This window comes from Dama dama, chromosome 23 (genome assembly GCF_033118175.1).
Source record: "Dama dama isolate Ldn47 chromosome 23, ASM3311817v1, whole genome shotgun sequence".
NCBI classification, from domain to species: domain Eukaryota; kingdom Metazoa; phylum Chordata; class Mammalia; order Artiodactyla; family Cervidae; genus Dama; species Dama dama.
In genome coordinates, this window is record NC_083703.1 from 48297636 (window position 1) to 48585993 (window position 288358).

At 40.5% G+C, this 288358-nt stretch overlaps 4 protein-coding genes across 18 annotated transcripts; 3 read left to right on the top strand and 1 right to left on the bottom strand.

Moving 5' to 3' along the window:
- The first annotated feature begins 48438 nt into the window (after positions 1 to 48438).
- SHLD1 (shieldin complex subunit 1) lies at positions 48439 to 150202 on the top strand. 9 transcript variants are annotated; one of them, XR_009690074.1, is made up of 5 exons: positions 48475 to 48501; positions 54099 to 54203; positions 56403 to 56584; positions 93839 to 94165; positions 95308 to 95398. XR_009690074.1 is itself a non-coding variant. In XM_061126646.1 (5 exons), exons 3-4 carry the CDS (start codon positions 56407 to 56409, stop codon positions 124533 to 124535), a joined length of 231 nt encoding a protein of 76 aa, XP_060982629.1. In that variant the 5' UTR covers positions 48475 to 48501; positions 54099 to 54203; positions 56403 to 56406; the 3' UTR covers positions 124536 to 124581; positions 149288 to 149392. The 9 variants fall into 9 exon arrangements, 8 of the variants coding, with proteins under 8 accessions (XP_060982626.1, XP_060982629.1, XP_060982630.1 ...); XM_061126646.1 differs by lacking the exons at positions 93839 to 94165; positions 95308 to 95398 and adding exons at positions 124483 to 124581; positions 149288 to 149392; XM_061126647.1 differs by lacking the exons at positions 93839 to 94165; positions 95308 to 95398 and adding an exon at positions 64382 to 64523.
- A 37695-nt stretch (positions 150203 to 187897) lies between these two features.
- CHGB (chromogranin B) lies at positions 187898 to 202984 on the top strand. Its single transcript, XM_061125772.1, has 5 exons — positions 187898 to 188075; positions 193026 to 193072; positions 193523 to 193616; positions 200049 to 201715; positions 202607 to 202984. Exons 1-5 carry the CDS (start codon positions 188027 to 188029, stop codon positions 202688 to 202690), a joined length of 1941 nt encoding a protein of 646 aa, XP_060981755.1. The 5' UTR covers positions 187898 to 188026; the 3' UTR covers positions 202691 to 202984.
- Positions 202985 to 224082: 21098 nt separating this feature from the next.
- Positions 224083 to 235724, bottom strand: TRMT6 (tRNA methyltransferase 6 non-catalytic subunit). Of its 2 annotated transcripts, XM_061126649.1 has the most exons (11): positions 235426 to 235723; positions 232592 to 232719; positions 230603 to 230712; positions 229958 to 230049; positions 229747 to 229830; positions 229356 to 229480; positions 228230 to 228588; positions 227762 to 227847; positions 227041 to 227143; positions 226863 to 226949; positions 224083 to 225555 (listed from the first exon to the last, which is right to left on the bottom strand). In XM_061126649.1, the coding sequence occupies exons 1-11, from the start codon at positions 235551 to 235553 to the stop codon at positions 225364 to 225366; spliced, it is 1494 nt and encodes a 497-aa protein (XP_060982632.1). In that variant the 5' UTR covers positions 235554 to 235723; the 3' UTR covers positions 224083 to 225363. The 2 variants fall into 2 exon arrangements, with proteins under 2 accessions (XP_060982632.1, XP_060982634.1); XM_061126651.1 differs by lacking the exon at positions 232592 to 232719 and having other exon boundaries at positions 235426 to 235724.
- Positions 235725 to 235855: 131 nt separating this feature from the next.
- MCM8 (minichromosome maintenance 8 homologous recombination repair factor) lies at positions 235856 to 287087 on the top strand. 6 transcript variants are annotated; one of them, XM_061126656.1, is made up of 20 exons: positions 235856 to 236161; positions 237807 to 238204; positions 238725 to 238871; positions 239149 to 239232; positions 241446 to 241528; positions 241939 to 242088; positions 243348 to 243451; positions 244216 to 244414; positions 249548 to 249633; positions 254204 to 254355; positions 254604 to 254799; positions 257296 to 257326; positions 257996 to 258136; positions 261008 to 261149; positions 266562 to 266757; positions 268506 to 268725; positions 269056 to 269265; positions 275041 to 275117; positions 285037 to 285226; positions 285917 to 287087. In XM_061126656.1, the coding sequence occupies exons 3-20, from the start codon at positions 238727 to 238729 to the stop codon at positions 286007 to 286009; spliced, it is 2499 nt and encodes an 832-aa protein (XP_060982639.1). In that variant the 5' UTR covers positions 235856 to 236161; positions 237807 to 238204; positions 238725 to 238726; the 3' UTR covers positions 286010 to 287087. The 6 variants fall into 6 exon arrangements, with proteins under 6 accessions (XP_060982639.1, XP_060982640.1, XP_060982636.1 ...); XM_061126657.1 differs by lacking the exon at positions 237807 to 238204 and having other exon boundaries at positions 235856 to 236185; XM_061126653.1 differs by lacking the exon at positions 237807 to 238204 and having other exon boundaries at positions 238667 to 238871.
- The last annotated feature ends 1271 nt before the right edge of the window (positions 287088 to 288358 follow it).

A 288358-nucleotide genomic window follows, 5' to 3' on the forward strand; every position in this document is an offset into this window, starting at 1 on the left:
AACTGCAAAGGGAAAATACATTCACCTGTAATCAAGAGGATTTAAAGGAGCTTGGGCCAATTTTTATTCCACCTGCATCAAGTGGAACTGCATCAGCCTTCATTCTCTTTTGTTGGCAGGGAGAAGAAGGTTTGCCATCAGATGTTTTTCCTGAGGAGAATTGGTTGTATGCCTCAGGAAACCATAATGATAAAGTTAAAGGTTTTTATCACTAAGCTATAGAAAAGAACAGGTATAAGAGGACATTTGATGTGGTAAAATGAGTTAAAGTCCATGTGTTAAATATACCTACAGTTGTTTCAAGGATTAAAGAAGTTAAACTTCAAGGGCTTAGTGTCTGCTCATAGGAAATATTATGTGTTATCTATGTTTATCCCTAGTGCGTCCTTCTATATTAAGTCTCCTAGGATTGTTGTGACAGATTACCACCAGTTTGGTGGCTTACAACAACAAAAACTTATTATCTTAGAGTGCTGCATGTCAGAATTGTTAAAAGATAAACTGAGGTGTGTTAGAAATTTTAAGAGTTTATTTGAGCAAGAATAAATTCGAATTAGCCAGCACCAAACCGGAAGTGGTTAGGGCGCTGCCATGGCAGGGGCTCAGAGAAAGACTTTCACAGAGAAAAGGTGAAAGTAAAGCAAGGAGATGATTTGATTAGTTGAGCTTAAGTGATTGCCTTAGTTGGGAAAGACTAGCTGGCTGTTTGTGATACGTTGTCCTTAGACTTTGATTTCTTAACCAGGAGTCATTTACAGCTGTAAGTTTTGGTCTGCTTTAGGGTGCTAAAATATGAGAGGCAGCCTGTATAATGCCTCCTTGCTTAATTAAAATGGATCAGCAGGGCTGCATTCCTCTCCTCTGGAGGTCCTAGGGGAGCTCACATTTCTTTGCCTTTTACAGGTTCTAGAGACTGCCTGTTGGAGAAGGAAATGGCACCCCACTCCAGTACTCTTGTCTGGAAAACCCCATGGACGGAGGAGCCTCGTAGGCTGCAGTCCATGGGGTCACTAAGAGTCAGACATGACTGAGTGACTTCACTTTCACTTTTCACTTTCAGGCATTGGAGAAGGAAATGGCAACCCACTCCAGTGTTCTTGCCTGGAGAATCCCAGGGACAGGGGAGCCTGGTGGGGTTTCTGTCTATGGGGTCGCACAGAGTCGGACTTGACTGAAGTGACTTAGCAGCAGCAGCAGAGACTGCCTGCATTCCTTGACTCATGGCCCCGTATCACTTGATCTTCTGTTCCCATCATCACACCTCCTTTCTGATTCTGACCCCCTGCTTCCCTCTTACAAAGACCCTTGTGATGACACTGGACCCCCTTGGATAATGAAGAATAATCTTTCCATCAAGTTTCTTAATTTAATCACATCTGTGAAATCCCTTTTTTCCATGTAATGTAACATACTCACAGGTCCTGAGGACTAGGATGTAAACATCTTGGGAGAGGGGGCTTACTCAGTTTACCACACCTTCCCTTAGCTTCCCCACATGATTCTGGCTATAGTGATAGTGGTTTGCATGGCTTAAAGTGTGCTATGTGTGGGCCCTGGTGGGTTTTAGAGACAGGAGACACAGCTGGGTATAGTAGATGCTGTGTGTGCTCTGCCCACGTCTCTTCACGCCTATCTGTGGCAGAGCTCCAACTGCCCACACTTACATTACCTGCCCAAGGGTGTTCTCTGGCTGCCAGAGTCTCTCTTTCCATGCGGAAGGAGGGGGACAGAACACAAGTGCCAAGGAATCAATGTTCCCCTGGCCCCCAGGCAGCCCTCAGTCAACGCCTGATAAAGATCCAATCCCTTTGCCTTGTGATTGGGTAAACTCTTAGGTGAGTGTCCCGCATGGTCTCTCAGAGTCCCCAGTGACGTCAAGCTCCAGTTGTCTCAAGTGGTAACGTGTTGATAAAACACTGTAGGTGAGCACAACTTGCCACCCTAAGGTGTCTCTTTGATGTGGGATTATTTCAAACTGAAAACAATCAACATGGCTCAAAAGACTTGAGAAGAAACTTTCCCTCTAATTGCCTTGAAAAATTTTTGACAGAGGGCTTATTCTGGGACTAGAGCTATCTCTGGAGATCTCTGCAAAGAATACAGGTAGGGTGTTGCGGGGGAACAGGACTTAGAGATCAGAGTCCACTCTGTCCATTGTCTCTGCCTGGCCCAGCAAATGTTTATTTACCCAACGTTTGCTTTTCCATCTTCATGAATCGCCTTCCTCCTCTTTGAAGGCCCAACCCACTGCCTAAACATCCTCTTTTTCTTTGGCTGAAGATGGTATTTAAGATGAGGGCTTCAGCCATTTTGGTTTTTCTGTGTCTCTCCCATGTAAAAATGTTATCAAACTTTTGTTTGATTTTCTCCTGTTAATCTCATGTCAATTTAATTCTTAGCCCAGCCAGAAGAACATGAAAGGTAGAGGAAAATATCTTCCTCTCCAATAACACCTTCTCCAATTTTGTCTGCCTTCCCTTTCTGATATAATTTTCTCCCCTCCCCTGTTAGTATTTCCTGGATCATCAGCCAAATAAACTACTTGCTCTTGAATTTTGGCCTCAGAATCTGCTTCCAATGAACCCAAACCAGGACACTGGAACGATTAAGTAATTTGCCCAAAGTCCCTTACTACTATGTGACAGGGGCAGGATTTGAACCTTGCTCTAACTGTAAAGTTTATGTTGCTTCTCTTAACTGGCTTGTTGCTCACTGTATCTGAGGGAGATGATTGACCCAAGAGGCAACCAAGCTAGAAGTTGTCTCTTTTCAAGTTCTTGATTTGAAAGAAGAGAAGATTCTCAAGGTTTGGGGGAAGACTGCAACTCAGTCATCTGTGATGCTATGAAGTTGTGGTTTTGTGTGTCTCAGGCTGCAGCAGCCTGTTGCACCCTGAGTACCCATGGGTGTCACACACAGGGTCATGGGTCAGGTGGGAGTACTTGGACTTGTGTTATTATTTAATTGACTTGAATTCATCTGCAGGACATAGTGCAAGGAGCTGGCTTACAAAAATATGTACACATGTACTTTCTCAATACATACATGTGCCTAGGGTAGGACACATCAGGATGTGGACCCGTGGGAGGAAACTTTCCTTTAAGTCTTCACCAAAAGGTAGTTCTCCTGGAATGTGGCTTTCACTCCATAAACTGCCTGCCCTATGGGAGAAAACAGAGAAACCAAAGGGTTATTTCTCTCTCAATCTCTTTCTCCTTTTTTCAGCCCTGAAGGGCTAGTTCAGTTCAGTATAGTCGCTCAGTCGTGTCCAACTCTTTGCGACCCAAGAATCGCAGCATGCCAGGCCTCCCTGTCCATCACCAACTCCCGGAGTTTACTCAAACTCATGTCCATCGAGTCGGTGATGCCATCCAACCATCTCATCCTCTGTCGTCCCCTTCTCCTCCTGCCCCCAATCCCTCCCAGCATCAGGGTCTTTTCCAGTGAGTCAACTCTTCGCATGAGGTGACCAAAGTATTGGTGTTTCAGCTTCAGCATCAGTCCTTCCAATGAACGCCCAGGACTGATTTCCCTTAGGATGGACTGGTTGGATCTCCTTGCAGTCCAAGGGACTCTCAAGAGTCTTCTCCAACACCACAGTTCAAAAGCATCAATTCTTTGGCACTCAGCTTTCTTGATAGTCCAACTCTTACATCCATACATGACCACTGGAAAAACCAGAGCCTTGACGAGACGGACCTTTGTTGGCAAAGCAATGTCTCTGCTTTTTATTTTTATTTATTTATTTATTTATTTATTTTTATTTTTTCTTTTTATTTTTTATGTCTCTGCTTTTTAATATGCTGTCTAGGTTGGTCGTAACATTTCTTCCAAGGAGTAAGCGTCTTTTAATTTCATGGCTGCAATCACCATCCACAGTGATCTTGGAGCCCAAAAAAATAAAGTCTGACATTGTTTCCACTGTTTCCCCATCTATTTCCCATGAAATGATGCGACCAGATGCTATGATCTTAGTTTTCTGAATGTTGAGCTTTAAGCCAACTTTTTCACTCTCTCACTTTCATCGAGAGGCTCTCTAGTTCTTCTTCGCTTTCTGCCATAAGGGTGGTGTCATCTGCTTATCTGAGGTTGTTGATATTTCTCCCAGCAATCTTGATTCCAGCTTGTGCTTCTTCCAGCCCAGCATTTCTCATGATGTAGTCTGCATATAAGTTAAATAAGCAGGGTGACAATATACAGCCTTGACGTACTCCTTTTCCTATTTGGAACCAGTCTGTTGTTCCATGTCCAGTTCTAACTGTTGCTTCCTGACCTGCATACAGGTTTCTCAAGAGGCAGGTTGGGTGGTCTGGTATCCCCATCTCTTTTAGAATTTTCCACAGTTTATTGTGATCCACATAGTCAAAGGCTGTGGCATAGTCAATAAAGCAGAGATAGATGTTTTTCTGGAACTCTCTTGCTTTTTCGATGATCCAGCGGATGTTGGCAATTTATCTCTGGTTCCTCTGCCTTTTCTAAAACCAGCTTGAACATCTGGAAGTTCACGGTTCACATTTTGCTGAAGCCTGGCTTGGAGAATTTTGAGCATTACTTTACTAGCGTGTGAGATGAGTGCAATTGTGTGGTAGTTTGAGCATTCTTTGGAATTGCCTTTCTTTGGGATTGGAATGAAAACTGACCTGAAGGGCTAAAACTGACATAATTTTAAATCTTATTTCATCAGGACAAAAAGTCACATGGGAGGTCAAGACTGATTTTACTGAAGTCTTTCCATTCCTAAGAGCTGTTCATTCAGGAAAAACCTTGCCTTGTGGGACTTATATGTTTATTCTGTATTCAAACTCTTTATTCTCTGGAGAAGAAACTTTTGAAAAACAAAGGATTACATTAACATTCAGAATATGAGAAAAAGAAAGGTCACATTCAGAATACTGCAAAGCTGTTGATTCACAGAAGATCTAACTGGCACATCCCACTGAGTGTCAGGTGCTGCTTGGTTCAAATGCTGGTTTTGTAACTGACTCACAGTGTAGAACCTTAGATGATCAGCTTAACCTCTCTATCAGTTACCTGATCAGTGAAACAAAGATGATGTTACAGTCGTTGAATCCTTGCTGGAAAGCCTGCAGAATGGTCTGCCTTGGCTTTATTCAGCACTAACTTGGTGGGTTAATGACCACCTGCACCATTTCAAGAAGCCTAAAAAAATACAAAGTTTTAAGAAATTGACACATTGTTAGCTTTTTCTCTCCTTCATCCCTTTATTCTGCATTTCTCTTTAATTACTGGCACTGAATCTACCATAACTGTGTCTTGTATTATGTGCGTGTGTGCTAAGCTGCTTCAGTTGTGTCCAACTCTTTGTGACCCCATGGACAGTAGACCACCAGTCTCCTCTGTCCATGGGATTCTCCAGGCAAGAATACCAGAGTGAGTCACATGCCCTCCTCCACTGTATCTTCCCAACCCAGGGATCAAACCTGCAAGTGTCTCTTAATGTTTCCTGCATTGGCAGGTGGGTTCTTTACCACTAGTGCCACCTGGGAAGCCCATATTGTATTATATATAACACTAAATATTGTATTACTGATGCCATGTGTAGTTAGTTGTATAGCATTTATTACAAAATTATAATACAGACTTTATTCAGAGTATGGTTGAATCAAATTACTGTTGTTAACAATTTGGTAATAGCAGTATCAGAGGGTGACGACAAAGGGACATATAGTCAATGCCACATGGTCTGGTCAAACTCTTCTTAATTTCTTTTAAGAACAAAATCTTTTAATCACAAAAGTGATTTGCACACTGTAATTCATTCCATAAGTTATGCTCAGAAAAGATGAACAAACCAAACTTTATCCTGAATTAATTAAAAACCTTGCACAATTTTTCTAAAAATTGTTGACTTCCTCTTGAATGAAGAGTTTGGGACTAAATCTTTTCCTCACTAGAAAAATTTTAAAGGACTTGTTGGGGAAAAGGGAACAATGCAGGAATTGTTGCTGAATAAATCACCTTGCCACCTCTTCTCTAGCTATAGTTTCACAAGGATCCTTAAACTTAAATATCAGAACTTTTGTCTAGAAAAACAGGGATGTCAGGGGATGGAGAAGGTGGGGAAAAGACAAAAAAAGAGGGAACAGCTATGAGGCCAACTGTCCTGCAGCTGCTGAGGGAAGCTCCAGAAGGTGTGGGAATTGGAATACTCTTGTCTTCTGTGGTTGAGCTGCAAGAAGAGCTCGTTCCTTTCTCTGCATCAGATGATATTTTCCTGGAATCAGCTCAGTACAGTTATTTTAAATTACAGAACATGCAGATTTTAGGAGCACAGGCATCTGTTGGGCACAGGCTACAATGTAGCTGCCTTTCCTGAAAACAGAGGGGGCTTTTCAGGTTTCTCACCATATGCTGCAGGTATTCTTTTGACAGTCTCCCTCATTGATGAGGCAGATAAAGCAGAAGTCATGTTGTAAGTAAATCAATTATTTGATCTGTATTAGCGAGGCAACCCAAGTCATTCAAGGTTAGTCTATAAAAATAGAACACTATAGTAATGCGATCAGCATGGAACAAGGACCATGCATCAGAGAAGAGAAAACAGAGGGAAAAATACACCTCTGGCTGGCAACCCTGCAGGGCCTTCCAGGAATAAGCAGACAACAGCCTCAGAAATGTTACTGATATCTGGAGCCTGAGCCCTCCCCAAAGGTGCCAGTGTTCCTTGGTTCTCTACTACTGTTTTTGTGTCACTAAAAACAGACTCATACAGCACATATTTCTGAACACAAGTTGAATAGAATCCCTTTAGTTAATATGGGGACATGAGTTCCAATCTACAGACAGCAATGAAGAACTGTCATCTAGAGGAAAGAAGGGAGTCCTAGCCAGGGTGGCTTTATGACTTCTCTCTAGTGTTAGTCCCTCCATCTCTGATTTATGGGCAGGAATAGTGGAGGTGACAGCAAATAATGTTTTCAATTGCTTGAATGTTATGATTCTTCTCCCTTCTAGAGGAATATAGTATCTTTAATAAAGCCCAATAAAATAACTGTAAACTCAATATAAAGATACAAATACAGGAACATTATAACAGCACACAGGAAAACCTTTCTCTGTCTATGATTCTACGTCTCCTGGGAGAGGGCAGGAGTAATTAGGATGAGCTCACAAACCTAGCTACCCAACAGTATGCACTATTACCTCCTAATCTCACCCTCATTGTGGTTTCCCAGGCTTTAATCTGTTTCAGGTCAAGAAGCAACAGTTAGAACCGGACATGAAACAATGGACAGGTTCCAAATTGGGAAAGTAGTACATCAAGGCTGTATACTGTCATCCTTCTTAATTAACTTATACACAGAGTACATCATGAAAAATGCCAGACTGGATGAAACACAAGCTGGAATCAAGATTACAGGGAGAAATATCAGTAACCTCAAATATGCAGATGACACCACCCTTATGGCAGAAAGTGAAGAGGAACTAAAGCTTCTTGATGAAAGTGAAAGAAGAGAGTGAAAAAACTCAACATTCAAGGAACTAAGATCATGGCATCTGCTCCCATCACTTCACAGTAAATAGATGGGGAAACAATGGAAACAGGGACAGGTTTTATTTTCTTGTGCTCCAAAATCTCTGAGAACAGTGGCTGCAGTCATAAAATTAAAAGACTCTTGCTCCTTGGAAGAAAAACTATGACCAACCTAGATAGCATATGAAAAAGCAGAGACATCACTTTGCCAACAAAGGTCCATATAGTCAAAGCTATTGTTTTTTCAGTAGTCGTGTATGGATGTGAGAGTTGGACCATAAAGAAAACTGAGTGCCAAAGAATTGATGCTTTTGAGCTGTGGTGTTGGAGAAGACTCTTGAGAGTCCCTTGGACTGTAAGGAGATCAAACCAGTCAATCCTAAAGGAAATCAGTCCTAAATATTCACTGGAAGGACTGATGCTAAAGCTGAAGCTCCAATACTTTGGCCACCTGATGTGAAGAACTGACTGTTTTGAAAAGACCCTGATGCTGGGAAAGACTGAAGGCAGAAGGAGACGGGGACAACAGGGGATGAGATGATTGAATGGCATCACTGACTCAATGGACATGAGTTTGAGTAAACTCCGGGAATTGGTGATGGACAGGGAGGCCTGGCGTGCTGCAATCCATGGGGTTGCAAAGAGTTGGACACAACTGAGTGACTGAACCGAACTGATAGCAATTTATAATGCCCATACCATTGAATGAGCAAATTTATGGTTTGGTTTAGTCACTAAGCCGTGCCCGACTCTTGCGACCCCATGGACTGTAGCCTGCCAGGCTCTGCTGTCCATGGGATTCTCCAGGCAAGAATACTGGAGTGAGTTGTCATTTTCTTCTCCAGGGGATCTTCCTGACCCAGGGACTGAACCTGGGTCTTCTGCACTGCAGGTAGATTCTTTACCAACTGAGCTATGAAGGACGCCCGAGCAAATTTATAGTCCTAGTTTATTCTTCAACACGTGTAAGATAGCATATGTACAAAAATAGTCAATGCAGCAGTGTGTTGTTTAAGTCAAAGATTGGAAACAATGGTATAGCAGACACATCTGGATTTGGCATAGACCCATGGTTCACCTTTAAGTTCACTTGCTGTCAAGGTGGAAAGTTCTGTGTGTGCTGAGAAACTTTCTACCTCAAGCCAATTGCAGCACCTTCAAGGGCAACCATCAGCCATTGAGAATGGAAGATAGCCCAGGTCTTAGTCTCCTCAGGCTGTCATAACAAAATAGTAACAAAAGAGTGTATGGCCTAAAAAACAGGCATCAATTTTCTTGCAGTTCTGGATGATACAAGTTCAAGATCAAGATTCTGGCCAATTCAGTTCCTGATGAGGGTTCCCTTTCTGATTTGCAGATGGCTGCCTTTTTACCATGTCCCTCCATAGGCTTTCCTCAGCAAGTGTGGGCAGAGGGAGAGGGAGAGGAAGAGCTCTAGTATCTTTTCTTATAAGGACACTAATCCTACTAGGATTAGTAATCCCCATGTTTATGACCTCATTTAACCTTAATTATTTCCTTAAAGGCCCCATCTCCAAATATAGCCACACCCAGAGTTAGAGCTTTTCAACTCAGCTTTTTTTTCTTTTTTTTGGAGGATAATTGCTTTAAAATATTGTGTAAACTCTGCTATTTGAATCTCTATAGACAGAGATTCAGTCTATAACAACACATACCGGCCTCAAGCTTCCCCATCCCTCAGAGTGATGTGTCTGAGGTATGTTCTACACACTTTCACAGAGGGTTCCTGGGAAAATTGAGCCCAAATTGCCCTAAACTGTTATCTTTAGGTTTCAGTGTCTCAAATTCTTCTCACCTCTTATATCCATGGATAACTGTCTATATTTACACTATCACTTTTGAAAAATTCTCATGCTGTGTATGTGCCCGGCCCTCTTGGATAAGAAGCAGTTGAGTATTACTTGATGGTTAAATCTGATATGGGTTTTATCCTGTTCATCAACTTTGCTATTTAAATATTTCTGTCTGATAATCACTGAAGAAGCTTTAGGGAAACTAGAAAACTTCTGCACAACGAAAGAAACCATCAACAAAATGAAAAGGCAGTCTTTTCATTTTGCAAATTATATATCTGATAAAAGGTTACTATTCAAAATATATAAAGAACTGATACAACTCAATAACAAAAAAGCAAACAACCCAACTAAAACATGGGCAGAACACCTGAATAGAGGTTTTTCTAATGTCATACATGAAAACACGCTCAACATCACTAATCATCGGGGCAATGCAAATAAAAACCACAGTGAGATATTATTCATACTTGTTAGAGTGGCTATTATCAAAAAGACAAGAGATAACAGGTGTTCTTGAGGATGTGAAGAAAAGAGAACACTTTTGCACTGTTAGTGGGAATGTAAATTAATTTAGCCACTATGAAAAACAATGTAGAGGTTCCTCAAAATATAAAAACTAGAGGACTTTCCTGGCAGTCCAGTGGTTAAGACCCCATGCTGTCAATGCAGTAGACATGGGTTTGATCCCTGGTTCGGGAGCTAAGATCCCATACGCTGGGGGGCGACTAAGCCTGAGCACTACGACAACTAGAGAGCCTGCATGCCACAACAAAGATTTTGTGTGCTGTGACTAAGGCCTACTGCTGCCATACTGCCCCCGCCATAAATAAATAAATACATATTAAAAATAAAATTAAAAATTGGAACTACATCATATGATCCAGTAATTACACTTTTGGATATTTATTCAAAGGGAAGGAAAACACTGACTCAAAACTATATTGGCACCCCATGTTCAATGCAGCATTATTTACAATAGCTGAGACATGTAAACAACTCAAGAGTCCATTGATGGATGAATAGTTATAGAAATACACACACACACAATGAAATATTAATCAGCCATGAAAAGAAAATCCTGACTTTTGTGGCAACATATATGGAGCTTCAGGGCATTATGCTAAGTGAAATGAGTTAGAGAAAGACAAATACTGTATGATCTTATAGGTAGAATCATTAAAAACAAAAAACAAAAAAAAACTGATACAGAGAATAAATTGATGATTGCCAGAGTTGGGGTGGGAGTACCCTCAAACTGGCGCAATGCATGTGGTCTGCATTGGGCCAGTTTGGGCTTCTCATAGGGTGGTGGCTGGATTTTCCAGAGTAAGTATCCCACAAAGATAGAGCAGGCCTCAGCTTTTCATGACTTAGCTTTGGCAGCCACACAGCAGCACAACTTCTGAGGTACTCAACTGATTGGAAGAGTTACAAGCCCCCAGATTCAAGAGGAAGGAAAATAGAATCTACCGCTCTAGCAGAGTTGCAAGTTCAAGAAGAGCATGTGGGACTGGCAATTTGGTTCTGACTATTTTTGGAAAATACAAATTGCTATAATGTTATATAGGAAGCCTGGGAAAACATAGAAATCCAGATCTTTAACACTATATTTAAAGGTGGAAAAATCTCAAAAATATATATGATTTCAATATTATATACATGTTTTTGCTTTATATGAACTATCCTAGTTTAAACCCATATCCATGATATAGGGGTGTGTGTGTGTGTGTGTGTGTGTGTGTGTGTGTGTGTATTTGTGTAATCCTGGTATATTAAAAAAAAATGCTTCATAATTCAATAATCAGCATCAATTCCTGTCTGCCACCTTCCTTAGGGAAAGTTCCTCTCCAATTTACTTCTGTTTCCTCATCTGCAAAATGAGAGAACCATCACTTATCTCTCAGAGTTGTTGAGATAAAAGAACAATTACTTTGAAGGTCTTTGGAATAGACTGCTCTTTCCAAAGACAGCTCGACAATATCTTCTATCTCATTTATTTTTCTACAACATGACCTCACTACGTCCTTATTAAGAAACTAAAAGTGTTAGTTGCTCAGTCATGTCCAACTCTCTGCTTCCTCGTGGACTGTACCCCGACAGGCTCCTCTGTCTGTTGAATCATCCCGGCAAAAATACTGGAGTGGGTTGCCATTTCCTCATCCATGGGATCTTCCCAATCCAGGGATTGAACCTAGGTCTCCTGCATTGCAGGTGGGGTCTTCACTGTCTGAGCCACCAGGGAAGTCTCCTTTCATCAAAAGCACAGTCTAATTCCTCCCCCTGTGAATCTAGGTGGGTTTGTGATAGCTTCAACCAACAGCAAACAACAGTGATATGATCTGGCTTCTGAGGCTGGTTCACAAAAGGTCATGCAGTTTCTGTCTTGTTCACTGGAACATTCACTCCTAGAGCCCTGGGCTAGCATGTGAGAAGCCTGAGGATGCTGAGGCTATCACATGTAGCACATAGTGAGGCCACATGTAAGCCCTCAAGTTGGCAATTCCAATCTTTCATTATTCTGACCCAAAAGTCAGACAGGTGAGTGACTGGAACTCCAGATGATTTCAGGAGTTGTCAAGTACAGCATCATCACTTGCCTTCAAGTCTTCCCAGCTGAGACCCCAGACATCGCAGAGCAGAGACAAATCACTCCCACTCCACCTGAAATCCTGACCCATAGAATCTGTGAAACAGAATAGAATGGTTGTTTTAAACTGCTAAATGTTGAGATATTTTTTTATGTAGTAATAATAATTGATAAAGCAAGATATGACATGTAGCTATAGAAATTAGTTCTTTTCTTCTTTTCTTTCTGAGATTACTCTGAATAATTTATTAAGATGCCAGAGAAAGCATCTGATAATATTGGGAATCTATAAGGACCACATATTTGAAAGGAACTATAACAAATATTACATCATATGTATAAACTGCAGAGAGAGGCAAGGGAGCAGGCAGAGATAATCATCCCTGGCAAAGCTGCAGCAACTTTTGTGCCAGCAGGCAGGTGCTAAGAGTTCAGACCCGGGCAAACGGTGAGGAAAACATGGGTCATTCAGGGCCAACACAAGTCAGCAGGGAACAGGTCCCTGGTGCTCACCAGGGTCAGTAGCATAATGCACTTGGATAAAGGGAAGGATCTGGTTTTATTTAGTCCTGTGACCTGAAGTGCTGAGATGCAATGGTGTGTAGTAAAGAAAGAAAGGGGGACTGACCTCGAGATTCAACTCAAGGTGGAGAAACACCAAAGACTATGCATTATTAAAGGAGCATGAAGCAGTTGGCTCACTTTGGGCACTTCTTGGTATCCAAGGTGATCAAAACCAACAAGTGAAAAGGGTAGCAGTTCTCTGTGGATGGAAAGCCTTCCTTGAAGTAAAGCATCTGGCGGTCTTGCAATCCCCAGTGTACTTCCCAGAAGGAAATGGGTAACTGAGGAAAATTTCACAAATGATTACAAAGATGTGGGCAGGTCAAGGGAAATAAAAATGGATGTGCAGTGTAGAGAGGCTAGCAAGAGTGAGGAGGCACTCACAGCCTTAGGCCTGAAGGGTCAACAGGCACATTACAGTTAGATGGGGCATTAAAGTTAGAGAGCAGCAGACTCCATGAGAAGCTCTGGCTTTTGGCAGAAGGATGCAGCCCATCTACAGCAACCCCCAGGGAGGAATCCAGGAAGATAAGTTCTTCAGTCTTACTCACCTTCTGTTACTTCCCTTCTTGGCTGAATCTAAAGTGAAGCCAGAGGGAAAGGGCTCACTGAAGCAGTCCAAAAAGGCCCACTTTCTAGGGCATAGAGCAGAATGGAGAAAGGTTGAGACTGGACCTGGAGGAGCAAATGTAAATATGTGTCCTTGTTGTTGTTCAGTCGCTCAGTCGTATCTGACTCTTTGTGACCCTATGGACTGCAGCACGCCAGGCTTCCCTGTCCTTCACATCACTCAGAGTTTGCTCAAATTCATGTCCATTGAGTCGGTGATGCCATCCAACCATCTCATCCTCTGTTGCACCCTTCTCCTCCTGCCCTCAATTGTTCCTAGCAACAGGGTCTTTCCCAGTGAGTCAGCTTTTTGCATCAGGTAACCAAAGTATTGAAGCTTCAGCTTCATCATCAGTTCTTCCAATGAAAATTCAGGATTGATTTTCTTTAGGATTGACTGTTTGATCTCCTTGCAGTCCAAGGGACTCTCAAGAGTCTTCTCCAGCACCAGGATTTTAAGGCATCAATTCTTTGGCACTCAGCCTTCTTTATGGTCCAACTCTCACGTCCATACATTACTACTAGAAAAACCACAGCTTTGACTAGACAGAACTTTGTTGGCAAAATGATGTCTCTGCTTTTTAATACACCATTTAGGTTAGTCATAGCTTTTCTTCCAAGGAGCAAGCGTCTTTAATTTCACGGCTTCAGTCAACATCAGCAATAACTTTGGAGCCCAAGAAAATGAAATCTGTCACTGTTTCCTCTTCTTCCCCATCTATTTGCCATGAAGTAATGGGATAAGATGCCATGATCTTAGTTTTTTGAATGTTGAGTTTTTGTTATTGTTGTTGTTTTTTTAAATACTTTCTAATCCAGAGATGGCTAATTCTTTTTTTTTAAATCATACTGTACTTTATTTATTTATTTATTTTTTTACAGTTGTATTTATTTGTTTCTGGCTATGGTGGGTCTTCCTTGCTGTGTGGGCTTTTCTCTAGTTGCAGCGCATGGGCTTTTCATGGCAATAGCTTCTCTTCTTGAGGAGCATAGGCTCTAGAGCACGTGGGCTCAGTCATTGTGGCAAACACACTGAGTTGCCCCACGACACATGGAATCTTCCCAGATCAGGGATCGAACCTGTATCTCCTTCATTGGCAGACAGATTCTTTACCACTGAGCCACCAGGGAAGCCCCTGAATGTTGAGTTTTAAGCTAGCTTTTTCACTCTCCTCTTTTACCCTCATCAAGAGGCTCCTTAGTTCCTCTTCACATCCTGCCACTAGAGTGATATCACCTGTATATCTGAGATTGTTGATATTTCTCCTGGCAATCTTAATTCCAGCTTGGGATTCATCCATCCTGGCATTTTCATGTTTTACTCTGTATATAAGTTAAACAAACAGGGTGACAATACATTGTACATACAGCCTTGTAGTCCTTTCCCAATTTTGAACCAACCTGTTGTTCCATGTAAGGGTCTAACTGTTGCTTCTTGACCTGCATACAGGTTTTTCAGGAGGCAGGTAAGGTGGTCTGGTATTCCCATTTCTTTGAGCATTTTCCAGTTTGCTGTGATCCACACAGTTAAAGGCTTTAGTGTAGTCAATGAAGCAGAAGTAGATGTTTTTCGAATTCCCTTGCTTTCTCTATGATCTAATGAAAGTTGGCAATTTGATCTCTGGTTCCTCTGCCTTTTCTAAACACAGTTTATACATCTGGAATTTCTTAGTACACATACTGCTAAAGCCTAGATTGAAGGATTTTGAGCATAAGCTTACTAGCATGTGAAATGAACAAAACTGTATGGTATTTTATACATTCTTTGGCACTGCCCTTCTTTGGGATTGGAATGAAAACTGACCTTTTGCAGTCCTGTGGCCACTGCTGAGTTTTCCAAATCTGCTGGCATTTTGAGTGCAGCACTTCAACAGCATCATCTTTTAGGATTTAAATAGTCAGCTGGAATTCTATCACCTCCACTAGCCTTGTTTGTAGTAATGCTTCCTAAGACTCACTTGACTTCAGACTCCAGGATGTCAGGCTCTAGGTGAGTGACCACATCCAATTTAGAGTAACGCTCTGAGGCTGGAGCAGAATGAGGACAATGAGGACCCCTGAAGAAGGTGGCCGGCCAGTAAAGGCTTCTAGTACCAGCTCTTCTCTCATTGTGGCACCAATGCTATCAGCTAGAAACTAGGGGTAATCAGCTGGGATAATGCATACAAGACTGGGAATCTATGGATTGGGTAGATTCCAAATAGACTAGGCTATGACAACAGTCAGTTTCATAGCCTATTCATTCATTGTTATTCGTTCATCCAGGGTTTCTTAAACTCAGCGGTACTGATATTTTGAGTCAGACGATTATTTGTTGTGGGGAGCTGTCCTGTGCATTGTAGGATGTTTATCAGCACCCCTGGCCTCTAACCGCAAGATGCCAACAGTCACACCCCATCCAGTTGTGAAAACCAAAAATGTCTCCAGACCTTCCCATTGTCCCCCTTGGGGAAAAATCACCTTTGATTTAGGATCAATGCATTCATCCATTCAAGAAACATTTAAGGAACATTTATCAGGTGACAGGGAGACACTGTGTGGCAGTGGGACACGGCATTTTCTTTCTCAAATTTCCTAGGCTAGTGAAGGAGTCCAATCTTAGACATACAAGTACATGAACAATGCACTTTGAGGGGAAAGTTGTAGCTAACAGAAGATCTGTAAAAGACCTTTTCAACCCAGTGCCAGTTTAGAATAAAATCCATAGATCATGGAAATATGAGGCTGAGGGGGAATTTTTATTGGTCATTAATGTTCTTTAAATTTAGGTTTTCTTTACCTTGAATCTCCAAATACCATACAACTTGAAGCTGTAATTTAAATAACATCTGCTAAAATCAGAAAGTTATCATAATGGGTTAAAATGGCTGCAATTCCTTTGCTACTCATCATCAAAAAGTAGAGTCTAATTCCCTCTTCTAAGGAAAAGCAGGTTCCCAAATAGCCATGTGAATTGATAAAGATGGGTATCAGTTAAATTTTGCTATTTTATAAATCATTCCCAAACAGCAACCATTTTATTTGCTCACAGTTCTGCTAATCAAATGAACATTTGGTCTTCTTGGGCCTGCTAAGTCGAGCTTGGATGGTCTAGGGTGGCCTCACTCAATTGTCTGCTGGTTGGTAGGCTGATTGGTTTGTGGGTGGAAGGAGAAGCAGGGGAAGGCAGTTCACTCACATGTCTGGTACTTGTTTTGGTATCAGCTGGGGTGACTGGATGATTTGCCATATGTTATTCATCATCCAGCAAGGTAGCCTGGGCTTGTTTACTGGATGGCAGAAAAGGCTTCCAGCACCAGAGATAAGCCCCACTGCAATGTACTTTTCGAGCCTCTGTTTGCATCCTATTTGCCATGTAACATTGGACAAAGAAAGTTAAATAGCTAGGTCCAGAATCAAGTCACAAAAAAACTCCATCTCTTGATGGGAAAAGTTACAGCACATCAAGACTATTTTTTTCTCAATAAATCATTGTGTGTGTGTGAGAGAGAGAGAGTGAGTGTGTATGTTGGTGGGGGTGGGGGTTGGGGGAGTGAGGTGATGGTGGAGATTTTCAAGGGGAATGCCACAGACAAGGCACCTAATGTTGATAATATGAATAAACTGAATTCTCTATAATTATTTTGAAACTTCCAGTTGGCCTTAGCAATAAATGTACAACCACAAAGTTGGGGGTATAAAAGTTATAGAGCTATGATGGAATGAGAGCATATGTGTAAATGACTGGTTGAGTCCTCGCAGTTTGCCTCAAATGATCGTGAGAAGTTGGTTAGCCATTTCCTGGTCTCTGCACATTTCCATTATGAACATTGTCCCAGGTTTTGTTTTAGAAGCCCTGGCAGCTTCTGAAAACTGACTGTTTCACTGGAAAATGTTGTGCAAATCAGATCCTGCTATCTGCTAGTCATAAATGTATCCTTTCCAAAAATGGACTCTCCAAAACAGTATGTTTTAAAATGTTCTTTGTGTAAAAATAACTGCAAAAGGTTAGAAGTGTTGTTCCTATCAATTACTGGATGGATGAATCTAGAAGAAAGACCAAATGCATCAGCTATTTGGCCTCTTAGAATTTTTGTTTAGGGGTACGCTTTTGTTTTTAAATAAAGAAGGACATGAACTCTTATAGCATCATTGTGAAATGACTAAGAGCTTGGACTCTGGAGCCAGAGTTTAGGGTTCAAATCCTGACTTTTCTGTTCACTGCGATCTTGGACAAGTTACTTAACCTATCTGTGCTTCAGCTTCCTTATCTCTAAATGAGATGTAATAATATAATTTATCCTTAATAATTGTTACGTGGACTAAATCAGTTAATATTCCTGTAATTCTGACCACTGCTTGGGATAGAAGCAATGAGACACAATCTGGAGCTTTCTTAGAAACTCTGGTGTGTCATGAGGACAATTTTTGGTGTCCCCGGGCGTCATCAAAAAGACCATCCATCACCTTTGTCTTGCTGAAATAGCAGCAGCACCAGCAGCTCAGGGAGAGAAGTGTGGTGAACCAGCACTCTGCATGTTTGCAGATAGCTCTCTGCGGTGTAAGGCTGCAGGCAAGAAGTGGCAATGTCAGTATTGTGGCTTAGGAAATATCAGAAGATTTCCATCATCCACTGTCTCAATCTCTTCTGTTCATAAGCTGAATTTTTGAGTGAAGTCAAGCATTAAAAAACTGTTATGAAATCACAGTCTGTATCCATCAACCCACACACAAAAGCCAGCCTTTGTTTTCTCAAGCTATCCATCAAAAAAGCAGTCACATTCAAAAGAATAAGTAGTTGACATTAAAAATAATGTCATTAAAAAGTATCTAATATAATTATTCAAGAGACCTTATTAAGTAAGCCAATTCTCTACTTCACACCCTTTAAAAGAATTTCAAAGAACACAAAGTAAGTTTAAATGATTCTAAGAAATAAGCAAATTCCTTAGCGTCAGCATTGAAACACTTAATTAAATTACACCCTTTGTTTAAGGTTGATCAAATCATCCATCTGCCTCACCCTAAATGTCCATCTCAGCCACCATCTCCCCTCATCATCCCTCCCAGGGACAGAGTCAACACAAATATTTGTTGAATGAAAGAACGAAGGGCTTCCTCCCTATAACTAACCTCACAAACCATTTTCTACTCTAGGGAATCTTCCCCACCCAGGGATGAATCCAAGTCTCCTGCATGGGCTGGTGGATTCTTTACCAATGTGCCACCAGGGAAGCCCACAAAACACTTTATCAGGAAACAATTACTCGCTGAACTCAGAGTCTACGGATATTTTTCAAGGGTGGACAGTGGAAGGGAGATTTAACCTAGCAAAATGGATCCAAAAATTATTTCAGAAAGGGACTCTGTTTCAACAGATCTGTAATCACCAGCGTTCTAAGGATGGGGAAAGCTCAGAAAAGGAATAATAAGGATTATTTTTTTCTACTGAATAGTTACTATCATTTGAAACCTCACTCTCAGCATTTATCATCTTGTTCCTTCCCTCTCCCCTTCAAACCTCCCCCTCCAAAAGGAGTTTCTTTCATGCTTTGTTGCCTCATTAACCACATTTTACAAAAATAATTTTTAAGAAAAAAAACTAAGTGTATTCTTTTAAATAAGATTTGTTTCTGGGTTCTATGAGACTTCATGAAATCTCTACAGCATTGAGCTCCAGCCACATCAATTTCTTGGAAAAGATGAATTGCGTTGGAGGAAGAAGGAAAGGCCAGCCTGGATTAGATTAATGAAGTTGAGACATTTGTTATTTTTAAGAAATAAACTGTTGGAAAAATGGTAAGAATCGGGGCATCTTGTTAAGATTATTGTGTTTGTGTTTGCTGGCAAGAATGTATCTTTCTACATTTGTGTCTAACCTGAGTGTTCCAATAACTATCACTGCAACACAGACTGCTCCAAGCTTAATAGCAGAAAATAACCACCATTTTCTTATAATTGTGGATCCCAGGGATCAGGAATTCAGAAAGTGCCCAGAAGAATATCTTGTCTCTGCTCCGTAATGCTTAGGGCCTCATCTGGGAAGATTCAGACGTCAGGGAGTGACTTAGTTTGAACCTAACGTTATCTGGAAGTTTGCTTACTCACATATCTGGCAGTGCTTGTTGGCTGAGACCTCAGTTGGCCTGGGCTGGGGCTGGGACACCAACATGTGGTCTGTCCATGGCTCTGGGCTTCCTCACAGCAAGGAGGCTGGGTTCTACGCATGTGTATCCCAAGAGAATCTGGGCAGGGCTGGGCTATCTTTCATGATCTAGCCTTAAATGCCACACATAGCATCAATTCTACCACAGTCACATGCTCACTCAGATTGAAGGGCAGGGAAGACAGGCTGCACTTCTTAAGGGGAGGAGTATCAGTTACCTTGTAAGAACCAGAGAGAAGGGAGCTATTAATTGTGACCATCTTTGGAAAATACAAGGTGCCATATAGGGCATAAAATACATTCTAAGTTTTCTTGTATGGTAGTATAGAGACTAAAAATATCTCTGGCCTTTGACTATTTGCTTAAAGTAAAATAATAAATATCCTTTCTCCTGTAGACTGGTGAAGGGAAAAATATAACCTTTTATTTGCAAAGAGCCAAGGTAGAAAAAGGGAGAATGACTGGTAAGTACCCTGGTGGCTCAGACGATAAAGAATTCTGCAAAGCATGAGACCTGGATTCTATCTCCGGGCTGGGAAGATCCCTTGGAGGAGGGCATGGCAACACACTCCAGTATTCTTGCCTGGAGAATCCCCCTGGCAGGCTATAGTCCATGGGGTCACAGTCGGACATGACTGAGTGACTAAGCACAGCACACAAACTTTGATAATAATTAATAAGTCCTCTTTCAAACCTGGGACTATATTAAATCTAAACAGAGGAATTAGAATGAGTGGGATGGGAAACTTGATCAGATCAACAGCAGACTCAGGGAGAAGCTTCGGATAAACAAAATTTGGCAAAGCCAAAAATCACTGAAGCAGGAAGTATCTCTGGAGAATCAATCCCACACTAACAAATCAATCCTTGGGTTAAATGCAGCACTAATGCCTCTTCATTGGAAGGACTGATGCTGAAGCTGAAACTCCAATACTTTGGCCACCTGATGGGAAAAACCGACTCATTGGAAAAAATCCTGATGCTGGGAAAGACTGAAGGCAGGAGGAGAAGGGGACGACAGAGGATGAGATGTTTGGATGGCATCACCGACGTAATGGACATGGGTTTGAGTAGGCTCCGGGAGTTGGTGATGGACAGGGAGGCCTTGCATGCTGCAGTCCATGGGGTCACAAAGAGTCAGACACAACTAAGCAACTGAACTGAACTGAATGCTTAACATCCTTTTTTCACTTCCAAAGCCAAATTTTCCACCTGTTTAGAGGCTCAATGCAACTGTTCTCCGCATCTGGCTGAAAGAGTGTTTTCTGCCCCAATTTCTCTTGCTCCACTTTCTTCTCCTACTTTCTCTGGCACCAACTCTATTCCAGATTCATTCTCAACTCCAAAAGGAGAAGCACTTCTGGTGAGTTGCTGGGAGGCAGTGCTTTCTCAGCCCACTACCTTCTCTGTAAATTTTAGCTGGTAGATGCAAACACCAAAGGGATTCCTACAATCACTAGAAAATTTATAGTGATAGAGCTCTTTTTTTTCTCTTTTTAAAATTTGTTTGTTTATTTATTTATTTTTGCCATGCTGGATCTTTGTTGCTGCATGCAGGCTTTCTCTAATTGCAGTGAGCAGGGACTACTCTCTAGTTGTGGTACACAGGCTCTAGGGGGTGCAGGCTTCAGTAGTTGTAGCATTCAGGTTCAGTTGTTGCAGCCCATGGGCTCTAGAGTGTGGGCTCAGTAGTTGTGGCACACAGGCTTAGTTGCTCCAAGTTATGTAAAATCCTCCCAGACCAGTGATCAAACACATGTCCCCTGAATTGGCAGGAGGACTCTTAACCACTGGACCACTAGGGAAGTCCCTTCCTCCTTAATTAGTTTGGAATGTTTATAAATTGTAATATCAAAGTTATTTCCTTGATAAATAACAATATGGTAGGTGGAGTTATGACCCTCAGAGATATCTATTTCTTTATGCCTGAGACCTCTGAATATGTGTTCTTACCTGGCAAAGGAAATCTGCAGAGTTGATTCTTCTCATTCCAAATTTGTTCCTTCTCATGTCTTGCTTAGGCTAGGGAATGGTGCCAGTGTCCCTCCATTCACTCAAGCCAGAGTCATTCTAGGTTAATCCTTTTGATCACAGAGGGAAAGCAGTGAGTGGGGAGATCTTTCTGAAGAGAGATCTTAGTTCCTTACCCAGGAATTAAACCTGGATAACCTGGATGAAAACCAAGAGTCCTAGCTACTAGACCACCAGGGGCTAGAGGCTAGAAGCAAAGTGGCCCTGGCTCTTGCCCCTGTTTGAAAGCAAGAATGTTTCAAGGAGGTTAAAGCTGTAAAAACAGGTACAAAGTTTATTATTAGAGACAGCACAGTGTATGGGAGAGCACACAGGAAAACAGTTTATTCAACTCAGAAGCAGGTCAGAGATACATACCCAGAGAGAAAGGGTGGGAGCCCCCTTCATTTTTTACTGCCAAGAAGCCTTCCTGTGGCTGTGCAGACAGGAAAGTCTTCTTTGACCTCAGGAGTGGGCACCTTATCTCTTAGCTTTAGCAGGGCTCAGCTTTTGCCACTAGCTTTGTCCTTGGAGTCACTGGGTGAGAACAAGGCTCAGTTTTACTCCACTTGACGACCACCAGGTGTCTGACCCAGAAGCCCACTGTCTTCTACCTCACTTTCTCCCTTGTAGATATTATAGGTTGCAGAGCTTAATACCAATTCCCCCAAACTTTCTCTGCTATGAAGACGTTGATGATAAACACTGTCTAACACCCTAATACATAGAAATCTGCAAGTAGTTTTGCAAAAACTTTTGCTTTTTTGTTAAAAGGAATAAACTCTGTCTTTCTTATTTCCTCCTTCTGTCCTGAATACAGACAAGATATATGGAGAGGCAGCAACCATCTTGTGACCATGAGGTAACACGTATTAAGGAAAGACCAAGAGAATCACAGGGACTCCAACCTTGGTGTTGTTAAATCACTAAACCAAAGGTAGCAGTGGCTTCAGTGTAGACTTGTTATAAAAGAAAAATAAACTCTCCTTTTGTAAAGCCATTCTATCTTGAGAATTTTTATTACTTGCAATCAAAAGAATTCCTGACACACCACCATGCCCTAGCCCAATCAGCCATCACATCCTCTGCACTCTGCCTCCTGAGGCTTTCTCTCATGTACTTCCTTCTATCCTGGCTGCCTCTGCCTTGGTTCACATGGCCATGGAGCCACCACATTAACCACCCAACGGGCATCCCCACCTCTCATCTTTTTTCTCCAACATATTTGTGTTTATTGCCTGAACTTGAATTTTTCAGAGATCCCCAATTTCCCTCATGTAAAGTCTTAGTTACTTAGAATGGCCTCCAGTGATTTTCTTGATTTAGCCCCTACATATCTCCCCATGATTCAGTGGGTCTAGGCTGAGGCCTAAGGCTTTGTATTTCTAATAAGCTCTCTGATGATGCTAATGCTGCCAGTAGTGGGTAAACCACTTTTTGAGTTGTACTGGTCCAGAGTTCTTTTCCTTTTCCTATTTCTATCACAAAAATTTGCCTCATTTTGTGATGATAGATTTTCTCATTCCTTAATTCAGTGTTTCTCAAACAGTGTGTATCAGACTCCTTGGAAGGGCTCCTTAAAGCACATAATGCTGGCTTCTACCCAAGAATTTCTGATTCAGTAGATTGAGGGTAAGGCCAGCAACCCACTCCAGTACTCTTGCCTGGAAAATCCCATGGATGGAGGAGCACTATAGGCTACAGTCCATGGGGTTGCAAAGAGTCAGACACGACTGAGTGACTGCACTTTCTTTTCTTTCTTTCTTTAAGAATTTGCATTTCTAACACAATTTCTAACTGCTTTTCTAACAGTTATCACGTAATGCTGATGCTGCCTGTCAGGGACCACACTTTGAAAACAACTGCCTTAGTATAGGGTTTCTCGTCATTGCTTCAACTCATGTTTTGAGCCAGATAATTCTGTACTATGGAGAGGTTGCTCTGGGTATTAAAGGATGTTCAACAGCATTCCTAGCCTCTACTCACTGGATGCCAGTAGCAGCTCCTCCAGTTGTGACAAAAATGTCTCCAGACATTCCCAGGTGTCTGCTGGAAGGCAACATTGCCTACAGTTGGAAACACTAACTTGGAGTGACTGTTTGATCGATATCCATCTCCTTTAGTATCTAAGTTTCACAAAAGCAGGAGCCTGTTTCTTGTATACCCAATGCCAAGAGTAGGCACTTAACAGATCCTTGTTCAACAAATGAATGAATCTAATTAAAACCCTTTAATGCTTTTTTCTTCTGTGCGATCCTTTTCCCCATCACCAAAAAGTATGAAAAGAAATCTTCCTGCTGCCTCCCTATCTGAACAGCAGTGACGCGCTTCTAGGTTCTTTTGACCAGGAACATAGGGGTTGAGGATATTCTCCAGCTCCAGTTTAGAAGAGGTGGTCCACTGGGGCATTATATCGATTGTCCCAGAGAGGGAAGAGAAAGAGGTTTTTGTTGTTGTTGTTGTTTATTTCTGTTTTGTTTTGGTTGCACTGCACAGCATATGGTATCTTAGTTCTCCCACCAGGGATTAAGCCTATGCACCCTGCAGTGGAAGTGTAGGGTCTTAACCATTGGACCACCGGGGAATTCCCAAAAGAGGTTTTCTTTTTCCAGGATAAGGTGAAGGATGAGGTTGGATTTCCCCACTCTGACCACATTCAACTCCATTTTCTCATTGGGAGAAGAAGAGGAGATAGAGCTAGGCCCCGTCCAGGCAAGATTTCCCGAGAGGTGGCAGGACCTCAGTGGGACAGATCTGTGTGGATGGGGGATGGAGCGGCAGTGAGGATCTTGGTTACAAAGCCTGGGATCACTGAGCTGCTCCATGGTCTACCCAGAATGGCAGAGCGCAATCAGTTATGACTATATTTTCAGTCTTTTTTCTGTACTTTTACAGAATATCCATACTTTAGCAGTAGTATCCTGGAAATAATATCTTAACCAAAGCACAAGTCAATAAGGAGACTTTTATGAACTATGATAGGCTGCTAGAAAGAGGATACATTCTGAATAGAGTACTGCTGCTCCCTCAAAAGGGCATCTGTGATGTCCAAACACAGGTAGCCCAGCAGTACAGATAGAGAGGCTGAGGATTCAGAACCCTGGCAGGCAGCAGGTGGAAGCTGGGGACTTGCAGAATTGGTGTCAGTCTGTTCCTGCTTATGCTTGTTTGACCTCTTCCAACTTCCTCCTCCTGCCACATATCACTAAATCTGGGGCAGTTTGGTGCTGCTCCAGTGAGAGTAATTAGGGAATAAATTGTTCCATTCTAGGTTGTCTTGGACCACAAATATCCTGCTCTATGTAACAGCCAGGCCTTCAGGTCAGGTTTTGTGAATGCCGGAGGGTAGCTGAAGACTTGTTCATTCACCTGTGGGGAGATTAACAATCATTGTGCTTTCAGAAAATTCTAACAAGCTGTGTAGTGGAGCAGAACTTTCTGGTTCACTGAGAGTGTGGGTGTAATTTTATATAGATTTCTGGATTAACTGACTCTTTTTAGTATGTATAGAAGTATAGAAGTTACTTGAGTATGTATGAGTATATATAGAAGTTACTTGAGCTAGGGACTTCCCTGGAAGTCCAGTGGTTAAAACTCTGTGCTAGCAATTCAGGCAGGGGATATGGGTTCAATCCCTGGTTGGGGAATTAAGATCCTGCATGCTGTGCAATACAGCCAAAAGAAGAAGGGAAAAAAAGAGAAGTTATTGAGCTAACTTAAGACACAAAGTGGAATTTATACCCATATTACACCTATATCAGCATAATTTACCGATCAGGAGCTGGATGTGGATAAAGGAAGACTTTAGGAAGGGAAGGAGCCTGGAACAGAGAGCATCTCTCCTCTCAGTTTCTCAGGTGCATTTTCTTCTCTGTGTCTCTCCTGGCCTCCCACGCCACCCTACACTCTGCCTTTCTCTGCTTCTTCTATCCACTTGGTAAACTATGACTTTGCAAAACTCATGAGTTCACATGCAGGCACCCCAGTCTCCTGTAGACACTGACCAACAGCCTCTCTTCTCCAATACCAGTTTACCAGGAAAGAGAATCTGATGGGTGCAGCTTGGGTCCAGCTAGCTATGAGTAGTACAAGCACAATTATCGGGGCCCACCCTGAAGATGAGGACAGTTCCCTGATACCATGCCGTCTTAGGTTGGATTTCCCCAGAAGCAGACTCTGAATCAAGAACTAAAAATCTGTTGTAAATAAGAACTAGATGATTTGGGAGGAAGCTGGAAGAACAACTCTTCACCTTTCTTACTTCCTTTGGCCATAAGCTTCATTTGAAACTCCCAAGCCAGAAGGCAAGGAAGTCCACGGTGCCTGTGAAATCAGTCTATGTTAGGCCAGCCTCCCAGGGCTTAAAGCAGGGTGGAGCAGGATGGCAAATTAATCTGAAGAGCAAATGAAAGATGTGATTCAGACATTTCTCAATAGAATCTTGTTATTCATATACCCCAACACAGATTATGAAAAAGTAAATTATTCAATTTTTCAGTTGTAGGGAATTATAGCATTTAGGCATGCCCATTTTCACAGTATTACTCAGGAGATTTGAATAGTCTATTGAAACTTGGTATTCATCATACACCTAGGGTCAGAAATGTCAATAAACTCCCGGACACATTTAAAGCTTATTTTGATTTACATAAATGCAGTCCAGGCCTGTCACAACAAGCTTAACCAGTTCACATGCAAATGTGGTGTATTTATGTTAAACTCAATGTGAGTGGCTGTGACCTAAGCAGAAGGAAAGTTGGTTTTCCAACAGTAATCTCAGATTGTTCTTCTCTGTATCTTCATGTATTGCTGCCAGAAGTCACTGTCCAGGACTTCATTTAAACTCCTGTCATGGTGACCCAATCTCAATCCGTAAATATTTGTAGAAAGAATTTTTCCCCAATTGCTTTTACCAAAAGTCTTGTTTAGTTTCTGAAACAAGCAACCACAGTGGTTTGCATCAACTGCTGTTTAACAAATTACCACAAATTTAGTGGTTTAAGAAACTTAGCACCTTTCAGTTTTGGATGTCAAATTCTAAAATGGGTCAGCAGGACAGAATTCCTTCTGGAAGCTCTAGAAAAAAATCTCTTTCTTTTTCAGCTTCAAGGAGCTGCCTGCATTTTTTGGTTCGTAACATCTTCTTCCATCTCCAAAGCCAGCAGAGTAGCATCTTCAACTCTCTCTCCCTGTCTCTTTTTCTCTCACCTCTGTTTCTGTCTCCTTCTCTGACTCTCCTACCTCCCCCTTATAAGGAACTTGTGATTACATTGGTTCCACCAAGATAATCCAGGATAACCTCTCCATCTCAAGATCTTTGCAATATAGAGAGAGGTTCCTGAGGGGCAGGAATTATCTTGACCAGAAGAAAGGGCACAATAAAATAAAGAAAGAAAACAAACAAGAAACCTAGAGGATAAGTGTTTTGGGGGTGAATGATAGAGATAAGGCTGTAGATATGGGGATGGAAAACTGATGTACCCAATGTTCATTTCTTCTGGGTTGACAAAGGTCAGAGAGGTGGGAGAACAGTTAAAAGATTGGTGAAGGTCTGGAATAGCTTCTATGAGAGTGAAGGAGGGTGTTGATCAGGCTTTAGTGTGGGATTAACTGGGATACTGAGATCCACGTAAGTCTCCATGATCACTCATTTGGCCACTACTTGTGCCGCTGTATAGCACTTGGCAGTCAGTGTGTAGGGAACAGAATTGTGAACATTCGTTCAATCCATGAAGTTTCTCATGATTTCATTCCCTGCAATACAATCTCCTCTTTTAGTTCCTCTGATTACATGCTGGGGCAGAGACTATTTTTTGACCCCTTTATTTCTTTTCCCTAACTTTTCTTTTTTTTTTCTTTTTTTCCCTAACTTTTAAACTGAGCATGTGGATTTCCAAGATTACATTTCCAAGCTTCCTTTGCAACTAGATGTAGCTATATGACTAATGGAATACGTGGTGGCTTAGCACACATGCACATAAGTGTCCTTAAAGGATTCAGCATTGCTATCTTTCTCTCTTCCTATTTCTCCCTGGCTGGGATGCAGAGAAAATGGCTTGTACCCAAGAACTATTTTGGAAAGTGAGGGGGAAGCCTGTATGTTTAGATGGCAAAGCAGTAAAATAGAAGGAATTTTGGTCCCAGGCAATCATAAAGCCAGTATGTCAGCACTGTACCAGTGCCTCTGGACTTCATTTGCATGAAGAAAAATATTCAAAGTAAACTTTCTGTTATATATATAACTGAAGCTAATTCTACATTGTCCATATTCACTGCTCTCTTGGAGATTCTCACCTACATTGATATTCTGTCAATTTCATATCCCTCTGTCTTCCTCAACTTCCTGTTTAAGCTTCCTCTAATGTATTTTTTGAACACACACCCACGGTTTGACCTGACATCAGCTCTGCTTGTTCAAATCTCTTTCCAACAGCTTATCATATTGGGGGCAATTCTGCTTATATTTTACTTCTGATTAAATTACAATGGAAATTTCCTTGATTCTTCCTCAACTATCTTTAGTCCTGCATTATTTTCACAGTGCTATTAATAATCATGCCATCCTATGTTACATTTTATTAATTAAATTATTCAACATCAATTGAGCATCTGCTATGTGCTCTGAAGTGATGGACACCATGGAGACACAGAAATCAGTAAAACATGAGGTATACCATTAAGAATCTGACAATCCAGTAGGAGAGAGAAATATAAAAGCAATTAACATAATGAAGATAAAAGCAAGGAAGCCATATTCTGCATGCTTTGGAGAAGTATGCAGTATTTAAATTTTTTTTTTTCCCCAATTCAACACAGAAGCTTGTTAGATTGGAATTAGAACTCAAGTTTTCTGATTCCCAATATCCTAACCATAATATCAGATTCCACACTTGGCTGCCATCCCTTGTTTTATATAAACATCTTGGAAAACAAAATCTTATTTAAAAGTTTGTTTTTGTTGTTGTTGTTGTTATTGTTGTTTGTTTGCTTTTGGCCATGCCATGCAACTTGTAGGATCATAGTGAAAGCACTGAGTCCTAACCACTGAACCACCAGGGAATTTCCAATTTAAAATTTTAAAGTGTAGAAAATAAAATCTTTGAAAGAATTGGAGTATAAGTTCATTCATTTATTTACTGCATGTCAGGCCCAGAGGTACAAGTTAGGATAAATTGGAAATAAATGACTGATGTGGTCCTGTCCTTACAGTTATTAAATCTCCCATGTAAACATAAAAGGCTAACTATGGTTAAAACATTTCCAAGAAAAGGTACATGGTATCCAGAGAGGATATAATGGGAGTAATGGTTCCAATTTGGGAGCGCATGGAAGGAGCTGGGCTGGGGAAGGGAGGCAGGTGGTGGCCTGGAAAAGGCGAGGCCCCTCAATAGAGGAAAACAAGAGAGGCACAGGAAGTCAGCTTGCTCAGTGGCACTCAAGGAGCAAAAGGAAGGCAGTGTGACGTAAGGGGAGACAAGAGAGGTAAAGAGGGGCCAAAGTGTGTTGCAATTTTGGCTTATATTAATGGCAATGGAAAGCAAGTGAAGTGATTTCAACAGATTTCTCTGACTGTTGAATGAACAGTGAAATACAGGGGACAGAGGCAAGAGTCAGAAGCAGGAAGACCAGTTTGGTGCCTATGGGAGGAATTCATCTCTGAGGTAAGGATAACCCAGAGGAAGACCTGCTGTGGTGAGAAATAGGAGAAATCTTTAGGGAGACTTGGCAATGGTTCAGATCTGGAATGTAAGAAAAGAGATGTCAAGGATGACACCTGGGTTTCTTCACCTGACAGATGTTGATATTTCTCAGTGAGATAGGGAGAAAATAAACCAGATTTGAAGATAAGAGTAAGATGAAATGGATCTTTCTCCATGACTTTGGTAAGACTTTGAAATATCCAAGTCGAAATGTCATAAAGGGAGTTGGAGAAATGTGTTTGGATCCACTTACAAGTGAAAAGTGGGGAGACAGGTGTCTGTGGGTTGGTTAGAACTGGAGCTGTGGCAGCAAGGGGATCACCTGGAGAGAGTATGTAGAAAGGGGTAAGGAGTGAGTTTTTTTGATTCACCAGTTCTGAATGGCCAGATAGGGTAGCACAAAACCTGCAATAGAAACTGGACCAGAAACTGGCTGAGGAAGAAGGAAGAAAACCAGGAACTGGTTGAGGCCTGAAAGCCAATCAGGAGAGTGCGTCAAAGAAAGAATGTTCAACAGTGTCAAATAAGGTGAGGCTTGAAAACTCCCCATGGAATTTTGCATCATGGCAGTGACTCAAGCTCAAATGTTTTGATGGAATGATGAGGGTAAAAGCCAGATTTGGAGGGAACTGAGGAGTGAATGGTAAGAAAATGGAAACAGAGTATGGAAAATTCTTTTTAAAAGTTTGTGAAAGGGAGGGAGAGCTAAGGCAAAAGCTAGAAAAGAAAATAGGACTGAGGGTTGGTTGGTTTTGCTTTGCTTTTATGGCAGACACATGAATAGTCTGTATATTCAGCCCATTTATAAAGCAAACAAAACCTATAAATAGGCTCAAATACACATGGAGATTTTAGAATATGATAAAGGAGCATCTTGGGCTTCCCAGGTGGCACTAGTGGTAAGGAGTCTGCCTGCCAATGCAGGAGATGCAAGAGACAAGGGTTTGATCCCTGGGTTGGGAAGATTCCCTGGAGTAGGAAATGGCAACCTGCTCCAGTACTCTTGCCTGGAAAATTCCATGGACAGAGGAGGGCTGCAGTTCGTGGGGCTGCAAAGAGTCAGATATCACTGAGCCACTGAACACACACACACAAGGGGGCATCTCAAGTCTCTCAAATCTTTTTAATACAAAGATATGAAAATACCTTTTTAATAAATCATGTTAGAATGCTTAAATAGTCATGTGGAAATTATAAAATGATCCACATTTCATCATATACAAGAATAAATTCCAAATGGACTGGATATCTAAATGTAAAAAGAAAAGCATACAAGTTCCAGAAGAAAATGTGTGTAAATTCCCTCATATTTTGAGGGTAGAGAAATGTATTTCTAACTTGCAATCTAAATGCAATAAAAGAAGATTGTAAATGTGATTATTTTTCTAAAAATAAACTTTTGCATGGCTAAAAACAATACACAAGCAAAGAAACAAAAAACATCATAAACAAAAACCAGTGACAAACTTGGAGAAAATGTTTGCAACATGTATTCTGTATATTATGTATATTACAGGTAAAAGAATGGATACATAGATATAGATGTAAAGGACCAGTCCAGAGGGAGCAAACTGATCAGAGAAAGGAAGAGGGGAGAGGGAAGGTCACTAGGGTGACATCTTATGAACCTGTGGAGAGAGGACCAGGCAAAGACAGACAAGGGACTGTCAGCAACTTCCTTGTTAAATGGAGGGAAAGAGGAGCTGGTGGCCTGGATCTTGATGGGGTTCAATGTTTAATAGGATTAGGAAGCAAGTTAGCAGCTGAGAGGAAGAGGAGAGATATATGAAATGAAAGGGAAGAGCCTTCACTGACCAGAGAAATGTGAGGCAAGACCAGACCCTTGGGGTGAGTGCTGTTCGTGATGGTGAATTACAAAGGAGCCATTGTGTTCCATGAGTGCCTTTCCCTGGCAGTCCTCAAAAACTGAGTTATTTGACTTTCTATTGTCTCCTGGGTGAAAGAAGTTCTTCTAATTCAACTCCATCTTTGTGAGAACTTTTTTGGGAGGATTCCCTGGCAGACAAGTGCTTAGGACTCGGTCCTTTCACTGCTGGGGCTGGGTTCAATCCCTGGTTGGAGAATGAACATCCTGAGGCAAAAAAAAAAAAAAAAAAAAAAGAGGGCCTTTTTTTCCTGGAAATCCAGAAGGAGGGAGGAAAAGAAGGACCAGTCAGCAAGAAGCAGTTAATTTACATGAAAAATAGTATGTCTAATTCATTGTTTGTCAAGTAAAACAGGTGAGCGGTGTCAGCCACAGAGAACTTGAAGCTTCTGGGAGGAACGTTAGGGACAATTGTTAGAAGAAGGCTAGCAACTAGTTTATCTTATCAATTTTCAACCTGAACAGGCTCTTGCTGCCTTTTGTGACATGGCTGGGTGAATAAACCTTTGTTCAGAGCTCAAAGTCCTAATGCTTCCTACTGCTATTAATATTAATATCTGAGATGATTTTCTGAAAGGGCTGATACGTGGAGTGTGTCTGCCTCTCAGCTGTCTGGTTGACTGTGGGACAGTAGACATCTAAACATCCGCAATTTGCTAGTTCCCGCCTTCTTGTCCCCTCACTCCCATGCACTCTATAGATTAAATGTGCATTAATGTTCTTCTGCTATGAAAATCTCTTCCCACCCAGACTGGGGAGAATGGCCTTTAGTTTGGCAGTGCTGGAGCTTAGATGATGATAGGCTATGTACCCAGAGAAAGAATGTGGACGCAGTTCTTTTGCAGAGGGGGAAAGGCATGTTTGTTGAGGACTTAATGATCATTTAAAAAAAAAAAATCTAGTTTTATTTACTTATTTGGCTCTGCCGAGTCTTAGTTGCTGCATAGGGGATCTTTGATATTCCTTGTGGCATGCAAGAATCTAGTTGCGGCATGTGGGATCTAGTTCCCAGACGAGGGATTGAACTCAGGCTCCCTGCATTGGGAGAAAAGAGTCTTAGTCTCTGGACCACCAGGGAAGTCCCCTAAAGATCCTTCATCAGAGCAGAATATTGACTCATTCTCTGTAGAAAGGATTAGGAAGTCTGTAATGACAATATAATTTAAAATATTAAACTGGGATTTCCCTGTGGTCCAATGGTTGAGATTCTGCCTGCCAATTCAGGGGACATGGGCTCAATTCCTGGTCCAGAAAGATTCCACATGTTTCAGAGAAACTAAGCCCATGTGCCACAGCTACTGAGCCAGTGCACTAGAGCCTACAAGTTGCAACTAATGAAGGCCGCATGCCCTGGAGCCCGTGCTCCTCAAGAAGAGAAGCCATCACAGTGAGAAGCCCACACATCACAACGAAGACCCAACACAACCAAAAAATAATAATAATAAATAAAGACTGATAGATGACTTGTTAAAAAAAAAAAAAAGAAAGAAAGAAAAAACAAAAAGCCAGTCTTTCGATTCAGAGGAAGGAAAAGTCACAAAGTGTCCTGTCTGGAAAGCTTGTGCCTGCATCTAATCACTGCCCAAGCCCAGCGCTGTGTTTCCCCAGGGCCTCAGACTAGAAGGGGAAGGATGCCAGTTAGTCACAGTCAGCTTTGCTTGGTGATTATTTGCTGGGGAACTGTTGTTTCCAGGTGGGGAGGGAGGTGACTTCAGAGGGAAGCCAGTCAAAGCTGGAGGTTTCCATGTGGTTGGAAAGTAGCTTGTCAGCCTGACCTTATTTATGTTGGGACACAGTGACCTAGAACGTCTAGAGCCCGTGGGATCCTAGTGTGACCCAAGGCAAGATGGTCTGTGTCTCTCTCCTGGGCAGGCCCTTCACACCTCTGGACTCAGGCCAGGGGCCTTGTGGGCATTATTCCCAATGATTCAACTTGGAACTGACTGCCCATGTGCCCCATGTGGAGAGTTGATGGGAGGGTATTTTCATTCTGAAGGAGAAACTCCACAGGATTCAAAGGTATTTCAAATGGTGAAACTTCACCTACAAAGCATGACAAAAGATATGACCTAATAGGTAGCCTCCCATTTCACCTGAGAGGTTGGCTCTGCCCTTTGAAACTTCAGGAACACCTGGCTCACTGTCTTCTTTGGAGGTAGTGGATGTCAGTCTGCTCCAAGGACTTCCCGATAATGGGTATTTATAACAGCAGACGGTAGGTAAGACCTTCTCTCAGAGAACAAGGTGGGAGCCATGACAATTGCTTTGAAAACAAAGGAAGAGTGTTCCCACATTGCGTTGAGGCCCTTGGGGAAGATGGGTTTTATTACCTCCTTTTTATAGAACAGGATCATCAGGAGCTGTGGGATTGCTGACTTGGAGTCAGCACTCAATTTGCTGACTCACGAATTGAGCACCATGCCTCTCTCACAGCAAAGGAGGGAATTAATTTAAGATAATAAACCCAATAAAAAGAATGTGTTTACATTTTTATTTTCAACATCAATTGATTTGGAGAATTTACTCTTTGTAATTACACACTTCTCCTCATTTATGCTTGGTTAATGATTTTTCCTCTCTTGTCCTTTAAACAGACCATGTTAGCAATGAGGCACTCTGATGGGGGTTTTATAGCACAGGCCAGGACGTTTCTAAAACACGCAAAGGATTTGTGTCACAGATAGCCAGTAGAGGACTGTATCTGCTTTAGCATTTTAATAATGCTTTTAAAAAATAACTTATGAGTTCAGTGTGCTCCAGTTCAATTTGGTTTAATTAAAACTTACTTTTAAGTTATTCTCTAAGGCAGAGAATAATAACTGGTTCCTTTTAGGACAGTGAATTGTACTCTTTGCAGTTTATATATTTTAATGTCTTTTTAGCCATCTACTTATGAGCTCAGTCACAAGTTACCTACATTCTCTGTGCCTCAGTTTCTTCATATATACAAAGGGCACAATAATAATACCTTACTCACAGCATTGTTATAAAGATTAAATGAGGAAATCCATTTCATTAATACTCTAAGAATTCTCTACCAAACTTAGTTATTATTAACACATTATAGTTGTATTGAATTACAAAAGTAATTTGTGCTTGTTGTAAACAAATATCTAAAAAAATATAGATGTTTACAAAGTAAAATTGATATTATTCACTCTTTACTCAGCCTCATCCTAGAGACATTTCTCAGAGATAGCTTCCATATTGACTGCAATTTTCTATGCACATTTATGTAACTGCCTTAGAACTTTGCTTCTGTGTCTAACGACTAACCATGGACATTCTTCCTGAACAGGTCCCATGGAGCCACCTCTTTACATAATATGGATATTAACTCCTTGTCTGATTTTTTTTCTTTTTGTTCCAATATGTTTTCAGGGTGCCTTTCATGCTTCTATGTAGTCAAATCCTCACTCTTTTCCTCACACCTTCTGAGATTTATATAACGCTTAGGAAGATCTTCTCAGTGTTTAGCACTTAGAAATACACTTCTCAGGACTGACTGGAAAATGAAAGTGAAAGTGAAGTCACTCAGTCATGTCTGACTCTTTGCGACCCCATGGGACTACAGCCTACCAGGCTCTTCAGTCCATGGAATTTTCCAGGCAAGAGTACTGGAGTGGGTTGCCATTTTCTTCTCCAGGGGATCTTCCCGACCCGGAGATTGAAGCCAGGTCTCTCACACTGCAGGCAGACGCTTTACCATCTGATCCATCAGGGAAGCCCCTGGAAAATGAAGACTTAACACAACTGCAGAGAACTTTTCAGTGGTTAATAAGGTGACTATTACCACCTTGGGGTTCCCTGGTGGCTCAGACAGTAAAGAATCCTCAGACAGTAAAGCATTCTTGCCTGGAGAATCCCCATGGACACAGTCTATGGGGTCACAAAGAGTCAGACACAACTGAGCAACTAAGCATAGAGAACTTTTGGGACATACATTGTTACCATACGGAACTCAGGTCCACTTGCCCAACTCACAGCAAAGTCAATCTACTGAGGAGGGTTGCGGTGAAGGAAAGTAGAGCATTGACTGCGGGGAGCCAAGCAAGAGAGTGGGAGATAAACCTCAGATCCACTTCATCTTTGTCTTTGATTTAGGCATTTCTTTTTTAAGGAGAACAAAAAGGCTGGGATTAATCACTGTTTTTGATGTTTCTGTGACGTTTTTTAATCACAGTTCTAGGAGTCAGGATGTTTCCAGTTTACAATTCTCAGACCATGGGAGTGGCGGGGAGGGGTGTCTATGCCCTGAAGAAACAACCTGAGTTTGTATGTTAATGATCTTGTCTATTATAGCAATTTTAGTACATTAATAATGTCATTGACAATGGCGATTTTAGTCATCTGACTGGTTAGTGTTCAGTTGCCACAGGGCTGAGGTTCAGAAGGGACAAGAAAGGGAATAAAGTTTGGGGTAAAGAGATTAATCACAAGCTTGGTAATAGAATTTAGCTTTAGGGAGACATGATTTTGAAACCAAACTGAGCCCTGCAGGACCTTCCCAGGTACAAAAGCCTTTCTGTGTTCCCCATTTTTTATCTGTAGGAAAAACACCTCAGCTTCCTAGATCTTCCCTGAGTTCCAAAGAGCAGATTTAAACAGTTACTAGTTAGGGTAGTGAGGGAATATGGAAACAGAGAAAAAGTAGTCAAGAAAAAATAGTGCACCCAAAAAGCAGAGACATGTCCATCGGCAGATGAATGGATAAAGAAGTTGTGGTACATACACAATGGAATATTACTCAGCCATAAAAAGGAACCCATTTGAGTCCATTCTCATGAGGTGGATGAACCCAGAACCTATCATACAGAGTGAAGTGAGTCAGAAAGAGAAGGATAAATGTTGTATTCTAATGCATATATACAGAATCTAGAAAAATGGTACCAAAGAATTTATTTACAGTGCAGCAATGGAGAAACAGACATAGGAAACAGACATTTGGACATGGGGAGAGGGGAAGAGAGGGTGAGATGTATGAAAGAGTAACCATGGAAATTTACATGACCATATGTAAAATAGATAGCCAACAGGAATTTGCTGTATGGCTCAGGAAACTCAAATAGGGGCTGTGTATTAACTGAGAGGGGTGGGATGGGGAGGGAGATGAGAAGGAGCTTCAAAAGGGAAGGGGATATATGTATACCTATGGCTGATCCATGTTGAGGTTTGACAGAAAACAACAAAATTCAGTAAAGCAATTATCCTTCAATTAAAAAAATAAATAAACTTTTAAAAAAAGAAATAAAAAAAAAAAGCAGAGTCCTAGGTTCTCTTCAATGGAAATACAGAACAATCTGATGCAATCTTAGTTCTACAGTAACTAAGGCTCCCACCAAAGTGGAGGATGGTAATTTCAAGCTGAGCAAAACAGACTGAGAATCTACCTTGTTTCCTCACCACTAACCAATCAGAAGAAAGTCAAACTCTAAATTTTGTCTTTAAAAACTCTTCTCCCCAGACTCCCCAAATCAGGGAGTTCAGGTCTTTTGAGCACAATCAGTCTATACTTCTTGCTTGGCCCTGGCATTAAACCTCTCTCTGCTCTGAACTCTGATGGTTCAGTTCTACCGTGTGTGTCCATTGGGCATACAAACTTGGGTTGACAACAGTTTCAAAATAAAACTTTGTGATCATTAATGTGAGTGTATTTTATTTTTTACTGGAAGAGAGCAAATGACTGATATTCTTTTGGGTGTTGTGGGGAATGTTACCTTCAGCTAATTTAAGAATGAGAAATGTAGGCTTGAGGACACCTACACACTTTGCACAAGTTTCTGAATTCCACCCCACAGGATTCCTATACATCATGGTGTTGGGAAGAAGGAGGTCAGTTATTTGGTGCTTGATGTAGTTGAACCTGTGACTTAACCATCATGGTGTGCAAGAAAGTGGTTTTACCTTATCTCTTTGGAGACTCAAACGTTACTAATAAAGCCATCTAAAGCCACTAGTCCTTTTTTTTTTTTTTTTTTTATTCCCTTTTTTTTTTAATACTTAATTATTTTTGAGGCTGCATTGGATGTTAGTTGCAGCACTCAGGAATCTTCATTGTGTCACATGGGATCTTTCATTGCACACAGATTCTCTAGTTGTAGCATGTGGGCCCTGTAGTTGTGGTGCATGGGCTTAGTTGCACTGTGGCACAAAAGATTGCAGTTCCCCAACCAGGGATTGAACCCATGACCCCAGCATTGCACGGTGGCTTCTTAACCACTGAACCACCAGGGAAGTCCCCCAGTAGTTCTTGGAAAGGTCCACCAAGACCTCTGCATACTTGCTCATGTCTGGGCACTGAGATCTACTGTTGAGAACATCACTCAAAAATATTTGTCAAGAAGTTAGTTCAGTTTAGTTCAATCGCTCAGTCATGTCTGACTCTTTGCTACCCCATGGACAGCAGCTCACCAGGCTTCCCTGTCATCACCAACTCCCAGAGCTTCCTCAAACTCACATCCATTGAGTCGGTGATGCTATCCAACCACCTCATTCTCTGCTATCTCCTTCTCTTCCTGCCTTCAATCTTTCCCAGAATCAAGATCTTTTCAAATGAGTCAGTTCTTCCCATCAGGTTGCCAAAGTACTGGAGCTTCAGCTTCAGCATCAGTCCTTCCAATGAATATTCAGGATTGATTTCCTTTAGGATTGACTGGTTTGATCTCCTTGCAGTCCAAGGAACTCTCAAGAGTCAAAAAGTCAAGTGGATATTTAGAAAGAAAAATAATGAGTGACATTATATTTTGACAATGATGTACTTCTACTTTTTTAAGACATGCTTTTCCCTACATTTTTCTTTTTGCTTAGAAAAAAATCATATTGTATATGTATAAAGTCAGTATAGCTGGCTGAAAAATAGTTAAATAATCTTTAATATTTGGCTTGCAGAGTACCAAATAATTGGGTAGAATTTTTTAAAAAATAAGAGCTATTTTGTGGAAAGAGATGTATACTTTTTAATTCAACAAACATTTATTTAATGCTTTTTTATTTCAAAATAATTTTGTTAGGAGTTGTGGGGTTTTTGAAGGTAGAAAATTATAGTCTCAGTACTTCCCTGGTGGTCCCGTTACTAAGACTTGGTGTTTCCACTGCAGGGGCTGTGGGTTCTATCCCTGGTTGTGGAATTAAGATTCTACATACTGAGGAGTATGGCCAAATAAAATTTTTTTTTAAATTGTAGTTTCCATTTACTATCTAGTCATTTATATTTTTTGCTATTTTCTAGACTTTTTCAGGAATAATTTAGAAGAATACCAAGCAATAAGGAGCAGATTATTTTATATTTTATGGTAAGCACAATTCTCTGTGTGGTTTATTATGTTATCTCCTTATGTCAGAAGGTCATTGTCAAAGATAATAACAAAGTCATTTGGAGACTCGGTCAAATGTATGCACCTCAGACTTTATTTATTTATTTTTGGCTGTACTGGGTCTTCATTATTGCACAAGGACTTTCTCTAGTTGTAGCAAGTGGGGGCTACTTCGTAGAAGCACAGGCTTCTCATTGCAGTGGCTTCTCTTGTCTCGGAACACAGGTTCTAGACACATGGGCTTCAGTCCACGGGCTCTAGAGCATGGGCTCAGTAGCTGTCACACATGGGCTCAGTTGTTCCTGGCATTGTGGAATCTTCCTGAACCAGGGACCAAACCTGTGTCTCTTTCCTTGGCAGGTGGATTCTTATCCACTGTACCACCAGGGAAGTCCTCCTCGGACTTTTTTTTTTAATCTTTTGGCCTTGCCATGGCAGCATGTGAGATCTTAGCTCCCTGGCCACAGATTGAACTCGTGCTCCCTGAATTGGCAGAGTGAAGTCTTAACTACTAGATCGCCTGGGAAGTCCTGTCCTCAGACATTTTTGTGGGTCAGCCTTCAGGATGGCCTCAGATGATCCTTGCCTTCAGCAGTCTTCAGACCCTTGTGTGATTCCTCTCCCACAGTGAAATCAAGCCATAAGTGACTAATAGAATACAGTGGAAAGGACAGTGTGTGACTTCACAGGCTAGGCCTTTAAAGAGGTGGCAGTGTCCATCTTGGTCTCTTGGATTGTATCTAGAGCAGGGACCAGCAAATTGGGGTTTATGGGCAAAATCCAGCCTGCAGGCAGTTTTTTCTTTTCCCTTTTTCAATTTTTCTTGGTGTTAGATCTGGATTCTTTTTTTTTTTTTTTTGGATTCTTTATATGTATATATGTACATATGTGTGTGTATATATATATATACATATATCTTGTTTGTTTATTTATTTATGTCTGTGCCAGGTCTTCGTTGCTTTGAGAATTATTCCCTAGTCGTGCTGCAAGGGCTTCTCATTGTGGTGGCTTTTCTTATTGTGGAATACCAGCTCTAGCTGTGTGGGATTCAGTAGTTGTGGCTCCCAGGCTCTAGAGCACAGGCTCAATAGCGGTAGAACATGAGCTTAATTGTTCTGCAGCATGTGGGATCTTACTGGATCAGAGATCAAACCCATATCTCCTGCATTGGCAAATGGATTCTTTATCACTGAGCTACCAGGGAAGCCCTGCAGGCAGTTTTTGTATGAATTGAGCTAAGATTGGTTCTTATAATCTTAAAATATAGTTTTAAAAAGAGAAGAATATATGGCAGAACCTGGAGGTGACCCACAAGGTTTAAACTATTTACTACCTGGTCCTTTACAGAGTTTACTACCCCTGTTTGGAGGAATCCAGGCACCCTGCTGTGAGTGAGCGCACACACACACACACACACACACACACACAGAGCTCTGTGGAGAGGCCAGTATGGACATGATTGCATCTAATCATTCCACTGCAACCCACTCCAGTATTCTCGCCTTGAGAATCCCATGGACAGAGGAACCTGGCGAGCTATGGTCCTCAGAGTCACAAAGAATCAGGTACAACTGAAGCAACTTAGCACACGCCAGATAACTGGCCCACGGGAACCCTAAGCGATAATAAGCCTCTGTAGGGGAGGAAGACATTTCCCTCTTTCTTTCTAGGTTCTTTTTTCTGGCTGGTCTAGAATTGAACTGACATGAGACAGAATAACAAGAGGAAATCAAATAAAAGTGTAAAAATGTGTACATGGCAATAAGCCCAGGAAAACTGAGTAATTCACCAAAACAGCCCAAACTTTCACCTTAAATACTACCCTCAGCTAAAGACTAAAGAGAGTGTTGAGATGGGGTGAGTCAGTTATGGAAAGTTACAGGAAAAGCACAGCAAATGAGGGTAAAGTTGTCGTGTAGATTTAAGTCAGTGCCTTAAGTCAGTGCCATTGATAAGAGTTTCTAGAGTTAAATATTTCTTTAAAAAGGGTAACTCCTACTTGGTTTTCAGAGTTTTCCCCAGTCTACTGTTTTCTAGAAAATAAACTGTTTAAAATAATTAATATGCCAGAGGTATGTTTTGGAGTGACAAATTCTGCTCCCCTACACCTCTAAGTTTGGGGGTAATTTATTGTTGCAGCAATAGTAATTAGAATATACTTATTCACTTCCTTTAATCATTCTTTGGCAGAATTTAAGCATATACAAATCCTTAACATATAGTATCTGCTGATTTCTAAGCCTTGTAAGTAGTTCCTTATAAGAGCTGAGGCATCCCACTCACCAGGAATTCCTTGAGGTCCAGTGGTTAGTCATGACGCTTTCACTGCCAAGGGCCTAGTTTCAATCCCTGGTCAGGCAACTAAGATCCCACAAACTACACAGTGTTGGGGGGGGGGGGGGAGAAGAAGCAGCAGCCTTGAGGCCTCACATTCCAATAAATGTGTAAGGGTCAAATTATTTCCTTAGTATTCAGAAACATATCAGTTTCTTCAAGTTATATTTGTTTTCTGCTGATATGCAAAAGCATTCATTATATCTGGTAAGACCAAGACCCCCTAAAGACAAGTTCCCTTTCCCAGCCTATGAGTAATCTATCCACAACTTTATTCCCTTGCTTATTTCCTCTGACCTCAATCCCTTTATTGTCTCTTCTGACCTCAGTCCTATGGCAACTGATTCTAATCAACCAAAGTCAGATGACTAAACTCATTATTGTCACTATCATTATTAATGTACTAAAATTGCTATAATAGGCATAATCATTAATGTACAAACTCAGGTTGTTTCTCCAGGGCAGAATGAGCTCGTAGACCCCCAAGCTATGGATGACCTGACCAGAGAATCTTAAATCAGAGACATCCTGACTCCCAAAACTACAATTAAGAAATGTTTCAAAAATATCACAAGACTATGATTAATATAAATTTCTGTCTTCTTCCCCTTAAAACATTCCCAACTCAGAGACTAAGATGGAGTGGATCTGAGGTTTATTTCCCACTCCCTTGCTTTGTGTGCTGCAAATAAACCCTTAATTTGCTGCAAACACTCACTTTCAGAGTTTGGCTTTTTGCTCCACACATGAACCTTGGCTTGGTTATACTGGTATTGCTCAAACCATTAATTTGAGAGAAAAGTGAATTTAGAATTGTTGGCCGTCAGCCAGTCAATTACCCTAACAAGCAGTTTTTTTTTTTTTTTTTCCCCAATAGTCCTGGAAAGCATTTATTGCTCACTTTTTAGAGATGGAAAAATTAAGGCTCACAGAGGTTAATGGCTATAGTCATAGAATTGATGAGTAAGAGAGTTAAGATTGAAGCCATCTCCTGACAGCACATGTAGGTGCCTGTGGCTCTAGGCCTTAGGTCAGTCATATAAGTCCACCTTATCATGAAATCACATGTCATTCATTAAGCTTTCATAGGCTTAAGGTGCCAAAAATAGATGCCTTTTGTTAGTATCATGGAATGGCAGTTAGCAGTTGTTAGCAGTATTTTTAAAGCCTTTACCATTTGCCTGTTATTGTGCCAGTACTGATTTTTAGATCTTAAGGTCCAAGTTTATGTTCATTATATAAACCTCCCCAAAGGTACTGAGTGACACATTGTCTGGTGCTGAGTATTCATGGAAAATAAAACCCACACCTCCACATTTATGGATCTTCCAATCTAGTCAGGGAATTATCTATCTGATATTCTTTTCTTAGTTATCAACTTACTGCTTAATTATGGCTTTATAACATTGCATGACTGAAAAACAGTAAGATACCATGAATTTCATCAATTACTTAACCCTTGAAGTAAGGTTTCCTTTCTTCTTTCTCCAGGGCAAGATGAGCTCTAGCTTAAAGCTAAATCCCCAGAAGGAAGAACAATTAGATCAAGGTTCAGAATGACAGGGAGAGATAAGGTCATTGCAAATAATATTATTCTACTTTGAAAGACTTTCTGCTGAAAGAGATTTGGCTGAAGTAGCTTAGCTGATGGCAGAAAAATCAACTATGAACTATAAGAGTTTCATCAGACTGTGACATGAATCTATTTACCCAGTCATTATACAGTCAACGGCAAAACAACTTTCTCTTTTGGACCTTTTGTAATGCAACAAATTATTTTGCTACCTGTGCAGATTGAAGGTCTCAATTATAAACTATTTTGTTTTAATGATGACTTTGATTAGTTTTCATTTCCTGTGCACTCCTGGCATGCTGCGGTTCATGGGGTCGCAAAGAGTCGGACATGACTGAGCGACTGAACTGAACTGACCAACTGAAAGTGATAAGAAAAGGTGGCCTGAGCCATGCTATATGGCAAAGAAAGTCACTCCAGACTTCAGAAATTTGCTCCAGGAAATCGCTCCCATTAGAAAGATAAATCTTGAACTTCCCTGGTGGCGCAGTAGATAAAAGAATATGTCTGCCAATGCAGGGGACATGGGTTTGATCCTTGTCTGGGAACTGAGATCTCACATGCCTTGGAACAACTAAGCCTGTGTGCCACAATTACTGAAGTCCATGTGCCCAGTCCGTGCTCCACCACTGCAATGAGAAGCCTACACACTGCAACTAGAGAGTAGCAATAAATAACAGTTAGTTTATAAGTGAACAAACTTGTTTTTCAGGGAAAGAGTGACAGTGACAAGAGGCTCCAAGTGTTGTTTTACTGATAAAAGGTCAGAGAGAAGTCATGTTTTTTAGACTTCTTGGAGGAGGTAAGGGTTGAGTGGGGGTGGTGTGGGGAGGGGAATGGAGGAGACCTGGGAAGAGACTTAGTTATTCCTGCATATAACAGCACTTTCTCAAACACTTACATGTGAGTCATTAGGCGGGGGTCTGGACAAAAGTATGAAATAGACATGGTAATACTGTACTTGCCCTCGAGGCACTTATAGTCTAGTGAGTGAAACATGAGGGTAAAAGGAGGAAAGTGGGCTTTCCTGAGAGGGATAACAAACTCACATTTGACAAGTTAGAGAAGGTTTCCTGAAAGAACTCCCTAAAGCTGAACTCAGAAACATTGTTGCTTTTGTTCAATCACTAAGTCAGGTCTGACTCTTTGTGACCCCAGGGACTGCAGCATGCCAGGCTTGCCTGTCCTTCACTATCTCCTGGAATTTGCTCAAACTCATTTCCATTGAGTCGGTAATGCCATCCAACCATCTCATCCTCTGTCGCCCCCTTCTCCTCCTGAACTCAGAAGCATGACAGAGACAAAAGGAAAGAAGAGTGTTCCCAAGGAGGAAACTGCATGGATATAAAAAGCTCAGAGGTAGGAGTGGCGTCTATGGAGTCACAAAAAGTCAGACAGGACTTGGACACTGAAGAACAAGAGAGAGCAAGCATAGAGTATTTAAGGAAAAGAAAAGAGTGTATAGGTGGAGGGTTGGGGGATAGTAATGGGAGGTTAAAAGACGCTTACTCCTTGGAAGGAAAGTTATGACCAACCTAGATAGCATATTAAAAAGCAGAGACATTACTTTGCCAACAAAGGTCCATCTGGTCAAGGCTATGGTTTTTCCAGTGATCATGTATGGATGTGAAAGTTGGACTGTGAAGAAAGCTGAGTGCTGAAAAATTGATGCTTTTGAACTGTGATGTTGCAGAAGACTCTTGAGAGTCCCTTGGACTGCAAGGAGATCCAACCAGTCCATCCTAAAGGAGATCAGTCCTGGGTGTTCATTGGAAGGACTGATGCTGAAGCTGAAACTCCAGTACTTTGGCCACCTCATGTGAAGAGTTGACTCACTGGAAAAGACCCTGATGCTGGGAAAGATTGAGGGCAGAGGAGAAGGGGACAACAGAGGATGAGATGGTGGGATGGCATCACTGACTCGATGGACATGGAATTGGGTGGACTCCGGGAGTTGGTGATGGACAGGGAGGCCTGGCGTGCTGCGATTCATGGGGTCGCAAAGAGTCGGACACGACTGAGCAACTGAACTGAACTGAATGGGAGGTAAGACTTCCCAGGTGGCTGAGTTGGAAAAGAATCCACCTGCCAAGCAGGAGACTGCCTGCAGTGCAAGAGACCTGAGTTCAATCCTGGGTGGAGAACATCCCCTAGAGAAGGAAATGGTAACCCACTTCTTAGCTGGGAAACCCCATGGACAGAGGAGCTGGCGGGCTACAGTCCATGGACTCGCAATGAGTTGGACACGACTTAGTGACCAAACCACCACCACCAACAGGAGGTAAGGAATCCTCTAAGTCTGGTTAAGAAGTTTGAGTGTTAGCCTGAGGGGAAGAGAGTGAGGTGATTAAAAGCAAAAAAAAAAAAAAAAAAACTGGGCTTTTAAAGAGAAAACTCTGGGCTTCCCTGGTCCAGTGGTTGAGAATCTGCCTGCCAATGAAAGGGACGCAGGTTGATCCCTGGTTGGGGAAGATCCCATGTGCTACAGGGCAACTAAGCCCTTTGCACCTGAGCCTAAGTGACACAACTAAGCCCACTTGCAAGAGCCCGTGCTCTGCAATAACAGAAGCCATTGCAATAAGAAGCCTACACACCACAACTAGAGAATATCCCCTGCTTGCCACAACTAGAGAAAGCCCATGAGCAGAAACAAGGACCCAGCACAGCCAGAAATAAATAGATATTGTTTAAAAAAGAAAAACAAAACTCTGGAGAATTCCTTGGCAGTCCTGTGGTTAGGACTTGTGCTGTGCAGTACAGTCAAAAAGAGAAAAAAACAAAAAAGAAAACAAGCTTCAGGGGTGGTGGAAAGCTTTTGTCATATAGGTAATGCATACTTCCCTGGTGGCTCAGATGGTAAAGAACCCGCCTGCACTTCGGGAGACCCGGGTTCGATGCCTGGGTTGGGAAAATCCCCTGAAGAAAGGAATGGCTACCCACTACAGTATTCTTACCTAGAGAATTCCACGGACAGAGGAGTCTGGTGGGCTAGAGTCCATGGGATCACAAAGAGTAGGACATGACTGAGTGACTAATGCTACCCCCACACAGGTGAGCTGTACTGAGAAAGTTGCAGTGACAATGAAGAGGATTAAGATCCAGTCAATAGATCTTTAAGAGAAAGAATCTGCAAGATGCTTTGATTACAGATGGACATGAAACCTGTTGACAAAGAAGGAGGAAAATTTTCTGTTATTGGCAACTAAATGGTTTGACTCACTGAAACAGGAGATTCTGGTGGGAGTGTAAGCAGATAGGGTGTGTGTGTGTGTGTGTGTGTGTGTGTGTGTATGTGTTAGTTGCTTAGTTGTGTCCAACTCTTTGCAACCCCATAGACTGTAGCCCACCAGGTCCCTCTGTCCATGGGATTCTCCAGGCAAGAACACTGGAGTGGGTTGCAGTAGCCAAGAAGGGCTTTCTTAACACAAGAGAAGCCACTTCTGGCCTAAGCCATTTTGTGATCTAAGTCTGAATGAAAGCTTACCCTTGAACAAGCCTCAGAAATTAATGATCTTAGGGGGACAAAAGAATGCATGAACAATGATTATTACCAGTCAAGAAAAGCAATAATAACAAAGATAACAAATCTGCTGTAAAGACCCTTAGTTCTGTTTCAATGTTAAAAATTAGCCTAAAGCAATTTCTTGAGCTATTTTGCAGAATTTACCCCTCTGCCCCAGCACTCAACCACCAGATCTATTGGAAACTAATGGATGAAGATATTGCTTTTTACTGACCTTCTTGACTTCAATCAATGAAAATTTGGGGGACTTCCTGTTGATCCAGTGGCTAAGACTCCGTGCTCCCAATGCAAGGGGCCCAGGTTCCATCTCTGAGAAGGGAACTAGATCCCACATGCTGCAACTAAGACCTGGGGCGGCTAAATAAATAAATATATAAATTTTTTTTTTTAAAAAGCAACTTGGGACCTTCTCCTCAATTCTATGTTGAATTCTCCTCTGCTCAAACCCCTTCATGAATACTCATGTACCCTTAACTTAAAAATTCCTTAATTTTGCTGCTCAGGGAAACACTACTTTGGGAAAGAACCCAAGTGTTTTCCTAATTCACTGCAAGTAATCAATCCTTCCTTCTGATTTTTGGCTTGGTTGTATCTTTTGGTTTGATATCCATCAAGAGACAAATCCAATTTTCGGGTAACAAGAGCAGGTTGTTTGGGAGGTGTTGGAGGCTGAGATAAAGGTGCTTGAGAATATGTTAACTTGAATCTCAGAACAAGACTGGCTTAGAGGTTTGGGAGTCATCTGCACAGGAGAGAAAAGAGAAGGAGATTCAAGAACCCTGAGAGAGGTTCCACTGAAGAGAGAGTTTGTAAAGCAGATTTAGATGATTGAGAGAGGAAAGAGGAAAACTGGGAGAAGGTGTTATCAGGGAAACTCACAGACAAGGACTTTGCAGAGGATGGGAGTGATCAGTAATGTTCAACGCCATTGAGAACAGGGTGGCAGCATCAGACAAACTCAGACTGAGGGACAGTCGACAACACAACTGACCTGTGCTCTTCAAAAATATCAATGCCGGGCTTCCCTGGCGACCCAGTGGTTAATAGTCCACCTTGCAATGTAGAGAACACCAGTTCAATTTCTGGTCTGGGAAGATTCCACACACTGAGGAGCAGCTAAGCACTTGGGCCACAACTACTGAGCCTGCACTCTAGAGCCGGAGAACTGCAGCTACTGAACCAGCGTGCTTAGAGCCTGTGCTCTGCAACAAGAGAAGCCACTGCTGTGAGAAGCCTGTACATCGCAACTAGGGAGTGGCTCCCGAGCTCCACAATTAGAGAAAGTCCACACGCAGCGACGAAGACCTAGCATGGACAAAAAAAAAAAAAAATCAATGCCAAGAATACAAAGAAGATGCACAAACATCTGTGTACATAGAAACAGAGGTTAAAGGAGACTAAAGAGACATGAAAAATGACAATGCAGTGCATGATCCAGAATTTCCTTTTGTTATTTTTAAAATCATTTTTAATGGTTGCATAATCAGACAATTTCATTCAAATATATTTGAGTTTATCATTTCTAAAATGGAGAGGAGAGGAATTAAGGAATTTTTAAGTTAAGGGTACATGCATATTCATGAAGGGCTTTGAGCATTCCAGGTTTTCTCTAATCACACTCTATCATGCTACTTTGGCAGAGAGGTTTTTATGAGCCATATTACATAGAAAAATGTGAAAATCAAAATTGTACACTGATTATCGAAGTACAGAGCTGGAAGTAAAAGTAAAATTTACAGTTGCTGTGTTAGGTTTGTTAGGTCTGAATGTGAAGGAAAGTTCACAATTAGTTTTACTTCTAATTGTATCTTTAAACTTGCCTTCAAAAGGTCACTATATCAGCCAGCTTACTTGTGGTAAGCTCAGGGTATCTGACAGTGATTAGATAGTGTTATTTAAATTTTTCACAAGTGTAGACTCCTAATTTATAGGGTTCTATCCCAACATATAGTGGGAAAGAATCCTCTTGCCACTCGGGTTCAATGCCTGGGTCAGGAAGATCCCCTGGAGAAGGAAATGGCAACCCACTCCAGTATTCTTTCCTGGGAAATCCCATGGACAAAGGAGCCTGGTTAGCTACCGTCCATGGGGTCTCAAAAGTTGGACACAACTTTGCTATTAAACAACAAATCCCAGTGTAGGCATCTATAGGAGCCTGTGAGTGCACAGCATGCTTTCAAGGAGATGATAGAATGGAACAATAACTCATTTGTCTTTTGCATGATCCTGCAATTCTAGCAGTTGTGTACAGCTGCCTGAATGCAACATGTTGAAATACTAACATTCTTTTTGTTAATTTCACTCCACTTTTTTCTTTTTTTTTTTTAACGTAGACATTCAGGTTTTTAAACATTTAAAACATTTTCCCTATGCCATTTCCTATCCACCAAGCACAGCAGGCTTTCCTGATAGCTCATTTGGTAAAAAAAAAAAACTTGCTTGCATTGCAGAAGACCTCAGTTCGATTCCTGGGTCGGGAAGATCCGCTGGAGAAGGGATAGGCTACCCACTCCAGTATTCTTGGGCTTCCCTTATAGCTCAGCTGGTAAAGAATCCCCCTGCAATGTGGGAAACCGGGTTTGATCCCTGGGTTGGGAAGATCCCCTAGAGAAGGGAAAGGCTACCCACCTCAGTATTCTGGCCTGGAGAATTCCACGGACTGTATAGTCCATGGGGTAGCAAAAAGTCGGACACGACTGAGCGACTTTCACTTTCACTATCAAGTACATTGATCAATAAACCTTTAGAAATTGAACAAACTACTTCTTCCAGGAACGCATCATCGACAGGGTCAATGCCCTCAGTCAAGATGCCCGTAATTGCCTTTCGCCTTTCTTCCCTGCCCTAAGTAAAGATGGTTCTGGTGACTTCCTTTCAAACCTCGCTTTTCCCATAACAAACGTGGCGCAACCGCTTCCGGTTCCAGACTGCGGCTACTGCCGGGCGGTGAGTACGACTGGGACCTTTTCTGGGTCAGTTTTCTCTGCGGACTCTTGAAGGCTTTCGATTGTGGGGAGGGAGGGAGAGAGGGGGCTCTCCGCGAGGCATCGCGGAGATTCTTTAGGCAATTAGGAAACTGTTCTTTCCTAATTGGGAGGTTATGGCGGCTTTCCCTGGCAAGCTCCCAAACTCCTCCTACCCCCACCTTGCACGGCCTTTGCAGCCAAGCCTTTGCGGAAGCCCCAGAATTTGCGTGCAGTGTGTCTAGATGAGCTTCGGTTCTTTTTTTAAAATAACTTTTCCAAACTATAATTCACATGTTATAAAGTGTAAAATTCAGTGGTTTTTCATATACCCCCAGGATTGTGCATGCATCACCACAGTCTAATTTTAGAATATTTTCATCACCTCTAAGAAAAACCCCTGTACCAGTTAGCAGTCACTCTCTATTCAGAAGGGCCTCCCAGTCCTAGGCAATTACTAGTCTACTTTTTGTCTCTATAGGTTTGTTTGCATATTTGATATAAATGCCATCTTACAATGTGTGGTCTTTCTTGAGTAGCTTCTTTCACCAAGTATAATGTTTTAAAAGTTTGTTCTTGTGCTATCATGTATTGGAACTTAATTCCTTTACTGTAGAAAAATATTCCTTATATTCATATGTGTGTGTTCTTGCTAAGTTGCTTCAGTGCCACCCTGTGTCCCATAACCTACTCGGCTTCTCTATCAATGGGATTCTCTAGGCAAGTATGCTGGAGTGGTTTGCCATGCCCTTCTCCAGGGGATCTTCCCCACCCAGGGATTGAGTCAGCATCTCTTACATCTCCTGCATTGGTAGGCGGGTTCTTTACCACTAGTTATTGTCCTTCAGTCGGTCAGTCGTGTCTGACTCTTTCCGACCCTGTGAACCACAGGACACCAGGCTTCCCGGTCCTTCACCATCTCCCAGAGTTTGCTCAAACTCATATCCATTGAGTCAGTGATACCTTCCAACCATCTCCTCCTCTGTCATCCCCTTCTCCTCCTGCCATCAATCTTTCCCAGCATCAGGGCCTTTTCTAATGAGTTGGCTGTTTGCATCAGGTGGCCAAAGTGCTGGAGCTTCAGCTTCAGCATCAGTCCTTCCAATGAATTTTCAGGGTTGATTTCCTTTAGGATTGACTGATTTGATCTCTTTGCGGTCCAAGGAACTCTCAAGAGTCTTCTCCAACACCACAGTTCAAAAGCATCAATGCTTCAGTGCTCAGCCTTCTTTATGGTCCAACTCTCACATCCATACATGAATACTGGAAAAACCATAGCTTTGACTAGATGGACCTTTGTCCGCAAAGTAATGTCTCTACTTTTTAATATATTTAATGTATTTAATATATTTAATGTATATTTAATGTATTTTAATATAGTTAATATATTTAATGTCATAGCTTTTCTTCCAAGGAGCAAGTGTCTAGGTTTGTCATAGCTTTTCTTCCAAGGAAGAATGAAATTTTAATTTCATGGCTGCAGTCACCATCCACAGTGATTTTGGAGCCCAAGAAAATAAAGTCTTTCACTGTTTCCGTTGTTTCCCCATCTATTTCCCATAAAGTGATGGGACCAGATGCCATGACCTTCTGTTTTTGAATGTTGAGTTTTAAGCCAGCTTTTTCACTCTCCTCTTTCACCTTCATCAAGAGGCTCTTTAGCTCCTCTTTGTTTTCTGCCATAAGGCATTTTACCACTAGTGCCCCCCACATTTTATTCATCCATTTACCAGTTGATGGATATTTGGATTGTTTCCACTTTTTAGCTCTTATAAATAAAGCTGCTATGAACATCTGTGGGGGCTTCTGAGGTGGCTCGTTGGTAAAGAAATTGCCTGCCAATGCAGACAACTTAAGAGACCCAGGTTTGCTCGCTGGGTAGGGAAGATCCCTTGGAGGAGGAAATAACAATGCATTCCACTATTCTTGCTTGAAAAGTCCAATGGGTAGTGGAGCCTGGCGGGCTACAGTCCATGGGATCTCAAAAGAGTCAAATATGACTAAGCAACTGAGCATGCATGCACACATGATCATCTGTGTACAGTTTGTGCAGACACATGTTTTTATTTCTCTTGAACATATATATTGATACCTGGGAATGGAATTGCCTGATCCAAGTGTAACTCTAACAATTGAGGAACTGCTAAGCTGTTTTCCAAAGTACTTGAGCTATTTTACCTTTTTTTGTATGTGGATATCCAGTTGTCTCAGTGTTGAAAAGACTGTTTTTGTCCTGTGGAATTGTCTTGGATGCTGGAGAAAATCAGTTGACCATAAATATAAAATTTTACGTCAAAACTGTCAATTTTATTACATTGACCTCTATGACTGTCCTTATTTCAATACTACAGCCTTGATTACTAAACCTTATAGTTGATAGTTTGTTTGTAGTTGGTTTTGAAATAGGAAAGTATGGATACTGTAACTTCGTGTTCTTTGTTTTTAAGATTGTTTGGCTTTATGGGCCCCTTGCATTTCCATATGAATTTTTAAAATAGTTTTGACAGCATCTGCAAATGCCAACAGATTTTGTAAGAATTGTATTGATCCATACATCAAGTTTGGCAATATTGTCATTTTAAAATAGTAAGATAAATAAAATAAACAAAAATAAATTGTACAAAAAAGATAAAAATAAAATAACAATATAATATAAAATAGTAAGGGTTCTAGTCTGTGAACATAGGATGTCTTTCCATACACTTAGATCTTTAGTTTCTTTCAACATTTTTAAAATAGTTCTGCCAATACAGCGATACAGCTTTGGTCCCTGGTCCAAGAAGATCCCACATGCCTCGGGGCAGATGAATTCTTAAGCACTGGACCACCAGGGAAGTCCTAATTTCATTTTTAGGTTGTTTACTGTTAGTGTGTATACATACAAATGATTTTTCTGTATTGATCTTATATCCTGCAACCTTGATTAACTTGTTTCAATTATTCTACTAGTTTTTTTAAGTGGAGTCATTGGGACTTTTCTATACATAAGGTCATGTCTATACAATGTTGTATAGAAATGATGGAAGCAGTTACTGATCGCTGGCCAGGAAACTAGATTCCACATGCTGCATCTAAAACCTGGGGCATCCAAATAAATAACTATTTTTAAAAAGCAGGGGCCTGAGAGGAAGTTATGAGATAAACATCTCAGGATTTATTTGGCCAGAGAGCCCATTATATGTGGGTACTCAGCTACTTAGAGTGAGTCTGTCTGCCCTCACCTGTTTGATGACTTTCATGTCCAGTAGGTAGATAGTTGAGGAAAAGACAGGATGGGCAGGGTGGGGAAGATCAGGGTATTAATAAGATTGTGGACCAGAGAATATACTGGTAAAGAATGAAAGAAGCAAGATGGCTGCAGAATGGGAAATAGAGGGGCAAATGGGCTGGTGATAGTCTGGGAAGAGAGGAGCTTATCATTTGTTTTTTAATTATTACTATTTTTACTTCTTGGAGCTAGCCATTATTGAGTGCAGACACTATACTAAGCATTTTATGTGCTTAAATTTTGTATAATTCTTATGACAACTATTTTTATAGATGAGGAAACTGAGTTTAAGTGACTTGCCCAGGATGACAGCTAAAAAGTGAGATCTGTCTCTCCAACTCCAGAGCCCCTGCACATCTTAGGACATTTCTGTAGATCTTCCTAGCTGTGTTCCCTGCTTCATATTTACTCTCCTCTGATTCGTGCTTCACTCAGCTGACAGAGTGAACCTTTGAAAATGCAAACTGATTATATCTTAAGCATCCTCTCAGAAGCTTTCATTATTATCAATTTTTAAATGGAAATATGTATAAAAATAAGGTGAATTGATAGAGTAATAGAGGGTTGGATAGTGGTTATCTGAAAAAGAGAATCATAGTAATTGTGCAATCTAGGCAAAGACCATGTGTGACAAGCCCGCAGCTAAGATCAGGAATAAGAAAGTGATGGCTACACTTGCCACTTCTATTCAACGTAGTATTGGAAGCTACAGTGAGATTAATTAGGCAAAAAAAAAAAGAAGTGAAAGGCATCTCAATTGGAAAAGAAGTAAAACTGTTACTATTTGCAAATGACATGATATGTATGGAAAACCCTAAAACTTCCATCAACAAACTATTAGAACTAATAAAAAAATTCATCAGAGTTGTGAGATACAAAATCAACACATAAAAATCTGTTACATAGTGAACTGTTGGAAAGAGAAATTAAGACTACAATCCCATTTACAGTTGCATCAAAAAGAATGAAATACCTTGGAATAAATTTTCTTCTTAAAATTTTTTTGTTTTTACCTAGGAATAAATTTTATCAAGTAAATGAAACACCTGTATAGTGAAAACTACAAGATATTAATGAAAGAAATTAAAGAAACACAAATAAATGAAAAGATATTCTGTGCTCATGGATTGGAAGAATTAATATTAAAATGTCCATGCTACCCCAAACAATATGCATATTCAATGCAATATCTATCAAAATCCCAATGACGTTTTTCACAGTAATAAAACAACAACAACAAAACACTAAAATTTATGGAACTATGAAAGATGCTGAATAGCCATAGCAATCTTGAGAATGAAGCTGCAGGTATCATGCTCCCTGATTTATATTACAAAGCTATAATAATTAAAACAGTATGGTATTGGCATAAAAACAGACACATAAGTCAGTAGAACAGAATAGAGAGTTCAGAAATAAACCTATACATATATGATGAGTTAGTTTATGATAAAAGAGACAAGCATATTCAATGGGGAAAGGATAGTCTTTTCAATACATAGTGCTGGGAAAATTGGCAGCCAGATGCAAAAGAATGAAACTGGACCACCATACACAAAAATTAACTCAGAATGGATTAAAGACTTGAATTTAAGACCTAAAACAGTAAAAATCCTATAAGAAAATAGAGGTGACATAGGTCTTGGCAGTGATTTTTTTAATCCAAAACCAAAACCAACTGAGCTAACAGGGAAGCCCCATGTGAATACATTATATATATACATATAAAGCTTTTTTGGATTCTATGTATAAGAGAGATCATAAAGTATTTGTCTTTCTCTGAATCATTTCATTTATAATGCCCTCTAGGTCCATTCACATTGCTGCAAATGGCAAGATTTATTCTTTTATATGGCAGAATATTACATTGCATATGTGTGTCTTCCCTGATAGCTCAGTTGGTTAAGAATCTGCCTGCAATGCAGGAGACCCTTGGCTGATTCCAAGGCACCTTTGTAGGCAAGCAGGATACTTGGTTGTCATTCACTGACCTGCCTGTTCCCTTCCAGAAGCCTCTAGAGCAGTGTTTGGTAAAATGAGAGCAGGAAGAGGAGCCACAGATGCCTGCAGCAGATATGTTTGCTGAAACTTCAGACTTGGTAGCCTAATTCAGCACCTGTGCAAAGACAGGATGTTCTTACTTCTTTGGGAACCTTGATCACTCCTTTCAGAAACAATCAGCTGATGTCTTGGCTCACTGTCTGCCTGAAGGAATGTCCACAAGGGCATGTGACTAGGTGCCCTCAGACAAGAATGATCTCGCCATGTCTCTGTTGATTTGTTTTTATACCTCCCTATTTTTGCCTGATCAGGTGGTAGCTTGGGCTGCAGTCAGGAGGCTCTGCAGGCACAGAAGGCTGGCAGGTCTTGGAGCTGGGTTCATCCTAGGTTGGTACTTTCTACACAGGTTTCCTTGGGTGAGTTACTCTGCTTCTCCTGTGTTTGGGGACTGACTATCTGACGGTAAATGAGTGTGATATGTAATAAGATTACCTGCCTCATAGGACTGTTGTGGAGGAAGCTCTTAGCACAATGCCTGGCATCCAATAAGCACTCAATAAATGTTAACTTCTCATATTAGTATACTGTTCATGCTATTCTGAAATTGCTTCTGTCATTCAGACATACATCTTTGAAGTTCTGACTGTCATTTTAACAGCTGGATAGTATTCCGTAATTTGGAATACTGCCTCCTCCCAAGCTTGTGTTTCTCCTTTCTGCTCTAACTCAGTTGATAATATAGCCCCATCACTGAAGCTGTCACTCTTTGTTGACTCCTGGTTCCTCTTTAGCTCCTTTATCCATTTAGTTATTAAGTTTGACTCTCATCTCTGTTCCTAAATATGTTCTTAACCTGCCCCCTGCTCTTGGCTGCTAGTGTCCTGCCCTCATTCACACGCTTTCCTCTCTGGGACCACAGCAGGTGATTGAATTCCTGCTGCTTCTGAAATTGCCTGCCACTGGGCTTACTTAGGCCCTGCAAATCCTTTGCTGTTCAGCTGCCAAATCTGCAGATCTGACCATGTGTCTCCTCTTCCTGGTGCTTGATGACCCATGGCAGTCACAAGGCATAATGTTGACCTTAGTAAGGTTTACTGATGACCGCTAATGAGGCAGAGAGTAGCAGAGGGTCCATGATCTCCCCAGGCCCATAATTACTTTACAGAGAGGTGGGCAGGGCTGGCAAAGAGCCTTCCACCTTGTCAAGGCTAGCCTTGTTCGGTAGACATCAACCAGGTGGGGTAAGGGACACCTAGTTTTTAACAAGAAATGTCCAAATGCTGAAACCAGTAAGCCACCTTTGAGGCCTTCAGAGCTCAGCTAGAGGATGTGTGTATCCAAGTTGTTGACAAGCCCAGGCCTTGCTGTCCTTCCTAGAGCTGGTAAGGAAGAGCAGAGGTCCCACAGCCATCTGTCTGCAACCACAGGTTTGTCTCTCCCCAGTTAACCAATATGTGACTGTCCTTGACTCTCACTTCACACTCCCAACACCCCTTGCTACTTGGAGTGGCCCAAGCTGGTTCCCCTGGGAGCCAGCCCCATGCCTGAGGACAGTCTCCTTCAGAAGGCCTACTGCCCCTCTCTGGGTGTCTCGCCACCTTATCATGATGTTAACATTGTCTGTCTCTGTGTTTGGATCATCCAAACGTAAGCAACTCAAAGGAAGTATCTATCATACTCACCCTCGAAGCCTGGCATGTTAGCAGTTGTCTGAAGGTTACAGAAGAAGATGCAAGTCACCTGTAATCTCGCTACCCAGGAATTAAACCACTGAATTAATTACCACTGGAATTAAGATGGAGTGTACTGGAGAATTCCATGGACTGAGGAGGCTGGCAGTCTACAGTCCATGGGGTCACAAAGAGTTGGACATGACTGAGCTACTAACACTTTCACTTTCACTTTTCATACCCTTCCGGACTTGTTTTTTCTAGCTATGTAGGTGTGTACATGCATGCTAAGTCGCTTTAGTCATGTCTTCTTCTTTGCAGTGCTATGGACTGTAGCCCTCCAGGCTCTGTTCATGGGATTCTCCAGGCAAGAATACTGGTGTGGGTTGCCATGCCCTCCTCCAGGGGATCTTCCCAACCCAGGGGTTGAACTCTAGTCTCTTATGTCTCCTGCTTTAGAAGGTGGGTTCTTTACTACTAGTGCCACCTGGGAAGCCCTTTCTAGCTATAGGTCTGTATATTTCATACACATGCGTCTCACACACGATATTTTATAAAATCTGGATGAAACCCTACCTGTAGTTTTTAAATCTTTTTCCATTTAATATATCATGGACAGTTTCCCATATTGTTAAATATTTATTCAGTCCTTGGATTGTACTGCTGCATGGTATTTCATCCTTGTCAGGCATGCAGTTCATTTTCCAGCTGAAATTATTCATGGTTTCTTTCTGTGCTGAGAATTATTTATTTCTCATAATGGAGAGACATAGTGAACAAATACTGGGCCTAAAATGAAGACAAGGAAAACCATTAATAACAAGAAAGTAAATTATTCTGATTCTACTGTTGTTTGGCCTTTAAGGTGCTTTAAGCCATGGCTGTAATGGAGGCTTCTCTCATGCAATGCCGTCTATATTGAATTGTCTCATTTTTTTCATGCAGGACTATGGCAACCCAGGAGACCACTCCAGGTAGCCAGACAGAGGAGAGCAATGCTTTGGACCTGCCATCAGCTTATGACATAAGGGATTATGTGTTGCAGAGACCCAGGCAGGAGACCAACAGTGAGGCTTTTAGTTCTGAGGAAGCTTGTTCTATTCCTTGCTCTTCTGATGTGGATCCAGGTAAGAAGCAAAGTTTAAAACAAACTAATATTAAACAAACAAAAAACTCCTGACATACACATATGTGATAGTTTGTTTCTCTGCCTTCCAGTGGTGGATCTCTGAGGAATCATTCCTTGTCTTAGAGAGAAAAACATCTAAGTGAAACTGTTGGGAGAGACTTCAAAGGACAGCCTCCCTGGTGAAACCAGGGCAAGGAGTGGTTTCCTGGAGGCCCCTTTGTCTGAGTCTCTTTCTGATCTCCATCCAAATACATTTAGAGGCAGGGAACACTTGGTTCAATAGGGAGAGAGTGAAATTGGTTTTTTTTTTGTTTTGTTCTTTTAAAATTTCAGAAAGAGGGAAGTGGGAGGGGGGTTCAAGATGGGGAACACATGTGCACCCATGGCTGATTCATGTCAATGTATGGCAAAAACAACGACAATATTGTAAAGTAAATGGCCTCCAATTAAAAAAAACTTCAGAAAATAGTCATGTGAGCCTGTTGTGTGTCATGGAGACTTTAGTGTTCCTCTTATGAAGTATACTCTGAATTTAGGTAACAACCCTTCTGTAAGTTTCCCTGACTGAATTGCTTAAAAGTCTATTATTTAAGTTTAATGACAGTTCTTTGACCTAGCTAGTGACTATTTCTGGTTATAAGCCTGTCTCCTCCTTGTTTATTGCCTAATCCAGGCCCGGATATTCGCAGATTCAGAGTTCTACCACTTACTGGTTATGTGACTTGGGTCATATTTCTTAACCCCTCTGACTCTAGAATTGTCTACAGAATGGGAATCAGAATGCTTGCCTCATGGAGTAGGTTTAACTCAGGGAACAGTATAAGGGACCCATCATAGATAGTCAGTTGCTGTTATTCTGGTGCTGTTATTACTGTTGTTCTTAATATTAAGAAACCCAAATAGTATTTTTTTCTAATGTGGAAAATTGTATTTATTTCCAAATATGTATCTTTAAAGAGCACTCAGGCACTAAGAAAATGTTGGCCGTAAAGATGATGAGTTCATCATCTGGTAACATCATCAGTGTTGCCAGTAAGTACGTTGTGTACCTTTCATTGTCTTTAAGAATTCTGTGGGGGAAAAAAAACTTTTAAACTCCCTTATGGTTCTGTTCTGATTTTTTAAAATTTATTTATTTTTTATTGAAGGATAATTGCTTTACAGAATTTTGCAGTTTTCTGTCAAACCTCAACCTGAATCAGCCATAGGTATACATATATCCCTTCCCTTTTGAACCTCCCTCCCATCACCCTCCCCATCCCACCCCTCTAGGTTGATACAGAGCCCCTGTTGGAGTTTCCTGAGCCACACAGCAAATTCCTGTTGGCTATCTATTTTACATATGGTCATGTAAATTTCCATGTTACTCTTTCCATTCATCTCACCCTCTCCTCCCCTCTCCCCATGTCCGTAAGTCTATTCTCTATGTCTGTTTCTCCACTGTTGCCTTGTAAATAAATTGTTCAGTACCATTTTTCTAGATTCCATATATATGTGTTAGAATACAGTATTTATCTTTATCTGACTCACTTCACTCTGTATAATAGGTTCTAGGTTTATCCACCTCATTAGAATTGACTCAAATGCATTCCTTTTTATGGCTGAGTAATATTCCATTGTGCATATATACCACAACTTCTTTATCCATTCATTTGTTGATGGACATCTAGGTTGCTTCTGTGTTCTCACTATTGTAAATAGTGCTGCAATGAACAATGGGATACATGTGTCTCTTTCAATTTTGGTTTCCTCAGGGTATATGCCTAGGAGTGGGATTGCTGGGTCCTATGGTGGTTTCATTCCTAGTTTCTTAAGGAATCTCCATACGTCTTCCATAGTGGCTATATAAATTTATATTCGTATCAACAGTGTAAGAACGTTCCCTTTTCTCCACACCCTCTCCTCCACACCCTCTCCAGCATTTGTTGTTTGTAGACTTTTTGATGAGGGCCATTCTGACCGCTGTGAGGTGATATCTCATTGTAGTTTTGATTTGCATTTCTCTAATAATGAGCAATGTTGAGCATCTTTTCATGTGTTTGTTAGCCATCTGTATGTCTTCTTTGGAGAAATGTCCGTTTAGGTCTTTTCCCCACTTTTTGATTGGGTTGTTTGTTTTTCTGGTATTGAGTTGTATGAGCTGCTTGTATATTTTGGAAATTAATCCTTTGTCAGTTGTTTCATTTGCTATTATTCTCTCCCATTCTAAGGCTTGTCTTTTCACCTTGCTTATAGTTTCTTTGGCTGTGCAAAAGTTTTTAAGTTTAATCAGGTCCCACTTGTTTACTTTTGTTTTTATTTCTGTTACTGTAGGATGTGGGTCATAGAGGATCTTGCTTTCATTTATGTCATTGAGTTTTCTGCCTATGTATTCCTCTAAGAGTTTTATAGTTTCTGGTCTTACATTTCGGTCTTTTTTGAGTTTATCTTTGTGTTTGGTGTTAGGAAGTGTTTTAAAAAATTGCATTCTTTTACATGTAACTGTCCAGTTTTCCAAACACCGTTTATTGAAGATCTGTTCTGATTTTTAGCACATAGTAATCGGGATCAGTCAGCCTCCTTTAGTTCTAAGCTAGAACTAACTTATTTCTTATCCTTTTTCTTTTGGGCTCAGAATTGTGGTTCATTTAACCTTTCCTCTTTCCCTCCCATCCTGCTGCCTCTGCATGACTTCTCATCCCAAAGAGAACAACTGTTAACTACTGTGAATTGAGGTGACCATTGAAAAGTTTATATTGGATTTAAAATCTAGACATTTCATGGAAAAAAGATTATTTTGGAAGCCATCATAAAGGTCTGAAAATGGAAAGGAGTACTCCGATCTGAGAGAACTGTTTTGCATAGCATGGGTGGTGGTGGTGCTGCGTTAGACTGCCTGGCTTGAATTCTGGTTCTGCTTTTTTCTGTGGTTTGGGTACATCGTTTGGCCTCTCTGTGTAGGTTCCCTCATTTGTAAAATGGGGATAGTAATGCCTACCTTGTCATGGGGCAGCCATAATGAGAGTCAAAGTGTATGAGGCATAATGCCTGGCACATGGTGGGCTTTGGAAACCCAGCTCTTCATGCGTTTATCTCCTGGGCCTCTTAACACACTGTCATGGTGACGAGACTCCTTTTTTTGTTGTTGTTAATAATTTGAAGTATAGTTGACATTCAATATTATATGTTACAAGTACACAACATAGTGATTCAAAATTTTTAAAGGTTATACTCCATTTACAGTTGTTATAAGATATTGGTGATATTCCCCATTACATGGTATATCCTTATAGTGTATTTATTTTGTGCATAATAACTTGTACCACTTAATTCTCTTTGCATCTTACCCGTCCTTCTCTTTTTCTCCCCACTAATAACCACTAGTTTGTTCTCTATATCTATGTGTCTGTTTCTTTTTTGTTATACTTACTAGTTTGTTTTATTTTTTAAATATTATGTATATAAGTGGTCTGACATTTAACTTAGCGTGATACTCCCCAAGTCCATTCATGTTGTTGCAAATGGCAAAATTTTGTCCTTGTTTATGGCTGAGTAGTATTCCATTGTATATACATACTGTATCTTCTTTTTTCATTCATCTGTTGATGGACACTTAAGTTGCATCCATATCTTAGCAATTATAAGTAGTACTGCTGTGAATATTGGAGTACATATATCTTCTCGAATTACTGATTTTGTTTTTTTCAGATGTATACCCAGGAGTGGAATTTTTGGATCATATGACAGTTTGCTTTAGTTTTTTTGAGAAAACTCCATACTGTTTTAGTGTGGAGTGGCTAAACTCTACACATTAATGGCTGCACCAATTTACATTCTCATCAACAACATATAAGGGTTCCCTTTTCTCTACATCTTCATGACAAGTTCTGTTTAAATTCATAACCTCCTACCTCAAGTGGAGCCTCCTTATTGCCCATCCATCACACAATTTTTCCCCAACATGTTCACCCTCCTGGGTCACTGTATAGTATTTTCTCCTCTCTTTGCAAATCCCCATTACCTCCTTCAACCTTTCTCTCAGCTGCTCTTGGTTTCCTATTTCATCAAGAAAACAGAAGCTCTCAGAAGAGGATGAGCACACCCTCACACCCCCACACCCATCAGCTTCCTTCCCTCTTCCCTCTTGTTTCTGTGGGAGATCCACCCCTGCCTATTCTTCTCTTCCTGTCTGCTTTCATCTGCCCAGCGTCTGCACTTCTGGTAATCTCTGGCATCATTGGTTTCTTCTCTACTGGTCATTCTCATGATTGTACAGACATGTTTTAATAGCTCCCATCTTCAAAAAATACCCACCCTCGACCCCAAACCCCCCTCTAGTTATAGTCTCATTCCTCTGTTCTCTGCTACAGAAAAACCCTCAAAAGAGTCATCTACACTTGCTGTTTCCAGTTCCTCTTTTCCTTGTTTCTCCTAAAACCCTCCAACCTGGCTTCTAGCTCCATCACTCCATGGAAATAGCTCTTATCAAGGTCATTGTTAGATCAAAAGCCTTCTTCTTCTTTTTTTAATATTTATTTATTTGGCTGCGCCAGGTCTTAGCTGTTGACACGTGGGACCCTTAGTTGCAGCATGTGGGATCTAGTTCCCTGACCAGGGATCAAACCCATACTGCTTGGCATTGGGAGTATGGATTCTTAGTCACTGGATCACCAGGGAAGTTCCTAAGCCTTCTCCTTCTTGATCTGTCAGCAGCATTGACTTTTTTCCTTCTTGAATTCTTTCTTCCTTGCATTTTCAGGGAAGCAGTGTCTTCTTACTTGTCTATTTGTTTTTAGTCTCTTTTGCCTGATTCTTTCCTTCTCCAGCCCTTTAGTGTTGGAGAGCCTGGGGCTGAGTTGTCAGCTCTTTGCTCTGTCATCACACACTTCCTGAGTGATTTTATCCAGTGTCAGGGCCTTAAATGCCCTCAGAGCCCTGCTGAGTTCCAGATTTCTCTCTCCAGCTTGGATCTCTGGCTTGACATTTAGACTCACTATGTACTTGACCTCATCGCTTAGACTTCTATTAGAGCTTCCAAATTTGACATGAAGTGAAGTGAAAGTTGCTCAGTCGTGTGTAACTCTTTGTGACCCCTTGGACTATACAGTCCATGGAATTCTCCAGGCTTTCCCTTCTCCATGGGATCTTCCCAACCCTGGGACCGAACCCAGGTCTCCTGCTTTGCAGGCGGATTCTTTACCTGCTGAGCCACAATACATACCCTGAACCAAATTCCTGATTCCTCTAACCCCTTCATGTATATACATATACGCACCTGTTCGTTGAGACTCTCTCACCTCAGAAAAGTGCTTCCATCCTTCTGCTCACTTAGGCAGAATCCTAGGAGTCATCCTCAACTTCTTTCTTCCTCTTTAATCTCATATCCAGTCCATCAGCCAATCCTGTCAATTCGCCTTCAGAGTAAATCTAGACTAAACATTTTTTGTCATCTCCACTGCTACACCTTGGTCCCTGCTACTGTCATCTGTCTTCTGGGTTATTGTTAAATCTCCTAACTAGCTTTTCCCACATCTAATCTATCCTCCTACAGTTTCTTCTTAACACACCAGAGGATCCTTTTAAAATGTAAATCATATTATGTTAGTCCCTGGTAGCTTCTTATCTGGCTCAGAACTTAATCCAAACTTAACAGGAATTGGGCTTCCCAGGTGACTCAGTGGTAGAGAATCCATGTGAAATGCAGGAGACATGGGTTCTGTTCCTGGGTCAGAAAGATCCCCTGGAGAAGGAAACAGCAACCCACTCCAGTTTTCTTGCCTGGGAAATATCATGGACAGAGAAGCCTGGTGGGCTATAATTCATGGGACAGTCCATGGGGTTGCGAAAGAGTTGGACACAACTTGCTTCCCTGGTAACTCAGAGTATGAAGCATCTGCCCGCAGTGCAGGAGACCTGGGTTTGATCCCTGGGTCGGGAAGATCCCCTAGAGAAGGGAATGGCAACTCACTACAGTATTCTTGCCTGGAGAATCCCATGGATGGAGGAGCCTGGTAGGCTACAGTCCACAGGGTCGCAATGATTCAGACAAGACTGAGCGACTTCACTAGCGACTACAACCACTACACTTACCTGGAGCCATGCCCCTGGGTCCTGGGCCTGGCCTCTCTGACCTTACCTTGTACCATCCCACCCACCCCCACAGCAGCCTGGGCTGCTGCCCTCCGTGCTCACCCTTCAGAGAGGCCCATCCTTGCCTCTCCCTGCCAACACTCCCTCATCACATCCTTCCCTTTATTCTTTATTCTTCCCTTTGGGGCTTTATTCTTTTCCATAGCCCATAGTGCCATTGGGCACCCTGTGTATTTTATTGTTCATTTGTTATTTTTATTTGTTATTATTTATTTGTTATTGTTTATTTGTCTCCAACTAGAACATAAATGTATTTTATTGTTTATTTGTTATTTTTATTTGTTATTCTTTATTTGTTATTGTTTATTTGTCTCCAACTAGAACATAAATTTCAGAATGGCAGGTTTTAAAAATAAAAACCCTAAAAAGAAAACAAACAAAAAAACCAAAAACAGAACAGCACACACTAACAAGAAAACCCTCAAAAACAAAAATATTTTTTAAAAATGGATAAGTAAATGCTGTTATTACTATGATTTCATTATGAGACAGGCCCTGTGGATTTGTCAGTGAAGTTGATCATAACATAAAATATCTCCACTCCCCTCCTCCCTTCCCCCACACACATTGCTTAAGGCTGGTTATGGATGACTTCGGAAGATTGACTGTGGATGACAGTGTGAGTGTTGGGAGCCATAGGCAACACTGAATTAGGTGAAGCTGATGCCATAGCTTAGCCTGTCTGTACACAAGTGCCCAATCCAACTTTAGAGACTGTTTTGGGTTAAGTAGAAAAGCAAAGCTTTATTTCTTTGCTAGGCAAAGAGGAACACAGCAGGCTCCTGCCTCAAAAAAGTGTGTGTCCCGACCGGAGAGGATTTGATGAGGAGTTTTATAACAATGTGGGCTTCCCTGGTGGCTCAGAGGGTAAATATATAAATATAAAGTATTTGTAACAATACTTCAGTGTTTGTTTGCTGACGAGATTAGGGTGTGTGCAGTGTCTCAGGTCTGCTAATCTTGATGAGCTTCCTTGGTCGTTTAATCTTGCCTCAGGTTTCTTGGCTGCTCCTCCTTTGAGAAAGTTCACATCTGCTCTCTGGAAGTCAAGGAAAGTCATGGAAGCTGGAGCCTTGCCTCCAACGGGAGGCAACCACTTGTTTGCTTAACAGCCCGTATCTAATAGTTTATGCTAAAGGGAAATAATTGAGCTCAGGTTTATCCATCACAGAAGGACTTCATTCTAGCATCACTGAGAGATGCTTACATGGAAAGCTGGTTATTTTGTTGTGAACATTCCAGAGCTGCCTACTGTGAGAAGATTTTCTACAAAGTAAGCTTAGGTTGGCACTGGTAGTCTGGCTGTTACCAGGCCATGAACGTGAGGTGGACAGCCCCCACCTCTGGGGGAGCCACTGCTTCAGAAAGTGCCCAGCCTGATGGGCTCTGCTTTGACCTGAGCTGTGCATTTTCTACCGATAAACTGAGTCCCGTTCCTCCTTTCGCTGCATGTTCTTGCTGGTTGTGGTTCCACAGCCCTCTGGAGACTCTGGTCCATGTGTTGGCCCAGTACCTCTGGACCCACAGCTTGTCAGAATCTTGGCCCGTCTGCATGCCGGTATCTGCGAATATCCTTATGGTGGTCATCCTGTCACAGCTCCTCAGCACATCCACTTCCCAAGCTGACGTCATTCTTGGTTTGCATTTTGTTTCTGTGTGTTGTTAGGAAACTGTTCTTCCAGGGACTGGTGAACGGGCAAAGGTTTCCAGTTACAGTCACCAGGGACACCTGCATCGGGCGCACCCACCCTGCCCCTCGCTCACCGTCCTTGCGAGCTGCGCTTGTGTGGTTCCAGCGTGGCTCCTTCCGTAAGGACCCTCGTCCCGGTGCAGCTGCCTTTGCTGGGGGCCTGTCACTGACCCGGCTTCTGGAGGAGGCCCTGCCCTCCCTCCTCCCGCCTCGCCTCACACAAGACTCTTCCTCATTCCTGGGCTGTGACTTGCACCCCCACTGCTCCTGCTCACGAATCAGAAGGGATAGTCCGCTGCCCTTATCTCTTTACGCCCAGCTGCCATCTCACTGCATGTGCCCTGGGGCGGGAGGCTGGTGGCAAAGGACTGAGATAGATTTCCAAGAAGTATTAGTCAGGAAAAATTAGTATTAGAGCATTAGTCAGAAAAATCTCAAAGCCTTGGTTGTTTCCATCTGGGTATCTAAGGCAGGTGAGGCCAGCCTCTGTCTAAATAAACGGAGATTGTCTATCATGAAGTGACCAATGAGCCACTTCCCATGAAGTGCCGGGAGCAAACAACAACTTGTCACCTCCGCCAGGCACAGGATTACAAAACGCCCTCCCTCTGCACTTCCTGGGGAGATCGGGCAGAAGACCCACATGTCACGAAGGTCCTCCTGAAATAAAGTTTCCTTCATGCCCTCTATTTAAGACTCCTTGAGATGTCCCGGTCCACTTTCCTGCCAGCTCCTCTCAAGGCTTCTGTACCTCCTTTTCAGGACTGTGTAATCTGACGTCTGCGATATTTGTTCACAATATTTAACAACCAATTCAGCAGTGTTACAGTATTTTAACAAGTGGCAAGGCTGTGCGGGAACAAACCAGCTGACTACAGGCCCCTGCTGGCGCCTAACTACTCATTAACACGAGTCTGCCATTCCTGTCAGGCCTGTTTTTATGCTAAGTCAGGCCTTAGTGCCTCAGCGGCATTGTTCCTCTCTGTGAAGTGTACTCTTGCGTCCCTGGTCAGCACCAGTCCACTCCAGAGATTAATGAATTGAACCTGTCAGTTAGAGTTGATGGACTTGAGCTCCCTGCCTCTTAGATACATGTTCCCTTTGTCTTTTGTTACTGGGCTCAAAGAAGGCATACAGTAAACAGGATGGAAGCCCAAATCTAATGACAAATAGTCTTGGAGAAACCTCTCAAACTCAAGGTCACCAAGACTTCCTGGAGACAGTCTTGTGTTTACCAGCCTAGCTTGATAAACTCTGGGTAGCTCATGTGGCCTGTGTCATCAGGGCCCTTGAAAACCTTTGTCCTGGAGAGCACCCACAATGCATTCTAATGCAAGGCGCTCTGCATTTGTTGCTTTGACGTTGCAGTGTGGATGTGGGAAACTTCAGTCCTTTCCTCAACTTGAACTTCCAAGAGCAGTTGCTGGGGAAATTGGTTGAGTGTATACAGCAAGTTGAATATTAAACACTGTGTCTTTGATGATTAAAGGCCCTGCTAACAAGTGGCTATAAATTTAAAGTAAATAGTGGTTTGATGGTTCTTATTCTTCTTTTGGAGTCTGTCAACATCCCAATCTTCAAAGGCCATTTTATATCCTGTGTAGTTAGGCATTTCATCCAAGGAATTTATTAAGAGTAGATAAGTTTATCTTTTTCCTGTGTGCAAAATTCATTTATACTTATTGCAAATTTTATTTCCATAAGAAATTATAAGCTCTTAAATTTAAAATCTCAAAATAGAATTTACATAGTAATTATAGAATTCTGGATGTGGTATTATCATTTTAAACAGGAGTCAGGGTATATTTCAGACATGGATATAATGTTAAAGACATTTTCTTTATAGTTGCCTTAGATAGGACCCAACCTAGTGGCTAATGGCTCAGCATCCTCTAAATTGGATCTAAGATACAGTCAGGGAGGGAAGGAAGGAGACTGATGAACCCGTTCTCTGGGAAATCATAGAGCAAAATCTGAAACTTCCTATCACATGTCAAGTTGATGGGTTTTATTTGGAAGGTTTGAGTATTCTTCATGGCAATGCATCTCTCCATTTGTTACCACTTCCTGGATTTAGTTTTGCAGATTGAGCCATCTATGCTTAATTTTCAAGTTCCAAATGGGTTTTGAACTTCTTGCCCCTGTTGGAAGGCAGCAGTGTGTCCTAATTGTGTGGCCCGGAGAGTGAAGGATAAACCATAAGTGTACATGATTAAGCCCCACAAGGTTAGAGAATGGTACAGCTTATGAGCCAGAGTACCCAAACTATGCTCTAGGCAGCCCTTTGGGAGCTACAGGTCAGGACTGGAGACAGTAGTGAGCTTACTGGGGCCCTGGACTCTCCACTCCTGCTCATCCACATAATCATTCATTGGAAGAAAAGATGTCAGGACCAACAAAAGTTTCGAAAATCACAAAGCTTGGGACTTCCCAGTGGTCCAGTGGCTAAGACTCTGTGCTCCCAATGTTGGGAGCCCAGTTTTGATCAGGGGATTAGATCCCACAGGCTGCAACTAAGAGATTACATGCTGCATCTAAAGATATTGCATGCCACAATGAAGACTAAAGATCCTGCATGCCACTACTAAGACCCAGGGCAGCCAAATAAATAAATAAAAATAAATATATAAAAAAAGAAAAAAACCCACCAAGCTCTCCTAGTTGTCTTGTTTTCTGTAAGGGGAACTTGAATCCCAGGACAATGAAGAAAGTCACCCAAAGTCACATAGTTACTGGGCAACTCCTATTTCCTTGGTGACCCTCGTAGAAGCTACTGCTAACTGACTTTTCTATCCCTTTTTTTAAAAAAAATAAAAAGATATAGTTTTGTATTTTAACTTGCTAAATTGTAGATGCTAAACAGTCAGTAGAAATGATAATTGTTTGGGTATTAATAGAATTATTTTTAAGGCTCAAGAATGCTATTTATGATCTGTGCTATCTCTCATCATCCTTACTTTTGAGTGTCAAGGACATTTGCAGGGGGAGAAGAGATTTGTTTACTTCTGTGCACTCTGCCTGCAGTTACAGTTTTAAAAAACAGGCCTTGATCTTGTTGAGAGATGCATTTATATCTTCAGTTCAGCAATACATAAGTGGCCCCAGGGTCTGACGCATACCTCTCTTCAAGGGGCTTTTCCAAGTGAATGTTCATTCATAACTTGTCACTCAGCTGTGTCTTCTTACAGTTTGAGGAAACAACTCAGTGGAGACGAACATACACTATCACTAGTTGTGTTCATCGTCATGTATTTGTAGGACAGAGAAGACTGTATACAATTAAAAGGAGACAGGAAGATCAGTAGTTTATCATTCATTTACACTTGCATTCTAGGCACTGTGCTACGCATTTTACATGCTTGGTTCCTTCTGATTCTCAGAACTACCCCAAGAAATAGAAACTGTTATGATCTCTGTGTTACCCATAAGAAAACAGAGCCATAGAAAGGTCAGTATGTAACATATTAATATGTTACCCCCCAAAATATGGAAAGTTGAGTTCAGTCGCTCAGTTGTATCCGACTCTTTGTGACCCCATTGACTGCAGCACACCAGGCTTCCCTGTCCATCACCAACTCCCAGAGTTTACTCAAACTCATGTCCATTATGTCGGTGATGCCATTCAACCATCTTATGCTCTGTCATCCCCTTCTCCCACCTTCAATCTTTCCCAGCATCAGGGTCTTTTCAAATGAGTCAGCTCTTCACATCAGGTGGCCAAAGTATTGGAGTTTCAACTTCAACATCAGTCCTACCAATGAACACCCAGGACTGATCTCCTTTAGGATGGACTGGTTGTATCTCCTTGCAGTCTAAGGGACTCTCAAGAGTCTTCTCCAGCACAGTTCAAAAGCATCAATTCTTTGGCACTCAGCTTTCTTTATAGTCCAACTCTCACATCCATACATGACCACTGGAAAAACCATAGCTTTGACTAGGCAGACCTTTGTTGGCAAAGTAATATCTCTGCTTTTTAATATGCCGTCTAGGCTGGTCATAACTTTCCTTTCAAGGAGTAATTGTCTTTTAATTTTCATGGCTGCAGTCACCATCTCCAGTGATTTTGGAGCCCCCAGAAATAAAATCAGCCACTCTTTCCACTGTTTCCCCATCTATTTGCCATGAAGTGATGGGACCAGATGCCATGATCTTAGTTTTCTGAATGTTGAGCTTTAAGCCAACTTTTTCACTCTCCTCTTTCACTTTCATCAAGAGGTTCTTTAGTTTTTCCTCACTTCTTGCCGTAAGGGTGATGTCATCTGCATATCTGAGGTTATTGATATTTCTCCCGGCAATCTTGATTCCAACTTGTGCTTCTTCCAGCCCACCGTTTCTCGTGATGTACTCTGCATATAAGTTAAATAAGCAGGGTGACAATATACAGCCTTGTCATACTCCTTTTCCTATTTGGAACCAGTCTGTTGTTCCATGTCCAGTTCTAACTGTTGCTTCCTGACCTGCATATAGATTTCTCAAGAGGCAGGTCAGGTGGTCTGGTATTTTCATCTCTTTCAGAATTTTCCACAGTTTCTTGTGATCCACACAGTCAAAGGCTTTGGCATAGTCAATAAAGTAGAAGTAGATGTTTTTCTGGAACTCTCTTACTTTTTCGATGATCCAGTGGATGTTGGCAATTTGATCTCTGGTTCCTCTGCCTTTAAACTAAGACTCAAAGCTGGGTCATGTTGACTTTAAGGCAGAACTTTAAAAAAATGCCAACATCAAGGTGTGAATAACTGCTAAGTAATTTTGTCTTAAATATTTGCAGTTATGTCTTCTACAGAGTCCGTGTGAACCTCTTTTTGCTAACTCTAAGTATCTTCACACCAGTCTCAGCACTCTCAGGCCCCTGGGACTCTGGTTTGTTGACCAGCATTGTGTCCACTGCCTGCTGAGTTCCCCTGTCAGTCTCATCTTTCCATTGTTGAAGAAGCTCTAACTATCTGTAGACCAATTGGAAAGAAAGCATTGCCTTTTTGAATAAATTTCTTACACAAGGATAGATCCATCTTCTAATGTTAAAACCGAAGGAAAACAAAGCTGGGATTTTTAACTTTGCTGGGATGGATGGAACTCTTGATAGCTCTTTCTGCCCAGAAAAATTTTCTTATCTGGCCATGGAACACTTCATATTCTAGGCTCTTTGCCCTTTGAAGCTGTAAATCATATATATATATATATATATATATATATATATATATATATATATATATATATATTTGGCCAAGTGACTGCCCTTTCCTGAGCTGTAAGCTCCTTGGAGATTTTGATAGAGCTGGGTTTTGCTAATATGCTCAAAGTTATAAGAACACAGCTTATTGGAACATAACTGTTAAGGGTAAGTGTGCTTTAATTCATTCCTGGGACTCTGATGCTTGCCTCTCTGGGTTCCTGGTTTAGCTCTCTGCTTGGTCTAAAGCACAGTTACTGGCACATAGTAGGTGGAGCCTCCTCAGTGGAGGCTGGCTGAATGAATGAACACACATTTAAGTGAAATTTGACAAGATTTTATTTTTTTTTTTTTTGACAAGATTTTAAAATAGATATTAAGTATCACAGTACCTCAACCACCAGTTTATAACTTTACCATCAAATTTAAGCTGGGATTGAGTTTATGGGTACTATAGGACAAGAAATAGTCTATGTTAAATAGCATGTATTCTCATGTAAGTCCTGCAGATTTGCCCAACTCTGATTTGAAAAGTGTTCAAGGAATTCCCTGGTGTCCTAGTGGTTAGGATTCTGGGCTTTAGCTGCTGAGGGCTCAGGTTCAATCCCTCGTCAGAGAACTAAGACCCTGCAAGCCCCACGGCATGGCAAAAAAAAAAAAGAAAGAAAGAAAGTGTTCAGATTAGCCCAAACTGGTCTCTCTCTAAAGCCCTCAGTTTTTTTCTTTTTCCTTTTATTTTTTTTTTTACTTCTTTCTTACTTTGTTGGTAAGAAAACCACATGGAAATGAACATCTGTGAGGAGATGTAATGCTACTGAGAGTAGAGAATTATCACCACATTTTCCTATCATGAAGTATGTTTCAACTAGAGCTGTTTCCTTCATATTTTTCAGCAAAGATCTAGTTGTAGTACACGAGATTACAGTTTTAAGGATATTCCTAACGAATGCCTTTTAAAGCTTTTTTTTTTTTTAAGAAAACTGCATTCTTTTTTTTTTTTTTTTTAAAGAAAATGTATGTTATAGAATTGTGAGTTTTTTCCTGCCTACAAAATAATACAACTGAGTGGAGAATTTAAATTCTATTTTTTTTTTGAAAATTTAAATTCTAAAAACTAAAAAAAGGAAAGAAGTTTAGCTGTGTTTCTCTACAATATATTCAGTAATTGTTATGTCTAGTTACAAAGAACTTTTTGGGAAACATTACGGCATGTTATGCACAATATAGATACAAAGATGAGGAGGTTATCCATGGCCAATGCCATTTTAGAAGTAGAGTTTGGGGAAGAATGGATTAAAATAGTATCCCTTGGTTTTAGCCAGTAAGGTTTAAGCAGTTGCTCTGGTTCTGGAGCTGTGGCAGTTTGCCCAGCAAGCTCTTGCTGTGGGGCAGAGTTGGAGTCTTCTGCCCTCTAGTGGCTATTTTTTAATGTTTCTGACCCTTGCAGAGAAAAAGAATTTAAATATACCATATATAAATAACCTACCTGTCAATTCAGGTAGACATAAAGAGACCAGGGTTTGATCCCTGGGTCGGGAAGATTCCCTGGAGGAGGGCACCCCACTCCAGTATTCTTGCCTCAGAGGAGCCTGGCGGGCTACAGTCCGTGGCCTCACAAAGAGTTGGACATAACTGGAGCAACTTAGCATGCACGCATAGTACCGATATGTTAAGCCTTTGTAAACCCTTGTAATTCTTTCTTTGCAGTCTTTTGCATGCCTTTGTAATTCATTCTTTGCAGTTTTTTGCACCTTGAAACTTAAAGTTGTTAAGAGATTATTTTACTCATTTGAAATCTGAGAAGAAGCTAACTTGTTAATTAGGCCTAGTTACACATCTTTTCACATGTCTTGATTATTCACAGGGTAGAATACAAATACAAAGAATGCTGTCTGATTTTTTGTTGTGTTTTGCACATTTGCCAAGTTAAAGTTGTGTCTTGTTCTGAAATGATAAAATCAAAGGATTTAAGTATGCCTTGTTGATGACATTATAGGAGAAATAAAAGGTAAGAAATTTTAAAATCTGTAATCTGACAAAATGGTGTAGATCCATTTCATCCTGCTTTTCTCTGCTGAGTGTAATTATAAACCCTGGAAACACAAGTGACAACCGAAGGAGAGCATTTACAGTGGTGAGAAGAGGACGAATTGGTCTGGAGGCCCTTGGACTGAGGGAGCAGCATAGAGAAGGTGCCAGGACTGGTTCACCCTGACCTACATCTAGCAACAGGAAGGGGTCACATAGGATCTTCTCTCCCTACAACTCACTGACTGTCCATCCAAGAGTGTCAGGAAAACCCAGCTCCCAGCAAGGGGCGATCTATAGGGGACCCATAACAGTAAATAACCAAGATAAGCACTCTCCTCCACTGGGCACAAGATGCCCCTCCCCTACTAGCCAGGCCTAGGCATCCAGGAGGCATAAACACGGATTCTGCTAGCACTGTAAGTGACCCAGCCTGGGAAGTCTCTTTATCTTTATGGGCTTGAGACTCCCCTCCTTCACCCACATTCACTAGGGCAGCTGGGGAGCAGTAAAGAAGGGGGCACTGGAAAGGGGAACCTATCTCCACAAGCAGCCTGCCACAGGGCCTGAGATCTCCCCCTGCCAAGGAACACCTGTAGGCCAGACCAGGCCCTCAGACAATACTGGCAGGGACCTGTCGTGTCCTCAGCAGCACCAGACAAACCAAAATGAAATGCAAGATCTGAAAATCAGATCACAGCCCACAGAAAGCAGGCCAGAACCTGCATGCTGAACCTAAAGAAAAGGGTTGTCTGCTAAAATGAAGGATTTTGAAATAGGACCAAGATTCTCTAGGGCTTCCTTGGTGGCTCAGACAGTAAAGAATCTGCCTGCAATGTGGGAGACCAGGGTTCAATCCCTTGGTCAAGAAGATCTCCTAAAGAAGGAAAGGGAGGCTTCTCTAAAAAGTATTCTTTAAACATAACAGAGAAAATGTTCAGGATACAACCCCAAATCACCTTTCATACCAAGAGCTGAAAAGTCACAACGACACACCAACAGTGAGATGAATCACAGATTTGGTATTAAATGACAAGGGCTTTAAAGCAAGCAACATAAAAATGCTTGACAATCAATTACAGGTTCTCTGGAGATAAATGAAAAATAGAAAATCTTAGCAAACAATTAGAAAAAGAAGCAAATGTAAATGGTAGAATGAAAAATACAATAGCCAAAAAAATTGATGAGTTGATTTTTGTTATACATTGACATGAATCAGCCATGGAGTTACATGTATTCCCCATCCCAATCCCCCCTCCCACCTCCCTCTCCACCCGATTCCTCTGGGTCTTCCCAATGCACCAGGCCCGAGCACTTGTCTCATGCATCCAACCTGGGCTGGTGATCTATGGTGATTTCACCATAGATAATATACATGTTTCGATGCTATTCTCTCGAAACATCCCACCCTCGCCTTCTCCCACAGAGTCCTCATTAAAGTTAAAAACTTTTGCTCTGTGAAGGCCCATATGAAGAGGATGAAAAGATAAGAAACACACAGGGAGAAAGTATTTGCAATTCTGATACGTGACAAAGGAGTAGTATCTTTAGAGTACATTAAAAAAACTCTGAAAGCTCAACAGAAAAAAAATAAATAATTCAATTAGAAAATGGACAAAAGAGACATTTCTCTGATGTGAAAAATATGTTCAACATCATTTGCCACAGGGAAATATAAATTAAAATCATAATGATACCTATCTGAATGCTAAGATAGAAAATAATGCCAGTCCCAAATGCTGAGGAGGAGGTAGAGAAACTGGGTCATTCGTGTATTGCTGGTGGGGATGTAAAATGGTTCAGCCACTCTGGAAAATGTTTTAGCAGTTACCCACATGTGCATTCTTGGATGTTTAAAAAATTCTGAAAGAAATGAAAGGTTAGATTTGTGCAAAAACCCATACAGGAATGTTCATAGCAGGTTTATTCATAATAGCTAAAAACTTGGACCACTCAGATATCCTTCTACAGGAGAATTGTTAAAGTGTGGTGCATTCACGCCATGGAACACTGCTCTGCGTAAAGAGGAATGAACTAGCCGTATGCACGACAGCTTGGGTAAATCGCCAGGGAGTTAGGCTGTGTGGGAAAAACAGCTAATTCCCATACTGTATTCCATTTATATAGAATTTTTGAAATATTAGTTTTAGAAATTGGAGAACAGATTAGTGGATGACATGGAGGCTGGAGTAGACAGAGGGATGTGGGCCTGGTTATACAGGGCAACATAAGGGATCCTTCTGGTGAGGGAAGTATTCTATATCTTAACTGTGAACGGATATGTGAACTTACGCATGTGATAAAACTGTAGATACACATAAATGATTTTAAGGAAAACTGGGAACTATAAATAAGGTGGTTAGATTTATCCATGTCAATATACTACCTTTGAAATACGTTCGGTGAAAGAGGGTAAACGTTCACAAAATCTGTCTATATATTTCTTAGCACTTCATTTGAATCTTTAATTATCTCAGTAAAACTTACAAAGAAAAAAACTTGTTGGACATCTCAAGAAACACTGATCCTTTTTCTTTTAAAATGCTTGTCAGATCACCTTTTCCTTGTGCCTTATATTTCTCTGAAAGAACTTTTAAAAGCGTTATACAAATAAACAGTTCCGTATCCTTGATTATTTTCACTGTTTCTAATGTTTTGCTATTATAAAGAGCTGTGTTCAACATCCTTCTGATTAAATCCTTGTATATTAAATTAAATTATTTAATTTTTTAAAATTTAATTATTAAACCCTTGTATATTAAATTAAATTACCCTTAAATTATTCTTCAAGTTACATTCCTATAAGAATTGCTGTATCACAATAAATTATATTTATATGTATGTATATATATATTGCTTGTTTGTTCTCCAGAACAAAAGGGATAAAAATCTCTTTAAAAAAAAAATAAGAAGAGGCAATTCATAGAAGAAAAAAACCCAAATGACCAGCAAACATATAAATCAGCCCCACTAGTAATCAAGAAATTGCAAAATAAAACAATAACTAGATACCATTTTACATTCATTCGCTAAGCTGAAGTTGATTTCTGCTAATACAGCTGGAGATGCAGAGGAATAAAATTCTTACAGCTGTTGGTAGGGTCAGTCTCTATGAGCACTTGGAGAGCAAAGTGAAGATGCTCATAGTCTTTGCCACCTATTCAGCTTACTCTTCTCAGTAAATACTCAAGAGAGGAATCACAGCACCTGCACTCCAGAATACATTTACAGCAACATTTATTGCAACATTGCTTAAAACAGAAGAAAAAAAATGGACACAAAGGAATGTCTACCAGAGGAGAATGGATAAACAAATTAAGGTGAATGTATAACTACATATGATGAAGCAGTTAAGATGAGTAAACAAGAGCTATCTGTGTAATTATTACACACACACAGTGTCAACTTATATAAATCATTGAAAGTGAAAGTGTTAATTGCTCAGTCGTGTAGCTTGCCAGGCTTGTGTGTCCATGGGGATTCTCCAGGCAAGAATACTGGAGTGGGGTAACCGTTCTCTTTTCCAGGGGATCTTCCTGACCCAGGGATCAAACTTGGGTCTCCTGCCTTGAAGGCAGATTCTTTACTGTCTGAGCTGCCAGGGAAGTCCAGGTCATTAATAGTGAGCAAAAAAAACAAGTTGCAGAAGGATTCAAACAGTTTGATGCCACTTACCTACAGTGCTTTTGGGGCCAAAAAAGTCACTTTTTCCCCAGACTTATATCAACATTAATATTACAGTTTTAAAATACTATGATAATTTTATCACAGGCCAAAAATGATTTCTTGCTTTCCCATCCAAGTACTAATCATGCCCAACCCTACTTAGCTTCCAAGATCAGATGAGACTGGCATGTTCAGGGTGGTATGGCCATAGAGGATTTCATGTTTTAATTTGCATTTCTCTGCATTTTCTTGGACATGTTTTTTCTCCTATGAATTGTTTTCTATTAGAATTTTCATCTTTTCTTACTAATTTATGAAAGTTCTTTATACATCAGGAGGGCAGTTGTTTTTTCCAGTTTTACCTTTTAATTAAGTCGTGTCTGACTCTTTGTGACCCCATGGACACCAGGCTCCTCTGTCCTCCACTATCTCCTGGAGTTTGCTCAAATTCATGTCCACTGAGTCAGTGATACTATCTAACCATCTCATCCTCTGTTGCCTTCTTCTTTTGCTTTCAAACTTTCCCAGCATCAGGGTCTTTTCCAATGAGTTGGCTCTTCGTAGCAGGTGGCCAAAGTATTGGAGTTTCAGCTTCAGCATCAGTCCTTCCAATGAAAATTGGGACTCTGTACATTACTACTGGCAAAACCATAGCTTTGACTATACAGATCTTTGTCTGCAAAGTGATGTCTCTGCTTTTTCTTTTTTCTTTTAATTTGTTTATTTTTAGTTGAAGCATAAGTACTTTGTCTCTGCTTTTTTAATATGCTGTCTAGATTTGTCCTAATTTTCCATCCACGGAGCAAGTATCTTTTAATTTCATGACTGCAGTCACCATCTGCAGTGAGTTTGCAGCCCAAGAAAATAAAATCTGTCACTTCTTCCACTTTTTCCTCATCTATTTGCCATGAAGTGATGGGACTGAATGCCATGATCTTAGTTTTTTGAATGTTGAGATTCAAGCCAGCTTTCTCACTCTCCTCTTCCACCCTCATCAAGAGGCTTTTTAGTTCCTCTTTACTTCCTGCCATTTGAATGTTATCATCTGCATATCTTTATTGATTATTAAATGTATGTATTGATTATTTAAAGTTTGTTTTCTCTAAAGTGACCAAAATAATATTATTATTTTTTTTTTAAGTAAAATACTGCAGGCCAAAAAGAAGTAGAAATGGGACCCTCTACAGTCTCACCTTCCCCTTTCTATGTCCTGGTGGTGACTAGTAGTGTTGTGTGTATTTGGTTTTTGGTGGTGTACCCATAAACGTGTCTCAGTGTGGGTAAATCTATGCGTGTGAATGTATGTATGTTAGTGCAGTTGTTTATGTACAATTTTTACCCAAAATATCTCTGACAAAAACATTGTTCTGCAACTTGTCTTTTAAAATACCACATTCTATCACAGCCATTATTAAATGTTAATATCGCAGTCCTTTTAAGGTCTGCATAGTGTTTTGGAGTGCAAATATTCTATAATATATTCACTATCTCCCAGTTTTTAAATTTATTTATTTATTTATTTATGGCTCTGCTGGGTGTTTGTTGCTGCACAAGGGCTTTCTCTAGTCGTGGCAAGTAGGGGCTGCTTCATCGTGGTGCACAGGCTTCTCGTTGCGGTGGCTTCTCTTGTCTGCATGGGCTCTAGGTGAGTGGGCTTCAGTAGTTCTGGCATGCGGGCTTAGTTGCCGCACACTTTGTGGAATATTCCCAGACCAGGGATTGAACTCACATCCCCTGCATTGACAGGGGGATTCTTAACCTCTGTACCACCAGGGGAGTTCATTAACTATCTCCCTATTATTGGCCATTTGTTCCTCCAAATTCTGATAATTACAGATAAATACATTGTATGTGTGTGTGTGTGTATAAAGATTTTAGCTTCTTATATAGTTAGTTTTATTGATCAGTGCTTCTACTTTGGTATAATATTTAGAAAATCATTCTCACTCCCAAGATTATATAATTAGATGGTATTATTATTATATTTATTGACTTCTGGTATTATTATTATATTTATTGACTGTGCTGCATGGCATGCAGGATCTTAGTTCTCCTCTCAGGGCTGGAACCCATGCCCCCTGCAGTGGAATTCTGGAGTCTTAACCACTGGACTGCCAGGGAAGTCCCTCCTGGCATTTTTAAGGAATTGTTTGTTTGTTTGTTTGTTTACTTTGAAGTCTTTATTTTGGTGAAAGGCATGGGGCAATTCCAAATGGGAGCCAGTTGTCTTTTTGCTATTTATTTTTATCCTTTCCCTCTGCTTTCAAATGTTGCCCTGACTTTTTAGAAGACTGTATTCTTCATTCTTTTATTTTGGGAGCTGAAGTAGTTTGTCTTTGACTTGCAGTTTATACCTCCTAGCTTCCCGACCTTGGGCAAGTTGCTCTGCTTTGCTCGATTTCCTCGCTGGTAGAATGAGCATGGTTGCCTGTTTCCTATTGTCCTGAGAATTGAGTGAGGCACCTGCAGCTTATCACACTGAATAAGGCTTGCCGCCCTTACTGCTGCTGCTGTTAGAACCAGCACCGCCTCTCGGGGTGTTTCTGGACTGCCATGTCTTCTTTACCGAATTCCTTTCAGGAGTAGACCAAGCCTTGCCCTTCTTCATGTTGCTCAGTACTGAGCAAAAATGTGCTTTGTAGTGGGACAGAGCCCTTACAGAGAAGTTGTTAACACTGACCCAAAGTATCTGTAGAATTACTTCCTAGCATTTGCTATTAATATATATGTTTTCTACTAACTTTGAACATATTGTTAGGCAAATCATCTAATCCTGTTATCATATAAACTCCTCATTTCTAATGTGATTGTCAGTGGATGCCTTCTCATTTGCAGAGTGCTTTGATTAGTATTTGCAGATGCTCCTAAGTAGCCTTTACAAATAATCATGATGAAGGTTCTCATTTAATTTGGGGTGGCTTTTAGCAGAGCTGAGTCTGTGAGAATATATTATATGGCATGGTTTTTATAGGTCTAACCAGTCAAATGAAGCAGTTTCTCAGATTGCTGTCTCTGTATCAAGTTCTATGCTATAGATTGAGAGTGATATAAAATACTCAGAATAGATGAGTCCTATACACAAAGGGTTGATGATCCAGTTGGGAAAATAAAAAAAAGTTCTAAATAAAACTTAAAATAAGAGGGAAAAAAACCAGACAGTATAACTGTCATGGCTGCACAGAATATGTAGAAATGAACAAATTCATTCAAGAAAAGAGCAGATGTCTTCTTACTGTCCCATGTCAGAATCTTCTATGAAAAGATTAGTTGTTGAATCTATTACATTCTGGAGATACTAAAAAATATTACTCAAAGGTTAGAAATTAGCATGTTATTTTACATTTAAAAGAACAGTAAATTAAACCAAATTAATCAGATCTTAGAGGAAAATTTTTTTTATAACTTTACTAGTAGACCTCAGTTTTTTCAATGTGTGTACTCTTAAAATTACCTGTGGAGTTTTAAATTATTTTTTAATTGTTCTGTTGGTAATAGTTATTTTTAATATATTATTAGTAAAAATATATAGAAATATTATAATAAGCAATTGGTAGTTTCTCAGTTATGATTTAAAGTGATTCCAGATGAGTTTTTCCTTTCATGGTACATCTCAGAAGTACCCAATAGGTTCCCACTGCTTTACCTCTGTCTATAAACTCTCAGCTAATTTCCTAAATTTGAATTTGAGTTATTTTGTGAATATGAGAAGATCATTAATCTTTGTGGCCAAGTCCATGGCTAATCGTGATTGCTACCTTCAAAGAATGAGTGATCGAAATGTGCTATTGATCAAACTTGGAACTGATGGATGTGGATTATGTGATAACTCCCTGCAATCATCCCAAGATAGTAGCAGCCTGAGCAAAAGTAGAAATTAGCACGGTTCCAAAATTGGGAAAAACAAATTTGGAATTGGCTATATAATGCTATAAATGAGAATTTTAAAAATATGCTTAATTATGTGGAGTCAGTATGACCTGTAATAATACCAGCTGATCATACTTATTCTACACAGTGAACACAGTTGTTTTACATCATTTCCACATATTCATATTACTGTTTATTTAATGCTTTTTATTCATCCAGGAAGCACTGAATAAGTGCATGCTCTGACTGAATACTGTGTCTTGTGTTGAATATCCAGGAGCTTTATAGAATGGTCTTCCCTGGTGTCTCAGACGGCAAAGAATCTGCCTGCAACGTAGGAGACATAGATTCAATCCCTGGGTTGGGAAGATCCCCTGGAGGAGAGAATGGCTACCCACTCCAGTATTCTTGCCTGGAGAATTCCATGGGCAGAGGAGCCTGGGGGCTACAATGCATGGGATCTCAAAGAATCAGACACAACTGAGTGACTATCACTTACAGAATGGTAGAAAGTAAATGTCTTTCCTTCTGCTAAGTTGTGGCCACCACCCTTGCCGCTACCTGAGGCTGTTTAAATCCATCCAGATAGAATCTTCCTACTTGTGATGTTTCCAGATTTAATCTAGTGAGGAGGCAACATGGTGTGTACCCACATAGTAGATACTCATTAAACATTTGCATGGTGAGTTAGAACAAAGGAGGTGAGTTGAAAGATACTTGGTCCCTTCCAGTATTAGACCACAAACTTACATATGACTTTTTAAATATTAACTCAACCTTCAACAGGCACGAGAAGTTGAAGTTGTTTACAACTAGCCAGGAAAAGAAGGATTATTGAGTGTCTTTCAACATATTAAGGCCTAGGAAGAAGAACAAAAACAAAATTCTGGATGGGATTCTGGTTTTTTGCTCAAAGTATTAGCAGGAAACTTCTTCATCTGACAATATATGATGTGATTAAAAATTTTTTTAAACTACCCTCTTGATAAAAGAAGGAAGCAGGAAGGAAGGTAGGGAGTGGAGGAAGAGAAATGCATACTTATCTCCCAAGACTATTTCAAGAATTAAGAATAATGTACGTAAAGTACATAGTACAGTGTTCACATGTGCTGGACACACTGTTGAGAGTATCTGCCATGATGATGATCATGTAAAATTGCACGTTCCAGGGAATAGTATCTGAAGACCTGTCTACATTTGTTTAGCAAGTCACTTTCTACTTTACCACTCATGTACATTCAATTACTTGATTTCACCGACATCTCTGAGATAGTTGGGAAATTTCATACTCCTAGCCTTGCAGTCCTAGACTCTGCCATTGTCACAGGCTTTTCCACTCACTGTTTCCTGGGCTACTCCTTGGACTTGATGCCCTTCTCACATGTATATGTGACACTTCTGGTCTCTGTCACTAACAGCAGTTGGATCTGAGGTCATGTTTTGGTTATGTTGCTGCCCAACTCCTCCCAAACTTAGTGGTTTGAAACCACCTTTTTATTATCTCTCATAGTTTTGTGGTTTGACTTGATTCAGATGGGTGATTCTTACACTCCAAATGATGTTGGCTAGGACTGCAGTTACCTGGGAGCTTGGATGGTCTGGTATATTCAAGTTTGCTTACCCATATGACTGACAGCTGATGATGGCCATCCCCTGGGAGCTCAGGTGGGCTGTCAGCCGGAGCATCTGCATGTGGCCTCTCCACGCCCAGGTTGCTCGGCCTTCTCACAGCATGGCAGCTGAGTTCCTACAGGGAGAATCCTAACAATGAGTGTTTCAAGACAAAAAAATCAGAAACTTCCAGTCCTCTCAAAAATGTGACTCACCTGTGTTGTGTTATTGGTCAAAGCAGTCACAGGCCAGCTCATACTCAAGGGGGGTGAAGGAGTCAACTCCACTCTCGATTCGGGAATGGTATACGGGGCAGGGAAGAAGCTGATGAGTGGCCATGTTACAACAAGGTAAACATTACATTCCTTTAAATTTGCCTTCAGTGAGCCTGTCTTTTAAAAGGACCCTGACAGGCTCAAGGTTCAGGTCCCCGAAGTAATTGTGAAAAAGGTGGTGAGACATCATTGGCCTAAACATCAGTACTGAGCATCAGTACTGTTTTGGTTTGTTTTGGGTCCAGTTGTGTCAATATATAAACTTGATACTATGTAATCTCTTATGAAAGAAAATTGTTATCCAGTCTGTTTGTTTACTTGCTCACTCCTGTCCACTCTTTTCGACCCCTGGGACTGTAGCACGCCAGGCTTCCCTGTACTTTACTATCTCCCAGAGTTTGCTCAAACTCATGTCCTTTGAGTCAGTGATGCCATCCAACCGTCTCGTCCCCTGTCATCCCCTTCTCCTCTTGCCTGCAATCTTTTCCAGCATCAGGGCTTTTCCAGTGAGTCGGTTCTTTGCATCTGGTGGCCAAAGGATTGGAGCTTCAGCTTCAGCATCAGTCCTTCCAAAGGACTGGTTTGATCTCCTTGCTGTTCAAGGGATCCAGTCAGAAAGGGAAGCTTAAGCCTGTTTGTGACTATAACTAGCACAGAAGTTCTCAACTGAAGGTAACATTGTCCCTCAGGGGATGTTTGGCAACACTTAGAGTCATTTTTAGTTGTAAGAATGGTTTGGGGGCAGTGCTTCTATAACCTAGTGGGTAGAGGCCAGAGGTGATGCTAAATATCCTACGATGCACAGGATAGCCCTACCTCCACAGTAAAGAATTTTCCAGCCCCAAATGCCAGTAGTTCAGAGGTTGAGAAACCCTGAACTAGAGCAAAGATTTCCCCCATACTGTCTTGTAAGTTCATTCAGAGCACATTGCTTTAAAAAAGAAAAAAATTTTAGTTGTGTTGGGTCTTCCTTGTGGTATGCAGACTTTCTATAGTTATGGCTCGAGGCCGGTATCTTGGGCTTCCCTGGTGGATCAAAAGTAAAGAATCTGCCTGCAATGTAGGAGACCCAGGTTTGATCCCTGAGTTGGGAAGATCCCCTGGAGAAGGAAATGGCATCCCACTCCAGTATTTTTGCCTAGGAAATCCTATGGTCGGAAGAGCCTAGTGGGCCCCAGTCCACAGAGTCGCAGAGATGAAACTGAGCATCTAACGCATGTGGTATCTTGCATTGAAAGGTGGATTCTTAACCAGGGAAATCCCCAGAGTGCATTGCTTTTTACTCTCCAAGACATCTATTGTGCCTTTCATTTTATAGACTAATAAAACCTTTTACCTGAATATTTCCAGATTCAAATTGTAAGATTTCTTTAAGGGCTCTTAAAGCTGCAACTTCTATTTACTTTTGTATTTAAATAATTTATATACAGAGATTGGATCAAGGTGGCCAGTAGGGTTTCCACTCTTTTCCTTTTCTTTCCACCCTCTTTCCTCTTTCTTTTGAATTTTCTTCCTCCCACTTTGGAATCTGAGAAATAATAAGGAAAAATTACATCTGTGTCTATATCTATACATGACTGTATATCTCTACCTCTGTCTCTTTCCTGGAGAAGACGAAGGAGTGATCACTATGGACCAGAAACTGAGCCTCACTGAAAGGCTGTGTCACTCAGTCAGTTATGCTGTGATAGCAAATAATCCCTAAATCTGAGTTATTTTAAACTCTATAATTTGTTTCTCACACATGTCACATGTTCATTTTGGGCAGTCAGGCTGGCTCGTCACCCCGGGAGCTAACCACCATCTCGCATGCTGCTGTTGCTATGTAGAGGGAAAAAAGAACTCCAGAGAGCCTCATTGGCAGTTAAATGATCCCTGCTGAAAGTGACAAGCATCAAGAATTATACTCACAGTCCATGTCCCCAAACTAATGATGTGGCCCCATTTCCACAAAGGAGCCAGGAAGTGCAGTCCTGTCATTGGCCTGGAGAGGGGAGAACCGGATGTATTTGGCATATAGCCTTACTGATCCCTAAAAGGCCAAGGTACAGCAGATCTGATGGAAAGAAGAAACCACAGCTCAGAGTGGGCACAGGGCGGAACTGTGGAGGTAGACATGGAGGAGGAGGGGACCTGTGCCACAAACAGAGCAGTTTATTGGAGTCTTGTAATAGGGATAGCCTGGGAGATTGTTAGCCACCCATGCCCTAGAGCTGGAAGAAGTAGGGGTGTTCTATTTTTAAATTTAGGGAAAAAATGTTTTTTTTTGGCCATATTGTATAGCATATGGGATCTTAGTTCCCAGATGGGGGATTGAACTAGTGCCCTCTGCATTGGAAGGGCAGAGTCTTAATCACTGGACCGCCTGGGGACACAGTTCATGTGCTAAAGAAATGACAAAAAGTCTCCTCTATAAAGTCCTGTGTCCAAAGTTACTGTGTCTGATACAGTGCCTGGTAGATAGTATGTGTTCAATAAATAATAATTGATTAAATGATGGCTCTAAATTTACCACAGGAAAAAAGCAATCATTGTTGTTATTATTTATTGTCATCATCACCCTGTTATCCTATCTCAGAGATAAATTTGGTTTTGGAAACAAGTCAGTGTCTTGACCCCTTGTGAAATCACTTGAAGGAATTTCTCCCACCCAGCAACTGGCAGGATCCAAATGAAGGGCATTGAAGCCTAGGGCTTTAGATTCTCAGTTCAGTTCAGTTGCTCAGTTGTGTCTGACTCTTTGTGACCCCATGAAATGCAGCACTCCAGGCTTCCGTGTCCATCACCAACTCACAGAGCTTGTTCAGACTCCTGTCCGTCAAGTTGGTGATGCCATCCAACCTCTGTCATCTCATCCTCTGTCATCCTCTTCTCCTCCTGCCTTCAATCTTTTCCAGCATCAGGATCTTTTCCAATGAGTCAGTTCTTTGTATCAGGTGGCCAAAGTCTTGGAGCTTCAACATCAGTCCTTCCAATGAATATTCAGGACTGATTTCCTTTAGGATTGGCTGGTCTGAGCTCCTTACAGTTCAAGCTGTCGTGGTCCAGGTGCAAGTTGGAAAAGAATTTCCAGATGTGAGACAGAATGAGAGGGAAATAAAGTTTATTAGAGCGGGAGACGCTGTTAGAACAGCGGGCCAGCTCAAGGGAGAACCAACATTAAACAGGGGTCCTTAGTCCACTTTTATACCCAGGGTACAAGGCATGGGATAGGGGTCTTGTGGATCATTTGCTGATGTAGGGGAAGAGTAGGGCAAATACCTTCTCCCTATGGGATAGGAGGGGAGACAGGTTATACTGTTCCATTAATAGTTACAACATAGGAGAGGGAAGGACGATAAGGGTCTGGTTTTTACGTTCCTGAATTCCAAGACTCTCCTTGGTTTTACCTGCTCTTTCGTCCTTGGGTCACCACACAAGGGACTCTCAAGAGTCTTTTCCAACACCACAGTTCAAAAGCATCACTTCTTTGGTGCTCAGCTTTCTTTATGGTCCAACTCTCACATCCATACATGACTACTGGAAAGACTATAGCTTTGATTAGATGGACCTTGGTCAGCAAAGTAATGTCTCTGCTTTTTAATATGCTGTCTAGGTTGGTCATAGCTTTTCTTCCAAGGAGCAAGCATCTTTTAATTTCATGGCTGCAGTCACCATCTGCAGTGATTTTGGAGCTCAAGAAAATAAAGTCTGTCACTGTTTTCATTGTTTCCCTATGTTTCATGGCAACACAGAATTTTAAAAGAAACCTCCTTTTAAACTTGTATAGAGAAGGGGAAAATATCTGACACTTGTAGTTTGTTTCCTCCTGCTACTCAAGAGAGAAATTAAAAATGTCTGACACTTGCAGCCTATTTCCTCCATTTGGAGATCCCTAGCCTTCCTGCCTGTTACTCTCTCAGGACCAGATGCCATGATCTTAGTTTTTTGAATGCTGAGTTTTAAGCAAGCTTTTTCACTCTCCTCTTTCACTTCCATCAAGAGCCTCTTTAGTTCCTCTTCACTTTCTGCCATAAGGGTGATGTCATCTGCATATCTGAGGTTATTATTATTTCTCCCAGCAATCTTGATTCCAGTTTGTGCTTCATCCAGCCTGGCATTTTGCATGATGTACTCTGCATATAATTTAAATAAGGGTGACAATATACAGCCTTGATGTACTTTTTTCCCCATGTTTCCCATGTTCCATGTCTGGTTCTAACTGTTGCTTCTCCACCTGCATACAGATTTTTCAGGAGGCAGGTAAGGTGATCCAGTATTCACATATCTTTAAGAATTTTCCAGTTTTTTGTGATCCACACAGTCAAAGGCTTTGGCATAGTTAATAAAGCAGAAGTAGATGTTTTGCTGGAACTCTTCTGCTTTTCCTATGGTCCAGTGGATGCTGGCAATTTGATCTCTGGTTCCTCTGCCTTTTCTAAATCCAGCTTGTCCATCTGGAAGTTCTCTGTTCATGTATTGTTGAAGCCTCGCTTGGAGAATTTTGAGCATTACTTTGCTACCATGTGAAATGAGTATAATTGTGCAGTATTTGAACATTGTTTAGCATTGCCTTTCTTTGGGATTGGAATGAAAACTGACCTTTTCCAGTCCTGTGGCCACTGCTGAGTTTTCCAAACTTGCTGACATATTGAGTACAGCACTGTCATAGCGTCATCTTTTAGGATTTGAAAGAGCTCAGCTGGAATTCCATCACCTCCACTAGCTTTGTTCATTGTGATGCTTCCTAAGGGCCACTTGACTTCACACTCCAGGATGTCTGGCTCTAGATGAGTGATCACAGCATCAGTGTTATCTGGGTCATTGAGATCTTTTTTGTCCGGTTCTTCTGTGTATTCTCCCCACCTCTTCTTAATACCTTCTGCTTCTGTTAGGTCCATACCGTTTCTATCCTTTATTGTGCCCATCTTTGCGTGAAATGTTCCCTTGGTATTGTTGCAGGAAGGGGGACCCCTTCCAGGGCCCCAAAGTGGGCTCTTGTCTAACACTCAGAAATGAATTGTCTGAGGAGACACATGTGCTGACAAAGCAAGAGATTTTATTGGGAAAGGGTGCCCGGGCAGAGAGCAGGAAGGAAGGGAACCCAGGGAAGCTGCTCTGCCGCATGGCTTGTAGTCTCAGGTTTTATGGTGATGGGATCAGTTTCTGGGTTGTCTTTAGCCAATGAACTGACTCAGAGTCCTTCCTGGTGGTGCAACGCCTTGCTCAACCAAGATGAATGCCGGTGAGAAGGCTTCTGGGAGCTGGTCGGACGTGTGGTGTCTCCTTTTGACTTTTCCTGAACTCTTCTTGTTGGTGGTGGCTTATTAGTTCCATGTTCCTTACCAGGACTTCCTGTCGTAAAACATCTCATGCAGATGGTTACTATGGTGTCTGGCCAGGATGTACAGTTTCAGTCAGTGTACTTCCCCTAACAGTATTTCTAATTTTCTTGAAGAGATCTCTAGTCTTTCCCATTCTATTGTTTTCCTTTATTTCTTTGCATTGATCACTGAGGCAGGCTTTCTTATCTCTCCTTGCTATTCTTTGGAACTCTTCATTCAGATGGGTATATCTTTCCTTTTCTCCTTTGCTTTTAGCTTCTCTTCTATTCTCAGCTATAGATCCCAAGTTCCCTTTTTTCCTAGCTGAGTCCTCATTTTCTCTTAACTTTCTTGACCCACCCACTATGCCTCCTCTTCTTGCCCTCTCAGCTTTGAGAAGGGATGTCCCTGGTTCTCCAGGCCAAGCCTCCCTGTTGGTGGCCTCTGTCTGCATTGGGTCTGTGGAGGGAAGGGAGGTTGGGAGTGGGCTCTGGTCAGATTGTCTGTGTTTAAATCCGCCATGAACTCACTCACTTTGTGATGTTGGGCAAATTACTTCATCTTTCTGGGTTTCATTTTCCTCATTTACAAGATCTGAATAATATTAGAACATATGTCATAAGTCACTGTGAGTATTAAATGAGGTGATGGTTAGAAAGGTCTTAGAATGGTGCCCAGCACTTTGTTATTACCAATGACTATGATCATGGCTGTCTACACTACCTTCCTTCCAAGCTCCATCCACATGTAACTCCCAGGACTCTCTGCAGAGTTTCACTCACCTGGATGGTGGTCTCTTTGACATTAGTTTGTTTTGTTTTGAATTAATTTCCCAATACTCCAGAGTCCCAAGTTGTCATTTTTAGGACTGCTTTAGTCTCAGATATTTTCTCGCTTTTAACCCACAAAGTTTCAAACGTCATTTAGTGGCTCTGTGCCCTGGTTTCCTTTTCTGAGAAATTGGAACAGTGCCTTTTTCTTCCTAACTCCCAGGGATTATGGTCTTCTTTCTTCTTTGTTTTCTTTCTTAGCTTTGTCTTTATTTTATTCTATCTTGTGATTTTGTGTGTCCTTTAAGCCACCTTCAGAACTTGATGGGGAAAAGTAGGGGTATAAGTAAGTAAAGAACCACATAAATAAAATACAGAGTACTTACGAAAGCACTGAAAGAAATTCAAAGCATCATACATATGAGACATTTTTAGCCACTAAGTGTTATCAGTGGCAGAGGTTGGAAAATCATTTTGTCATTTTGTCTGTTGAGCTTAGAAATGTTCAAATTATCATAGACTTCATGTGCTATCTACAGAAAATAAAATATTAGAAAAACATGGAAGAGATAAACTTGCTTTGGTTCTTTGAAGATAGGAGTTCTGAAATAGTTAAGTACCAGAGTTAAGAATATACTTTTGAGACATGTAGCTGGAAGTTCTTAAAGAATTAACATAGTCATTATAATACATCTCTCACCCTCAGGAAGTGCTCACTGCAAAGGTCACACCAAAAAAAAATGATTACAAAGGGAGTATAAAGTCACCTGCAAATAGTCATCACAATAGCTGATATTTATTGTTTTCTTGGCCCTTTCTCAGGTAATCCTTCAATAAGCAAGGGGAGAGATACTGTTTTCATCCCCATTGTAGAGATTTGTCTTTTTTGGCCAGCTGGCATGTGGGATCTTAGTTCCCCAACCAGGGATTGAACCTGTGCCCCTGCAATAGAAGTGCAGAGTCCTAACCTCTGGACTGCCAGGGAAAACCTCATCTCCATTTCAGAGCTGAGAAGACTGACACCCAGCTAAGTTATTTAACCAACACTCCAGACCGCCTTTGTGTATGGTCGTCAATGACCACATACACAATACTGCCCAAGTGACTCCCTCAAGCAGCAGTGCTTCTCAGGGTTTCCTCCAATACTTACACCATCAAGTTCTCTGTCATACTCCACAGCCAGGGCCAGGGTAAGGGGAAATGGGTGACATTTTGCTTTGAATCCCATCTGGCTTGATCACCAGCACTGGCCTTCTCTTCTCACTTTACTGAGCTTACTCTCATCCTCAGCATACACTCAATAAGCCCATAAGTATCCTCAGCATGTGCTCAATAAGCCCACAACACTTGTTACTCATGAGGGGCTGAATTTCAACACAACATTCTTAAAGACCAGAGAAGCTTGACGACACTTGTTCTTCACCTTGTTTAATTGAAGATCCCTTCAAGAATCTGAAAGATTTACAAAGATGTGCTGTGTGTGTGTACACACACACACACACACACACACAGGAATATTACTCAGCCATTAAAAAGAATAAAATAATGCCATTTGCAGATAGGTGGATGGACCTTGAGTTTATCTAGAGTTAAGTGAAGTAAGTCAGATAAAGATAAATATCATATGATATCACTTAAATGTAGAATCTAAAAATTGATACAAATGAACTCATTTACAAAGCAAATAGACTCATAGACATGGAAAACAAACTATGGTTACCAAAGGGGATAGCAGGGGTGAGGGGGGAGAGAAATTAGGAATCTGGGGTTAACATATACAAACTGCTATGTATAAAATTGATGAACAACAAGAAGCTACTGTATAGCACAGGGAACTATATCCAATGTCTTGTAATAACCTACCATGGAAAAGAATCTGAAAAAGAATATATAGATGTGTATATATAGATGTATACACACACACACACAGTAAGTGTACATATATATATATACGCAAATAAAAACTTTCCTCTCAGTGGAGCAAGAGGGGGAACACAAGTGTAATATGTGGTTCTGGGGGAATCCCCACTAGGAAGCTAGGCCTTGAATGTAACATTTAAAGGAATAAAACAATGATGACAAGAAGAGGTGGTAGTGGGCTTGCTATTTGGGGAAGGGGGGTGGGAGCCTATCTCCTGCCTCTTCAGTCAAAAGCAAAAGCTGCCTGTCCCTATGATTTGATCATTAAACTTAACGCAAAACATTAATATAGTTCCCAGAAAGAATATCTTCCACTCAGTTTCTTGTGTTTTTTACATGACTTTAAGGTTGCTGCTGGCTAGTTTTGTATGTTTAGGGTCTGCCACGTCCTGTATAATCTTCTGCTATCTTGGAGCTGGTCTGGCAGAGACTGTTTTGTGATGGCCTAACAGGAGTTCCACCGCAGACATTGGCCTGGATGAAGGTGCCTGTCCCCTAACCCTGCAGACTGGTGCACTTGACATTTGGCTACTGGCATGGATACATGAATACATGTGCTGGTGCATCTAACAGGAATTTATGTTTAGAAGCAGGATTTTGTATGAGTTGTTTCCTGTTGACTTGGGAAGCGAAATGTTTGAAGGCAGTTGGGGTAAAATCACCAGACAACCCAAGAGATGCCATATATTGACTCTTTGGCAGTGTATTTACCAAAAAGAGTTAATGTGTTGGTGGGGAATAAGGCCTTTGCTCAGCCCAGGAATTCTTGTCAAGTCCAGGCAGCAGGAAGCCTGGCAGTGTTCCACAGTGATCAGCTGAGGGAAAAACAAAAGTCTTATAACACTAACTCTAAACGCCCCCTTTCCCTTGCAGAAGATAGTGTTGTCTCGCTAGACTTAGGAAAGCTGTTACCTTGTGCCCAGCTCTTGGCCTAACGGTCACAAAGCTGCAGTAACATGGGTGTGTTTCCCTCGCTCAATGTCCCTCAATCAATGTCCCATCCCCCTTTTAGTTTCTTGAAATAAAGAAATTTTACCTTTCTGCAAGTGGAACATTTTTCAATTTCTTTGTTGGGGCAGACAACAAAGTAGGACTATAAATACTTGAACTCTCTGCTTAATTTGTGATCAGACAGAGACGAGCCTCCTGCGATAGGACTGACACCTGGGCCTGGCAACCTCCTTTTCTCTGTTGAATGGGAAGGAAGTATAGCTGTTGGGGTTTAAAGGGCTTTATCACTTTTTACTGGGTGTCCTTAGACATGTTAAGAACTTCTGAGCCTCAGTTTCTCATCTCTTCTATGGGGATGATAATACATAACCAGTGGGGTTGAGACTCAATAAGTGTCACAAATGGCAGCCCCACCCCACACTTTAACTCTTGTTTAAGCATCAGACTCAGTGGTTCATAATGTATAGAGTTTTGGATTATACATTCTTCCTCCATATTGAAGTGATATTTGCTTGTCTCTTTTTCTTAACCATATATCCCATATCTTGTGATGGTTAAGAGCATTGATCATTTTCCTATATTACTGTAAGAAAATAGATTAACCACCACAAATGCCTGTGGCCATTTCCACTCTTACCAGTCAGGACTGAGTTTCGATAAACTACTTCCCAAGTTCTGAAGGAATTGGGTTTAGGGCTAAAAGAAATCAAATGGTAATCTTGATGGACATGGAACAGAGGCCCATGGCGTTGTCCCTGGAGCTGGTGAGGTGACTGGCATCTGCCTCTGGCCATGGACGGAGAGACTGAGAGTCAGCATGTCTCTTCAGTGTGGTGGTAGAATTGGCTTTCCTAGCTAGCCATCTTGTCTGCCTGTGCTGTGCTCATCAGTTAAGCTACCAACATTCCTTGTTGGTGTCCCTGCTTTTGTTTCTGTGCGTCCAGGGGATGTAAACTGAGTGACCTGAGGGTGGCAGAGGGTGCAGAGTGGCAGTGATGGTTGCCAGCCCTCTGTTGCTGTCCACTGGAATGCCACACATTGTGTCCTTCACTGCAAGACTTGTTTTTAGTACCTGGGAGCAAGTGGGGGTTCTGTAACCATCACCTGTAATTTTCCACCTTGACTCCTCATTGTGTGCATGAGCATGCTGGCTTAGAAATCAGCTGGCTGGCAGCCACATGCCAGGCCGGTGCGCCCTGCTTTCAGCTGGAGCACCACAGGGCTGTGGTCTTTTTGGTCAGCCTTTGCTTCATATCCCTTTCCTACTCTGGGCCAAGGGCAGCTCTTGGCCACATTTGGTTGTGCTTGAGTTGTGATTTAGAATGGGAACAATGATATCACTTTGGTTTAGAAAAATTAAAATCCAGAAATACAGTGTAACTGCCAACTTCTAGAAGTATTTCTGAAAATAATATATAGGATACTTCATTATTCAAAGCAGTTTCATAATTTAGAGTCCTACTTCTGTGGAATGTTCCCAATTTGGCAAGCCAGATATCCTAAAATTATTTGAACACTGTTGAAAAAGTGGTTCTCTGGAGACTTCCTTTTTAGACATATGGGCTTCCTTTGTCAGGCTTCAGGATTTGTGCCCCCTAGAAGCCATTAGGGATTTCAGACAATGAGCAATAGAGAAAATCCAAAGTGTGTCTTTCTTGTAGACTTACTCCCTCATCTTTGGAGGGAGGTTCCCACTTTGGAATATGTATGATAGTTATGATACTAGTGATGAAGGTTTAGTCATCCTTTTTACAAAGTTATTAAAATAAATAGCACAGAAGGGTATGAAAGGAAAAGTCCTGTGTCTCTTCAATATTTCTCCCTAGAGATGATTGTAAATAACTTTTTGTGTGTGTGTGTGTGTTTTTGTAAATAACTTTTATGTATCTTTCTAGACATTTTCTCTGCAATTATAAACTTACATATATATATAGTTATACATATGTATTCACAATACACATATACAACACGTATTACACATACACAAATAGCTCATATATCTATTTTTTTAAAAAATGCAAATAGAATTTTACTATACATACCATTTTGTATCTTACTCTTTTCACATAATGCTATATTACAGCACTTCCCATGTTAATACACGTAGATCTCATATTTTTGGTGGCTGCGTAGTATCCCATTGTGTGATCGGACCATAATTTATGGAATGTGATGTCTGTTGGTGGATGTTTAGGTTGTCTCCACTTTTTAACTTTTACAGCCTTGTTATAGGTTTCCTCATACATATCTTACTCAGTTTATTTGATGGGTGAATACTCTTGTTAGTTGAATCATACCTTGAGAACTATATTGCTTTAATTAATTATGTGGACCATTTTTTAAAGTCTTTATTAAATTTTTTACAGCATTGCTTGTAAAAAATTGTTTTAGTTTTTTGGTCATGAGGCATGCTTAGCTCCCTAAGCCGGAATCAAACCTGCACCTCCTGCATTGGAAGGTAAAGTCCTAACCACTGGACCATCAGAGAAGTCTCATGCTTTATTTTATTATTTTAAAAAATTGTTTGTTTATCTATTTTACTTTGTGGTTGCACTGGGTCTTCATTGCTGCATGAGGGCTTTCTCTTCATTGAGGTACAAGGGCTTCTCATTGAGGTTGTTTCTCTTGTTGAGGAGCACAGGCTCAAGGGCATGCAGGCTCAGTATTTGCAGCCTGCAGGCTCTAGAGTGCAGACTCAGTAGTTGTGGTACATGGATTCCATTGCTACTGGGCTTGTGGAATCTTCTTGGATCATGGATTGAACCTGAGTCCCCTGCATTGGCAGGAGGATTTCTATCCACTATACCACCAGGGAAGACCCCACTCTTTATTTTAAATATTAGTGATTTAGTAGGTATTAGTGAAGAATATTTATAATGAAGCCTATGGGACCCAGGTTCGATCCTGGGTTGAGAAGGATCCCTGGAAAAGGAAATGGCAACACACTCCGGTATTCTTGCCTGGAGAATTGCATGGACAGAGGATCCTGGCGGGTTACAGTCCATGGGGTCGCAAAAAGAGTCAGACATGATAGAGTGTCTAACACACATACAATGACCAAAAAATGACCCCTTTAAGAAAGTATAAGAAACACATTTACAATTGGTGGAAGGGCTAGAGAAGCCAGTTTAGTTAGATTGATCTTAGTATTTTCTGGGAGTTATTTCATGGTAAAATATTTGTTGTAGAACATCAAATTAATATGCCATGAAGGAATTTAAAGGAGTAACATTTTTTAATGAGTTTCCATAGTGGCAGATACAGAGTTGTGGCACATACATCATTAGAATGTTCTTCCAGAGGTGGAACTCTGAAAGAATTTCTCATAAAAGGAAGTGAGAAATGTTGGGGTGGATTTTTCTTTCTAATACTGTGTTCACAAGTGATTAAAACAGCTATTTAAAAACTCACTAAAGAAGTAGATGTATGAGTAAACAGGAGAAAGGAACTGAATGGACATGTTTGCACAAAAATGGGCAACCCATTTTAATTCCATGAAATGAATACTAACTACTGTTTAAAGTAAATCTTGATATTGTTAACAGAGATGCTCTCCTGAAACAGATTCCTTAGAATTAGATTCATGCAAATAAACTCAGAACAATCTGAGTTCGCACTTAAATCCCTTTTTCCTTTTGTGGGCAAAGCCCTACTGTCAGATGTCTGTCTGATTAGCAGCGCCCGTGTTCAAAAAGCTGTGTGCCTCACATGAGGTGGGTCCCCAGGGCCGCAGTCCAGCTTGTTCCTGAATGGACTGCCACTCTGCCACCAAGAATGACCCTCGGCAGCTCCAGCTCCAGGCCAGGACAGATTTTCTTCTACTATAATTCTATGTCTTATAACAATGCATCCGTCTTCCCTCTTTTGTTTAGGTAACTCAAGTTTTTACTCCACACCAGTGATTCTCACGGAGAAGGCAATGGCACCCCACTCCAGTACTCTTGCCTGGAAAATCCCATGGATGGAGGAGCCTGGTAGGCTGCGGTCCATGGGGTTGCTAAGAGTCGGACATGACTGAGCGACTTCACTTTCACTTTTCACTTTCACACACTGGAGAAGGAAATGGCAACCCACTCCAGTGTTCTTGCCTGGAGAATCCCAGGGACAGGGGAGCCTGGTGGGCTGCCGTCTATGGGGTCGCACAGAGTCGGACACGACTGAAGTGACTTAGCAGCAGCAGCAGTGATTCTCAACCAGAGGTGATTTTTGCCCCCAGGGGACATTTGGCAGTATTTGGGTGGTTTGGTTTCTCTTCCTCTCTCCTCCTCCTCCTTTTTTCTCCTTTTTTGAAGCCCAACAGAGATCAGGCCATCTCTTTATTTTGCCAAGGAAAGATCTTAAAAACAGCATATATCAGTCACTCCACAAATTTCCCATCATTTTGTGAAAAAATTATCTTTCTTACTAGGTGTTAATACCTCACCAATATGCTGATTTCTTTTCTGTTTTCTCCATGTTGTATTGGGTTGTTTACTTGAACCCCCAATGACTGGATTCTTTAAAATGCAGTAGATGTTGTTCATTCATCCACTCAAGAAATGTTTATTGAGTGTCTGCTATGTGTCAGGCCCTGCGCTTGGCACTGGGCATACACAGTGAGCAAAATAAAGACCCAGCCTTCAAGGAGCTTTTATTCTAGCACTAGGGTCCTGGTTGGAGGGGGTACAGAAGGGATAGATATACAATAAAACAAAGAAATAAGTACTGTATCAATTGATGCTATGAAGAAAAGGCTTGCTGCATGGGGGTGCATTTTAAACACCGCAGCTAGGAAAGGCCTCTGATATGTGACATGTGTAGAGGCTGGGAGAATTTAAGTATTAGTGAAGTAAATTAATGCTGTATTTCTTTTTGCTTATACAGTTAATTCTGTGATAAAGAGTCTCTTCTATACTTTTCTTTGGAAGAGGAGAAAATGCAAATATCAGAAAATAGCAATTAGAGAAATAGTCATATATTTATAGCACTGTCTCCTCAAAGTACAAAGCAAAAAGAAACAAATAAAAAAGACTGATGGTTGTTTTGGACTTTATACCAAGAATTGAGCCAGCTTTTTTCAAAATACCTATTACTGCTTCTCATCCATGGCAGCCTGAGTATCAATCCAGGAAGCATCTTTAAAGGTGTTATTTATTAATATTGGAAAAAGTAAGTCTCATCTGTGGGACCCACGAAGCTCAAAGAAAAGTACTGAGCACTCAATGGTGGTTTATTAAGGAACATCTGTATATTTCCTGGTAAATGTTCCTGAATTTTAAATGCTTCTGAGCACAGCCCTATAGAATTAATTCCTTAACATAATTCCAAAGTCACAAAAGATTATTGAATTTTCTGCTTTTAGCTAGATGTTCAACTTTTGAGGCTGCAATTGGTAACATCCTTTTAAATAAGTTCTGCGCTTCCAAGACGATTCTTTCTAATTACACACCACCAGAGGATTGGAGGAGACATCGAGTTTGATCTAAGGTTGGTTGTCACCATTCATGCTCCTTGGGAATTTCTGTAGTTCTGGAATACATTCATCTCTTGACAGGGAGCAGGCCTGGTGGGGCATTGGGCTTCTTTGTCTGCTAGCAGATGAGCTTGGTGGCTGATTTGATTGTTCTAAGTGAGCCTCTTCATCCTTGATTCTCAGCATTGGCTGAGAATGATTAACCTCACCTGGGAAGGAGCTTTAATGATATTACTGATGCTTGGGACCCGCTGCCAGCAGCTTTGATTGAATTGGTACAGCGGGCAGCCTGGGGAATCAGGAGTTTTTAAAACCTCCTCAGGTAGGAAATGACAACCCACTCCAGTGTTCTTGCCTGGAGAATCCCAGGGACAGCGGAGTCTGGTGGGCTGCCATCTATGGGGTCGCAGAGTCAGACGTGACTGAGGTGACTTAGCAGCAGCAGGTAGTTCCAATATGCAGCTAAACTTAAAAACCACTGCCTTTAGAGCAGTTCTTCTCTAAATGTAATGTCCATATCAGTCACCAGTCTGTTTTAAAATGTAGATTCTAATTCAGTGAAGTCTGAGGTGGAGACCAATGATGTCTAAATAAGACTGTAGAGCCAGGGTTAGCAGACTATGGCCTATGGACCAAGCCTGACCCAAGGCCTGCTTTTGTATCGTCTTATGGCCTTTTACAGGAAAAGTTTGCTAACCTCTGCTCTAGAAGACAGACCTTTGAGAAACCTCCTTATAACCATTGAAAATTCCTTCTCAGTATTATCTTACTTTATGGCATGCCATAAGTGGCATTCCTCACTTTATGGCACTTCTTTCTCTGTTCTTGGGAATTTGTTTTTATATAAAAGTGACGGCATAACAAACTCTTTAAGGAGATGGGAATACCAGACCATCTTACCTGTCTCCTGAGAAACCTACATGCAGGTCAAGAAGCAACAGTTAGAACCCTGTATGAACAACTGGCTGATTCAGAATTGAGAAAGGAGTACGACAGGGCTGTTTATTGTCACTCTGTTTATTTAACTTACACACAGAACAAACACATCATCCGAAATGCTGGGTTGGATGAGTTACAAGCTAGAATCAAGATTGCCGGGAGTGATACCAACAACTTCAGATATACAGATACCACTCTAATGGCAGAAAGTGAAGAGGAACTAAAGAACCTCTTGATAAGGGTGATGGAGGAGAGTGAAAAAACCCGCCTAAGACTCAATATTAAAACTAAGATCATGGCATCCAGTCCCATCACTTCATGGAAAATAGAAGGGGAAAAGGTGGAAGCAGTGACAGATTTCCTCTTCTTGGGCTCTGAAATCACTGTGGATGGTGACTGTAGCCATGAAATTAGAAGATGATTGCTTCTTGGCAGGAAAACTATGACAAACCTAGACAGTGTATTGAAAAGCAAAGACATCACTTGCCAGCCAAGGTCCATATAGTCAAAACTATGATCTAGCAGATAGTTATGTACAGATGTGAGAGGTGGATCATAAAGAAGGCTGAGTGCTAAAGAATTAATGCTTTCAAACTGTGGTGCTGGAGAAAACTCTTGAGAGTCCCTTGGAAAACTAATAGATCAAAGCAGTTAATCTTAAAGGAAATCAACCCTGAATACTCTTTGGAAGGACTGATGCTAAAGCTGAAGCTCTAATACTTTGGCCACCTGATGCAAACAGCTGACATATTAGAAAAGACCCTGATGCTGGGAAGGACTGAAGGCAGAAGGAGAAGAGGGCAACAGAGGATAAGATGGTTGGATGGCATCACCCATTCAATGGACATGAACTTGGGCAGACTCCAGGAGATGGTGAGGGACAGGGAAGCCTGGTGTGCTGCAGTCCATGTGGTCTCAAAGAGTTGGACATGACTTGGCAGCTGAATAACAACAACAAAATGGCATAACTAGTAGAATTTGAAGCTCATGAGTTTCGGGTCATGGAAAGAAAGAAAGAATGAAGTCATTCAGTCGTGTCTGACTCTTTGCAACCCCATGGACTGTAGCCTACCATGCTCTTCCTTCCATGGGATTTTCCAGGCAAGAGTACTAGAGTGGGTTGCCATTTCCTTCTCCAGAGGCTCTTCCAGACCCAGGGATCAAATCTGGGTCTCTGGGATTGTAGGCAGATGCTTTACCGTCTGAGTGTTGAATTGGCTACAAATAGAAGTATTAATATTTTAAAAGAAATTTCTGCCCTCTAATTACATTTTTTCAAAAATTCTTAATTGATTTTATTATAGCACCAAAAAGATACATTTTCCTTGAATCACAATATTCTGGTTTTAAATAAGGATTTCCTGGGCAGATAGATTCAAGAACCTCTTCAGAAACAGAAAATTTCTGTGCCTAGGTTTGTCACATACAACCTGACTGATAACAGTTGATATATATTTTTTTGACTCATTGGAAAAATTCCTGATGCCAGGAAAGATTGAGGGCAGAAGGAGAAGAGGGTGTCAGAGGATAAGATGGCTGGATGGCATCACCAATTCAATGAACATGAACTTGGGCAAACTTTAGGAGATGGTGAGGGACAGGGAGGCCTGGCATATTGCAGTCTATGGGGTCGCAGAGTCAGACTGAACTAGGCTATTAGACAACAACAACAACACATATATTTTGGCTGTGCTATGCAGCTTATGGGATCTTAGCCAGGGATTGATGCTTCACCCTTGGCAGTAAAAGTATGGAGTCCTAACCACTGCTCTGCCGTGGAATTACCTTAAGTATTGATTTCAAGTGAAATGCTGGATGAATGAATTTTGTGCTTCAAGAATCCATTCCCTACAGGTAAACAGGAGGCATTGTGACTTTAAAATCAGAAAAATTGAGCAACTAATATTACTTAGGTCCACATCTTCAGTTCACAGATGAGAATCTCAGACTCCAGAAAATGCAAATCGGGGCCTGAGTGCCATAGCAAGATAATGGTAGAAGTGGATCTGAAACTTATTCTTCTGATTTGGTTCCTGGTTCATACTTTTTCTATGATATCATATTGAAGATCCAATATTGTGACTGAAATGCTTGATAGTATAAAAGGGCCAGTTTTAAATTATCATAGGGATCCCTTTGTAGCTCCATGGTAAATAATTAGCCTGCCAATGCAGGAGACAGGTTCGACCCCTGATCTGTGAAGATCTCACATGCTGCAGAACAACTACGTTCTGTGTGCCACAACTACTGAGCCTGCGCTTGGAAACTGGAAGCCAAAACTACTGAAGTCCGCATACCTTAAGAGTCCATGCTCCACCAGAGAAGCTACCACAATGAGAAGCCCTCACACCACAAATAGAGAATAGTCCCCACTCATGCCAACTAGAGAAAAGCCCATGCAGCAATGAAGACCCAGTACAGCCAAAAATAAATAAAATTTTATATATATATAAAGAAACAAAACTATCACAGATCTTCCTATTTCTTTACTCACAGTGTTCATGCTTTCCTTTAAAACCTTGAGGATATTTATAATAGCTATTCCAAGTTCTTGTCTGCTCATTCCATCATCTCTTTCCTTTCAAGATATAGTTCTACTGATTGATTTTTCTTCTGGATATAGGTCACATTTTTCTACTTCTCATGTCTAGTTAAGTTCTACTAGCTGCTTGGACTTCATGATATTACGTTGTTGACATCAACGTTTTTTTTTGAGATCTTTAAAAAGTACTGAAGTTCATTTTGGCGGACAGTTAAGTTACTTGCTCATCAATTTCCTGTTTTTCAGGCTTGTTTTAAAGTTCATTAGGGAGATTTTGGTGTAGCCTTTACTCAGTGCTTAGTTTAGCTTATTACCAAGTTGTGGCCTTACTGGATCACTGCTGAATGGTCAGCTTATGGCTGGTTCCTTATGGCAATAGTTCCTTATGGCTGCCAGAACACGGCAGTCTTCCAGCCCTGGGCAAGGTTTTGGACTTGTTCAGCTCAACTTCCCTGGCTTTGCCTGGCTTTATGGAGTTTCACCATAAATGTGCACAACTTAGTTCAGCTGCTCAGTCTTGTATGACTGTTTGTGACGCCATGGACAGCAGCACACCAGGCTTCCATGTTCTTCACTGTCTCCTGGAATTTGCTCAAACTCAAGTCCATTGAGTTGGCGATGCCATCCAACAATCTCATCCTCTGATGCCCCTTCCCCTCCTGCCCTCAATCTTTCCCAGAATCAGGGTCTTTCCCAGTGAGTTGGCTCTTCACATCAGGTGGGCAAACTATTGGAGTTTCAGCTTCGGTATCAATCTTTCCAATGAATATTCAGGGTTGATTTCCTTTAGGATTGACTGGGTTGATCTTTTGCTGTCCAAAGGACTCTTGAGAGTCTTCCTCAGCACCACAATTCAAACGTATCAATTCTTCGGTGCTCAGCTTTCACTATGGTCCAACTCTCACCTCTATACATGACTACTGAAAAAACCATAGCTTTGACTAGACGGACCTTTGTTGGCAAAGTGATGTCTCTGCTTTTTAATTACGGTGGTTAGGATTGTCATAGCTTTTCTTCCAGAGAGCAAATGTCTTAATTTCATGGCTGCAGTTACTTTCCACAGTAATTTTGAAGCCCAAGAAAATAAAATGTGCCCTTGTTTCCACTTTTTCCCTATATATTTGTCATGAACAGATGGGACTGGATGCCATGATCTTAGTTTTTTGAATGTTGAGTTTTAAGTCAACTTTTTCCCTCTGCTCTTTCACCTTCATCAAGAGGCTGTTTAGTTTCTCTTCACTTTCTGCCATTAGAGTGATATCATCTGAATAGCTGAGGTTGTTGATATTTCTCCCAGCAATCTTGATTCCAGCTAGGGATTCATCCCAGCCCGGAATTTTACATGACGTACTCTGCATATAAGTTAAATAAGCAGGGTGACAACATACAACCTTGTCTACTTCTTTCCCAATTTTGAACCAGTCCATTGTTCCATGTCCGGTTCTAACTGTTGCTTCTTGACCTGCATACAGATTTCTTAGGAGGCAGGTAAGGTGATCTGGTATTCCCATCTCTAAGAATTTTCCACAGTCTGTTGTGATCCACACAGTCAAAGGCTTTTGTGTAGTCAATGAAGCAGAAGTAAATGTTTTTATGGAATTCCCTTCCTTTTTCTATGATTCAACAGATGTTGGCAATTTGATCTCTGGTTCCTCTGCCTTTTCTTTTTTTAGGTGCCTATTCAAAAAATTTTATTTTATTTTTTCATTTATTTTTATTAGTTGGAGGCTAATTACTTTACAATATTGTAGTGGTTTTTGTCATACATTGACTTGAATTAGCCATGGATTTACATGTATTCCCCAACCCATTCCGCCCTCCCCCCCCACCTCCCTCTCTACCCACTCCCTCTGGGTCTTCCCAGTGCACCAGGCCCGAGCACTTGTCTCATGCATCCAACCTGGGCTGCTGATCTGTTTCACCCTAGACAATATACATGTTTTGATGCTGTTCTCCTGAAACATCCCACCTCGCCTTCTCCCACAGAGTCCAAAAGTCTGTTCTGTACATCTGTGTCTCTTTTTCTGTTTTGTGTATAGGGTTATCGTTACCATCTTTCTAAATTCCATATATATGTGTTAGTAATGCTGTAATGTTCTTTATCTTTCTGGCTTACTTCACTCTGTATAATGGGCTCCAGTTTCATCCATCTCATTAGAACTGATTCAAATGAATTCTTTTTAATGGCTGAGTAATATTCCATGGTGTATATGTACCACAGCTTCCTTATCCATTCGTCTGCTGATGGGCATCTAGGTTGCTTCCATGTCCTGGCTATTATAAATAGTGCTGCGATGAACATTGGGGTGCACATGTCTCTTTCAGATCTGGTTTCCTCAGTGTGTATGCCCAGAAGTGGGATTGCTGGGTCATATGGCATTTCTATTTCCAGTTTTTTAAGAAATCTCCACACTGTTTTCCATAGCGGCTGTGCTAGTTTGCATTCCCACCAACAGTGTAAGAGGGTTCCCTTTTCTCCACACCCTCTCCAGCATTTATTGCTTGTAGACTTTTGGGTAGTAGCCATCCTGACTGGCGTGTAATGGTACCTCATTGTGGTTTTGATTTGCATTTCTCTGATAATGAGTGATGTTGAGCATCTTTTCATGTGTTTGTTAGCCATCTGTATGTCTTCTTTGGAGAAATGTCTGTTTAGTTCTTTGGCCCATTTTTTGATTGGATCATTTATTTTTCTGGAATTGAGCTTCAGGAGTTGCTTGTATATTTTTGAGATTAATCCTTTGTCTGTTGCTTCATTTGCTATTATTTTCTCCCAATCTGAGGGCTGTCTTTTCACCTTGCTTATAGTTTCCTTTGTTGTGCAAAAGCTTTTAAGTTTAATTAGGTCCCATTTGTTTATTTTTGCTTTTATTTCCAATATTCTGGGATGTGGCTCATAGAGGATCCTGCTGTGATTTATGTCGGAGAGTGTTTTGCCTAGGTTCTCCTCTAGGAGTTTTATAGTTTCTGGTCTTACATTTAGATCTTTAATCCATTTTGAGTTTATTTTTGTGTATGGTGTTAGAAGGTGTTCTAGTTTCATTCTTTTGCAAGTGGTTGACCAGTTTTCCCAGCACCACTTGTTAAAGAGGTTGTCTTTTTTCCATTGTATATCCTTGCCTCCTTTGTCAAAGATAAGGTGTCCATAGGTTCGTGGATTCATCTCTGGGCTTTCTATTCTGTTCCATTGATCTATATTTCTGTCTTTGTGCCAGTACCATACTGTCTTGATGACTGTGGCTTTGTAGTAGAGTCTGAAGTCAGGCAGGTTGATTCCTCCAGTTCCATTCTTCTTTCTCAAGATTACTTTTGCTATTCAAGGTTTTTTGTATTTCCATACAAATTGTGAAATGATTTGTTCTAGTTCTGTGAAAAATACCGTTGGTAGCTTGATAGGGATTGCATTGAATCTATAGATTGCTTTGGGTAGTATAGCCATTTTGACAATATTGATTCTTCCAATCCATGAACACGGTATGTTTCTCCATCTGTTTGTGTCCTCTTTGATTTCTTTCATCAGTGTTTTATAGTTTTCTATGTATAGGTCTTTTGTTTCTTTAGGAAGATATACTCCTAAGTATTTTATTCTTTTTGTTGCAATGGTGAATGGTATTGTTTCCTTAATTTCTCTTTCTGTTTTCTGATTGTTAGTGTATAGGAATGCAAGGGATTTCTGTGTGTTAATTTTATATCCTGCAGCTTTACTATATTCGTTGATTAGCTCTAGTAATTTTCTGGTAGAGTGTTTAGGGTTTTCTATATAGAGGATCATGTCATCTGCAAACAGGGAGAGTTTCACTTCTTCTTTTCCTATCTGGATTCCTTTTACTTCTTTTTCTGCTCTGATTGCTGTGGCCAAAACTTCCAAAACTATGTTGAATAGTAGTGGTGAGAGTGGGCACCCTTGTCTTGTTCCTGATTTTAGGGGAAATGCTTTCAATTTTTCACCGTTGAGGGTAATGCTTGCTGTGGGTTTGTCATATATGGCTTTTATTATGTTGAGGTATGTTCCTTCTATTCCTGCTTTCTGGAGAGTTTTAATCATAAATGGATGTTGAATTTTGTCAAAGGCTTTTTCTGCCTCTATTGAGATAATCATATGGTTTTTATCTTTCAATTTGTTAATGTGGTGTATTACATTGATTGATTTGCGGATATTAAAGAATCCTTGCATTCCTGGGATAAAGCCCACTTGGTCATGGTGTATGATTTTTTAAATAAGTTGTTGGATTCTGTTTGCTAGAATTTTGTTAAGGATTTTTGCATCTATGTTCATCAGTGATATTAGCCTGTAGTTTTCTTTTTTTGTGGCGTCTTTGTCTGGTTTTCCTCTGCCTTTTCTAAATCCAGCTTGTACATCTGGAAGGTCTTGGTTCACATACTATTGAAGACTAACTTGTAGGATTTTGAGCATTACTTTGCTGGCATGTGAAATGAATGCAATTTTATGGTAGTTTGAACATTCTTTGGCATTGCCCTTCTTTGGGATTGGAATGAAAACTGACTTTTTCCAGTCCTGTGGCCACTGCTGAGTTTTCCAAATTTGCTGGCATATTGAGTACAGCACTTACACAGCATCATCTTTTAGGATTTGAAATAGCTTAGCAGGAATTCCATCACTTCCTGATGTTTCCTAAGGTCCACTTGACTTCACACTGCAGGATGTCTGGCTCTACTTGAGTGATCATACCATTCTGGTTATCCAGGTCATTAACATCTTTTTTGCATAGTTCTGTGCATTTTTGTCATCTCTTCTTAATATCTTCTGCTTCTGTTAGGTCCATACCATTTCTGTCCTTTATCATACCTATCTTTGCATGAAATGTTCCCTTGGTATCTCTGATTTTCTTGAAGAGATCGCTAGTCTTTTCCATTCTATTGTTTTCCTCTATTTCTTTGCATTGTTTATTTAAGGAGGCCTTCTTATCTCTCCTTCCTATTCTCTGGAACTCTGCATTCGGTTGGGTATATGTTTCCCTTTCTCCTTTGCCTTTTGCTTTTCTTCTTTTCTCAGCTATTTTTAAGGCCTCCTCAGACAACCATTTTGCCTTTTTGCATTTCTTTTTCTTTGGGATAGTTTTGGTCACTGCCTCCTGTACAATGTTATGAATCTCTGTCCATTGTTCTTCAGGCAGTCTTGTCTGCCAGATCTAATCCCTTGAGTCTATTCATCAACTCCAATATTTAAGTTTAAAGGATTTGAATTAGATCTTATTTGAATAGCCTAGTGATTTTCCTCCTTTCTTCAAATTTAAGCCTGAATTTTGCAATAAGGAGTTCATGGTCTGAGCCACAGTCAGCTCCCAGTCTTGTTTTTGCTGACTGTATAGAGCTTCTCCATCTTTGGGTACAAAGAATATAATCAATCGGATTTCAGTATTGACCTTGTGATGTCCATGTGTAGTGTCATCTCTTGTGTTGTTGGAAGTGGGTTTTTGCTATGACCAGTGTCTTCTCTTGACAAAACTCTGTTATCCTTTGCCCTGCCTCATTTTGTACTCCAAGGCCAAACTTGCCTGTTACTCTAGGTATCTCTTGACTTCCTACTTTTGCATTCTAATCCCCTATGATGAAAAGAACATCTGTTTTTGGTTTGTTTGTTAGCTCTATGAGGTCTTATAGGTCTTCATAGAACTATTCGACTCTTCAGCTTCTCAGCATTAGTGGTTGGGACAAAAACTGTGAATTACTGTAATGTTGAATGGTTTGCCTTCAAAATAAATCAAGATCATGTGCTCAGTAAAAGATGCAAAAAGAATACCTGTTCCAATCTCTGGAGCTCTTTCCCTGTGTAGCGCCCTCCTCTCTAGGACTTAGCCTCACAAATTCCAAGTACCTTACACTCGTATCTACCTCCTTACTGGGATCTGCTTAGATACCACTCCTGCACTGTGGTCCAGAAAATGCCTCCAGGCAGGAAACTGGGGCAGTCCCAGCTCATCTTGTTTTGTTTCCCTTTTCTCAGGGATCCTATACCACCTGTGTCCAGTATTTGAAAAGAGTTGTTCCATACATTTTGTCCTATTTTCTGGTTATTTACAGCAGAAGGGCAAGTTTGGTACCAGATAATTGTATCACTGCCTGAGGTTTTTGTTGTTCAGTTGCTCAGTCTTGTCTGACTCTTTGCAACCCCGTCCTTCACAATCTCCCAGAGTTGACTCAAACTCATGTCCATTGAGTCAAGGATGCCATCCAACCATCTCATCCTCTATTGTCCCCTTCTCCTGCCCTCAACCATTCCCAGAATCAGGGTCTTTTCCAGTGAATTGGTTCTTTGCATAAGGTGGCCAAAGTATTGAAGCTTCAGCTTTAATATCTGTCCTTCCAGTGAATATTCAGAGATGATTTTCTTTTGAATTGACTGGTTTGATCTCCTTGTAGTCCAAGGGACTCTCAGGAGTCTTCTCCAGCACCAACTTGAGAGCATCAATTCTTTGACTCTCAGCCTTTTTTTATGTCCAGCTCTCACATCTGTACATGACTGCTGGAAAAACCATAGCTTTGACTATACAGACCTTTGTCAGCAAAGTGATGTCTCTACTTTTTAGTATGCTGTCTAGGTTTGTCTAGCTTTTCTTCCAAGGAGCAAGTGTCTTTTAATTTCATGGCTTCAGTTACTGTCTGCAGTGATTTCAGAGCCTAAGAAAATAAAGTCTGTCACTGTTTCCACTTTTTCCCCATCTATTTGCCATGAAGTTTTGTGAGAGGTGATTTAGATTTTTTTCTCTACTATTTTTCAATATTAAGTAAAGGCAGAGATCTTGTCCCCAGTTTATAGGTTAGATGACATAGAGCTGCCAAGAGTGATTAAGATGCTCAGCAATGCTGAGATTTGAACAGGGCACAGCAGACTCTGAAGTTCGTTCTAGTCATCGTTATGGTTCACCAGCAGAGGGTACCTTTCCCTGACTCATTTTTGTTAACTTGCCTAGTATTTTTTCCCCTTTCACCTGATTCTGCCCCTACAGGAATATCATTTATTTTCTTCTTATTTTTAAAACCAATACATGCTAATTGTAGGAGACTTTGAAAATACAGAACATTAGAAGGACAAAAATCATCTCTACACTTACCGTTATCCATTATTTTCAATCTCAAACTTTGGTTTTTAACTATAATGCTCACCTTTGTAACTGCTTTGTCTTTGCCACATATAATGTGGTATTTATTGATTAATGTTTATTGATTTTAGGCACCATCAGAACTCTATAGAATATTTAAAGCAGCACTTAGTTTGCTAAGAAAGTCACACATTTGTTTTTATGCCTAAAGAGCTACTGAATTCCAGTGGACACACATGGGGGCCTGCTATTCTTTTTCAGTTTCAGGTCTATGCCGTGTTAACTTTCATGGCCCTCACAGCTAAGGAGCAATGCAAGGGCACCATGCTGTATCCATAGGCACTCAGCTGATACCTTTTGACTGTAGGCTTTCAGAGATGGAAAGTAAATTCGGTACATTTATTCACCAGCTATTCATTGAACAAGCTCTGTGCTAGCTTCTGGGGAGGAAGTATGAGCTAGAAACAGTCTTTCTTGTCTTGGAATTTACCCTTTAGTGATAGAAAACCCACAAAATCCATTTCTGAAACGTCCAGATTAGAAAACATTTTCCCACCGTGATATTTTTACCAGTAAACTCCGAATTGTTTGTCATAGGTAGGTTTAAAAAGGAACGGTTGTGGAAGTCCAAGTAAAGTTCATAAAATAAAGATGGGAATGTGTTACTTTAGGCTGATGTTAAATGATCTCTTAGCCTGCTATCATGCTATCTCACAGGGAAGGTTTTATGTATGGCTCCTTTGGTCTTGTCTTCTTTTCATCTCTGAGTTTGATGTATAAGCTTTAGCCTGGGCCTTTGATTTACAGTGTTCTGAAGAAAGAGACTGGGGATGACAAAGCCAGCCAGGCCATCCCTAACAGCCCGATATATTGTCCCAAATCAAGCTGTCTGAGAGCCACACAGAGGATTTCTGCAGCCTGCTCAGGGGGAGCCTGCTGGGAAGCATCACCCTGAAAGCCTCATAAAATAGAATTTCCCCATCCTACTTGGAAAGGCACAGTTTGCCTGGGTATTGGGTTATGGCAGCAATTTGTAATCCTTTGGAATATCGTTCACTATCAGAGTTTAATCAACTGAGAAAATAAGAAATTATGGGTCCATCAGTTATAGATATGTTAAATAAAGGGCTTTAAAATTATGTGGAAGTCTGTGACCAATATATTTTTTTAAAATTTTAGTTTTTTTACAATGTCATGTTAGTTTCTACTGTACAGCAACATCAATCAGCTGTAAGTATACATATATCCTTTCCTTCTTGTGACTCCCTTCCATTTTTCCTGCATCCCACCTCTCTAGGTCATCACATAGCACTGAGCTGAGCTCCCTGTGTTATATAGCAGATTCCCACTGGTTATCTACTTTACATGTGGTAGTGTATATATGTCAGTGCTGCTGTCTCAATTTATACCCCCAACTCCTTCCCCGCTGTTGTGTCCACAAGTCCATTCTCTATGTCTGCATGTGACCAACATTTTTTAAACTCTAAAACATAGCTTGGTAAAAACTTTGTTGTAGCATACTGAGTATTGAGGGACAGTGAGTTCAGTTACCTCAGTTACCTGAGTTATCACTGTTTGGGAGTGATAACAAATTACCCCCAACATTCAACAGCTTAAAACAACAAACATTCATTATCTCACAGTTTCTGGGGGTCAAAAATCTGGGAGTGGCTTAGCTAGGGGTTTCTGGCTTAAGGGGTCTCATGAGGTTGCAGTCAAGCCTTGGCTGAAACTAGAGGATCTGCTTCCAAGAAGATTCACTTGTGTGACTCCTGGCTGGAGTTTTCAGTTCTCCAGGCCCCTGCATAGGGCTGCTGAGTGTCCTCAAGACATGGAAGGTGACTTCTCCCCAAGTGAGTTGAGAGAGAGAGAGAGAGAGGTGGAGGGTGCTCAAAACAGAAGCCACAGTGCCTTTCATAATTTGATCTTGGAAGCAACAGACCATCACTCCTACCATATTCTGCGTGTCACACGGGCCTACCCTGCTACAGCATGGGAGGAGGCTATTCCAGAATTTCATGAACCCCAGGAGATGGGGACCTTTAGGGGTCATGTTGGAGGCTTGGCTACCATGTCGGCTTTGATCAGACAAAATTTCATTTAAAAGTCCATCATGTTGGGTCAGGTGAGTTAATATATACTGCTTCTGTTGTTCGTCTTCTTGAGAGATACCAAGTGAAAATCCAGATCTGAGAGGTTGTGAATGTGCATGTGCATGTGTGTGTCCCTAAATCCCAGCCATGAGGCCAATTCTATAGTTTCTTATCATCTGTTAGGTGAAAGAGCTGACACTTGAGAGGCACGGATTGATCACTTGCAGACTTCTGAGATTGAATGAACAATCTCAACCTGGGCAAGATCAGGGACCCAGTACAAGGGAAAAACCCCTTCTTGTCTGTCCACTGAAGGGGACACTGACCAGGCTCCAGGTCTGGGGAATCAAGGAGGAAACCTGTTGTCAGTGGAACATCCTGGGATCACATCAAAGCCATGGTGCCTTTTAGCCCTCATTTTCCACAAAGGGAAAGAGGGATCCGGTGTCCGGCTGCTGGTCTGGTCTCCTCCATGTGAGATCCAGGCCTGGTATTGGCCAAGTTACATGCTTGCTCTAGAATTTGAATTCCTCAGTGTTACAAAATGGTTGGGCTAAAAGAAAAATTTATTAGCACCCACCTTCCTTTGAGTGCAGTCATGTTGCAACTGCTGTTTCAGCAGGTATTTGACCACTGAAGAGTTACTGAGCCTTCAAATGTGAAAGCTTCTGGTTTCTAAGTGGCATTTTATTTCCACTCAGAGACTTGTAAGTAGCCAGTCTTATGGCAGTACCCTGATTTCTCCAGTAACAAATAGTCAGGGGGAGTTACCAAAGTCCTCCAGACATTCTGAGCAGTGTGCAAATGATGTGCTTATTTGCTTTTCATAAAAGTTATACCCTCCATCCATATTCTCCCACTGAGAATATTCTTACCACATTTGCTTCATCATTCTCTCTGTTTCCATTCAATGCTGCTTTTCAGAAGGGTTGTTCTTATTATAAGGGTAGTAAGTTAACATTGTAAAATACAGACAAACTTAAAGAAGAACGCTTAAAAAGAAGAAACTCTAGATGAAAAGGGTGGAAAGAAGTTGGGATGGTCTTCAAGCACATCTAATGACTTATTTTCTTATAACTGTTCACATCACTTAACTATGGTTCCTGGGTTCATGAAGGTTTGCTATTTTTGCTTTTGTATGTTTCCTGCTTGCTTGAGTATTTCATGTATTTTTTAAAAAGCAATACTGAGAAGAAACCCTTCTTTTTAAAACCTGGAGATAATCCTTAAATCATTGTTGCCATTTTTGTGATTTACTTGTAGCTTTATTTTAACCAAATAAGAGTCATTCTATGTATAATTTTGCATGCAGCTTTTTTTTCATTCTGTAGAATAGGTGCCTAGAAGGTGGAATTACTGCATCAAAAGGCAGGCACCTTTCCAAATTTGTTACGTAAGTGCTGCTAACGCTCCAAAAAACTGTCAAAAATGTCTGAGAGCGACTGTGTTCCCACATCCTTGCTGACATGGGTGAAAAACAAGAATTCATGGTTCTAATTTGCATTTCTTTGATTACTAGTAAGGTTTGTGCATCACTCTATTTAATTTTCTTAGACATTTTATTCTCCTATGAATTATCTGTCCTTATCACTGGATTTTTTTTAATTGGGTTATTTGCTTTTCAAAAAAATTATACCCTTCATCCATATTCTCTCACTGAAAATATTCTTACCACATTTGCTTCATCATTCTTTTTGTATATTATTTTTTCTCTTAATCATTTGAGAATAAGTGTAGATATGATGCTCCTTCACTCATAAATACTGTAGTACAGTGTATATTTTCTAAAAAAGGGACATTCTCTTATATAACTGTAGTACAGTTATCAAAGTCAGAGAAATCAACGTTAATACAGAGCTTCACTGTGGATTATTCCACAGACCCAATTCAATTTTTGCCAGTTGTCTATTTCCTTTCGACATGAGCCTTTTCTGATATCATTTAAATTCAAAAATAAATTTTTAATCACTGAAAAACATTGAATTGTATAGATATGCTATAATTTATTAGCTATCTTTGCCAGCTATTATTAATATTTTTACTCTTGCAGATAATGCCATTGAGCACATCAGTGTCCCATGTGTTTTCTGTTGCATCCTGCTGACTCACATCAGAGACGGCAGCTCTGAGAAGGAACATGTTTATGGTGTGTGTTGGGGTAGAACTGGGTCAGCTGTTGGCATCATTGTTGTTAAGTCGCTAAGTCATGTCTGACTCTGTGACCCCATGGACTGCAGCACACGAGGCTCCTCTGTCCTCCACTGTCACTTGGAGTTTGCTCAACTTCATGTCATTGAGTCACTGATGCTATCTAACCATCTCATCCTCTGTCACCCCCTTCTCCGCCTGCCCTCAATCTCCCCAGCATGAGTGTCTTTTCCAGTGAGTCGGCTCTTTCCATCAGGTGGCCAAAGCATTAGAGCTTCAGCTTCAGCATCAGTCCTTCCAATGAATATTCAGGGTTGATTTCTGGTTTGACGGGTTTGATCTTTTTGCTATCCATGTCTCAAGAGTCTTCTCTAGCACCACAATTTGAAAGCATCAATTCTTTGGTGCTCAGCCTTCTTTATGGTCCAACTCTCACATCCCATATGTGACTACTGGAAAAACAATATCTTTGACCATAAGGACCTTTTCCAGCAAAATTATGTCTCTGCTTTTTAATATGCTGTCTGGGTTTGTCATAGCTTTTCTTCCAAGGAGCAAGTGTCTTAATTACATGGCTGTAGTCACCATCCAGTGATTTTGGAGCCCAAGAAAATAAAATCTGTCACTACTTCCACTTTTTCCTCATCTATTTGCCATGAAGTGATGGGACTGGATCCTTAAAGATGATGCTGTTAAAGTGCTACACTCAATATTCTAGCAAATTTGGAAAACTCAGCAGTGGCCACAGGACTGGAAAAGGTCAGTTTATATTCCAGTCCAAAAGAAAGACAATGCCAAAGGATGTTCAGACTACTACACAATTGCACTCATCTCACATGCTAGCAAAGTAATGCTCAAAATTCTCCAAGCCAGGCTTCAAGAGTATGTGAACCGTGAGCTTCCAGATGTTCAAGCTGGATTTAGAAAAAGCAGAGGAACCAGAGATCAAATTGTCAACATCCATTGGATCATTGAAAAAGCAAGAGAGTTCCAGAAACACATCTTCTTTTGCTTTATTGACTACACCAAAGCCTTTGACTGTGTGGATCACAAGAAACTGGAAAATTCTGAAAGAGATGGGAATACCAGACCACCTGACCTGCCTCCTGAGAAATCTGTATGCAGGTCAAGAAGCAACAATTAGAACTGGACCTGAAACAACAGACTGGTTCCAAATTGGGAAAGGAGTACATCAAGACTGCATATTGTCACCCTGCTTATTTAACTTGCATGCAGAGTACAATCTTGCAAAATGCCGGGCTGGATGAATCCCTAGCTGGAATCAAGATTACTAGGAGAAATATCAGCAACCTCAGATATGCAGATGACACCACCCTTATGGCAGAAAGCGAAGAAGAACTAAAGAGCCTCTTGATGAAAGTGAAAGAGAGAGTGAAAAAGTTGGCTTAAAACTCAACATTCAGAAAAGATCATGGCATCCGGTTCAATCACTTCATGGCAAATAGATAGGGAAACAATGGAAAGGAAACAGTAACAGACTTTATTTGGGGGGCTCCAAAATCACTGCAGATGGTGACCACAGCCATGAAATTAAAAAATGCTTGCTCCTTGGAATAAAAGCTATGATCAACCTTGACAACATAGTAAAAAGCTGAGACATTACTTTGCCAACAAAGGTCCGTCTAGTCAAAGCTATAGTTTTTCCAGTAGTCTTGTATGAATGTGAGAGTTGGACCATAAAGAAAGCTGAGCACTGAAGAATTGATGCTTTTGAACTGTGGTGTTGGAGAAGAGTCTTGAAAGTCCCTTGGACTGCAAGGAGATCCAACCAGTCTATTTTTAAGGAATATTCATTGGAAGGACTGATACTGAAGCTGAAACTCCAATACTTTGGTAACCTGATGCGAAGAACTGACTCAGTGAAAAAGACCCTGATGCTGGGAAAGATTGAAGCAGGAGGAGAAGGGGATGACAGAGGATGAGATGGTTGATGGCATCGCTGACTTGATGGACATGAGTGTGAATAAGTTCCAAGAGTTGGTGATGGACAGAGAAGCCTGGTATGCTGCAGTCCTTGGGGTTGCAAAGAGTTGGACATGACTGAGCAACTGAACTGAACTGAGTGGGACTGGATGCCATGATCTTCATTTTTTTAATGTTGATTTCAAGCTAACTGACTGGTTCAAATTTGGGAAAGGAGCCCAGGACTGTGTATTGTCATCTTTCTTGTTTAACTTATATACAGAGTATATCATGTGAAATGCCAGGCTGGATAAATCCCAAGCTAGAATCAAGATAGCTGGGAGAAATATCTACAGCCTCAGATATGCAAGTGACACCACTGTAAGGACAGAAAGTGAAGAGAAACTAAAGAGCCTCTTGATGAGGGTGCAAGAGGAGCATGAAAAAGCTGGGTCAACTGTCCTGATCCCTTTAAATAATATCCAGAGAGAACTCCTTCTTCTCCCTGCCCCACACTTTCTCCCTCCAGTTCCTCCTGCATCTGATTGCAGGATCATTTCTGATTTCTGCTAGAAAACTCCTTTTTGCATGCCATTTTCTTTCAGTTGGACAGGTATGGGTGCCTGGCACCCTTGAATTCTATGCTCTGTCTTGCCCACTGTGCTTTCTGTCTTCCAGATACTCCTCCAAGTTGTCATCCCTTGGTGACACCCTTCTGGCCTTTCAGCATACAGTGAATGCATATGTATGTAGTTAGTTTCATATTCTCAGTCTGGGTGCTGATGCTTTCTTTAGAATAGGCTCTTGACAGGCAAATGACAGTGTCAAAGCATTTGAGTCCCCTAGCCCTCTGGGAAGATGACATTGCTTTTCCTCCACCCAGCAAGCTGTGAGGAGGCTGATCTCCCTGCGTCCTGGATGACATCCACCTCTTCCACAGCCATCCATGCCCACTGCTGATAGAATATGGGTACAAACTTCTGTCTCATTGTTTTAATTTGCATTTCTTTGCCAGTGAAGTGCAGTATTTTTTTCATTTGTGGTAAAATACACATAACATAAAAATTTTCCATATTAACCTTTTTTTTATTAATAAAATGCACAGTTAAGTGGCAACATGTCCTGTGGTGTCATCACCACCATCCAAATCCAGAACGTTTTCTCCTTCCCAAACTGAAACTCTACCCATTAAACACCAACTCCTTATTTCCCTTACCCCCACCTGGCAACCAGTCTACTTTCTACCTCTACCAGTGAAATGGAACATTTTTGGGGGTCTGAATTGGTAGTTCCCATTTTTCACCTGTAAATTGTTTGTAAATGTCCTTACCTACTTTCCTTATTGGAACATGAGTATTTCACCTCACTAAGTAAGAGGGGTTCACTAGGGAAATTGAGAGCAAATGGATCAAAGACTTCTGAATTTTTAAAGTGTAGCTGAAGGATTAGGGGCTTTTCTCTGCCTGGTTTTGATTCCTCAGAGATTTGCCTTCTTATGCCTTCTTCTGGATGCTAAGTCAGGTTCTCCCAGCTGTTTCCTCTCCTTAAAAAAAGGCGCAGCTTTTTTTTTTTTTTTTTTACAACTTTATTGAGGAATAAATGACAGTCATATAATTATATATATTTAAAGTGTACAGTGTGATGATTTGATACACGCTGTGAAATGATTACCAAGATGAAAATAACACATTCAGTACCTCACAGAGTTAATTTAAGTTTCGTGTGTGTGGCAACAATGCTTAACATTAAAAGAAAATTCAGGTTTATTGTGCTTATACAAGTATAAAGCCAAAACAATAAACAAAAAAAATTTTTTTTAATTAACAGCATTAATTTAATGTTATACATTATATTGTTTTGCTGAAACTTATTGTAGCTCAGTTTACAAACTCCACAATGGGAGTCAATCACAAAAACTAAAACAGAGAGAGAGAAAGAAACAGAGAAAAAGAACTGGGTTTGGCAGTTCTCACCTGGAGAACTGGGCTGCCTCATGGGCTTTGGTGCCCTCATTGGTCCATCCTGAGGCCGCTTGTTTGCCTGGGTCTAAAGGAAGCAGGTTCGTTTAGGCCTCTATTAAGGATTACCCCCATGAGTCATAAAGTGGCCTTGCTTCTTGCTTCTTATTTGACTGAGAAAATTTAAAGAGAAAAAGAACTTTCTCATTCCCTACCACCTGCCTCTGTCCCCAGATGCCCCAGTCTGTTACAGTGACTAATTGTCTGTGTTCCTATTTAAGGCTATTCCCTCCACTCATGTGCAGTTCCCATCTTCTCTCTCCTGGTCATAGGCATCACACCTCCAGTTATCTCTTCTCTCCTGCATTTTTTATTTCCCGCTCTTGACTGGTTCATTCTTTGCAGCATAAAATCTCTCATGTTTAATTTGACTCCTTATTGCCATCAACTACTGCTCTCATTTCTCTATTCATCTTTATAGCAAAGGGCTATGAAAGAGGAGTCTAGCTTGTCTGACCCACTCTCTTAATTCTTCCTAATTTCTCTTCAGCCCACTCAGTCGGGCTTTTGCCTCACCTCCCCACCAGCCCTCCCCTCCCCTACCTCCACATACCACACCTCTGCTCTTCTTGTGGACTTGTGGTGTCTTTTGTCTCTCAGATCCCATGGTCAGTTCTCAGTCCTCATCATGTTTAACCAAACAGCATGGTTGATGCAGCTGGTCATCCCTTTCCTGGACATCTGTTCTTCACTTGGCTTCTGGGACACCCCTTCCTCTTGCTTCTTCTCCCCTCTCATTGGCTGCTCTATCTCAGCTTCTTTTGTTGGGTTCTGGTTCTTCTCACTGCTTCCAACCCCTGGAGCATCTCAGGCTCAGACTTCAGGCCTCTCCCCTTCACCATCTGCCTCATCCCATGATGATGTCTTTTAACTCCTATGGTGCCAGCTCTCCCGGAGCCCCAGACACGTACACTCAGCTCTCTACTCCATAGCTCTAGACAGGCATTTAACAAATAAGCACCTCAAACTTAAGTTCAAATAGAACTCTTGATCCCCTTCAAACAGGTGAACAACTCAACCTCTCACCTGATTTTCTTCTCTTCACCCAGTTCCTCAGTCCTCAGACCTATCCTCTGTGTCCAATACAAGCTGTCCCACAGGCTCTATCTCCCAAATATGTTCCAAGTATGGCAGCATCTCACCACATCTGTCACTCTACCCATGCCCAAGCCGCCATCTTACACTGACTCTCCAGTAGCTTCCTAACTAATCTCCAGTCCCTTTCTTGCCCTCCGAGATTTGCTCTCCGTTGGCACCCAGGGCAACCTTTTCCTAAACTCAGTTCTGCCACCTAACGCTTCCAGTGCACTTTGGATGTAATCCCAATATCTTCCATTGGCCTCTGGGCCCCACGTGATCTGGCCTGTCCCTGCCTGGCTATATCCCCTCCTCCTTACCCACTTCTCAACAGCCATACACAAGCTCATCCCCCTCTCTGAGATTTTGCATTTTTAGGCCCTTTAGCCTGGAATGTTCTTCCATTGGAACATGTTTTGTTCCCTTGTTTCCTGTAGATCTCTGCTCAAATGTGACTTTCCCAGGAGCCTTGTTGGCCCTCCATCCTGGCCTTCCCATCTACATCATTCTCTACCCCGTTCCTCTGCTTTATCTTTCTTCCTGAGATTTATCACTGTCTCCAGTTAAAGTCTCTGCTCATTTATTTTCTGTTTTACCAGTGGGAACATAAGCTCCATGAGAGTAAGCACTTTATTTCTCTTATTCACTGCTGAATTGTCAATATCTAGAATTAATGCCCGACACAAAGCAGCTGCTCAAGAAATTTGTGTTAAATGATGATTGGATTAATATCCATCTTCCACCATAATTGAAGAACTATGTTTTAAACACTACAGTAGAGATCTGGGATGAATTATTAACCTGTGTGTCAACTTTTTGCCTTGATCTAAAGTGTCATTTCCTAAATGAAGCAGTAGCAATGTAGAATCTACAAGATTCAGCCCAAGTTACCATCTTGTGCAGGAATCTAAAGCCTACAGCTATCTACTGCCTAGTTTTGCCCTTTAGTCTAGAGAACTGGAGATGCTGCTCTGTACAGTGGCTGTCAAATATAGTTTAAAGTGGACTGGAATTTTTACATGAATTTTACCCATGATCATGGCTTAAGTGAAATGAACTTCTTCTTGGAAAAGGAGAGGGCTTAGGGAATCGAGTGAGGTGAAAACAAGTGGTAACTGAAAGAGCAATATTACCAGTCATTGAAAAGAAATTAAAAGAAATCCAGATTCAATATTTTAAATAGATCAGAAACATAAAAAACAGATTTAGTTAAAATTATATACCTTGGTATATAAATTGACCGAGTGTGTTAGTCGCTTAGTCGTGCCTGACTTTGCAACCCCATGGACTGTAGCCCACCAGGCTCCTCTGTCCATGGGATTTTCCAGGCAAGCATACTGGAGTGGGTTGCCATTTCCTTCTCCATAAATTGACCATATCCAGCCTAAAAAAAAAATCTCTTTCCCAAACTGGGATTTTTAAGGGAATATGTCCCTATAAAAGAATTTAATGATGAAATCTCCAGTTTTCTACAATGTGGACTGAAGTGTGTGTTTTCACAACTGCTGCAGTCATCAGAGACCTTATCTTCCTTTTCAAAACCACCAGATTGCTTAGCGTGTTGTAAATGGGGAGTCAGCGCCCTTCGTGGGGTCTTAGGAATGATGTCCACACTGTCACACTCTGAGGTGCATGTGAAATGAGAGGGTTTATTATACTCACAGTGCTAGAGGAGGGAGGCCCGCATGCTGGGCAGGGGTCACGTGGGAGGAGCACTCAGGGAGCAGACTCAACAAGCAGGTCAGGAGCTGAGAACGAACGCGCACCCAGGGTCAGGTATGGGCCCCACACAAGTGAAAGGTGTGAAGGGATTTTATTGGTGTGTTTGAATGTCACTGGGTCATATTCGAGGGAGGGCAAGAAGGGACCAGCCTTGTCACACTGCATCTGGTTGCCTGGCTGGCAGGTGCTTGTGGTCTGTGCTTGGGGGTGTTGAGGCATCAGGAAAATAGGAAGGTTTAAAAATTGGCAATACACAGCTAAACCACATCCCTCTCGAAGTCCTTTATGGAATCTCCTGTTATACCCCAAAGAGAGAGTGTACTCCTTTAAAACAAATTAGCAGGTTGAACCCGAAAGGATAAATATTCACAGTAGTGTAGGTTTTCTTGGCTCCTGTTAATATGAATGTATGGAACATTACTGATTAACCAGTGCCATGTGCCAACTGCCTCATCTTGCAAGAAGCTGAGTGTACACACAGTTGTGGCAACCTGCCTTAATGTCGAGGAAACAACTGCAGAAACGGATCATTCTCTGCAGCCCCATCTTTCCTGTGCCTGGAACCCCACCTGAGGATGTTCAGGAAGAACAGAATAAGGGAGAGGCCCATCAGTGTAGTCAGCAGCTATAGTCTGACACCCACCGTGTGGCTGCAGGCCCCCAGGCAACATTTCTAAGAGCTCGTTATTGCACTCATCCTTACTATGTCGCCATCCACCGGGCAAATGAAAAGTCTGGTTGGGGAGCATTTTCCTTTCCTCTCTTTCTCCCTAAGGAAAGGAAAGTGGTTGCTGTGGAAGTTATTTAAGCAAGGATAGAGTTAAGATGGTGAGATGCCATTTAAAAGAAGTCATGGGATGTGCCCTGTTATAGTTACACATCACAGAACACTGTTGATTTCATGACCTTATCTGCTGCAGGAGACTTAAAACAAACAAATTGTTGTTGTTGTTCATCTAGGCGCTGAGTTGTGTCCCACTCTTGCGACCCCATGAACTGTAGCCCACCAGGCTCCACTGTCTATGGGATTTCCCAGGCAAGAATACTGAAATGAGTTGCCATTCCCTTCTCCAGGGGATCTTCCTGACTCAGGGATTGAACCCACATCTCCTGCATTGGCAGATCGATTCTTTACCACTGGGCAACCTGGGAAGCCCTAAACAAACATTATTGACTAATATTTTCCTTACTGTATAAGTTTGTTCTGCAAACTGGTTATTGAAATCGTAGTTTTCGTTTTCTGGGCCAGTAGGAGTTGAGATGTAATTGCCATTGGAGGCTCCCCTGGGCTGGAGGAAGGAAGCGGCTGCCTGCGGGTACAAGGCTCGCAGCCACACTGTGTGAGAGGCCCAAGGCCAGCTGGTGTCCACGGCTTTTCTTTGTCTTCATTGGTTGTGAACTTGGCTACAGGTTATTTTTCTGTGCTGCTCAGGTTTCTCTTTTGGTTCTCTGTTGGTGTTTAATCAAGTCATTTATTCTTTTTAGATGGTAACGAAATATAACTAAACTCTCAATTGTTGAAGGTCCTACAGGAAAAAATTATCTAATCTTATCAACTCTAACCACAATTCTCCTTATTCCATACTGAAATAACTATGTGATATATGTTTTGATAATGTGATGTTTCTTAAGAACATAAAATAATTATGGTTTTATGAGAAAACTGTTTTTGTTTTGTTTTTTTTGGTCACACCCCAGGGCTTGCAGGATCTCAGTTCCCTGACCAGGGATTGAACCTGGACCCTCAGCAGTGAAAGCCCAGGATCCTAACCACTAGGCAACCAGGGAATTTCCAACTGACTGTAATTTATTTGGACATGGTCATTTTTTATTTTTTTAGGATATCTGCCCAAGATTCTACATTGTCACTGAGGCAGAGTTCGCATAGGGTTGCAAGGTTTTCTACAATAGCCTTACTTTCAGCAGTCTACCCAGATGGCTTTCCTCAGAGTTGTTACCACCATTGTCTTGCCTCCTCCAGGGTCTGGAATTCTGAAGTGTCCTTCTCTGCCAGCCAGAGCAGTCAGTCTAGCACAGAGGTTGAGAACATGACTCTGCTACTAGACTTGCCTGGATTTAAATCCGAGCTTCACCACTTACTAGTTTGGCATGCCTCATTAGGAAGTTGTAAGAGTGAAGTGAGTTTTGTTAGAGCCTGTGGAATCGTGCCTGGCACGCGGCAGGGTTCACGTACGTGCTGTGGTCTGTGGCTAGTCTGGCATCCCACCTCCCTGACCACCGACTCTTCTCCGTCATCATGACCTTCCACCCCCTGGTCCTCTCCTTCTGCCACAAGCTTCTCCCTCTCTGCATTTGCCTGTGATGCCTTCCTCAGTCACCTTCCAATTTCCTTGCTGCATGACTGCACTAGTTCAGGTCCTGGAGGGGAACAGATAACTCAACCCAACCAGATAATCTGAGGAACGCTTAATAAAGCTGTGAGCAAGGGTGAGGAAACCACAGGGGAAGCACGGCCAGGGCCTGAGAGCTGTGGTAGGGGGGCTGCCTGATAGGAGTTGTGAGCTTGGAGGAGGGATGTGGTCAGCCCATGACAACCACCCAGGAAGGGAGCCAGGGAAGTGGTCCTATTTCACCTTTTTCCCTCCTTGCATCTCCTTCTTGGCTTCCCTTTGGTTCTCAACTCCAAGGCAGAGGGCAAGAGTGCCCCTCTGTGCAGTCCTCGTGGTCAGCCTCCTGAGGCAGAGCAGGCTGGAGCCAGCTAAGGAGTGCATCTAGACCAGAGGGTGGGTGGAGAATGTCCGCATAGAGCCCTTGGCCCCTCTGCTCTGCGGCCCCCACATGGCCTTGAGTCATGGCGCCTTGTTGTCTGGCCCACACCCATCTCTCCACCCGTGAGCCCTCCTGTCTCTGCCCTCATGCCCAGCACTCTGGTCTCCTCCCCTGCCGCTTGTCCAGTCTTCTGGCTGCCCATAAAACATGGCATGACCTGTGTACCATTTTTAAACTTTTCATGCTCATTCGCTTTCCCAGGATTTGCTCTTCCCTCCTCCTAGTTTGGAGAAGTGCTGCATCTTCACTGCGTCTGGCCTGGACACCCTTGCTTGTTCTCTGCAGTCTTCCCCTGCCTCCAGTTAGATTCCCTTACAGCCTCATTACAAGTGCAGTTCATGTTGTGGTGTGCAGGGTTGTTTGTGGGACCGCTTGCTCTGTAGACTTTATTTTCCACTCTTCGAGGAGAGACCGCACCACGCTCAACTCTGCATTCCTTTGTGGCACCTCCAAGTAGTTGAAATAAAAACAGGTGCTCACAGGGAACTCTGCTCAGTGTTATGTGGCAGCCTGGATGAGAGGGCAATTTAGGGGAGAATGGATATACGTCTATGTGTGGCTGAGTCCCTTCGCTATTCACCTGAAACTATCCCAACATTGTTAGTTGGCTATACCCCAATACAAAATAAAAAGTTTTTTTTAAAGTGCTCAAAAAAATTAGTTGTATTGAAATGACTAAGGGAAAGATGCAATAAATATCACCTAGATACAGATGGCATTAGTTATGAATAATAGATTTAGTATATTTGTCACCTGGTTAACTGTATCCCACATCATATATAACCGAGTCATCTCCAACCCCATCTCCCTACAGTATCCAGATTTAGTTGCTGTCATATTCTCTGGGGCACCTTATATGTCACTTGTTAGAATTTATCTGTGGAGTTACCTATTCCTTGTTTTACCTCCTCTTCTAGATCTTTAGCTCCATGAGGGCTTTATCTGTGTCGTTCATTACAGAATCTCCAGGCTGTAGGACAGGGTATGGTACATAATTGATCCTTCACAAATATTTGTTGAATGAATAAACATATTGGTAACAGTACTCTGTGGTATGTTGTAATCTCAGGAGGCCAGCAGAGTAGGGATTCTAGGTGCCGTGGAAGGATCCATGAAGTTCCTTTCCATACTCTTCAAGTCATTTCTCACTACTTTAAGGGGTTATTTCCTTATGACTCCACTCTCTCATCAGTAGAGCAACCACCCTTTCTACTTAAATGGGAGCAGGTCTTATACCAAGAACAAATTATTTTTTCCTTCAATATTCATAGGGGTTACTGGGGGAAATTTATTTCCCTGAAATTATTCTATTTCTCATTTCTCTTATTGTGTTTATTTGTAGTTTCATTTGATGGTACCAAGCAAAATATATTTGATATTTGAACCATTTCAATCCTATTCAGTAATACTGAAAATATGTAGTAATCATTAGCAGGTCTTATAATTGAACATTGGCATCATTTTACATTATGCACTACTATAATAGTCTAACCAGATTTTCTTAAGAATGAATGACTTGAGGGAGTTCTTTTTAAAGGTCACAAGTGATGTTTGATAACCGGAAAAAGATTGATTTTTGGAAACAAGAAGTAGCAACACAGCCTGGAAGCCTTAATTTGTTTAAGCCCTATCATTGCTCAATAATCTTGTCATCTGGTATTTTCCTGAGGTTTAATATAATGAAAAAAAAAATGTTCTGGAAAAGAAATTAAACTTGGAGTTTGAGATAACAAAGCTCATATGAAGCATATATACTGGAAATATTTTTTTAAGACTCAAAAGCAAAATAAAAAGCAATTAGTTAGGAGGGACTATCTAAGTAGGATTGTCTAAAGTGAAAACCTGTAAAAATTGCACAGATGGACTTCATAAATTTGGGAATTAGTAACTCTGGGGCTCCACTGTAACAGGTTTTTACTGATACATCTGTTGCAAACTAATTGCCTCTTTTCTGCCTGATAATTGAAGTTTAGGTTTGGGGGTTTTGCAATAGAGGCAGTTAAAAGCTCAGCATTGTCATGTTTTTCCATTAATTTACCAGTGAGTGGTTGGGTTTATACAGATAATTTGATTTATTTTGAAGATAATTGTAATTATAAGTTTGTTTTACTAGACAGCTTGTCCTTTATAATATAATTTGCCTTTAACAACAGTGCGGTTTCTTCTGCCCCTCTTAGTTTTAACAGCCTTTTCTCTAAGAAAAAATACGTGCTGGCAATGTCTATGAAGACAATATTTTTAAGGTAGATGAAAATAGAGTGGTTTGAGGGCTCACCATCTTTGGTGATAGATCAGATTTGGACAGACCTGATATAAGACTCCATCATTATAGCCAGGAACAGGCCAAACCAGAGTCAGGCCCTTCACTCTCATATATGCTATGACACCTACTTTGAGGATTTCTAAAAATTGAACATTTGTATACTCTGTAACCCAGCAGTTCCACTCTCAGATACATGTGTGTCTCATTCATTCAGAGAAACCACCGAGCTACCAAGTTGAAACCACTTAGCTGTGATCATTCTGTGGAGAACCATGGGAGTTTATCCAAATCCCCATTTCCTTTAGGAGCTGGGTCTGGGGTTCTGGTTGAGTGAATTCTTTATGGCCCCTCTGACTTTGTTCTTGGAAACTCTGATTACAGCGGTCATCAAAAGACCGTGGTTTAGCATTTTATAGTGCTCTCGGTGTTGTATTTCTTTTGTATCTTTCTTGACTACAAGTTTGTCAAGGACAACAGCTCCATCAGGGTCTTTTGTTTCTCTACCTAGGGTCAGGCATTTGATGCACATTTGATACATATTTGAGGGGAATTCCCTGGCTGTTGAGTGGTTAAGACTGTGCTTCCACTGCAGGGGTTCCAGGTTCCGTCCCTGATTGGGGAACTAAGATCCCACATGTCTCGGTGTACCGCCAAAAAAAAAGAACACTTAGTAAATATTTAACAAATGACTGTTGTCATTGAAGAGATAGGAAGATGAACAGAGACCATGCCTGAGCCAGAGCAAGCATTTGCTTTTAAGTCACAGTAGTTGTGTTGCTTCCTTTGAGTTGTCTCAATTTGATTTCTTTAATCCCTTTGATCGCTCTCTGTTTAAACATTTTCTTGTTTACATGTTTACTGTAGAAGATGGAAAATATAAAAACACACAAAAGAAACTCTTGCTATTTTGCTATACTATCTTCTTTTGCTTTTCTTCTAATGCATTGCTTTCAAGTTTCCTGTCCTCCTCTCCCCCTATTTTTTTTTTTTTTTTAATTTCCTAAGAGTAATGGAAATGAGTCTAGGAGAGACTTCTCTACATTTCTAAAGGATTCTTGGATAGAGTAGAAGTGGCATGTGTTTCTGTTTTGGTTTTCTTTACTCTCCATGTGTGAAGGGGTAGCTTAGATGAAGTGCTTGGCCATAGAAGAGTATGTCATGATATTTAACTCAAGCTGCTTCTTATCCACTGCTTTATTTTTGAGGTCAGCATTGCTGGTGGGTACATTATACTCCAAATCACTGAAAAGGCATAGAGTTCTTCCAGGATAGCATCATCCTGCTTACTAAAATACTTAATAGTATTGTTCTCAGTCTCATCCTGAAAGGAGGATGAGATCTTTTAGATTTTTCAGACTTTAACATCTTGTAGACCTTACCATCCCATTAATCCTAGTTCTCTGCTTGAGAGTCTTAGAGAAGGTCTCCTTCTCCAGGTTGAGGTTTCTAGGCACTTGTCTCAGTCTGTGCTATTCTTTGCTTCTGGAACCAGGTGATTATTGCCTTCCCTTCCCTTGTGCTGTGTGGCTGGCGGGTCTGTCCTCTTGTCATACCTGGAGCTCCCACTCCCCACCCGTCACTCCCCTGGGGGTACACACCATACAGTGCTGTCTGTTGTTCAATCTCTCAGTCAGGTCCAACTTTTTGAAACCCCCCTGGATTGCAGCATACCAGGCTTCCCTATCCCTCACTATCTCTCAGAGTTTGCTCAAACTTAGGTCCATTGAGTCAATGGTGCCATCCAACCATCTCATTCTCTATCACCCCCTTCTCCTCCTGCCCTCAGTCTTTCCCAGCATCAGGGCTTTTCCAGTGAGTCAGTTCTTTGCATCAGGTGGCCAAAGGATTGGAGCTTCAGCTTCAGCATCAGTCCTTCCAATGAATATTCAGGGTTGATTTCCTTTAGGATTGACTGGTTTGATCTCCTTGCTGTCCAAGGGACTCTTAAGATACAGTGTTTTACTCTTTCTTTTTCCTCTTAAAATAGTCCTAAAAATAGACCCTTCTGCTTCAGTTTTTTTCCTCCAGATTCCTCTGAGTTTTGTCCCAAGTTTCTCTTTAGATTCTTAAAGTATTTAAATTATACTCATTTAAATGAGATTGTTCATTGGTAAGAAAAATCACGCCTCTAACTCTGACAGTTTCTTTTGACCTTTAAAATAAATTAATGGGAACATGGTTTGTTCAGCTAAGCTCTGCCTGGGGGGTGTCATGACATTTGCATCATCTCTAGGCCTCTGCTGTACCCTGTTATTATAAATGATTGTCCTGAACAGAGTCCATCTAATATGGGTCCTGTGGTGTGTGTGTGAGAGAGACAGAGAAATAAACACACTCAGCGTTATAGAAAAGTTAGCTCTTGTGGAAATAGTTACAGAAAAGAGAAAAAGGTTAAAGTTTGGATTTGCACAATTATCATTTCTGTTTTGTCTAACCCTTGACCTGAGTGGCCCTATTGTTCTCTTGCCTGGAACCCCATTCATCTAAGGTGTGCCTGCTATTTTTGGCACTGAGGAGACAAAACTTCACGATTACATTTGATTCCCTTCATCTTTGCGACCCACGGAATGCAGATATCTGCTTAAGGGTGAGTTCATACATGTGGTGTTTATGCCCTCATTGTCGGGAAGGTGGTGCTCAGTTTTGGGGAAAGCAGATTGAGAGCTACTATTCAACCCCAAGCCCTCTGGAGGCCAGAACAGAACCACCTGCCAGGAGGGAGATTTATGGTAGTGTTTTCCCTCACCCAGGATGAGTGGTTCTCCTATCCTGTATACAACTTTACAGAATTAAGGAAAAAAATTGATAGTGAAACTGTGTGTAACTTTAGAAAAGGAATCATTATCCAATTAGGTTACATTCTAATTTGACTAATTCTTTTAATAAAATAGTTTTTTTAACTAAAATAGTATACAATCATTCTAGAAAAAAATCTACAGAATGTAGATGGATGAGAAGAGCAACAAAATGAGAATCAGTGTTTATCAAGTGTCTGGCCTGTTTTGCTTCCTTCCATCCTCCAGGTAAGACACAGTTGCGCAAAGGTCTACAGTAAAAAGACTTGCCTTAAATAAAAAAAAAAAGACTTACCTTATGCTTTCAACCCCACCACCTTGAACTTCAAGCCCCCTTTTTTATGAACACCTGCTACCCTCTGGACACAGGTGGTATTCTGCAGACACAGTTTGGAAAACAAGAAGGTTCAACTAGTCACACAGCCGGCCAGGGCCTGAGCTGGAGCCAGACACAGTTGCCTCCCTCTACCCACGACCTGTTTATCAGATTCTTCCCGCTACTTGTTTTGATGGTATTTTGAGATTGTTCTTTAGCATTAAAATCTAGAGCAGTATATTAATTCATTCTGTTTTATTCACTGAAACCATTTTCCCCAGGCTTGTGTGGGGCACATGTACCACAGTATCTAGGACAGGGTCTCTGTCTCTAGGGAGCCACAGTCAGATAAGAAAAGAGCTACGCACAGGCCTTCAGCAGATGTGGAAGAACCACTGGGTGCTGTATACTAGACCCGGGGGCTGTGGGGTGGGCGGGTCAGTTCTGCCTGGGAACCCGTGCGGGCTTCATAGAGGATGGAGCACAGGGACTCCAAGAAGCAATGGAGCCTCTGGATAGAGAAAGCTGGCGAGGGGAGAGTCAAGACCGAGTTTGGCAGCCTGTGGACAGCAGGGCTTTTAGCAGGGTGTCTGGTGGAGAAGCACAGATGGTGTTTAATGTCAGCTCTGAGTCACCCTTTGAAATTGCACAAGTTCAAGGGGAAGGATCTGGAAATTCTCCAGCACATTATTTGACCTTCCAGTCTCTCAGTAACCATTTGGTGTCCAGCTCATAAGTGGAAGTTCTCTGCAAAATTGTGTCATCCAGGAAAAGTCAAAGAATAATTTCAAGAAGGTAGTTCTTATGCCTTAGTCTATGAACCAGAGGGTTTATTCCCCTCCCTTAAAATACTTTTTACTAGTACATTGCTGCCACCCAGCTTTGACAAAACCCAAGTTCTATGGATTCTCAATTCTTGCCCCGTCTCCAGGAATAACTGAATGAAGGTTAAATAAAACTTCAAAAGCAGGGCAGGAAGATACTGAGCCTTTGAATGTGATTGTGCTTAAGATGGAAAATATATTTTCTGTCTAGTTTTTTTTGTTGTTGCCTTGGCAACCGGTTGGGGTTTTTTTTTACGCTTTCAATTTTTCTCAACAACGTGAGCTGCTTCCTTTGATTTAGCTCAGATGTGTGAACAGATTTATATCTTATTCAGTGTCTCTAGTGTAAGTGTTTATGAGGTATAGATTCTCATTTTTCATAATCTTCACAAGGTTGAACAGGGATAAATAATTTCACATATCTGTTAGCTTGCCTGATTAACCAAACAAAGGCAAGTCACCATGATCTTTTTTTGTCTGATGTCAAGTACTGTAAAAATGATTCAGATTCATTTTTATGAACTATAATGAAATATTTTGATACTAGGCTTTTTAATGTCTCTGACAAAGTCTATGTGAAAATTGTTTCCATAAGCTATAAATGCACATCGTTCTTTCTGTCTTTCCATTATTTCCTCTGCTGTAGCCACAGGGGCCTCCTGGCTGGTCCTCATGCTGCTTAATTAAACCTGTCTCTGTTTCCGGGAATCTGCATTTGCCATTTCCTCTGTCTGAAACCCATCTGCCCCAGATATTCGCATTACTTCCTCTCTCATTGCATGTAGGGCTTCCTAGTTAAATGCCATCTCCTCAGAGAGGACTGTCTGGGCCTTTCCATCTAAAACAGCATCCTCATGGCCATTTCGGAGATGAGTGGATCCATCTCTGGAAAACCTGAATGAATATCAGTCGCCCTACATGAAGTCCACCAATCTATAAGCCCTACCCATGGCAAGAACTTCCAGTTAGTATTTCAATGCCTCACCCTTAAATTATGAACTCACAGCCAATGATTAGCAGATATTTGTGGAAATCCTCCTTCATAAAATGTAGAAACCAAGATGAATAAGAAACAAAGAACTCAGAAGAAAGTGATAATGATGGAGCAGAAGAAATCTGCAAAAAATTAAACAGAAATTGAGGTAGAGGAAATCATCACTGAAATGACACAAAAAATTTAGGAAAGCAACAAGGGGGAGACCTGGGTCAACAACCATGGAGCAGGCCTGGAGCCTGAGGGTGGAGAGCTGCTGAGGCAAGTGCTCAGCAGGCTGGGGAGCTGAGGCTGTTCTGCCGAGTGGACATGTGGAAGTTACTCTGAGAGGCTCTTGGGGAGTGTAGGTAGCAAAGCAAGCAAATGTAAAAGAGGAATAACAAGCACAAAAATAGTAATATTGTACAATAAAGCAATGACAACTGTATATAGTTATCATAACTTAAAACTCTAAATGTTGATTTAATTTTAAAACTGGGCATAATTGTGTTTAGAGAACAGGGGAAGATAAGTCTGCACAGGGGCATGTGTGTGATGGGGCCTAATGTCAACATATAGTGTCTTAAGATTGATAAGTTATCATATAGGATCATGTTCATTAGACATAAAAAGATTCTAAAAACCAGAAGGAATGGCAAATTGGAGTGTCGACTCTGAGCAATGGGGAGGATGCTGAAGGAGACAGGAAGTATTGTTGCTCGTTGTCAGACTTTTAGCCTCATCTGACTTATAAAAGCTCTGAGCCTATATTACTTTTAAAAACATAAAAATTAAGAATCAAAATATGAGTTTTAAGCAGCCCTGCTTCTATGCATATGCCACTGATTCAGTCTGATGTACATTTGATTAATGTGAATTCAGTCCAGTATCTGACTGATGTCCTTGGTGGGTAGTCTCATTTGTTTAACCAAATCCATTTGCACTTGCACACAGAATGATTAATTCAGGCTCACTTTATTGGAAGTCATGCTGAAGACATTCATCATTTCTTTCTTTACCATGGGTAGGACTATGGCTCATGGTTGTTGAGGCTGTGTGCTCATTAAAGATGGAATGGACGTATATGATACCAAATGGAACTTTTTAATTACTTCAGATTTAATGATGTACCTTTGCCATGCACTTAATCTTCAGCAAATATTTACCCTTCCCAAACTAATTTGTAGTTTATAACTTGTCATGTCAAATGAAGCATTTTCTGAATTACAGTCTTTAAAAAATAGCTGACACACTCTCCTTTGTGGGGAACTTTCAACATGTCCATCCTATAATTTGGAAATGACCCTTCTCACTCCTGTCAGCCTTGGTCCATACTTACTGATGTATTTATATTGGATATAGTTTAATGTTTTTATTCTGCCATCGGGGTCATTCTCATAGAGAGAAATGGATGGGTGGGTGACTAGATGGAGAGAGAGAGAGAGACAGAGAGGCAGATTGACTAACTGAATTGTGCTAAGAATGTATGGAAATAAAGTATCAGATAACAGAGAATATACCACCAGCTTTAGTCTCAGGTCTTTAGTCTCAGGCTTTCCAGGTGGCTCAGTGGTAAAGAATGCAGGAGACCCATGTTCGATCCCTGAATCAGGAAGAACCCCTGAAGAAGGGACTGGCTACCCACTCCAGTATTCTTGCCTGGAGAATCCTATGGACAGAGGAGCCTGGTGGGCTACAGTCCATGGGGCCGCAAAGACTCAGACAAAACTGAGCAACATTTCTTCCTCCTCCTCCCATGCCTTATTAGTCTTTGGTTCCACTTCCTGAGTTTGAATCCTGGCCCTGCCACTTACTAGCTGTGTGTCTTTGACCAACTTTCTTAATCTCTGTGCTTCAGTTTCATTATCTGTTAATTAGCCCACCTAATGCCCATTCCAGCCTCCCCCTAGCATTCTCTCTTGCTTTACACAGGGTTGGAAGTTTCCATTTCTAGATCTTACAGCTAGTATTCTGGAGTTAGATCTGCCAATCAAATACATTCCTACAAACCTCTGAATTCAGGCCTAGGTTATTTGGGAAGGTTATGTAGGAGATGGGGCCTGGACCTTCATTTCGTTTCTAGCTGATGTGGATAATGGCAGAGGCAGCGTGGTTCTGAAACCAGCTGCTATAGTAATAGCTTCCTGACTGGACAGGCAGCTTCCTGATTGAGAACTTCCAAATTGTAGCGGAAACTGAGTTTGGAGCAGCATTTGTAGCAGCAGCTTCCTGGTTTTTTAGGTTTCAGCAGCACCTTTGTCCAGTTCTGCGGAGTGATTTGGGGAGTAATTCCTAAAAGTTCATCTTAGAGTCTGTCTCTGCGGTTCTCCCAACAATGTCATGAGCTGTGTTACACATCTCTTTCTGTTTAAGGTAGCCAAAGTGACTTATGTTGGCTGCAACTAAAGATCAGGAACAGTAACCTTCCCTTATAGAGCTGTAATGAGGAGCAATAAGGCATTTAACGGGCCTAAAGCAGGTAGCTCAGTTATATCTGACTCTTTGTGACCCCATGGATTGTAGCCCCCCCAGGCTCCTTTGTCCATGGAATTTCCCTGGCAAGAATACTGGAGCAGGTTGCCATTCCCCCTCCAGGAAATCTTCCCTACCAAGGGATCGAACCTGCATCTCCCACACTGCAGGTGAATTCTTTACCACTGAGCCGCCAGGGAAGCCCAAAACATGTGGCATGCCCCCCCTCCCCCTTTTGACATTCTTAGAGCTTTTTCTGACCTCAATCAATGGTGTACCTACAACCATGAATAACATAGATATTATTAGTTTGTTGGTTCATTCATTCATTCATATGTTTATTGAAACAGTTATTTGCTGGGTGGCTGTTTTAATTAACACGTGTTCTAGGTGTCTTGGGGCAGCTGAACCTAACCAAACATTAAATGTTAAACATTAGAATCATCTGTGAATCTTTTTTAAAAAAACTTAATGTCTGTGCCACATTCAAGACTTATTGAAGACAGGGAGTGTGTGTATGTGTGTGTGTGTGTGTGTGTGTGTGTGTGTAAATAATTTTTTTAATTGAGATACAGTTTCTATACAGTGAAGTACATGAGTCTTTGTGTTTCAGCTTGGTGGATTTTACATACGTAAAAAGAAAAAAAAAAAATATATATATATATATATATATATATATATATATACCCAATTAGCTACTACCTAGGTCAAGGTATAGGAAAACAGAAATGTGCATGAAAAATTTATTGTGTGCATGGGATTTGTGGGGCTCCTTTTAAAAGGAGCTGAAGTTTCAAATACAGTTGAGATTTTGCCACTCAGAGGTCAAAAAAGTAATTGTCTGGAATGACCAGTATAACTAGGTCATTTTCCTCTTTTTCCTTCTTCATTGTCGCCTACAAATTGATACCCCTTCCTAGGTTTATGAAGAAAATGATTTCATTTATATGTGAAATGGAATAAATTTAAGAAGGACCTTAGGTAACAAAAAGGTCAATAAAGCTGTAAATGTTACCACTAATAACTTGTGAGTCATAACCTTTGTCTCTGTTTATCTTCTTATGGTTGGCATAATTCATTGGCTAGCTAAAAGGAAGTTTACTTTCTTTTTAAAAATTTTTTTTTATTTTTGGCTGCTTTGGGTCATGATCGCTGTGCTCAGGTCTTCTCTAGTTAGGTTGAACAGGGGCTACTCTCTAGTTGCAGTGTGTGCTTGGGCTTCTCATTGCAGTGGCTTCTCTTGTTGCAGAGCACAGGCTCTGGGGTCCACAGGCCTCAGTAGTTGCTGCTGGCAGCCTCAGTAGTTGTGGCGCATGAGCTTAGTTGCCCCTCTGTGTGCCGGATGTTAGTTCCCTGATCAGGGATCAGACTCATGTCCCCTGCATTGGCAAGTGAATTGTTAACCACTAGACCACCAGGGAAGCACCGAAAATTTACTTTCTTAAAATTAAGCTATATTGCTTCTTTTATATGATCTCTTCAAAGAGAGTGAATATCATGAAACAGTAAAACTAATTATTTTCCTTTTTTTCTAAAAGGGTGCTTGGTCTGTAGGTCAGTGGCTGTACAATTAGTATTGTAATGCTGAGGGCACTAGAGTAGCAGCATGAGCTGACCTAGGAAGATCAAATTAGTAATTTTTGAAAAACATATGAAAACAGTTGATTAGAGAGAGAGAAAATGACATCTGCAAAACATTGTTAATAAAAACATCTACATTTTTTAATAAAACCAACTAGAACAACTTTGAAGTGGAATGACTTTGCATAATTAACTCATTACAGAATGAAATTTTTGGGAAACAAAATGTAGAGCCCAATAGATACAAGATAATAGATTATCAAAGGCAAAAATAAAAATCCTAAAACTAGCCATAAAGAAAAGACAGATTGCTTATAAATGAATGATAATTAAGCTGATTGTTGATGTCTCAATAGCAGCAATGCAAGCAAGAAAGCAGTGGAATAATATCTTTTTTATTTAGCCTGCTTGCAAATATTGTGATTATTAAATTTGAGAATTCATGCTCTTATCAGTTCTAAGACATTCTCACCCATTAACTTACTGTGCATTGCCTTTCCTATGTTCTCTCTATTGTCTTTTTCTGAAATTCCAATTAGAACATCTCACTTTGACTTACACATCTCTTAATTTTCTTTTGTTTTGTTTTCTCTCTTTGTGTCTCTGTGCTAAATTCTGAGTAATATCTTCAAATCTGATTTCCATTTTGTAATTCTCTGTTTTGTAGTGTCTAATCTTCTATTTTTACCCAGCTACTGAAGTATAAATAAATATTATTATAATTTTACATTTTCCTAAGCTTTTAAACTTCTGTTTCTGATTTACCTGTTTATTTTTCAGTCTCTTGTTCTTTAATCAAATTTCCTATTCCCTATTTTATTTCTTTAACACAAGCATATTTATTTTATATTCTGTGCTAATTTCAGTGATCTGTTTCCATGAGTTTCATTCCAGTGCTGTTTCTTTTGTTTTTTCCCTCTCAATAAAGGTGCCTTGTTTCAATATGTATTTTTTGAGTGTTGTTTTTGTTGTAAACTCATATTCCATGGAACTCTATGTAAGTTTCTTTTGAGATTTGGAGTTGAGAGTACAGTCTTCTAAAAGGATTTGCATTTGCTTTCTCCAAACATAAGAGTGCACTTCAGTCTGGAACCATATTAAAATATATACCTGGCTTAGAGGATTTTGACTACAAAATAATCTCAACTCAGGCCACATGTATATGTGAGGTCTGGCTCACGGTTATATCTCTGCTGAGATGGTTCTTTTTTTCTCTCCACTTAGAGCAAAGCCAAGACAGACAAGTTTGTTTTTGTTTTTGTTTTTTTTTAAGTGTAACCCTTTTCTTTATTTTTATTTTTTATTTAAAAAATTATTTTGGCCTCACTGCATGTCATGTGGGATCCTAGTTCCCTGACCAGGGATTGAACCCATGTCCCCTGCAGTGGAAGCTCAGAGTCTTAACCACTGGACCACCAGGGAAATTTCTACAACCTTTTTCATGGCATATTTTTTTTCTAGTTCATCTTTTCTCTGAGGGTGGAGCTTCAGGACTCTCAGCCTTGTGCAATGAGCTTCCTTTCAGGCCCCCATCTTCCTATGATCTAGGCTTTCTGTCCTGAATGCTGTGTGGACATTAAAACTGATATACTGGGTTCTAGGCACCAGCTCAGGACTCACTTTGCTCTTGGACTACCCACTTTTATTTTCCTCTTGGTCTCTCAGGACTTTCTTTATTTTATCCCAACTCAGTCATGCATTATAAGAAATTTTTTTTTTAAAGTTTTACCCAGCATTTTTAGATGTTTGGTCACAGCGACTATTTGCCATGTCCTTGTAAAGGTGGAAATTCAGTTCCATATTTGTACCTCCTATTCCTTGTCTAGCTCATGTTTCCATGTTAGAAACATTTTCTACACAAATACATCCTAAACCCCCACATCCCGTATTTTCTGTCATTCAGTCAGCCTCAGCTTTCTGCAGCTTTCTCTTCTGTTTATAAGCATTTTCTGCATAGGCTGTATATTATACTATATAAAAATTTTGTTTATGGCTTTTTTCCTACTTCTGCTGAGTTTTCTGTGTTCTCTGAAATTGTTACAGAAGAGAAGGCTCAAAGCTTTGCCCTTCTTAGATTTAGCTGTTAGTGGGGGAAGGAAGGAGAGAGAAGGAAGTTAAGAAATATCTCTTATAATTGTTCTCATTGTATTCCCCAGTTTCATCTTCCCTTTTAAAATTTAAGTCACACTACATTTCTGAGTCAGCTGGGGGTCATTCTGTGAACCCAGATCATTTCTTCCCTAGTTTCTCAATCTTTTTTTTTTTCCAGCAGCCTGTTTCTCTTTCTTCAATGTATTTATTAATATAAACTTTTCCCTGAAGTTCTTCACTTGATCTCGATCTATTTCCAAAACCACCCCCCCCTCCTCCATGAGACTCCCTGGAGGTTGAGTCATTTCAGTCCCACCCACTCTCTGGGGCTGGTGCACCTTGGGGGACAGATGAGGGTTCCAGCAGCCTGAGCTTCTGTGTGTGACATGCCCACACGCTGAGGCACCTGCTGTTCCCACCCACGATGGGATTGTGTTTGCTTTGCATATCATGCACTTGGGACCTCTCTGTAGTCATAGTCCTACTGCTGTGAGATGGGCAATGTTCACTCTGATGCATCCCACTAATTCTGATGCCAGGATAAGGCAATAGATAAAAGTGATATTCCTTCTAGTCCAAAATGAATGCTTGTTCATCTGGACTTTGCTTATGATATTCATTTATCACTGCAGAGAAGACCTACAGCAGCATTTACAATTCACTTTTTAAAATCCTAGATGCTGGGATTTCCCTGGTGGTCTAGTGATTAAGACTTTGTGTGTTCAATGCAGGGGGCATGGGTTCGATCTGTGGTCAGGAAAATAAGATTCTACATACAGAGTGGCCGAAAAAATAAAACACAACCCTAGATGCTAAATGACACATAGCTTAATACTTACATGTAACAACTCTGCTGTTGCTATTACTCTTGTCACTGTGATAATTATAAAGTAGTGTATATTTGTTGGACACTTACTGCACACTAGGTTTTTTAAACATTTGTTTATTTATGGCTGTGCTGGGTCTTTGTTGCTATGCATAGACTTTCTCTATTTCCAGCAAATGGGGTCTACTCTTTTTCGCAGTGTGCAGGTTTCTCGTTGTGATGGCTTCTCTTATTGCAGAGCACAGGCTCTAGGGTGCTTGGGCTCAGTAATTGTGGCACACAAGATTAGTAGCCCCACAGCATCTGAAATCTTCCCAGACCAAGGGTTGAACCCATATCCCCTTCTTTGGCAAGCAAATTCTTAACCATTGGACCACCAGGGAGGTCCCACACTAGGTTTTATACTGAAAGATTATTTAGTTCTTACAATGGTCCTATGAGGCAGGAGCTGTTATTTCCATTTTACAGATGAGGACATGGAGATTCAGAGATGTTAAGTAACTTTCCCATGGTCACATACCCAGTAAGTAGCCATGATAGGATTCAAATTCAAGTCTTCTAAATACAAAGTCCACCAGTGTCTTGTCTGTCAGGACAAAAGCATTCAGATTTCTGGTCTACGATTATGAGAGTTTTTTTTACAATAGCCAGAAATTAAAACCACATTAGTCTGTCCTTTAGCAGATGTGAAAATATATGTACACTGAAACCATGCTGCCTGCCATTACATAGAACTAACTTTGAAGTTCCCTTGTGGGAACTGCTTTTAGAACCAGCATGTGAGACATAAGAAAAGTAATTTCCTTTTGGAGATTAAACCTTGTTTTTTAACCTAAGCCCTGTTACCCTGCATGATCACCTACATAATTTATCAGTTTTTGTTCCTAATGCCTCTTGACATTTTCCAAAAAGCTAGTTCTGTCCTCCAAGAATGGAGATTTGCCACTAATAAGGACATACAGAGGAAGTTTCCAGAGCAAGTAAAGACATTTTCTAAAGAAACTCCAAGATGGTCTCAGCAGCATCAACATTTTTAAATTAAGAGCTTACCCTTGCCCCCTAAGGTGATCACTTTGAAGAGGGAACATTCAGTGATATATTTACATACGTAAATATGGTCTGGTCTGTTTGCTTCCAATTCAGTCTGTCACTTCATAGATATACTTGACTTTGATTTGATATAGAGTGAAATATGTTTACACAAGTATTTGTTGTTGTTTAGTCATGTCCGAATCTTTGCAACCCCATCAGCTGTAGCTTATCAGGCTCCTCTGTCCATGGAATTCTCCAGGCAAAAATACTGGAGTGGGTTGCCATTTCCTTCACAGAGGATCTTCCCAACCCAGGAATCGAACTCGTGTCTCCTGTATTGCAGATGGATTCTTGACCCACCAGGGAAACCCTTTACATAAACATGCATCTAACAAAAATACTGCTGTGTGTAGAGAAACTGACTTTCCTTGTCAGTCTCAGAAAGTCTCACTGGTGGTGTCAACAGTGGAACTGGCTCGGTTTTGGTAGGAATTCTGTTCCCCTTTAAATCTTACAATTAGGAAATACTGACTCGTGGATTTGGACAGATTGTGAGTAGGCCTGCCTTCTTCAAAGAAAACAGATCAGGTTTCTGCTTCTCCAGCAGAGGAGCATGATCTTCTTACTAAGTATGTCTCCAGCAACACTTCAAGCATCATTTTTAAAGTGCTTACTTTTTCTTACAGTGAAGGTTAAGGTTAAAGTTTCAAGCATCCTCTTAATTAGCCACTCACATTTAAATTAACTCTGCTGAAATAAACAGCTATATTCAGAATAGTAATGTTGCTGTAGCAACCTAAATCCAAATCATTTGCTTTTCCTTTCTGTTCACAATTGTTCCTTACTAGCTAGGCCTGGATATGAAACAAATTTGCTGAAAATTCCCATGTAAATGAGGTTTTTAAAATAGTTTGGGAGGGGGAAAAATACTTTAAAATGACTGTCTTAAATGATACCTTGAAGCTCATAATTCCCAAAGGTTCCTGAAGAAGCTTATGTCCTTTGTGTGATGGCCTCACCTGGTCATCTCATCTCAGGGTTCCTGGTGCTCAGAACGTGGACGAGGTCGAGGGGTCATAGTTCTTTTTTCTTTTTGACAATACTCCTTGGAAGGAAAGTTATGACCAACTTAGATAGCATATTAAAAAGCAGAGACATTACTTTGTCAACAAAAGTCCATCTAGTCAAAGCTATGGATTTTCCAGTGGTCGTGTATGGATGTGAGGGTTGGATAGTGAAGAAAGCTGAGTGCCGAAGAATGATGCTTTTGAGCTGTGGTGTTGGAGAAGACTCTTGAGAGTCCCTTGGACTGCAAGGAGATCCAACCAGTCCATCCTAAAGGAGATCAGTCCTGGGTGTTCATTGGTAGGACTGATTTTGAAGCTGAAACTCCCAATACTTTGGCCACCTGATGTGGAGAGCTGACTGATTTGAAAAGACCCTGATGCTGGGAAAGATTGAGGGCAGGAGGAGAAGGGGATGACAGAGGATGAGATGGTTGGCTGGCATCACCAACTCAATGGACATGGGTTTGGGTGGACTCCAGGAGTTGGTGATGGATAGGGAGGCCTGGCTTGCTGCAGTTCATGGGGTCACAAAGAGTTGGACATGACTAAGTGACTGAACTGAACTGAAAATTGAAGTATAGTTGGTTTACAATGTTGTGTTAATTTCTATTGTACAGCAAAAGGTTTCAGTTACACACACACACACACACACACACACACACACATGTTTTAAAATATTCTTTTCCATAATGATTTATCTCATGATATTGAGTATAGGGACTTCCCTGCTGGTCCAGCGGATAAGAATCTGCCTCCCAATGAAGGGGACGAGGGTTCAGTCACTGGTTGGGGAACTAAGATCCCACATGTCTCGGGGAAGCTAAGGCTATGCACCACAACGAGAGAAGCCTGTGTGCTGCAACAAAGACCCAGTGCAGCCAAAAAAAAAAAAAAAGATATTGAATATAGTTCCCTGAGCTATATATAGCAAGCCTTGTTGTTATCTATTCAGTATGTAATAATTTGCATCTGCTAACTGCAGGCTTCCAGTCCATCCCTCACCCACCAGCCCTTCCCTTTGGCAACCACAAATCTGTTCTCTATGTTTGTGGGGACCACAGTTCTTATTCCAGCTCTAGCTAAAATGTTCTGATCCAGAAAGTGAGGAGAGTTGAACCAGGTGACTCCCCATGGCTTTTCTAATACTGAAAGGGTCAGGTTCTCTGTTCCAGTGACTTAATTGCTACTTAACAAAATATGATCCATTGAATCAGAGAAAAAGCAAGAGAATTACAGAAAAACATCTACTTCTGCACCATTGACTATGTTAAAGCCTTTGACCGTGTGGATCACAACAAACTGTGGAAATCCTTAAAGAGATGGGAATACCAGACCATCTCACCTGGCTCCTGAGAAACCTGTATGCAGGTCAAGAAGCAACAGTTAGAACCAGACATGGAACAACAGACTGGTTCCAAATTGGGAAAGGAGTACATCAAGGCTGTATATTGTCACCTTGCTTATTTAACTTACATGCAGAGTACATCATGTGAAATGCCGGACTGGATGAAGCACAAACTAGAATCAAGATTGCTGGGAGAAATATCAATAACCTCAGATATGCAGATGACACCATCCTTATGACAGAAAGTAAAGAGGAACTAAAGAGCCTCCTGATAAAGGTGAAAGAAGAGAGTGAAAAAGCTGGCTTAAAACTTAACATTCAAAAACTAAAGATCATAGCATCTAGTCCTGTCACTTCATGGCAAATAGATGGGGAAACAATGGAAACAGTGACAGACTTTATTTTATTGGACTCCAAAATCACTGCAGCTGGTGACTACAGCCATGAAATTAAAAGAGGCTTCCTCCTTGGAAGAAAAGCTATGACCATCCTAGACAGCATATTAAAAAGCATTGACATACTTTGCTGGCAAAGGTCTGTAGAGTCAAAGCTATGGTTTTTCCAGTAGTCATGTATGGATGTAAGACTTGGACCATAAAGAAGACTGAGTGCTGAAGAATTGATGCTTTTGAACTGTGGTGTTGGAGAAGATTCTTGAGAGTCTCTTGGACTGTGAGGAGATCAAACCAGTCAATCCTAAAGGAAATCATTCCTGAATATTCGTTGGAAGTACAGATGCTGAAGCTGAAGTTCCAATACTTTGGCCACCTGATGTGAAGAACTGACTCACTGGAAAAGACCCTGATGCTGGGAAAGATTGAAGGCAGGAGAAGGAGATGATAGAGAGCAAGATGGTTGGTGGCATCACCCACTCAATGGATGTGAATTTGAGCAAGCTCCGAGAGATGGTGAAGGACAGGGAAGCCTTCACCTGGGGTCCACTGGGGTCTCCAAAGGGTCAGACACAACTGAGCGACTGAACAAAAAAAGAAGAAAAGCCAAATTCAAGTTGTTTTTAAAATCAAGCCTCGGGCTAAGCCTCAGTCTCATAGTAAAGAAGAGAATTGTTAAGCATTTCGAGTATCTAAGCTTGTGGTTTCTAAATGTTGATTATGAATCATCTAGGGAGACTCTTGAACGCCCTACCTGGCCCATCATCACCATCAGTGGTCCTCATTGTGGCAAATGGTAGTTATATGAAAGTGATTCTAATTAAGAAAAATAATGAGCCTATTAGCCTTTTTTGTGTGTTCTATTTGCCAGTCCCTTCATCAAGTGACTCTGGAGACTTGGTCCTGTCTCAATTTTCTTGTCTGGAAAATGAGATTCAATAAGCTGGATGTGTTCCTGGCCCCTGGATCATGACTTTTTATTAAATGGAGTAGAAACACAGTATCACTTTTTGGTAGTGATAAACTAACACCTAGAGGGTTGTTTTGCTTGGGAAGCAGGTTTGTGGTTAAAACAAAAACAGGACTTGAGGCTTTTCATGTAGTCTTTTTTTCATCCTCACATTTTTTTTTTTTTTTAAATCTCCTTCAGTCTGGAAAAATCTGGTCTTGAGATTAATTGAAGAAAAGTCAGAAAAGATATTGTTTTCTTTATAATTTTATAAGCCATTAAAAAAAAAAGAAAAGAGACAGAAACTTGAAAGGAAAATGGTAAAGAACATTAACAGTTTACAGCAAGGAAACCCATGTGAAAAGCAGCTCAGCATAGGAGTAATCAGGGAAATGTGAACCCAATAAGGAGATAGAGCTTGAAGCATCTGACAGTATCAGGGTTTGGCAAAGCTATGGAGAAACAGGAAAAGCTAGACAGCGCTGGTGGGACTATAAATGCTGCAACCACTTGGGAAAGTGATTTGGCAGGATATAATGAAATTGAAAACGCATGTTTCCTTTAACTCAGCAATTCCACTCCAGGATGTATTTCCAGAGAAAGTCTCACAAGTACACAAGGGCTCACTAAGGCCATGTTTGTGATAGTGAAAAATTAGACACAATCTACATGGCCTTCAGCAAGAGAATGGATGAAAAATAACGCAGTATATTCCTACATTAGAATACTGTAAAGCAAAACTTTGTATCTTGAAAATAAAATTGAAAAGACCACCACACACAAAGCAACACTCTATCTTGCTTATGGATACTTACATATGTAAAGTATAAAAATGGGCTGGAGGAAATCAGTTTCTATGTGGGAATTTCTACTTATATGTCAACTTTAATTGAATTGTTTAACTCTTCTTTAATAGGAAAAAAAGATTTGAAGCAAATATGTCATTAGGTAATTGTCAATCTGGAGTGGTGTGAACTGGAATTTTATTGTTCTCTGTAATTTTCAGAATTTAATCTCTTCAGAAATTTTTGAATTTTAATCTCTTCAGAAAAAATATAAAATGCCAAGGTAAAAGTAAGATAGTTTATAAATCAGACAGTAGAGATTGACCTTTGTTAGTTGCTCTGGGCACCTACTCTTAGGGCTGTTCACCTATGACACATATTTTTTAAGTTTTTTCAGCATTTATTTTATTTCTCAGCAGTTGCCACTTAGAGGACTCTGTTCTCTGCCCTTGGCATCTGTTGGGTGATTCATCCATGATTTTACTTTCAAAAAGATGTAAGTACAGACCTAGACTGTGGTTTCAAAAGCACCTGACCACACCATCCATCCTTTGAAGTGTTAATTTGGATTAAATATCCTAATACCAGCATCTCCTTGCCTTTCCTTATGAGTATGTGGTTTATGTCCCTTAAAGAAATGGTTTGCCGTTTCTAAAATGTATAAGCCATTGGCCAAAAGGAGGCTTAAGCTTATGTTTTTCTGGTCATTAATTTTATGTTACTAATGAGATGAGGAATAACAATGCTGATGCTATTCCTTGAGGGGTGGGGGACAGCCAGATGAAACCAGAAAGAGGAATCTAAGCAAGTCGCTGATAGAGTAGAGTGAACTGAAGCCCTTCACTTGCAGGGCAGTAATCAAAATTTCTTAGATAGCAAGTGGGTAGGAAAAATACCAGGTATGAAAAAGCAGGGGTAGAAAAAGAGGATTTTCTTGGAATACAATAGAACAAATCCACAGAAGGTTTAGTAAAAACCAACAAACAAAAATCTATAGGTACATTATTTATACCACAGACTGGGATTATTTCTGGCATCAAAACTCAATCCTCCCCTATCTTGCCCCCAGGTGTGTGTGGTGGAATGTCTCACTGTTGACCAAAATATATCTGCCCCTTCCTCCAGCATCAGCTTATAAGTGTAATATATCATGATTCATATGTTCATATAGTGGATATAATCCAGGGCCCTTTTGAGAGTGAAAAAGGATACTATTAATAAATAATTGAGACAACAGGCACAAACTTTGGTTTTCCTGGGCAGACGTCCCAGTCACCCTAGTGAATACTGGTCACCATAGTAATACACATATTTACATGTACATTTGAAAGTAAAACTTATCAAATAAAACAAAACATCAAAACTTTTTTAATGTATCTACCATGTGCTTGGCCATGGTGATACAACAGATAATGAGAATGACAAAAAAACCTTGAGTAGGAGAAGATCGACAGTAAACAAACAAATCATGTATTATTAGATGCTGTTAGGTTTATTTGGAAACTATAAGACAGACAAGGGAAATAGGGACAGCCAGGATCTAGAAAGTGAAAGAAATACAGTTTTAAATAGTGTGCTCCAAAAAAGTGTGGCAGACTGAATTACTGTTCACCAGTAATCTCTTCTTCTCCCTATAGGAGAATTTTTCTTCCTCATTCTTTTGAAATCAGGTTTGGCCATACAGCTTAACATTGGCATTGATATGTGAACAGAAATGACAGTGCTCTTCCAGTGACTGTCTGCCCTACCATGCTCTGTTCCATCTGCTGTAGTCACTAAGCAATGTTGAGGTAGTGGCCTGGGTTCTAGGGTAAGGGCAAGGATAATATAGATCCGCTAGTAGTATGACAGAGTGCAAGTAGTAAGAAATAATCGTTTGTTGTTTTATGAGATTTGGGATTTGCTTGTTATGTAGCATAACCTAGGCCATCCTAATACAGAAGGCCTCACTGAGAAGGTAACAAACATCTGAGCAGAGACTTGATGGTGGTGTGGAAACCGATTGTGCAGATATGTGCAATAAGCATGTTCCATGGGGAGGAACAGCAAGTGCAAAGATTTTGAAGAGGGAACGTTCTTTTCTTTTTTAAAAAATATTTATTTATTTATCTGGCTGCACCAATCTTAGTTGCAGCATGCAGGATCTTTGTTGCTGCCTGTGGAATCTTTAGTTGCAGCATGTGAACTCTTAGTTACAGCACATGGGATCTAGTTCCCTGGTCAGGGATTGAATCTGGGTCCCCTGCATTGGGAGCATGGAGTCTTAGCCACTGGACCACCAGGGAAGTCCTGGTTTTGAGGGGAGAGCATTCTTGATATGCTCAGGGATCAGGAAAGAAGTCAGGATGCAGAGGTGTCAGCACCAGTTTGATTTCTTTGAGGTCTGTAGGGCTGGAGGTAGGATTTGTTCTTGTTCATCCAGTGATCCTGCTCACTCTTCTTTTCCTCCACTGAGTATGGAGTGAGGCAGCAAGAATGAGAGGAAAGAAGAGGATATAAAGGAAGGAAAAGTAAGTGAGGTTTGGAACAGGAAGATGCAGCCTAACAGAGGGGTCCCCAGATCTTTGGGCCACAGCCCCTGCTATACTAAAATTGGTAGGTCACCCATGTAGGGACGTTGGGAGGCCTCTGGCTGCTGTCATGAAGGAGATGAGTCAGTGCATCCAAAGTGTGCTAGTGAGTGACCACCCCTCACCAGGACGTGACCCCCTCCTCCCTTTCTCCTTGTTCTCATGCCTGTGACTTTTTCTTAGAGCCACACAGAACCTAGTGAGCCTCCAACAGACAAACCGAGGCAACAGAACTACCCTTGGGAGTGCCATGCAGCACCTTGAGAAAGGGGCAGCTCCCCTCCCCACAGCCCAAGCAACATAGGAGATTATACAAACCACATATTCCTTCTTTCTTTAAATCCTAATCATTTTCCATATTTTTATTAAGTGTTAGGTTAGATTTCTGTCAGCTCTATACAGCCTTGAAGCCACAGATCCTCCCAATTAGCAGTTGCTGGTAAAAGAAACTCTGGACAAATAAGGCAGAGTAGGCGGCTATTGATGCTTCTGCATGGAGGATGCAAAGTTCTAAATATCAAATCCATCTAAAAGAAACTTAAAAGTTGAAAGCTAAGATGTTTCACAGAGATAAAAATACCACTGTGCATTTATCAACCACAGAAGTAGCAGCCTTGGAAGATTCACTGGGAGAAACTCTCATTAAATATCTGGCTTTCTGAAGGCTAATGGCATTAATCTCAGAATACAACAATTAATCTCAAATGCTCCATACTAATTGATTGTCTTGGATTACTAAACTCAAATAGCATCTATAACTACTAAAGATATAAAAGTAGTTCTTAGGTCTATAAGAATCTTAAATATCTATATATTATCACTACTCTCTTTGGTCAAAGAAAATTTAACAGTTTACCTCTGGTAGATAGTTGCCCTGGAAGCAATGCATGCAAAAGCATTGTGATGTCAAGCCCCATCCTTCCTGCTTTCTTCTTTCAAATCCTAAAGAAATCTACTCACCATGGAAAGTATATTGAAATAAAAAGGGAAATTCCACCCAATTTACATAATACCAGAATTATTAGGATTGGGGCCCTCACTGAGAAAATAAAAAGCCTTCTCAAAGCCTGGGAGAAAAGGAATGCATGGTGCAAACAGGTGACCCCTTAGAAGGACATTCACTATGCAGGTATCAATAGCAAAAATGCCTTCAGTTCAGTTCAGTTCAATTCAGTCACTCAGTCGTGTCCAACTGTTTGCGACCCCATGAATCACAGCACGCCAGGCCTCCCTGTCCATCACCAACTCCCGGAGTCCACGCAAACCCATGTCCATTGAGTCGATGATGTTATCCAACCATCTCATCCTCTGTTGTCCCCTTCTCCTCCTGCCCTCTATCTTTCCCAGCATCAGGGTCTTTTCAAATGACTCAGCTCTTCACATCAGGTGGTCAAAGTATTGGAGTTTCAGCTTCAACATCAGTCCTACCAATGAACACCCAGGACTGATCTCCTTTAGGACAGACTGGTTGGATCTCCTTGCAGTCCAAGGGACTCTCAAGAGTCTTCTCCAACACCACAGTTCAAAAGCATCAATTCTTCTGTGCTCAGCAAATCAATCTGTTACAACTCTGTGGGATTCAGCATTCCATTCCCACTCCTTCCAGAATCCTTTGAGCCAGAGTTGCTCCCTGGGGGTGTGGGGCACTACTGGGATATAGGGAAAGGATGATTCTCTGATATATGGGATTCTTCCATGCGTTGTAGGATGTTTACATCCTGGGTCCCACTCACAAAAGCATCCCCAATCTGTCCCTAGAGTAGACATTTCTATCCCCAGTTGAGAGCCCTACAAGTCTGAGCTCTAGCAACAGGTAGAATAGGGTGGGGTTTGAGTATATCTGTGAGGATGCTCCACGGAGCAGGAACTGACCAAGTTATCAGATATCCATCTTCTGTCTGTGTGTAGGTACATCAGGAAAAGAAGTGGCTGGCTTTGTATACTGGTGAAGAAACAGTAATGTATCCAAAAGTTCACCACAGCCACATGATTAAAGAGATGACTTTGTAGTCGGTGGAAAAGCAAATTTTAAAAGGAAATTAAAGTCTGAAATGAACTAGAAGGAGTGTTCAAAAGAACTGACGTAGTAAATAACTCAATCCATTATTGCCATTACTCTTCTGGAAAGGGGAAGGAGGGTCTCTTTGAAGATGAGTTGCCAGCTGCTTGACATTTGCCTGAAAATAGAGGTGACAGGCTAGGTTTTTAGGTTCTTCCATGGACACTGAATTTCAAAAGTTAAATGAAACACAGATGAGAAGTTTTAAATCTGCATATCCAAGTTATTGACCAGCTATTTAATAAGTACACGCCCTACTACTTGGAGTATCACTGCATAGCTCTCCTTCTCTCCCCACTTATTCCCATTGACCCTCCCCAGCCCCTGGCTTCCTGCCTTTACACCCAGAACCAGATCATCTGTGGGAAAGAAGGTGGAAAGGGGCACCTCGCCCTGCCATGGTGGGATCCTTCCCTTTTCCCTTTCCCCTCACCTCTCTAATGGCAGTACGTTTGTTAGGCAACTGTATTTGCCAATCCCTGCACTAAGGCTTTTATGATTGTTTAAATTTTATAGTAGGCTACCCAAAGAAATTTTAACAATTATTCCTTCACAAGTTTGTTTTAATTTTTTTTCTTGAAACAAATCATAGAAATTTGCAAGTATGATATAAAGGTTTTTTTTTTTTCCATGATTTGAGAGTAAGTTGCCAACTTGTTGCCTACCACCTCTGATTTTCCTACAAATAAGGACATTCTTCTACAAAGTCCAATGAAACCATGAAAATCAGAAAAGTAACAGTAACACATTACTACCATCTAATCCCCAGACCCCATTCAAGGGGCCCAAGAATGTTCTGCAAAAGGAGCCAGAGGAAGTCCCATGCTACATTTAGTTGTCCTGTCTCTATAGTCTCCTTCAGTCTGGAACAGTTGCTCAGCCATTTTTTGGTTTTCATGAACTTGGCACTTGGGAAGAGTACAGGCCATTCATTTTGTAGAATTTCTCTTGATTTGGTTTTGTCCGCCACTTTGTCATAATTGGTTCAGGTGCTGCACCTTTGGCAGGACTCTCTGAGAAGTGATGCTGGGCCTTCCTGTTCACCGGATCAGGTCACACATGATTTTGATTTGTCCTGTTACTGATGTTGCTCTTAGATCCCTTGTGTATGGTGATACCTGCCATGCTTCTCCACTATATATAAAGTTATTCTTTTTCCTTTCATAACTAATAAGTATCTTATGGGGAGGTATTATGAGCTGTCAATAGCCTGTCTCATCAAACTTTCAATTATTTTATGGATTCATGTTCCGGGCTTATACTTCCCTATTACCAGCCTGGAATCAGCCATTTTTCAAGTTGGGTTAAGTGCTTTGCATGTATTATCTTAGTCAGTTCTCACAACATGAGAATCATGAGCTGATAACTGGTAGTATTTCCATTTTTCACATGAACAGACTGAATCTCAGAGATGTTAATTAATTTACTTAGTGTTTGCACAATTTGAACTTGGCAGAGCAGGGATTTGAATTTGGGTCTACTTGACTTTGGAAACTATGTTATGAATCACTCTCCTTTAGATGATGCCAAACTTTCCACTCTGTCTATTCATGTCACCTTCCACATTATAGAACCTATTGACCTATATGGATAAGAAAGTTGCTATTGGAAAGTGTGTTTAGCATTCCAAGTCAGGTGGCTAGGAAGTCATCTGCTGTTTCTCTGACACCAGGACCAGAAAGAAGCCAGCCTCTGCCTCCCTCACGCTCCACCCATCCAGGAGGCTGCAGATAAGTAAGGGGCTTACTGGGGGGAATTTAGGCAGAAGTTCTGGACATGTCAACAACAAAGGAAATTTCTTTTTCTTTTTAAAAAATTGTATTTTATTTTTTATGGTTGAGGGGCTTGGGACATAGTTTTAGGCTTGCTGAAATCCAGTGTAATAGATATACCATCTCTGCCACTAAATTCTTTAAAAAGTCATGGTCTCTGTTGTCTGTCCCAGGAATCTCTCTGGCCACTCTATGAATTCTCTCTCCTTCTCTCTCCATGCTGGCTCTCAGGCTGCTGAAAATATAGCCAACTAGTAGAGGAGGATATTGACACCAGCCATGGAGTTGTTTAGTTTCTGCTGCTTCTTGCCACATGGCCCTTGTTCACTAACCCTCCTTCTGTTTCCATGGTCTCTGATTGCTGCTCCCTTCATAATAAGACTGCAATTAACCTTCTCCAAAGAGGCATCCCTCACTATTTCTGCTACATGCTGATCCTTCCCTAACATTGCATTTATCCTTTGTATCCACACTGTCCCCAGTCAATATCATCCCATCTTTGTATATTTACAACACACACACACACACACACACACATATCCTGTGAGTATTTTCCAGTTGTTTAATATCTAGAAGTATGTCTTCTCTTTCTAATTGAGGTCTAGTTGAAGTGTGAGTTTCAGGTGAAGGCCATGATCTTCAGCATCCTCTGTGTATTTCGTAGCAACTTGTAATGAGTTACACTGATATCATTAGATTGCTCTTAAATGTGTGTTGAATCAGTGAATGCTTGTCCACATGTGACCCTGCATGTGTCTCACAAAACTTATGTCCACTTTCTTTTTGTATACTTTAATGCTTTGGATTATACTTCTCTATTCCCTGTATTACCATAGAAGTTCTGGGAGAGAGATCACTTAGTAAAACTCTTGTTTTATAGATGAAAAAGTCAAAGCTCAGAAAGATGTCATGTCTACCTGGTAGGAAAACTAGAGTCAAAGCATCAAATCCTGCCTCCTTTTCTAAAATTTCATCCAATGCGTCATTCAACTTTTTTGATCATTAGCAAGTACAAATATTTTTATTATAACTATTAATTGAGTTAGCAAGGGTAGGGTGTGTGTGGAATTAAAGCTAGTAATTTAATAAAGCTTATGTCATAGTGAAAAAAGGAAAATGTATCTTGATTTAAAGTATGAAATTTTAAAGAATAAAACTGCTAGCTGTATAAGGAATTTGGCAACTTGCAAATTAATTTTTTGTACAAAGTCTTTTCTAGAACACATCAATAGGAACATTGATTCAAATGACCTGAAAGATGCCTATGTTAAGAATTAGGGTGTCCAGAGAGGAGCAGGTTAGATCAGGAACTAAGATTTGTCTTTAGATCTGGTTTCTTCTTTATTATTAAATCACTTAGTTTATTTGTTACCCCTCCTTTAAAAAGCACAAAAATGATAACTTTAATTTAGAGGCAAAGAGTCTAAAGGATTCTTACAGGGAGTAGAAAAGAAAATGTCTGAACTGTATAAAAGGCCCAGAACTGTATGTTAGGGGTCATTGCTGTGTTTGTGCCATGAATTCCTTTGGCATCTGGTAAGTCTCTCAACTTCTTCTCAGAATAATGTTTTTAAATGCATGAATTAAAGTATATAGGATTACTAAGGAAAAAATATTGAAATATAGTTATTAAAACATTTAAAGAACAAAGATATGATATTGTACTCAATATATGATGCTTTTTATTAACACTTACATAATAAGATCTAGTATCAGAAGTAATAACTATGGTGATGTCAGAGCAGTGTGTCTTTGACTACTCAGGCTGCCATAACAAAGTACCATCAGCTGGGGGCCTCACACAAAAGAAATGCATGTATCTTCTCACAGTTCTGGAGGCTAGAAGCCTGAGATCAGGGTGTCAGCATGGACTTTCCTTCTTGCTTACAGAAGATCACCATTTCACTGCGTGCTTACATGCTCACATGTCCTTTCCTTGGTTCTTGCACATGGGGGCGGGAGGAGGTGGGAAGGGGAGAGAAGGATCTCTTCCTCTTCTTATAAGGCCTTCAAGTCCTGTCTGATTAGGGCCTCACCCTTATGACTTAATTTAACCTTAATAACCTTAAAGTCCCATCTCCAATTACAGTCACATTAGAGATTAAGCCTTCAATATATGAATTTGGAGGGACAGTTTGGTCCATACATAGTGATAAGCATAAGTGATATTTTAAAACATCTTCAACAAAGGTTAATATGAAATAAAAATAGCTGTGATCTGTTGGTAACAGAGCCACAGACGCTACTGCTAATAAGTTTGTTGCCTACATTCTTTATGGAAGGAAATTCTTAATTTCAGGTAGAGGTTAATGAAAATAAGGTTTTTCCCCCATTCTAGTTCATTTACACCCTGAATTTCTATATAAGGACTCCCAGGTTAAGAACCCCTGCATGATACATGCAAGTAAGATATTCTTATTGTGAGGAAACGAGTGGCATAATCCCTAGATAGTGGGAACCGATTCTGAAATCAGGTGATTCTACCCATTGCCAGTTACTAAGAATAGTTCAGCTCAGTTGCTGAGTCATGTCCGACTCTTTGCAACCCCATGGATTAGCACTCCAGGCTTCCCTGTCCATCACCATCTCCCAGAGCTTGCTCAAACTCATGTGCACTGAGTCGGTGATGCCATCCAACCATCTCATCCACTGTCGTCCCCATCTCCCCCTGCCTTCAACCTTTCCCAGCATCAGGGTCTTTTCCAGTGAGTCAGTTCTTCACATCAGGTGGCCAAAGTATTAGAGCTTCAGCATCAGTCCTTCCAATGAATATTCAGGACTGATTTCCTTTAGGACTGGCTGGTTCTATCTCCTTGCAGTCCAAGGGACTCTCAAGAGTCTTTTCCAACACCACAGTTCAAAAGCATCAATTCTTTGGCACCCAGCTTTCTTTATGGTCCAACTTTCACATTCATACATGACTACTGGAAAAACCATAGCTTTGACTCTACAGACCTTTGTCGGCAAAGTAATGTCTCTGCTTTTTAATATGCTGTCTAGGTTGGTCATAACTTTTCTTCCAAGGAGCAAGCGTCTTTTAATTTCGTGGCTGCAGTCAGCATGTGCAGTGATTTTGGAGCCCAAGAAAATAAAGTCTGCCACTGTTTCCATTGTTTCCCCATCTATTTGCCACGGAGTGATGGGACTGGATGCCGTGATCTTCATTTTTTTAATGTTGAGTTTTAAGCCTGCTTTTTCACTCCTTTTTCACTTTCATCAAGAAGCTCTTTAGTTCCTCTTTGCTTTCTGCCGTAAGGGTGGTGTCATTTGCGTATCTGAGGTTATTGATATTTCTCCCAGCAATCTTGATTCCAGCTTGTGCTTCATCCAGCACCAAGGAACAGTGAGTGTGTTAACTGAAAAAAAAAATATCATTTGCTCTTGCCTTGCTTTCTGCTATTTTAAAATATGTGTTTGAGGATTGGAATGTGTTTTGTCTTGCAGACAATAGTAACCTAAATACTGAGCAAAATGATTCCTGGACCTCTGAGAACCCCTGGCTTTACCTTTCTGTGAAGGGCCAACCAGAAACCAAGGAAGAGGATGATGGACTTCGGAAATCTCTGGATAAATTCTATGAAGTATTTGGCAATCCACAGCCAGCATCTGGAAATTCACTCTCTACATCTGTCTGCCAGTGCCTGTCTCAGAAAATCAATGAACTGAAGGACCAGGAGAACCAAAAGTACACCCTCCGCAGTTTTCAAATGGCTCGGGTCATCTTCAACCAGAATGGCTGCTCCATCTTACAGAAACATTCCAGGGATGCCCACTTCTACCCACTCAGAGAAGGAAGTACATCTCTACAGGATGAAAAGCTGACGCCAGGACTTTCAAAAGATATTATTCATTTCCTCTTGCAGCAGAACTTGATGAAAGACCAGTAACTGGTACCTGGTGGTGAGGGCATGTGTATGGGGGCAGGAGGGGGGTATACCTGTGGCCAATACCATTGGTGCATCTCCCAGAACCTATCAGGTCTCTTGCCGGCTTGGTGTGCCCAGCCCCCAGCTAAGTGCTTTGTAGGCCAAGGCTGGCATCTGTGATCTGGTCCTGGAGTCAGTCCAGCCCAGATGGAGAGCCGGCAGTGTCTGGTGGTTTTATTGCCTTTAGGCCATCCCTTTGACCTAAGGCCAGTGACCAAGTGGTTTGGGAGTCCAGAAGTCCACCTTCTTTCTTTCCAGGAAGGACATGCTCTGAGGCACGATTCAAGTTCAAGAGCTCCCCTCCTGGTCAGGTCAAAGCTGGGGTTTCACTATCTCACCCTTTCCTGGCTCCTTCGTTTCCCCACCCTCCTTCTCTCATTCAATTACTGGTGTCTCCTGGGAGTATTTCCATAATAAATCTCCTATACCTGAACCCTTGACTCAGAGTCTACTTCTGGAAGAATCTGACCTAAGAGAACAGTCTTCCATTCGATGAGTTTTTTTGGTTTCTTTTTTTTTTTTTTGGCCCCACTGACTAGGGATAGAACCTGGGCTCCCGGCAGTGAAAGTGTGGATTCCTAACCACTGGACTGCCAAACAAGTCCCTTGATGAGTTAGGTTTTTTGAAGGGTACAAAGCCTTATGCTGAATCAAATACAATAATTCAATCAAGTTGTAAAACTGTGACCATGTGACTGTGAACGTGTGTCCCCAAGTAATTTAACTATGGTTCCAAAAGGTCCATCACATCTTAATTATACCTTTGCTTCTCCAATGCCAGAGTTTCCTGTTTTATACTCACTGGGTATGGAAGGAACATTTGAACCATCTAAAGTAAGAGCTAAGATTCGCAAATTAAAAGAAAAAAAAGTCTGTTCATCTCCACCAGATTGTAAATGTGAGAGGTGAGAAAAGAACAAATGTGCACCACTCACCAAAGTATGTGTAAACTCATTTATGATATGCCAGATTGATGGGTGCAGGCTTGTCAACTTGTGGTGGAAGCGGAAAAGAAATCCTTTGCCTAAGTGGACTCCTTCCTCTCATTTTTGCTTCCCCCTGCCTGTTGCCCACACCCTCTGTCACCCTCTGAACAACAGGTGCCTCACCCCTGTCCTGCCCTTGTTTGGTCAGGAGCAGCTTCATTTTTTTAAAAAGTTTTAATTAAAAAAATTGTATTGATGTATAGTTGATTTACAGTGTTGTGTTGGTTTCAAGTGTACACCAAAGTGAAGCAGTTACACATATATGTATACCCACTCCTTTTAAAATTCTTTTCCCATGTAAGCCATTACTGAATATTGAGTAGAGTTCTCTGTGCTCTACAGTAGGTCCTTATTAGTTATTTATTTTATATATAGTAGTGTATACATGTCAGTCTCAATCTTCTAATTTGTCCCTCCTCCTGCACCCTTCTCTATGTCTGGGCTCCATTTCTGTTCTATAGATGAGTTCATTTGTACCCTTTTTTTAGATTCCACATATAAGCGATATCATATGATATTTGTCTTTCTTTGTCTGACTTATTTCACTCAGTATTACAATCTCTAGGTCCATGTTGCTGCAAATGGCATTATTTTGTTCCGTTTTTAAGGGGAATGGCTTTTAAATAGCCCAACCAAGCCTGTGCTGGTAGGTTCTCTGTTCTTCAGCTGCATCCTTAAGGTTTATTTGAGATTCGTTTGGTAGAAGGACATCTCCCAGCACCGAGCTCCCTGAAATTGTAATCGGAAGCCTCATGCTAATCCCTCCCTCAAAGGTCCTTGGAACAAATTGCACTGAAGTGTTCTATCACTTGACAGGGAGACTATGAGAAAAGCCAGCAACACTGAGCAATTAGATTTTGAGAAACTCTAGGGGAAATTTAATTAGCATAAGACTTCATAGGTCTCCAGAAAGCAGAATATGCACATAGATCAGCTTACATGTGTATGTTAACAGTGAATGAGGGTGCCCTCTCAAACCAGATGTCTTGCAGATTCTTGACTGGAGAGAGAAGCCTTTTAAAAGTTTGGAATTACACACTATGGCTTCCAGTTCTGGGAGAAACAAATGTGGGAACAGTATCCACCTCAAAATACAGTACCACTGGAACGAGACCTAACAGGAAGGAAATAGGAAATGAACAGTCCTTTGAGAAAACAAGACTCCAGATCCCTCTGACAACCAGTTATCTACATTTTCTACATGGGCTTTTCCTATTCAACTGGCCCCCCAATAATTTTCAAACCATGATGACTTATATTTGAAAAACTACAGGTTGAATTTTGAAGTTGCTAGTTTTATTGTTTTTTAATGTGAAGTTAATCCATAGATGCCCTTGACTGCTATTGTTGTTTTTGTTCAGTCACTAAGTTGTATCTGACTCTTTGCGACCCCATGGATTGCAGCACACCAGGCTCCTCTGTCCTTCACTGTCTCCCAGAGTTTGCTCAAATTCACATCCGTTGAGTTGGTGATGCTATCTAACCATCTCACCTTCTGTCACCCTCTTCTCCTTTTGCCTTCAATCTTTCCCAGCATCAGGGTCTTTTCCAGTGAGTTGGCTCTTCCCATCATGTGGCCAAAGTATTGGAGCTTCAGCTTCAGCATCAGTCCTTCCTATGAATATTCGCATTTGGCTTCCTGTAGGATTGACTGGTTTGATCTCCTTGGAGTCCAAGAGTCTTCTCCAACACCACAATTCAAAAGCATCAGTTCTTCATCACTCAGCCTTCTTCAGAGCTTCCCCTAGCTCAGTTGGTAAAGAATCCACCTGCAGTGCAGGAGACCTCGGTTCAATTCCTGGGTTGGGAAGATCCCCTGGAGAAGGGAAAGGCTACCCACTCCAGTATTCTGGCCTGGAGAATTCCATGGACTGCATAGTCCATGGGGTTGCAAAGAGTCAGACACGACTGAGCAACTTTCACTTTTTAGCCTTCTTCATGGTTCAGCTCTCACATATGTACATGACTACTAGATAAACCATAGCCTTGACTATATGGCCCTTTGTCAGCAAAGTGATGTCTCTACTTTTTACTATGCTTTAGTTTTAAGCATATTCAGTCACTGAAGTATTGGAGATTACTTTCCATGGCTATCAACAGAAGGAAACTAGATTATTTTGTACTGTTCTTAAAGGACAAAAGATAGAAGGTATTTGAATTTCCATACTAAGAAGTAGCCACTTCTATTTGATGGTGAGATTTGAGTATCAGTGACTTTTGTAACCTTGATTAATATCAGTGCTGTGGGTGTTCAGAAAAAAAGGTAAACTCTGAAAGCAGAGAATTTAGAAGTCTAAAAGCCAGAATCACTTCAGGGTTTTAAAAAAAAAAAAAAACAGTGTGGTGTGTGCTTTCTTGTGTCTGAGTAAGTGCTTGTGACAGGTCGGTACAAAATATTTGTTTCCCTGCAATCTCACTCCTTAATTTGATCTTCATGCTGTTAGGATGGCATTTTCCATTTATCTCTGTTTTCCTTTAATATAGACTAAGAGATAAGGATATTAAGACTCTGGTCTGTGGCATCATTGTCTAATTCTGCCCTACAGATCACTTCATTGACATCTTAGCCATTGAACATTCTATGTAGGATATCATCTTTGGTCCATTTCAGAAGTCTACGGGAGGATGGATTTGCTTGTAGAAACCTCCGAACTATAAGGGGGAGAAACACATTTTAATATATTTGTGTAACTCTTTTTCACTTTACTGTCTGTTTCTTTGCATGACGTATGTATGTAATAGATCATATTACCGGTAATTAACAAAAAACAATACAGTGATACTTTTTTAAAGTTTTCAAAGTTCAGTTTTTAAACTTTTTATTGGTTTTAGTCATACAGAAGAGTGTTTATAAGTGAACATCTTGAAGATTTTTACAAACTGAACCCAGTGGTCAACCAGCATCCCACTCAAGCAACAGATATTACCAGCTAGCCTTGAGTGGAGGTTTTCAAAGAACTAATTAGAATGGTTTGCTTAGATCAGTGTTTCTCAAACTACTGGTAGTATACAAAAGACCTTTAGGTGCTGCTAGATGGACAATGTTTATTTTCATTGTTATCTATTCAATTTATGTTAGAAAAATAAAACTACTATGTCAGATGTATACTTTCACAGATATTACATGTTGTTGTTCAGTCACTAAGTCTTGTCTGACTCTTTGCAACCCCAGGGACTATAGCACGCTAGGCTCCTCTGTCCTCCACTATCTCCTGGAGTTTGCTCAAATTCACGTCCATTGAGTTGGTGATGCTATTTAACCATCTCACTCTCTGTCACCCTCTTCTTTTGCCTTCAATCTTTCCCAGCCCCAGAGTCTTTTCCAGTGAGTCAACTCTTCACATCAGGTGGCCAAAGAAATGGAGCTTCAGCTTCAGCATCACTCCTTCCAATGAATATTCAGGGTTGGTTTCCTTTAGGATTGACTGGTTTGATCTCCCTGTAGTCCAAAACTGCATGTTTTTTTGTTTGTTTTTCAGCAGAAACTCCTGTATATCCAGGCTCCTCCCTTACCTCTTGGAACAGTTCCCCAGAGCTATCTGAGAGGCTGCCTTCCCAGGCTGTAGTCCTCAGTAAGGTCCCTGAATAAAACACAACTCACAACTGAGTTGCGTGTTTTTTTCCCAGGGGTCAGTATGAATAGCTGCTTGATGTAAGTCATCACAGAAATGCAGTTTTTAGAAAGTGCTGCCTTTTTAGTCTATATGATTGGTAAGAAACTGAAAAGATCAATCCTGATAACGAAGATGTGGGGACATGGCAGTCCTAAATGAAAACACATATCACAATTTGCAATTGAGTAAGTAATGAAAAATTAGAAATATAGACCCAGCCCTGCCACATGCCCCTTCCATGCTTCTCGTTGCCCCTGGACTAGCAGCTGGTCCTGCCCGTCCCATCGCTTTGCCTTTGCTACAGCCACAGTGACTTCTCAGTTCCTAAACTTGGCCACCTCCTTAACCAACAGTTTTTGGGTAAGACCGTGAATTCCTTAATAAGGCTAACCGTCATTTCAAACACCCCTGTTACTGGCCCCATTTTACAGATGGGGAAACAGGCACAGAAAGCTAACAGATAGTGGAAGAAGTACCAGAGCCCATACCTAACCCTGAGCTATCCTTCTCAGCTCCCTGCTCCAAAACGCTAACCTTCCCCCCAACCCCAGGGCCATCCACAGTGTGCCTTCCTCCCACTGCTGGGAGGGACTACCTTCCGTGTAGTCCTACGGCACTGAGCATCACCTTCACAGCTTGATTTCTCCAAATGAACGTAATAATGTGCAATGTAGTACAAGGCTTAAGTCTGCTCCCACCTCCCCATCTCCCACCCCCACCAAAGCAATGAGAGCTCTTTCTTGTTCACCCATGCCTAGCGTGTCCAAGCTATGATGCTCATTTATATTTATAAAATAAAATGTAGAAGAACATCTCTAGTGCTTAGAGATGTGTACTAAAGAATTCACCAGTAAAATGTCGTAATGGTTGTAATTTACTTTTAAATACTTAAATGGAAGCAAGATGAAGGAGGTATGATCAATTTCATTTGTATGCTGCTTTGTATACTTCCAAATAAATGACAAGCCAGTTTGCTTTTGTCTGCATTTTGACTTAAAACATTTTTTTTTTCCCATTTTCTCTTTCTGTTCCCTTTCCCCCAGGTCACTTTGCAGTGGTTGACTCTCTCAGACTGCACTTTCTTTCACAGAGGAAAACCACTTTCCATACCTATCAATGAGAACACAATCTCCATGAGCAAGTTTACATTCAGAGAAAGCCTTTTTTTTTTTCCTTTAATTTTTGTTTTTTCTTGGAGTATCGTTGATTTACAATCCACAGTATATATATTTTTAAAACATTATACAGCTTAATAGAAAACATACAACCCAATTAAAAAATGGGGAGAGGATATGAGTAGACATTTTTCCAAAGAAGACATGCAGATGGCCAACAAGTACAGGAAAAGATGCTTAACATCACTAGTCATCAGTGACATCACAGCTGTCACTCATCATTACAATTTGCATTTGTAAAATGCAAGTCAAATCTACAACAAATATCACCTCACACCTATAAGAATTGTGATTACCAATTCTGTGTGGAAAGGACGTGGAAAAAAGGGAACCCTTATGTACTACTAGCAGAAATACAAATTAGTGTAGCCACCATGGAAACAGTTAGGTGGTTCCTCAAAAAATTACAACTAGAACTACCATGTGACCCAGCAGTTCCACTTCTGTATCCATCCAAAGGAAACAATAACACTATCTTGAAATGCATCTGCACCCCAGTGCTCAATGCAGCACCACCCACAAAAGCCAAGACATGGAATCAACAAAAGTTCATAAAGAAATGAATGGATTTTTTAAAATGTGGCATATATACAATCAAATATTACTCAGTCATAAAAAGAAGGAAATCCTGTCATTTGTGACAACATAGATGGATCTTGAGGGCATCACACTAAGTGAAATCAGAGAAAGCAAATACCAGTACTGTATAATCTCACTTGTATGTGAAATCCCCCTCCAAAAAAAATGAACCTGAAGCCATAGAAAGAACAGACTGATGGTTGCCAGAGGCAGTGGGTGAAATGCGTGAAGGTGGTCAAAAGCTATACATGTCCAATCCTAAAATAAGTCATGGGGATGTAATGTACAGCATAGTGAGTATAGTTAATAATACTGTATTACATAATCAAAAGTTTCTGAGAGATTTTTTTTTTTTTTGCAATCTTTTACTGTTAATTCTCAATTAGAATATGAAATGTGCCAGGGAAACGTCATGGTCAGGAAAGCAGAGTGCACCCTCTTTAGTGGTACTAGCTTAGCTGCTCATGTTTATGGAAGATTTCCCTCTCTTTTTTTATTTTTAATTTTTTTCCTTTTTTTTTTTTTTTAATAACCAGCTTGTGGGATCTTGGGTCCCCACTCAGGGATCAAACCTGGGCCACTGGCAGTGAAACCGTGGAGTCCTAACCACTGGACCACCAGGGAATTCACATGTTTAAGTTCCTTGTAAGAACAGCAGTAGCTGAAAAGCCCTTAAGCTGCCAGCACTATAGAAAGCCCAGCAACAATCCCTTTCTTCATATTTAAATACTAGTAATACCAGAAATAACCTCTTCAAAATGGTCCAGTAATGTGTTTAGGGATGAAATCCTGGATTAGTATCCAGTGTGGCAGCTACCCTAATTTGACATCCAGGAGCTCCTCCTCCTTCAGGGGATGACTGATGCCATCTTGGAGTCCTGGCTGTTTGCTCCAATATGAACTCTTCCGTATTAAGCAAGGTTTGAGGAGTAAAGACCTTCCCACATTCTTCACCTTCAAAGAGTTTCTCACACTATGAATTCTCTGATGCAAAAAAAGAGATGAATGTTTTCTATATATAAATGCTTTTCTATCTCTGATTATTTTATAGCTTGAATCCAAATCTGTTCACCAGCTTCTTGTTTCTTCCCTCAAAATAATCCAGGATTCTTTCCCTAGCTCCAATATCACAATTATGTCTGGCTTAGAAATGCAGTGGGCCCACTGAGATCAAGTTACTACATTTCTCCATCATCACATCGCAGTACCATTTCTTCTGAAGAGGCTCAAGTTTCCACTCATGCTGACAGAACTCTATGGCCACATCTCTGAATGTTATTGATCCACAGGCCATGGTTTTAGATCTGCAGGAGCTAATCAGTCCTTGGGCCTTTCCAGAAAAACACAGAGTCCAGAAAACCCAAACTGTCCCTTGTGGGCTTGGGCTGCACAGTAGTTTCCATGGCAACCTATCCCAGTTTCTTGCTTGGATCCAGTGTATTAAGGAGACTCAAATGACAGCCCCTTTGGCATAAATGATTCTCTCAGCAAGCAGACTTGTGGACCAGAGTCAGGCCTGTTTACTTGCTTGCAACCCACCAGCCTTATTCTCTCATTGCTTTTTTCTTAAATACCTGAAAGCTGTGCATTGGAGAAAGTGGTTTTACCAGCAGCGGAAGCAAGGAGTCTCCAAATCCACCCAAGAGAATCCTTCCCAACTGCTGTCTCACTGCACGGTGCATTCACAGAAGACAAAAAATTAGGATCCTGCCCTGGCTATTTTCCCCTGGCCTCCTTCAGCATCTGCAGCTTAATGTCAGATGCCTTAAGCATTCTCTATTATTTCATGAGAATGTAATTCATGTGTATTCAAGCTATGAAAGCGTTCTGGTTACTTTGCAGTGGGATGCCCCTGGGATCCTGATTAATGCTTGCCATGCTGACTCTCTAGAAGGTGTGTGGTCCATTTGGATATAAGGTGTGGAGATCTCAGATGTTCTGGTTCAGGAACGCCTGGGAGCTAGGTTGCAGTGCCTAACCCTCCCCTGATTTTTCACATTCTCTCTCCACTGTCTTGTATCCTCAGCCCTCTTCTATGTCCTCTCCATCTTCCATCACATATTTATAAGTTTCCTTTACCTTAAAAAAAAATCACACACACACACATATCCATGCACAAACAACAACAGCAACAACAAAAAAACCTTTATTTAATCACTGTATCTCTGTTCAGCTCCTCTCTTCCTTTTGGGACCCAGGAAATAGCCAAGATACAAGATGCTGGAATTTGGAAACAGAGAAGACACTGAGATGGCTCTACTGTTGTTCACCTCCAAGCATGTCATTCAGCCTCGCTGGGCCTGAATTTACTCCTATGCCAATTATAGGTAATAGGTGATTGTTATGTCTCGGAGTCTTTATGAGGCTCTCATAAGTTAATGAATATTCAATATTCAATATTAATATAAAATGTCCCTGAAAACTCTTTGTAAATTATAGAGCACAGTGAAATTGTGAGACGGCCCCTTTTGCTCTGTGCTCACTGGTTCATTATCCCTTTCTAATCTGACCTCTATTCTACTGCTGCACAACTGGAGCTCCTCTCAGCCATGACTGTAAATAGCACCGACCTCCCTTGAAAATAAGGCCACTGTCAGTCACCCCCTCAAATCCCAGCAGGGCCTCTAATGTCCCATTGTAAGGGGCCATTAGATGGATTATGGCCTGTCCACATTATGGACCAATATGCAGCTGTAAAAAGAATGAGTAAGTTCTTTTCACCCAGATGTGGAAATACCTCCAAACTCTGTTATTAATTGGGGAAAAGAGTATATGTAGTCAATTATCATTTCTATGGGGGAAACAAAGGCAAAAGATAAATGTTTGTGGATGCCTGAAATATCTTTGGAGACATTCAGAAGAAACATAACACTTGCTGCTTTTGTGAAGAAGAGCTGGGAGGCTGGGGCATCTGTATCCAAAAGTACATCCATTAGCTTTGTAACAAACAGAGAACTGTCAGAGAAGGAAAGGTGATGATGGAAGCCCAAGTCAGAGTGATGCCATTGCTGGAAGGAGACCACAGATAGCATTCTTTGAAAAGGCAAAGAATAAATTCTCCCCCAGAGCCTCTGGAAAGAAGGCAACCCTGTTAACACCTTGATTTTCTCTATGGATTCATTATTGGACTTCTGATCTCCAGAACAACAGATAACATATTTGTCTTGTTTTAAGCCACTAAGGTTGAGGTAATTTATTACAGCAGCAGTCAGCAGCCAGTACAGTGGCTTAAACTAAAAACACTTGCCCAAAATCCTGAAGCAACTTCCAGTTCCAGGAGAAGATGATACAGATTTATTTTTCCTGGCTTCTCCCCTCTGAAAGCAACTAAAGGTCACAGAAAGAATTCAAAAGATAATCATACTCTTAAAGAGTTTTAAAGATGGAAAGAAGAAAGTGGACTGGCTGGGGACCTCATGACTTGAGGAACAACACCACGGAGAATTCCCTGGGTGTTCTTTTATCTTCCATAGATCCTGGGTACCAGCCAGCCTGCACTTGAAACCAACAACAGATAATAGGTAAAAAAAAAAAAAAAAAAAAAAAAAAAGACAAAAGCAATAGAGAGAGGAAGAAAGAGCAAGAGAAAGCAATCAAGCAAGAAAGAAGATGGAAAGAAGGAAGGAAAAGAAAGGAAAAGGGAAGGAAGGGAGGAAGAAAGAAAAACCTGTTCTCTCTGGATAAAGGACCAGGAAAAGAGTACCATAGTAGGGCCTCAATAAGGAGATACATATTCAATGGTAACAGCAGGTCAAACCCACTCATAGCAATATCAAGAAGCAAAAGTTAATTTCCAACCCATCCTCACCCCACAGTCACAGACAGCAGCAAACTGAGCTACCCATAGCAATGGCAAAAGCAAAATGCAGGCAGGCCAACCCACTGCAGACCACCCAACCCCCCAGCAGCAGTGGACTCAATCTGCCCACATCAGTGGAAACAGAGAAACTGAGGAACCGAGCTCATACACTGCCCAACTCCAGGTTGGCAGGCAGGGCCCTACACTTCACTAGTAGTGCCAGCAGGCTGTCTCCAGACCTCCATGCAGTGGCAGAAGGTAACCCAGGGCATCTCCCTACATCTGCCTAATGACATCCAGCAGCCCAGGGAAACACCTTTACCCACACAAGTATCACATGTAGTAAACCAGTGGGAGCTTAAGCAGAGCCAGAAACACAAAGTGGACCAGAACAACATTGCAAGGAGTCAGAAAACTAAACTGTCATTGAAATGATAGCCTACAAAAGTAAGCCTTAAAAAAAACTAAATAGAGTGCCTACTAAAATAGATTTATGTAAGATCAAGGGTCTTCTAACATTATATGCAAAATGTCCAGAATGCTATTTTAAAAATAACGTGTCATACCAAGAAGCAGAAAAATCAAAACTCGAATGAAAAAAGATAATCAGCTGACATCAATAGTAAGATGAATCAGATGCTGGAATTATCTGGCAAAGATGTTAAAGCAGTCAAATGGTTTCAGCAAGCAATTATGAAATCCCTAGAAACACGAGAAAATATAAAACCTCAGCAAAGAAATAGAAATTACAAAAAAAGAACCAAATGAAAATTATAGAACTGAAAAGTACAACCACTAAAATAAAAACTCATAGGATAGGTTTAGTGGTAGAGTGAAGATGATAAAAGATGGAATCACTGGGCTTGAGAACAGTTCAATTAAATTCACTCAATCTGAGGAACAGCTAAAAGAGACTGGGGGTGGGGGAAGGGACCTGTGGGGCAGTAACAAAAGCTCTTGGTTTTCTGACATCTGTGGACAGTAACAAAAGCTCTAACAAAAAGGGAAGGGGAGCGGGGGCATAGTGGGGATTTTTCTTTTTTTTTTTACTTAAAAGTCAAAATTCTCACACCTGCCTTTTCTCTCTCCTCCCTCTGCCATCACCTGCTCCACACTTTCATCTCCTTAGGCTCTCATGGTTCTCCCTGCTGCCAGACACTCTTAACAAAAGCTCACTCCTATATCATCAGGATCCTAGCAGGAGACAAGAAAGACTGTTGGACTAAATGATATTCAAAGAAATAATGGCTGAAACAAATGGTGAAAAACAGAAACCTACAAGAGCTAAGTGAACCTGAAATAAGATGAAGTGAAAGTGAAAGTGAACTCGCTCAGTCGAGTCCGAATCTTTGCGACCCCAAGGACTGTAGCCTACCAGGCTCCTCTGTCCGTGGGATTTTCCAGGCAAGAGTACTGGAGTGGGTTGCCATTTCCTTCTCCAGGGGATCTTCCCGACCCAGAGATCGAACCCGGGTCTCCTGCATTGCAGGCAGACGCTTTACCCTCTGAGCCACCAGGGAAGCCCAATAAATCTAAAAAAAATTCTCATCAAACACATCATAATTAAACTTCTGAAAACTAAGAAATGTTAACAGCAACCAGAAATAAATGATGCGTTAGTTACAAGCAAAACCGATTCAAATAATAGCAGATTTCTTATCTGATATCATGGAGGCCAGAATGAAGAGGCACATTTTCCAAGTGCTGCCAGGAGGGAACTGGCAACCACATCTCTCCCAAGTTCCTGTCCTATAGTTCTAAATTCCCATGGGACACTTTACTCAGCTGTGGCCTTGTCAACTTAAACAAAATGTATAAAAAACCAGCTACATGTATCTGCTTTCCCCCAAGTGAATATTCTCATTTAATATATCTAACTTGTCAATGGCATTAACATTTTCTAAGCCACTTGGTCAGGATGGATTCATCATGACTTTTACCTCTAATACCTTTACTTCACTACAGTATGCAGTGGTAGTGAAGAGCTAAGAACAGTAGACAGACTGCCTGCCTGGGTGTGATCTTGATTTTACTGTTTATCCTCAGGCTTGTGACTTAACCTTCCTTGTCTCAGCTTCTTCATCTGTAAAGCAAGAATAACAATAATACCTAATTCAGGATGTTCGGATTTGAATGGTGTTAGAACAGCACCTGGCATGTCACATAGTCTTGGGCAGGGGGTGGGAGGGTTGGCGGGGCTTTTTGTTTATCTTCTTGTTTTTTTACTTAAAAGTCAAAATTCTCACACCTGCATTTTCTCACTCTTCCCTCTGCCATCACCTGCTCCACACTTTCATCTCCTTAGGCCCTTTTCATGGTTCTCCCTGCTGCCAGACACTTCCACACACTTGGTCTGTTTAAATCCAGCCAGTATTGGATCTTACCTGGTTCCCCACAGAAACCTCTCAAGCTCTTTAATATCAACAGGGTGAAGCATGAACCCAGGTCCATGTGATTCTAACCCAGAGTTCTGCCCTCTCCTTGGTTCTCTGACCTCATGCCCAAGCGCTATGGCCTCTAAGACATTCTGTCCCTTCTCCAGCCCCCAGGGCTCTACCTAGCTAATCCTTTATGCTTTAATCCTACACAGAAAAACCACTTTCTCTTGACATGTGTACACCTGCCTTCTCCAATAGACAGAAAGTTCCTGAAGGCCAGAGGCACAGAGCAGTGCTGGGTAAATACTAATCATGATATGACTTGTTCTGTAGTCACATCTCCTGTTCAGCCTCCTGGTAGAGTCAGCTTGACAACTTTCTCTTTCCTACATCTGAAACCAGATAATTTTAAGCCAGGAGCAAAGGGCATGGGGTGAGAGGTGGATTTGTATCTTCTGAGAAACAATATGGCAGAAGGAACAGTCCAATTGTAGGCGCTGGAGGCAATAGCTTCGCCATTAACAAGCGAGATGTCCAGAGAGGCTCATGGAACTTCTCCGGCCCTCTTTTCTGTTTACAAAATGAGGACATTTTATAAAGCTCCAAGTTCCCCTCAGTCTCAAATGTTCTGTGACAAATCTCCATGAGGGCAGATTCAGGAAACTGATTCTTGAATTGAGTGGTATGTTCTTATTGCAGGGAGAATTAAACCACTCTGCATCACGATTCATTTCCTGAGTTTAGCCGGTTAGCCAGGGTTTATTGGATACCATTAACTCTGCAGTACCCTGGGCTGAGTGCTGTGGAGACACAGAAATGGTATCTCACAAGATCCTTGGCCTCAAGGCGTCTATTATATAATCAGTTTATTATAGTTATATAATAAAAGCTCACCAAGCTTATCATCTAGCAAATTAATTTGTTTGTTTACCTAAGATTTCTGTAAAATGAAACTACATATGTGAGCTATGAATTCTGTGTATCTTTCTATATTATGTGTCATTTTTATGTGTGTGAAATACACATGTATTATACTTACATACTGTATGTTTAGATATAAATATATTTACTGACAATGTGTGTGTTTAAAATTAGCATGTTGGGTTAATTTTAATAAACCAAATTATGTAGATTTTCAAACTTTCCCAAAAATAGAATTGTGCTATATGCCTTTCACCTAGCTTCAACAGTCACCTGATGTTTGCAATACTTTTTCATCTAACTCTACACCCTCACCCCTCTCTGTGTGTGCTAAAGCATTTCTTCCTACGCTATCAGTGCTCAAGAACTCTTCTGTTTAATTTCCAGTTATCATGGACCACAGGCCGTTCACCATGCAAGTTCAACGATACCCAACTGGGCTCTGTGCTGGTCAATGAGACAAGTCCACTCATTGCTGCTTGGATGCCATGACAGTGCAAAGTGTTATCACAGGTTCTTGGTCTTCCCAGATGGCATTAGTGGTAAAGAATCTTCCAGCTAAAGCAGGAGACACAGGAGACACAGGTTTGATCCCTGGGTTGGGACGATCCCCTGGAGCAGGAAATGGCAACCCACTCCAGTATATCGCAGTTTCTAAACACTCATTGTCAATGTCTGCACTTACCACAAACTGATAGCACACAGTTGAAAACTGGCACTGATCTGCAGACCACACTTTCAGTAATACTGTGCTAGAGTATTTCAAAGCAAATCTAAGGCATTCTTTTATTTCACACATAAATTCAGTATGTATCTCTAATGGTAAGGACTTGGGAAAAAAACACAGCACAATACCACTAGTACCCCCACGATATCATCATCAATAACTCCTTAATATCATCTAGTACTCAGTTCATGTTCTTACAGTTTTAGTTGAATCAGGATTTAAGTAAGGATCTACCATTGCTTTTGGTTGGCATATCTCTTAAGCCTCTTTGAATCTATAATAGTCTCCCTTTCCTTTAAGAACTGTTTTGAACCACTCCAAATAGATTGGTTTACCATTAACTATGGCTTCCCCGGTAGCTCAGTTGGTAAAGAGTCTGCCTGCAATGCAGGAGACCCCAGTTTGATTCCTGGGTCGGGAAGATCTGCTGGAGAAGGGACAGGCTACCCATGCCAGTATTCTTGGGCTTCTTTCGTGGTTCAGCTGGTAAAGAATCCACCTGCAGTGCAGAAGACCTGGGTTTGATCCCTGAGTTGGGAAGATCCTCTGGAGAAGAGAAAGGCTACCCACTCCAGTATTCCATGAAGAATTCCAAGGACTTTTTCCATGGGGTTGCAAAGAGTCAGACACGACTGACAGACCTTCACTTTCACTTTCATCATTAACTAAGAAAGTTTCCCTGATCCATAATGTTTCAAATGGGTTTTCCCTGAAACTATTATAATGTGACCATGGGAACAGCTTAAAAACAATCTGCTCTCCCCACCAAAGCCCATGATCTATGCATGTTATGACCACATTGCCCACTCTCCAGGCTACAAAAATCATTCAGATTACTGAGTATGTATAAGTGCCAGTCACTCTCCCTGTCTTATCATCTCTGATTCTTTGTCGCCAATGGGACCATTCATGTAAGAGACACCTGTGAACATTATTAACTGAACTATGCATTTTCTTGGCCTTGATATGCCACAAACATTGTTTACCAGATACAATCACCTCTTTGGGGACCTAAGAACAATATGGACTTGAGATACTCTGATTATTTGATTTGGACAAGATCCATCTATGGGCTTCACATAATGGCTCCCCCGCCCCTCCCCACCTCCCCCCATCCCCACCCAGAAACCCTCTCCTTATCACTAAGGCTGCAGAAATTCAAGTAGTTTTGAGTCTTTCACTGTACACCATTTCATGAAGAGTCATAGACTTTTAGAACAGGAAAGGAAACAACAATTATGCAATCAAGCTCTCTGCAGGGAAGGAGATAAGGCCCCTTTGGTAGTTACCTAGACATCTAGATGCTCCATGGACAAGAGCCAGGTCTCTGACCTACAGGAGAGACTCTGCACACATGAGGATATTGCTCTCTGTGCCCCTCAGGGTTCTGGATGGCACATAACAGGAGTGGACACCTGCTAACTTTAGTAGAAGGATAATGGGGGCTAACAGAATTGACTGGAAGGCTGGTTAACCAGATTTTAAAGACAGGATCTGAGAGAGGCTGGACATGAGAAACAGCTGAGGTCATGCTGCAGGGACAGTTTGATTTGAATGCCCCCAACTCTGGCCCTGCTGCCTTTCTGGCTGATGGACACCACCACAGCTGAGGCCCGCAGCCCAAGTGCCTCTACTGCCGTGGAATTCTAAGCTGTCTCTGAGTCTAAATTAAAAGTCCAGGGTAAGAATGTCTGACTTGCTGAGGCTGGATCCTATGACTGTCCTCTGGCAGCAGAGATCAGAGAAAGGACCATCTGGCTTGGCTAGCTTCTACCATATGACCCACATCATAGAGGAAAGAGTGTTAGGATGCTAACTATCCTCCCATGATAGCAGATGACCACTCTATCTTTGTGGTGGGCCTTCCCAGGTGGCTCTGTGGTAAAGAATCTGCCTGCTAATGCAGGAGACTCAGGTTCAATTCTTGGGTCAGGAAGATTCCCTGGAGGAGGAAATGGCAACCCGCTCTGGTATTCTTGCCTGGAAAATCCCATGGACAGAGAAGCTTGGCAGGCCTCAGTTCATGGGGTTGCAAAGAGTCAGACACAACTTAGTGACTGAGCACCCATGCAAACACTCTCTCTGCAATTGAACTTCTTCTAGTATAAGGACATAGACAACAATAGTTATTTTATTTCTCCAAAATATGGAGCTATTTCCTACCTCCAAAAATGGACTACATCCCCAGACAAACAGCATTATTCTAAGAGCTGATTTTGCAAAGACTTTAACCTCACTAAAAGAAAAACAGTTTTGTATGTGTCCTAGTGGTTCAGTGATTGTCTCCTGGCCTAATTTTGGCAGGGGTGGAGACCAAAGATCAATCTATCCACCTGATTCACTCAGATGCTCAATGTGAACACAGTGGCTGACAAGGGCATTAAAATTTCTTCTACAAGGATTCCACTAGTGATTAATATGCTTCATATCATGTTTTTACATATCAGATTGGGGCAGAGATGAGCTGGAACGTAGGAGATTTGTTAAAGCAACAGCTAGGATTCTGTTACTGATCTTTCAGTGTATTTTTGATGTCTCTTAAATTTGCAATGGGAGGTGCTACTGTGTGGTTAAGTAATATGAAGCCAGAGCTGACACTGTGACAGCTGTTCCCAAAGGCAAAGAATTTTCTTGTTACCAAGAAAAGATGTCTTTGAGTTTTCTGGGCTGAAGAGAGTGCTGGGCAGTCCTGTCTTCTCTGCTTTCTGATAGCCTTAACAGATTACCGTTCAGTTCAGTTTCTCAGTCATATCCCGACTTTTCGCGACCTCATGTATGGCAGCACACCAGGCTTCCCTGTCCATCACCATCTCCCGGAGCCTACTCAAACCTCATGTCCATCGAGTCGGTGATGCCATCCTACCATCTCATCCTCTGTTGTCACCTTTTTCTCCTGCCTTCAATCTTTCCCAGCATCAGGGTCTTTGCCAATGAATCAGTTCTTCACATCAGGTGGCCAAAGTATTGGAATTTCAGCTTCAGCATCAGTCCTTCCAATGAATATTCAGGACTGATTTCCTTTAGGATTGACTGGTTGGATCTCCTTATAGTCCAAGGGACTCTCAAGACTCTTCTCCAACACCACAGTTAAAAAGCATCAATTCTTCGGCACTCAGTTTTATGGTCCAATTCTCACATCCATACCTGATTACTGGAAAAACCATAGTTTTGACTAGATGGACGTTTGTTGGCAAAGTATTGTCTCTGCTTTTTAATTATGCTGTCTAGGTTGGTCATAGCTTTTCTTCCAAGAAGCAAGCATCTTTTAATTTCATAGCTGTAGTCACCATCTGCGTGATTTTGGAGCCCAAGATAATAAAGTCTGTCATTGTTTCCATTGTTTCCCCATCTACTTTTCATGAAGTGATGGGACCAGATGCCTTGATCTTTGTTTTCTGAATGTTGCATTTTAAGCCAAATTTTTCACTCTTTCACTTTCATCAAGAGGCTCTTTAGTTCTTCTTCACTTTCCGCCCGAAGGGTGGTGTCATCTGCATATCTGAGGTTATTGATATTTCTCCCAGCAATCTTGATTCCAGTTTGTGCTCCTTCCAGCCCAGCATTTTGCATGATGTATTCTGCATATAAGTCAAATCAGCAGGGTGACAATATACAGCCTTGACGTACACCTTTCCCAATTTTGAACCAGTATGTTGTTCCATGTCCAGTTCTAACTGTTGCTTCTTGACCTGCATACAGATTTCTCAGGAGGCAGGTCAGGTGGTCTTGTATTCTCAACTCTTTAATAATTTTCCACAGTTTATTCTGATCCACACAGTCAAAGGCTTTGGTGTAGTCAATAAAGCAGAAATAGATGTCTTTATGGAACTCTCTTGCTTTTTCTATGACCCAACAGATGTTGGCATTTTGATCTCTGATTCCTCTGCCTTTCTAAATCCAGCTTGAACATTTGGAAGTTCATGGTATGTACTGTTGAAGCCTGGTTTGGAGAATTTTAAGCATTTCTTTGCTAGGGTGTGAGAAGAGTGCGATTGTGCGGTAGTTTGAACATTCTTTGCATTGCTTTTCTTTGGAATTCAAATGAAAACTGACCTTTTCTAGTCCTGTGGCCACTGCTGAGTTTTCCAAATTTTCTGGCATATTGAATGCAGCACTTTAACAGTGTCATCTTTTAGAATTTGAGATAGCTCAACTGGAATTCCATCACCTCTACTAACTTTGTTTGTAGTGATGCTTCCTAAGGCCCACTTACCTTCACATTCCAGGATGTCTGGCTCTAGGTGAGTGATCATACCCTCTTGGTGATCTCTGTCATGAAGATCTTTTTTGTATAGTTCTTCTGTGTATTGTTGCCACCTCTTCTTAATATCTTTTGCTTCTGTTAGGTCCATACCATTTCTGTCCTATATTGTGCCCATCTTTGCATGAAATGTTCCCTTGGAATCTCTAATTTTCTTGAAGAGATCTCTAGTCTTTCCCATTCTATTATTTTCCTCTATTTCTTTGCACTGATCACTGAGGAAGGCTTTCTTATCTCTCCTTGCTATTCTTTGGAACTCTGCATTCAAATGAGTATATCTTTCCTTTTCTCCTTTGCCTTTCACCTCTCTTCTTTTCTCAGCTATTTGTAAGCCCTCCTGAGACAACCATTTTGCCTTTTTGCATTTTTTTTTTCTTGGCAGTGGTCTTGATCACCACCTCCTGTACAATGTCACGAACCTCTGTCCATAGTTCTTCAGGCACTCTATCAGATCTAATCCCTTGAATCTATTTGTCACTTCCACTGTATGATTGTAAGGGATTTGATTCAGGTCATACCTGAATGGTCTAGTGGTTTTCCCTACTTTCTTCAATTTAAGTCTGAATTTGGCAATAAAGAGTTCATGATCTAGGCCACAGTCAGGTCCCAGTCTTGTTTTTTGCTGACTGTATAGAGCTTCTCCATCTTCAGCTGCAAAGAATATAATCAATCTGATTTCAGTATTGACCATCTGGTGATGCCAATGTGTACAGTCTCCTCTTGTGTTGTTGGAAGAGGGTGTTTGCTATGAGCAGTGCATTCTCTTGGCAAAACTCTGTTATTCTTTGCCCTGCTTCATTCTGTACTCCAAGGCCAAATTTGCCAGTTACTCCATGTATCTCTTGACTTCCTACTTTTGCATTCCAGCCCCTTATAATGAAAAGGACATTTTTTTTTTTTTTTTTTTGGTGTTAGTTCTAGAAGGTCTTGTAGGTCTTCATAGAACCGTTCAACTTCAGCTTCTTTGGCATTACTGGTTGGGGCATAAACTTGGATTACTGTGATACTGAATGGTTTACCTTGGAAACGAATAGAGACCATTCTGTCATTCTTGAGATTGCATCTAAGTACTGCATTTTGGACTCTTCTTTTTACTATGAGGACTAGTCCATTTCTTCTAAGGGATTCTTTCCCAGAGTAGTAGATATAATGCTCATCTGAGTTAAATTCACCCATTCCAGTCCATTTTAGTTTGCTGATTCCTAAAATGTTGATGTTCACTCTTGCCATCTCCTGTTTGACCACATCCAATTTACCTTGATTCATGGACCTAATATTCCAGGTTCCTTGCAATATTGTTCTTTATAGCATTGGACTTTACTTCCATCACCAGTCACATCCACAAATGAGTGTTGCTTTTGCTTTGACTCTGTCTGTTCATTCTTTCTGGAGTTATGCCTCCATTCTTCTCCAATAGTATATGGAGTACCTACTGACCTGGGGTGTTCATCTTTCAGTGTCATATCTTTTTGCCTTTTCATACTGTTCATGGGGTTCTCAAGGCAAGAATACTGAATTGGTTTGCCATTCCCTTCTCCAGTGGGCCACATTTTGTCAAAACTCTCCACCATGACCTGTCCATCTTGGGTGGCCCTACACGGCATGGCTCATGGTTTCATTGAGTTAGACAAAACTGTGGTCCATGTGATCAGTGTGAATAGTAGTCTGTGATTGTCATTTTCATTCTGTCTGCCCTCTGATGCCCTCGGAGTTTTTCATTCTCGCTGCCCTCTTGTTCTGATGCCCTCAGAACAATACCCAGTTTCCCCCTCAATCAGTCTGTCCCATCAGGACACTTCCATAAGCCTCTTATCCTTATCCAACAGATTACAAGAGAGAAAAAAAAAGCCAGAGGGACCTTCAGAGCATTTGTCCACTGCTTGTGTGTCTTAGTTTGGGTTCCCTCAGAACTAGACTGAGATACAAATTCAAGTGCAAGTACTTTGCCGGAGTAGGGAAGTAGGTACCTGAGACAGGAGGGACAGAAGCCTGTAGGAAGCTCATGTTTAAGGAAATTGCCACCACAATTGGAATTCAACCCTACTGGGGAACTTTAGGGGTCAGTGCAGAATGTAAGCCTCGGTTATCCTGCACAAGGAGTTAGGGAGTTGGGATATAAGAGCAGCAATTCCACAGTGTTTGGTGGAAGGCTACAGCTGGGAAGGCACTAATTCTCCAGCACTTCTGGCCTGTTGCATGTCTGAACAGAGCAAACTCAAACCACCAGATGAAGACCTTTGGAAAACAGGCAGATGCTGGCAGTTGGAAATCAGGCTGCTGTGCACAAAGTGTCAAGGCCCAGGGTGATACAGGCAGGATATCCTCAGCATCTGCTGCACTGTGTTCTCTCATCCTCCAGACTCATGGATAAACTTTCTGTTCCCCATCCATTCAGCCCAGAGTAAGTCTTCCCAGAGTCAACCAGTAGGTGCACATCTTCTCTCTACTCCAAACCAGATTTCTAATTGGTACAGATTACTTATTTCACTATTTATTGTTCAGTGCATCTCCACCCATGTTACAGGATCACTCTGTGGTTTAGTCCTCTTTCAGCCCTGCCTGGTAACATGTTAGCAGCTCAGACCCTGACCACAGCCCGGGAAATACTGAGTAAGTCTCACTGACTGACTCATTCCCACTTCCAATTCAGCAACTACCTAGGTGTTTGGAAACTCCATAGTCCACAGCCAATGTATTTTAGACAGGTCCCTGTTAGCTTTGGTGTGACCATTCACCTAGAGCCAGACATCCTAGAGTGTGAAGTCAAGTGGGCCTTAGGAAGCATCACTACAAACAAAGCTAGTAGAGGTGATGGAGTTCCCGCTGAGCTATTTAAAATCCTAAAAGACAATGCTGTGAAAGTGCTTCACTTGGTATGCCAGCAAATTTGGAAAACTCAGCAGTGGCCACAGGACTAGAAAAGGTCAGTTTTCATTCCAATCCCCAAAAAAGGTAATGCCAAAGAATGTTCAAACTACCACACAATCGCACTCATCTCACATGCTAGCAAAGTAATACTCAAAATTCTCCAAGCTAGGTTTCAACAATACATAAACCAAAAACTTGCAAATGTTCAGGCTGGATTTAGAAAAGGCAGAGGAACCAGAGATCAAATTGCCAACATCAACTGGATCATAGAAAAAGCAAGAGAATTAAAGAAAGACATCTGCTTCATTGACTACCCTAAAGCCTTTGACTGTGTGAATCACAACAAACTGTGGAAAATTTAAAGAGATGGGAATGCCAGACCACCTCACCTGCCTCCTGAGAAATCTGTATGCAGGTCAAGAAGCAACAATTAGAACCAGATATGGAACAAGGGACTGGTTCAAAATTGGGAAAGGAGTACGTCAAGGCTGTATATTGTCACCCTGCTTATTTAACTTCTATCCTGAGTACATCATGCAAAATGCTGGGCTGGATGAAGCACAAGCTGGAGTCATGATTGCTGGGAGAAATATCAATAACCTCAGATATGCAGATGACACCACCCTTATGGCAGAAAATGAAGAAGAACTAAAGAGGTTCTTGATGAAAGTGAAAGAGGAGAGTGAAAAAGTTGGCTTAAAACTCAACATTCAAAAAACAAGATCATGGATCATGGCATCTGGTCCCATCACTTCATGGCAAATAGATGGGGAAACAATGGAAACAGTGAGAGGCTATTTTCTTGGGCTCCAAAATCACTGCAGATGGTGACTAGAGCCATGAAATTAAAAGCCACTTGCTTCTTGGAAGAAAAGTTATGACAACCCTAGACTGTATATTAAAAAGCAGAGAGATTACTTTGCTGACAAAGGTTTGTATAATCATAGCTATGGTTTTTCCAGTAGTCATATATGGATGTGAGAGTTGGGACCATAAAGAAAGCTGAGCACCAAAGAATTGATGCTTTTGAAGTATGGTGTTGGAGAAGACTCTTGAGAGTCCCTTGGATTACAAGGAGATCAAACCAGTCAGTCCTAAAGGAAATCAGTCCTGAATATTCATTGGAAGGACTGATGCTGAAGCTGAATCTCCAATACTTTGGCGACCTGATGTGAGGAACTGACTCATTGGAAAAGATCCTGATGCTGGCAAAGATTGAAGACTGGAGGAGAAGGGGACAACAGAGGATGAGATGGTTAAATGGCATCACCGACTCAATGGACATGAGTTTGAGCAAGCTCCGGGATTTGGTGATGGACAGGGAAGCCAGGTGTGCTGCCGTCCATGAGGTCGCAAAGAGTTGGACACGACTGAGCTACTGATCTGAACTAAACTGTCAGCTTTGATCTTCTGGAGAGAGTTACCATTTGCTAAACATGATTTCGGTATGTGATCTTGAGGGGATATAGTATTTCTCATCTCCAAGGGAAAAGGTCACATTCCTTTAGGACTATGGGTAGTATCAGTGTAAACTATGAGTCAGCTAGTGGTGAGTTGGCAACTTGGCAATATCTAGAAAGAAAGGCTGGGACATTGGTAAAAGCAGAAACATATACTCAGTTGTAGTCTGGTATATGAATATACTGCCAAGATTTATCGAATGAGTTGAAAGGCCATTTGAGTCTTACCATATGATTTTATATTAATAAAGGGATAGCTTGAGTCTGATGTCTTTCTAATCTTCATCCTTTTTCTCCCTCTTTTACCCTGATTATTAACCTTTATTAAAAACTGAGTGATCTCAGAATCAGTTAGCTCTATTGAAAAGGACCTTAATAGATCATCTGGGAAATTTCTCTGCCTTCAGCTAATACTGGGCTTCCTTGGTAGCTCAGCTGGTAAAGAATCCATCTGCAATGCAGGAGATCCCAGTACAATTCCTGGGTCAGGAAGGTCACCTGGAGAAGGGATAGGCTACCTACTCCAATATTCTTAGACTTCCCCAGTGGCTCAGCTGGTAAAGAATCCATCTGCAATGCAGGAGACCCCAGTTCAATTCCTGGGTCAGGAAGGTCCCCTGGAGAAGGGATAGGCTACCTACTCCAATATTCTTAGACTTCCCCAGTGGCTCAGCTGGTAAAGAATCCACCTGTAATGCAGGAGACCCCAGTTCAATTCCTGGGTCAGGAAGGTCCCCTGGAGAAGGGATAGGCTACCTACTCCAGTATTCTTAGACTTCCCTGGTGGCTCAGCTGGTAAAGAATCTGCCTGCAATGTGGGAGATCTAGGTTTGATACCTGGGTTGGGAAGATCCCCTGGAGAAGGAAAAGGCTACCCACTCCAGTATTCTGGCTTGGAGAATTCTATGGACTGTATAGTCCATGGGGCCGCAAAGAATCAGACAAGACTGAGCGACTTTCACTTCACTTCAGGCAACACTACACTAAACCATTCCTGAAAGGAATCTACTTACCCTTGGTCTGAAAAGTCTCCCAAAAGAGGTTTGAGAAATGCCACAGCCTCCCTGATCTCAGGGTTTCTTCTTAGTAAGCTCTGGGCTTATGCTTGCTTAAATTTCAGCTTCAATTTTTTTTGAACTTTTAATTTTGTATTGGGGGATAGCAATTAACAATGTTGTGATAGTTTCAGGTAAATAGTGGAAGGGATTCAGCCACACATGTACATATATACATACATATACATACATACATAAATATATCCCCTTTAGCTTCAAATTTTTAACAAACGTTATGACAACCTTCCCAATACTACAAATATTTATTCTGCAGAACTCTCAAGTGGCCTATGACCATCACAAGTAAAATGATAGTATGTAATTATATGAAGTCAAAGAAGTTTTCAGGAATTTAGTCTTCTAGGAAATCAATTAAAAACATGTGCAGGATGTGCTTGAAATGCATCAACAAGTAAGATGGGGTGATGGATGGGTAAATGGTGGGTAGATGGATAGACATGAAATAAGTAAGCACAGTAAGCGTTAATGTTAAAATACAAAATGTTAATGGTAAAATGTGGTGGGTATACAGCCCTTGTAAATTTGCATCAAGTTTTTTGCATGTTTGAAAATTGTCATAATAAAATATCGGGAAAAATACATGAAGGATATTTTTTAAATGTATTTACTCTCTGCTCACATACATTTATTTATAACTCAGGGTTTTAAATTCCCATAAATGTTCCTGAAGATAATATTTTCTTAATCGAAAGCATACATGAAATACTAAAGAGAACTTTAGTGGCTCTGAAGTGGTAGAACTAATTAACCAATCAACAGATCATTAATGAACAGCTTCAAATTGCTTTTGGAGATATGAATATCACCTTCAAAGAACTTAAATTCAAACTGAGAAACATTTCTATTTTAATCTATCTAGATATCTTTCTCATCACCTATACCTAATCTATGTCATCTGTATCATTAGCATCTACATTTTCCTGCCCTGATCATAAAATTTATATTTATGCCATCTACATTATCCATATCAAATATGTCACGTAGGGACTTCCCTGTGGTTCCGCAGGTAAAAATCTGCCTGCCAGCTCAGGGGATATGGGTTCTATCACTGGTTTGGGAAGATTCCACTGCAGAACAGCTAAGCCCATGCCCCACAACTACTGAGCCCGTGTGCCAGACAATCAATGTGCCACAAGACTCCACATGATGCATCAAAGATCCCACATGCCGCAATTAAGACCTGACACAGCCAAATAAATAAATAAAAATTTAAAAAGTACAAAAGCATATACATCTATGTTTAGAGTTATATAATTTATATCTACTCTTATTTCATCATCTATTGATACATCCATATTTGCATATATCAATTATCTACATTGTCTACATCACTGGTTTGCAACCCCAGCAACTTGCACCCAAAAGGCATTTGACAGCATCCAGAAACATCATTGATTGTCACAACTTGAGAGTAGGGGAGAGAGGGGCCCCTGGCATCTAGGACAGCCCCTCATAGCAAAGAATTATCCAGCCCAAAATATCAATAGTGCTACAGTTGAAATTTTTAATCTACATCCATGTTTACAGCTATGTCATGCACATCTACATCTCTAACTGATATCTATCTACATCTGTATTTATATCTACAGAATCTACATGTGCATTTACATCTGTGTCATTGACAGCAACTACAGTATCTACATAAACCACATAATCTATATCAGTACCTGCATCTATATAACCTACATCTTTTACATCTACATATACCTTTACATCTAATTAGCAGCTCAGAGCATGTTTGTTACATTGGAATTAGTGGTTTATTTACTCTAAAATTAAAATTTAATCTTAATTCTCCTCTTCTCTGACCATAAAGATCCTGATGAACCAATTCATGAGTTTGTTGGCGGGGGAAGGGGTTGCACCATTAAGCAATGGTAAGACAACAACTAGGAGTCTTACAAGTCAACTCAATTCTGACATTATCAACCCCAGAGATAGCATCAGATGCCATTGTTGAGGGCTCAGTTCCACAAGGCTGCCCTCCACTTCAGGTGCCTAGGTAGGTATTGTTAGCAAATTCGCGAGTCCGTGTGCCTGATGCACAGTGAGGCCCATCAATACTAGAGTTTGGAACAGAGAAAGGCTTATCACAGATTCATACAAAGGGATGGGTGGCTCAAGCCCTAAGAACCCCAAAGTTACTGAGCGCTTTCTGCAAGTCCCTGTCAAAGCAAAAGGGGAGGGATGGGCATAGTTAATTGTTGTAGACTTCTCAGTGTCAGATCCTCTGTTCTTGAGGTAAGGTCATGGTCAGCTAACCATGTTCCTGTAAATCTCTGCCAGATAAATGTTATTCTTTGTCCTGACAAGAAAGGGCAAAGTCCCAAGGCACAACTTTCACCCTCCAAGGTCCCAGTCCTGGCTAAGAGGAGGGAGATCTCAGTTGGCAGCTCCTTTGGGGCCAGATTCTCACAACGTGCCCAACTGTTATCCCTGAGGGAACCCGGCCCCCAACTGTTATCCCTGAGGGAGCCTGGCCCCCAGCCCAACTGGCCCTCAGTCTCCTCAGGCCACCCAAACGGGAAGGCTAGGTCTCACAGATGGTGACCCAGGCAGAAGGCCACTTTTATTAGGTCTCAGAGACAGGGATAGGGGAGAGGTTCACCACTGCCTCAAGGGCTGGACCAAGGCTAGTGGAGAGCCTTAGTGAGGGCTCTGGAGACCTGCAGGACATAGTCCCCAGTCTGTTCTCTGGGCCTTCCAGCTCACTCACTGACCCAAGGCTGGGTTAGATAGAGGGCCTCCAGGAGAAGGCCTGAATCTGCCTCTAACCTCACTCTCCACCTCATGACCACCACAACACTGACCCTTGACTCAGTCACTTCCCCCCAGTGGCCTCCCACTGACAGTTACCAGTGGACAGGGCCTACTGTGGTACTGAACAACTGTTGAGCAGGACAATTAACAGTCGCTCGCTGACAGTTGGTTGCTTGTGGGCAGGGCCCACTGAGGCACTGAGGCACTGAGCAATGGCTGAGCAAGACCTGTTGCCTAGTATCAGGGAGCAGAGGAGGCACAGCAATGGCTGCCTGCTAAGAGCTGTGCACATCCTGCTCTGCTACAGTATCTGTTCTTCTGACCGACTATGAATGAAGGGTTTCCAAGGTGAGGTCTCAGACAAAGGGGCTTCTGTCCTCATGGAGTTTGGGGCTTGGTGTGGTGGCACATGGAAGCATTTTGGTTCACCCAACTAGAAGCTATCCAAACTCCATGCTTTGGGATTTTTATGGAGGCTTCATTACATAGTCATAGTTAATTACAGAGTCAAACATAGTCATTACATAGTCACGATGAATTTAACTTCCAGGCTCTGTCCCTTCCTCAGAAATGGGATGAAACTGAAAGTTCTGACTCTCCAATCATGTGGATGGTTGGTTCCCCTGGAAACCAGCTCCCATCCTTAGGTGCTTTCAGAAGTCATCTTCTTAACACAAATTCAAATCAAAAGAGATTTGTTATGAATATCAAAGCAACTTTATCACTCTTAGGAAATTTCAAGGGTTTTAGGAGCTCTGTGCCAGAAACAGGGACAGAGACAAAAATATACATTTCTTATTACAAATCATAATATCACAGGCCACATACAAAAATGTTTGTTACATCAAAATGAGTGGTCCATTTAATCTAAAATTCAAATTTAATTTTAATTCTCCTCTCCTCTAGCCACATACTAAAATGTGAGTGGAATAGAGCATGACCAGTGTTGATCATCACACTGGCTAAAGTATAAGAGTTGTGAACTCTTTGCAGGCTTTGCCCTGGCTTCAAAGGACAACTTTGGTTCCTGCTAGGAGAAGCCAAAGAAGATTCCATTTTGATTTGGATTGAAGCAAGAAGTTAAGCATGTGCTTGATGATTTTCATTCATGCCTTCTCTTTGCTTGCCAGTCCCCAGGACCAGAGGGCATCTGCTGCAGACACAATTGTCTCCAACATAGTGATAAAGAATAATTTATTCTTAAGAGAGCAGTCACTGTTCTTTGAGAACTTGATATGGCTTGATCACATCTTGTTCCACCTAAACTGGTCTGGGCTGGAAAACATGCAATTGGCAAGAGAAGCTGCAGATCTTGCTATTTTGCCCTGGGCACTTTCAGCCTCAGAGTAGTTAAGAAACTGCTGATTCTACAACCAAACAGTAGCTCAGGGTGCCACATTATTTTAAGCCTCCATGAGCATATGAGCTGAATTGTCAGCCAAGACAAAGTAAAATTATATTTTAAATGAAGTTGAAATCATGAGAGACAAGAAAAACAAAAGCAACTTTCTGTGGCTTCTTTAGCCTGTGACATTTACTAAATATCTATACTTCCTGTGGAAACCCATGCCTCATGGAGACCATTATTTGTCCTCCAGGAACAGGACTGACCCTGGGTAAAGTTTCAAAACAGATCTCACTAACCTCTTTGTATCCTCACTCATTATAGTGTTTCTAAATTTTTCAAAAATATTAATTTTTAGGGCTTGAAAGTGAAATATTAGAAATTTTTTATTCATTATTATGAATTTCTTTAAATATTCTAATAAATGAGAAACACAGCTTAGTAGTATGTACAAAAAAATGTGGCCTAGCAAATATCCAAACATTGTAAATGCCAGTGAACATGAAAGTGAAAGTCGCTCAGTCGTGTCCGACTCTGTGATCCCATAGACTCCATGCAATTCTTTGCGACCCCATGGAATTCTCCAGGCCAGAATACTGGAGTGGGTAGCTGTTCCCTTCTCTAGGGTATCTTCCAAACCCAGGAATCAAACCCAGGTCTCCTGCATTTCAGGTGGATTCCTTACCAGCTGAGCTACCAGAGAAGTCAGTAAACATAATTGAAAGAAGGAAAGAAAGTGAAGTCGCTCAGTCGTGTCTGACTCTTTGAGACCCATGGACTGTAAGCTACCATGCTCCTCCGTACATCGGGTTTTCCAGGCAAGAGTACTTGAGTGGGTTGCCATTTCCTTCTCCAGAGGATCTTCCCAAACCAGGGATCGAACCCAGGTCTCCCACATTGTAGGAAGATGCTTTACCATCTGAGCCACTAGGGAAGTCAAACATAATTGAGTAGTTTTTAAAAAATAATCTAACATTTGAATTTAACCCAACAAATGCTACACAATGCCATAGTTTTAATGTTCTCAAAAATAGATCATAACAGACCAGCCCCCTATTGGTTGAATGTCCTCCCTAATAATGATCCCCCCATCTAGTATTGCATCAGTCATTCACTCAACATGCCCTGAGCAGCCAGCATGTGCCAGGCTTTTTCCTAGGTGCCAGGAAAAATACAGAATAAAATGGGCAAAACCCCCTGATCTCATGGAGCCTGCACTCAGCTGGGAGAGGTAGGCAGTAAACAAATAAGTAAAACAAGTGTGCTATTTTACTGGTGATGGTAAGTGCTTTGGAGAACAAAAAATAAGGAGAAAGGATAAGGAAAGCTGGCAAAGTGGGAGGGGGTAGTTCTGGGAAGACCTCACTGAAAAGGTGGTATTGAATCCACAGAAAGCACCAAGGGTGAGGCAGAAGGGTTCGTGACATGTTTTAGGAAGAGCACAGAGGCCTGTACAGCTGGGGCACATGGGTGGAGAAGCCAGAGGGATAAAGGAAGCCAGATCATGAAAGACTGGCTGAATGAGATGGGAGCCAGTTGAACATTTTCAAAGTAGAGTTCTGACATGACACAACTACACACTTCAGTCTCTTTCTGGCTGCTCTTTGGAGGATGGACTATAAAGAGACCCGAGTAGGGGCAGGAAGAGCAGTGAGGTGGACATTCATTTATCTACCTGAGGGATGCTGGTAACTTGTAGCAGCAGCATTAGTAGTTAGAGCTGGAAACCCGCAGTTAGAGTCTCTACTTATTTCCAATCAAGAGTCTTCAGGATATTCTAAAGATCAACCAGTGGAGTAAGAGAATAGAGGAGTTGAGGATGACCCCAAGACTTGTGACAGAGTAGTCAGAAATAAAAAAGTCGCAAAAAGTCAGACTCCAGGTTGAGCCCAACCACATAGAAAGAAACATGGCCTGATGCTGAACTCTGTGAATCTCTCCCGACAGAGGTTGAGAGAGGTCCTGAGATTAAGGCAAGGCTGAGCTCATGGGAGCAGGTAAACTATATTAGTTGTGGATAGTTGAGATCAGCAGAGGCAGTCAAGTCACACCCCAAGATCAACACCTCCTTAATCACTGAAGTTGGATCAAATGCTGTCAAGAGACAGAGATAAAAAAGACCCGTGCCCCTCCCAGGAGTTCTGGAAGACCCTCCCACCACCCACTTTGCAGTGTTCACAGGAATGTCCACTTCAGCAGCCCCACCCCCACTCCAAGAATATATTTATGGGAGTTATTGTTTCCTTGTAGAGCAAGAGCACAGTTGGCCCACCAAGTGGGCCACAACCCATAGGTATGAGCTGAGGGACACTGAGAAGGCTCTTCACTGAAGTGGGTCCCTGGGGAACCTCTCATTGTGTCTGACATTCTATTCATGGATTGTCTCCCCTTGGATGTCTCTAGGACAGGTTGCTCTGAAATGGCTCCAGGAGTAATATTAGTTTAGTCTAGAGCCTCCTAACATTCATTAGTGCTTTGTAATAGCACATTTTATGCAAATTATCATTTCACTTTTAGAGATAAAGTCGTGGGATATTATCAGGTCCTGGGACAGGATGATGATGAAGCTGATAGTCTGGATGCATAAACTGAAGCAGAATGAAAAGGAGACAGAACATGGTCCCCAAGTTACTGCCTCCTAGCCTCCCAAAATTCTCTTTGCACCTCCCTTTCATGTAGAGGGGCAGGGAGAAATGGAAAATAGGCTATGGAAACAAGAGATTCAGGGGCTATTGACTGATTTGGTTTTTCGATGCCTTCTCTGAGGCTTTCATTACTCCTTTGTGACTTTTTCCCTTAAATCAAGATGTAGCAGCATCCAAGAATACCCATGTGTGAATTTACCTAGACCAGAGGGTAAGAACTTGTGTGTATAGCACTTGGTCTCTGAAATACTCTTGTTTTCTTTCTCCCTCCATATTTCCACTGTTAAAATGGTGTCCAGAGTATCACAATAAAACACTGACTTATTATGCAAACAAACCATTGCTTTAGCTTTTGAAGAAATATTGTCTGTCCATTTCATGCTGTTTTGGGTGAATTCAGAAGTGGGAAGCATTCAAGTTCACTTTTCAGTGACTCAACCATTTCCCTTGAAGCAACTGCTGGCCCTCCTGCTCTGAACTTTCTTCAACCTCTCCTTGGGCTATAAATTCAGCAGGGTCTTTTAGATGCCCCTTTTACCTCCTCTTCGACCTGTAGGCTAGAACTGGCCCAAGACTGCAGTCTGATGAACCCTGAGACTTCTGCTTTAGTCTGTAGGACCCAGGTATCACTTTTCCCTTGGGTCAAATGTCTACAAGGTTTCTTTGTACTTTCCTAAGTTAGCTCTGAAATTAGCTCTTCATTGTATTGCTGGAGAGAAAGGACCAAATACAGTAAGTCTTCCAATATTTGTTTTCATACCTGATAGGATAATATGCCTTCTGAAAGACAAAAATTTTAAGACTGGCCCATCCATTGGTAATTTACAATTTTAGGCAGTATTGTGCTTATATGGCAGGTTAACATTGTTCAGGGCTGTTTTCTTAGCTTTGTGAGTGAATGCAAAAGAAAGGAAAGGCAGCTAGGAAAGTGGGAAAAAAACATGGAGAACAACCCTTTAATAAAATGAATAAGAAATGGCCTACTATATGTATATATACATGCTACCCAGAACAAAAACATGGTCAATTACATCTTAGGAAGTTTCTGATTATGCGTATTTACTTAATAGTAATGGCTCCTTGAGGACCATTATGAATTACTGAGAAATAAAATATTCATAGATATAAAACTGAAATTAGCCTACATGGATTTTTTTCTGGAGAATACATTTTTGTAGAGGAGAGGCCTGCTTGGGAGCTGGTATGCTCTAATATTTGCCATAAATAATTAAAAATTCAGCATTAGCAAAAGAATGCCTCTTCTCAGAGAAAAGAGAACTTGTTAAGTCCAATAGGTTTCTTAGAATCACAAGGGGAAACCAACTTACATTTCATGACTCCTGAGGGTGAGCACAGAGAGAAAGGCCAGAGAGAGTACCAGAGGGAGACTTCAAAACAGTCAGCACAGGACTGCATCTGATTTCCAGTATCAGACATGCTGACCTGAAGTTACTGTGAGGACCACTATTTCTGGTTTGTTGCTAGAAATTCCACAAATTGAAATACATATTTTCAAATGAAACCAAACTTAAAAGAAGTCCCTATGAAGAATGTCATATAGAGCAGGAATTTTCAGGAAAAGAGAAGAGTCTCCTGGACATTAAGACATCAGAGATGGAAAGAGGTTGCTCTTAAGAGGTGGAAAGAACCCAACAGAACAGGATGCATGTCCTGACATCTTAGTGCAAGTACTGGAGGAGGGGGAAGGTCATGCAATCTATGTGCTTCCTCTAGGGACTCCACTCAAACTCCTCAACATTCACCCCAACATTTTCTGCCTACTTTTGGGCTTGACAGAACTTCAAACCTCCTTCAATTATTAGTCCAATCTTAGGTGCCCTGTAGGAGGAAATGGCAACCCACTCAAGTATTCTTGCCTGAAAAATTCCATGGACAGGGTAGCCTGGTCGTGGGGTCACAAAGAGTTGGACACGGCTGAGTGACTAAGCATGTCTTAAAAACTGTGATTTTTCTCTTTCAGTCTGTACCCATCTGTTTTTATATCTCAACGATTCTTCATGATTTCTGGTCCCATCAGAGCATTCCCCTTTATACTGCAGTACTCATGTGTGTAAACAATGTGCAAGCATTTTTCTACCCTATGTTACACATAAACCATTTGAACTTGATGAACTTGGAAGGTACACTGAGGAAACATCTTCGTTCTTTTTTTTAAGCATTTCTGTCAAGGCTGCCTTCCTGATCCTTGGACAATATCTCAGGCAGAAACAATAGCTTTTCATTAACTCTGAATCTTTACAATAGTCCAAACTTCTATTTTTCACCCAATTCAAAGCCTCTCTATCTCCCAGCTGCTGCCTCACCCAGAACCAGTCATAAGGAAGAGGTAAGTACTGGCCCTTGCTTCTTTCTTTCTTACCATACCCATCCCTTCAGCTCCTGTTGGTTTGGAATGAAGTGGAAAACGACTGAGATAGTGGAAGTGTCAGAGATGGCCACCATCATCTGTGGTCCTCTCTTGGTTTTCAGTGCCCTCTGTCATGGCACACCTCCAGATGCTGGCTGATCCTTTCCCAAGGGACCTTTGCTGATTCTTCAGAGTCCTCCATGGCAACCTCCTTACTCCCCCAGTCCCTGACAGGTATGATGCTCTCTGACCTCTCACAACACCTCTCAGCTACCATCATCAGCACATCCCAGGGATCCCCTTGCTCCTTCAAGCAGAAGCTTTGGGGGATAACTTGAGACCAGTAACATTTCACGGAGTTCACTTGGCCCAGGGAAAATCGCTGCATGTGCAGATGTTCTAGCCACTGTCCTCTCTCCCCAGCTCACCATTGAGGCTATGCCACCTGGCCTCCTGCTCACTTCACTCTCAAAATCCTGGGGCCACCAATTAAATTGCCCTATGATCTCCTTCCCATTCTCCTCTAGTGGCATTGGAGGAAGTCTATGGGTTTCTGCAGTTCAGCAAGCATCTAGCAAGGAAATGAAATGTCAGTCTCCCTTCCTGCATACAACCCCACTTTATGTGAGCTGTTTTTTTTGCAGCCCCTGACTTGGCAGAAATAGGAAGAAGCATCACAAAACAGTACAAGGCTCCCTGAAAACTCTCTTCAAAAACAGTCCTTTCTCTAACCAGTCCCTTTATAGTTTTGCATTTCTAAGTTTGTACGTGTAGTCTTCCATTACATAGTGACACCCACTCTGCTAGTTCAGTCTTGTAGAAATGTGACTGGCTCCTCTCTTTGAAACATGTGGGTACTTAAAACCCACGTTACCTACCTCTGAGGCTTCAGCCAATAATCAATCAGACATAACAAGAAAAATGTTATTTAGGTTTGTGAATATATGTGTCATTGTTCAACTTTTCCCAAAAGCAGACCTTGAAATAAAGACTTGATTTCAAATAACTTATTCTGTAGATAATTCCATGAAACAACAATGGGGAGTGGAAAAGCAAAACAGGAAAAGAAAGTCACCCATATATAGCTTGCTATCAAAAACTTCCACTGTGTGTAACTAAGCTCAGTCTTGCTGGGAAGCTCTCAGAGCCTATGCGGGGAGCTGAAGGAGCTGTGAGTCTGGGGATTTTATATATCTCACCTTTGGGTGAGGGCTGCTCCTGGGGGCCTCAGTTCCTCTGCATTTTCAGGTTGCCATTTGCATAGAACTGTTGGCTCTGGTAACCAGAGAAAGCCATCAGGCAAAGAAATGCAGATTTTGGCCACTGGAAATCAAAGAAGTGTGCTCCAAAATGGTAAGAATGAGGGAAATCAAGGAAATGGGCAGAAAAGTAGTAGTGTCTGCTGCTGCTATGTGTGTGTGTTTGGAGGAGGAACATGTGAAGACCAGCAAGCACCCTCCATTCTAAATCCCTACCATGTGATATGTTACTAACTGTAATAGATTTGTCAAGAGCTTAATGGTCTTATCAACTCACCAGACCCAAATTATAGTTTTCCCACCTAGTCCTCAATATCTGTTTCTTGCATACTCTTCAGTATATAGACAAATAAGTACACTTGTTCATCTAGTACATCCAATTTTCTGCAAACTCCAAATTCAAGAGGAACATTCCCTGTTCTGTCACACCTGAATGGTTGGAGCTCGGTCTCTTGACCTTTTTTGGGAAATGTTAATTTTTTAAACAGTCCTCCAAAAATTTGGTCCTTTATTTCTACAAAACTAATCATGGTTAACTCCATTCTGAAACACAGCAGAAAACAACTACACACCCATTAATTTCTATAGCTATAAAATGAACTAACATTTAATAAGAGAAGTGTTACTTTTTTATTAATATGTATCTTCTTACAAGCTATATGGATTTATATTACCCATAATGTAGTGGGTTAAAAAAGTTTCTTTCTTACTCTTAAGATGAGAATTTGGTTTGTGATTTCTTAATTATGTCAAAGTGTGTTAGGAATCTGACCTGACATAAGAAACCGGGTACTAAATGTGTTGTAGGATCAAATTATCTAAGGAAAACTACTTATTGACACGGTACCCTCTATTAGGAAAAAAAACCCCTTAAAGTCACAGATAAATGTTTATCTTATTGACCACAAACACAGGGAATCCTGTAGATGTATATCTGCAGGGCAGCAGGTTCCATGGTAATGTCATTTTCACAGCATGCCATGCTCTCTCCCCATCCTCTGTAGACCTGGAGTCTCCCCTCCACCTCTCTCATCTTTACTCTCTGACTAGTGAACTCTGCTAGAGCTGGCAGAGGAGTGTCCTTTCACCATTAATGTTGGGACTGACCCTGTAATCTGCTGTAGTCAATGGAATATGCATCTACCACAGTGTTTGATACAAGCAAATGAAATGAATTAATAAATTTTGAGAGAAAAATCAACATTCAGAACCTGAACTTCTAACCTGTGATTTTGATGTATATGCCTTTTGTTCAGCCTTTGCTTTCTGACTCCTTCCTTGCAAACTATATTTTTTAGTCTCTGTTGTCAGTCATTCCCAGTTATGTTCAGCCACTAAGAGGTACTTGGCACTTAAAGAGAGGAGAAGTCAGGGTTTTTCTCCCCATTTCTCTTCTGGGAAGGAGAGGATGCATTTCTAGCAGCGGCTGCCTCTCTTCTGTGATTCTAGCTCCCACCAGACTGCCCTTCCTCCGTGACTCTGTGGCCTTCATAGACTGTAAAGGTTTCCACTCCTACTGGGTGGTCCATGTTTTTGGGGTCTAGCAAAAGGACACATCTTTTCTTTATTCTACCATTCCCTAGGGGCATACCAGCTGCCTGCAGCTAACAGTCTTTGGGTTTCCTCATTTTCTCCTATATGCTTTTCAGCTTTTCTAATCCCTATTTTTCCTAAATTAAACTCCTTCTAGTAGTTTCATTTTACTAGCTGGATCCTGATGGGTAACCTATTTCAGGAGTCATGTACCAAACTATGCTTTTTTCTAAAACCTGGTTTCTAAGGGTTTGTTTTCCTCCTTAATTTTTCTTTGAGAGCATTCCTGAGAAATGTTTTTCCCTGTAGCTTCTTTTCTTTTCCCATGGTGATAGTATTTTTTACAAGTTCAGATAAAATTATATCCAGAACAATAACAGCAATCAAAAAACTGTCAGTCCACTATTGTCATTTGTTCCCAAATCAATTCACAGATTAAAGATGTTAGTTGTAATCAAATTGATCTATAAATTTGATACAATTCCTATCAAAATCTTAACAGATTTTTTCATGAAAGTTGAAAACTGCTTCTAAGATTTATATGAAAGTGCAAAGGGCCAAGAATAACTAATAACTTTGTAAAGAAACATAAGGGGGGAAGAACTTTCCCACCAGATATCAAGACATATTAAAAAGATACGATGAGATGGGGAGGGAGGTGGGAGGGGGGGTTCAGGATGGGGAACACATGTAAATCCATGGCTGATTCATGTCAATGTATGGCAAAAACCACTACAATATTGTAAACTAATTAGCCTCCAACTAATAAAAATAAATGAAAAAAAAAAGATATGATGGTAAAGAAAGTGTGGTATCGCTTCAAGAACAAATAGACCCCTGAAATGGGACAGATTGTTATTCTAGAAGAGTCCAGAAACATATCCATTAACATGCACATATGAATTCTAGGTTTTTTCCAAAGTTTTTTTTTTTTTCCCACCTACACAGCAGGTGGGAAATATGGTCATTTCAGTAAAAAGAAAAAAAACAAATTCCCAGAAAAATTTGGTGCTGATATTTTTTTAATTAATTTATTTTTCATAAGGATAATTGCTTTACAGAATTTTGCTGTTTTCTGTCAAACCTCAACATGAATCAGCCATAAGTGTACATATATCCCCTCCCTTTTGAACCTCCCTCCCATCTCCCTCCCCATCCCACCCCTCTAGGTTGACACAGAGCCCCTGTTTGAGTTTCCTGAGCCAGAAGCAAATTCCCGTTGGCTATCTACTTTACATACGGTAATGTAAGTTTCTGTGTTACTCTTTCCATACATCTCACCCACTCCTACCTAGAATCTATTATACAGAGTGAAGTGAGTCAGAAAGAGAAAGATAAATACCACATTTTAACAGATATATACAGAATCTAGAAAAATGGTACTGAAGAATTTACTTACAGGGCAACAGTGGAGAAACAGACATAGAAAATAGACTTATGCTTTTTTTTTTAAAGTGGGAATTCCTGGAGGTCTACAGGTTAAGACTCTGCGCTTCCTGCTCAGCCTCCCGCCCCAAAAGTGACCATTCCCCTATTTCATAGGATGTTTCTAAAGCCCTTGTTCATGAAGAAAATACTGATTTCCTCCGTCATCCTGCTTTGAGAGAATTCATGAGAAATCTTCCGCGCCCCCCACCTCTGCCCTGTACATGTTAATCTAAATGTCAAAAGCAAAAATAATAATATAAAAAATTTTAATAGGTTATAAAATAATGAGAAAAAAAGAAAACTCAGTCTGAATATAGGAACTGGCTATCGGCCAGCTACAATAATGAAGAGATACATAGCTTCCCTGGTGGCTCAGATGGTAAAGAATCTGCCTGCAATGCGGGAGACCTGGGTTCAATCCCTGGGTCGGGAAGATCCCCTGGAGAAGGAAACGGCAACCCACTTCAGTATTCTTGCCTGGTGAATTCCACGGACAGAGGAGCCTGGCGGGGCTACAGTCCACGGGGTCGCAAAGAGTCGGACACGACTGAAGCGACTAACACTTTCACACACAAACACGTTTCCAGATACGGAGCTTGGCGGCTGGGGTGGGGGGACGTTGGGGGGTTTGGAGGGGCTGGGGAAGGCGGGAGGCGGGGAAGATGAGACATATATTTGGACAACCTCAGCAGCACTCGCTCCTCTCCCCTCTGGACTCCTATTTGAGCTACCTCCCCTCACCCTTCCACCCTTTCTGCCTAACTCCCCACCCGCGCTGAAGACTCAGAGCGCCGAGGCGACTGCACCGGCGTCTTCCTACTTGCGCCTCCGCCCCCGAAGGCCGTTTCGTGACGTCAGAGCTGAGCGAGGGGGCGCCGCCTCCTGGGCGCCAGCCCCTCCCAGCCCTGCGGCCCTGGCTTGCCCTTTAAAAGAGCATGCGCCAACCGCCCCACACCGCGGGAACCAGGATACGAGGTCGTTTGCCCGGAGCATCTTCATCTCGCCTTCCGTCCCCTTCTCATTCACCGCTTCAACTGCTATCCTCTTTTCCGCGCAGATTTGGACAAGCCAGGCCATGCAGCCGGCCGCCCTTCTCGGCCTTCTGGGTGCCACGGTGGTTGCAGGTGAGTGGGCGCGGCTGGCCGTTCAGCACCGCGGACAGCGCCAGCCTCTGTCTCCTTGGCAGTTCTGGGCATCTTGGCTGGTGGATACTGGGAGAGAGGGAGGGTTGAGTGGAAGGTCTCTCCCTCCTGATTGAGGGTCTTAATTTCTCCCCTTCCCTGAATATTTCCCTTCAACTGCCCGCCCCAACATCTGACTTGGAAAAAGCCAGAGGACTTCCTAGCTCATGTCTAAAATGTCACATCCTCTCCATCTATTTAGAGAAATGCTGTTATAGTCTTTTTCTGTATCTGCAATTAAGTGTTTGGCTTTTTAAAGCCAGATGACCACGGAGAGACAGGAGTACACCTATTATATTAGTTGGCAACTGTATAATTTCTATGACTGTTATTAATATTATTTAAACATAATGAGATAAAGGTAAATCTCTTATGTATATATGTATATAAGATATATCTTTTTTCTTAACATATATGTTAAGAAATGACACATATGTATGTTCATTTATCTACAGGCTTAATGTAATATTTTTCTGTATTTTATATTTCTGTCTCTAGGCAGAGGTAATTTCACACTCAAATTAATACATCTTTAAGTTATAAATGAAAAGTGCAATAGATATTTTTACTTTTGTGCTCCAGAAAAATAGTGTGTGTGAAATAACCACAAAAATATTTTTAGAGTACTGAAAATAATTGTTTTATTCAATTTGAGAGGATGCAATTTTAAGCAGTAGATATTTGACAGTTTCTTTATGTGTTGAAAATTGTGGGATTAATCTTTCAAACTGCTCTGAATCTCAATGATCTTTGGAGATTTGGGCAGGGGGAAGTGTGTGTGTGTGTATTTGTGTGCTGAAGTCACTATGAGTTCCACTGAAAAGTCAATATGCTGCCACCAGATTAAACTGGAGGGTTTTTTTTTTAAAACTGTCTTAATGACCTCATAGAATATTGTTCTTATCTAAGATTGAGATTTCTAACTAGAATTGAAGCATTGCCATCCATGAATATGAGGGTTTCATTGACAGTAATTACTGGATCCCAGATGTAAAGAGAAGACAAAAGCCAGTGGTAATTTTTTTATTGCAAATTCAGAATTTTCAAAAAATTCTTGTCACTCCTACAAATTGCCTACAAATGTTCATGATTTAATTGAAGAAAGCCAAATAAATATTTAGAGTCCTTCCTGGTGAAAAATATTTGCAGAAAGGAATTGCTTAATAGGCTAAATCTGTGCTATACATTGTGCTATAGACCACAAAAACAATGTCATTTCTGAGACTTATTTACCTACGTGTGTATTAGTCACTCAGTCGTGTCTGACTCTTTGTGACCACATGGACTGTAGCCCACCAGGTTCCTCTGTCCATGGAATTTTCCAGGCAGGAATACTGGAGTGGGTTGCCATTCCCTATTCCAGAGGATCTTCCCAACTCAGGGATCAAACCCAGTCTCTTGCATTGCAGGCAGTTTCTTTACCACTGAGCTACCAGGGAAGCCCCTATAGTGGTAAAATATTTATTGCTCTTTTTCAAGATAACATTTTAAGAAGGGTTTATATTTTAATATCAACTAAAATCAAGATATTCTTTAAAAAAGTTTTTTGCTGAGCTATAATTCACACACCATAAAATCTATACTTTTTAAAGTGCATAAATCAGTGATTTTTAGAACACTCACAGATTGTGTAACCATTATAACATTTCAGAACATTTTCTCTCACCCCAGGAAAAAAAACTCTATTCCCCATTCCTTCCTCCTTCAAATGCTTGGAAATGAGACATGGTAGCCTTCAAGCAGAGTTTGTTATTTACCAAAATCACAGGAATCCTGCAGAAACCATCTGGTTTATTTCCTACCATTATGAGCTTCTGGAAGGAGATCTATACCTTTCTACAGTAGTTACTATGCATCCTAAAAATTAATATGCATTCAGGAGCTACATGCTATTCATATTACACTAGGTGAGATGGTTTCTGCATTCAAAAGAGCTTGCTTACTGTATTATTTTATAGCTGTTTTATTTTCACTCTGGGATCAAACCTTAGTTTGTTAGTCTTATTTGTTGTTCTTGTTCAGTCACTCAGTCATATCCAACTTTTTGCAACCCCATGGACTGCAGCACCCCAGGCTTCCCTGTCCTTCATCATCTCCCGGAGCTAACTCAAACTCATGTCCATTGAGTCAGTGATGCTATCCAACCATTTTGTCTTCTGTCATCCCCTTCTCCTACCAAAAAGATCTTAATGACCCTGATAACCACAATGGTGTGATCACTCACTTAGAGCCAGACATACTGGAATGCAAAGTCAAGGGGGCTTTAGGAAGCATCACTATGACCAAAGCTAGTGGAGGTGATGGAATTCCAGCTGAGCTATTTCAAATCCTGAAAGATGATGTTGTGAAAGTGCTGCACTCAATATGCCAGCAAACTTGGAAAACACAGCAGTTAGACTTATGGAATACTAATATTTTGGAAGTTATTCTCAGATTTACCATGTGATATTATTTGAAAGTTTTTCTGCTATTTGATTACTTCACTTTTATCATAATCATTGGGTTTTCTTTTGTGCCCCCTAAATCTTAACTTATACATAAATAAAATAAGCTATGTCAGGGGTATCAACATATCTTTGGTTATTACTTTGTTGTCACAGATTCTACTGAAAGAAATACAATGGAACTTAGATATCTCACTAGATGCATAATATGTTTTCATAAGGAGATCTGAGTTCCATCAAAAACACATCCGAAGAGCCTCAATCAGGGAAACAGGACTGTTCTATAAAAACAAACATAAGTTACAAATTATTTAGAGTCACTAAAGAAAAATATTACTCTGCCCCAAATAGTTAATAATAGCAACTATTATACATTTGTAGGGGGAAAAAAAGAGAAAAGCTATCAGCAAGAAAATGAATTACCAAAGAAAGTTTAGTAAAGCTAGAATTTAAAAAGGCACCTTCTAGTTTATTGCAGGAGTAATTCTCTCAGTTATTTCTTTTCAGGGGATTTCCCAGATATCAGGTGGAAAGAGTAAGTGCTGAAGTAGGAATGTTCTCAAATAACAGTTATTTGGGGGATAAAATAATGGCCCAGCATATTGGACTCTGAATGTCAAAGGTGGCCATCCAGAGCTTGTCTGAACTGCATTTCAGGAACATCATGGGGTCATACCTTGTTAGCCACCTCTCAAATATTTTACCCATGATTTTAATTTAACACATTGCATTACTTAAGTTCCTTGAAACAACTGAAGTAGATCCCAGGCTGTGCTTTGATAAGGAAAATTCACTAAGGTAAGTAAATGAAATAGGAGTTTTATTTCTAAATTGAGTGCTATGGTTTGACTAGGGGGAAGCAAAGAGACTTTGAAAGCAAATATTTGGGAAGGAAAGGTCAGGTTGCTGGTAATAAGCAGCTGCATTTGAATAGCTTACATCTCCGATGTCTGAGAGTTTTGCTCTTGCTCCAAATAGCTCTTCACTTGTTTCAAATTCCTGGAAGAATCTTTTGCACTGAGCTTCTCCAGCCATAATAACTGGAAGTGTCAGGAGAACTATGGAGATGGGCCTATATGTAAATGCTTTGAACTCCTCCAGTGGAAAGGGCTTAGACAGAACAAAATCAAAGTAAAATCAAAGCAACTGAAAAAGGCATTGTAAAATTAAAAACACCTGAAGCGTTTCCTAAGAAGACAAAAGCACCTCAATCATGGGTTTAAAATAAACAGAATCTCATAAAATTTAATTTAAACAAATGAAAATTTATCTTTTTGCAATATCTCATGGACTTCTGTTAAACACTTATTTGCATGTGCTCTCATGGACTTGGTGCTGTCTGCTAAAATTAGATACTTTCCATGTTCTTTACCTGGATGCAGACAACATGGGGGAAGGGAAGCAACACCGATACAGCTGCATAAGCATGCTTGTCTAAGAAAAGACTTGGGGTAAAACAAGGTAATTAATTATATAAAATAATCACAACCATGTTTTTGTAAAGGAAGTGAGTTTCAGGGAAAATATTTTCTTGGGGACTGAAGAGGCAGAGGGAATCACATATCTTTACCCATTTTGAGTAGGCAGAAAGGTTGCAGAGGGCACCCTGGTTTCCTTTAAACTAGGTTTGCTTTTAATTTTTTTTATTGATATATACATAGAAAACTGCATGAATCATAAGTGTACAGTTTGGGCTTCCCTGGTGGTTCTGTGCTAGAGAGTCCACCTACTAATGCAGGAGATATGGTTTTGATCTCTGATCCAGGAAGATCCCACATGTCTCAGAGCAACGAAGCCCATGTTCTGCAACTATATTAAGCCTGTGCACCACAACCAATGTGTCCTTGCGTCCTAGAGCCCATGCTCCACAAGAGAAGCCACCACAATGAGAAGGCTGAGTACCACAAATAGATAGTAGTTCCTGCTCACTGCAACTGGAGAAAAACCTACCCAGCAACAAAGACCCAGCACAACCAAAAATAAATAAATAAAATTATTTTCAAAAAGACTTTTTTTTTAAAAAAAGAAAGATCCCACATGCCACATGGCCAAAAAAATAAATAAGTATACTTCTTACTGAATGTTTCACTCATTGAACACACCTGTGTAATCAGTACCCAGATGGAAAATAGAACATTGTCAGCAGCCCAGAAGGTCTCTTTCTGTGGATTTGATTTATACTGGATATAAGATGGCATTTATTTCCAAATCTTGTCTACAACATGTTAAGGGAAAACAGCTGTGTCTGTGTATGTGTGTGTGTATACTTGCAACTGGGGTGATTCTGGTCCCTGAGGCAGACATCCCCAACTGTATCTACCCTGCTCAGCTCTGACTCTGCTCTGCCTTCCAAGTAACATGCTAGGGGTGGGGTGATTTTGTGAATTTGCAGACACACAACTTCCAAAAATCAACTCACATCGTTTCCCATTCCTTTTCTCCTTCAAAGCCGTCAGCTCTATGCCAGTGGACATCAGGAACCACAATGAAGAAATGGTAAGTTGAAATGGAATTCTGAAATCTAGACTTTTACCTAGACTCTGTATTCTCCCACTCATTAGCTCATCAAACTAAACAAAACAAAAAAGAAACAACGATGCGGAAATGGGAGTAAGTGATGTCTCTCTTGCCTTCGTTTTTTTACCTTCTTCCTGGATGTTTTAGTGCCCATGAGGATAGCTGTCATCACACCATTTTCCTTCTAATCTGTTCAGAAATGGGTATTTCTTTCTTTCTCTGGATAGTCTTGACCCAGTGCCTTTTTGCATTGCTCTGTGGAGAGGCCTGGGAGGTTTCAGTACAGACCTTGTGAATGTATATTCCTGATCCAAGGATTCTGCATAAGTACAGGTCACACAGTCAAGCTTCTCTCAACAGCAGCTCTGGGTTAAGTAGTCCATCCCAGTGACACCAGCTTTGCCAACCTGCTTTTGGGTTCCCTCCTAGGTGACTCACTGCATCATCGAGGTCCTCTCAAATGCCCTATTGAAGTCCAGCGCTCCACCCATCACTCCGGAGTGCCGACAAGTCCTGAAGAAGAGTAAGTATCCTCCACTGCAGGAAATCTTTGTCCTTTGAATAAGGACAAAGATTTGTCCTTTTTCCTGCTCCCTCCATTTCAACTTCCACTTTACTTCCCTATGACCCAGGGTTGTGATGCAATGGGACAGGTGCAGGCTCAATCAGTATCTGGGGAGATAAGCTATGGCTTTTAGTCCTTGCTATGCCACTTAATAGCTAGTGTTACCATGGGGAAGACCCCTTGCCTCTCTGGGCGTATATCCTCAAATTAAATGAGGGAGTTGAACTCAATGACAGTCTCTGAGATGTTTATCAGTTCTTAAATTCCTTGGTTTAAGAGTTTGGAATTTTAAAACAGGCTTTTATTTAGTGGAGGGACGTATGGGGAATGCTTGTTTGTGATTAGACAGAGGGGAGAAGTGTTGAAAGATAAAAGGATAGAAAACAAAAGTTATGCTTCTCTTTGCTTTCTACTCTCCTGACAATGAGGAGTTAGAAGCTTGGAAAGGTGACTGGGAAAATTTTGGCCGGTTTATGTAACAGATTGGTTAAGCCATTTTAATGCATAGTTTATTAGAATTTGTGTGTGTGTGTGTGCGTGTGTGTGCATGCATGCATGCTCACGTGCAACCCTTGGCAACTCCTGTCAGGCTCTTCTGTCCATGGAATTTTCCAGGCAAAAATACTGAAGTGTTTTTCCATTTCCTTCTTCAGGGGATATTCCTGAACCAGGGATAGAACCTGAGTCTCCTGCATTGGCAGGTGGATTCTTTACCACTGCACCACCTGGGAAGCCCATTGTTAGAATGAGTGGTACTACCAAGTGGTGTCAGGAGTTTCAGGCCTGAGAATTGGAAGGGGTGGGGACAGACCTAGAGCATCCAAAAAGTCAGAGTGATGCCCTTCTGAGTATAGACTGGGATGTTTCTCTGCAAAACAGCTGATGCTGAAAACAAAATTTGAACAGTGATACAACCAGTATCCATTGGGAGTTGACTTGAAGAGACAAATTTTACAAAATTATGCATCTCTTTTATCATAAAGTCAAACTGATTCAAAAAAATCCAAAAAGCTTTGCTCTCTTTAACACCTTTCTCTGCTTTTAAATTTTGAGTCAGGCTATGAACATAAGATTTTATTTTTCTTTTCACCTTCAAAATCTCCCATTGCAAGATAATACTCTCTTTCCATTGCTGCACATGAGGCCCCATGTATAAAATATATTAAAAAAAAAAATATTAGTGACTAACCAAAAGAGTAACCTGGGGGTCTCTATTCACCACTGGGGGCTTCAGGATAACCATAGGAGGTGTGGGAGCTTGAGGCCATAGGAGCCACATGCACAGTGGAAGGAAGCTTCCCTACCACTCCCAGCCTAATACTTTTATGAATTTCTCCCCAACTTTCTCTTCCAGCAGTTACAGGAATGAGCTTGTTTGAATGAGCTTATTAACCATTGCAGGGAATGAGTGAAAGCAGGGTGGGTCTCCTGGCAGGGACTAAAATCTGCTCCTTTGGGCCAACCCATCTTGCTCTCTCCCTTCCCCTTTCTTTGTTTACCAGATGGATGTAGAAGTTCTGGGTCTGCCAGACTAGGTCATCAAACAATCATCATTGCTTTTTGTTGTTCAGTCACTTAGAAGAGTTATTGATTGTAGGGCAAACTGCTGTTAACTGCCAAGATCAGATTCTTAACCCTCAGGTAGGATTCTAGCTTTTGCTCATCATTGACTGTGTCCTGGGTTTTTTTGAGGTCTCTTGAGAGATCCCCAGGAAAACCAGTAAAAATCAAATGACCCATGTCTATCAGGACCTTAGAGACATCACAGCCAGAGAGCCATTGAATACTGAGATCAGGAAAATTTGAGCTCCTCCAGGGTGGCGGAGAGGAGAAGGCAATGGTACCCTACTCCAGTACTCTCGCCTGGAAAATCCCATGGACAGAGGAGCCTGGTAGGCTGCAGTCCATGGGGTTGCTGAGTCAGATACGACTGAGCGACTTCACTTTCACTTTTTACTTTCATGCATTGGAGAAGGAAATGGCAACCCACTCCAATGTTCTTGCCTGGAGAATCCCAGCAACGGGGGTGCCTGGTGGGCTGCCGTCTATGGGGTCGCACAGAGACACGACTGAAGCGACTTAGCAGCAGCAGGGTGGCGGAGACTCAAACACCAGTTAGGGCCAGACAGACAGATAACAGAAAGGAGTAAAACAGGACAGGAAGTGACTCACAAACTGGAGGATACATGCCCCTTCTAAAGGGGAGTAGATTTTTTGCAGCTTCAATACTATTGTGAGAGAAATATGGATTCTTTTGAGACATCTTGGGATTTTTCACAATAATTTAAAAGTTGGATTTTTTGAGCAATATCTCCTGGCATTTAAGTATTGCCTCTGACTTCAGATTTACTGAAAATGTTATTTGGGCCAAATACAACTCACCTCTGGGCTACCAGTTCATAACTTCTGTTGACTGAAAAAAAAAAATCACAACCTAAAAGTTGAGAATTATGTTTTATTCCATGGACATATTGAGGACTTAAGCCCAGGAAACAGCCTCTGGGATAGCTCTGAGGGACCATTTTGAAGAGGTAAGGGAGGAGCCAGGATATATAGGAGTTTTTGCAACAGAAACCAGGTAATCAGAACTTCAAAAGATTACTGTTAATTGAAGATAACTAGACATCTTAAGTTAATGAATTTAGCACTTTTCTACATATAGGAAGATGCAAGAGTCAGCGATTATTGAAGTCATCCCTTGGATATGTACTTTTATCTTATTTTTTCCTTCCTAAATCCCCTCTGGGTACACAATTAGGTGTGGCTGATGACTTGATGACAATAACATCCTTTGTTTACTGACTTGGCAGGTGACATTCTTTGTCCACACTTCTGTCCTATTCTGGTTTTCTCTCTCACTGATATGTCTTATGCTTATCAGAAAACGAATGGAGTTTTCTGCCAACTAGATGGACAAATTCCTTCATGTAGCCTCCCTCCCGTCCCCAGACCATCTCCATCTCCACTCCTACTCTCTCCAGCACATCTCTGGATGTGCTGAGCAAACGAACATTTGGGGATTAGAGAAGAATCATTGTTTTATGGTTTGAAGAGAACTTAGGGAATTCATGGTCCAATTTAACAGGTATAAAAATCTATTTGACCTGGTTTATCTGGTCCTCTTTGCCACATGACAGTCAGGAAAGGAAAGTGCATTTTTCCCCTTTTTACTTGAAGCAAGAGTGAGCTTCATACCTTCATTTTCAGATTGACAAAACTGTATGCTGCTAATCACAGTCCTCCTCATATCTCAGCTGAAGGAGCTAAAAGCTAAATTTAGGAAGAAGTGCTAAGTCTCAGGCAAGCTGCTATAGGCAGCATACATTTAACCAGGAAAAAATAAAAATAACTCTCTTCCTTACCAGCAGGTAGTAGGAAATGGGCCACACAGCCTGTGCCCAGGGAAGCTGATATCCTGTTTGAATGATGTCAGTATCTGCTCAGATCCTCCCTGCTTATCTGTGCCTACCTGGTCAACCCTGCCTCAGTGTTGCACACACCATCACTGGCTCTTAAAAGGCAGAGGCATTGGTGAGGAGCTAGCTCTCAGGTATCTGGGTGTGAATGGTCAGGGACATTTCAGTTGCCTCATAAAACATGAGAATATTATTATGCCAGACTAGGCTTTTAAGCAGAGAGAAATAGACTGCTTTCGTGGACATTTTTACAAAACAGACCAATTTTTTCTGTTTTGCAAATGTCAATTCAAAATGACTCATCAAGAGTTGTTCAGTAGAAATACCATGTGAACCACAAATATAATTTCAAATTTTCCAGTAGCCACATTAAAAAAGTAAAAAGAATAAATAATAATAAATTTAATAAGTAAATGATAATACATTTAATTTTGTCCCATTTATTTTGTCAATATAATTTTTATATGTCCAATATATTTATAATATATTATACTGTACATCCAAAATATTATCATTTCAACATATAATCAATATGAAAATATGAGACATCTTACATTCTTTTTTTTAATCTGAAGTATCTGACATTTTGTCACATCTTACATTTATGGCATGTCTCAGTTTGGACCAGCCACATTTCAAGTCCTCAATAGCCACAAAGGGTTGGTGGCTCTCACCATGGATGGTGCAGAGGTCAGCCCATAGCCGTGAGCGGCCTTGACTTCAGTTGTTCTATCTGAACTCAGTGACATCAGCTGAAATCCAAGCCCTCCAAGCTAATAACTCAGTGTTAACTGCATTATCTCCTTTCGTGGGATGCCCTTGAGTTAAGGGACTTCCCTGGTGGCTCAGACGGTAAAGTGTCTGCCTACAATGCAGGAGACTCGAGTCCGATCCCTGGGTTGAGAAGATCCTCTGGAGAAGGAAATGGCAACCCACTCCAGTACTCTTGCCTGGAAAATCCCATAGACAGAGGAGCCTGGTAAGCTACAGTCTGTGGGGTAGCAGAGAGTTGGACACGACTGAGCGACTTCACCTTACCTGACCTTATCTTAGTAAAGAAGCTGTCAACAAATAATGAATTTGAGTCAGTGTAGTGAGGTGGATGAACCTAGGGCTATGTTATATAGAATGAAGTAGGTCAGAAAGTGAAAAACAAATATTGTATATTAACATATATATGGAATCTAGAAAAATGGTACTGATGAATCTATTTGTAGGGCAGGAATAGAGATTCAGACATAGAGAATGCACTTATGGACACAGCGGGGGAAGAAGAGGGTGGGACAAATTGAGAGAAGAGCATTGAATGATATACATTACCAAGTGTAAAATAGATAGTTAATGGGAAGTTGCCATTTACAGCAGGGAGCTCAGCCTGGTGTTCTCTGATAATCTAGAGGGCTGGGATGGGGTAAGAGGTGGAAGGGAGGTTCAAGAGGGAGGGGACATGTGTATACCTGTGGCTGATTCATGCTGATATATGGTAGAAACCAACACAACATGGTAAAGCAATTATCCTCCAATTAAAATTAAATAACTTAAAAAAAGAAGCTGTCAACATTTGGAAAAGATGAGAGAAAACAATATTCAGTTGAAATATTTGTTACACCATCTACTGTTACTGTTGACTTGTGCCATACAAAGATAACTCAGTTTACTGAAGTTCATTCTCCACATTTGAGAACAGGAGGGGCAGATGGGACCTGAATGAGGGAAGGATATGGTCCCTTCCACTGCTGTGCAGTTTTCTCAGGGAAGAAATATACACCCTGCTTATCACCAAATATTAAGTTATATTGTCACTTACTACTAAGTTGCATTTATACAGTTGATTGGATAATTAAAGTCTGATAAACTAAGAGTCAGACAAGTCTGAGTGAACAACAACAAACTAATAAAGAAATTTAATCCTCTGTTGAATCTGATATTTCCCATTTTGGCTATTTAACTTTACTTAGCTGGGTTCTGGAGAAGGCAATGGCATCCCACTCCGGTACTCTTGCCTGGAAAATCCCATGGACGGAGGAGCCTGGTAGGCTGCAGTCCATGGGGTCACGAAGAGTCGGACACGACTGAGCAACTTCACTTTCACTTTTCACTTTCACGCATTGGAGAAGGAAATGGCAACCCACTCCAGTGTTCTTGCCTGGAGAATCCCAGGGACGGTGGAACCTGGTGGGCTGCTGTCTATGGGTCGCACAGAGTTGGACACGACTGAAGTGACTTAGCAGCAGCAGCAGCTGGGTTCTAGTGGGAGATATTTACACAATGCTAATTTTTAAAGGTTTACTTAGAGTAAATTTGGAAAGAATGGTCCTTAATTACACCTCTCTGAGCCTCAATGTCTCTGTAGTCACAAGGAGGTTGCACTACACAAATTCTAAGGTTTCTTCTGGTTCTAAATTCTAACATTTTATAGAATTTTTATAGTATTTTATAAACCTATATTTGAGTTTCAGTTTGGTCACTGAAAGATGCTCAGGTGATCCAGTGGTTAAGAATCCACCTAACAACGCAGAAGACACAGGTTTGATCCCTGGTCCTGGAAGCTCCCACCTCTTGGAGCAACTTAGTCCAATACACCACAACTACTGAGCTTGTGCTCTGCAACAAAAGAAGCCACCGCAATGAAACACCTGCACACCACAAGGAAGAGTAGACCCCCAACTCACTGCAACTAGAGAAAGCCTACAGGCAGCAAAGAAGACCCTCCCCCCCAAAAAAAAAATGCAGCCAAAAAAAAAAAAGATGCTTATTGGGTGTCATGAAAAAATAAATATGTAGAGTATTTATCAGATTTAAATACAGCTAAGGAGTTTTCATACCATTTCTTTCAAAAGTAATCTTTAAAAATTAACTTAAAAATTTACCCAAGGATTTTCAGGATCTTTAGGGTTTGTAGTGATCACTGAGGCTGGTGCTTACTGAACCACAAGCAATTCTGAAGTGATACTCTTTTTTATTTTCATTATAGATGGAAAAGATCTCAAAGATGAAGAGAAAAGTGAAAATGAAAACACAAGGTTTGAAGTGAGATTGTTGAGAGACCCAGCTGACACCTCAGAAGCCCCCGGGCTCTCCAGTAGGGAGGACTCAGGGGAGGGGGATGCCCAAGTCCCAACAGTAGCAGACACGGAGAGCGGTGGGCATAGCCGAGAGCGGGCAGGCGAGCCCCCAGGAAGTGAAGTGGCCAGAGAAGCAAAGACACGCTATTTTAAGAGCGAGGGACAGAACAGGGAGGAAGAAATGGTAAAATATCAGAAAAGGGAACCTGGGGAAGTTGGCAGTGAGGAGAGACTGTCTGAAGGGCTGGGAGAGGCACAAACGGCTTTTCTCAACCAAAGAAACCAGACTCCGGCTAAGAAAAAGGAGTTAGTGTCCAGATATGATACACAGTCTGCCGGGGGCCTTGAGAAGTCGCACAGCCGGGAGAGGAGCAGCCAGGAGAGCGGAGAGGAGACCAAGAGCCAGGAGAACTGGCCCCAAGAGCTGCAACGCCGCCCGGAGGGCCAGGAAGCACCCGGAGAAAGCCAAGAGGATGCCAGCCCCGAGGTGGACAAACGGCGCTCGAGGCCAAGACACCACCACGGGAGGAGCAGGCCTGACAGGTCCTCTCAGGAGGGGAATCCTCCCCTCGAGGAGGAGTCACACGTGGGCACGGCCAACTCAGGGGAAGAGAAAGCCCGCCATCCAGCCCACTATAGGGCTTTGGAGGAGGGAGCCGAATACGGGGAGGAAGTGAGGAGACACTCAGCTGCCCAGGCTCCCGGGGACTTGCAGGGGGCACGATTCGGGGGCAGAGGACGTGGAGAGCACCAGGCTCTAAGACTTCCCAGCGAGGAGAGCCTAGAGCAGGAAAACAAGAGACACGGCCTCAGCCCAGATCTAAACATGGCGCAGGGGTACAGCGAGGAGAGCGAGGAAGAGAGGGGTCCGGCGCGGGGACCCAGCTACAGAGCCCGGGGAGGGGAGGCGGAGGCCTACTCCACGCTAGGCCTAACAGAAGAGAAACGGTTCTTGGGTGAAACGCACCACCGTTTTCAGGAAAGCCAGAGGGACAAGGCGAGGCGCCGCCTACCAGGCGATCTGAGAAATTACCTCGACTATGGTGAGGAAAAGGGTGAGGAAGGAGCCCGAGGGAAGTGGCAGCCTCAGGGAGACCCGGGAGACGCTGAGGAGAACAGGGAAGAGGCTAGGCTTCGAGGCAAACAGTATGCTCCCCATCACATCACTGAAAAGAGATTAGGGGAGCTACTCAATCCATTCTACGACCCTCCCCAGTGGAAGAGCAGCCGTTTTGAGAGAAAAGACCACATGGATGACAGTTTTCTTGAGGGTGAAGAGGAAAATGGGCTGACCTTGAATGAGAAGCATTTCTTCCCAGAATACAACTATGACTGGTGGGAGAAAAAGCCCTTTGAAGAGGATGTAAACTGGGGGTATGAGACGAGAAACCCGGTCCCCAAACTGGATCTAAAAAGGCAGTATGACCGAGTGGCCGAACTGGACCAGCTCCTTCACTACAGGAAGAAGTCAGCTGAGTTCCCAGACTTCTATGACTCCGAGGAGCAGATGAGCCCACGACACACAGCAGAAAATGAAGAGGAGAGGGCTGGCCAAGGAGTTCTGACGGAGGAAGAGGTATAGTGTGGGGCTTCTGCTTAAAACTAACTTCAGATAGTTAATGTTAGTATGTTATGTACAAGATTATCTAATGTTATGGGGAAAATGATGGGAATTAATTACCATGAGACTGTAGACCTAGTAAGGGAATGGTAGAAATCTAGGTTTGATTTCTACCTGGCATCTAGCCGTTGTCCACATCCCTGTCAACTTCCTCCCACTGCAGTGCTTCTCAACCTCAGCCACACACTGTCACCACCTGGAGAGCTTGAAAAATTACTGACATTCTGGGACCCACCCTCAGAGATTCTGTCTGGTACTGGGTGCTGCCTGGGCATCAGGATGTTTTAAAGCTCCCAGGTGGTTTCAGTATTCAGCCAAGGTTGAAAACCACTGACCTAGTGTATTCTCCTCGGTCATTTGACTTTTCATCACTATTTCCTGGGGTAGGAAAGAACAGATGGTACAGAAATTAGCTGCTTTGTTCTCTCTTTATCATCTCCTAGCCTACAACATTCAGATGTCTACATCTGGGAGAAGTAACATTACCAGAGCGTTACCTTCCTTAACAGTGTTTTTGTTTTTTTTCTCCCAGTATTGATTATGTAGGTTGGTGCTTCCCAAAGTTGAATGTGTATCAGAATCATATGGGATTTCTAGCCTTAGAGTGTCTGGTTTGGTACATAGGCCCCAGGTAGGGCCCAAGAACCTGTATTTCTGATAAGTTCCCTAGTGATGCTGATGCTGCTGGTCAAGGAACTGTATTTTGAAAACCACTGATGTAGGCTATCTTCTATAGCCTCTAACAAATCAAAAACTCCCTTTTCTGTTCATACTCCCTCAGACTACAAAAAGGTAGGTTGTTTTTTGATCTGGGACCTCATGCCTCCACTTTTCTGTATTTTCTAGGAAAAAGAACTTGAAAACTTGGCTGCGATGGATTTGGAACTACAGAAAATAGCTGAGAAGTTCAGTGGTAACCGAAGGGGCTAATGGTCATTAGAGTAAAGGGCAGATTTTAAGAGAGCCTTCACATGATCTGTTACCCACCACTTCACTGAAAGACCCCATTTATTTACCTAAAGGCAGAAAGTAGAATTTACTTATCCAATGTTTGACACAATTGGAAATGTCTTTAATTTTTGCCAGAATGCTATTGAAAATATGAATAGCATGACTTGTAGTATACTCTTGATCAAAAAGTAGATATATTAACATGCTTGTGACAATGACTGTGCTACTGTCCTTGAAAAAATGTCTTAGTTTGAAGTAATAAAAGATTCACCTGAGGCCAAAAGCGTCCTGTTCTCAGCTTCCCTTGGGCTAACATGAAGGAGTCTGACTTTCAGATCCATTCTTAAGTAAATTCTAAAATACAGTACTAAGATTTGTTGGTTTGTTGGTCTTTGGATGCAGAATAGAAAAGAAAAAAAAAAAGGAAACGAGCAAACATCTGAAATAAAATGATCCTGTGGAGAATATAAAGAGAAAGAGATCAGGAAAAGGCATCTATTCCCCTGGGCTGGAGAAAGGTTAAATAGGCGTAAAGAACCTGTTTCAAAAATGATTATAAGACATTACTTTTAAAATCCTATTACCTGGAGAGCTCTGGGAATAGCTGGCCCGGAGTCATTTTTCAGGGCTGAGGAGAAAGTTTGGATAGTGGGAAGAACTCCCGACTGGGAATCATATCCGGGCTAGGCCAGACAGATCCTTGATTTCTGCTTGATTTCTGCTCTTTAAGAAGACAAGGCTCTGACTCTGTAGCTGTGTGACTTTGGGCAAGTTACTTTCCCTCTCTGGAGCTCAGGTATATCAGTGAAACAAGGATATCTGTTCATTGGATTGTTATGAGGATGACTGAGTTTATGCAAAACACTCAGCATAGTGCCTGGTGTAAGGCAATGGTGTAGGAAACACTGGCAGCTAGCATTTCTATGGCTGCAGCTTCTCCCAGCAAGACTGACAGACAAGACCTATTCTTCCTTTTACTTGTCATCTCATTCCTCACATATGTTGGCTTCTGCTTGGTTTATTACTACTGTTTTGGTAGTTGAGGGAAAGAGTTGTTTTCTGGGCATCAACCATGACTTTTATTCATCTGGAAGGCCTGGTTATCCTCCTCTTGACTAAGTCAAGAATGGCCTGTGACTCAGCCAGATTATTCTGAGGTTAACTCTCGGTAACACTTTTATCATACAGATAGCAAGCCAATCAGTGTGATGAAACTGACAGCAAATTGTTCTAAATCTGGGCACACACTTTTCAAAGGCTGCTTATTATCTCTTTAGGGTCCTTTTTTCTTGCCATGGGATCATGATAGGCTTCTTGCAGAGGCAAATGAGAGTGCTTGGTGGCTGCTGAAGGCAGTCCTCATGAGGCAAGGAGTTGATATATAAATGTTGTACTGGTTTCCTGGGGCTGCCATAACAAAGTACGACAAACTGGGTAGTTTAAAACAACAGAAATTTCTTCTCTTGTAGCCAGAAGTTCAAAATTAAGGGGCTGGCAGGGCCACACTCCTCCCAGTCAGTAGAAGAACATCTTTCCTTGCCTCTTCCAGCTTCTGGCGGTTTCAGGCATTTTGTGACATGTGGCAGCATCACTCCAGTCTCTGCCCCCATCTTAACATAACCATCTTCTTTCTATGAGTCTCTCCTGTTCACACAATGTTCTTTTTATAAGGATGTGAATCATATTGGATTAAGGGCCCACCCTACTCCAGTATGAACTCATCTTAACTGATTACATCTGCATCAATTCTATTTCCAAATAAAGTCATATTTGGAGGAACTAGGGCTTGGAACTTCAACATATCTTTTTCTGGGGGCAAAATCTAACCCATTTAAACAATTTAACAAGCAGGCAAGCTCCCACACCTCTCAGGTGGGTTAACTCTGAGCCACATACTCTATGCCTCCCAGAACTTCCCGGGGGATTGAGCCCCAGGTGCCACAGGTGACCTCACTAATGCACCCATTATGGGCTGTGTTTACCTCTCTGTCCTCCTCCTGGTGTTTCCTGGGATCACCTCCTAGATAAATTGATTGTCCTCAACTATTTAGTTCAGGGATTGCTCCTGGGAAACCCTAACATAAGAAAATTCAAAGGCAAGCTTATTTTATGGCAAATAATGTTACTGTAGTTATAATACATTGCAGTTATAACCACCTGTCTTAATGCATCTTGGTAGAAGATACTAGGAAATGCTTAATGTATTGCAATATATAAAATGCAATATATCGCTCCCTTTCTCCAGTGCAGTCCAATAAAAAATAAAATAACTTCCTAAATAAAGAGAACTCATGGGCCCAAAATGAATAGACATTTACTTACTGGATGAGAGAAACACTGCAGTGCATCAAATTCCAGCCTGTCAAGTCTCTCACACACATGCAGTGGGCACTACTCATGAGGGAAAGCTGCTGGTAAATGGAGCACAGCAATGCATGATGCCTCAGGCTTGGAGATGGTTCACACAGCTTCCTTCTGGCCCACTGCCTGGTGAGGTCCTATGCACAGCCTTTCATCTTAGTTTGCAGACACTTCAGGGCAGGGGAATGTGCAGGCACAAATGCCCTATCAAGGATGCAGGAGACATCCAGAGAGTCCCACCTGAGCTGTGGTGCCCAGCAGAGTGCAATTAGGACCTCTGTGGGGCCACTATTTCTTCAAGAAGTCCAGGACCACCCAGGTCATGTTTTCACCTCCTTTAATCTAATATATGTTGATGGTAAATCATCAAGTAGTCCTAAAAGGCTTACAGTGAGTGTTACGAGTTGAATCATGTGCCTCAAAATGCTATGTGTGTTTAATCACTCAGTCATGTCTTACTCTTTGCAACCCCATAGGCTGTATGTATGTAGCCTGCCAGGCTCCTCTGTCCATAGAATTCTCCAGGCAAGAATTCTGGAGTGGGTAGCTATTCCCTTCTGTGGGGATCTTCCCTACTCAGGGATCAAAACTGGGTCTCCTATATTGTAGGCAGATTTTTTACTGTCTGAGCTACCAGAGAAGCCCAAAATGCTATGTTGAAGGCCTAACTCCTGGCACCTGTGAATGTGACCTTATTTGGAAATAAGAGTTTCTACAGATGCAATCTAGTTATACTGGGGTCATTAGGGTCCCCATATCCAAAGTGAAGAGGGAAATTTAAATACAGACACAGAGGAGAATGAATGCCATATGAAAACAGACATAGAGGGAAGATGGCCATGTGAAGACAGTGGCAGAGACTGTAGTTATGCTGACACCAGTCAAGAAACGCCTGGGGTTACCAGAAGAGGCAAGGAAAGATTATTGCCTAGAAGTCTCAGGAGGAGCGTGGCCCTGCTGACACCTTCATTTGGGATTTCTGGCCTCTAGAATTGTGAGAGACTGCATTTCTGTTTTAAGACATCCAGGTGTGGTACTTTGTTAGGGTACCATAGGCACCTGATACAATGAGAAACAGATGGCCTTTGCCTCCTCCTCCCAAATCTTTTTGCAGATGCAGCCACCTGTAGTTACTTTACAGTTTTTTTTTTCTTTTTCTTAGTTGAGTATTCTAATTATCACAGTTTCTAATATTTTATCAAGTGATGGGTCAGGAGGGGAGAAAGGATCGTTTTATTACAAAATGAAAATACACAACATAGTATATTATTATAACATATAATTGGGAGATCTCAGGTGCTAAATAAATAACTAAATACAATAATTACTATTTTCACTCAGGAATTAGTCACTTGGACACATAACAGGCCTCAGTGAGAAAGTGAAGACCAAAAGGAAACACAATGAGCCACGTGGACATCTGAGAAAAGACATATCAGGCAGAGGGAATAGCAGGTGCAAAGGCCCTGAGACAGGAATATGGTTAGAACACTTAGAGAACAAGGAGGCAGCTTGGGGACAGCCATGGAGGATGAGCATAGAGAGGTGGCAGGGTCCAAATCATGCAGGGTTTTGGTTTACCATGTATGCTCCTGGTAAGGACATTTACTTTAGCTATTAGAGAATTCTCTAGAAGACTGATATGGTTTGGTATACATTGTGATGGTTTGCAGCAGGGTGGTGGCACTAGGGATGAGGAAAAGTAGTCAAACTCAGGATCTATTTTGGAGGCAGATAATGGAGGGCCAATGGCTTTGGTGTGGCAGGATGGAAAAAGAGGAGTCAAGGATGATTCCAAGGTTTCAGGCTTGAGCAACCGGGCTTAGAACGGAGGTGGGGAAGGCTGCAGGAGGGACTGGTTTGGAAGGGAGGTGTGTGGAGCTCAGGTTGGGATTTGTTAGGTTTGAGATTGGACGGGACACCAAGTAGGAAGGGTTGAGTTGGGTTTATGGGACTGGGCCTCAAGGAAAAGGTCTGTTATAGACACAGTGTGGGAGTCAACATCACAGAGATGGTATGCTGCTGTTGCTGCTAAGTCACATCAGTCATGTCCGACTCTGTGTGACCCCATAGACGGCAGCCCACCAGGCTCCCCCATCCCTGGGATCCTCCAGGCAAGAATACTGGAGTGGGTTGCCATTTCCTTCTCTAATGCACAAAAGTGAAAAGTGAAAGTGAAGTCGCTCAGTCGTGTCCGACTCTTAGCGACCCCAGGGACTGAAGCCTATCAGGCCCCTCCATCCATGAGATTCTTCAGGCAAAAGAGTACTGGAGTGGGGTCCCATTGCCTTCTCCCAGAGATGGTATATAAAGCCTCCAAAGTGAGTGAGATCACCAAGTGTTATAAAAATGAGTCAAAGATGCCCATTGTATATCATCCCCAAAGTTGTTTATTTCTTCAGTATAGGTTGATAACTGTTAGCTCAAAGACCTGTCAGTGGCAGACTCAAATTTTGCACATCCATCCATTTTATCACCACGAAATCTGACTTTGAAGGTCAGCAGGATTTAATTACAGAACTTCCACAGAACTGGGGAAACAGAGACTCTTGGAGGGCACAAACAAAACCTTGTGCACACCAGGCAGGACCCAGGGGAAAGGAGCGGTGACCCAACAAGAGACTGAGCCAGACTTGCCTGTGTGTGCTTGAGAGTCTTGGTGGAGACGTGGGTCAACAAGAGGCCTGCCACAGGGTCAGGGGCACTGACTATAACAGTGCGGGGAGGCCCAGCATGCTGGCATAAGTCCTTTTGAAGGAGGTTGCTATTACTACCATTACCCCTACCATAGTTTTGCCTCAGGCCAAACTCAGGGAGGGAGCATAATCGCATCCATCAGCAGAATATTGGATGAAAGACTTACTGAGCATGGCCTTGCCAACCAGAACAAGACCCAGTTTTCCCCACAGCCAGTCCCTCCCATCAGGAAGCTTCCACTAGCCTCTTATCCTCATCCATCAGAGGGCTGCTGCTGCTGCTGCGTCACTTCAGTCGTGTCCGACTCTGTGTGACCCCATAGACGGCAGCCCACCAGGCTCCCCTGTCCCTGGGATTCTCCAGGCAAGAACACTGGAGTGGGTTGCCATTTCCTTCTCCAATGTGTGAAAGTGAAAGTGAAATCGCTCAGTTATGTCCGACTCTTATCGACCCCATGGACCGCAGCCTATCAGGCTCCTCCATCCATGGGATTTTCCAGGCAAGAATACTGGAGTGGGATGCCATTGCCTTCTCCATCCATCAGGGGGCAGATAGAATGAAAACCACAAACACAGAAAACTAACCAAACTGATCACATGGATCACAGCTTTGTATAACTCAATGAAACTATGAGCCATGGCATGTAGTATCACCCAAGACAGACAGGTCATGGTAGAAAGTTCTGACAAAACATGGTCCACTAGAGAAGGGAATGGCAAATCACTTCATTCTTGCCTTGAGAAACCCATGAATAGTATGAAAAGGCAAAAAGATATGAAGCTGAAAGATGAAACCCCGAGGTCAGTAGGTGTCCAATATGCTACTGGAGAAGAGCAGAGAAACAGTTCCAGATGGAATGAAGAGGGGGAGCCAAAGTGGAAACAACACCCAGTTGTGGATGTGTCTGGTGGTGAAAGTAAAGTCCAATGCTGTAAAGAACAATATTGCATCCATGAATCAAGGTAAATTGGACATAGTCAAACAGGAGATAGCAAGAGTGAACATTGACATTTTAGGAATCAGTGAACTAAAATGGACAGGAATGGGCGAATTTAGTTCAGATGACCATTATATCTACTACTGTGGGCAAGAATCCCTTAGAAGAAATGGAGTAGCCCTCACAGTCAACAAAAGAGTCTGAAATGCAGTACTTGGGTGCAATCTCAAAAATGATAGTATGATCTCTGTTCATTTCCAAGGCAAACCATTCAATATCACAGTCATCCAAGTCTATGCCCCAACCACTAATGTTGAAGAAGCAGCATTTGAATGGTTCTATGAAGACCTACAAGACCTTCTAGAACTAACACCAAAAAAAAAAAAAAAAAAAAAAAGTCTTTTTAATCACAGGGGACTACAATGCAAAAGTAGGAAGTCAAGAGATACCTGGAGTAACAGGCAAGTTTGGTCTTGGAGTACAAAATGAAGCCAGGCAAAGGTTAACAGAGTTTTGCCAAGAGAATACACTGGTCATAGCAAATGCTTTCTTGCAACAACACAAGAGACGGCTCTACTTGTGGGCATTACCAGATGGTCAATACAGAAATCAGATAGATTATATTCCTTGTAGCCAAAGATGGGGAAACGCTATACACTCTGCAAAAACAAGAATGGGAGCTGACTGTGGCTCAGATCATGAACTCCTTATTGCAAAATTCAGACTTAAATTGAAGAAAGGAGAGAAAATCACCAGGCCATTTAGGTATGACCTAAATCAAATCCCTTATGATTATACAGTGGAAGTGACAAGTAGATTCAAGGGATTAGAATTGATAGACAGATTGCCTGCAGAACTATGGATGGAGGTTTGTAACACTGTACAGGAGGCAGTGATCAAAACTATCCCAAGAAGAAGAAATGCAAAAAGGCAAAACAGTTGTCTGAGGAGACCTTACAAATAGCTGAGAAAATAAGAGATGCAAAAGGCAAAGAAGAAAAAGAAAGATATACCCATGTGAATGCAGAGTTCCAAAGAATAGCAAGTAGAGATAAGAAAGCCCAAGTGAACAATGCAAAGAAAAAGAGGAAAACAATGGGAAAGACTAGAGATCTCTTAAAGAAAACTAGAGATACCTAGGGTATATTTCATGCAAATATAGGTACAATAAAGGACAGAAACCGTATGGACCTAACAGAAGCAGAAGATATTAAGAAGAACCAGCAAGAATACACAGAAGAACTGTACAGAAAAGGTCTTAATGACTTGGATCATCATGATTCTGTGAGACACTCTGGGGCCAGACATCCTGGAATGTGAAGCCAATTGGGCCTTAGGAAGCATCACTAAGAACAAAGCTAGTGGAGGTGATGGAATTCTAGCTGAGCTATTTCAAATCCTAAAAGATGACACTGTTAAAGTTCTGCACTCAATAGGACATCAAATTTGGGAAACTCAGCAGTGGCCCCAGGACTGGAAAAGGTCAGTTTTCATTCCAATCCCAAAGAAAGACAGTGCCAAAGAATGTTCAAACTACCATACAATTGCACTCATTTCACAGGCTAGCAAAGTAATGCTCAAAATCTTTCAAGCTAGGCTTCAACAGTATGTGAACTGAGAACTTCCAGATTTACAAGCTGGATTTAGAAAAGACAGAGGAACCAGAGATCAAATTGCCTCCATCCATGAATCATATAAAAAGCTTGAGAATTTCAGAAAAACATGTACTTCTGTTTCATTGACTAAAGTCTCTGACCGTGTAGATTACAACAAACTGTAAATTCTTAAAGAAATGGGAACACCAGACCACTTCATCTGTCTCCTGTGAAACCTGTATGTAGGTCAAGAAGCAACAGTTAAAACCAGACATGGAAAAACAGACTGGTTCCAAATTGGAAAAGGAGTACATCAAGGCTGTATGTTGTCACCCTGCTTATTTAACTTATATGCAGAGTGTATCATGGGAAATGCCAGGTTGGATGAAGCCCAAGCTGTAATCAAAATTGAGGGGAGGAATATCAATAACCTCAGATATGCCAATGACACCACCCTTATGGCAGAAATCGAAGAGGAATTAGAGTTTCTTGATGAAAATGAAAGAGAAGAGTGAAAAAGTTTGGTTAAAACTCAACATTCAAAAAATAAAGATCATTGGCATTGGTCCCATCTTTTCATGGCAAACGATGGGGAAACAATGGAAACAGTGACAGACTTTATTCGCTTGGGCTCCAAAATCACTGCAGACGATGACTACAGCCATGAAACTGCTCCTTGGAAGAAAAGCAATGACAAAACTAGACAGCATATTAAAAAGCAGAGACATCACTTTGCCTACAAAATCTGCATAGTCAAAGCTATGCTTTTTCCAGGAGTTGTGTACGAATTTGAGAGCTGGACAATAAAAAAGGCTGAGCACCAAAGAACTGATGCATTCAAACTGGAGCTGGAGAAGACTCTTGAGAGTGCCTTGGACTACAAGGAGATCAAATCAGTCAATCCTAAAGGAAATCAACCTTAAATATTCATTGGAAGGACTGACACTGAAGCTGAAGCTCCAGTACTTATGGTCACATGATGTCAAGAGCCAACTCATTGGAAAAGACCTTGATGCTGGGAAAGATTGAATGCAGGAGGAGCACAGGATGACAGGGCATGAGATGGTTGGACGGCATCACCAACTCAGTGGATATGAGCTTGAGCAAGCTCCAGGAGTTGGTGATGGACAGGGAAGCCTGGCATGCTGCAGTCCATGGGGTCGCAAAGAGTTGGACATGACTAAGTGACTGAACATCAAAGTTCATTTTAAACATAGCCCAAAGAAGTACATTTTTGCACATTCAAGGCCCATCTGCTTCACACACCTACACCAAACTATACCTGGCATCTGCTGGCCATTGATAAGATAGAGCCATGTGACTACAAGACAGATCTCAGTCCTTACAAGCTATGAGACTCCTGCCCCTTGGAGCTGTCTGACCCAGGGACTTCCTGCTACACTGCTGAATGGCATTACCTAGACACCAGAGGCACTCTGATTCCCCTCTCCCTGGGATTTCCCTTGCCCTCCTCCCCTCCAGTAGCAACCCCCTTGGTGTAGCTTCTGGACAGATTCCTGCTGTGAGGGACACCCCTCCCTCCCTGCCCTTGCAAACCCAACAGAGTATCATTATCATCCAGTAAGTGTGTGCTCCTGCCACCTCATGGTTCTATCTTTTTTTTTTGTTGTTGTTCTGATGGAGCAAAGGTGTTTTAATCAACATGGTGTGGGCGTATATACTGTCTTACAAGGTGGTTATTCTCAGCAAAGACAAAGATTAAAATTCCAGACTTACAAAACATAAGATGACCCCTATCAAAGAGAGAGAGAGTTGCAAACAATCACCTTTTACCATTTGGCTCATAAAAAGGAAGAGGGTACTTATCACTGTAATGAGAAATGCCTGGATTCCTCAGCCCCTGGAAAGGCATGCCTCTCTTCTTAATTCCTGAATATTCAGGAATCAATAAGGGCCAGAGGGTTCCTGACAGATCCAAAACAGCACACAGGAAGCCTCTTGTTAAATGCTTCCTGACAATTCCCCCTATTTTATTATATTTGTAAAAAAAATAAGGTCTTAACCAAATGAGTTTTGTTAGTATTAACCAACCTTATAGAAAGGCAACGATAAACAACAAATACAATTATCAAGACAATCATCAAAGTTACAGTTCCAGATGCAGTGGGTAGTACTTTGAAACCATCCTTGTGGGTCTAGCCCAGAAAATTTGTTCAGCTAAAGTTTCCAAATTAGTGGAAGAGGGCAGACGTTTAGAAAAAGTTTCAAAGATTTTCTTTTGCAGTAATTGTACATTCAGAGAGTCATTATCATGTAAATGAAATTTGATTTGTTTCCAGTTGTAGGTACTATGATTGAAATGAACAGGAGTAACACAAAATTGGCAATTAATACAAGTTATAGATTAAATTGTAAGTGGGACACAGACCCGTATAAAATATGACTGATTATAGCGAAAGAAATAGTTACTAGGACCACGACTGGTCTCTGTGAAATGTCCGGTCCGAGTCCCAAGTTCTTTGGTGCTGGCAGCAAGTTTCCATATGTTTTATATGTCTATAGTTCAGGCCCAATTTGTTTATCAAGGATGATTTGAGGAGGAGGAGGAGGGTGTCAGCCAAGAAGTTCTTTGTCATGGTAATGTTTCAACGTTGTGTTAGTAACCTTTTACATAATATTTTTTGTTCTTTCCATAACTCTTTCCCTCAAGTTTCAGTAGTAAACATGGTTCACAGACAGAAAAAGGTCAGCAATGTCCGCAAGTCTTTTTTTGGAGGCAGGATGAAAGCCCAAGTTTGTTGGCCGACGTTTATGCATAATTTTGCTGAGCCCATACACAAAGGAAGGACTTCATAACCTAAAGAAATGTTAATTAGTTTTCTCTCCTCCCCAGGGTGTGAGGGTTCCAGGGAGGGGGCATGTGCATGGAGTCATTGGTTGATATGCTGGGTCTTTTCTCCGTCCATTTTATGACCTGAAATAAAGGAGGGTTGGGTAAGTAAATTAGTTAATCCGGCTTGAGTGGGGGATGGCAGGCCAACGGAGCATAGCGATAAGGTTTCAGGACTCTGAGGCATTCCCTGTTGAGAAATCAGATTTTTAACTTGATTAGTGAGGGTTTTTATTTGTCCCCAAGTGGGGAGATCATAGGGTTGATGTCGCTGAGGGTGGTGCTTTCTGGAGATCTTTAGAGCAGCCATGGCCTGTATTGGAATTTCTTCCTCCCGGGGTTCTTGTTGTTGCCATTTTGAATGTCGGGGGCCCCCTTGGGTCGAATTTTCAGAGGAAAAAGTTTGTTGGATCCACCGGCCTCAATAGGCCCTGGGGGTCACTCCCTCCGAATCTTGCCACGTGTACCAGAGTCCCTGTTCGGGCGCCACTTGTTGGTCCTTTAATGGACTGAAACCTGGTGGTTCCGAGAATAAGAGAGAGAAAGAGGCTGACATCCCTTGGTTTACGCGGAAAGCCAATAGAATCCTGTTCTTAGGGCTCGTGCTGCTGCACGTAGGCACCAGGCGCCCTCTCGAGTGGGTGAAGGCACAGTGCGCCTTCTCGAGAGGGTCTTAGAAGCCTGGGCAAGAAAGTGAGCTCAGCAGGCCTCTGCGCTCCAAGGAATTAGCCAGAAATAGAGAGAGAGAGAGAAAGACAGGAAGAATAGAAAAGAAAGAAAGAAAAGTAAAGAGAAAGAAAGAAAAGAAAAGAGAAAGAAAGAAAGAAGGAAAGAAAGAAAGAGAAAGAAAGAAAGACAGACAGACACGGGGACCAAAGCTCTGATGGAGCAAAGGTCTATCTTTTTCTTATATCAAATCCCTTGAACTTTCTACAACCAAGGAGTGAGTGTAGACAAAAAAGGGAAAAGGTGCAGTGCTTTGCCTTGGGGCACACTAATGTTCTCCTAAACATTCATCACAGAGATGAAGAAGGACCAGAAACAGAGATGGAGGAAGAAAGGCTAAAAAGGAAGCAGGGAACCAGGAGAGGAAAACTGTCACAGACGGGGGTCAAATGCTGCCAACAGGTTCAGAGGACTGAGAAAGGGCTTTAGATTTCACTTTATATCTTTTTCCCCCCTGTACATTCATTTACTGCTTTAAAGTTTTAAACTATTTCAGTAGTTACAGGAATTACTTTTCATTCAGAAAGAAAAATATTTACCTTTTAAATACAAAAGAAAAATTTAAATTATTCTTGGTTTATCTCTAAAAACCCAACCACTTACATGCTCATGATTTTTTTTACCAACCGATTCTATATTCAACATGTGCATCTTGTGTGCTTACTATGCATTTATTTGCACTTGGATTTTGTGTCAGGCTTACTTTGATGTGAGTTAACTGAATTTGTCCAATAAAAAGTCTCACATATTTTAGAAAACCAGTGCTGCAACAGTTTCCAGATCTTCCTCCAAAGCTGAATTTAGCTGTCAGTGGTTCTTTGAAAGTTCAATTCCTTCACTGAATTCACTTAGCAACAATTCCTTGATTAAATTATATGAGGTTATTAGGAAAAAAGTCAATCACTTTTCAACATTCTGGAAAGATCATGCTTCATCTTCTCAATTGCACTGTCAGGATTAAGGTTTATGGCATCAATATCCCTTGGGCAATACTAATATGAAACTGAGATAGCTTTGTAAAAAGTTTCAAAAAGTCTTTTGCCTTTGGGATTTCCCTGGCTGTCCAGTGGTTAAGCCTCTGGGCTTCCAAGGCAGGGGGTGCAGGTTCAATCCCTGGTCAGGGAACTAAGATCCCACATGCAAATGGGGACCAAAAGAAAGCAGTAGTAGCATTACTCATATTAGATAAAACAGACTTTGAAATAAAGATCATGATCAGAGACAAAGGACACTACATAATGATCAAAGGATCAATCCAAGACAAAGATATAACAATTATAAATATATACGCACTCAACATAGGAGCACCTCAATACATAAGGCAAATGCTAACAAGTATGAAATGGGAAATTAACAGTAACACAATAATAGTGGGGGACTTTAATACCCCACTCACACCTATGAATAGATCAACCAAACAGAAAATTAGCAAGAAAACACAAGCTCTAAATGATACAATAGACCAGTTAGACCTAATTGATATCTACAGGGCACATCACCCCAAAACAATGAAATTTACTTTTTTCTCAAGTGCACATGGTATATTCTTCAGGATAGATCACATTCTCGGCCATAAATCTAGCCTTGGTAAATTAAAAAAAATTGAAATCATTTCAAGCATCTTTTCTGATCACAATAAGGTTAAGATTAGATGTCAACCACAGGGAAAAAAACTACTAAAAATACAAATATATGGAGGCTAAATAACACACTTCTGAATAGTCAATAGATCATGGAAGAAATCAAAAAGGAAATCAAAACATGCAAAGAAACAAATGAAAATGAAAACATGACAACCCCAAACCTATGGGATTCAGTAAAAGCAGTGCTAAGAGGGAGATTCACAGCAATACAAACTAACCTCAAGAATCAAGAGAAACATGAAATAAACAACCTAACTTTACACCTAAAGCAACTAGAAAAAGAAAAGAAGAATCCCAAAGCTAGCAGAAGGAAAGAAATCATAAATATCAGAGCAGATAAAAATGAAAAAGAAACAAAGGAGACTATAGCAAAAATCAACAAAACTAAAAGCTGGTTCTTTGAGAAAATAAATAAAATAGACAAACCATTAGCCAGACTCATCAAGAAAAAAAGAAGAATCAAATCAATAAAATTAGAAATGAAAATGGAGAAATCACAACAGACAACACAGAAATACAAAAGATCATAAGAGACTACTGTGAGCAATTATATGCCAATAAAATGGACAACCTGGAAGAAATGGACAAATTCTTAGAAAACTATAACCTTCCAAAACTGAACCAAGAAGAAACAGAAAATCTTAACAGACCCATCACGAGCACAGAAATTGAAGCTGTAATCAAAAATCTTTCAAAAAGCGAAAGTGCAGAACCAGATGGCTTTATAGGAGAATTCTACCAAAAATTCAGAGAAGAGCTAACACCTATCCTACTCAAGCTTTTCCAGAAAATTGCAGAGGAAGGTAAACTCCTAAACTCATTCTATGAGGCCACATCACCCTAATACCAAAATCAAACAAAGATGCCACAAAAAAAGAAAACTACAGGCCATTATCACTGATGAACATAGATACAAAAATCCTCAACAAAATTATAGCAAACAGAATGCAACAACATATTAAAAAGATAATGCATCATGACCAAGAGGGCTTCATCCCAGGGATGCAAGGATTCTTCAATATTCACAAATCAATCAATGTGATACACCATATTAACAAATTGAAAGATAAAAATCATATGATTATCTCAATAGATGCAGATAAAGCCTTTGACAAAATTCAACACCCATTTACAATAAAAACTCTCCAGAAAGCAAGCATACAAAAACATACCTCAACATAATAAAAGTCATATATGACAATCCCCCAGCAAACATTATCCTCAATGGCAAAAAACTGAAAATATTTCCTCTAAAATCAGGAACAAGACAAAGGTGCCCACTCTCACCATTACTATTCAACATAGTTTTGGAAGTCCTAACCACAGTTATCATAGAAGAAAAAGAAATAAAAGGAATCCAGATTGGAAAAGAAGTAAAACTGTCACTGTTTACAGATGACATGATCCTCTACATAGAAAACCTTAAAGACACCTCCAGAAAATTACTAGAGCTAATCAATGAATATAGTAAAGTTTCAGAATATAAAATTAATACACAGAAATTCCTTGCATTCCTATACACAAACAATGAGAAAACAGAAAGAGAAATTAAGGAATCAATTCCATTCATCATTGCAATGAAAAGAATAAAATACTTAGGGGTAAATTTACCTAAAGAAACAAAAGACCTACATACAGAAAACTATAAAACACTGATGAAAGAAATCAAAGAGGACACAAATCGATGGAAAAATATACCATGTTCATGGATTGGAAAAATCAATATGGTGAAAATGAGTATATTACCCAAAGTAATCTATAGATTCAATGCAATTCCTATCAAGCTACCAATGGTATTTTTCACAGAACTGGAACAAATAATTTCACAATTTGTATGGAAATACAAAAAAAAATATCAAATAGACAAAGCTATCTTGAGAAAGAAAAATGGAACTGGAGGAATCAACCTTCCTGACTTCAGACTATAATACAAAGCTGTAGTCATCAAGACAATAAGGTTCTGGCACAAAGACAGAAATACAAATCAATGGAACAAAATAGAAAGCCCAGAAATAAATCAGGCACCTATGGGCACCTTATCTTTGACAGAGGAGGCAAAAATATACAATGAAGAAAAGATAATCTCTTTTATAAGTGATGGTGGGAAAACTGGTCAACCACTTGTAAAATAATGAAACTAGAACACTTTATAACACCATACACAAAAATAAACTCAAAATGGATTAAAGATCTAAATGTAAGATCAAAAACTATAAAACTCTTTAGAAAACATAGGGAGAACACTCTCTGACATAAATCACAGCAAGATCCTCTATGACCCACCTCCCAGAGTAATGGAAACAAAAACAAAAAAGCCCAAATGATACCTAATTAAACTTCAAAGCCTTTGCCCAACAAAGGAAACTATAAGCAAGGTGAAAAGGCAGCCTTCAGAATGGGAGAAAATAATAGCAAATGAAATAACTGATAATCTCCAAAATATACAAGCAGCTCATGCAGTTCAATACCAGAAAAATAAATGACCCAAGCAAAAAATGGGCCAAAGAACTACACAAGATGTTTCTCCAAAGAAGACATGCAGATGGCTAACAAACACATGAAAAGATGCTCAACACCACTCATTATCAGAGAAAGGCAAATCAAAACCAAAATGTACCATCTCATGCCGGTCAGAACAGCTACCATCAAAAAGTCTGCAAACAATAAATTCTGGAGAGGGTGTGGAGTAAAAAGAACCCTCTTATACTGTTGGTGTGAATGCAAACTAGTACAGCCACTATGGAGAACAGTGTGGAGATTCATTAAAAAACTGGCAATAGAACTGCCATACAACCCAGCAATCCCACTGCTGGGCATACACACCGAGGAAACCAGAACTGAAAGAGACACATGTACCCCAGTGTTCACTGCAGCACTGTTTACAATAGCTAGGACATGGAAGCAACCTAGATGTTCATCGGCAGACAAATGGATAAGGAAATTGTGGTACATATACACAATGGAATATTACTCAGCTATAAAAAGAATGCATTTGAGTTGGTTCTTTTTATTTTTTAAAATTAATTTTAATTGGAGCCTAATTACTTTACAGTATTGTGGTGGTTTTTGCCATACATTGACATGAATCAGCCATGTGTATACATGAGTCAGTTCTAATGAGGTGGATGAAACTGGAGCCTATTATACAGAGTGAAGTAAGTCAGAAAGAGAAACACCAATGCAGTATATGGGATTTAGAAAGACGGTATCGACAACCCTATATGCAAGAGAGCAAAAGAGACACAGATATAAATACCAGACTTTTGGACTATGTGGGAGAAGGTAAGGGTGGGACAATAAGAGAGAACAGCATTGAAACATGTATATTACCATATGTAAAATAGATGACCAGTGCAAGTTTGATGCATGAAGCAGGGCACTCAAAGCTGTGGTGGTCTGGAACAACTCAGAGGGATGGGGTGGGGAGGGAGGTGGAAGAAGGGTTCAGGATGAAGGACACAAGTACACCTGTGACTGATTGATGTCGATGTATGGCAAAAACATCATTGTAAAGTAATTAGCCTCTAATTAAGATAAATTAATTTAAAAAAAGCACTGAAGCATCCAATGGAATCTTATTTTTACATCTACATTGGTTGAGTCATACCCTCTTCTCCAAACCAGATTAATCCTGTATCTCTATGTTCTTGGAATGTTTGCAATTCTCTCCAGATAGCATCCCAGTGCTCGTAGGTCCCCAGTTGTTGGGGCAAAGCTATCCCCTCTGGACTGCCCCCTCAGACCGTGTCTGGGGCCCGAGCACCACTGCTTTACTTGCTCCAAACCAGTTCCCACCATGCTCCGAAATGCTGTGCTCCTGTTGTATTCATCACTTCATTTAAATTTGTGGTCAGTACAGTCTTCCTGAAAGGGCCAGATGGCACATATTTTAGGCTTCAAGGGCCATATGGTCTCTGTCACAACTATTCAACGTGGCCATAGCACAGAAGCAGCCATGGACAGATAACACTTGAGCAAATAAGTCTACTTGTGTTCTAATAAAACTTCATTTATGGGTGCCACAATTTGAACTTCATGTAATTTTCACATATCACAAAATTATTGTTCTTTTGCTCCCCCCCAACTTTAAAAAACTATTTTAGCAAAAAAAAAAAAAAAGGCATGCACCAGACGGGGTACAATTTGTTAGTTTAAAGCAATCATATACTTTCTTATTTTTGCCTCCTCTCTGCCTTGGTCTGTCACTTGCAGGTGATGAAAAAGAACTAAGAGAGGACACATCACTTACCCTTATTTGTTTGGGGAAAGTACTCCCAGAAGGCAAAGGACTTTCCACTCTCACTTCCACCCTCTGGATTAATTTCTCTACTTTTCCAAGTGTGCTGCTTTAGAGTGATAACACAAAGCAGACCAAACAAACAACACATTGAGTCCACCCACATTTTGAAACAAAGTTTCTTTAGTGCCTTGTTAACTTTCTGGCAGTTGGAAAATGAAAGGTCCAAATCACTAGCCCAGAAGTAAAAAATAGCAGATGCAATCAGATTCCTTCTATAGAGTCCAAAATCAGGAGCAGTTAGAACAAGGTAAGTCTTAGTAATCAGATTTTTAGGACATGCTTCAGTACTTGAAAGTGAAACTAGAAATAGCACATGAAAAAGACAAAATATCAAAAACACAAAATGTAGGGGGAGTGTAAAAATGCAGACTTTTTGTACCTGAATATGTATCTGAAGAAAATGAAATTAGTATCTTGAAGAGGTATTTGCACTCCCATGTTCATTGCAGCATTATTTGCAATAGACAAGATACAGAAACAACCTACATGTCTGCCAACAGATAAATGGGTAGACGTGGTATGTACATACAATGGTGTATCATTCAGCAATGAGGAGAGAAATCCTGCCATTTGTGACAACAGGGATAGACCTCAAGGGCGTTATGCTAACTGAAATAAGTTAAAGTGAATACTGTCACTTTTAGGTGGGATCTAAAAATATCAAACTCATAGAAACAAAGTAAAATGGTGTTTGCTGGGGACCCAGGTGATGCAGTGGTTAAGACTTCACCTTCCAAGGAAGAGGGTGTGGGTTCAAACTCTGGTGAAGGAGCTAAGATCCTATGCCTAGTGGCCAAAAAAAAAAAAAAAAAAAAAAGAACCAAAAAACCCCCCAAAACCAGAACACAAAAACAGAAGCAATAATGTAACAAATTCAATAAACTTCCCTTTAAAAAAGGTGGTTGCAGGAGCTGGCAGGTGCAGGAGATGGGGAGATACTGGACAAAAGGCACAAACTTTTAGTTCTAAGATGAATAAATTCTGGGGAATTAATGTAGAGCATGGTGACTGTCAAGATCACTGGAAGAAATAGCAACAACCTCAGATATGCAGACCATACCACTCTAATGGCAGAAAGTGAAGAGGAATTAAACAGCCTCTTGATGAGGGTGAAAGAAGAGAGTGAAAAAACTGGCTTAAAACTCAAGATTCAAAAAACTAAGATCATGGCATCTGGTCCCATCACTTCATAGCAAATAGGAGAAAAAGTGGCAGCAGTGACAGATTTTATTTTCTTGGGGTCCAAAATCACTTCACACAGTGGCTGCAGTCATAAAATTAAGACACTTGTTCCTTGGAAGGAAGGCTTTGATAAATCTAGACAGCATATTAGAAAGCAAAGACATCACTTTGCTGACAAAGATCTGTGTAGTCAAAGCTATGGTTTTTCCAGTAGTCATGTACAGATGTGAGAGGTGGACCACAAAGAAGAATAAATAATTGATGCTTTAGAATTGTGGTGCTGGAGAAGATTCTTGACAGTCCCTTGGACTGCAAGATCAAACCAGTCAATCCTAAAGAAAATCAACCCTGAATATTCATTGGAAAGACTGATGCTGAAGCTCCAATACTTTGGCCACCTGATGCAAACAGCTAACTTGCTGGAAAAGACCCTGATGCTGGAAAAGAACGAGAGCAAAAGGAAAAGAAGGCAGCAGAGGATGAGATGGTTAGACAGCATCCACTGACTCAACAGACGTGGATGCAAACTCTGGGAGATAGTGGGGGACAGGAAAGCCTGGCATGCCACAGTCCATGGGGTTGAAAAAAGTTGGACATGACTCAGTGACAGGACAACAACATGGTGATTATAGTTAATCATAATTATATACCTAAAAGTTGTTCAGAGTAAACTTTTTTAACCTATTACAAAGAATTTTTATTGTCTGCTTATAAAAAAGCTTAGCCTTAGACATAGATCTTTATCATCTGGCTTGCTCTGTGCCTCTGTTTACACACAGTAACTTTATTTCAATAACAAATCACAGCAGACTGTTGGAAGACATTTTAAATAGCAATTAAACTCAATAGCATGTTGTACCAACAATGGACGTAACCCAGTGACATAAGGAACAATATAAATAACCATGACCAAACTGACATACACATGTAGGCAGTGACTACCATCACGACAGCCGCCTGGCTGACAGCACAGGTAAGAGACCAAGTCTGAGAAAACATCCTGAATGATGAGACAGATTTCAGCCCCATTTTAGCAGGATCCCCATACATGCCCATCATGACATACATGCACCATGGCTTGCCTGATGGTAATGATCATACAAATTTCTGAGCTCCACTGAACAAGGCTCTGTCTTGTGTACTCTAATTTCAATGATTTTGGCTCCAGCTAACAACCTAGACAGCATATTAAAAAGCAGAGACATTACTTTGCCAACAAAGGACCTTATAGTCAAGGCTATGGTTTTTCCAGTGGTCATGTATGGATGTGAGAGTTGGACTGTGAAGAAAGCTGAGAGCCGAAAATTGATGCTTTTGAACTGTGGTGTTGGAGAAGACTCTTGAGAGTCCCTTGGACTGCAAGGAGAGCCAACCAGTCCATCCTAAAGGAGTAACAGTCCTGGGTGTTCATTGGAAGGACTGATGCTGAAGCTGAAACTCCAGTACTTTGGCCACCTCATGCGAAGAGTTGATTCATTGAAAAAGACCCTGATGCTGGGAGGGATTGGGGGCAGGAGGAGAAGGGGACGACAGAGGATGAGATGGCTGGATGGCATCATCGACTCGATGGACGTGAGTTTGAGTAAACTCCAGGAGTTGGTGATGGACAGGGAGGCCTGGTGTGCTGCGAGGGGTCGCAAAGAGTCAGACACAACTGAGTGACTGAACTGAACAACTGCATAATCAAACAGATAAAACAATTGGGGAGATACCCAATTCCATTAGGGTTCCTCTTTGGATGCAATAACAACTCTCATCCAGTAGAAAGGATCTACAGAATCTGATGACATGATTCCTTAGAGTGGTATCTGACAACATACTAAGAATATGAAGAGAGTTATAGCAAGCCATAGAATCTTCTCTCTAAACTGGATTTTCCTTTCAGGTTTCTGAATTTCTGGTAGAACTGCACAGAAGTTTGATAACCTCTAAAAATTTGATGTCCAAGGTGGCAGCTGGGGCCCAGCGGCCTCAGAGTCCGCTCCCGACGTGCTTTGGCCAGCCCTGTACAGGCTCTGAGAGTAAATTTTTAATGTTCTTCCCCCACCCCCACCAAAATGGTAATTACGTCACAGGTGGAGGTGTTAGTTAATGCTGTGGTGATAATAATTCTGCAATATATAAGTGTATTAAATCAACATACTAACACCTTAGGCTTACAAAATATTATGTCAATTACAACTCAATAAAGCTGAAAAAAATTGCTTCATACAATTTTGGTATACCTTTAAGCTAAAAAATCTAATTAACACATTGTATTTCCAAGTACCCTAATCAAATGAAGAGCATGATGGACATTATTAATGATTGTCTTTACTTTTTGATGGCCACTCATTAAAGTGCTATTTCACATAAATCTCCTGGTGACTGGATGTCCAGTAGCCATAGAATTACCCACTTATCTGCTCCAAAGGTGATGGCCATTTTATAAACAAGACACGTGTGATTTGGGTGTCCACACATAAATGTTTCTCAAATAGTTGGTTATGGTCCAGCAGCACCAGTGTCACCTGGAAAGTTAGAAATGTGAATTTTCTGCCCCATCCCAGACTTACTTAGAAACTCAGTGGAGCCCAGCAATCTGTGTTTTAATAAGCCCACAAGGGGATTCTGGTGCACACTAAATCTTTGAACCACTGAATTTCATCATCAGTACCCAAAGATTAAGTAAGTTACATGAATGAGAAAAAGTAATAGGTAAAAGTTAACTTTTAACCTGGTGTGTTAAGTTCACAAGTCAACTCCAGGGTAGCTATATGGGCACACAGGGCCTTGGCAGTGCAGACCCCTAGACTGAACTGAATGAGCTGGGACTTGAAAACTGGTTGAGTTTCAAGTAGGATACGGTTCTAACAACAGTGACCAGTGGAGACCAGCCACTACTCAATCTGTCTGTGCACATATTGTGTTCTCTTTGACCAGACTTGACTTGATGCATGTGGGTGACAACTGTTTTCATGGACATGTTCAGTGAGGTGCCAATCCAGGCATGTTTTCTCACATAGACCATGTATCACAATCAGCTGAAAGCGAGTGAAGGCGGCACCACTAACAGCATCATTAATGTAAGTCAGACAGATCATAGTATGAAATGCTTTTATTCCTTAAAAGCAATTAAGAAAGAGGAATCAAAACTGTACTTGTTGGTAATCACAACTGGCCATTTTTAGAACAGTACATGCTATTAGGAAAGAGCAATTTTTTTTTTGAGATGCTCCCTGCTGGATGATCCACATCTATTCTATAATGACATTAACAACATACATGATGAACCTGTTCGGTGAGCAAGACTCAGATTCTCAATGGACAAGAGCCTTGACTTCCTCTTAACACTTTTTCTTGGCTGCAGCAGATGACCAAAATAATTTGATTACACTTTTTTTTCAGAGCTTAGAAAGGCTAACCCCTAGTCATGCCAGAGCTCAACAAACCAGCATTAATAATCACCAAAAAAGGCACTTTAAAATACATTTGACAAGGAGTGACACTAATGCAGTGAGGAGTGGTCTAAGCCCTGCACTAAACTTTGCTATAGTTCATATAGACAGTGCATTCTCTCTGTCTCCATGTGCATGTGTGTGTACATAAATATATATATGTGCATATACCAACATTCACATACATGTATCTATCTCCATAAGTCTCTGGGGAGAGAAAAAACCATTTGCTTCCTTTAATAGTACATAAAAATTCTAGTCACTTTATTTTGAACAAAAGAATGAGAGATTTGGCAAATTAATGCAAAAAAGTACCCTACTACACCTATTGACAAAAACAGCAATAAAATAAATACTCAAGAGTTTTTCCAGGTCATCAACTATTAAAATAGTAAAATATTTTTTAAAAGTTTATTCCATTGAAAGGAAAAGGATGGACATTTTTGGTACTGTAAATCTCACACACATTCATATTGCTTAGGTTGAAGAGAACATAATGAAGAGAGGGAATTTCTTCCACAAATTCCTTCTTTCTAGTACCCAAGTTTCACTGATGGTGTGTTATTCCACTTAGCTTAACATATAAACAAAATTTTGTATAAATATATTTATTTGATCTCTAAATTCTCAAGAAATTTGCACAGAGTACTGAAAGTACTTAAAGGATTTTTGTGAAATAAACAGGATTGGCCATATACCAGACCACTGCTTACCCCAGGTTTAGGTATTTTGGCTCAAGGTTTTGACAGTCCAAACCTAGCTATGTCAGAGGTGGACAAAAGGCTTACTTGTCCTTCCTGGGAACAGGTGTATAAACACGTTCTTATTCTTAGGATACGAAAACACAATTAGTAATGGCATTTAAGGTTTACTTACTAACTGTATAATGTCTGAGAACAAAAATCAAAACAATTTTTAAAAGGTTAAGAGTCAGATTCTGGGCATTTCCGTTTTTTAGCTGCTGGCTCTTCAGTCTTGTGAGATTCTAAAGTGCTGGTGCTAGATTTGAGACTGGGGTCTGCTTTAAGGTTGTCCATGGCAACAGTGAAGCCTGAGAGAAGGTACCCCCCACCTCCGCTCATCAGTAGTTTGGGATGACTTCGATCTGGCAAAACCTAATCAAAACAGAAAGACATTCATGTTTCCCTATGCAGATAAGGTCATGCTAACAACACACATGACAGAAACTAGAATTTAAATGACACAGATTCTCTTGAAGAGAGAACAATTTAATTAGACCAATTCCTAAGGAGGTCCTTCTTTCACATAATAGTGCAGATAAAGTACAGAAATTGGTTTGAGTGATTTTCTTTGAAAAATATAAGTGAAATAATTTCTCTTAAACCTGAAGCAAGTTCCTGGAGGTAAAAGGGCAACTGGTTTCTGTAGTGCTCTGGGCCTGGCTTTCTCCCTCTTGGCTCCAGAAAGCTTCATGGTCAACAGTGGAGCTGGGTCCATGGAGAAGTAGCTACAGACATACAGACAGAGCCTTCCTCCTCCAGCACCCTGTTAACTCTTGTTAAGAATTCTTTTCTCCTGTTTCCAGAACTAAATAAGATGACTACCATGAAGTGCAGGGTTTTCCAGGTCTGCAGAGTGTCCTGGATTAAGTAAGATGTCCAGGAAGCAAAGCAGGGCCTGTGACAGTCATGGAGGTGCCCCCTGCCAGATCTCTAAGAGGGAACTGGCTGTGAGGTGAAGCAACAGAAAGCCTCTAGCTGCTGCTCCTTTAAGATGTGTGCATTTGAGAGTCACACCTATGGAGCCTATGGGTTATTCCAAGTTGACAGCTGAGCATGGGTACCACAACTGTCCGATACTGCACTCCTTTAGTGGGCAATCTCTGCTCTGGGGTTCCTCATCATCCTTTCTTGGAGCCGCATGCAAGCCCTTCCTCCCCCTTTGTCCTCCAACTCTGTCATAGGCTTCAGACCTGCATGATGGTCTGGCAACGCTCCCTACCTAATCCTGTTCCCTCTCTCTTTATATTTCAAAGGTGTTTCTCCAATACATCTCCTACACGTCTACCTTTCAGAGAACCTGAACTTACAGACTCCACCAGGAAATCCTGAACACTAGCTGCAAAGACATCCCAGCAAAGAGGAAAGGGTCACCTTTCTTGTTAGCTGAGGAATTTTGCCATTATAAGTTATTCACTCTACAGTGCTCTCAAAGCCTTGGGGAAACATAAGCACAGTTGTCTGCATTTTAAGTGTCTCTGGACTTGAGTTACTGACCATGACATGATAAAAGAAAAAGAAAAAAAGGTCAGGAAAGGTCAGGGCACTTTGAGTTACAGACATAAGACTCTTTCATCCCTGTAGATGGAAATACGGAGATCCCCAGCTTTCGGCACTATTGTGCAGAGCTGGCAACCCAGGAGAGTAGCTCCCAGGGACTGGCTGTAAGGACACGTACATACCTGGTAATTTCTGAGCCAGGTTTCAGACAGCCTGAGGTTGATGACCCCTCCTCTTTCCCGAAGTTTTGTGTAGCACTCCAACAGAGGCTAAAGGCATAAACAGAGTTCTATTAATAATTATTTTGAGGGCTGCAATGTTTAGATGTAAGAATTGCAGTCCATTCCATTTCAGTATTACCTCTTTATACTGACAGTAGACCACGAATGGCCTTGAAGGAGCCACAAAGTCCAGCAAAGACAGCAGCAGTGGAGTGGGATGGAAACGACTAGCTACAATTAAACTGTAAGAAAATGTCAGACAAATTATTTCTCTAAGTTCCAAGGTGGAGCACAGGTTTTAAAATGCATCTAAAATATTCAGATATTTATTTGCATGACTCACACAAGGAAGAGTTTTAAATATAATATTCTAGAGATCCCAAACAGTAAAATCATGAACTATTACTTTCTAAGGAACACAAACTGGATTATAAACTCTCATGGTGCTTGGCAACTCGAAGTGGAATTTAATGACATTCTTGATTTAAAAAAAGATCTGGAAACAAATTCAACATTGTAATATTGGCTTTGTAGATACCCAAATCTACCTTTCCCATCAGGTGATCCTTAGCCCTTGCCTTTAGCCAGTATCACATCAACTGGAATGCCCCACCCACCTGCAGCTAGTAGGACTACAAAGCCCCATCTGATCGTGTGCTATCATTGGAGAAATTTCAGTTTCTTTTAAAACTCTGAAATGAGCATAATCAATTTCCCACCCCTGACAGATGCAGTCTCCTTTCTTTACAAACCCAAGACAGAATCATCATGCTTGTTCCTGATACAACCAAAGCAGACAAGCAGACAGTGCTAGAGCACTTGAACACCAAGACATCGCCTGTGATCTTTCATCAACGCACCCATCTGCGTTTCTTTCACTCAGCAGAGCAGCAGCCTCTAAATGTCTTTTCTTCTGCTCTTCTTGTCTCCTCTGCTTTTCCTGAATCTTCAAGAAGAAAAATAAGAAACCAACATACTGAGTCAACTTTTTGGAAATACTGGTCTATCCAAACATTTTAACAATAACTACCAACTTGAACTAAAGCAACAGAGGGAGATCATTTATAGGGAAGTTGAAAACACATAAGAGCCCTGCTGTTATAAAACCACCATGGAGCTACCTATATAATGCTTCTGTATCCTAAAGTTCCATCCCAAAGATGAAATCACACATGTATACACTCACACACACTCTTTCTCTGTTTTGATACTTATTATCTTGGGAGCTGATGCTCTTAAAGTCAAATCAAATCTCAAGGCTTACATGAAGTTAACTGAAGCCTTGGGGAAGACATTATGAGGGTAGTGGGAACTCTTAACATTCTTACATAATCCTTTTTACTTCCACTCTCTTTAGGCTCCTTATAGTCTGGATCTTGAGAGACAATTTCCATTGTTTCTTGTTCTTCTGGGTGATTGCTCTCTGGGGCTTCTGCTATGCTATCTTCATTCTCTTGTTCAGAAGTCTGTTTTTCCTCCAGTGTGCCATTACTTTCTTCAACTGAAGCATTGTCTTTCGGCTCTGAAGACAACATCTCGGCAGAAAATGTTCCATTTAAGAGACTGTCCACTTTGTTGAGGGGGAATTCATAAAGACCACTGAGGAAAGATTTTGGAAATCCAAAACATGCCGTTGCTGCCCGAACAGGTCCACCTCCAGGGTACAGCTGAATAATGGAGCCAAAACCTGAAAAGATAAAAGAAACAGACATCTGCTCAATGGAGGCGACTTGACTATGCAACCCTCAGGGTATGCCATGTCATGGAGACTGAAGGTTTCTCTGCTTTACGCTGTTTAGAGGTTGAAGATGATGCAGCTCCTCAGGGAGGTCCATCTGGACTCTATGTATCTTCCCAATGGAGGTTACACAATTCCAAACAGGTACACAGGAAGTCTTAAAGAAGTATACCCCCACTGACACTACAGTAAAACCCTGTGAGCCTACAAATTTGGATGTCACATGATTGGTGATTGGCTCTCAGCTTCCCTCTGGGCCAACCTTTAAACAGACAGTTAAAAGTTCTTATCTTCAACAGGGTCAGAGAAAGGGCAGGCAAATCAGGCTGTGTTGTTTTCTTCTAGGACAGAATACATACCTAATATTCTTCCCACTCTATCCTCTCCCCTCAATTCAGGCCAATAAAATGAGCACCAGCTACCCAAGAGTTCATTGAAATCACTGTCCTGAAGTCCTAGCCAGTCACAGGCTTCAAAACCACCCCCACTGACATGGAAGCTGGGAAGGACACTGCCATCGGGGATGCCAACACAGCTCGGGCTGGGAGACATGGACAGTGGAGGAAGCTCCCGGAGACTGCAGCTGTGCAGGCACACCCAAGTCACTTCATTAACTTCCAGTAACTCAACCTCACTTTCCATGAGTTTGAATTTTTTAGACTTCTCTACTCAAATCATGGTGGGGTTTTAATGAACATGAAAACATTAAATCTTACCTCCCATTCGTTCCATCATTGCACCCAGCACCAAGCCTGCACATGTCTCCATCACAATCATTTTATTGCCAGCACGGATATTTCCCAATGTCAACATCTGGGCGAGTGTATCATATCTCATGTGGCTAAGGAAAAAAGAATAATGTATTCATTTTTAGCTAAGCAAAGTCTTCTATTTTAACCATCATTTTTCAAGTTTTGTTTGTTTCATAAAAATGATGTTGATAAGATTATTGATTGCTTTGGAGGCAATAGTAAAAAAGGACTTACAATTTATGAAGTAGGAGGATACTTTACGCAGATGAGCAAGATTTTCATTTTATTTAAAATCATGACTTTCTTAAAGATATATTTTCCCCCAATTATACTTTTGAAAGGAAACAAAGCGTACTTAATTTTTCCAGGTTCTCTTGCATAATACATAACTGAAAGAATGCGGGTGGACGGCTTCACAACAGTAATCATGGCTTCATATCTGGGGGAAGAAAAACAGAACATCAGTTTTAAAAAGCTAGTTTAAAAATACTTTATTTAAATAATACATTTTATAAATCTATAAAAATATTTTGTATTTCCATCCTTTTAAAAGCATAATTACTTACTTCTTTTTCTTCTTTTTTATATATTTATCTTGAGCAAATTCTGTCTTGTCTCGGAATGTTGTACTATTTTCAATTAATTGCTGAACTATTTCCTATAAGAAAAGGAGGAAGCAGATTTCCTGAAACTTTATTTTCACAGCACAGATAACTTCAAAGGTTTCTTACCACAGAATGTATCCAAAAGTCTGATTCTCCAGGCCCTTTTCCACAGAAGTCCAAATGGATGAACTTTGTATTTTTATACTCTATCCAGAATTTGTATTAAAATATTAGTACCTTATAACTCCATTTAAATCAAAGTAAAAGAACAGACATATACAATTTAGGGAGAAAAGAGGTAAAGTACACTGTCAGTCCTGAAGACACTGGCTGAAAACATTATTGAAAATGAATAAAGTCAAGCTCTAAGATGCAATAAGTTATCAAACTCCTTTTTGCTAACAATATTAGTAATGTCATTCACTTACATTCCTGCCTATAAGAAAACAAAATCTTTGATATACTGAATTGCATAAACACTTCAAGCTATTTTTAATAGAAATGTACTGTATTTTTACATCTTACCTTAGGAAAAGTCTGCTTTAAAAAGCAAGCAATTTCCTAAATAACAAATGAAAACAAAACAAAAAATCCTTTGAATTTTACCTCGCCTTTAATGCCTTTGTCCTTTAAAGCTTTTATGTCATCTTGAGTAAGTTTCTGAGATTTTCCATCATCAATTATATTTCGATTATCAGTGCCCGCTTCTTTGGTTTCTAAGGAAGAAAATTGCTCTATGACATATATGATCTGAAATTACTTAAAAATCTTTCTTCTTCTAAGTTTATATCTATATCCAGCCCATCAGCCACTTAAATTTGGCCTTTCAGTGCTACTTCTTGTTGTTGTTCAGTTGCTAAGTCATGTCAGACTCTTTGTGACCCCATGGACTGTACCCACCAGGTTCCCTGTTCTCTACTATCTCCCAGAGTGCTCAAATTCATGTCCATTGAGTCGGTGATGCTATCTAACTATCTCATCCTGTGCTGCCCTCTTCTTTTGCCTTCAATCTTCCTCAGCATCAGGGTCTTTTCCAATGAATTCCACTGCCCCATCCCAATCCATTATCCTTTCTTGTCACAATATTCCTCTCACTCATATTCTTGCTTCCACTTTTGCCCCCTAACAATCCACCTGGATAGCAGAGTTCTCTTTTTAAAATGCAAACTGGCTCATCTATTCCAATGCATAAAACCACACAGTGACTTCCTGTAGCAATTTAAAGGCGACCCGCAAGGTTATACATGATTTGGTACCCGGCTACCTTTTCAGGTCTCATTTCTTAAGCCCTGTACTCAGCCACTCCACTTCCTCATGTTCCTCAGACACAGCAGTGTGGTCACAATGCGGGAATTTGGCATTTGCTGCTCCCTCCACCTGGAATGCTCTTGCAACGTTTCCAAGTGGGTGGATCCTCTTTACATCACTCAGGGCTGAGCTCACAATCTTAGCCAAGTCTTATACCTCATTCAGTCAGCCTTCAGTACACCTCCCTGCTCCATCATCTGCGTAGCACACATCACCACCTGAAATTATGCTGTTTGCTTGTCTACTTGATTATTTTTGGCATTTCCCACGGCTAAGTGGGAATCCCTGGTAGCTCAGATGGTAAGGAATCTGCCCTCAATGTGGGAGACCCAGGTTCAATCCCTGGGTCAGGAAGATCCTCTGGAGGAAGAAATGGCAACCCACTATAGTATTCTGACCTGGAGAATTCCACAGTCCATAGGGTTGCAAAGAGTCAGACATGACTGAGTGACTAACACTTTCACTGCTAAATAAATTTTATGGGATGGTCTATCTAACAAACTGCTGTAACTGCAGTGCTTAATCATGCCTGGAATGTATTTGATGCTTAATAAAAATATGAATATTTAGAAGTAATATTTAATAAATATTTAATAAAGTGGTTTGAACCAGAATCTCAATAGTATTTTAATTACTTAATTTTAATAATAATTTTATTAATAAAATATTTTAAGTATACTTATTTTAATAAAAACTTAAGCATTCAATTTTAATTAATGATTGTACTAAACCCATGGGGCTGTTACTTTAACAGGCAAGGCATTGTTAAGAACTTCCTATGTGTCAGATGATTGAATACTCACTATAGCTTGGTCACTAAACATGTGTTATGGTCCTATTTTACAGATAAAACTTAGAGAAACCAAATAACTAGCTCGAGGTTACAAGCTAAGTGATGAAGTTGAAACTTAAACCTAGTCAGTTGAATTAAAAACCTGACGTCATATCCTCTTCCCTATATGCTAACTACCTCAAAAGCTGGTAACTTCTAGACACCAACAGGGCTTTATACCTCCTCTTACACTGAAGTTGCAAGGATTCATGGGATTAAATATCTGGCCCAAGGTCAGAGGGCTGGTCAATGATGGGCTGGAGTCAGAACCCAGGCTATCTCAAAGCCAAAAGCAGACCCTAATTCATTCTACTGAGCTACAGTTCTCAGGTTGTGAGTTCAGATTCCTTTGGGAACAGCCTGGGCTAGCATTTCAGAATTAATTCAGGTTGACAGGTTTCTGACTGGACAGTTCAAGGGCATCTATTTCATTCATCCTAAGTAGTATAGTGCACCTGAAGTAGGCTCTTCCTTCTTCTTCTTAGGCTGAAGACTTCCTCCATTGGTCACTTCAAATGTGGTTCCATAACTATGGCCAATGACGTTATCCAGATAGAACCACTGTTTTTCAAAAGTTACTTTCCTGGGGGGGAAAATGCAATCAATAAGCTGAATCTCATCTGCACTCAATTTCGGAAAGATATATTTGACCTAGTTTACTTCATAATCACTCTCCCTAAAGGATAATCGGCAGCATTACCTCTGACCGTGAACTGACAAATGAACGAAAGAGAACTGGGCTATGGGCAGATAAAATTAACAAACAAGGCACAAAAACAAAGAATTTGGAATGAAAAACAGGGACAGAAGACATTACTTTTCCGAGGCATTGGTCTGGCTCCAACTTTTACTGTCTGACGGGATGTCCAAATTTGCAGATTTCAGATTTCCTAAGTAGCATAAAGTGCTGCCAAGATTGCCGTGCCACTAACACACATACTGTGACACCTCTTGAACATAAGAAAACCTCAAAACTGAACAATCATTGAGATAAAAGGGATTTAACAAATACCCTGGCCTAAATGGCCATTTTCTTTGAAAATTATCCAGTAAAACCAAATGACATTTGCCTGTAAACATTACTGACCATTTACACATTTGTAAGTGATGCCTAACACTGACAAGGCTCTACTGAGGCCCAGGCAATTTTAGCTTTTCCCACTACCCAGATTTTGCTTTCCAGGTGGCACTAGTGGTAAACCAACCCTGCCGATGCAGGCGACTTAAGAGACACCAGTTTGGTCCCTAGGTGGGGAAGATCCCCTGGAGAAGGAAATGGCACCCTACTCCAGTATCCTTGCTGGAGAATCCCAGAGGAGCCTGGCAGGCTACAGTCCATGGGGTTGCAAAGAGTCGGAAATGACTGAAGCACAGCACAATTTAAAAAGGAAATCCCACAAAAGCCAAAAAAACTTTCCTTTCAAAAGATGAGAAATAACACCCACTGAGTGTTGATCAGAGGTTAGGTAGTATGTGCCAGATGGTTCACACTTTTTGATTTAATTCTCAATTCAGTCATCCTGGACATAACTCTTAACAGATGAGCAATCTTGAAGCTCAGGAAAAGTGTCTTGCCCAAGATGCAGTTACATAGTAGGAGCTGGGATTCAAATCCAAGTCTGCCTGAATCCAAAGCCTGGTTCTTTCCACTACATGACATAGTCTACCCAACAAAGAACAAATGGATCTCAGGAAGTCTGTTTAGCTTCAGGACATGGCCTACACCAATAGAACTCTGAATTCTGAAAGACGTATACTGACTAGTTTTTGTGCCCCATTCCACACCTTCTCTTCCTGTGTGCCCTGAGAGGCTGACCATGACAGAATCAGATGGCACCACATCGCCCTGGCCAAAGGCTTCCCATCATTCTAGACCTCTGGATGCATCACAAGTCTCTACTGGTGCTCTAAACCTTTTTGTAACTCTGTATGTGTATGTGCACATCTTCAAGTCTCCTCACTAGAATCATCTGAGTGAATTTCTCCAAGATCCTAAGTATTCAGACAGGGCCAATTCGTGTTCTTTGCTGGGTCCTCAGTGACTGACACATAATAGACACTCAAAATATTTGTGGACATGAATCCCCTCAGAGAAGCTGAAACGCAGCTCAGGCTAGATTGTGCGCCATCCCCTGCCTCATCCTTTGAGTAGTCCAGTGCTAGTGCAACACTGGGTCTGAGATGGGTTGGGTTTACCCTCTGGCAGCTGATCTGATATGCAAAGAACAGTACATCACTCAAACTGACCGGCCTGACAGGAGGTCGCTGTCAGGAAAGTGGGACCTAGCCAGAAGAACGTGAGCAAGAGTGAGATGTGCAGAGTCTGCTCACTGAGCCAGGATTGCTTGTGCCCAACCAGATGAGTGCAGACCTGTGCAAAGAGTGAAGGGAGAGTCTGCCCTGGTATGCAGTTGAGCTCAGAATCATTTTCTAAATAAAATGGCAACTTATGCTATGCTTCTGCCAAGAAAACTGATAAAAAGTGTTGCAAAATGTGTGTCTTAAGAATACTTTTCAGAAATAAAGATGTTGCCATCTGTCTCCTTGGGAATGAAAAGCATGTTTTTAAGACCCACATTCAAACAACCACATCTCGCGATAAAGCAACTTAAAAGAACAATACAAGAAAGAAAAACCAAAGGTTCACCTGTACAGTCATTATACAGCTGTGTAACTGTGGAATCATTCATCGAACTTAATAATCTAAGGACTTGGCTGTATTGCTATACTTAAATTTAAAAGCTTAACTAGTATAAGTACTTTATAAAAATTATGTACTTGGAAGCAAGCACATATTTCTAATCAGAAATTCTGGGGGGAAAAAAGGTATTGGTTGTAAGAACACAAAACAGTGATGAGGGGGTTCTGGGAGGCAAGGATGAGATTAGAGGGTGGAGGGTGGGTTCTGTGAGAAGACAAGAGAGAAGAACCCAACACTTGAGGAAAGAACCCCAGGACGTGGTAAGTGGGGTGGGGGCGACTTGCTGAAGAGGGACGGGGCACCCGAGCGAGGGCCAAGAATGGGGAAAGGACTCTGGAAAGATTAAGTAAGATACTTAAGATAGAGGACCAGGAATAAGGTCACGGCTCTGTTGGAAGACAGGAGGCGTGAGGGTGGTCCCGAGGGCCAAGGATGGGATCCTGGGGGCAAAGTCCTCAGTGGAAAGATCCGAGAGGAGATAACAAGGGAGAAGATAGAGAATCCAGAGAACCAAGAACGGGTTCTCGGTGAGAGAGTATGTCTAGAAGGTGCGGGCGGAGAACTCCTAAGGCCAGAGACCTGACTTACTTTCTCCGCTGGACTTGCACTGCTTTAAACACATCTTCCCGTTTCAGCACCACGAAGTCGCCGTCGCGGATGCAGTGGTTCCCGGGATACTGTGGCTGTGGGCCTGGTTGCTCCTCAGAGCTCTCCATGATGCTCAGCGGGTCTCAGAGCCCCGCAGCGTCCCTCCAGTTCCTCGCACTCGGCCCCTGGCTTTAGGCCGTTGCCGCCGGCAGGCTCACCTCCAAAAACCTAAAGGGACGCAAAGCCCTCCGACCGGCACCGCCCCCACGTGCTGCGTGCCGCTTCCGCTTTCCGGTCAGAACCTCGGGAGGGCTTCCGGAAGCCTCGCGGCTTCCGTCTGGCTAATCTCCTTGATTGGCTGTCCTCCATCCCGCCCCTCACATCTCTGCGCGGCTTCGGATGGAAGTTGCGTCACAGAAGCGCCAAAAAAGAACGAGGAAAACTAGAGTTTGGTTTGCATCCCTGTTGTGGCTGCCTGCGCTAGACGTTTTCCGGCTAACCTACGCGGCCTAGGTGGAGAAGTTGAGGTCCTCGAGCCGCTTCGACAGACAAGCCGCAGTCCTGCGCCGGAACGTCAGGAGACCTAAGGGTGAAAAGTCTCCGAGGCTTGGGTAGAATCACCTGAGGAGCTCGGACTGCGGGGTCTCCTCTCGCCTCGTCTTGCCTTCCCCATAGGGAAAGGGAGAGTCAGCCGAGCTGTGAACTGAGAGTGTTTTGGGGCCTCTGTCTTTTGCAAGTAAGAGCTTAGTCTTGAGGAGACGTAAGTGAAGTGGCGTATATAGCCAAGCATAGCAGCCCGACGGTGGCTTTAACTCATTTTCTAATCCTACCTCTTAAATTTGTGTTGGAATTTTGACTAGTTATTCTTACCATATTACCTCATTTGTAAAAGACGCGGCAGGTAGCGTTTGGAAGCAGCGCTTCAGCTTAAAGAATGGCAGAGACGAAGTTTCAGCTCAGTACTGTCACCAGACAACTTTGATCTTAATTAGTTCGCTTATTTCTTCTGGTCTTCAGTTTCTTAACATATGATGTGGTCTATATATTATCAAAGCCCTATTAGTTCCTTTACATCATGAACTTTAACTTATTTATTAATTAAACGCTTTAAATAAAGATGCGGATAGGCTGTTTTGGAATGAATTGCCCCTACAGTCTATGTTATGATAAGTTCTTATTTTTATCCTTAGGATAGGAACTTTTTAAAATTGAAGTGTAGTTGATTTATAATGTTAGATTCACGTGTATAATGTTTAAATTTTTATAGATTATACTTCACTTAAAGTTATACTTCAGGGAATACTTCGGGCTAAGTGCTTCCACCTCAGGGGGCGCAGGTTCCATCCTTGGTCAGGAAACTAAGATCCTGCATGCGGTGCAGCCAAAAACAAAAAAACCGTAAAGAAAAGAAAATCCCAATCATAAAGTTAGTATGAAATATTGGCTCTATTCCCTGTTGTGTGCATTGCATTTTTTTCACTTACTTTATACCTAGTAGTTTGTACCTCTTAATCCCCTTTACGGATTCCACCCACACCCCTCTCTACTAATTTTTAAACATTTAAAAAAAATTGCTTATTTACGGCTGTGTTGGGTCTTCTTGTGGTGCCCCGGCTTCTCAATGAAGTGGCTTCTCTTGTTACAAAGCACAGGCTCTAGGGCTTGGTGCCTCAGTATTTGCCTGGCTTGAGCTCAGTCATTTGTGACACCTGGGCTTAGTTGCCCCAAAGGCATGTGGAGGCAAATTCCTAACCACTGAATCACCAGGGAAGTCTTTGTTTTATTTTTTAGATTCCACTTAAAAGTGAAAATATACAGTACCTGCCTGTGACTTACTTCATTAAGCATAAAACTGTCCAGGTCTATCTATTTTGTTGCATGTGGCAGAGTTTAATTGTTTTTCATAGTTGAATAATGTTTCATTGTGTGTATGTATATGTGTACATACCACATCTTTATCCATTCAATTTAGGTTGCTTCCATATCTTAGCTGTTGTAAATAATATCTGAATGTTGGGGTGTGTATACCTTTTTAAATTAGTGTTTTTGTCTTCTTCCTGTATTCTGGAGTGGAATTGCTGAATCTTATGGTAGTTGTATTTTTAATTTCTTGAGGACGCTCCACATTATTTTCCATAGTTGGCTACATCAATTTACATTCCTACCAACAGTGTAGTAAGCCCCTTTTTTCCACATCCTCCCCAACATGAATTTGTTGTGTTTTTGACAATAGCCATTCTGACAAGTGTTAAGTGACAGCTCATTGTAGTTTTTGATTTGTGGCATGGCAAAGCTGTGACAAACCTAGACAGCATATTATAAAGCAGAGACATTACTTTGCTGAAAAAGATCCTTATAGTCAAAGCTATGGTTTTTTCCAGTGGATGGTTGTGAGAGTTGGACCATAAAGAAGGCTTAGCAGTCGAAGAATTGATGCTTTTGAACTGTGCTGATGGAGAAGACTCTTGAGAGTCCCTTGAACAGCAGAGAGATCAAATCAGTTAATCCTAAAGGAAATCAGTCCTGAATATTCATTGGAAGGACTGATGCTAAAGCTGAAGCTCTAATACTTTGGCTACCTGATGCGAAAAACTGAATCACGGAAAAAGACCCTGATGCTGGGAAAGATTGAGATGGCTGGATGGCATCACCAACTCAATGAACATGAATTTGAGCAAGCTCCGGGAGATGGTGAAGGACGGAGAAGCCTGGTGTGCTACAGTTCATGGGGTCACAAAGAGTTGGACATGACTGAGTGACTGAACAACAAATGACCAAAGTAAAAATCAATTAATTAAAAAAAGAATATCCATGTGTCTCTTATAAAAGTGGATAGAACACTGCTGGACTGACTGTAAGGAGCTATGATGATGTATTCCTGAAGTCATAGGTCAAGATAATGTTCAGCCAGTGCTGCCCTGTAATAAGTCTCACAACACTACAAGGTTATCTTACAGTTAATTACCTCTTATTTTCACTTCTACTGTGGAAATTCCTTGAAAACAAGTATGGTACTTTTTCTTTTATCCCATGATAAGCATTCAGTATACTTGTTTGATAAGCATTTAAGCATTCAGTATACTTGTTTAAACATCTGTGGTATACCTTAAAAAGAGGTGAGGATTAGAAGAGTAACTGCCGAGTGTTTGGAGTTCATACCATTCTGTGCAAGCCTGTTTGCTGGTCTCAAATTAGAACATATATTAATTTTTGCTTATTTACTGTGTTAATACATTTTTAGGAGCACAGTTTCCCCGACAGTTTTGATGAGGACTTTCCTATTGTCTATCTTTTAAAAGACATGAATGGAAAGTACAGAGGCAGAGGATTTGGACAAGGAAGATTTCAAAGCTGGAAACGTGGAAGAGGTGGTGGGGGCTTCTCAGGAAAATGGAGAGAAAGAGAACACAGACCTGACCTAAATAAAGCCACAGGAAAACATCCTGGTAGGAGAGGCCAACAGTTGTTCAATTTTTTTTTCTCCTCCATGAAGGAATCTGTTCATGCCTGTTGTGAAAAGCAGTTTAACTTAAATTTGTCTGTCTTTTATTTGATGTTATCCTTAAAGGTAACATTTGGATGTTAATATCCAAAATTACTGAAACTGTAATTTAGATATTTGTTAATAACATATCAGTGTCTCATTAAAAAGGGAAGCAAATTAGAAAAAAATGTTTCTATTAATCCAGTATTCTGTTTTTGTGGGGTTTTTTGCTTTTTCAGAACAAACCCCACGGTCTTTGCTACTGCAGTCAACATTGGATCAGTTCATACCATATAAAGGCTGGAAGCTTTATTTCTCTGAAGGTAGAGTTTAAAGTGCTAAAGTACCATAAGTCTTATTTTCTTAACTTTCTTTAGATGCTACATCTCAAATTACTATAATTTATTCTGCTTACATATATATTTGTGTGTGTATGTATATTTTTATATATATCGCTATCTCCTTTAATATTGATTCACCTTTATATTAATATTTACCTTTAATATTAATTCAAACAAATTATGTTTCAGGATCATTATTTTTCATTTTTGTATCAGAAAAACAAACCATACTAGTTATTTCAAAAAGAAGACCTAATACAGGGAATTGGGTATACAGACAGAGGATTAAAAGAACAAAAAGGGAACATTAAGGTAAACTCCTAGATAGTATTAACTTTGGAAAAGAGCACCAACCTTTTGACCGAGGGAACAAAAGATAAATAGTGCTGAGGTTGGACTTCCTCATTGGCTCAGCGGTAAAGAATCCACCTGCTGATGGATGAGACTTGGGTTTGATCCCTGGGTGGGGAAGATCCCCTGGAGAAGGAAATGGCAACCCACTCCAGTATTCTTGACAGAATAATCCCACGGACAGAGGAGCCTTACGGGCTACAGTCCATGGGGTTGCAAAAAGTTGGACGTGACTGAGCATGCATGCACACTGAGGTTCCAGAACCTCAGAATTCAAAGGAGGAGCCACAGCATAACTGCGGTTTCAGCCTTAGAGGGACACCCTACAAAGCTGTATTTGGACCTTAGCAAAATATCTTTCAGAGCTGTGCTCAGACTATGAGGTGAATTAAGCTGGATGCTGCTGGTAATTCTGGCAGGAGAATGGTTGGTGCTTGGAATTAGGGGCTAGAACTGTAGCTATCTTCTGCATCTGGAGAAATGCTGAAAAGAATTGGAAACAATAAATTCCTTTCTTTCTATCCTTCCATCTGCCAGTATCTAAAGTTGCCTTTAATTGGCAGAACCTTACAGAAATCTGGGAAATGTATTGTGCAGATCTTGATAATAGAATCACAAAGCGGAAAATAGAAGGATAGGCTTGGAACCAAGAGAAAACAACCAACAAAGTTTGTGTAGAAACATAGTTAAGGAATCTCCTTTTTGAAATCGAGAACATCAGTTAACTTCATATATCTGTGCATATGGATTTGGAGAATTGGCTTTTCTATGGTCTGATAGTATTGTGGACTTATATCTCCCGCTAGACTGCACTCAGGAAAGGCAATGGCACCCCACTCCAGTACTCTTGCCTGGAAAATCCCATGGACGGAGGAGCCTGGTGGGCTGCAGTCCATGGGGTTGCTAAGAGTCAGACATGACTGAGCGACTTCACTTTCACGCACTGGAGAAGGAAATGGCAACCCACTCCAGTGTTCTTGCCTGGAGAATCCCAGGGACAGGGGAGCCTGGTGGGCTGCCGTCTATGGGGTCGCACAGAGTCAGACACAACTGAAGTGACTTAGCAGCAGCAGCAACAGACTGCACTGCTTAACGGCAAAGATCTTGCTTCATACCACATACTCAGTATTCATTTTGTGAATGAAGAAAGTGATGTACAAATGTTTTCCGCATTGAGTCAGGTGTTCTTTTTTTCTGTCATATGAGAAATGTTCTGTTTCATAGTTGATGTGTCTTTTGTTGCTTTAGGAAGCATTAGCCACCAATATTTCCCTAGCAGTTAGCTCAGAACAAGGCGTCTTTGGCCAGTTGTACTTACAAATTCCAGTCTCCTTCATTGTACTGATTGTCTGTGGGAGACCAACTCAAAAATGTTACAGAACTTTACCGTGTGGAAGATAACTTTACAGTTTTGGGACTGGAGTCAAGTTGTAACCTACCTACCCTGATCTCAGGAAGGGATTTGACAAGTGGCTATTTGGACTAGTAGGATTTTCTTTGCAAAGAAATAAGAGTTTAGTCTGTGTGCTAAACTTTGGCTCTATCATGTAAGCTATTTGAACTAGTAGGTCTTACTAGGTGTCACATTTCATTGTAAAGATTTTCAGATATTGGTGGTTTTAGAGAGAGCTACTTCCTATCTGCATTTCAGATTATGCAGACCTGAATTTGTTTTAGAATCTTAAGTTTTACATTTTATACCAGTTCTAATCTAAATGTAATTAGAATGCACAGTGATTATAAGCCATCTACCATGTATATAAATAGTATTTCTTCTGTCTCATGAAAAATATGCTTGTACATTTGTGATTATTATTAGTCTGATGTAGTATTTGTTGGATTAGTTTACAGTGACAGCATTCCTTTTATTAAGAAGATTGAAGCATTTGAAAATTTTTTCACAGAGCGTATTGAGTTATATGATAAGGTAAGGTTCTTGCACGACAAAGCTACTAGTCCACCTTTATGTGTCATCTTTTTGAACAGTGTATTTGAGGTGTTAGTAATTGTTACTATAGACAGTGGGCTGCCTTGGCCCAGCTACCAGCTTCCCACTTACCAGCAGTGTGGACATTGGTGAATTACTTACTTTCTTTGTGCCTTAGTTTTCTCATCTATTATTAGAGTATAATAGTATTAATACCTACCTCAAAGGGTTGTTAAGTGGCATAAATAAGTTAATATATTTTAAATACTAGAACTGTTCTTGACACAAAACATAGGATACTTATTATCACCATATTAACATTATATGCTTTCTCATAGTGTGTGATTGAATGCTCATGATAATTCACTCTGAAAAAGCAATCCTTATTTTCATATCTTTATATTTTATAGGATGAAATAGAAAGAAAGGGAAGTATTTTGGTGGATTTTAAAGAACTGACAAATGATGCTGAAATAACTAAACTGATACCAAATATAGCAGATGAATTAAGGGACACACCTGAGAAAACCCTGGCTTGCATGGGTCTGGCAATACATCAGGTAAATGTTTATTTTGTGACTATTGTCAGACTTTCAAAGGAAGATTTCACAGTAACAGTACCTTCTCATAGACTGTTAATTTTTACCAACAGACCTTTGCTAGAACTGAAAGGTTGCAGTCTGGTTAGAGGAAGACTTCGTAGGTGTGGGGGGCTTTATAGTGGGTCTTAAAGTGTTGCTGAGGACTGGACATAGAGCAGAGGAGGTCAGGGTATCCGAGTGAGGGTTCATTACAAAGGTTCATCACAAAGATGGTTACACTGCTAGTGACCTAAGACTGGGAACCTTGACTGTTTTCAGACTCCTCTTGTTCATTAGTTTGTATCTAAATTACCACATCTTTTCACTTTTATTTCTAAAGTATCTCTTAAATCCACCTCTTTTCCATGTTTACAGTCTCTTTCATCTTTCCTTAATGGTTGCCATACATGATAAAACTTGGTTTATCCTTGGAAACCATGGTGACTGTTTCCTGCCAAATGACATTCAAATGCTTTATGTGGCATTTGAAAGCCTTCCATAATGTAGTTCAACTTCTCTTCCCACTCTCCGTTTACTACCATCCAGCTAAACTGAGCTCCCTCTAGGATTCTCTGAGTTCTGCACCTCTTAAATGTGCTGTCCATTTGGCATAGAATGCCCCTTGCCTCACATATCCAAATGTCTTGGGTCTAACTCAGTTATGAGTCTGTGAAATCTTTTCATGACTCCTTTTCAAAACTCATATGGTTTTTTGGTCTGTATATCTTTATGGTAGCAATTACAGCTGCATATTCACATCTCTTTTTTTCAGAGATGAGCCAGTTTTTCATGGCAGCATGCTGCTTTGTACACAAGTAAATGTTAAATATTTATTTTACCTAATGTCAAATGCCAAGAAAGTAAGTATTGGTTGTTTCAGAAGTCATCTTTATTTCTTTATCTTAACATTGAATTTGAAGAAGTAGAAAATACTTTTTCACCAGAATGCATCTAGAATGTATAGCTTTGGGGGCTACTGTAAGGACTTTTAATACTAGGTTTAGTTGAGACAGAAAAGTAGCAGACTTTTTGTCAGTCCAGGGACAGCAAAACCCCAGGTAAAACATAATCCACTATAAAATAATTGATCATAAATATCATAATTTTAAAGGGCAGTTAGAGTTCTGTTAATCTCTCTGAACTGTTTATATTCTAAACTTCATATTCTCTGTAAAAGAGTGCTGCTTCAAGAGGATATCTTGTTAAGTAACTCTTAAGTAAATGTTTATCTTGTCTAGGTATTAACTAAGGACCTCGAAAGGCATGCAGCTGAGTTACAAGCCCAAGAAGGATTGTCTCGAAATGGGGAAACAGTGGTTAATGTACCACACATTCATGCAAGGTGAAGAATTTGCTGGTATTAAAGTATTATCAGAATCAGGCACTGAAGCCTGTTTAAGAATGAGAACCTCATTTTATAAAGTCAAAGAAATCAGTAAAAAGGGTATGACTTTATTGCTAACTCAGTGGTTATCACACCCAAGTGAACATGCTGAATTTAAAGAGATCATGATAGAAATAAACCTTTTCTGCCCAAATAAGTTGATATGTGAGCCTGCAGATTTCTGTGTTAACTTTGGATGTGTGCCTATCAAGACTCTGCTGTTTAAATTTAATAATCCCTGCAATACACTAAGTGGTGTAATTAAATTTTATTCAAGTTATTAGATTTCTGTTAAACACAGAACAAATGGACTTTTTTCTTGAATTTACCTGTATTGTATTACAAGATTTTAAATTCACATTAGAAGAGATAAATAAGGTGATCAGATATTTTTGTTTTGTTTTTCCCCAGAATTTAAAAAAGACGTTTCCTAATACTTCTTGAAAAAGAAGTTAGAAACTCAAAAATTGCTGAATCTGAGACTTTCCCTTTGGCATTATTTTTTCCTTTTCCCATAGAGAACAGCCAGTGGGACAAGAGTAAAAGGGGAGATTTAGCTTCTTTTAAGAATGACTTAATACTTGTAAGATACCTGATATATGGGGTGATATCGTTTGGGAATTCCATAATTGCTTCTAAAAGAAACTTGTGAAAATACAGACAACCTCAACTTTCTGCTCACTGTAAGTTCATAGTGAGTATGTTCCTATTTTTGTTTTTAGGGTATATAATTATGAGCCGCTGACACAGTTGAAGAATGTCCGAGCAAATTACTATGGAAAATACATTGCTCTGAGAGGAACAGTGGTTCGAGTCAGTAATATAAAGCCTCTTTGTACCAAGATGGCTTTTCTTTGTGCTGCATGTGGAGAAATTCAGAGTTTTTCTCTTCCAGATGGAAAATATAATCTTCCCACAAAGGTGATATCATGTTCTTTAACTACTTCATTATTTTTTAAAATATTATTTATTCATTTATTTGGCTGCATCAGTTAGCTGCAGCAGTTGCGGCATGCGAGATCTTTATTGCGTCATGAATTGCATGGCGTGTAGGCTCTAGATCACGCAGGCTCCGTAGTTGCGGAGCATGGGCTTATTAGTTGCCCTGCGGCACGAGGGATCTTAGTTCCCTGACTAGGAATCGAACCCACATTCTATGCATTGCAAGGCAGATTCTTAACCATTGGACCACCAGGGGAGTTCCCACTACTTCCTTCTTTATCTTGATAAAGAAGACAAATCAGTTTACGGAAACCATTTACCAGTGTTTCTAAATACAGAGCTTATTTTTATTATTTTTGGTTTTTAAATTATAAAATACTTCAGGGTATGGAAAATAAAGAAATAAAACATCTCTACCCACCACTTAGAATTTACATTTTGCCAGCTCCAGATATATCTTGAAAGATACATAAAGCATTATTGGTGTAACTTTTGTCTCTTTTTTCACCCCTTGCTTGTCCCATTCCCAGAGACAGCCACTATCTTGAAGTTAACATGTATTCTTTCTGTTCATTTTTTTATATTTTGACTTGATAGGTACACATATTGTTTTCTTCCCTTTATTTTGCTGTTTGAAAGTGATGTGTTCCTTTTTTTTGTTAAACTATAGATTTTGAAACTACAGAAAAATATAGAGAATAATGTAATATCTGTATAGCACCATTATGAGTTGGCAAATATTTAGCTAATTTTTTTTAACAAAAAATGTTAAGTATTATAAAGTCTGTTTGTTTCCCTCTGCAGTTCCATTAACCTTCTTCTACCCCTAGAGCCACTATTCTGAAATCAGCATGTATTCTTCAAGTCTACATTTTCATATTTGACTATATATATGTATAGAATTTGTTTTGTTTACATAAGTGATATTCTGAAGGTAGCAAATTGCTACCTTTTTTCCACTTGGTTATTTTGGAGTTCTACCTGTATTTTTTTATTATTATTATTGGAGTACAATTGTTCTATAGGGTTGTGTTTCAACTGTACAACATCATGCACCAGCTATTTGTGTACATATATCCCTCCATTCCTCATACCTGTCTTGATACATATCTGATTCTTTTCATTTCCTGAGTGGAGTAAATGAATAGTCATTGTTTATCCATTCTCTTGGCAGACATGATGCTGTTTCCAGTTTTTCACAATTACAAATGATGCTGCCGAGAACGTTCTTATACATGTCTCCTTAGCAGAGGAATTTCTCAGTTATATGATATGCTTAATTTTAACTTTTTAGGCTGTAGCCAAAGTACTTTCCAGAATGTTGGTCCCAACTTACACTAACCCTTCTGGTAGTATTTTCAGGCTATTATAATTTCCCCATATTTTCATTAACACTTAGTATTGTTGGGTTTTTTAATTTTTACCATACTGATGGGTATAAAATGGTATTTCATTTTTAATATGAATGTCTATGATTTCTGTTATGTTTGAGCATCTTTTCATGTTTATTGGCCATTCAGTTACTTTATTGAATTTTGTTTTAATTTCTGTTCATTTTTCTGTTTATACTATTGATAGAAGTTTTTATGAATTCTAGATATTAAACAGGGTTCCCTCATAGCTCAGTTGGTAAAGAATCTGCCTGCAATGCAGGAGACCTCGGTTTGATTCCTGGGTCAGGAAGATCCACTGGAGAAAGGATAGGCTACCCATTCCAATATTCTTGGGCTTCCTTGTGGCTCAGCTGGTAAAGAATCACCTGCAATTTGGCGATTGGGAGACCTGGGTTCAATCCCTGGGGTTGGGAAGATGCCCTTTGATTTCTTACATTATAGATATTTTCTCCCAGTCTTTAGTTTATTTTTAACTTTGTGGTACATTTTTTGTTTTAAGAGTTTTACATTTTGACATGGCTCTTTTTCCTTATGACTTTTTTACATTTTATGCATGGTTTAAGAAGGGCCCCTCACTCAAGCATTATAAGCATCTCCCTTACATTTTCTTCCAATATTTTTAAAATTTAATTTTATTCTTTTTTTAACACCAAAAACATTTTGTATTGGGGTATAGCCAATTCACAATGTTGTGATAGTTTCAGGTGAACACACACACACACACACACACACACATCTCCATTCTCCCCCAAACAGCCAAGTCACAATGTTGTGATAGTTTCAGGTGAATACACACACACACACACACACACACACACACACACACACACACACACACCTCTCCATTCTCCCCCAAACCCCTCAGGTGAATACACACACACACACACACACACACACACACACACACACACACACACCTCTCCATTCTCCCCCAAACCCCTCAGGTGAATACACACACACACACACACACACACACACACACACACACCCCTCTCCATTCTCCCCCAAACCCCTCAGGTGAATACACACACACACACACACACACACACCTCTCCATTCTCCCCCAAACCCCTCAGGTGAATACACACACACACACACACACACACACCCCTCTCCATTCTCCCCCAAACCCCTCAGGTGAATACACACACACACACACACACACACACACACACACACACCTCTCCATTCTCCCCCAAACCCCTCAGGTGAATACACACACACACACACACACACACACACACCTCTCCATTCTCCCCCAAACCCCTCAGGTGAATACACACACACACAGACACACACACACACACCCCCCTCTCCATTCTCCCCCAACACACACACACACACACACAGGCACACACGCACACACCTCTCCATTCTCCCCCAAACCCCTCTCCCATCCAGGCTGCCACATAACATTGAGTAGAGTTCCATGTGCTATACAATAGGTCTTTCTTGGTTATTCATTTTAAATACAGCAGTGTGTACATGACCTTCCCAAAGTCCCTAACTGTCCTTTCCACCTGGCAACCATAAGTTTGTTTTCTAAGTCTATGAGTCTCTTTTCTGTTTTGTAAGTAAATTCATTTGTATCTTTTTAGATTCTACATATAAGGAATATCATGATATTTCTCCTTTTCTGTCTGACTTACTTCACTCAGTATGACATTCTTTAGGTCCATTTATGTTGCTACAAATGGCCTTATTTCATTCTTTTTAATAGCTGAGTACTATTCCATTGTATGTATGTACCACATTTTTATCCATTCCTCTCTCAATGGACATTTAGGTTGCTTCCATGTTTTAGCTATTGTAAACAGTGCTGCAATGAACCTTGAAGTGCATGTATGTTTTCAGGCCATGTTTTTCTTCTTCCAATACTTTTAAGTCTTGTATTTTCTATTTAGATCTTTTGTCCATCTGAAATTTAACTTTGTGAATGGCATTAAGCTAAGGATCTAATTTTATTCTTTTAGGTGAAAACCCAATTGTCACCATTTATACATTAATATTTCTGTTTCTACTGATGTGTAATATGTCATGTGTCGTACACTGTACTCCTATAGACACGTGAATCTGTTTTATATTACTGTTCCTATACCAGATCTACACAATCTTATTTACAATGACCTTATAAAAACTTTTAATAAGGTAGGGAGACTTGCCATACCTATTCTTTTTCAGAGTTGCCTTTATCATCCTTAGACTTTAATAAGTTTAGCATTAATTACATTTTTACTCAAATTGAAATTGCTAAGACTTCCTTCTCTTGTAGGAAGAACAGAATGTGTTAGATTCAGCTGTTGGTTCTGAATAGTCAATAGTGTTGATAAATGTATGGCATCTCCTATTTGGGCTTAAGATTCAGGACTGCCTTTAGGTCAGAGAGGTCAGGTGTGGTTTTTTGTTGTTGTTGTTGTTTTTATTTTATTTTGGGGGCCATGCCATGCATGTAGAATTTTAATTTCCTGAACAAGGATTGAACCTAAGACCTTGGAGTGAAAGTACAGAGTCTTAACCACTGGATCAACAGAGAATTCCCTGGAGAGGCCAGAATTTAAATCCTGATTTAAATCAGATATTTTCTGTAAATATTATCTGACCAAGGAATTTCCATACCCTATAATATAGTAGGTAGAAACGCTAACTTGTTATTCATGTGTCTGAACTTAAGTAAATCAAAGTGATCAGAAAGATGATTGTTCCAGGTGGTCTCTGTTTTAGTCACTATTGCTGCATAACTAATCACCATAGTGACTCAAAATAACAATCATTTTATTATTTCACATGGTTTCTGTAGGTTGAGTGGCTGGGTGCTGGCCAGCATCTCGTCTCTATGTTATTTTTCTGTGTGGGCTGGTTTTGGCTTCTCACACACAGTATAGTTGCTCAGGACACTCATTCTGCTCACATGGTTGCCGATAGCTTCAAGAGGCAGAGTTCCAGCTGACAGCAGAAATGGCTTTGCCTCTTTTCAGGCAGCCTCAGAAGTCAAGAAGCATCACTTCTGTCACATTCAGTTGGTTTCAAAGTGAGTCACAAGCCTGTCCACATTCCAGGAGAGGGAAATTCGACTCCAACTCTTAATAGGGGAGTGGCAAGGTTCTGGAAAGGTTTGAGGGGAGATTTTACAACCTTATATTTGGAAACCACGGTTTGCCACAGTCTCTGTATTTATAAATGCATCTTGAGGTACTTAAGTGATTTATGAGAATAAATGACTCATGAAAACTTGAACACTGACATGTTGAGGACTGCCTGTGTGGTACAATAAAAATATTATGTTTAATAGTATACAGTCAGTGCAGAAAGAGATTAGATAGGAGAATTGGGGGTTAAAGAAAACCCAAGAAAGGCTTTTGAAAAAGAGAAGATTGGGGCTGGGTATGTGGGACTGGATATAAGGGAATGTTCAAGGATTGGGAGACTACTTGAATACAAAGGAAGAAATAAGTGCTTGGTGTGAGAGGCATGTAAGGAGCCTTGCATACCCGCAGCAGAAAGAATAAGAGCAGTAAGCAAGAGAGACCGGGAGAAAAAGTGCCTCAAAAAGAGAATCAGTAATAGAAGGAAATAGATCATTGCAGCTTTTAGCTCATCTTACTTTAATACTGTTCTGGGACCAACTTTTAAACATACTAAATGAAGCATTTTAACTTGAATTTTCCTGAGATATGATTATAATTTAGCAAAGTTTAAGTGTGAATTAATCTTGTTGCAGTGTCCTGTACCAGCATGTCGAGGGAAGTCATTTACGGCTCTTCGTAGCTCTCCTCTCACAGTTACAATGGACTGGCAGTCAATCAAGTAAGCAATCAGACTATTAAATAAAAGGCAGGTTTTAGAGCTCTCATAATGCCAAGTTAATCTACAGTATTCCTATATTATACATTGATTCTTAGGTGTAGATAGTAATAAAGTATAAAAGGTTTATTTGGTGAAGCATTATGTGTTGAAGTGATAATTATCTTTATTTGAGATTTGTTTTCTATCAGATTCCAGAAGGGATTTGATGTGCAACTATTTTGTCATTTTGCTACTGAGAAATTATTTTATATCTCATTTTATGTGACTCATTAAACTGGATTTACATACAAGCAAAGCTGTATGACAGACTACAGTCCATGGGGTCACAAAAGTCAGACATGACTTAGCAATTAAACAACAGTGTTTGATTTCATAATGAAGATATTCTAGAAATAATATTGTTTTCAAGTTTTAAAATAGAGACTCCCTTAGAAATAGATACTTCATTTTATGTTCACACTATTCATGAGACATTTTACTGTATAGGTATTTTTAAAAACTTGGTTTTTTTTTTTGAAAGTCAGATAGTTTTCTCTGTGTGTGTATATTTTTAGTCTAACAGTTTATCCCATTTTTTTTCTGGCTATAGTCCCATAACTCATCCCTAAATATAATGTAATGGATAGCTTTGAAGTCAGAGTGCTATCCAGGAAATTTCTAAGAACATAGGGGAAATGAAGTAAATTGCTACCAAGCCCTGTCCTAGCTTGACCTCCTTCTGCCCTATAAAAACCAAGACCAATATATACAGTAATTAGCTGTGCACTATGCTGAGATGTTTACAAACAGCATTTTATAGAAGACAAAATGTTTAAAACTCTTGAGTGTGATCACGTGCCTTGTGAATGGGGAAGCCTGGTTTCTAGCCTGTGTCTATAGTACTTTCACCACTGAAGAGGGTAGTGAGGGCCTCAAAGGTGCCATGAGGTCCACATAGATGCATGGAAGATCTAGTGATTTAATTATATTATTATGGCTTTTAAGTGATTTTAAAGTCTCTTTGTTTTCAGGTAAAAATAGCAGACTAAAAATAGGCTTAAGTATTTTAACTGAATTTGAATGATCATCTCCTAATATTAGGAAATCAAACTTAGGGGTAGATGATTGAGAAAAGGAGGACATTTAAATCCTTTTTGTGGGTTTTTAAAAGGTGTTACTCAAATTCATTTTAAATGAGTCAGTTATAGTAAAACTTTGTTAATGCAATATTAGCTTACATGATAGTTGTTTTAGTCTATTGATAAAATGATTTTTTGCCCTAGAAGAAAGGCCGCCTTCCTGCCATATATAGTAAATTCAGTTTCATTTTTTCCTGAGCCTTAGCTTGGATGTCCATAAGGAATTAGTTATAGTTTTTCAGCTAGCATTGAAATGTTTGGATGCATCAGGGTGACAGTTTTATAGTGTATATCAGAATCAGAAGCAGGCCCAGTTCTAGGAGTTCATCTGATGAAGACAGTCACAACACGTGTAGAAATTACTTGCTGAAGGTACATTTTCACAGTGTTGATGACCAAAAATGGAGAATAGCCTAAACATCTGAAGAAAATTTATAAGGATGGGACAGTGAATTATTGTATAGCCACTAATTATAATGATGTAGGAGAGTGTTTTGAAATGACATCCAGAAATGTTTACACTGAATTTAGTGATAAAGCAGGCCACAGAATGTTTTCTACTATTAATATATAATACTGACTTTATTTATCTTTTTTAAAAAACAACACTGGTAAATAAAAAGACATGTTGAGAGTATACTGTTTGAGAAGTGAGATGAGGGTGATTGTTACTTTCTTCTTTTTGTTTATCTGTGTTTTTAAATTTTTCCAAAGGTGACATAGAAATAGGTGTTCTTTTAATAAGAAAAGTCTAAAATATACCTTTTTTAAAGCAAGATGATCTTAGCATGTTTGTGTCATTCTGATACTTCTCATTGCAATTCACCAGGATTTTTTTTTAATTAATTAATTTAGTTTTGGCTGTTCTTGGGCTTTCTCTAGTTGTGACAAGTAGAGGCTACTCTCTAGTTGTAGTGCATGGGCTTTTCATTTTGGTGGCTTCTCTTATTGCAGAGCACGGACTCTAGGCATGCAGGCTTAGTTGTGGAACGTGGGCTCAGTAGTTGTGGCTCATGGGCTCTAGAGCATGGGCCCAGTAGTTGTGGTCCAGGGGCTTAGTTGCACTGTGGCATGAGGGATCTTCCTGGACCAGGGATCAAACCTGTGTCTCCTACATTGGCAGGCAAATTATTAACCACTGGACCACCAGGGAAGTCCCAGTTTGCCAGTTTTTAAAATGTGCTTTGAAAGTTGAAGGTAGTGGGTAACTGTGCAGTAGGGTTTGTGCTTACATTCATCATGTAAGTGATTAAAAGGTTTTAAAATAATGCATATTAAGTGTTTTAAAAAGCTTAACGTAGAAGATCACAGTTCCTGCAACTTCTTGTTGCCTTATACATAATTCTAGATAGCATTATCATGTCTCTTTCTTCACTTACATGTCACTTACTCATCCACTCTGTGAGCTGAGGACATTAGAGACATGGTACCTGCTTTTCCTTCTTCCCCTTCCAGCTTTGGACTTTTTTCAGCTAAAATGTTATTTTTAAATTGTCAAGGTTTGCTTCTGTTTCCTAATCAGAATTATCTGTCATGTTTTATTCATAGGTCATATCTGATAAAACCAACAAACAGCATTTATATTTTTAATGATAGTGTAAATATTGTTAAACAAAGAATCAACTCAGATGATCAGATGCCAAGAGAAGCAAATGTAATTTGTATAATTGGGTTGGGTTGTTTTGTTGAGTTTTTTTCCCCCTTAAAGGAAAATGACCCAAGCATCAAAATCAAAATGGATTATCTTTGGGAATTCCTTGCTGGTCCAGTGGTTAAGAATCTGCCTTCCAATGCAGGAGCGTGGGTTCGATCCCTGGTCAGAGAACTAAGATCCCACGTGCTATGGGACAGCTAAGCCCGTGGGCTGCCACTACTGAGCCCATGTGCCACAACTAAGATACAGCCAAATAATTTTTTTTTTTAAAAGAGAGAATGTTTTTAAAAAATGGATTATCTTTTCTCATGCTTCACTGAATTATCCCATATTTTAACACGCTTCATATTTGGACTTTAACCTTGTTGTTTAGCACTTTTCCAGCTCTTTGTAATCTTTATATCCATGGTGTTCTGGAAAAAATATTTATTTATTTAACTGCATTGGGTCTTATTTGTGGCACATAGGATCTTTGTTGTGGTGCCCAGGGTTCTCTAGGCATCACAGCTCCTCTCTAGTTGCGTTACTTGGGCTGTAGAACACAGAGGCTCAGTGGTTGCAGCATGTAAGTTCTCTAGTTTCAGCATGTGGGCTTAGTTGCTCTGTGGCCTGGGATCGAACCCATGTCCCCTGAATTGCAAGGCAGATTCTTAACCACTGTACCGCCTGGGAATCCCCCTACCCTTTGTTTTCCTTATGCTCTTCTCTAGATTTCTTTTTTTTTGCTTCTATCCTTTCTGTAAATGTTTGCTTTTTATATACGTCTTTAACTTTCCTGATTTCACACTTGTGTTTTTCAATAGTTTCTTTTTATAGCAGCTTATTCTTGTTTTATGAAGGTAATGTTTTCTTAGAAACTCTTAGCTTGTTTTGTTTTTAATGCTCTTCTCCTTTTTGAATTGTTGCCATTTCATCCTCAAATATCTGATGAGGAATGAGAAATTTGAAGTAGGTAGGGTAGTGCTATTTCTTATTTCTTTGCTATTTCTTAGGTAGGAGTTTTTCTTCAAAAAGCCTCATCACTGGATAGAAGGTAGAGTTTTGACTGTCAGATTTTGCTTTATGAATGTGTTTTTTATTTTGACTTGGGCTCAAGTGCCAGAATGAGAAGGCTTACGCTGGAGCTCTGTCTCCCCTCTGGACACTTTAGCTACCTTCACAGAGCAGATGGTCTGTTTCCTTGGAACAGTGCTCTGGTTTTGCTGGGCGGGGAGACCTGATGGCTTTGGTTGGGTGCCCTCATTCTTCTACCTTCCTGTCTACCCACCTTCCAAATAATTTCTGAATAGCTATTCAGTGACTTGCTTTCAGTTAATTATCCTGTTTTGTTTCAGCCATCTACTCCCAGTTTTCATTCCTGCCAGCTCCAACTTAGAAGGCTCTCTGGGGCTGAGAACATTGGCTCCCACTTCTCTTGTACCTGTGTAAATTTTTCCTGTGTGTGTTCTGGAATTCATCTTATTTTATCCATCAGTACGTTCCCATTTTCTGTTTTCTAAAATTTCATATCTCTTACTTGTTGATGGCACCTCTGCACACCCCCGAATTTCCCTTCACTCTTTTAGTGACTGTCATCTTGGTGCACATTTTGATGGGAAGGTAGGCAAATGCATGTGCCTTTTCTGCTATCTTTAATTGGAAATTGCCAAAGTAGTTTTAGATATACTGTTGAACCTTTTTAAACTAAAGAACTGCCCTTTATCTAGCTTAGCACCATGTGGACCCTGAATAGTTAATATGTTGAAGAAATAACCTAGAGTCAGTGTAAGTACTGACTGAAAATTGTTTAACTTTTTAGAATACAGGAGTTGATGTCTGATGATCAGCGAGAAGCAGGTCGGATTCCACGAACAATAGAATGTGAGCTTGTTCATGATCTCGTGGATAGTTGTGTCCCGGGAGACACAGTGACTATCACCGGAGTTGTCAAAGTCTCCAATGCTGAGGAAGGTGTGGTATAACTTTCCTCAATTTGACTGTCTCTCTGTAGTTTGTCAGCATTCGTCTTTTCCCTTTTAAAGATATTTCTGAATTTGCAGTAATTTAAAGAACTCCTTGATTCTTATATAGGTGAAACTTTTTCTCTAAAATAAAGGTTTATTTAGTAATATAACTCACCATGCCTTTCTTTTACATTCTACTTGAGTCTCTGTAGGGAAAATACCAATTACTGTATTTTTGTACTTTGAAATTTACAGGTTCTCGAAATAAGAATGACAAATGCATGTTCCTTTTGTACATTGAAGCAAATTCTGTTAGTAATAACAAAGGACAGAAAACAAAGGCTTCCGAGGATGGATGTAAGCATGGAGCGTTGATGGAGTTCTCACTTAAAGACCTTTATGCCATTCAGGAGATTCAGTCTGAAGAAAACCTGTTTAAACTCATTGTCAAGTATGTATGAGATTATCTCAAGTTTTATTTTATCATGTGCATGTTGTGGGTGCTTTTGACTACCAGTAACTGAAAACCAGTCAAAATGGTTGCAAATTACAATTCATTAGACATCCTTAGACCTGTGCAGCCCAGTCACTGAAAGAAGGAGACTTAAGGGTGAACTGTATACATAATGTTTAAAGAAGAGATAACATTTCATATTTTATTTCATATTCATATTTGAACTGAAATTTCATATTCAGTTCAAAGAATTAGAATACATAAGGCCATATATGAAGTATTATGTTGAATATAAAGAAGTATTTTCCATTCATCAATTGTATAATTCTATTTGTACAAAAAGGGCAGAGTGGAAGAGATAATTTAGGTAATTACTCATTTTTGTATAGCCTGTGAGCTAAGATTGGTTTTTATGTTTTTTCATGACTGAAGAAAATCAAAAGAAGAATATTTCATGACACACATAATTACAAGAAAGTCAGATTTTGCTGTCCACAAATAAACTTTTATTGGAACACAGCCACACTCGTTCATTTACATAGTATCTGACTGCTTTTGAGCTACAGTGATAGAGTAGATGTGATAGAGATGGGTCACAGATTATTTACTGTTTGTACCTTTACAAATAAGATTGCTGATCTCTAGTTGAAACAATAAGGAAAATTTACTATCTCACATTAACTGGTTACTTAACAAAAGAATCATGGGGCAGTGAATTCCAAAGTAATTTCAATTAGTTGTATGTAGAGGGTTGTTTGTTTACTTGTAGAAAGCAAGAAAGAGAGTCACATAGAAGTCACTTACTATTGAGAAGTATTTCAGAATAGTTTTTATTTCTGTGTTATTGTCCTGCAATAGAGAAGAAACAATATAGAGGTTTTGCTTTAGTGGTTACAAACTTTTTCAGGGAGATATAAACCTAAGTTAGAATCTTGCTTCAGCCACTTCCAGTTGTAGTCTGGGGCATTTAATTTCTCCTTCTAAAGTAGAAATAATAATAGCTGCCTCAGAATGTTATTCTAAAGATTAAATGAGATTTCATTATATACTTAACATGGTTAACACAATGTACTGTTATTTTGGCAGTTTTTTTGGGTAATTTTGAAGAAATAGAAAATGAGAGACTAAATAGTAGATGTACCAAACAAAGGTACAGAACTGAGATTTTGAAGTGCATTGTATTAGAAAAATTGATCTTGTCATTTAGCCTTTGGGCTCTAGGAGAATTTGACACTTTTTTATTTCTGTCTTTAATATATTAATTAGCAAGCTGGGAAAAGTATAGATTCCTTGAGGGTTTTTTGTTCTTAAACCCTCAAAGATATCCTTTGACTAGATAGCCATCCAAACACATCCTGGTAGATAGGGTGCCTTGTGCTAGGGAGACTCAGTGATCTGGTGATAAGTGGTGGAGTGGTGAGTGGTCTGTAGCAGGTGGCAAGGAACTCCCTGGTTAAGGACCAAAACGCCTCTTTGGTACCTCTTACCAATTATAATAACAGTGGACATGTGCAGTGGTCCTTTTTCTGCCATACTTAATGAAGTATGTATGTTAATATGAAAAACTTGGATTTCCTTCCTACAGTTTGCTTTTACCTTTTAGTTCTAAATTTAGAATTTTTCATGGCTCTCCATTTGTTAATCTTGCAGGGATTGGTAAACTAGGAAAGCTGCCTATTTTGGTAAATAAAGTTTTATTAGAACACAGCCCCACCCATTAATTGGCAAATTATTGATCACTCCTTTGATAAAAGTTGGGTAGTTATGACCCAGACAGTAAAAGTGAAACTATTTATTTTCTGGCCCTTTATGGAAAATGTTGTCAACCCTTGCTAGATTAACAAATGGAAGCCTTTGAGAAGAGAATGGAGAAGACAAATAGAAGGCTGTTTTAGTTTAGGTTCCTTCAGAAACAATGATTTGCATAAGTGTGGTTTATCTGGGAGATTATCCCCAGAAACACTGGGAGGGGAATGAGAAAGTGAGACAGAGAAGGGAGGTAGTCAGTGTCTGGTGCCTTAATGAAGGCTTAATCTTTTCTGAGGCCTCTGGGACACTTGACTGAAGACCTAGCCTCAGTATTTTTCCATTTAAGGGTCTAGATTTGGAGCTGCTCCTGAGAATATTAGACATGCCAGCACTTCTGTTCTGCCCAGCCTGCCTTCTGCTTATTCTTCTGCAGCCATAGAAAGCCTTTTGGCACACAGATGCAGTTGCTTGGTAGGAGGTGAGCAGTGATCTGCAGGAATGATTGCCAAGGGGGAATGGCAGGATACCAACTTTGTGTTTACATTTATAAGTATCCTGTCTCCCTTACACAGACACAATTTCTAAAGTATTCTTCCCTTTATAGATTCATCAAGAATTTTGATAAATTTGTTGGAATAAAGTTTCTTGAGCTGTTTGGTACTAGGTAAATTAAGCAGACTGTAAAGTAGATCCTCTTTATCACCTGAAAATGTTAGAATTTATAAATCATATTCTGTTTTTCAGCTCGCTTTGCCCTGTCATTTTTGGTCATGAAGTAAGTATTTTACTTCATTTTACTCAAAAATACATAAATTTAACAAAAATAGAATATTTTTGCAAAGATTTTGCAAAAAATAGTAATTTCTGTTAGCCAGTTATTCATAGTTTAATATGAATCATTATTCTCCATAAATGAATGATGTGAGAGAGAAACCACAGTCCTTTGTAAGATTGAGCTTCCTGCCAGTTAGAGTTAATAGGAATGGACTTCTTTTAAAGTGACTCTGAACACAGTAGATGGTAAAGCAGAAAGTAACAAATACTTCTCAGTTTTGTGGAATTGATTCAGTGCCTGGCAAGGTAGGTCTTCACTTGGTGACTTTTTAAAAAAAATTTATTTATTTATTTTACTTACAACATTGTATTGGTTTTTCCATACATTGACTTGACTCCGCCATGGGTATACATGGGGAGGGAGGTGGGAGGGGGGTTCAGGATGGGGAACACATGTATACTCAGTGACTTTTACGATACCTTGTTTTATATGCTTTCTAATCATTTACATTAAAGAAGTGTATTTTTACACTTAGGAAAAGAGAAAAGCAACAAGCAGTCATGTTTAAAAAAAAAAAATCCACACACAAATGTAAATATAGGAGGAGCACCCCTTTTGCTAGTCATCTTTGTCTTTCTTGTTTTTTCTCTCTCTCCTTTTACATTTGAGCTTGTTAAAGCAGGTTTGATATTAGCGCTCTTTGGAGGAAGCCAGAAATATGCAGATGACAAAAATAGAATTCCGATTCGAGGAGACCCCCATGTCCTTGTTGTTGGAGACCCAGGCTTGGGAAAAAGTCAGATGCTACAGGTAGGAAATCAGACATTTAGGATTTGACCTTTTGCTTATAAAATGCATGAATAATTCACAAATGAATTTTCCTAAAACGTGTGGTATTTGTGTTCCAGAGGATATCATTTGTCAAGTAGTGTGAGTGAGATGGGGTTTGTGTGAGTGAGTAACTTGTATCTGACCATCCTTTCAAATTAAGCCAATCTCCTGTCACACAGGCTGTACAAACATACTGCTGTGTTAAAGATGTCAACTATTGTAAAATATTAACCATTTTCCTAACCCCTATTTTTTAAAAAAAATAGATTTTTTTCTTTTCTTTTTTAAAGTATTTAATTCATTTGGCTGCACTGGGTCTTAGTTGTGACATTCAGGGTCTTCAGTTTTCATTGGGGTATGTGGGATCTTTAGATGCGGCATGCAAATTCTTAGCTGCAGCCTGCAGGATCCAGTTCCTTGACCAAGGATTTAACTCAGGGCCCCCGCCTCCTGCATTGGGAGGATGAAGTCTTAGCCACTGGACCACCAGGGAAGTTCCCCTAACCGTTTTTTGTATCCAGCACTGCTTTATTAGTCTTTATTGTTGTGACCTCACCTATGAATAGAATAGTTCAAGAAAGTAAAGCAGGTTCACCCAATATCTCTTTATATAACTATATAAACACTGAATTAGGCTTTAAGAGTAGTCTGATAAAGGTCAATCCTATCCATCTCCACTGCTTCTCTCTGAGTCTAAAACAAGGAAATTCTCATGACCAATATGTTATTGGTCCCCAAGATTTTAGCTCTGCCCATCAAAGACTAGTAGTTCTCCCCATGCTGCCCTAGAAGGTGCAGCCTTTGGAATGCTTATGCTTGGAGTGACACCTGTAAGAATGGTTAGGAACCCTATCACTATCAGCGTTGGAGTTTTTTGAAAATACTGTGGCCTTCCCCAGTATTAAGAACTAAGAATCTCTTGAATAAGGGTCGTAGCATCTACATGTTATAACCACAGGTGATTCTGAAGTGCAGCCAGAATTGAAAACTGGTCTCCCCATTGTATTATAAACCTACTGTCCATCAGAGCCATTATTCCCTATGGCTGAGTGTTAAATTAGTTATTTTTTTTTTTCTACTCATTTAAAGTTTCATATAAATCACAACTAGTTTATTGTGTTACAAGTTAACTGGGTGGTGCCTGGAAAGGGACTTTGGGAATGCTAGTTATGTTGTTTCTTGATCTGGATGCCAGTTGCATGGAAATTTGTTGAACTATATGTTGTTGAACTATATTTGTTGAACTAAATTTGTTGAATTATATGTACTATAATTATGTACATTATATTTAAATAAAAAGTATACTTCAACAAATCACTCAGTTATTTTAATTTCTAATCTGACATTTTTAAAATCCTTTGTTTTCATATTTTGTTTGTTTTGGCCATTTGGGCCAACTTGTTTTTATTCTGTTCTGAACCCTTGCTACAAGCCTGATAACTGAGGCACAGAGTATCCAGTTATAGGTGAAACAGAGTAGATGGTAAAAATGAAAACAGTATACTTAGGTAAGGTATGTGGGTAAAAGTGTGTGTGAGAATCTGAATTTCATGTAAGTCTGCTAGCCCCACTAAGCCAAGGTTTTTAAAAATTAGGCTAATACTAATAGTTATGATGGAGAAGACTCTTGAGTCCCTTGGACTGCAAGGAGATCCAGCCAGTCCATCCTAAAGGAGATCAGTCCTGGGTGTTCATTGGAAGGACTGATGTTGAAGCGGAGATTCCAGTGCTTTGGCCACCTGATGTGAAGAGCTGACTTATTTGAAAAGACCCTGATGCTGGGAAAGATTGAGGGCAGGAGGAGAAGGGGATGACAGAGGATGAGATGGTTGGATGGCATCACCGACTCAATGGACATGAGTTTGGGTGAACTCCAGGAGTTGGTGATGGACAGGGAGGCCTGGCGTGCTGCGGTTCACGGGGTCGCAAAGAGTCAGACACGACTGAGCAACTAAACTGAACTGAACAGTTATGAGTTGTTTATATTTTTAAACTATTTTCCTTTGACCATTTAGTAAGCCAACATATTCTCAAACTAACAACTAAGGAATTATAAGTAACAAAAATAATGATAGCTACCATTTATTTAGCTAGGCACCAAAGCTTCACATTAGGTTGTGTGCTACATCAGTCCAGAGCACACTATTGGCATAGCAGGTAAGCACTGCCTACTAGGGCTGTGAGGTGCACAGAGGTGTACAGTGGCCTTGCACGAGGCACATATTATATGCCATGTACCAGGTTAAGTGCCTTGCACATACGATCTCATTTAGTCCTCAATGCAGTATGTAATAAAACATAAGGAAACTGAGGTTTCAAGAGAGGTTCAAGAGCAGCACCACCAGTAGGTACATGATAGAGCCAAGATTTAAATAGGTCTGCCTGACTCCAGAGGTCCATGCTTTTAGCTGTTGCACTACTTAACTACTTTTCTGTGTGCTGTTACCTTGTTTGAAGGTGAACACTATTAAGCCATTTTATTACCTGGTGTTTAAAGCAGCACTGGGGTTTCTGAAACTAAAATTATACATACATATTTGCTATTTTAACTTGAAGCATAAGTTGCAATGGTGTATTCACATGACCACAGACTTTAGAATCAGGCTGCTCGGGTTTGATTTAATCCTAACTTCACACCTTCATAGCTGTGTGAGTTACTCTCTTCAGACCTTTGTTCTACATCAGTAACAGGTGTATAGTACTGTGTATAATACTGTATAATATTCTTACTGTGGTGGTGAAGATTGTACAGGAAAGCTTTTAGAAGAATGACTGGCATATAGCTAATGTTTGTGAGCCTCTACTGTATTATTTCCCTTTTACTTTCTTTTAAACTCTCCATTTCATTAGGCAGTATGCAGTGTTGCTCCACGTGGCGTGTATGTTTGTGGTAATACCACAACCACCTCTGGTTTGACTGTAACTCTTTCAAAAGATAGTTCTTCTGGAGATTTTGCTTTGGAAGCTGGTGCCCTAGTACTTGGTGATCAAGGTAAGAGGCCAAAGCACATAATAATTCTGGGGCTTTTTTTCTTTTAAGTCTTTATTTTTCAATTACTTTCTTTACATTCTGTTCCAAGAGTCATTTGGATAGCACTTTCCAACCAGTGAGTTGAGAATGAGTGCCAAAAAAACTAGAAATACCTATCTCATTGTTTTGTGTTTTCAGGATATGACAAACAGTTTTTATAAGAAACCTAGTTGGAAGTCTCAGCAGGAAGAGATTGACAGTTGGGCTTGGCTGCCTGTTTCTCTTTGTGATGTTTTAACCCTATTGGGAAAACATATACCTATGTATGTGTCAGGCAGTGTGTACCCAGATTCTAGTCCAGTTGAGATCATTCCTTCCTTTCAGTTTGCCAGCAATGTCACATTTCTAAATCCAGTAACTGTCAGCCATGTTTGGCACAGCTGATGACTGCATCAATGGAATACTTTATCTCCGTGGTTTCCAGGACACTGCACTCTTCTGATTTTCTTCTTTATTCACTGTTCAGTCTGTCTTTACTTGTTCTTCATCTCCCCAACCTCTTAACTGGTTGGCTCCTCAGAGTACTTAGTTTTTGTAGTATTTTCTTCTCAGCCTGTACTTATCTGCTTGGTTATTTTATCTAGTTTCATGGTTCTTCACCTACCTATATGCTGAAGTTTTCCAGATTTATGTTTCTTCTCCCTTGAACTCCAGGCATATATATCCCTTTGCCTATGCAGTGTCTCTGCAACTTTCTCAAACCTAGCACATCCAAAGCCAAAATCTTGATCTTCCCCTCTCAGTAAATGACAGTTCCATCCTTCTATTTGCTTATATCAGGAAACATGAAGACATTCTTAATTTTTTCACATACCTCACATCCAGGCTTTTAGCAGACTTTGTTTGCTCTACCTTCTGGACACCACTTATCCACTGCTGCTGCACCATCATCTCTCGCATGGATTATTACTGTGATCTCCTAGTTGGCATGCCTGTGACCACCCTTGCTCTTTCTATTGTTTGTAACAAGGCAGAGAAATCCCATTAAACTTAGATCACATTGTTCTGTTCAAAACCCTCCAGTGCCTTCCCATCTCACTTGGTGAAAGCCAGGTTTGATAGTGACACAGATGCCCTTTAATCACTATTTCACATTCTGGCCTTTAATCACCTATTTTGCCTCATTACCTGTTTCTTCACTCTTATTTCCTCTTCCCCAGCTACCCTGGCCTCCTTGCTATACCTTGAAGTATAGTACCAGCACTCCAGGCATGTCATGTTCCCACATCACAGCCTTTGTACTTCGGAACCTTCTTACTCCAGATAGTTTGCAGGACTCTTTCAATGTTTTGTTCAAAAGACCCCAGTGTGACCTTCCCTTAACAACACATTTTACACTGTAACCCCCACCCCCACTGACCCTGTTCTCCTTATCCTACTCTACCTCTCTTGCCAGAGCATTTTACCTGCTCATATACCATATGGTTTACTTTTTTTTTTATTGTCTGCCTCCAGCACTGAACGGAATGTAACCTTCACAACAAGTACGGAGAATTTTGTCTTTGCACTTTATATCCACATGCCTAGAATATAGTCTTGTTTTTCAGTCAATAAATCATGTCCAATTATTTGCTACCCCATGGACTACTGCAGCACGCTAGGCTCCTCTGTCTTCCCCTGTCTCCAGGGGTTTGCTTAAATTCATGTCCATTGAATTGGTGTTGCTATCTAACCACCTTATCCTCTGCCACCCACTTCTCCTGCCTTCAATCCCAGCATCAGCTCTTCGCATTAGGTGGCCAGAGTATTGGAGCTTCAGCAACAATCCTTCCAATGAATATTTAGGACTGATTTCCTTTAGGATTGGCTGATTTGATCTTGCAGTCCAAGGGACTTCTTGGTCTTCTCTAGCACCACAGTTTGAAAGTATCAATTCTTTGGCATTCAGCTTTTTTTATGTTCCAGCTCTCACATCTGTACATGATTACTGGAAAAACAATAGCTTTGACTATACAAACCTTTTTGGCAAAGTGATGTCTTTGCTTTTTAATACACTGTCTAGGTTTGTCATAGCTTTCCTTCCAAGGATCAAGGGTCTTTTAATTTCATGGCTGCAGTTACAGTCTGCAGTGACCAAGAAAATAAAATCTGTCACTCTGTGTGTGTGTTAGTCGCTCAGTTGTGTCTGACTGTTTGTGACCCCATGGACTGTAGCCTGCCAGGCTCCTCTGTCCGTGGGATTCTCCATGCAAGAGTACTAGAGTGGGTTGCCATTTCCTCCTCCAGGGATCTTCCAGACCCAGGGATTGAACCCATGTCTCTTAGGTCTCCTGCATTGGCAGACAGGTTATTATCTGAGCCACCAGGGAAGTGCTAAAATCTGTCACTGCTTCTACTTTTTCCCCTTCTATTTGCCATGAAGTGATGGGACCAGATGCCATGATCTTAGTTTGTTGAATCTTGACTTTTAAGCCAGCTTTTTCACGCTCCTCTTTCACCCTCATCAGGAGGCTCTTCAGTTCCTTTTCACTCCCTGTCATTGGAGTCGTATCATCCACATATCTTGAGGTTGTTGATATTTCTCCCAGTAATCTTGATTCCAGCTTGTGAATCATCCAGCCTGGCATTTCACATGATGTACTCTGCATATAAGTTAAATAAGCAGGGTGATAGTGTACAGTCCTGTACTCCTTTCCCAATTTTGAACCAGTTCGTTGTTTAGTTCTAACTGTTGCTTCTTGACACGCATACTGGTTTCTTAGGAGACAGGTAAGGTGGTCTGGTATTCCCATCTCTTTAAGAATTTTCCACATTTTGTTGTGATCCACACAGTCAAAGGCTTCAGCGAAGTCAGTGAGGCAGAAATAAATGTTTTTCTGGAACTCTCTTGCTTTTTCCATGGTCCAAGAATATTGACAGTTTGATCTCTGGTTCCTCTGCCTTTTCTAAATCCAGCTTGTACATCTGGAAGTTCTCAGTTTATGTACTACTGAAGCCTACCTTGAAGGATTTTGAACGTGACCTTGCTAGCATGTGAAATGCAGGCAATTGTACGATAGTTTGAACATTCTTTGGCATTGCCCTTCTTTGGGGTTGGAATGAAAACTGACCTTTTCCAGTCCTGTGGCCACTGCTGAGATTTCCAAATTTGCTGACATATTGAGTGCAGCACTTTCACAGCATCATCTTTTGGGCTTTGAAACAGCTCAGCTGGAATTCCATCAGCTCCACTAGCTTTGTTTTTAGTAATTCTTTCTAAGGCCTGCTTGACTTTACACTCCAGGATGTCTGGCTCTAGGTGAGTGATGATACCATCATGGTTATCCAGGTTATTAAGACCTTTTTTGTATAATTCTTCTGTGTATTCTTGCCACCTCTTCTTATAAAAAGCATTCAGTAAATATTTGATGAATTCATAAATTCTAAAACATTTCTCTGGTTATTGTATAGCTCATTAGAAGTGACTATTTTTACTAAGTTAGCAGATGAAGAAAATAAGCAGGAAGAGGTTATTCAGATGGTAAAGAATGTGTTTGCAATGCAGGATACCTAGGTTCGATCCCTGGATCAGGAAGACCTCCTGTAGAAGGAAATAGCAACCCACTCCAGTATTTTTGCCTGGAAATTCCATGGACAGAAGAGCATGGTGGGCTACAGTCCACAGGGTTGCAAAGAGTCAGATACAACTGAGCAACTAACACTTTCACACTTTGTTAAACTGTCAGATCTCCCATTAAATAGAAGTCGAAGGTGATACAGTGTTTAGCTGTGCAGATAAGATGCAGAGTGTTAAAAGTCCATGGCCATCTCTTTCAAATCTATGCAGATAAGCCGAGCATTATGATAGTAAAAATATCACTGTTAACAAAAAATATATATATATATTACTGTTAAAATACAAAAGAATATTAGTCAACAGAGATCAGATTCTAGAAACAAATATAATCCTATCAAATAATAAATAGGATCCTACTAAAATCTTTACTGAAGACTTTCAAGGGAGAAAATGAGAAATAGAGCTGTTTTATATCTCTCTTCTTCAATATCTGATGAAATAACCAAAAAATTGTTTGAAAACAAGCAACAAGATATATCAATTGTAGACAAACTAGAAAGAGCTTAAAATGTTCATAATTTAAACTTTATGCTTTAAAACCAGGTATTGGCAAACTTCAGTCCACAGATCAACCCACCCTTCAGCCTGTTTTAGTGTAGTCCACAAGCTATTTCATTTTTTTAAAATCTTTTTTTACTTTTCCTTTTTTTGGGGCTGCATTGGGTCTTCATTGCTTTCTGAGGGCTTTCTCTAGTTGCAGCAAGCAGGGGCTACATTTTAGTTGTGGTGTGAGGGCTTCTCGTTGCAGAGCACAGGATATGTGGGTTTCAGTAGTTGTGGCGTGTGGGCACAAGCTATTTTAAAGGACTGTAAAGAACAAACAAAAAACCCAAGAATATGTGACAAGACTGTATGTGGCCCACAAAACATCAAAATCTGCCCGATTATAGGAAAAGATTGCTAGTTCCTGCTTTAAACTTTGCAAAGTGGCAGAGAGGTAGCTTGACTTTATTCCTACCCTGTCCCCACCTCTGAAGAACTATTACTAGTAATCTCAAGAATTTCCAGTAATACTGTCAATTCCAGAGAGGTCTGCACTGACCGGTCATAGAGTAAGTATACAGAGGATTAACCATAGCAAAGCCCTTGGGGCATGACCACCAAATTATCATGGTATGAAGAGGAGGAGAGGAAAAATATTACAAGATAATGTTAGAGGGCCTCCAATAACCTCTGGATTAGATGTAAAATACATCTGGCACATAAAATGTCTTCATTCAGGGATGGGTCTTCATATTTAAAGAGTTTGAGTGTACAATTAACTGTACAGCTCTGTAGTCAACACCTGGTATTGCTGAGACCTGCACTCTAGTCTTCTGATTTTAGAGCCCATGTGTTCCTTCCCAAATCATGCTGCCCACTGTTCCCAGAAGACCCAGCTCATATAGCACCTTTTTCTTGAAACCTTTCCAGATTCCCCTTCCTCTTTTAATCCCACCCCACCCCCAGAAAATTCATATGATGATGCATATCTATTATAGTTGTTAAAATACACTATCTTGAGTGTGTATATCCTTACCTCATCTGTTCAGATTTAACTCTTTAAGCTTTTGAGAGTTACTCTCATATCTTCATTTTTGTAACCCTCACATGTAGTGCTTTGCCTGTGGAAAATGCTAATTAAATAACAGTTAAATAAGACTGATATTTTATTTGCTGTAAATCAAGCACAAATTTTGTACTGTATGACACTTCATAATTTTAACTGTTGGAAACTTATGGAAATATGCTTTATTGTGGAATAATTTCTTTCCTGTTAGGTTTGAAACTTGACCAAAGGAAAAATTTTTGTCTGAATTATTTTACTGTGGTTGCAGGTATCTGTGGAATAGATGAATTTGATAAAATGGGGAATCAACATCAAGCCTTGTTAGAAGCCATGGAACAGCAGAGTATTAGTCTTGCTAAGGCTGGCATGGTTTGTAGCCTCCCTGCAAGAACTTCCATCATTGCTGCTGCAAATCCAGTTGGAGGACACTACAATAAAGCCAAAACAGTTTCTGAGAATTTAAAGTAAGTCTCTTCAAATATTTATACTTTAATATATTGAATCCCTATAGATATGAAAAAGATAAAGATAATTGTGGACGTATGGATGTTTTACAGAAGTTGCAAGTTTCCAATAAATGTACAAAAATGTGTTAGAACACTCCATTAAAGCAATGAAGTGCTATTGACATCTACCAGATTGGCAAACATTTTAAATATTAATCATTCTTGTCAGTGGGGTGGGGAAATGGAGCCTCACATACATAGTTGAGATTTTGAAGGACAGCTTGGCATGTTTATCACTATTTTAAAAGTACTTTCTTTGTTCCAGCCATTTCTTTTAGGAGTTATAGTCACAGAAATAGGCACAAGAATACACAAAGATATGTTGACAGGGTGGGTTTTACAGCATTGTTTATCACCATCACAAACTGGAAACAACTTGAAATGCTCATTGACAGGGAAGTGGTTGAACTATATAGTAAGACTATACTGTGAAAAGCAGCAGTTAGAAGAATGAAAGTAGCTTTGCATATACTCTGGTAAGAAACATGTCTATGCTTTACTGTTAAGTGATAGGAGCACGTTACCTGCTTATTTGTATGTGTGATGTGATCCTACTTTTTTCCAAAACCAGTATTTATATATTTATGTGAGTATGCTTTCTCTTCTAATTTGTTCTGTACAGGTTGGACAAAATGTTTGGGAAGGGGAAAATAGACTCAAGTGATGCATAAGTGAAAAAAAGACAAAAAGATGCCTCAGATGAAAATTTAGAACTTTAAAAATTCTAGTGGGAAACAAAATGCTAATTTTCTAATATTTAGTAATAGCTTCTTTTTCTTTCTTTTTTTTTTTTTTAAATCTTCTGGCTATGTGTTGAATCTTACTAGGTCCGCAACCAGAGATCGAACCCTCACCCCTGCATTGGCAGGGTGGAGTCTTAACCACTGGATTGCCCGGGGAGTCCCAATAATAAATACTTTTATTGTAGAAATGGTACATAGTAACATACACAATTTTACTTTGAGATTCTGGGTATTTCTGTACTACCAGCACCAAAAAAGCCATCTTACTAGTGTTTCTTAGTAAAATGATGAAATCCTAGATTGGAAAGATCAGAAAGATCCTATTGAACAAGGATCCAGGAGACTTAGATTCTGATTTTAGTGGTACCACTGGAACGTTAGTCAGATTCTTTAATCATTCTGGATTTCAGTTTGTTGGTCTCAAATTAAGGAGTTGTGTGATTGGTAGATTCAAAAATGAGATTAAGTAGGACACAGCACTTTTACTATAATGACTAATAGGCATATAGAGGTATATTTGAGAAAAAGTGGTATTTTGCTTCTAAGTGGGCATAGGTGCTTTGAGAGACTCAAAGACTCTCTTTTGGTGAGACAAAAGATGTAAAAGATTAAGAATTTCTCAACCAGATAATCTTCAATGTATCATGAAGCATTCTAGCTTGTAATTTCAATGATCCTAAATCATCAGAAGTCATATAGAACATAAGAGAAGAATTTAGTTTTGATGGTGTGAGAAAAGGCATCCTTAACATGTGGGTACATATAAGCCTGTGCACATGTGACCTGGTATGTCTCTGGAATTGGTGGGTACATTGAATCCAGAAGCTATTGCTTGTTTCCTTAACCTAAAGCTTCATTTTTTAAGTTCTACATGGAACTTGATTAGTAAAGAAGTGAATAAACAGCTTTCTAGGTTTTCTGTTTAATTCCAATCACTGTTTCTTCTTTCTTTCATACCTTTAGAATGGGGAGTGCCCTACTATCCAGATTTGATCTGGTCTTTATCCTGTTAGACACTCCAAATGAAGATCATGATCATTTACTCTCTGAACATGTGATTGCAATAAGGGCTGGAAAGCAGAGAGCTGTTAACAGTGCCACAGTAGCTCGTATGAATAGTCAGGATTCAAATACTTCTATACTTGAAGTGGTTTCTGATAAGCCACTATCAGAAAGACTAAAGGTAAGTTTCTTCTCTTTAATAATTTGGTTCAGTTTTGTTTGAAAGTCAGAGTTCAGTGTGTTGCTTGTTGTAGAGCAGTAGTATGTAAACTTTCTTAGCAAATACCTTTTATATTATAATACTAGAGTTTATATAAAGTTCAGTTGAAATAATCTAAGTTAGCTAGACCAAGAGCTAGAACTGCAGAGTTTGGTTTATTTGGAGAATATAATATTTATCTAAGTATTAGAATATTTTAGAATATTATATTTATCTAAACAAGTTATTTTAGCAGAAAGATTTTATTTGCTACATATCCTTGTAATCTTGGGCCTTTTTATCATGTTTTAGGTGGTTCCTGGAGAAACAATAGATCCAATTCCCCACCAGTTATTGAGAAAGTACATTGGCTACTCTCGGCAGTATGTCTATCCAAGGCTATCCACAGAAGCTGCTCAAATTCTTCAGGATTTTTACCTTGAGCTCCGGAAACAGAGCCAGCGGTTAAATAGCTCACCAATCACTACTAGGCAGCTGGAATCTTTGATTCGTCTAACAGAGGTTCATTTATTTTAAGTTCTTGCTCTTTTGGCTTAAAAAGGGGGTACCGGGTTATAAGATTTCTCTTAAATTTTCTGTGTAATTATTTGCTTTTCTTCCTATTGGGTAACATTAGAAATGGGTAGATAAAAAAATTTATTGAAGGTTATCATGGAACTCAAAACCTATGGGATACAGCAAAAGCAGTTCTAAGAGGGAAGTTTATGGCAATACAATCCTACCTCAAGAAACATGAAAAACATCAAATAGAGAACCTAACTTCACACCTAAAACAATTGAAAACAGAAGAACAAAAAAGCCCCCAAAATTAGTAGAAGAAAAGAAATCATAAAGATCAGAGCAGAAATAAATGAAAAAGAAATGAAAGAAACAATAGTAAAGATTAATAAAACTAAAAGCTAGTTCTTTGTGAAGGTATACAAAATTGACAAGCCTTTAGTGAGACTCATCAAGAAAAAGAGAAGAATCAAATCAACAAAATTAGAAATGAAAAAGAGGTTAGAAGAGACAATGCAGAAATACAAAGGATTATAAGAGACTGTTACGAACAACTATATGGCAATAAAATGGATAACCTGGAAGAAATGGACAGATTCTTAGAAAAGTTCAATCTTCTAAGACTGAACCAGGAAGAAATAGAAATTATGAACAACCCAATTACAAGCACTGAAAATTGAAGCTGTGATCAAACATCTCCCCAAAAGCCAAGGACGAGATGGCTTCACAGGAGAATTCTATCAAACATTTAGAGAAAAGCTAATGCCTATCCTTCTAAAATTCTTTCAAAAAATTGTAGAGGAAGGAATGCTTCCAAACTCATTCTACAAGGCCACCATCACCCTGATATCAAAACCAGACAAAGACAACACAAAAAAAGAAAACTACAGGCCAATATCACTGATGAACATAGATGCAAAAATCCTCAACAAGATTTTAGCAAACAGAATTCAGCAACACATCAAAACTTATATACCATGATCAAGTTCAGTTTATTCCAGGGATGCAAGGATTCTTCAATATATACAAGTCAATCAATGTGATATACCATATTAACAAATTGAAAGATAAAAACCATATGGTCATCTCAATAGATGCAGAAAAAGCCTTTGACAAAATTCATCACCCATTTATGATTAAAACTCTTCAAAAAAATGGGCATAGAAGGAACCTACCTCAACATAGTAAAGGCCATATATGATAAGCCTATAGCAAACATTATTCTCAATGGTGAAAAACTGAAAGCATTACCCCTAAGATCAGAAACAAGAAAAGGGTGTCCACTTTCTTGACTATTATTCAACATAGTTCTAGAAGTCCTAGAAATAGCAATCAGAGAAGAAAAAGAAAGAAAAGGAATCCAGATCAGAAAAGAAGTAAAGCTCTCACTGTTTGCAGATGACATGACACTGTACATAGAAAACCCTAAACATAGTATCACAATTGCTAGAGCTAATCAGTGAATTTAGCAAAGTTGCAGGATACAAAATCAATACACAGAAATCACTTGCATTTCTATATACTAACAATGAAAAATCAGAGCAATTAAGGAATCAATCCCATTCACCATTGCAACAAAAAGAAATATCTAGGAATAAACTTACCTAAGGAAACAAAGAACTGTACACAGAAAATTATAAGACACTAGTGAAAGAAATCAAAGATGACATAAACAGATGGAGAGGTATTCCATGTTTCTGGGTAGGAAGAATCAATATTGTGAAAATGCCTATATTACCAAACGCAATCTACAGATTCAGTGCCATCCCTATCAAATTACCAAAATGGCATTTTTCACAGAACTAGAACAAAAAATTTCGCAATTCATATGGAAACACAAAAGACCCAGAATAGCCAGGGCAGTCTTGAGAAAGAAGAATGAAGCTGGAGGAATCAACCTTCCTGACTTCAGATTATACTACAAAGCTACAGTCATCAAGCCAGTATTGTACTGGCACATAAACAGAAATATAAACCAATGAAACAAGATAGAAATACCAGAAATAAACCCATACACCTATAGGTACCTTATTTTTGACAGTGGAGGCAAGAATATACAATGGGGCAAAGACAGCCTCTTCAGTAAATGATGCTGGGAAAACTGGACAGCTACATGTAAAAGAATGAAATTAGAACACTTCCTAACACCATACACAAAGATAAACTCAAAATGGATTAAAGGCCTAAATGTAAGACCAGAAACTATAAAACTCTTAGAGGAAAACATAAAACACTTGATGACATAAAGCAAGATCCTCCATGACCCACCTCCGAGAGTAATGGAAATAAAAACAAAAGTAACCAAGTAGGACCCGATTAAACTTAAAAGCTTTTGCACAGCAAAGGAAACTATAAGCAGGGTGAAAAGACAAGCCTCAGAATGGGAGAAAATAATAGCAAATAAAACAACTGACAAAGGATTGATTTCCAAAATATACAAGCAGCTCATATAACTTAATACCAGAAAAACAACCCAATCAAAAAGTTGGAAAAAGAACTAAACAGACTTGTCTCCAAAGAAGACATACAGATGGCTAACAAACACATGAAAAGATGCTCAACATTGCTCATGATTAGAGAAATGCAAATCAAAACTACAATGAGATATCACCTCTCACTGGTCAGAATGGCCATCATCAAAATGTCTACAAACAATAAATGCTGGAAAGGGTGTGGGGAAAAAGGAATGCTCTTGCACTGTTCAAAGGAATGTAAATTGATACAGCCACTATGGAAGATGGTATGGAGATTCCTTAAAGAACTAGGGATAAAACCACCATATGACCTAGCAATCCCACTCCTAGGCATATACCCTGAGGAAACCAAAATTGAAAAAGACACATGTATCCCATTGTTCATTGCAGCACTATTTACAATAGCTAGAACATGGAAGCAACCTAGATGTCCATCAACAGATGAATGGATAAAGAATTTGTGCTACATATACACAATGGAATATTACTCAGCCGTAAAAAGGAACGCATTTGAGTCAGTTCTAATGAGGTGGATGAACCTAGAACCTATTATACAGGGTGAAATAAGTCAGAAAGAAAAGGATAAATATTGTATTCTAAACTGTGGAAAATTCTGAAAGAGATGGGAATACCAGACCACCTGACCTACCTCTTGAGGAATCTGTATGCAGGTCAGGAAGCAACAGTTAGAACTGGACATGAAACAGACTGGTTCCACATAGGAAAAGGAGTACGTCAAGGCTGTATATTGTCATCCTGCTTATTTAACTTATATGCAGAGTACATCATGAGAAATGCTGGGCTGGATGAAGCAAAGTTGGATTTAAGATTGCTGGGAGAAATGTCAATAACTTCAGATACGCAGATGACACCACCCTTGTGGCAGAAAGTGAAGAAGAACTAAAGAGCCTCGTGATGAAAGTGAATGAGGAAAGTGAAAAAGTTGTTTTAAAACTCAACATTCAGAAAACTAAGATCATCGCATCTGGTCCCATCACTTCATGGCAAATAGATGGGGAAACATTGGCTGACTTTATTTTTGGGGGCTCCAAAGTCTGTAGATGGTGACTGCAACCGTGAAATTAAAAGACACTTAACTCCTTGGAAAGTTATGATCAACCTAGACCATATATTAAAAGCAGAGGCATTAGTTTGCCAACAAAGGTCCATCTAGTCAAGGCTATAGTCTTTCCAGTAGTCATGTATGGATGTGAGAGTTGGACTATAAAGAGCCCCAAAGAATTGATGCTTTTGAACTATGGTGTTGGAGAAGACTCTTGAGAGTCCCTTGGACTGCAAGGAGATCAACCACTCCATCCTAAAGGAGATCAATCCTGAGTGCTCATTGGAAGAACTGATGTTGAAGCTGATACTCCAATACTTTGGCCACCTAACGCAAAGAGCTGACTCATTTGAAAAGACCCTGATGCTGGGAAAGATTGAAGGCAGGAGGAGAAGGGGGTGACAGAGGATGAGATGGTTGATGGCATCTCCGACTCAGTGTGCATGAGTTTGGGTAAACTCCAGGAGTTAGTGATGGACAGGGTGGCCTGGCAGGCTGTGGTCCATGGGGTTGCAAAGAGTTGCACACAGCTGAGCAACTGAACTGAACTGAACTGAACACATATATACGGAATCTAGAAAAATGGTATTAAAGAGTTTATTTACAGGGCAGCAGTGGAAAAACAGACATAGAAAATAGACTTATGGACATGAGAGGGGAGGAGGGGATGAGATGAATGGAAAGAGTAACATGGAAACTTACCATATGTAAAATAGATAGCCAATGGGAGTTTGCTGTATGGCTCAGGAAACTCAAACATGGGCTCTGTATGAACGTAAAGGGGTGGGATGGGGAGGAAGATGGGAGGGAGTTTCAAAAGGGAGGAGATATATGTATACCTATGGCTGATTCATGTTGAGGCTTGACAGAAAACAACAAAATTCCAGGAAGCAATTATCCTTCAGTTCAGTTCTGTCGTTCAGTCGTGTCTGACTTTTTGCGACCCGGTGGACTGCAGCACACCAGGCCTCACTGTCTATCACCAACTCCCAGAGTTTACTCAGACTCATGCCCATTGAGTTGGTGATGCCATTCAACCATCTCTCCTCTGTCATCCCCTTCTTCTCCCGCCTTCAGTCTTTCCCAGCATCAGGGTCTTTTCAAATGAGTCAGCTCTTTACATCACGTGGCCAAAGTATTGGAGTTGCAGCTTCAACATCAGTCCTTCCAATGAATATTCAGGACTGATTTCCTTTAGGATGGACTGGTTGGATCTCCTTGCAGTCCAAGGGACTCTCAAGAGTCTTCTCCAACACCAAAGTTTAAAAGCATCAATTCTTTGGCACTCAGCTTTCTTTATAGTCCCAACTCTCACATCCATACATGACTACTGGAAAAACCATAGCCTTGATTAGACGGACCTTTGTTGGCAAAGTAATGTCTCTGCTGTTTTGAATTACCCTTTAGTAAAATATAAATAAATAAAAAAAAAAAATAAAAGGTAGTCATAGGACTTCCATGGTGGTCCAGTGGTTAAAACTCCCTGCTCCCAATGCAGGGGCACTGGTTTGATCCCTAGCTGGGGAACTAAGATCCTGCATGTCCCAAGGCAAGGTCTAAAAAGAAGGCTGTGGTACATTTAACATATCAAGCAATGTTTAGCCACTTTCTAAAAGCAGGACTAGTTACATACCATGTAATGGGTTTTTTTTTTTTTTTTTGGTTTTTCCTTTAATGACACTCAGGGAACTCTTGAGGTTTGAAGATTTCTTAGGTTAAATAAGAATTTAGGTATTAAAAAATGAGCATATGGTAAGATGGAATGTGTCAAATATCTTAGTAGTATTTGATTTGATACATGACAGGTCTGTAAGTGCCTATTTTTCTAACAGCATTTTATCTCTTCAAAAGTATGGAATGCTAAGAGAACTCTGGCAGTTAAAATTAGCTGGGTTAGAGTTTGAGCTTTTTGCTTCTAGAATCTGATTAACTCATATTTGTTGTTTTAACAAATTAATAGCTAGGCATGATTTCCTGAAAGTAAAAGGCATAATCAAATCTTCTGGAATGAACATTCAGGAAGATGTGTTAGTAGATAAAAATAGATTTTAAAATGAGTGATAATTGTCATATTCAAGCTTTTGATAATATTTTAAAATTCTGACTTTTTATATTGCAATCTCTCCTTCTAAAAGTTTTTGTGTAAAATTAATAAATGAAATAAGCTTATATATACTCTACCTGCTCAATGTTAAATATATTTATCTTTTGTTATCTGAAGATGGTTGTTTTCTTTTAAAGGCACGAGCAAGGTTGGAATTGAGAGAGGAAGCAACTAAACAAGATGCTGAGGACATAGTTGAAATCATGAAATACAGGTAAGAATACATTTTAAATGCTGTTTTAAATGAAATAAAACATTCATCAAATGAAATAAAACGGTCATCATTCTGTCTCAATTTATATATTTAATTAGGCCAAGCAAAATTATTTTTAGTTAACGCATTTGATCACTTATTTTCCTCAGAACAAATTATACTTTTCTGGCTTAAAATATTCCTGTGTAAATAATCTTTACATGTTAAAAAAAAGGTTTTTTGAATGGGTAATTTTAAAATTGGGCCTTTTTTTTAATATTTATTTGGCTGCCTTGGGTCTTAGTTGCAGCCCACAGACTCCCTACAGGCTTGGTTACCCTGAGGCATGTGGGATCTCAGTTCCCAGACCAGGTATTGAACCCGCATCCCCTGCATTGCATAGTGGATTCTTGAGCACTGCACCACCAGGGAAGTGCCTGAATGATTATTGATACATTCATATAGTTCTAAAATGAATTTAAAAAACATACTTTGAGAAGGCTTGCCCCATCCTATTTACCATCTACCCTTCCTCTTTACCAGGACACCCATTACTTTCTTATAAATAGCACATGACTATAAATAGCACACACTGTTGTTCTGTACTTTATATATCAAAATGATTACCACACTGCACATGTGCTTCACCACACAGTTACAGTTTATTTTCTTGCAATGAGAACTTTAAAGAGCTCCTCTCTAGCAACTTTCAAATATATAATACAGTATTACTAACTAGTCACCATGCTTACATTACATATATTTATAACTGGAAGCTTGTACCTTTTGACCTCCCTTCACCCATTTTACCCACCCCACCCCTTATCATCCCCTTCCCTGCCCCCCCAGCCTCTAGCAACTGCCAGTCCATTCTCTTATATCTTTTGTTTTTTTAATTTGACAGTATATCTAGGGATCTTTCCTTATTAGGACATATAAAGTTTTCTTTTTTACAGCTATACAGTATTCTATTGTTTAGATATACCATGACATACCATAGTTTATTTAACCAGTCTCCCATTGCTAGACACGTGAATATTTTCCATGCTTTTGCTATTGCAAACAGTGCTACAATGAGTAATCTCTGTGAGATACTTTATGTGTTGTAAGTATATTCTAAGAAATGATATTTCTGGGTTCAAGGATCAATAAATGCATTAGGATTTGACACATATTGCTGATATGTGACCTTTGCATTTTATATCATTTGGTAGATCATAGTTCTTAGGAGACAGAAAAGAAAAAATCTGTATTTTAATTGATGATATATGACTACCTTAGACATGCAGTTTTTGAAAAAATCAATTAACTTAGAAGAACACATCAAATGGTAAACTGCTTGTGGTCATGGATGCCTTTTTTTTTTTTGCTTCTTGTGTTTTTTAGTTTCCTGTTCGCACATGTTAACTTTTAAGAAGTGACATATGAGAACACATCTTATTCTGATTATTTTAGATAGGCATTTCAATTAAAAAAATTTTTTTAATAGGTTTACACATTCATATACCTCAAAATTCCAAAGTTCAAACAGTATTTGATGGTAAAAGTTTCTTCATATACTGTTAACTAGCTCCCTTGTTCTTCATTTTCCCTAGTGACAAATCAATTTTTGTGTGATTTCAGATATAAAATATACATTACAACTCCATATCTGTATATTCTTTTCCCCCTTTTATAGACAAAAGGTAGCATACACATTCTATACCTCAGTTTTTTCATTAAGAAAATGATCTTGAAATCTTTCCATGTCAATGCCTAAAGAGTATCTTTTTATTTTTCACAACTGCAGTTTCAGATTTATCGTAATTTAGAAATTAGTTCTTTTTAATATGCACAGTACTTAAAATATAAATCTGTTAGGAATCTGAGGATCTAAAAATACTAATTTAAAAACAAAATTATTTTGTTAAGTAATTTTTTTTTCCCCTAAGAGCTACTGTTCTGGGCTTGCTTGGAGTCAGAACCAATTGTTTCTCTTTAGCTCTAAGTAAAAGTGGTACAGCATTGCTGCCAGAGTGTGGGCTTTAAAATCTGACCTGGAGCTGCCATGGACAGGGAAGAATGCCAAGGATGGACAGGGAAGCCTGGCGTGCCACAGTCCATGGGGTCACAAAGAGTCAGACATGACTGAGCGACTGAACTGAACTGGAGCTGCCATGGCAAGTTACACTCTGCTTTTCAGTCTCCTTTTGTGTAGAACTCAGCACAAAGGATTGTGCCCTGAGATATCATGCACTAAGGCAAAGTGACAAATGTGATTCTGACACATTAGTGGACACTCAGTAAACACTATCAATATTGCCAGCTTTGATGATATGATGAGACTGTGCAGATAACTTTTACTGTGACTCATCACACACATTGAAGGTTTCAAAAACTGGCAGATCTCATGTCACACAGATCAGAAGTTTCCAAAATTGCCCCTTTCAAAGAATTTCTTCATTCTGACCTTTAGAGCTCTCCATATACATTGTTCAGTAGCTCTGAGCTTCAGATCCTTTTCTCCCTGTCTTTATAGGGAGAGATTTACCTAGTTGTTTCTTCATCCCCGGGCTGTCACTAACTTGTCCCCAGAGGACACCCTGTTCCCTCTACTGCCTCTGGAAGCATGCTGTATGGGTAGAAGGGCACCCATGCTGTCTCCCAAAGGTCTAAGCATTAAGTTGCAATTTGTTTCTTGCCCTTTTAGGTAATCTGTGCAAGAAGCAGAACTTTTCTTCTTAAATCAACATGTCAGAATTTGTCAGCAAGTGAGGTTACACTTATAGTTTTTGAAGCTTTAAGGACTCTTGAATTGATAGCTGTTAATTTTTTACTGCTAGCACAAGAACAGCTGTCTCATAATGAGTAAAATTACTAACAATTAATGACTACCAATCCTTTCAACCAGGACCCAGGGAAAGGAGCAGTGATCCCCACAAGAGACTGAGCCAGACCTGCCTCTGAGTGTTTGAGGGTCTCTGTGGAGGCAAGGGTGAACAGTGGCCTGCCATGGGGACAGGGGCACTGGCAGCAGGAGTCCTGGGAGATGTGACATGTGTCATAAGTCCTCTTGGAGGAGGTAGTTGCCATTAGCCCCACCATATAACCTCTGGGTGGGTGATCAAAAAACTGGAGAACAATTATACTGAAGAACTCGCACTATTGTTAAAGTGCTAGGCTCCACAACAGACTTCCCAACCTGAGGATACAGCAAAGGGACTGAGAATCCCCAGGGAATCTGACTTTGAAGGTCAGTGGGATTTGATGACCAAACTTCCACAGGACTGGAGAAACAGAGACTCTTGGAGGGCACAAACAAAATCTTGTGCACACCAGGTTCCAGGAGAAAGGAGCAGGGACACCACAAGAGACTGAGCCAGCCTTGCCTGTGAGTGTTTGGGAGTCTTTGGCAGAGGTGTGGGTTGACAGTGGCCTGCGGCAGTTTCAGGGACACTGACAGCAGCAGTTCTGGGAGGTGCAGCATGCTGGCATAAATCCTTTTGGAGGAGTTCTGCCATTACCCCTACCATAGTTGGGCTTCAGGCCAAACTACAGGGAGGGAGCACAGTCCCACCCATCAGCAGAAAACTGGATTAAAGACTGACTGATCATGGTCATGCCCACCAGAAGACCCAGTTTGCCCCACAGTCAGCCCCTCTTATCAGGAAGCTTGCACAAGTCTCCTATTCTCATTCATTAGAGGGCAGACAGAATGAACACCACAGTCACAGAAAAACTACCAAAATGATCACATGGATCACAGCTTTGTGTAAGTCAAAGAAACTATGAGCCATGCCATGTTGGGACACCCAAGATGGATATGTCATGGTGGAGACTTCTGACAAAACTTGGTCCACCAGAGAAAGGAATGACAAACCACTTCAGCATTCTTGTCTTGAGAACCCCGTGAACATTATGAAAAGGCAAAAAAGATATGATACAGAAAGATGAATCCCCCAGGTCATTCTGTGCAAGCAACTCGCTTCAGTCCTGTTAGACTCTTTGCAACCCTATGTACTGTAGCCCAACAGGCACCTCTGTCCATGGGATTCTCCATACAAGAATACTGGAGTGGGTTGCCATTTCCTGCTGTAGGGGAGTTTCCTGACCCAGGGATCGAACCCACATCTCATGTCTCCTGCACTGGCAGGTAGGTTCTTTGCCAGTAGCATGACTTGGGAAGCCCAGGTGGTTAGGTGTCCAATATGCTACTGGAGAATAGTGGAGAAATAGCTCCAGAAGGAATGAAGAGGCTGAGCCAAAGCGGAAATGACGCCCAGTTGTGGATGTGTCTGGTGGTGAAAGTAAAGTCCAGGGCTGTAAAGAATAGTATTGCATAGGAACCTGGAATGTTAGGTCATGATCAAGGTAAATTGAAAGTAGTCAAACAGGAGATGGCAAGAATGAATATCAACATCTTAGGAATTGGTGAACTAAAAAGGATGGGAATGGGCGAATTTAATTCAGACAATCATTATATCTACTACTGTGGGCAAGAATCCCTTAGAAGAAATGGAGTAGCCCTCACAGTCAAAAAAAGAATCTGAAATGCAGTACTTGGGGGTGCAGTCTCATAAACAACAGAATGATCTCGGTGTTTTTCCAAGGCAAACCATTCAACATCACAGTAATCCAAGTCTATGCCCCAACAATTAATGCCAAAGAAGTTGAATGGTTCCATGAAGACCTTCTAGAATGAACACCAAAAAAAGGATGTTCTTTTCATCATAGAGAGTTGGAATGCAAAAGTGGGAAGTCAGTAGATAATGTGGAAAACAGGCAAGTTTGGCCTTGGAGTACAGAATGAAGCAGGGCAAAGACTAACGAGTTTTGCCAAGAGAATGCGCTCCACTGGGCATAGCAAACACCCTCTTGCAACAACACAAGAGATCACTCTGTATGTGGATGTCACCAGATGGTCAATACTGAAATCCGATTGATTATATTCTTTGCAGCCAAAGATGGAGAAGCTCTATACAGTCAGCAAAAACAAAACCTGGAGCTGACTGTGGCTCAGATCATGAACTCCTTATTGCCAAATTCAGGCTTAAATTGAAGAAAATAGGGAAAAACACTAGACCATTCAGGTATAGCCTAAATCAAATCCCTTATGATTGTAAGTGGAAGTGACAAATGGATTCAAGGGATTAGATTTGACAGAGTTCCTGAAGAACTATGGACGGAGGTTTGTAACATTGTACAGGAGGCAGTGATCAAAACCATCCCCAAGAAGAAAAATTGCAAAAAGGCAAAATGGTTGTCTGAGAAAGCCTTACAAATAGCTGAGAAAAGAAGAAAAGCAAAAGGCAAAGGAGAAAAGGAAAGATATATCCATCTGAATGCAGAGTTCCAAAGAATACCAAGGAGAGATAAGAAAGCCTTCCTCAGTGATCAGTGCAAAGAAATAGAGGAAAACAAAAGAATGGGAAAGACTAGAGATCTCTTCAAGAAAATTAGAGATTCCAAGGGAACATTTCATGCAAACATGGGCACAATAAAGGACAGAAATGGTATGGACCTAACAGAAGCAGAAGATATTAAGAAGAGGTGGCAAGAATACACAGACGAACTATACAAAAAAAGATCTTAATGGCCCAGATAACCATGATGGTATGATCACTCACCTAGAGCCAGACTTTCTGGAGTGCGAAGTCAAGTGGGCCTTAGGAAGCATCACTATGAACAAAGCTAGTGGAGATGATGGAATTCCAGCTGAACTATTTCAAATCCTGAAAGATGATGTTGTGAAAGTGCTGCACTCAATATGCCAGCAAATTTGGAGAACTCAGCAGTGGCCACAAGACTGAGTGACTAAACAACCACCAGTTGCTAACTTTTACCCTCTGTATCGTAATATCTTACTGGTTGAGCATCACACATTGCTTGAACTATCAATTTTCTCTTTTACATGCCTCAGAAATAGGGCTTAAAGGGCCTTGTGGTAAAAATTACCAAACTTGCTTCTTTGTGCTGGAGAACCTCCATTTGCTATTTATAAGCAACCTTATAAATACTAGAATTACTAGACTTCCTCATACAGCATGTTGCCAGGACTCACTATAGTGAGCAGCATATGAAGTAAAGGAATGGCTACAAAAACCAATTACCCACCTGACTTCTAATGGGATGAGACCAATAGGAAACTGAGAATCTGACCTAACAGAGATCCAAAGTAAGTCCCTGAAACCAACCAAAATTCTAGAAATCTTATATTTTAAACTTTTTTCCTAATTAAAAACAGGGACCAACAATAGAGGCTTCTTGTTCAATGACAGGAAGGTGCTTCTTTGCTCACAGTCTCGAGTGCATGTATCATCCTCTTTCATTCTCTTAAGGCCAGTGTATCCTGGCCTTAAGCTCTCCACCTTTGGCAGTGGACCCAGATTGCCACTCTTGGTTTTCTTTTCTTTTTATTGAACTCTTGCCCTTTCTTTGGGTCTTCTAGTGCCTGGTTCTGCTAAAGAATGTCATGTGCTGTACATCATAGACTGCTGGCAAATCAAGGGTCAGACTACCTCGGCAACTTTCCTTCACCTGTAACATTTGTTTTTTGAGGCATTACCCTTCGTCAGTTTCCCAAGACCTCAGACCCCAGACTGCCTCAAGTAGCCACTCTGGTGTTTCTCTACAGTAAATCCATGGTTCTGTGGATGCCATGGATTAGTTCTCATATCTGAGCATTATACTTAAATTTTAATTGCCTTTTCAATAAAAATGCTATAGTTCTCATTTATGAATAGTTCTACATGTCTGAATACTCATGTCAAACAATGTTTGCATGTGCTTTTCCTTATGGAAATTGTATTTGTTTCTACTTCTCAAAGTTGCCTTGCTGATAAAACTGAATTAACTTCAGACTGTCAGTTTTCTTCTGGGATCCTGAAAAAAAGAGGTCTCATGATTAAGTGTAAATAGCACCCACATCTGATTACCAGTTTGTGTCCCTGAATTGCTTGAGTGTTTACCAACTTTTATAAAAAAGCTCAGAGAAAAAAGAAGGCTAACTTGATTCCAAGGGAGAAGGAAATGGCACCCCACTCCAGGACTCTTGCCTAGAAAATTCCACGGATGGAGGACCCTGGTGGGCTACAGTCCATGGGGCTGCAGAGTCGAACACAACTGAGCGACTTCACTTTCTTCTTTCTTTCTTTGATTTCAAATGATTGATATTACCTAGCATTATTTCCATGGTAGAGATCAAGACCCAATTAAACATAACTGAGACTAGACTGGGAATTTTCTGCTTTGTTATACTTAACATGCTTTCTGTCCTTCATCTAAACTCTGTGAGAGAAGAGAGTTATCTGTCAGATTTACCACTGTACTCCCAGGGCCCAGACTCACACCTCGCACACAGTAGGCTCTCAGTAAATATACTACATTGATTGTTAGGTTGATTTTAGTAATCATTTTTCATTCATGAAATCTTCCATTTCAGAGTTTCTGTCTCTTTAGCTTTTTTTTTTCCTTTTTTTTCCCCTTTATTTTTATTAGTTGGAGGCTAATTACAGTATTGTAGTGGTTTTTGCCATACATTGACATGAATCAGCCATGGATTTACATGTGTTCCCCATCCTGAACCCCCCTCCCACCTCCCTCCCCATCCCATCCCTCTGGGTCATCCCAGTGCACCAGCCCCGAGCACTTGTCTCATGCATCCAACCTGGACTGGTGATCTGTTTCACACATGATAATATACATGTTTTGATGCTGTTCTCTCAGATCATCCCACCCTAGCCTTCTTCCATAGAGTCCAAAAGTCTGTTCTATACATCTATGTCTCTTTTTCTGTCTTGCATATAGGGTTATCGTTACCATCTTTCTAAATTCCATGTGTGCGTTAGTATACTGTATTGGTGTTTATCTTTGTGTCTTTAGCTTTGAATATTTGTCCTTAACATGGTTTTGAACCTGTTAAATTATATTTTAACTAGGAAGCAGAAGCCTAAATAAGAAAAATCTGAACTGGTGACAGTACATTATAGAACACATAGCTATAAAAACCACATGTTTATGGGCAACCGTTCATATAAGCTCTCTCTGGAAATATACTAGGAAGTAGAAGAAAATAGAGCCACCTTCAGAGGTTGAGAGATAATTGTGAGCTACTTCTGTGTAAGGAAAGTAACTCAAATATTTTACATACTTTTCTTCAAATCTGAAGCAGTGTAGCCAGACTCAGATCCCAGATATGACACTAATTAGCTTTGTAACCTTTGGCGAGTCACTTAAACTTACAAGACTTTGTATCTTCATCTGTAAAACGGAAATAAGAATAATCCCCAAGTAATAGGATTGCTGGAAGGGTTAAATTGGATAGCACATGGTTCAGTTCAGTTCAGTTCATTTGCTCAGTCATGTCCGACTCTATGTGAACCCATGGACTGCAGCACTCCAGGGTTTCCTGTCCTTCACCGTCTCCTGGAGCCTGCTCAGACTCATGTCCATTGAGTCTCAGTAATGCCATCCAACCATCTTGTCTTCTGTTGTCCCTTTCTCTTCTTGCCTTCAGTCTTTTCCAGCATCAGGGTCTTTTCCAGTGAGTTGGCTCTTCTCATCAGGTGGCCAGAGTATTGGAGCTTCAGTTTCAGCATTAGTCCTTCAATGTATATTCAGGGTTGATTTCCTTTAGGATTGACTGGTTTGATGCAAGGAGATCAAACCAGTGCATGGTAAATAAATATAATTAAGGTAAATACTAGCTATTATAATTGACATAGTAGCCTAAAGCATTTGTGACGACTGTTCTATGAGAAATAAGAATATGGTAAATTATATGGTGTGGGCTTCCCTGGTGGCTCAGTGGTAGAGAGTCCACCTGCCAATGAAGGGAAGATCTCCTGGAGAAGGAAATGGCAACTACAGTATTCTCTCCTGGGAAATCACACATACAGAGGAGCCTGGCGGGCTGCAGTCCATGGGGTCGCAAGAGTCGGACATGACTTAGTGATTAAACAACAACAAATAATAATATGGTAAAGTAGTTAATTATAAAAAAAATTATGCTACATGTCTAGGGAATACACATACTCATCTAATTGTTTTATTAGTTACTATAGTCTTATTTGGATGACTCATTCCTATATGTACAGCTTATTCTCTTTCATGTGGGCTCTTATCTATTCAGGGAACAAAATGAAGATGTGTTTTTAATAACCGTTTAAATGCATTCCTATGAGCTCCTTAAGGGCAGGAATTGCACCTGTTTTGTTTCACCACGAGAAGCCTACTGTCTAGTGACCAATTCATATTTGATTAATTAACTCATTAAATAACATCTTTGCCTCTGAGCCTGGCTGTGAGATTATATATAAACCGAGAATTAAGGCAGGCAATCAGCAACAGGGCTGGACTAGAGAGGATGGCTAATTTCTAACTGGTACTTTCAGACTTATGGCTAAAATTCACTATGAATTATGTATTTCTTTCCTGATGATATTGTGAAAATAAGGAGAAAACAGCAAGAGCTGGAGAAATAGGTGTATCCTTTAATATCTAACCATCATTACTATAACTCAGCAGAACCTTTCTACTTCATTCCCAGAGTATTTTCCAACACATTTTATTTGCCAGATGCTGCCCTAGGAGATAGGAAGACATCTTTACCAAGGAAAGCCTAAATTTAGTATGTTTAGAATTTCTTTTTTTCATGAATCAAAGAGAATGTTCCAAGTATTTATATTGTAGTCTGTCAACTTTGTATTTTTATGCAAAAATACATTTGTATTTCTGTTTCTAAATATAGGGAGTTTCTTAAAAAGTGGTAACTATGTCCAAAATATTTTTATCCCCGAATAGTCCATGAATAGTTAATTCACAATCACCACTCAGTAAATACACATTTAAATCTTTGTTACCTGATCCTCCGGGCTGCTTCCACATTTTTCTTTTTATAACTTGGACAGAAATTTCTATAGCTGAAACACATTGGGTAACTGTTTTTCTTTCCTTCCATAAGCATGTTAGGAACTTACTCTGATGAATTTGGGAACCTAGATTTTGAACGATCCCAGCATGGTTCTGGAATGAGCAACAGATCAGCAGCAAAAAGATTTATTTCTGCTCTCAACAATACTGCTGAAAGAACTTACAATAATTTATTTCAGTTTCATCAACTTCAGCAGATTGCCAAAGAGTTAAATATTCAGGTATGATAATTAATAAATCGTTTTATAATAATTTCAGGATGGCTTTATTAATATAGAACTTTTGAATGTCAAAAGATTTAGACTAAAATCATGGAATATGCTGTTTTGGAGTATTTAAAAACACATGTTTGTTTTTTAAGATATAAAATTAGTTGCTCAGAACTTTAAAAAAACAGTTTTTATCTAAAATTCAAACTTCTTTTCAAAAGAGTTTTCAACATCTTGATAGGAGAAACATCATAGCAAGTTTCCATGTTATTCTGACAGTCTCTGAGGGCAAGTCATCTTACACATCATTGAACCTCAATTTTCTCATTTGTTAAATGGACATGATTCCACTTGCTCTAACTACTTAAAAGTCTTAGTGAAAATGGGGACAATAACACTTCAAATATGTAAAACAGTTTCTGTGGAAAATTGCTCATTCAATTTTAAAAGTTAGTCTAATTTTTGTTTTGAAGCTAAGCTAAAACAAATATAAAAGATTCTGTGCATACTGGAGTTATTTTTGATTAGCTAGGTGTTATAGAATCCAGGGTTCGTATGTAGGCAGGTTTCTCTGTAAGAAGTACAAATGATTTTATTTGCCCAAAAAACTTGACAATTGTATATTACTGTTTGAGAGATTAATTTTAAAAAATCACATTTTTTGTATATTATTTAACAGGCTCTTTTATTATTTTCTACTAGGTTGCTGATTTTGAAAATTTTATTGGATCACTAAATGACCAAGGTTATCTCTTGAAAAAAGGCCCAAAGGTTTACCAACTTCAAACTATATAAAAGGACTACCAAGCCAGGATCTCCTGGGTTTGTTATGAAGAATATGCAAAAAAAAAAAAAAAAAACCTGTTCTCTGAAAATGGCACCCCAAATGTAATAGGAAAAGAGAGTTGAACTAATTTAAGAAGTGATAAAATCATGTGCTAATTTTTTACTTCTCCAGAAGACTAAAAATATTTTACATTTTATCTAAATGATGTAATTAGAAGTTATTTATAGTTTTGTTTTTGACCTTTCTTTTATTCTTATAAATATTTCATGGTTGTGCATGTCAAATGTCCATCTGGGTAAACAGTCACAAGGTTACATTTAAATGTTTAAATAGTTCTGACACACAAAATTGAGCATCTTTTAGAAATAAATTGAAACCAACTTTCAATTCCCCCAAATTTTGGAAATATTATATATTGACTTTTTAAAATTTAAATTTTTTTCTTTATCCTTTTTTATTAGCTGTGCCGTGCAGCTCACAGGACCTTTGTTCGCTGACCAGGGATTGAACCTGGACCCTTGGCAGTGAAAGCATGGAGTCCTGACTATTTGGGCTGCCAGGGAATTCCCTTACTTTATTTACTGACTTTGATTTATAACATGATATAAGCTTCATGTGTAACTAGACTTCCGTATATACTATTTCCTGCTCACCTAAAGCCTAGTGTCCATCCATATATTGACATATTAAGCTTAACATCGTAGCTAATGAAAAAAATTTAAATAGCTGTGCAAGACTGTAGCAGCCTCTGTTCCACTCTTCCACATGCCCTAATTTTCTGTTCAGTTTCAATTGTTCTCCCATTTACCTCCGTTTTTCTAAAGGACATGCTACTAATGCTAATTATTTTTTTTCTTAAAGTATACTTGATTTATAATACTGTGTTTCAGGTGTACACCAAAGTGATTTGGTTATGCATATATATGTGTATATTATATTCTTTTTTCTATTCTTTTCCATTATAGTGTATTATAACATACTGAATATAGTTCCCTATGCTATACAGTAAATTCTTGTTATCTATCAATAGTAATGCTCATTCTTGAGTTTTCAGTTTCAAAAATTATACTGACTTTTTACCTACCTCAGAATATGAGTGTAGTTCTTTTAAACCCTTCTATGTATATACATACATATACACTTTCCCATTTCTTTCCAGTTTAGTTATATATCATAATTTTTAGTTAAATCTAGTGAAAAGGCTGGCTTAAAACTCAACATTCAGAAAACTAAGATCATGGCATCTCGTCCTATCACTTCATGGCAAATAGATGGGGAAAACAATGGAAACAGTGAGACACTTTTTTTTCTTGGGCTGCAAAATCACTACAGATGGTGACTGCAGCCATGAAATTAAAAGATGCTTGCTCCCTGAAGGAAAAGCTGTGACCAACCTAGACAGCATATTAAAAAGCATTGACATTACTTTGTCAACAAAGGTCCATCTAGTCAAAGCTATGGTTTTTCCAGTAGTCATGTATGGATGTGAGAGTTGGACTATAAAGAAAACTGAGTTCCGAAGAATTGATGCTTTTGAACTCTGGTGTTGGAGAAGACTCTTGAGAATCCTTGGACTACAGGGAGATCAAAACCAGTGATTTCCTAAAGGAAATCAGTCCTGAATATTCATTGGAAAGACTAATGCTGAAGCTGAAACTCCAATACTTTGGCCACCTGATGCGAAGAACTGACTAATTGGAAAAGACCTTGATACTGGGAAAGATTGAAAGCAGGAGGAGACAGGGACAACAGGGCATGAGATGGTTAGATGGCATCACCAACTCTATGGACATGAGTTTGAGCAAGCTCCAGGAGTTGGTAATGGACAGGCCTGGTGTGCGTGCTGCAGTCCATGGGGTCGCAAGCAGTTGGACACAACTGAGCGACTGAACTGAACATAGTCTTAATGTCACTGTGTCTGTTGAATATTATTCATCTCCTTTCTGGTATACTTTTTTCCCCTTAAAATTAATAATTTGTTTTTCAACTACTTAGCTTTCTATGTACCGACCACTAATTTGAACCCAAGGCTCCACTACAAGTCTAAGTCTCCTCTCAGAATATGCAGATAAACCAAAGAACCTATTTTAACTGGAATTAACTGGAATTCTCTGGCCCTTTCCAATCTCAACTACACATCTGTCTGGGACTTCTCATTTTCTCTCCCATTTCCTGGCTCCCGTGTCTTTCTCTTTCTCATTTTATTCCCTTATTTTGGTGGAATCCATTTTTCAGTACCTTCCTCAGGAAGAGTTTATAAGATGCATTCTACCTTATTCCTGGACTGACAGTTTGGGCATAGAATTTTAGTTTGGAAATCATCTTCACTCAGAATTTTAGATATTGCTCTATTGCTT

Excerpts from the sequence above, each read along its gene's own strand:
- MCM8 (XM_061126657.1), top strand. The coding sequence starts at position 238,727 with ATGAATGGAAAGTACAGAGGCAGAGGATTTGGACAAGGAAGATTTCAA. Across the intron at positions 261,150-266,561 it reads CCTAGTACTTGGTGATCAAG|GTATCTGTGGAATAGATGAA; the intron begins GTAAGAGGCCAA and ends CTGTGGTTGCAG. Across the intron at positions 266,758-268,505 it reads ACAGTTTCTGAGAATTTAAA|AATGGGGAGTGCCCTACTAT; the intron begins GTAAGTCTCTTC and ends TCATACCTTTAG.
- TRMT6 (XM_061126649.1), bottom strand. The coding sequence starts at position 235,553 with ATGGAGAGCTCTGAGGAGCAACCAGGCCCACAGCCACAGTATCCCGGG. Across the intron at positions 232,720-235,425 it reads GTGCAAGTCCAGCGGAGAAA|GAAAGTAACTTTTGAAAAAC; the intron begins GTAAGTCAGGTC and ends TTTCCCCCCCAG. Across the intron at positions 227,848-228,229 it reads GTGGAAGTAAAAAGGATTAT|ATTCAGGAAAAGCAGAGGAG; the intron begins GTAAGAATGTTA and ends TTCTTCTTGAAG.
- SHLD1 (XM_061126643.1), top strand. The coding sequence starts at position 56,407 with ATGGCAACCCAGGAGACCACTCCAGGTAGCCAGACAGAGGAGAGCAAT. Across the intron at positions 56,585-149,287 it reads CTCTTCTGATGTGGATCCAG|ACAATAGTAACCTAAATACT; the intron begins GTAAGAAGCAAA and ends TTTGTCTTGCAG.
- CHGB (XM_061125772.1), top strand. The coding sequence starts at position 188,027 with ATGCAGCCGGCCGCCCTTCTCGGCCTTCTGGGTGCCACGGTGGTTGCA. Across the intron at positions 188,076-193,025 it reads GGGTGCCACGGTGGTTGCAG|CCGTCAGCTCTATGCCAGTG; the intron begins GTGAGTGGGCGC and ends TCTCCTTCAAAG. Across the intron at positions 193,073-193,522 it reads GGAACCACAATGAAGAAATG|GTGACTCACTGCATCATCGA; the intron begins GTAAGTTGAAAT and ends GTTCCCTCCTAG.